At 40.6% G+C, this 243,793-nt stretch overlaps 1 protein-coding gene and 1 long non-coding RNA gene across 8 annotated transcripts; one reads left to right on the top strand and one right to left on the bottom strand.

Annotated features, from left to right (window-relative positions):
• Positions 1-652: 652 nt before the first annotated feature.
• LOC119656731 (ataxin-1) lies at positions 653-218,162 on the bottom strand. Of its 7 annotated transcripts, XM_038063268.1 has the most exons (8): positions 217,192-218,162; positions 166,930-166,958; positions 145,851-145,883; positions 99,433-99,462; positions 15,193-16,148; positions 14,577-15,131; positions 14,202-14,424; positions 653-2,949 (listed from the first exon to the last, which is right to left on the bottom strand). In XM_038063268.1, the coding sequence occupies exons 5-8, from the start codon at positions 16,044-16,046 to the stop codon at positions 2,074-2,076; spliced, it is 2,508 nt and encodes an 835-aa protein (XP_037919196.1). In that variant the 5' UTR covers positions 16,047-16,148; positions 99,433-99,462; positions 145,851-145,883; positions 166,930-166,958; positions 217,192-218,162; the 3' UTR covers positions 653-2,073. The 7 variants fall into 7 exon arrangements, with proteins under 7 accessions (XP_037919196.1, XP_037919197.1, XP_037919198.1 ...); XM_038063269.1 differs by lacking the exons at positions 99,433-99,462; positions 145,851-145,883; positions 166,930-166,958; positions 217,192-218,162 and adding exons at positions 50,151-50,188; positions 87,634-88,495; XM_038063270.1 differs by lacking the exons at positions 99,433-99,462; positions 145,851-145,883; positions 166,930-166,958; positions 217,192-218,162 and adding exons at positions 87,634-87,817; positions 87,937-88,495.
• On the top strand, positions 62,770-78,785 carry LOC119656732. Its single transcript, XR_005250086.1, has 3 exons — positions 62,770-63,496; positions 63,558-63,786; positions 78,583-78,785. It is a non-coding gene; the product is annotated as an uncharacterized LOC119656732 (long non-coding RNA).
• Positions 218,163-243,793: the final 25,631 nt, after the last annotated feature.

Genomic DNA, 243,793 nt, shown 5'->3' with positions numbered 1-243,793 from the left:
ACAAAGGCTGAAGAAAAAGAAGAAAAAAGAGCCTATTTCAGCTTACAAAAACTGTTCCGCTCGAAACGTTTCAAGAAAAGGGCCAAATCTCTCACTGTACAAGACAATAATCTTGCCAGTCCTCATGTATTCCTCGGAAACTTGGGTTCTTAACAAGAAAAATTGCGAACTCTTGGCCGCGTTCGAGAGAAGAATCCTCCGAAGAATTTTTGGCCCCCTACATGAGGATGGACAATTCCGTAGCCTATATAACGACGAAATCTATGAAAGATACCATGATCGTAAAGTTGTGGATAAAATCCGGCTCAATAGGTTACGGTGGGCGGGTCACTTAATCCGTATGGATGAGGATGATCCAGGCGGGAAAGTCTATATCTATGGTAGAAAAAGAAGAAGAGGCAGACCCTGCGATGGAGCAATGGCGTAGGTCAGGACGCCAGACAGCTTTGAGGGATATCGAATTGGTGGACCCCGGCGCAGAACCGGGATGTCTGGAGTTCCTTATTGTTGCGCCGTTGATGATGATGATGTCTTTTGCCTAATTTTCATAAGCTGGGAGTTATCACGTCATGTCAAATTGTTGAGCCATTGATAAATTTGATTTAATTGTAGCAACAGATGGATGCCAATTAATTGAAACACAACGTTTTCTTCCATAATCAATCCCACATATTTGCCTTGTATGTGAAATTCGTAGTTTATTTTATAATTGTTCTTATTCTTTTATACAAATCATATGTTAAATATACCAAAGTATTCTAAGTTTTTCAATTTCATTTTATATACAATTTATGTGTATTCCTAGAGATAAAAATATATTTCTATTTTACGACTACATGAACTTTAAAAATTCTAAATTAAGGCTAATAAAACTATACAATTGAAAATTTCAAAGAAATACAATGATCACAAAAAGAAGTTGAAAGATCCGTGGCCGCTAATCGCGAAAAAGTCAATATCGCAACGCGCAGGATTCGAATCTTCGTGAATTTAAAATAAAATTTAAAAGAAGTCAACGAAGGTAGAGTTCTTAGAATCAATATCGCTTCCTTCCTCCAGCCGATAGATTTGATTTTAATACGAAAAAGAAAGAACTAATAAAGAATTAATACTTTTTCTTTGATCACAATCACTTTCTCCGCTAATTTTACTCTCACAAAGATGGTTTTACTTCTCTTTTTCTTTTCTTTTGCCTTAAGTCCTATCTTGTTGTATGCTAAGTTTCATAGTTTTGTTTTAATACATCTCTAATAATTCGTTATGCTTTCACTTTTTACAATTTTGGTAAACTATTATTTGAATCTATTGTTTTAGGGGTTAGGTATGAACTATTGTTATTTTGGAGTAGAATTAATGGTTATTGGATAAACGAGCTGCTTACGTGTGGGTATAATTTTATTAATCAGAAAAAATGTAAAATGTCTGCTTCTCGGGGGGTAAACGTAGAAGGAACAGCTTCGTTGTTAGAGTAACAAAAGTAAAATAGATGCTCGGTTGAAATCGACCCAAATAAACATTGGAAATTTGTTAAAAATGGTTCAGTCACAGCCCTAGCTTGAAACTAAATTAAGGATACATTTTTTCTGACCTGTTGGATTGTGATAAAAGTTCAATTGCGTGTGTTGAACATTTGCTTGAATCAATTTCCAAGCATTCGATACTAATTCATTAAAACAATTTTTTCTGTACAATTCTGCCACAAATTGGTTCTATATACAATTCTTGTTACGACGGGTCACGGTTCATACTTTTTGAGTTTAATGATGATGAACCCATTAAAACATTTGTCTTTCACTCTATCAACGCTTTTTTTTATATATTTGTCTTCGTAAAAGCGGAAAACATATATCTTCGGTATAAAAAGTAGTTTTGCCTCCAATATAATGCCTGCTCACATTGTATGAATGCTTGCAACGGCTGTAAACGCTAAAGGGAGGACACGTTCAAGTTGAAACCTTATACGAGCCAAAAGCGGAGTTAGAAATAACTACAAAAGCTCCCATGTTTTTCCAATTGCAAAGGTTATGAAAATACCTCCATCAAACTCTCTGGTATAACATCTTCAAAACATAACTAACAATTTGTGTTACAAACGGTTTTGGGTGGGGACGGCCCATGTTCTTCGTCGTTAGAATTTGGCGGAGAATTTGTCCAAGACCATCTGCGTTTTCGAGAGGTCGAAGCATCTATGGCAGCTTGCTGATCACTATGAGTTAGCTGGTTGCATTCCGCATTGCCACTGCTAGAGGTTGGTGGTTCCCTGCCGTTGCACTTGTCTGAAGTGACCGAAGTGCCGAGATAGTAAGGTTGATGATTAGATGGGGGGCGATTAGCCGGAGATGATGTTGGCGATGGCGAAGAATGATGACCACTTGGATTGCGTGCAAGAACCACATGTCCCTCGATCTTCTGTCGTTGAAGTTGGTGCTGTTGGTGATGAGAATGGTGCTGAGGTGGTATGGCAGCAGGCGGAGAAATACGATGTAAATTGTGCGATGGCACTGGTGGACTTGTTCCATACGCATGAAGCATTTCATATGACGTAATACCAGGAATATGTGATGCCGGAGGCATATGGGAAAGCATTGAACCTGAAAGCCTACTAGATACTGTTGTACCTGTCGCGGTTGTTGGAATTGTGGTAGTTTGCAAATTTGAACTGGTTGACGATGATTTCCTGGACAGATTTTGGGGACCAACTTCTTCTTTGTATTGGTTTGGCGATGCATAATTTGTTGGAGATTGAGGAGTTGATGGATATGAATTGGAAGAGGAGGAGGATGATGTCGACGATGAAGATTCACGCGGCTTAAGCGAAATGCAAACATCGCCTACTTGAAGACGTTGGCATTTTAGACCATACGTCTTCAAAGTAAGCTCTGGATTATATGATGCCCATCCTTGACCATATACGAAAAATGGATGCTCTGCGGAAGCGTCGATGTCAACCTGAAAGGGGAAAAATTAAGATTTATTCAGTAAGTCAATACTAGACTGTGAGATGTTTGATATATTATATTAAAATGAAAGTAGTTGGTATACATATCCGTTTGTGATAGGTAGACTCCGAAACCGTTCAATCAACCGCTATTAAAATTGGTACATACATGTATTTTTTAATAGAGAAGGTTTATATCATATATACGTTGCGGTAAATCACCAATAGACGGCGTTGCAAAGGGTCAACTTCATTACCATAAAAATTGGTAAATGTATGTATCCTTTTGATGGAAAATATTTCAGCCTCGTCCCAGATGGTGCTGCGACAGATCAACTTCTACACCGTTCATCCGTCCGCCATAAAAATTGGGGTGAAGGGTACACATCTAACCCCATCCTAGAGGGATAGGAGCGGAACCCCCTTAATCCTGATGAAAGCTCATAGCGGTCATTGCCCCCCCCCCCTGCTCCAAAAAGGTTTTGATTCTTCAAAGTGGGATATTATTATGTCGTTATGGTAATGCTTTAATTTTCAACATTGCTGCGTTAAGGAGAGATGACCGGGGGTTATGCAGGCTGAAGAAGATCTCCCTCTCTAAACCCCTTAAAAAATTGCGATGGCCATCTTCGCTTAAAAAGTTATGACGCCTCAAATTGGGGCTATTTTCATGTCCAAATGGTAGGGTTTAACTTTGAACCCCATTCTCTTCAAAAGTCTGCTGAAAAATTACAACGCTCACTTCGCCTTAAAAAGTAATGGCCATTCAAATATTCCCCATTTGCAGCGCCTTAACCTTTTAAGGGGGAGTGGCCGCAGCGATTTTTCGACCGCCACGAGTTTTCATCGGGTTTGAAGAAGAGAGCCTCTCCCTCCCCCACCGTAAAGTTTTCGCCCCCTCCAAAATGGGGCTGAAATTCTGAGAATTATTGAAAATGTCACACAAAACTCCGAAAATTGAAAGACAAGCCAGATCTGCACGGCAACTGACAACCAGTAGAGTTGCTGAAATAACTGAGGAACAAGACTCGCGACTGGAAACAGAACGAATCAGAGCCTATATTTCAAGAGCTCCTGAAACATGAAAGAAGATGCATGAATTGACAACCTGCGAGTTTGGGCTTTTACTTTAAGAAATGTCGAAAGATCTCAATAACATGGTTGACGAATTAAAAATCGGAGGATATTGAATATTGACTACGGAATCGTGTAGCGGATCGACGAATGTAAGCGATTGAAGGCTTTATTGATCGATGCGAGGGGTAACGAGCGTGATACTAGACATTCCGAAGAAATTGACAATTTCACTTTCAATTAGCTAAATTTTGATGAAATGATGAAACATGTAAAGGCAAAAGATGAAGCGAGCTTTCACAGCCTATGACATGAAGATTCAGATTGTATGTAGTAAAGTCGATATCGGGTTTCTATTAGGTGTTCGCTTATGCACCCATGTAGTCAGCTAAGGTGAGATAAAAAATGTTAAGCTAGCTTCCCTGCAAAGAACTGTGTTGTCGGTGCCATTAGCACTTCTGGCGCAGCTCTAAATGCATTACTCAATTTGCAGTCATTGGATATATATATTCAGAGAGGAACTGATTTGTCTAGGTATATGAGGAAACAGCGGATGTCAGGAGCATAGAGCAATGGACGGGATATTTGAAGAATTGAATTCCGTTGTTTTAATGCCTTTTGATTTTCGGATCCCCATATATCGGTTTAATAGAAGATATAAAGTTAGCCTCGAATGTAGAAAAATCTGGCACAGACCAGAAGAACGCACTGTCAAACAAAACGGCGATCATCTACACTGAGAAAATATACGACCGTCTTTCGGGCTGAGGTATATACGATCGTAAAATCGGCAAGCAGAGTGATTCACGACCGATTGAAGAACAGGCGCAACGCTAATTGCAGCAGTAGCAGAACACCTTTGAGAGTCGGACATGGACGTAGCACTTGTTTGATTTTATATACAACTTCTAGACTCAATACGATAGAGATACTCTAAGTTCCTAATCAATGTAGTAGAGAGAGAAATGAAATCTCAAATGTCGAAATATTGAAGCAGAAGAGAACTAAATTTCTCCCATGCCGGGACTGCAACCAATCATTGAAGTGTCAGTAGCAATGGCAAATGTTACAATTTAACTGATTTCCTATATATGAGGAAAAGTGCTCCAAAAAGTTTCCCTCCTATTATGTGCCCTAGATTATTGTGGGAGATAGTTTCGACATTGTTTCCTCGACATCCGGAAACACTCTTCACAAGGATACCAATGAGCGACGAAGACATACCTCCAGTAACCACAGACGAAGTCTTGGACGCAATGAAAAGGGTCTGAAATACCGCAGTCCCCGGCATTGATGGGATCCCCCCCAAGGCGCTGAAACTAGCAATGAGAATGGCACTAAGCATGTTCGGACGGATATTTACAGACTGCCTAAAAGAAGGGAAAATACAAAAACTTGTATTGATTCCGAAGCCGATAGGTGAACCAACATCTTACAGACTTGTCTGTCTTCTGAATACAATAGGCAAGGTCCACGAGGTGGTAATCTATAACTGGCTATATTCTTCAATTGGCTTCTGGAAGAGTCGGCCAGCGATTATGCTACCAAATTGGTTTTCTAAATAAATATTGCGCACTGGTGACTCATGACGTCAAAAACGCGTTCAATTTTGCCAGATGGAACCATATCATCATAGCGCTCATCGCGGCACAAACACCATAATATATATTAAATATAATCTTCGATTACTTCCGATAGAGGAAGCTACTTTATGATACGGACGAAGGGTCGAAGATATATGTAATAACGGCAGGAGTTCCGCAGGGTTCTGTTCTGGGCCCTCTGCTATGGAATTTAATGTATAATGGCGTTTTACGGCTTCCGGTAGCTAAACAAGCCGTTGTCGTCGGATTCGCTGATGACGTTGGAGTGCAGCTAAAAGCAGCAGAAGCGCAACGGAGACATAGAAGGGAAGCTATTGCAATTAACGCCACGCAAAGCGGTAGCAGCTCATTTAGAATGACCAGCTAAGAACTAAACAGCCTCGCGAAGCGATACCAGAACGGTGGTCCCGTGGGGAGAGTGTGGAGAAAATATGAAAGGTTTTAATCGGTAAGAGTCCGGCATATGTGTCCTAGATTCCAGATACGTATCCATGATGAATTTCCCCCGGGAAAAAACAAAAAACAAGTCGGGAAACCGGAAGCTGGACGCTTCAGGTACGAAAGGTTTTGTGCATTTCTTAGTACGTAGCACGTAATATATGCATATACAATATTATGTGAGAATATCCACTTTCCGATGATATTGACATTTATAGCCTTCAATTTGCAAAGAAGCGGCAACTTTGACGTATTATAACTTTGTTAGCAATAGTGAGATTTCCACCAAACTTGGTAACATCATGCTCTATGTTACACTCTATATTGTTGCGAAATTTCGTGGTCCTAGCATGAACTTAAGGGGGGTTTCGCAGCGAATTACTAAAAATTATAGTAATATATTATTATTAACTTTATTTGTGCAGATATCAGTGTGGAAGGTATTTCGGAGCCCAGGCACCATATAGTGGCAGCCTCTTGATTTTTTTCAGATTTTTCGGTTGAGTAGTTTCTGAGAATGGCCCCCGTAAAGGAATGGTCACTTTCAGCCCCCCGCACTCCCCACCTTTCCAACAAATGTCAAAACTAAGACCGTTTTCGAAAAGTACTAACTGAGACCTTTAATTTGATATCCCACATGACTATATTTGATGAAAAAAAAAATTACACCCCCCTTTTGCATGTATGGGGACCCCCCCTTAAATTCAACGTAAGAGGATGTAACTCACTGTATGCGTGAGCGTTCACAGTTCCCACCTTTTTACCAAATTTGGTGTCAATCGCTGTAACCGTTTCCGAGAAAAATGCGTGTGACGGACAGACAGACAGACAGACAGACAGACGGCCGTCGATATCCCTCGACTGCAGTGCCTCGGTGGTGGATTACTTGGCCACCGTTGCATCAAATACTACAAGTAGCCTGGAGAAAGAGGCATTTAAAAGGAGTACATCACTCCCGAGAACGCCTGTTCAAAACCCAAGAAAATATGGGGCACAAACTGGTCAGTTATTAGCCCATAGCGGGGTAACTACACCTGGTCGAAACATGTCGCAGGACTTAGTGGTTGATCCATTTAAGAGAAGCTCGACGATAGCGCGATCTCCTCCGAAATCAACCTTGATGAAGGAAGGAAATCTGGGAAGCATTCGGAAGGCTAATAAGTACGTAAGCGCCCAATGCGAAAACCAAGCGGAGGAGCTATGTCAGAGTCCGGACGAATCATCGTTTGCCCTACTCGGAGGCAAAATAGTAGAGTTGTCCGAGTTTATTAAGGACAAACACAACGTGCACCAGGCCATCAAAAACATGGTCCGTACCATTCGGGTACTATACAATGGTGCCAAGGAAGAAAAAAACGCCTCGAAGAAATCAAGCGTCACCCAGGCAACACAAGTGACACCCCCTCAACATCCAAAGGGCGGTAAACTTGAAAAAAGGAGTAGAGAGTGCGCGAACGATTCTTTCGGATGCTCACAGGACGCGAAAAGGCAAAAAGGCCTCTCACCGGCAAAAGGCAAGGGAAACAAAGTTACCAACATCGTGGAAACTGCGGCGCCGGCTCCAATTGACCCAAGGGAGGCAAAGCCTCAAAAAGGGACCAAGGAAGCATGGACCAAGGTTGGTGGAAGGAAAAACACGACGCAGAAAAGAAGATTACGGCCCGAATTAATCATCATCTCCAAAAAAGGGGATATGACTTACGCCGATATCCTTAGGAAGGTCAAATCCGATCCTGAGCTGATGGACCTTGGAGAAAACGTCAGCCGAATCAGACGTTCCCAGAAAGGAGACTTGATGCTGGAGCTGAAGAAGTCTCCGGGCAAAACGGTAGAAAATTTCCTCGGCAAGGTGGAGAAGTCCTTAGGAGAAGAAGCTCAAGTACGGGCCAGAAAGCAGAAGCTTGTCATCGAATGCAAGGACATTGACGAAATCACGACCAAGGAGGATATCCGTGACGCCCTAGAAAAGCAGTTCGGACCACTTGGCTTGCAAGATTCCGCAATCAGGGGACTGCGGAAGGCATACGGAGGCACGCAAACGGCAACTATAAGCTTACCAACTGAAGCAGCGTTCAAACTGCTGGCGGCTGGGAAAGTAAAAATAGGTTGGGTCGTTTGCCGACTCAGGGAGCAGGTATCTCTTAAGCGCTGCTTTAGATGCCTGGAATTCGGCCACATAGCGGCAAAATGCACCGGTGACTGTGACAGGTCAAAATGTTGCAGAAAATGTGGGAGAGAAGGCCATATGTTCAGGGAATGCAAGGCTGAGCCTGAATGCATGCTCTGCAAGGAAAAAAAGGGCGTCGACTGTCGGCACGTTGCAGGCAGCAGCAGATGCCCAGTGTTTAGGCGAGCCTTGAATGCAGTAAAAAAATGAGGTTGATACAAATCAACCTCAACCACTGCGAGGCAGCGCAAGAACTTCTCTCGCAGACCATCTATGAGAAGGGAATCGAAGCTGCCATAATCAGCGAGCCCTATCGCAACAATAAGAGCGGTGCCTGGACTGCAGATGAAACTGGCAAGGCGGCAATATGGGCGTGTGGAAATCAGGCCATTCAAGAAGTGATGGAGTTTCCAGAAGTTGGATTCGTCAGGGCAAAAATAGCTGGTATCTATATTTATAGTTGCTATGCTCCACCAAGCGCGACGATAACAGAATTCGAAGGAATGCTAGGTATGCTATTCTCGGATGCAAGAAGTCGAAACCCCAAGATCATAGCTGGTGATTTCAACGCGTGGGCCGTGGATTGGGGCAGTCGCACTACGAACACCAGGGGCCGTATCCTGCTCGAGGCTTTCGCGGAGCTAGATTTGGTGCTTGCCAACACGGGAAACGCTTCCACTTTTCGTGGGACAGGGTCGGGCTCAATAGTCGATCTGACATATGTGAGTATCACATTGGCGAGGAGAATGACATGGTTTGTCAGTGAGCATTATACTCACAGCGACCACCAGGCGATTTTCCTCCAGATCGAATATGGGCCATGCGTCGATGCGTGTTCCCGTGAGGCTGGAAACCGGGGCTGGTCCGTGGAAGGGCTTGAGGAGGATGCATTCATAGAGATGCTATTGGGAGGCCAATGTCCCGGTGGTGCGGCTACGGAAAAGGTAGAGCAAATGATGGGACGCATAACAAGAGCATGCGACGCTGCTATGCCGAGGCGACGAGTTCTCGCAAAAAGGCGCTCAAACTATTGGTGGAATGAAGAGATCGCGGTGCTACGGAATGCATGTTTTCGTGCTAGAAGGATCTGCCAACGATCTAGAGCAAGACCAGACTTCGACGAGAAACGGCTAGCATATGTGAACCTTCGAGGTAGGCTTAAGCAGGCTATACGGACCAGCAAGCGAGAATGCTTCAAGGAGCTTTGCACAGAGGCAGACCAAAGCCCCTGGGGAACAGCGTACAGGATAGTTATGAAGAAGATGAGAGGGCGAACACGACAATTGACCTGTCCGCATCTTCTGCTCGATATCGTGACGGCGCTCTTCCCCCCGGATAAAGGGGAGCGCAAACAACACAAGCGAGCACTCGACGTCTACACCATACCTGCGGTAACTGAGGAGGAACTTATGCAAATTTGCCGGAGAATTGGTGATAACAAAGCACCCGGTCTGGATGCTGTTCCCAATAGAGCCCTTAAACTCGCTGTTAAGACCAGACCCGACTGGTTTATCAGCGTGTTTGAGACATGCATGATAGAAGGAATTTTCCCCGATCGGTGGAAGAGGCAAAAACTAGTTTTGCTCCCGAAGCCGAATAAACATCCAGGACACCCTTCATCATACCGACCGATTTGCCTTATCGACACGGCAGGAAAGATGCTCGAAAGGGTCATCTACAACAGACTGCTCCCTATCATCGAATACAAGGATGGACTATCGGAGCGACAATTTGGATTTCGTCAAGCCCACTCAACGATCGACGCCGTAGACGTTGTTTTGAAGCTGGCTCGAGACGCGATGTCGTCTAAAAAATGCTGTGCCGTAGTGACATTGGACATCAAAAATGCGTTCAATTCCGCAAGCTGGGAGTGGATAAAAAGTTCACTGGCTAACACGGGTGTCCCTAGTTACTTGACTAAGCTCCTCAACAGTTACCTTTCGGAGAGGACACTTTGGTACGACACGGATGAGGGATCCAAGCAGTACACCGTCACCGCAGGAGTACCACAGGGCTCAGCGTTGGGTCCTCTCCTGTGGAACGTCATGTACAATGGGGTCCTTGTCCTTCCCGTGCCAAAGGAGGCCACGATAATCGGTTTCGCAGATGATCTAGCTGTGGTTGTCGTCGCGAAAGAACCTGAAGATGTCGAAATGTACGCTAACGAAACCATTAGCGCCATAAAAGCGTGGCTGGAGATGGTTCAGCTTGACCTTGTGGAACAAAAGACGGAGGCGGTCTTGATTACCAATCGTAGGAAGAGGAATACAATTAATATTCGATTTGGTAGTCACGTCATCACTTCGAAGCCGGTTATCAAATACCTGGGGGTGATGATTGACGCTAAGATCAATTTCAGGGGACATCTGGACTATGCCTGTGAGAAAGCGGCAAATACCAGCGTATCATTAGCGCGGATGATGCCTAACATTGGAGGTCCAAGGTATAGTCGCAGATTACTTGTGGCCGGAGTGGTTCGCTCCACACTATTATACGCGGCACCAGTTTGGGAGGAAGCATTAGCGTGTGAGAGTAATCGTAGGAGAGTAAATATGACTTACCGCTTAGTGGCGCTAAGGGTGTGCAGCGCCTTCAGAACAATATCAGGCGAGGCAGCGTGTGTTATTGCGGGAATGATCCCGATAGACATTCTGGCAAGTGAAACACGCTGCCTGTACGAGACAAGGAAAATGAATCCTCTTGAAAAGGATGCAGAACGCCGAAAGGCGGCAAGGCGAGAGTCGCTGGAAAAGTGGCAGAAACGGTGGGATGACTCGCAGAGGGGTCGCTGGACCCACACTTTGATTCCCCGTATTGAAGAGTGGATCCAGCGACGACACGGTGAGATTAACTACCATCTCACGCAATTCCTGTCGGGACATGGCGGTTACAGGAAGTACCTGCACCAATTCAGGCTGGATGATTCTCCCTTGTGTCCTGAATGTGGTTGCACACCTGAGGACCCGGAGCATGTTATGTTCCACTGTCCACGATTTCTCTCAGAAAGGAGGAGTCTGGAAGACTCCCTGAAAACCACTCTAAGCCCGCAGAACATCGTCGGGGAAATGTTGAAATCGGAGGAAAACTGGTGTGCGGTGAACACCGCCATCAAACGAATACAAGAAGAACTGGCAAGAGCGGAGCGCGCAAGGAGGACGCGAAGAACGGAAGGCGTGGTCGCGTAAAGCACAGTCCACCCCGCGAAGTAATGCTTTGCGGCGGTCCCGCGGGGAAGGAAAAAGGAGAAAGTGGGGGTGGTTTTAGTGGGTGAGAATCCCACACGCTGCTGCAACCTGGCGCGGCAGTGTCTTTCTAAGATTTCCACCTCCATCCATAAAAAAAAAAAGACAGACAGACGGACAGACAGACAGACAGACAGACAGACAGACAGACAGACAGACAGACAGACAGACGGTAAACCGATTTTAATAAGGTTTTGTGTTTACACAAAACCTTAAAAACGGTGGACAGACAGTAAACCGATTTTAATAAGGTTTTGTTTTACACAATCTTAGAAAGGAGATATACTGTTACATCGTACAGCTATTATAGAGGAACCATATTGTTGAGCACTATGTATAAGATATTGTTATACACGCGCCATCTTACTGGACTGGATAGCCCTATATGCCCAGAGCGCTGTTAGCTTACACCAAAGAGACCTCACTTCAGGCAAAGCAGCATCATCCCCCAGTGGCGATTGATGAAAAACTATTCGAATATGACCAATAGTTGCACCATATTTTTATCGACCTCAAGGCCGCCTTTGACAGCATAACTAGGGTAGAACTTCACACAGCCATGAGAGGATTCGCTATACCGACAAAATTAGTAAAACTGATTAGATTAACCTTGACAAATTTGCGAGGTCAGGTAAAAACAGCATTTTCCCACCATAATTTCGGTCTACGACAAGAGGCTGGTAGCTTAGTCGAAAAAAGTGATCCGCGACGCTAAGACTAACATCAGAAGCACTATTCTCTTCAAGTCCACCCAACTGCTGATCTATGTTGACGACATTGACATAATGGGGAGAACGCCCCGAGATGTCCAAACTGTCTTCATTCAGGTGGAGCAAGGGGCAATCGGCGCGAGATCTCGGGCTCCACATTAATAAAGGTAAGACAAAGTACATGATGGCAACATTAGCACCAAATACAAAAACTAAACAACGAAGATACGAAACTACAATTTTGTAATAATTGAAATTTTTTTCTATCTAAGGGTGAAAATCACAACCGATAACAGCTTCGGTGACGAAATTCGCCCACGGTGCTTGGTATTGCCAAGCAACAGAACCTAGGCTGCGTTGGGTGGATCATGTATGAGTGTGGATGACCTAGCTAGGAAAGTTTATAGCGCTAATATCTATGATAGAAAAAGAAGATATGGTAGACTCTGCCTTAGATGGAACGATGGCGTAGACCACGGTGTCAAATGGTTGCTGGAAATATCGAATTGGTGAATCTCGGTGCAAAACCAGGATGTTTGGAATTTCTTATTCAGCTGGGCCTAGACCGGACAGAGTACATACCAAATAGACCGAACAATCATAAAAATCAAAACAGCCGTTTAGAAGACGCTACAAACAACAATCACCGACATTTTCTTAAAGGTCCGTATTTTGAAAGATTGCTTACAATTGTGGCATGTCTTCAGTTATAAGTTTTACCCCTGCGCAGCATGAACATAGCAAAAGTGACATCCAAGATTGTATATTCATATCTAAGAGGTGATACAATTATGAGAATATCTCATGATATCATGATTCACTTTCTTTGTGATTTGAATTTGATTCAAACCCTGAGGCAAGAAATACACACTTAACAGTGCAACACTTCTAAGTGACCAAATACAAAAGAGCAACTGCACTGAATACCTGAATCTAGTTTTTCAGACACGTTCATATAGAGTATGAGGAAATGAAATTCAATTCGAATTCATGGACCGTTCAAGTTCAAGCTGAACATTTTGAAAGGAAAAAATGTCTTCTGGCTTTCCAAGGCCTCCTATCACCAGCTCGAGGGCGAAATTCAAATTTACTTCCTAGCCTACCGCGAGCATACCATTCCGTCTAAAGCACAGAAAAAATCTGATTCTATTTCAGGTAAGAGCTAATTAAACGCACATCGAATAGCGTAACAGTGGAGCACCGCCATGAATTGTTTCAATTATATCTGAGGCTGCCTCCAAGTCATGCGTCTCATCCTTCTCTTTTCTGGTATTGTTTTATGAATAGAGGATTTTAGCGTGTTGTACCTCCTTTGATGGCTCTCTATGTGTAGGTCTGATATCTGCAGCCTGCTTTGTCGCGGCTTTTACTATTATGTATTGTGGATGTTTACAATGAGCACTCCCTCCCAAGAACGCTAAGATTATTTTGTTTATTGCAATTATCATTCAACGACAGCTTTTACCATGCAGTGCAATTGAGGCTCATTCTGTTTTTTCTGTTTTCTCTGGTCTTTTGTTCTTACTCTTTTGCTTTTGAATGCTTTTAGATAATACAAAACGGGCGTGCTCGGAATAAATATCTTTCTCAACGGTAGAGGGGCCTTGAGCAAATACTTAGATAGCACCCGAACCTCGTGTGATATCAATGAAGCGTTCGTTTTCCTTAATTGAATAGTGCAGACATGACTTCTGCCTGTATAAGAATATTGTTACCTTTGGGGGAACAAGGACGCAACTGTTCCCTATCTTATGAATCGCTACTTAGAATGAACTGATAAAATTCCGTCCCATGATAAAAAATGATTAAAACACCAAATGCATATTTCTTCCGTTCCGCACGTTCTTCCTTTCTTTTGAATTCTTTCCTCAAAAAAACTTAGTCTCTCACGACAAGAAAGATGCTCCCGAAAATCCCCCAAAAAAGTTGTGTAACTTAAAACCATACCCACGGGTATAATTTTCCATACAATTAACCCCCATATCGTATGTCGAGCTATTGTACCGCCAAATCAGCATGGACACTTACCTTGGAACGATTTTTGTTATAGCTAAAGGTTATTGTCACGTTATGTGAATTGGGGGTGATTTTGACCACGGTTGAGTCGGCCAGCTCCAAATGTTGGCTCCGTTCGGCCGATTGCACAAAGTCCTCTGTTCTCATGTCTTCGACGCGTCGCAGTTCACCTGTCGACAGCTCAATCAAGGAACCTTTTGTGAAATTTGTTGGTGAGTTGATATTACTTGAGTTTCTGAAATTTGATAGATTTTTGGTTAGAATAGTTGCCGGGATTTTGGGTGAAGGGTATATGATCTATGGGAAGAAATCGGTTGGAATTTAAGATGAACCGAACTAGACTATCCTGGGAAAATCTTAACACATAAGAACTGCTTATGAAGTTACCTAAAAACAGCAGCCGAAATCGGTGATCGATGTCGTCCAACATCCTTCTCACCATATGGCGGGCGTGTCAAAATCCTATGCTTCATCGATCCTTCTTTCCCGGATGGCACTTTGAATCCTGCTTGGTTTTCCAACATTATATTGGTTTTTCCGTTCAATTGACTTATGTTTTTCAAATCCTTCTCCTTCGGATATGATACTGGCTGGCGATCGACGCCCATCGCAGATGGCTGAGGGAGATGTGGAGGGCTGGGTAGATGCAAGGACGGCGGCGCAGCAGGTGCATGCGGATGACGTTCTGGCATTACTGGCAGTTGAGTTGTGCTTAAGCTCGAACCCGTGGGACTATTGTGACTACTACTTAAAAGAGTGGAAGCACTGTGCGGACTAACAAGTTGTGTTGCGGCCACGGCGGGCGCTGGGGGAGGACCCAGTAGAGGTGGTGCACCAGGCGGACTATATGCACTAGGAGAGGGATGTAGGTATGGGTAAATATGGCGATCAGGGTGCAGTTGGGCCCGAACAAGTTGTGAGGTCACGAAGTACGAAGGATCCCTGTAACGAAGGAGTGATTCTTTTAGTTTCAGTGATAATAGGGGATGAGTGTCATACTTACGTATAAAATGATCGGTTTGCAGCCAACGCTCTTGAATATTGATAAACTGCAGCAGATGCAGCTTCAGACGATGGAAAAGGCATTTTTTGTGCAGCAAGGATGCCTGCCATCATTTCTCGCTCACGTTCACTGGGTGAATGTGGCGGAGGATGCTGGTCCGATGGTGAACTCTTCATTGGTGGAGTGGATGAGTTTCCACCGCCGCTACTGCTACAGTTGCTATTATTATTACTAGTAACCAAATTCACAGGTCCCGCCTGATCCAATGAGTATTTCGATCGAGGTGATGCTGCATTACCTAAGTTTAAGCTGCCCCCACCAACTTTGCTACCACGCCCATGTAATGGAATGCCATTGCTACTGCCATTTGTGTTATTACCGGAATTGGGACTACCGCTGGGATTCCCAGTTGAATTGTTTCCACTACCTCCAGCTAAGCCGTTGTGACGCAGCGGCTTCGGATGTGGTCTTAAGAACTCTGCAGAGGACATAGTTACCGCCACTGAACCGGACGGAAGAATGTTATTAAGCGTACTTCTACTACTTAATGAGGAAGATGAGGAGTGGAAGGAAATATTTCTTCTTGTTATTGTTGGTTTCGTACCTTCTGGCAGTGGTGCTGACAATTGTGTAGACGGTAGTAATAAGCCACCACTGTTCAATGCTGAATGTGCTGCCAACATATGATGATGGCTATGCTCCAAGGCTGCTTGCTGCGATGGTATTACAGCTGCAGCAGCCGCGGCTGCTGTGCCAGCGGCTGCAGCAGCTGCAGCAATTGAGAAATTATGATGATGCGCATATGCATGTGTAGCTGCTGCGGCTGGACCAAAATTTTCAACAGCTGATAACATCGGCTGAATTTTCTCCTCAACAATTGGTTGATAAAGTTGAAAATTGGAACTGTTTGTATGGCGAGGACTAGTCAAACCACGTTATCGTACTGATTCGGATATCTGAAATATAGAAAAAAAAATCTTTAATTCTACTTCATTTTATGCTATATTATTAGATGCAAATAACGAATGATGAATTCCACAATTTGCTATAGCTTATATCCTCTTTGCGCAAACTTTTTATTAGAATAGTTAGTTAAATAGTTAATAAAAGGCTAAAATTTATTAACTAAAATTTTTTACGAATAAAAATCAATGAAAAAGTTGTCAATTTCAATCACTACGACTCGGCACAGAACCGACTCTTGCAGACCATTGGCAAGAAAAACATCGATGTGGCCATTATTAACGAACTGGAAGTGCGGATATGACACCTGACTCAGAGATCTCATAGGCCACTCAGCGATATGACTTGCGAGGAGAGACATTTCAAGTGGTAGAACATATGGGGCCAGATTAGCAGAGGCGGAGACGAGAGGTATCCAGATCTACAGCTGTTATGTTTCTCGTAGCGTAACACTTGCAGAATATGAAGAGATGTGATTAGCACCCTAGCCAAACGCAAGACGATACAGCTCAAAAATCCCAGCCGGTAGTTTTATTAGTGGAAATGGACGAGGTGCTTGTGAATGTTAGAAACGAAAACTTTTCGGAGAGAAACCTAGGGCACACAGCGGACCCGATATACGTCGTTACTTCGTTTGGGGTGAATCAAAGAACGACCGATATGTTTTCTGAAGCCATCGCAGTCGATATACAGCTGGATGGCACTGCCTTTTAGCAAATCCTTTAAATTATTCGGTGGACTAAGGAAACCATGCCCAGAGAAGAAACTCCCCCTAGAGATCCATCCGGACACTTCAACCAGCAGCCGTTGCAAATACTGGTGGAATAGTTAAATTGCAGCTCAGTCGGTATCATTCGAGCAATGGGGCTATATCAAGGAAACCCTGCAATGTTGAAAGAGGGAAGGCGTACTGGTATAAGTGTCTGACAATTTGAAATCAAAGGAAATGTTTCAAGCAGCTCTGCTGGAAGGCTGATATAAATCCCTGGAGAATGGCTCACAAAGTCTTAATGACAAAGTGGCGAGGACAAAAATTACCGCAAATATTCTGGCCGCCTTGTCTCAAAAATAGTAGTCACCCTTTTTTCCTACCGTCAAAACTGCGGAAAGTAAATGGCAGCGAAAATAAACGAATGTACGATATCTCCATTTAGCGACGGAGGAGTTGCAGGAAATATTTGGGAGGACAGGTGACAATAAAAAGTCATTTCGATCTAATTTTCAAGAAAGCTGTGAAGATGACAGTGAAGAATAAGCTCGATCTATTCGTGAATGCCTACCGCTGCAAAGGCAAAAATTTATAGTTACGCAAATCGAATAAGTCACTAGGGGATCGAGTAGATACAATGGCGAAGATATTGGAAACAGGGTTCTATTCATCTTCAAAAATGGCACCTAAAATATTTCGAAGCGGCGCCTAAAATATTTCTATCACAAATCTTGTGTAACTTTGCTGGAGATTATTCATAGATGACGTGACGAAATTAATACTACTTTATGCAAAAACAATACAGGCAGAAACGATGGCAAACTCATAGAACCGAAAAAAGTAGGCTCTTTGATTTATGACTGATGGGCGTGTAGCGTCTCTAGGACAATATCAGACTTCATTACTGAAGAAAGGATGGCCTAATAGGTATAAAGCACAGGAGAAAATATTGTCATTAGGATGGAATCGTGTAACCCCTAGTAGCGCGACGTATCCTTCGCTGAAAGGTCGATGGATGCGCAAACTAATCCTTATCATTAGGGAGTGGATCGAGCATCAACAAATTATCACTTTATGCAGTTCCTCACAGGATACGGATGCTGCTACAGAGGGCACCAGCATTGCTTTATATTGGATGATTCTATAAATGCGGTAACACGTCAGAAAACCCAGATTGCGTACTGTTCTATTCCTGAATGAGACACAGAAAGCTAATGTATTCCCTGGGGGTGGTGGGGGGGTGCCCAAGTCAGAGGGTAACTGGCTTGTAGTTAGTAATTTAAAATTAAAACCGGAGTAATGAGTAATTTCGGCAATAACCCTGCTGCCAGGAACATGCTTAACATCGAAAAATGTGGGTTCATTACTTAGGTTCACACATCTACCAATCAGTTGGCAGATTAATAATGACGACGTCAATTTATGACATGCTGTATTATTCCTTCAAGTGGAAGTCTGAATTTTGACCAGCACTTGCGTCAGTATCATTAATGTTGTAAAATTCTCAGCGATGATATCTGATAGACTGCCTTTCCTCAGTCGCTGTCCTGTTGTCAAAGTTACTTTCGCTTTTAAATTCTGATGACTGATAAAAGAAACTGGTCAGCAATAAACGTGTTAAAGAACAAAGGAAGCGATATGGAATTTTGTATTTTATTTTCTCTTATACGTGATGATCCTGAAATCGATATCACGGTTTTCGGAAATTGGCTACAGAATGCATGGATAAAACCAAATCGATTTTGTTGGGCCCATCTGGAATAAGGCTCATTTTACACGGATACAATTCTATTCGGCTGTGACTGAAAACGACCCGAACCGAATGAAACATATTCACATATAAACGGTTATCGTAAGGTTCCTATTCGGTAAATAGCTCATTTTAATCAAAATAAAACCTGGCAACTCAATTCACTCGCTCTGAGTTCAAAACCGAAACTGAACCGTGCAATAAAGCCTTGATTTAACCGTATTAAAACCTGTTGAAACTTATTCGGGTCGTGGGAGTATTCGATACTATAAGGTTTCTATCATTTAAAGAATCGAAACCGATACACCGTTTTACACCTATTGGCCGCGACAAACACAGCAGTATAGACGTACCGGTACTAATAAAAGGATCTAGTCTATTGATCTACAAAAGCCGAGGATCCGGTCATGTAAGTTCACTAGGCTAGTTAGTTTTTTGAGGAAAATTTTCGAAAGTAAAAAAAATTACGCTTGTCTCTTTTGTTTTCATTTCAACGGAAATAGAGAACTGAAATCGGCAGTTAATGTAAGCTATAATAAGGCACTGAAATAACATTTTAGATGGGAACTGGAACACCGGGGAAAGGAGAAAAGTGGTCACCAGACGAAAATCAAACTTTCATAAGTTTTTGGTAGATATCACAGGCAGAAATGAAACAAGATATACCCAGGATCGTAGGAGGAAGCTCCAGGCACGCTGCCCAATACCCCCATCTTTCTTCGAACACAGAGACGTTTAAGCCGACAGGAACGCAAGGATTATTAGTAGACACAGTAATATTTCAAAACTAAACTATTAACCAGTTCCTCAGTTACATACCTTTCAGATACATGTGAGCCTTCAGCTAAAAAGCATATGAGATCGTCAAGGTTCACAATTTAATTTTAGAATTAAATTAATTTTCACTTTATTGATCCACATTCACACGTTAAGCATTACAGTTTTATTGATAACATTTTCTGATCTCAATTCTATTTATCAAGCCATGAGAAATTTCCCTCGGAGAAACACGAAATTAACTAACTTCATTCAGAATTTCCACTAAACTGAATTCTAGACAGACTGTCGACACCTTGAGATCACCTTTCATAAAGGCAAAACCTATTTTCTTCCTGCCAAAATTGAAAAACCAGTTCATATCCATTAAGAGATTATAATAACCTTTGTCTTGTATACCTGCTTGCCTCTGGCTTTTGTGGGGTGTAATAAAATTTAAAACTGAACGCCAGGTTATTAGGTAGATTGTTCCAGATTTCAGGTTTAATATCTTATTAAAAACCATTCATTAAATGGTGGGTGAAAGGCATGGGGGTGTTCTTTCAAAAAATGCTAAACATATGCAGGTATGTTTTATGATCAGCAAAAAATCCCTTCTTATCAAAGTTAGAGAGAATCGCAAATCAGAAATTACCCTTGGTTGACTGGATACCTGGAAATACGGTTAAATGTTTTTGTTGCGATTTATCTAAGTAAGGGGGTATCTTGAACTTTTAGTCCTTTCAATTTTTACATTCCATTCATGTGGTTTTATCTCCCGGCGAGAAAAGCCCTGAAAGGAAATAACCATCTGGAATGAAAAGTTACTCGGTTTTAAAAAAAGCAGCCCAGAATTAGGGAGCTGTTTTCCGTTTGAGCCATGAAAGTTTTTTAAATTAAAAAGTGAACATTTTGAGAGTTGTTTAATTAAGAATGGCATTAAAAAAACAATGGGTTTAAAATTAAAACTTAAGAAGATTTTTCTTGGTGTTTTTATAGAAACTTCCAATCAAAGGTATTACTAACAAATTGTAAACATCTCATTACACTTAGACCTTGCATTAGTTGATTTACTTATGTATATAGTGTATCGAAAAAAACATGATTGGCCCAACTATAACTACCCTATCACTCCTTCTCGACCATCTTGGTAGAGTGGATCCCATAATGTGTACGATTGCCAGGCCTGCACGCTGACCAAGTTCTTTGTTTGCGATAGTACCAGGCCAGCATACTCCGATGATACCACGCAGACAGGTGTTCACGAAGGCCTGGAGCTTTTGAGTAACAGTGGAGTTCACTTTCCATGGGCTACCTCTCGCACAGAACAGACTCAACTCGATCTTGGTGTTGAGATAACTGGATTTCCCGATTTTAGACAGGCCAGCGAAAGCGGATCCAGCGTTGTCAATCCGTCGGGAAACATCGAGTTCGGTGCCACCATCGGCAGAAGCCAAGCTTACTAGATATACAAATTGATCGACGATTTAGATGCTCTGCCCATTAATGCAGATAGGGAAAATACGATGACTCGTCAGACTGAGAACTTTGAATTTGTTGGTGTTAATCTTCAGTTCAACTCTAATTGCCTCTCCTTCCAAATCCAGAGCCAGTTTTTCAAGGTGAGAGAGAAAACAAATGACATCTGCGTAGTCGAAGTATTTGAGGAAAGATGCCATACTCCGTTGAACTCTTCCACATCCTTCAGACAAGGCAGCATAAAGAACATAACGATAACGAGAATAAATAATATCAGTGACAAGATGCGATGGTGGACGTCGCTGTGAACCTTAAAATCCTCTGAAATTTTACCTCGGTGCAATACGTGGCATTTTGCGCCATGAAATGTTGCTCTGATAATAACTATCAGTTTCTCCAGAATGCCCTTTCTCATCATCGCAAACATTTGCAAAATCGATGAAGAGCAGGGGAAGCGAAGAACTCAACTTCGAGTACTGCACTAAGATGATCCGTAGGGTGTAGATGTGGCCAATGCAGGAGGATTCGGAGCGGAAACTAGCCTGCTTTCTGTCCATCAAGTTTTCGAGATGTTCTTTAATGCGTTCCAGGAATATTTTTGCAATGGCAGAGGGCACGCAAATAGCCCCTCCACCATCGTCATACTTAAAACGGTTGCCCTTCTTTGGAATCTTAACGATCATCCCCTTTTTCCACTCTCTGGGTAAGGTGTGGGTGTGGATTTTTTTTATACAATCATCCTCATGTATGAATTCGTGAAAGCTTGCAAAAGAATGAAACGAAGTTTAAGGGAGAAAGACTAGGAATTGGGGAATGGAAATATGATAGAGTTCAAGCTCCGCGAAGGGCACGTTGAAAATGTCTGCGTTGCGTGTATTATAAGACGCAAGATGACAGGTGATGTCATTAGGGGTGGAGCAGTTCATCAGACCCGAGGAAAGTTTAAAAAATGTGCACAAATCTAGACAGGTTCTACGTTGTTATAGGAAGAGGAAGTTCAGAAAGCGGAGGTTCGAGGGGTAGTCTACCTGGAGAAAGTTTTTCCTAAAGAAGAGGGAACGGGTGAATTTACGTTACAAGTTCTCAAGAACAAGACAATCATAGTTACGGGAGGGTGTTCATATCATGGAGCAGTACCCGAGAGTACTTCTCACGAAAGAGCTGATGGGATTAAAGTAAATATCTTCTCTAACTACCTACATTTAGCTAAAGAAGTCATATCCTAAAAATATGTCCTTTGCGGACCGATCTTTTGAACTGATTATTCAGACGTAATCCTTAATGAAACTTTGAAAAGGTGGAACCGGCCTACATGTTTAATAAGACATTTTCATAAACGGCCTTGCCCAATTTGCTACTCTAACGCCAATTAGGCGCATGGAATTTTAAAAAGAATTTAAATAATCAGACCAGCAAATGATCTATTGAGGCATAAGTATGACCCTGGCGTACCTTAAAAAAGCTTATTATTTCCTTTTTCTGAAAGCTAAAATCACCCAAATCATTTATAATTGTTCAAATATGCCAAATATTGAAATACGGAGCTGCGAAATTATTATGTGTTGCATTAATTGATTATTCTATGTGGGAGGCTATCAAAAGCATGAAAAGATACAATCGCGGAGAGACCACAGCTGCGTTATTATTGCTGAAAAGAGGCTGCATTGGCAAAAACATATTCACGCCTCATTACCTGTGAAGTGAACTGTAACCGCAAGGATATTTACACGAACATAAAAGAAATGTGAAAAAAAGCGGCAGGCTGCATTCTTATGGTAGGTGAAATGTTTTTCCAGAACATTGAAAAGCTCCCAATAATATTTTCAATACACTGTTTTCTTTCCACAAAATTTTCAATTATGGCAATCGTTCAGGTGGCTTAACATATATAATCAATGTGCTTCTATGGCTCGATTTTTGTCTCGAAATTTGTATAATTCTAAAAAGATGGGATGCAACCCGAAGGACATACGACGGACTCTCTCAATCTGCACGCGTCATGGTTTCTACTATCAAGCAATAGAAATGCGAACTGAACTTTAAACCAGGTACATACGTAGATATTACGAAGGCATGACATAAGAAAATATTTAAAATATAGACATAGGCTTCCTTATTTTCACGACGCCAAGCCATGTGCACAATCTAATATCTATAATCTATCTATATCTATAATAACTTCTTCATGAGTTCAGCAGGACTTTTGTCTCTTTTGTGCTGCACAAAATTCAATTTTCACTAATTCATCTCATCCATTCGAATAATTCAAAATATACACTTCTGTAATGATCGCATAGATTGGGGCATGACCAAATGATAGGCCTGTCAAGAGGATATACAAAGGAGGAGGATTTCCTCTCGGGCCTAGAGTACGGATTTTATTGAAAGAAGGGATAATTAAAAGGCCCATACAACTTTTGCCTAGTTTTTCCGCATAATTTTGACCCCAGGCCCGTTTTTCGCTTTACGACCCTGATCAATAATTACAACTACTATTGTAACGCTACCGTTCAGGTCTGCCCATATCTAAGTGTAATTCCACCAAAGAGTAGAAAATGAAATTCTCATAACAAAGGACTAAACTAATTAAAGTTCCTTTGCTAGCATGCGCATATGCACCTCAGTAATATGCAAGCCACGAACAGGTTCTAAGATACTACTAGTTTGTAGGTTGCACCGATTAGGGTGTGCTGAAATAAGTATTGAGCGCGTTTCAGAGACTTGGTGCCAAGAGTCAATTTGTGGGATTTAATTTGCAATGGATGCAAAGCCTTCAAATGAATCCAAGATGTTTTATAAAGGGATTCAGAAAATCATGAAGTGGTGGTAGTATTCTTCTCAGGAAATGGAATTCACTAAAATATTGCGGCGAGAATTACTATCGACTACCCAGTAAGCAATTCTCAGTGAGAAGGTGCATGCAACTAGCGGTTGGGAACTTCGGAAATGTGACTGTCGGTATTACGATACGACCTTTCTGAAGCTCGTCGACGTCATCCGGTAGGACTGGATTCGGATAAAGGATTCCCGGATAATCGGAAACTGAATAGTGAATTAATAGTAGCAGTGCTAGAAGTCATGTGCAGTCCGGCCAAGGTGATCATCGGGGTTTATTTCTTCTTTTCTTTTACTCCTTCTTTGCCTGCCAAGATTAAGATTCCAGTCAGATGAAACGACTTCGTATATAGCTACTGATGTTTTAAACCTACTGAAAGAGAAGCTTCCGAATCGGTTGACTTTTAGAAAAACGGAGTGTCTTTAGATCATACGCCACTACAGTCTAAATTATACGTCGCTAGATTTTTTTGTGGGGTGTGAAAAGTAGGGTTCATTTAAATATGCCAAAAGACATCGACGCACTAGAATTTGTAGTCGGGATTGAAATTTAGAAATTTTTTCTGATGACTCTCCAAAACGTAATTGGGAGTTTTAGGAAAAGGATTTCCAAATGAAAAGAACGACGAGGTGGGATTTATGTTCTAGGTGTATTGTCTAAAAAATAAATTACTTACTAAGTGGCATAATTTGGCCTTTCTCTTTGTCTTTGTTTTATTTTTCTATTTCAATTAGCCTTTGAAAATAGGGAGTCTATTTTGGCCCACTCTATATAACAACTATTAAGAGACGTATTCCGTTCCACCCTCGTAGGGAAGGAGTTATAATAATAATAGGTTCGCGTAGGAAGCGGATGAAATGGACTGAAGAAATGAACCTCTCCATCATCCGCTCCTACTACGAAATAACGGCGGGGGCGGGTACAACATCTTACCGCCCCTTGTTGCACCAGAGATTCGTCGAGCGTTTCCCGCAATTTGCGCACGTGACTGTGCAGCGAGTCGCAGACCAGTACCGCTTTATTACTCGCAGCGACACAATCCCGGCCACCATCAGGGAGCGTGTTCGACTTGAAGTCATCGGGGAAACTGGTGACCGAGAGTCTATGGGGGCAGAGGCGGCGGCATCAACAACACCACGCCGCACTGCAGGCAACAGGTTTAGTACTCGCCGAAGCACTCTTCTCCACCGTCCAGCTGAGGTTTCCGCTGAGGTTCGGGACGAATTCCAAAGAGCGTGTATAAAATTCTCGGATATGGATCCTTTGCATAGACCAGGTATTCCCAGGCTCTATGCATCTCCAGCAACTCCGGGAATTCTATCTCAAATCAATGATGAGATTGCATCTCGACTGTGTGCTGATATGTCGCTGCTGCAACTACAATCACTTGTGTATTGTGGTGCAGTTACGGCTATCAGATTGCACGGTCAGAAGATTCGCTTTCGTGTTATTGGTTTGAGTGACAAAAGAGATCCACCATGGAAAATTCGTCTGGAATGTCGGCGGGACTCACTAAGGCAGGACATTGCTAGACTGATTCAGATCAGCACTGGCAGTGCCAGCCGACGGGTGAGAAATAAAGTGCAGAGGGTTTACCGGAACTATGCCATCCCCTGTGAGACACCCGTTGCTGAAATTCTGGACACACTAAAACAGAAACTTTCTGTCATATGCAGTCGGTTACGATGGTATGGCGAAAGTTATTCCAGACGTGTCCAGAATGCAACATACGCGAGGAACCAGCGGAGCTTTTTCAGATCTCTCAACGAATCCCAACAGAGCGCCCAGACAATACAGTTCTCGGTGACGGAAGCGAAAGAGTATTGGGGTGGACTTTGGGGGTTACCTGCCCAGCATGCTGAGCATGTTGAGTGGATCACCGCCGAAGGCACCCGTCATGCCAATACACCTGGCATCAATTTTGCGGATGTAACCGAAGAGGAAGTTCGACGAGCCATAAACAGCTCGAAGAACTGGAGGGGCCCAGGTCTGGATCGGGTGCAGAATTTCTGGTATAAGAAATTTACCAGGGTACACAGTCGGTTGGCACGCAGTATAAATGAGGTCATGAGTCGGCCGGAGGAATTTCCACCTTTCCTCACTGCGGGGATTACCTACCTTATCCCTCAGAAGGACACGGTGCAGGACCCCGCAGACACAAGACCGATCACTTGCTTAGCAACCCTCTACAAATTCATCACGTCCATTATTAGTGGAAGGATCAATGCGCACCTCGAGACCAACAACATTCTGTCCGAGGAGCAGAAGGGCTGCCGAGTTGGGTCAAGGGGTTGCAAAGAGCAACTCATTATCGACTCGGTAGTTGTAGGACAAGCAACTAGAAGCCAAAGAAACCTCTTCAGTTGCTATATCGATTATGCCAAGGCTTTCGACAGCGTTCCGCATACCTGGCTAATCGATATCCTACATCTGTATCACATTGATCCGAAACTAATAAAGTTTTTGGCGACAGTCATGGAAGGGTGGCATACCACCTTATCAGTCCGTTCATCTGAGTGTACTAATACCTCAGAGCCCATCCGTATACGGAGGGGCATCTTCCAGGGGGATTCATTGAATCCCCTTTGGTTTTGTATGGCACTGAACCCCTTTTCATGGCTACTGAGTAATGCTAGAGGGCATGGTTTTGCAATAAAGTATGGCCTACGTGCTAAGTGCGAACTGACACACTTGATGTACTTAGATGACATCAAGCTGTATGCTGGTACTGACAACCATCTTAGAAGTCTCTTGCGAATAATAGACATGTTCAGCAGTGATATTCGGATGGAGTTTGGATTAGACAAATGTCGAATCCAAGCCATCCGCAAAGGTCATCACAAGCCACATGCCGGACATAGCATTGGTGACCTCCACATCGAAGCTATGACCGAGACAGACTTCTACAAGCACCTAGGAATTCTGCAAGGAACCCATGCTCGAGTTGGTGATCTGAAGGAAGCTGTGCTGTCCGAATTCCTGCGACGTGTAAAGCTGGTGCTGAAATCGTATCTCTCGGGGAAGAATAAAATAAGCGCGTTGAATGTATTCGCCATCCCTTCACTGGCTTATGCATTCGGAATATTGCCGTGGACGAAGACCGACCTGGAAAACGTCCAGCGGCGGATACGGAAAACTATGTCCAAATTCCGAATGCATCACCCAAAGTCTGCCGTGGAGCGGATGAACCTGCCTCGTGACATCGGAGGTAGGGGCGTGGTTGACGTGGCGGCACAACATCATCGCCAAGTCGACTCGCTGCGCGCTTATTTTTACAGTAAAGAGCAGGCGAGCCCCTTGCATGCGGCTGTTTGTAAGGCAGACTGTGGACTGACTCCACTTAACTTGAAGGATCGATCTTTCAATCCTCTGATTGGGGTGAAGTCGGACCAGGAGCGGATCGAGGAATGGAAGTCAAAGGCAGTGCACGGTAAACACGTGAATTGTCTTTGCCAGCCATTTGTCGATTTGCATCTGTCGAGCAGATGGTTGTGTGCTGGGGAGCTCTTTGCTGAGACGGAGGGGTTCATGTGTGCCATTCAGGATGGCGTGGTCGCCACCCGAGCTTATAAAAAGCTCATCATGAAAGAACGGGTGGAGAACGACCAGTGCAGAATGTGTGGTTCGGCGTTAGAGACGTTGGACCATCTCATTTCTGGCTGTACTGTTATGGCACCGGTGCAAAACATCACCAGGCATAATGCTGTATGTAAGGTTATCCATCAAAACCTTGCATATAAGCATGGGCTGATCACGGGAACATGTCCGGTTTACTGATATGAGCCGCAAGCAGTACTTGATAGTTCGCTCCGCGTATATTATTGATGTTGCTATCCCCCATAATAGCAACATTGAACGGAAATACGTGGAGAAGAAGGTGAACTATGAGCCATTGGCTCGTGAAATCAAAGAAATTTGGCGTCTCGAGCGGGTGGTCGTAGTTCCCATAATATTGTCAGCTACAGGTATTGTACCTAAATCCCTGACGGCTTCCCTTGATGTCCTGGGACTTTCGCACAGTCTGGTTCAAACCATGCAGAAGTATACAATTCTGCATATGTGCTCGATGTTGCGAGGAGTTCTCGACGAATTCTTCCAGTAACCTCCCACCGGCTTCCACCACTACCCCTTTAGTTTCTAAGTATGTATGATTGTCGGAGCCTAAATGCTTGGCATTTAGTGCTAGTATTAAGTAAAATCCGGCATCTGCCGAGATTGTGACAACTCGGAAAAATAATAATAATCGTTGGCACAACAATCCATATTGGATCAGGACCTTGAAGTGTGTTAGAGCACTTCATTCAAGAACGTAACGGTATACGAGGAGGCAATGTGGTCAGCATTGCGCTCGACCGAGATTATTACCCTGATTTGACTCAGGTACTCATTCACAGCTGAGTCGACTGGTATCCGACGTCAAATCAAGATACAAATCCCACTGCCACCAGCGAGATTTGAACCGCGACCTTCCATACGACAGCCTTGCGCTCTAACCACTCAGCTATCCGGACTAGGAGTTACTTATGTTAATTATTTTCTTTTAGCAAAATGCTTTCACAAGTCTCTCAAAATATACTGGGATAGTAGTATTATTCCGTAAAAAAAATTTTCGCCAATAAGTTTGTGAAGATTTCTAAATGGCCGGCAATGGCTCCGAATCTAAACTTCATTGAGGACCTATGAAATAATGTGGAGAAGTCATTGCCTAGGAAAGAGTGCTGGTGCAAAACCGGAATTCCTGAAATATTTCGGAAACAGCTTCGCGCAGATAATATTGTTTATAAAACTTCCCTTTAAATTTTGAAAAAAAAAATGTTCATTCGGAAAAGAAATGTTGAACACAAAAGCGTTAATTGTTCCCTGTTTGACCGTAGCAGAAAGAGTATTTTGCTAGCTTATTGTTTTCTCCAGTTACTTTTATTTTTTTTTTATTTTCATATTTTGGGTTATGAATTATTAAATTTAAAAAACACTTTCTAACGCCCCCTACTAAACACCAGCGAGACTCTCAGTAAAAGGGACATCATTAATATGGTTTAGATCTAAAAATATCAAGGAAGGGAGCAGACCCGCTGAGGGGCCATTTATGTAAAAGAAATCCTTATTAAATCGGTTTGCTGTCAGTCTATTTGTCACATCCAACGAATAAACCTGCCTTCAAGAAATTTGATGGAGATTAAACTATATTCATGCGATGAATGACATCACTTTATATTGGAGCTCATACATGCGAAGGACGTATCTCGACTAGTGCTTTATGAAACAAGCCTTTGTTTTCATGTTGATTGAATCCATATTGGTTCGGGGCCTTGAAGTGTGTTAGAGAACTTCATTCAAGACCGTAACAGTACATCATAGGAGGCAATGTGGCCAGCATTACGCTACGATGGAGCATAAAGCCTGGGAAATGCCTGCTGAACCAACACCAACAGCTCTGCTACCAAACCCTATCTCCACCTCCACGTGGTGACCGCTGGGAGCTCTTTCATAACGAAAAGCTGCAGACGGAGAAGGATGAAGGCGCCCGCGCCCAAAAACGGGACAAACTGTACCAACTGGTCCTTCAGGTTGGGAGTTGGGTAGGGGTGACAACCCTACACGGAAAACCGATGTTAGCAGCCTCGGACAGGATAGACTTTACAACGACAAACCCGGCAACGACAACGGATTAACGATTTGCGCATTTTCTCATGGAACGTGCGCTCCCTGCACAGAGATAAAGGTGATGAGCAGCTAGCCGATACCCTGTCCCAATGTAGGGTTGATATAACAGCGTTACAAGAGATGCGATGGACAGGGACCGGTTTCCTGGAGAAGAACCGCTACACCATATATTATAGCGGTCATCCAGTAAACCATGTGCTCGGAGTAGGTTTCTTAGTCAGCCAAAAAATGAAACCTGCTGTTATCGCCTTTGAAAACATAAGCGAACGGCTATGCACTCTGCGCTTGCTAGGCAAGTTTGGAAATATACGCCTCATTAACGTTCACGCCCCTACAGAGGAGATTGCAGAGTCGGAGAAGGATACCTTCTACGAGGCAGTAGAACGAACCCTCGAAGCCTGTCCCAAATATGATATTAAAATCGTACTTGGGGATTTTAACAGCCAAGTAGGGAAGGAGCCCGTATTCAGGCGATCCGTTGGCTCCCATAGCTTACACGAAAAAACAAATGATAACGGACTGCGGATTATTAAATTAGCAGGATCACACGAAATGGTTGTTGGAAGTACCTGGTTTATGTACATACGTGGGCCTCTCCAGACGGGACCACTTTCAGCCAAATTGACCACGTGTTGATCGAACGCCGCCACCTCTCAGCCTTGATGAATGTCAGAACATATAGGGGGGCCAATATAGACTCGGATCACTATCTCGTTGGCATGGTGCTCCCAGCTCGAGTAACAATACCACCTAGAATCCCCTCTGACAATCAGGTGAGAGTGAACACTGTAGCCATCCACAACACAACCCTCCGCGACACCTATAAGAGGGAAATGGATGCCGCAATAACTGCAGCCAACAGAGGACCTAGAGATGAAGCATCAACAAATGATCTTCACAATTACCTAAAGAACGTTATCATGGATACAGCCACAAACATACTTGGCCCTAGCCGCAAAAGGAGTCGGAACGGCTGGTTTGATGATGAATGTAAGCTGGCTACGGAACGGAAGAATGCCGCATACCGAATAATGTTGAATTCTCAAAGAACGCGGGCACGCGACTTCACAGACGGAAAAAGGAAGCCTGGGAGAACCAACAAGTCTGTGAACTAGAAAAGTACAGGGAGCAACCGCACCAGGCGCGGAAGTTTTACCAACAAGTCAGCCTTATACACCTCGATGCTCATCCTACCGAGACAAAGAGGGAAATCTGATTTCCGACAGAATGGGCATATTAGAGCGGTAAGTTGAGTACTTTGATGAGCTACTGAAGACGACGGACAAATACTGCCACCACCAAGTTTAGGAGAAACAGTTCGTGCAATTCATCGGCTAAAAAATCATAAGTCGCCAGGAGCCGATGGAATTACAGCCGAAATGGTTAAATATCGAGGCGGCCAGTTACACCAAAGAGCGATAGCGTAGGTCAAGACGCCAGACAGCTTTTAGGGATATCGTATTGGTGGACCTCGGCGCAAAACCAGGATGTCTGGAGTTCCTTATTAAGGCAGGCCTAGACCGGATACCGGTTGTTGCGCCGTTGATGATGATGAAGCTTGTATATGTATCTTCTTTTGGAGTTTAGAGGAAACAGGATTAAAATATCATACATATTTTGATAAATACAAAAGTTACCCCCAACTAACTAGTGTAGTAGCACGTAACTACATTTCGATGTGAAGAGCACTTCTTTAGAGTTGCACTTAAGTGTGGATGAGTCTGACCGGCCATTTTCGCTACATTGTAGATATGTGGGATAGCTCTGCTTATTTAATTGGAAAAGCCACCTCGACATGGTCGTTCGATCTTACTCAAGCACTACAAGTTTCATTACAAAACCAATGATACTATGAAATATGTCCCTTGCAGATACAACTTACAAAAGTATCGTGGACTCGACTGTCAGATATCACGATTAGTATTTTGGATCTGATATATCTAAAAATTAACCACTTTTAGGTGATACCACTACACTCAGGAAGCATTTTTATTCTTAGACCAGATCACACTGTAGTTCCCATTGAAGATTGTTTTCAAAATGGAGACTCGGTTTTCAACCTATTTTAAAGTGATAGTGATTCCAATGACAATCTATTAAAAGAACGAAGTAAAATAACTTCTAGTTGTTTTGGCCAATATCGAAATAAAAAAAAAATTAATGAAGCCGAAAATTAAAAATGGTTGAAATGAAATTTTAACTTACGTGCGGAGAGAAATGCCACCGGAAATTATTATTACTCTTGGAAACAGTGAGAAGAATCGTTTATTTTATGAGTTCAAGAATTCTACAAGGAGATACTCTGAACTCCGATTTTTTGCTTCATCACATTTTGATATTATGGGACCATAATCAGTATTAAGAATTTTCCAGTTGAAATTATGAATTATGACTCATATTTAGATTCTGGGACATTCTTTTCACATTTCAACTTAACTTGCTTATTTACTCCAAGTGTAGACCTACAATTTCATTCCGGCAATCTAAATTAAATAATTAACATTTTTCAAATAGGTTACAGATAAACGATTCCTTGACCTCTCATTAGCTCTTTAATTTATTATTTTGATAATGAATAAGAAAAAGTTGTTACTGTTTCTAGCGCAATATTGAATTAATCACTTCAAGTGAAATTAGAAACTGAAACTTATTGTATTTATGGACAGAATAACAACATAACTGTACCAAGTAAATTGTAGGATTTTAAAACACTTCATAAACGAATAATCGTTGTGCAATTAAATATGTACGAGTTATTGTGTGGATTCGTTCTTGACCTCAACACCGCTATATCCACGACAATTTACAATGTTCTGGCAATAGTATAATCTGTGAGGGTCCTCCATGAATGCAATGGCATGAATCATTACTTAGTAATGGCGAATTCATTTAAAAGTTCCCGCATTACAATTCCAAAGGGGTTTTACATGGGTTGATTTGTTCTAACGGCCGCTGGTGGAACTCTAGTCGGACTTGCGTGCACTTGGAGGTTGCTCATTTATTCAACAAGTGCCTTTATTGTACGTGGCTGGAAATGGTAAATGCATGCTTAACACGCGACAAAATCCGTTTATTTATTACACAATTGAAAGGCGGGAGTGCTTAAAATTTCTATGCAAGGTACAACAGAGGTATATCGTCCCCTGCACAGACTTTAAGCGGTTCTTGGAAACATGAGCACTTGTTTCTATGTTGATGACCAACAACTTATTGCGACTAATGCAACTTAAACTTGGAAAGTCATTTTAAAAGAATCTGGAGAACCAAGTTCGTTACTTCCTAACAAAAGCCCAAGTAGTTTTGAAAATCTGTAATCTTTTCCCTACAAATGCTACTCAGAAATTACAGCCTTAAGAGGGATGATAATGTTCTAAGCCGATAGTCGGTCTTCGTAGGCATTTTGTATTATATAACTGGCTTGTCATCAGCGGATTATGTGCATCGACATCAGTACTAATTATCGACCAGGAGGATTTTCCATAATTGTTTGTTACTCTGAAAGCGTAAGATGCATAACAAATAGATTACATATATAAATACTATCATGATTTCTTTACAGTCCAGGCTACCCGGATTCTCACACCATGCGAGATAGATCCGATTGTAAACCTTAAATTTAACGCTTTTTACAATTCAATTGGGTAATGCTAAATTTGTAATGAACCTTTCTACGGGCTCCATAAATGGAAGCGTTGGTAGAGAATCGAGAACGCTCCAATATTATTCCACGCAATCTGAAGCACGAGCCGTTCACAACTAACTAACTTAGCTACAGAAATGAGATATGTCATAAAATATAAATCTTTCACGAAGTAAAAAAGCTGGGGAGACACTTCACTTCCCCTCAACTTATTATCGGAATTTCACCTGTTTTTTAACTATGCGTTGGACCGCAGCGGAGTTTACAATACAAAATAGGGAATATCGACGCGAAACGCAAGGGAAGATTTATCACGGATCTCATCATCAATCGATGTTTCTCCAACCTCAGTGGAAAGGGAGGAAGGAAAGGGAAGAGGAGAAGGAGGCGAAGGGGGCGAAAAAGGAGGAAGCGAGGGAGAAGGAGGCGAGGGAAAAGGATGAAATGAAAAAAAAAAGAAACAAAGGAATAAAAGTCAAATAAGAACTAAATAAGATAAGGGAGGAAAAATAATAAAAAGTAAAAAAAAAACAAACAAATAAGAACCAGCAGAAAATAATTTAAAGGTTACTTTTCTCCAAATCCTTTTAAAAATTAGCGGACGCAACACACACTCGGCCGTCACTCTTGGAACTCCGGCTTGGGCAACAATGGCAATGTACGTTATTTAAAAATGGTTAAGTCAAGCCATCCCGCGCGCAATATGATTGCAAACTCTAATACGGAAGCACAAAAAGGCGAAAAAATATTTACAATATTTCCCTTGCTAAATCGTTTTTAGGATTAAAATGTGGCATCCGATCAGCTGCTTCACAGTGGTTCGCAAATACATCCATATCTCGTATCCCGGAGGCGTACCGCTATACAAAATTCATTTGGTAGTACACAACATGGGCATACATATACATATCGCCAGGCCGAGAATTGTATAGGAAAAACAATAACAAAATAATAATAATGCCCACTTTTGGATTTTTGGCTGAGTTTTGTAATGAAAATTTCAAAAAGGAATCAAAATTGTCTTTTATAAATTAAGATTTCCAGTATGTTAATGTTTTTGTGCGATGTGAAGTCGGGATAGGATTTAGGAATTCGGAACAATGGTAATGATGTTGCTAAAATCAAGTGGATCGTCTTGTAAATTCTGTGTAACTGGCAGGCATGAGGGGGCGTGTATGGACAGCAAAAAGGAAAGTGGTCGTGTATTTAATATCTGAACTTTTTAACTTCCGGTTTTTGACTTATTTATTATTTAACTTAACTTTTTATACAGGTAGCGTTCTATAAGTAATGCAACTAATTTTCCCGTATTATGACGATACATCGCAACGCATTAGGTAGGTAGGTAAAGACATGTTATTTTCAGAACATGTCGGATCTCAATCGTTTCTGAGTGGCAATGCATTCACTTAAATATCGTTTTGGGGTTGCGTAAAGTGGGATGAAGGATCGTTCGATACAATCATTTTTTTTGTTGAAAAGGTATCCTTTAACTCAGTGGCTCTTCAGGATTAAATGCTTGCCTAAATCTTAAACGATTTCCTTCAGCCAGGAGCGCGGGCCAGGCAATTGTGGGGGCATGCTTTTCTTCCCGGTTTCAGACTTTTCTCCCGCGACTCTGAATGGCAATTATTATTGCATTGTAATATTATTTCACTTTTTTTAATTCAATTAACATCGTTGTCCTTGTTGTTGTTGAGTTGTAGACTTTTTGGTACGGGGTACGAAGCAAAGGGCAGATTTCAGAGTGTCGTACCACAGGACCGTATCGTCTCAGGAAAGAAAGCATGAGCGAGTTTTGAATCGAAATCATCCTCAATGTGTTCGTTTACATTCAAGGTATTGTCCGTCATCAGTTCCTACTTACCTGTGATACGGTTTGTACTTGGAAATTAAAAAAAAAAACTGAAAACGGCTGGGGACTTTATCCCAACAATGTGCTAAACCAACGCGCTTTCGATGTTAATGATTTTTCGGACAGAGGCCTCACAACAGCCGCCCTTTAATCTTAGCCTGGCCCCATAACGCTTTTTTGCTTCTTTCTTTAAAACGGATATGAAAACGAAACATAGGGGCACGGAAAGTGAAACATTAGAAACCCTCTTTCTCGAAGAATATTGACGATGGAGAATACTATTTCGAAGTCACTAAATGTATGAATATAATCAATAAATGATTTTTTATGAATTAGGTCGCATTGGTATGGAATATACTCTGATAACAAAAACTGGTTATATTTCTACAAGCCTCCATCGAATGAACAATTGACGGTCGAATGACTAATTCCCCTTGGCCCTCGATTTTTCTGTGTGGCTTGGGATAGAAATTTCAATTAAATAAGGATATAGTAGCGGCTCGCATGGTCCACATAATTTTTACCCTAAAAATGATCTTGTCGAAGTGGAAGAAGATGATAATCGTTAAAATAAAAAAAATGCCATTTGAATTGAGTGCGACAACTGGAGGGATACTTGCATGCTCCCTACCAACGCAAAAGTATTAGCTGAAATTGTCTTGGAATGCATCAAAGAACACCTTGAAAACTTGATCGACAGAAAGAGTAGTTTCTGTATTGAATTTTCCTACATTGATCACATTAACCCCTGGGGGTTCATTTTTTAGCAGTTCACGAGTGTAGATCTCAGTTTTATCTACTTTCAAAAGCATCAACAGAGAGTGTACCTACGCAGGAGTGGCATTTCCAACAAACTAATAATTATTACTACTTTCCCTGATTTGCCGACAGTCTGAAATGTAGTTGTCTCAGCACCAATATCAATTGAACGAAGACATAATTGATACAATATCGCCTATTAAGGGGATAATGGCAACCATACGGGGCCGTAGAGAGAAAATCCGGGCGCGGGGTAGAAGTTATGGAAAACGGGGCCAAGGGTGAAAATTACCTGCATCGGGGGTGAAAGTTATGTGGAGCCTCCTATTAGCCCCAGTTTTTATTGAAATTTTTGATTCGGACCCCAGCGGAAAGTCTGGACCTGGGGGAATTCCCCTATTTCCACCCCCCTTCGTCAGCCCTGCAAATATATATACGTTGGACGCCTTTGTAGTGTCGTAAACATGTTGATAATTGTCAAACGAGTCTGCGAGTTGTTGTTTATCAATTATGAGCCTGAAATTTAGGGTGGCATATTCTACCGGCTGTCTCGATAGCTGAGTGGTTAGAGCACAAGGCTGTCGTACGGGAGGTCGCGGTTCAAATCTCAATGGTAGCAGTGGGATTTGTATCGTGATTTGACGTCGGATACAAGTTGACTCACCCGTGAATGAGTATCTGAGTGAAATCAGGGTAATAATCTCGGGCGAGCGCAATGCTGACCACATTGCCTCCTACAGTGTACTGTAGTGTACCGTTACTATCTTGAATCAAGTGCTCTAACATACTTCAAGGCCTTGATCCAATATGGATTGTTGCGCCAACGATTATTATTATTATTATATTCTACCGATTGACCAAGCTAGTTTTACAAATGGCGCCCAATGTGGGGTGGCAGCTACTACTATACTATGGATTGTCGGAAACTCGTTCTATTTATGCATAGAGTTCGGCGTTACACTTTCTTCCTCTTGCCAATCTGCTGATTAGTCGTAATGCCACATCTTTGTATTTCTAGAAGCGTTTCTAGAGATTTCTAAGCGGTTCCATTTCAACAGTGATGTGGAGGACCTATGCTACACATATTCGTGTGCTTCTGTGATTGGAGGAAGACAATATCACCGCGATAATGCACTTAATTTAGATACACTTTACCAATAAATATATCACATGGGACGAAAAAAATCGTCATATTGCTGATAAAAATGGAAGTCTGAGCATAAAAGCGGTCTAAATAAGAACCTGCAGTATTTTTCCTTCACGACCAAATTTTTCTTTTCTTTGTGAGTAAACACTAGGGTTGCTTTCTTAGAAAGTTGCAGTACTACAAATAAGAGGAGAACATTTTTTTTTTACCTATGTGAACCGCGCCCTTTGCGATATCTAATGCACCAACACCGTCGGAGTAATCTAATTGCTCTACTCAATGTCATTTCGTCCACGTTTTCCCAACTTGACTTTCTGTGATGCAAATTCAAAATAGCTTAGTACACGCCATTTGATTAAACACGGAAAATTTTGTCATTACGACAGCCTAATCGTAACCACTCGTCCCTATCAATTTTGCTGTCCTCGATACCCTAACGCGAGCATAATAGATTACCCGAGAAATATGTTGAACAATACTACGAACATCTGGCAGCACCACATCTTATCGTAAAACCCTACACTCGTACTCACGGTCGCTCATGGAAAACTGTAGTAAATTCAAAGAAAGTCACCGACACGAACAAAAACTTTATACTATAGTGGGTGGGCCGGGCGGACTACTGAATAATAACTCAGCGTAAATTTCTATTGAGTCGTTGTGGGGGGCAAGCGGAGAAAGAGTCGAGTATGAGTACAAGCACGTGCACATGACTCTTTCCATTGCTCTCGAAAACTAATAGCAAGCAATTTTCCTCCCGAAAACTTAATGGGTGGCGGACACGCGAATCCAAAGCCCACTCACTACACTTAGTGTCATTGCCAAGGCCATTCTACACGAAAAGCTTCCCGTACGATGCCGTCGTCGCTTATTTATACACAATACAGTGCCACAAATACCTGTACCGGAAAACGTGCGATGGGGGTGGTGTGGGGCGGTAGAAACCCAGCGTTGTTGGGAAAAATTGCCGAATGAGGCGGAAAGGCACACACACGAAAAACACTGGCGGAAGCTCAGAATGAAAGCATTTCGTTCATAAAAGATGGCCTGTGGGGTGTTTTTCTACACAGGCACCGCTACGTATATATATGCTCGTACAACCACCCGCTGTGAAGCTCCCTTCATTCTTAGCGACAAGCACAATCGCTACCCCAAACGGCCCCGCACTAGCTCCCCCGCAACTAGCTCTGGGCCTGAGTGCTACGTTGCTAATCCAATTCGTTCTTCTCGTTTATTTTTGTCGACTTTGAGACTGAGAAGTTTTCCTCTTAATTATTATGGGACATACTTGACTTGAGTCAGCGGATAACGTTGATATACGCGTAGTGAAAGAGCTTTCGCCATATGTGGCTTAAGATAAAGCCGGGTAAATTGGTCTGGGGCTGGAAGTGGGTGCAGTGGCAGGGGAGGTTTAACAATTTCGAGTGATGTTTTTCACGGTAATTTGAGCAATTTTTCATAGAAACCTAATGGGAGTAGTTTTATGGTTTGTTTCTATTTTCTTCCATAGTATTAGGTACGGAAGTGGAAGAAGACATTTAGGGACAACATTTTCATAGCTGACTCGGGTAATTGGATAAGGTGAATGTATATATCAATGAGACCATTAGTCTTACGATCTTGAACATGTTCGTTGTCCAAGTTGGAAATGTGTCAAAATTGTATGCGAAGACCATTCCCAGCTTCGGTTATCACAAAAAGTGCCGACAAAAATGACCTCCCACCTTTTAGCTGATACGATTACAGTAGGGAAATGTCGAGAATAGAAGAGATCGTACTTTAAATTGTGGTTGGAGTTGATTATTTTTGTATACAAACTGTTTGTCAGTCGATCATGCAGAGAGGCTTATTGAAATATTAAAAAAGATTATTGGTGCAGTTGGATTCCAAGAGTACTAAATGTTAGATAGGTTGACGAAATGGAGGAAATGGTAGTTTATTTGGTAGCCCTGGTATACATATCTACTCACGCGGTTTTGTGTCTACGTCGTTCATTGACTTTAATGAATCTACGAACGGTAGAAAGGGTGCGGATTCCTAGTAGAAGAAAGTCATAAGTCTGAGGAAGCCCCATAGATGCATATCAAGTGTGAAATTACTTGTTCTTCGTTACATTGGCTACAGAGATACCAAAATTAGTGATCTTAGAATATACCGAATATAAGAGGATCCTAATGTTTGTTATTACCGAATTTTCTATAAAAAAGTTTTATTTCGAATTAATTTCAGCCACTTATCAAAATATAAAAGTACGAATATTAGAATTGATTTGTAAGAAGATTATAACGACCACTTTTAGCACGCGTCCACGACATAGTATGAATGTCCTCGCCATTTGTGCATGCGGCGCTGCAACAACTTTGTAAGCTGTCAAAGAATTTTTTTTTGAAAATTCATATTTTCGCCGTGGGACTTCTTTCGTCGGGTGGGCTGACTAGTGGATTTATAGAAATCCTCGCTTTCTCTTTTGTAATTATATAAAAGGCTACGAGAAAGTAAAAAATTACCAAATTGCCTCCGTAAAATCCGTCACTATTTAAATAGATTTAAGAATGTTTTTTATTAATATATACTTTCGAATTTTACCGGAAAGTCCCTATTAAGTTCACCCAGAATTTTAAAAAAAAATTGCAGATACGTAAACCATAACATGGGGCATCATGGGAATCTAGTATTATAGTAACAAGCTTATACTATCATGTAAAGGGAAAAGTCTGCCATTTGAATTCTTATATGCACATTTTGACCTGCTAGTTACGTACAGAAGCAATTGTCGTATATTTTTTTAATATATGAATTACACATGTCACACACATGTCAAAACTTTAAAATTATTACCTTTAAAAAAACATATAATAAATGGGTAATTTTCCGTTTCGCCAGGGGAGATTTCGAGTTAAACAATGCAGAATCCACAATTAACAGAAATTTCTAATCCAGGAACGTGAGACGTAGGGAATTGTTCAATTTCTATCGCAATCGAGAGAAAGAATGGAGTGTAGATTATTGCAAAAACACATGTCTATTTTGCGAACTTTTTAGACTGCTTACAAAAGGCGGAAAAACGCTTCGAAAGGTTTGTAGAGCGTCAAAAAATAAAAGATAAGTCTTCGGAAATATTGTGTTTTTTTAGAACTTTTTCAATAACTTTCTTACATAGCATTGTTAACATGTTCATCGTCCTTGGTCTGATTCTCCTGCACCCAATATATTACAATTTAGCATCCTATAAAAAATTGGGATTAACGGTTTCGTCACCTCTGCCCTGGGAGCAGCGTGACTGAAAGTGGCAACAGGTGGAAAACGCTGCTTTTTATATATTCGACAAAACAAGACAAGGGTGCGAGTTATATCCAAGTTAAACTGCCAATAGTTTGAGCCTAAGCTAGGCTAAAGCTAGATTATATTAATTTATTTTATTATTTAAAAATTTATTTTAAATGATCATTCATTTCATAATTTTTACCGAAAGATCACTGACCCCTTTTTCTAATAGTTAACATCAAGCCAGCGTGCAATTAAGCGCCTTCCAATAATGGCTTGATGGGAAACATCTATTTATGTATTGTTATGAGTCTACGAATATGCACAGCAATATTTAATGTCAAAACTAAGACCGGCTTCGAAAAGTAACAATGGAGACCTCTCATCTGATACCCAACATAACCATATTCAGTGAAAAAATGTACACCCCTTTTGCATGTATGAGAACTCCCAGATATCGGCATGGAGAGTATTTCGGAGCCTAGGCAGCCATATAGTGACAGCTTCGTGATTTTCAGATTTTTTGGGTTTGGTAGTTTCCAAGAATGGGTTCGTGAAAGAAATGATCACTTTCGACTTTTCGCATTTCCCACCTTTCCAACATATGTCAAAAGACCCACATGACCATATTTTGTGAAAAAATACTGTACATCCTCCATTTGCATGTATGGGGATGCCTTCCTTCGACATAGAATGATGTAACGCACTGCATGCGTGAGCGTTCACAGTTCCCACGTTTCTATCAAATTTGGCGTCAATCGCTCTTACCGTTTCCGAGAAAAATGCGTGTAACAGACAGACAGTAAACCAATTTTAATAAGGTTTTGTTTTACATAAAATTTTAAAAAGAGCTGTTCGAGCGGTTTATATGCGAAACTCGGCTGAGAGGTTATTGATCTCAGGGAGAGCTCCTGTTAGGAGTGTAAAACGTGAGGAATAATCCGTGGAAAAGTGTGCAAAAAAAAAATATTTAATTTGTCAGTTTTTAGCGGTCCGTTTGTTTCGTTATCGACATTTGATCGAACTGAAATTGGAAGAAATTTATTCGAGGGGTCGTGCTTGGATTACCATCGAAATGACGCTTTTTTCCTATTTCGCTTGAGCTAAGAGCAATGACTTTAAGGTTTAATAATCACAATGAATCCTAAAAGATTTGACCTATTTAACCTTTCGTTGTAATCAAGAAGGTTCTTCTAAACTCCTCGCTAACTGATAATAATAATAAATGTTGGTTGATAATTTATGCACATAATGTCTGCAGATATCCCTAACTTCCCCAGGTGGTAGTTTAGCCTGCAGTGCTCCATGAGTGAGGTTTAAATAACCCTGCGAACGCTTTGGACCATATCTCCTTATGAGCACCGTAGACTGTTCTATTCCTGGGAAGTTCGCTCAGAAAAGTACCAATAAAAGTTCTTCTCCCTTCCTTACTGTCTTGAACACCTTCCCGATCTCGCAGCGGCGTTTTCTGGTAAATTGCTAAATGCAATATTGCACTAGAGCCTAGAGCATCCAGACCAAATTGCGCCAATTTAGCGAATTCAGTTTATTAAAGCATTCCCAGTTTAGAGTTCGTCTGGTTGGACCTTGATTCTGAGTTTCGTTCAAAGCAGAGACAACTCATCAGACGCTGCCTAACCTCTGTCATGGGGGCAGCGTGGACCGGGCTGATTGGAAAGAAATTTTCGTTCTGTTTCTGGCCCATGGATCCCCCGTTCTGAGCTAGAATTCAAGTTTTTATAAAAATAGACGACGGTTTCGTCTAGGGCAGGCTTCACTACAGAGGAGCTTGCGGCTCGAAAATAGGGAGAGAAAGTTTCTCCACAATTGGTTCTATCCGAAATCAAGTGGATGGCGACTTTCTTAGTCCCAAAACGTCTTTAAGAGGCTTAGAATTAATGGATTGCTGCTAGTCACTAGGATTTAAATGCCACATTCGGTGCGTATTAACTTGAAAATAGATCTATAGAAATGGTAATGTCGATAACCGTGTCCGGATAGCTGAGTGGTTAGAGCAGCTACCGTACACAAGGTCGCGGTTCAAATCTCACTGGTGGCAGTAGGATTTGTATCGTGATTTGACGTCGGATACCAGTCGACTCAGCTGTGAATGAGTACCTGAGCCAAATAAGAATGAAGTGCTCTTTTACACATTTCAAGGCCCTGATCCTGATTGTTCCGTCAACGATTATTATTATTATTATTAATAGTATTAGACCAGCTACTGAGCTACTGAGATAATGCGACGTAGAGAGATGTTGGCAGAGGCTGCTCCCATATAACAGCACAGAAGGAACATTCGCGGAGAATATGTTCAACTCGATCTCGATATTAAGATAACTGCATTTTCAGATTTTAGATAAGGCAACGAAAGCGGATTTAGAGTTGAGTTCAGTGCCTCCGTCGGCTGAAACCACGATTCCTAGATACACAAATTGATCGATGTATCCCATGCTCTGCCCATTAATACAGATAGGGAGATGATCTGTCCGACTGAGAACCTTGGTTTTGTTAGTGTTTATCTTCAGTCCAACTCTACTGGTTTGTCTTTTCAAATCCGGAGCTATTTGGCCAAGGCCGATAACTCGGAGAGAGACCAAAAAGATGTCATCAATCGATTAAGGTGTTTGAGGGAAGATGTCATTGCCCATGGGACTCCTCCATGTCCTCCAGACAAGATAGACAGCAAGAACGTCACTGATAACAAGAAGAAATAATATCGGCAACCGGATGAAACCCTGGCGAACTCCTCTTTGGACATTAAATTCTTCTAGGATTTTGCCTCGGAACAGCATATGACATTTCGCCCTTTTATATGTCGCTCTGATAATAGCTGTTAGTTTCTCCGGAATGCTCCTCCCGCGTCGAGCAGATGGCCTCCTTGTTCACGCTGGCGAAAGCTTTCTCGAAATCAATGAAGAGCAAGTGAATGATCTGTAGGATGTTGATGTGGTCAATGAAGAAGGATCCAGAACGGAAATTAGTCTGCTTAAGCTTTCGAGATGTTCTTTGATGCGTTCTAGGATTATTTTAGCTATCTCAATATGAGTGCGGCGGTCTGCACGGGGCACTGGCCCATAGGGGACCATGCCGCTAGGCTCAGCATACCCTACAACTCGCATTGCCGAAGCTGCGGAGAAGGAAGGGAAACCCTCATGCACTTTCTTTGCGATTGCCCAGCTCTGGCTAGAGTCAGGCTGCAGACACTGGGTAAACCATCCTTTGGGGACCTCAGAGAGATTTCTAGCTGCAGGGTTGGAGAGCTGCTTTCCTTCGTGAATGCTACAGGTTGGCTCTGAAGATCCGAGCCGGCTGGACTCTGCCTCCCTGCTCCCATAACAACAGTCACGGTCTTAGGAGTTTGTGGCATCAAAACGGCCCACCAAAGCGCTAATTGTGCTCCACGGAGCGGCCACTGATACCTACCTACCCTACCAATATGAGTTCAATAAATTAATGTCATTTGTCGTGGAGCTTCCGTCTTTATCGGGCATCCCAACTATGTGTTTATTTCATTAAAAACCTCGTTTGGTGATTTCGAGAAAACTCCTGAGCATGAGAACCTGAAGGAATTTGAACTCAAGTCGACCATTTGACGGACATTAAGCAGATATTGGAACATGACGTGGGCAGTTGGAATGATGGTCTTTGAGGGCAGATGTCCGGGGTTGAATCGCGGAGTGTATTATTGAGTGAATATTATAGAGTAGATTGAATTGTTTTAGCAATGTTATTGGGGGAGAACTCAAAAATAAAATATATTATTAAAATTAAAACTGTTGTCAGTTTTTCACTCTGTGACAATATAGCCAAAATCAATTTATGATCGACTTTCAGGCTTGTTTTTGGCATAAATGTCAACGGGTGAACGAAATATATCGATTTCAACAAGTCCTTGAGTCTGTTTGTGCAAGTATCAGTGTGAAAATGTATATCAACAGGAGAGGGGGTACGAGCTAATTCTAGAATCCACAAAGAAACGAAGAAGACACTGAAAAGTTCTATATTTTTAATGAATGCACTCCATACACTTATAACCTCATCACTACGACTCGCGTTTGCTTTCTATACGTTTTATTATATTACATTCGATTTTACACATTCTACTACTTTCAGTAGATATCCCAAAAAAAGAATGTAAGAGTTTACCTATAGCTCATTTGTTTGATTGCATTTGAAGTGCAACAAGTGACACCATCGGGCTAAAACGCGATAATGATAAATAATAGCCTATTTGGGATAGCGTATGTCGTAATAATATTCCAAGACAAAAGATACATTTCAAGCATTCGTTTATATTTTAGATAAACTGAGCACGGACACAGACATCCGTATGTACAAAATTAAGAATTATTCATGAACTCAGTCATATTTATTTACACATATATGTACATATTTGCAAAATGTGTATAAAAAATGAAAAAAAAAACAAGTCGGTGCACATTGACGCACAAAATGTATCAGATATCAGCTGTGGGGCTGCCTTCTTATCACTGTGCAATTATTTACGACATTCATTAGAGAGTGGAATAAGTATCCATGGTACATATACCTTCAAATGCCGAACAAAAGGTTAGAGAGCCTCTTCGTCAACCCCTTCTTTCCCTCCTATGATTCTGAGCTCTCCACGGTATTTTCTAATTGCAAAGTTTACTCTTATCTGTTTTGCGTACGCATTTCGCTATTCTTAACTGAAAACTATTTTATCTGTTAATTTATTCAACAACACAATCGAATGATGGCTTTAGATCTTGTCTACTCTGGCAAGAGATAATGAAGACAAATTGACTGATTTATGAGTATCGCAACCTATCGATATATTATACACATTATGTGTATATCCCTCAAATCCCCGTGCTCCCCTTTCTCCTAACTGCTCACCTCATTTTACCCTTCCCACGTCAACACTCTTCAGGCCTTCTGTATGCTCACTTAGTAATCAATCAATAATGATAATTATAAACATGAGAGCGCAAACCGAATGGCAATTGACGTAGATCCTCAAGCATAGCAAGAAGGTGTGACAAGCTATAAACGTAATCACTTATCAGTGAAAGAAAGATAAAGGTAGGTTGCTTGCGAAAAAGCTGTACGGATTCTGGCACGTGATACATCCAATAAATTCAAACCATTCTTTCGAAGCTTCTACTCAGCTGATTTTTTTTAAATTTTTTCTAAGAAAATTCGGAATTTTTGTGTAGTTATAAAACATGATACGAGTATGAAACGAATAAATAAACAGAATATTTGTATGTAGCCATATGTGCATGGTATGATGGCTAAATCACTGTAGATTATAGAAAAAGTATGGAGTGGCAAATAAAAATGGCCAAGAAATGAAAACAACTGATAAATCATCGTTCATTAGCTGATAAAATATTTGTGGACTTTTAGTTCTTTCATTTGGAATCAAGGCGAGTTTTGTTTTGCTGCTTGATTATCATTAGGAAGAGGATTATTCCTATTATACTTGATAAGTCATGCGTATGAATTGTTTTCCATTTATAGATACGTATAGTGTGATGTAGGTTTAAAACAAGCCCAATTCGGAGTTGATTTCGTCTAAAAATAAATATTGTATTCACATACAACGGTAAAGTTCCACATGTGCATAATTGAAGAGTCATTGTGATTTCAGGCAAATGAATTGTAAATTATTTGTACGATAATTTTTTAGTGCTAATCATAAATGGAATTATTTTTTTGATTGATGGTTGTAATTCAAGATCTATAATAAATTTTATGGAATCCATCGTAGATACATATGAATGGAATCAACACTTTTCATTGGAAACTTTCCAGAGGATAAAAAAGAAAAGGTGGTGGCATTGACGTATCTATCATAGTAATTTGATAAAAAAATAACATCGGGATTTCAATACCAAATTATTTTTTACCAAGACGCAGCAGGGAATCTAATAGGAGACATGGATTAGGTCAAAAACCGACGGTTCGGATGCTTCGAGGAAATATTCAACACAATACTATCCCCACCCGTCGAAATAGAAGACTAGAGGGAGAGGAGGAATAGAGGAATCTCTCAGGTAGCACAAATCTAGCAATCGAGTTTCTTGAGCTCCTAAACGCTACATGGATTGAAGAATCCATGTCGGATGAATGATACACAAGTGTGATATGTTCTACTCATAGAAAAAGGTGACCAACCTTACTGTTGCGTACTTTGCTATTAAAAAAAGGATAACGTTGTTTACATATAAACTGCATTTTAGATAACTGGAAGACAGCTCAAATCTTCCTGAAAAACTATTGTCGACAAACAACAGGAATGAATTTCGACTTGAATTATCAACGATAGAGAAGATATTCTCAATGAAATGAAAACTGGAGACATCATGGACTTACTCGTACAACAGACATACAACGTATATAAGTTTTGCAAGTCTAATTCAGAGTCTTCCAAATAAAATTCGGAATTTTCCAAACTAATTTAAGACCTTGCAAAATTAACCTCAGATTTTTTCATTCCAAAATCGGAATTTTTATAAAAACTTTTTACAACTCGATAAAGGATGGATGGAGTTGGGATTTTTTGAAAGAAGGCTCATCAATTTTCTACCACTGTTTGTTTGTAATGGACTATGGTATTCGGTCAGAGAAAAAATGTAATTTCCTCAATCTTCTTTGTTTTTTTTGATAACCTGCAGATATAAAATGCAGTACTTGTGACCGCAATTAATTCAGCCTTTTCTTGTAGAACATTATTAATGTCAACTGACAACCGAGAGGAATATTAAGCAGTTTAAATTGTGGCATTACTAATTACTTTCAGACACTTACTCCGAGCAAGTAAAAAGTTGGGAGCTACCTGAATTGCTTTCATTATTTTATTTTCTGCCAAAGTTGTTTTTTCCTTAAAATTTAAAATCGGCCACAATTTCAGGATTGAACGCGAAAAGCGAATTTTGCAAAAAAATATGAAACAGATAAGAGCGTATTTACCAAACCTAATGCAATGGTTTATTAAAGAAAATAATGATAGAAGATTGATGGGTAGCTGGAATTTTTTCAAAGGATCCCGGCTCCATCCTTATTCAGTGAGAAAAAGCTGGTATAAAGCTTTACAGTAAAGTATTGAAAAAATTCTGAATTTAAAACGGAAAATCCTGATTTAGGAATGGAATAGTTTGAAATTAGTTTCAAAAATTTTGAATTTGATTTGGAAAATTCTTAATTAGACTTCCAAAGCCCATATATACCATCTGAAGAGTTCAATAAGTCACTTCAGCGTACGGTAAAATCAGCTGACATACTGTTTCAGTACAAATTTCGAATTTAAAAAGGTAATGGACTGGTGTTAACATTAGTTACCCTATCGTTAATATTATATTAGAACACCGTCACAGACAGTCCCAAGCCCGGGTGAGAAAGCAACAGGAGTCATTGTAGCCTGAATGGCCGTGTAACACCGCGGCATCAAAGGCAGTAGGTGGCGCCCTATTAGCCGCCACTATTAATTTAATGCATCTTACACCTCACTGAGGTAGTGACTTCCTTTCGATTTGAGGATTAATATTTCATCAGAAGCATTACCTGCTTGCCATAAAAAGTGTCTAAAAGGGATAGAAGTCTGTGGGCTCATAACCTGTGAATTTCGATTGTTTCTTCTTTCATTTGAATTTCATACTGGTGTATCCATGTCTAGTATAAGGGCGGACTTATCAGTTATGACCTGCGGCTAATATTACATGGACAAAAACTAATTTTCGCAATATGGGTACCTCCTTTTACAACTTGAGCGAGAGTTTCACTGTTGCAAGCTGGACATTTTAGTATTAAATGAGGTTAGATGGTAAGACTCTGGAGAACACCCCTCTCCTTCCTGTGGTTTGTACTCTGAAAAACCTGACGAAAGTAAGCCCTTGTCACCTGGGAGCCGATTTCGAAGAAGACTTTGACTGTCAGATTCTAATACAAAATGAAGGACATCTCAACAGGAAAGTGCAATATACCAACAGAGACTTCCTGTACAAAGGAGAACGAAGAGTCCATGAGAAGCTTTCTAAAAGTGCCAGAGAGTTGTGGATTTCTGCAGTTTCCATAACCTCGACATTGGTGGCACATTGTTCGAGCACAGATCGGCGAAGTACGTGCAGTAAGATTGACCACATTGTGATCAAGAGAGGCGCTAACGCCGGGATGGAATCATTAATTGATGGTCGGATACTTTTCATCACATATTGCGTCCGCAACACCTCACAAGGTTGGTAAGCTCCGATCCACCAGGATTCAACACCTTTGGCAAGCACAACTAGATCATGCAGACGCTATATGATCTAGTTGTGTTCGTCGAACGGCAGATGTCTTAAATAGGCTGCTTGAGAATATTGATACTTCCCCTTATGGCTGGTAGCTTCAACAGGGGTGAGCGTGACGCGTTCAAGCTCCGAGGTCATGGGAAACCCTGGGAGGTAGAGCGCAGTTTCTGCCTTGACAAAATGATATTTATTATTGCGTTCGTCAGCGAAGCAGCAGTTGCCGCAAACAGAAATGATTTCAGAACCGTACGAAAGAAGTAGCAAATGGTAGCAAATTTTTCGATGGTTTGATCAAAGGCGCGAACGACCGTCGCCTCGCCCACAATGTTGGGTGGCACAGGAAATGGAAGGGCACATCATCACTGTTCCGAATCATATAACATCCGACGAAGTCCCGCCTTGTGCGTGAACTGCTATATGCTCTTCCAAATAAAAGTGCAGAATATATTTTGAAATCGTTTTGGCGATTATTGCACGCAAGCGGAGAGAGATGCGGGCCCTGGTGGTCTTTCTGCGGAGTTATTTATCGCAACTGCTGCAGTTTCTGCGAAGGTTTTTCTTCCACTTATCTGAAAATCGTGGGAATTTGAATATTTCCCAGAGATTGGACGAGGATGGATAAGATTCTGACAAAAGATATTCGTGTTTAGTGTAACATTTGGAGGAGTATTTACGTATTTTTTTCCTTTACAAAAGTAATTGTTAAAATGATCCTGCAACGTATAAAAAAACACGTCGAAAACTTGATTGATCGATAGCGGTTAATACTCTGCGGATCATTTTGAAACAGTGTGTGGAGTTCTTGTCAATCCAATGGGTATTAGCGTGGTCGATGTTGAAATTTTCATGGTGCGGTTGGCAATCGTTTGCGGCAGCTCCTGCTGGTGAAATAGCGCACCCTATGTCGCCCCTCCCCTATCTCATTACGGCACAGGAATTACAGCGCGTGCACTCCCATTCGAGATAATCAACAAAGCTCTTAGCTTCCTACATTCGCCGATCTGTCTACATGTTTTTGTGATCAGCCAGATCTTAGGATATCCGTTCGGATCGTGGCCAATGTTGGCCAAGATACTTTTAATGAGAGCTCATTGCTCATCAGTATTCTCTCCGTGTTGTTCAAAGTTCTTGCGGTTTTTAGAAACGTTTCGTGCTAATCTTAATGACTGACGTTTTGCGTTTTTGCAGAAAAATAGGCAAGTGAAGGTGATAGCCTCATTCGAAGCCGATGTAAACATTCCTGCATATTTAGAAGACAACTCCCAAATTTACTGCTGATCACGATGCTTTCGATTTGATAAAGCATTCGTTACCGGTCAGTCGAAGACATACAGTTGACTTTAAGGCAGACTGGGACAGTGTGTCCCCAATGACGAGGCGGCAGAAATCAACAGGCTTTTCATCGCCATTGCCCCAGTCATCAAGTCCACGCTCCCACACTCTCATCACAATGCCGCTTTTAGGAAGTCTCTCATAATATGCACCTAGTTGCTTGTAGAAAGCATTCTTTTCTTCTAAGTCGGATATATCAGCTCACCAATTTCAACAATTCATCACCAATTCGCAATTGTAGGGATTGATGTTTGTCTCGCAGGACAGTTGAGAGTATTTATTTCTTTCAAACTCTCTCACTGGAAAATCTGGAAAATTCTGATTGATGGCTTTTCTGATATGAAACTGATTTTCACTTTTCTTCCACGAATTGGGAAGGATGGCTGAATAATTTTGTCAAAGAGATTTTATGTACTATTTTCCGGATCTCGTCTATGTCAGCTCTCATTATAATAAACACAGAGGGTGATATTTGGAGGTTCGCATTACTATACAAACTGTAATCAATAATTTAGTAGACATACTTACTCTTATGCCAAGAAATTAATTTCGACTAGGCGACTTACCTGAAAAGAAATGAAAAAAATTGTTTTATTGTTTCGATACAATAATGTCTTGGATATGAAAATATGTATGAATTTTTTAATTCAAGAAATGCTACACATATCTTTTTGGATTTCGAAAGACTCCGACTACTTGCAAAAGGACTTCTTTCTAATTTTTGTTTAAGAATTGGGTCTGGAGTCCACATCCATTTAATGACAAACCGGACCTATTGGAAAGCGCCTCTCTTCTATTTTTTTAGTCTTTGGTCCTCTCATTTTGATTAAAATTCCCAATTTAAAAAAGCAACGAAGACGACTCATCAGACATTACTTCCGCTCTTACAGAACATTATGCTGTTAAATATTAACGACAACCGAAATTAATTATGTGAAAGTGTTGCTAAATATAATGTCATAAAACTGGTAAAACATAATTCATTAATCTGACAAGCTTTATTAAAAAAATATTACTTATGCCAATTAGTTCATGATTGTCAGTTAAACAGAGCCACGATTGGAAACAAAATAACGTGTAGGGATATAAGGAGAATGATTTAAATGCATTTTAGTAAGTTAAAGGCACTATAACCTTGGTTTTTTCGACCGCATGTCGGATAAGCTAGTCACTTCAAAACAAATAAATCTAGCCCGGCTGGAAGTTTTCTTCTGAAATGTTTTGATATTACAATGAAATGATGATTGATCTTCTTTATATACACTTGGAAACACAATGCTATGTACATGCCTATGCCACCGTGTAAATATAAGCATTTTCCCCTAACTGATCGATATTGATGATCAGCTGACCGATTAAGAGGAGAAAATTTTGGGATCTAAAATGTAACTTTGTGTATGTTCCAAATTGATTATTTTATTGATTCTAAGTGAAAAGAATGAGAAAGGATTTTTGATGCTTTATACGACTGTAGGGTACAGGATACTGCTGAATTTTCAGCAATTAATCACATAACTATTCAATTTTTAATGGGACTATTGGAGTGCTTCTTCATTTCAAAAGCTGTTTCTGTAACTACTGGGGCAAAATATGGAAATTGAATCCATTACCCAAAGATGAACGAGCAGACAACTTATCAGTTGTCGCATTTGCGTTAGGTAAAAACTGGGATAATTATTCTCATGTACTCCCATGGAATCAGGAAAACATATACTAAATTTTGCTTTGAAGGCTATTGATCCGTTTGGATAAGTTGAGCTTGCAACTTTAAAACAGATTTAGTCAATATCACTGAGAAGCACGAGCAACTTGCGACGGATCACACTGACTGTGAGGACGAATGAAATTACCACGAAATCGAAAGCACACTTGCTGCATGAATTATTATATTGTTTACGTACATATTTACATAGAACTATTGAAATACTAGTTTTAAATCAATTTAAAATAACAAAGAAGGATTTAGAAATATTCGGTGCTACACTAGCGAAGATAATGAAAAGTGAAACCTTGAACTATGCGAAAAAGGATTTATAAAAATTTCAGAAAGATAGAAATTATGTAAGCATGGCCGTCTTTTGATATGTATTGGCCTTGATCCTGTGAGCTCTTAGAGAAAACAGGGATATTCCATATATTGATTGCTTGCATTCTTCATTCCGTAGATGTCTTTTCTTTATTTACTTCTTTTTTTGCTTTTTTTAAGGTTTTGTGTAAAACAAAATCATTTACTATCGATATATCTCTCTGTCTGTCTTCCACACGCAATTTTCTCCGAAACGGCTATATTAGTTGAAACGACAAATGAGAACTATAAAAACTCATGCACACTATATAGTGCGTGACATAAATTGATGTGGAGTTTAAAGGAGCGCTCCCCATACAACCAAAGGGGGGATGTAAAAAATGTTTCACCGAATATGGCCATGTGGGATATCAAATGAAACTGATATTAGTTTTGGTGTAAATTGCAAAATTCGTGAATAAGGAGTCGAAATGTGCACACTTAAAGTGAGGCAGGATTAATTTTCGGAAACTATCCAACCCAATCATGGCAATGCGTTTGTATCAAAATATATGCGATTCCGACACATGCTGGAATAAACTTGCTAATAGTCTATTACCAACCTTAAGTTCATATTAGGCGTACTAAATTTCGCAACAGCATAGAGCACCTTATTGCACGTAATACTACTACTACTAAGTTTCGTGGTAATCCCGCTATTAGTTTCAAACCCTTTTGTATTTGTATTTCTGGTGTTTAAAAAATAGAGCGCAATTGAATTTTTAACTATGGTATGTACACGCAGAACTATCATGCCCTTATCGTTCTTCATAATAAGGGAACGGGAACGGTTTCTCGACTTGTTTATATGTTTAAGGTATTTTTGGCATTATTTTATTTTTCTTTCATTTTGGTTATTATTACTCGATTATCCCTTTTTTTTAATTTTATATAAAAATACACTTACTTAGTTATTTTCCCCACCCACCTTTTTTCCTTCCCACCAGCACGATATCTCCTTGTATTATATACAAGGAAATTCCCCAATTACAATAGTCGGTGGATGCTAAAGCAGGAAGGAAGCCCGGAAGGCTATCATCGCCATCCGACGTAGGAGGGACACTGTGTGGGGATGTGATCCGTCGAGGCAGTGAAGTCGAGGCAGTCTTTTCGTGCCGTTTGTCGTGGTCCAAACGCACCCAAGTAATGGCACTTCAAATTTTTTCCAACGCGACTTTGCACGAGAGCTACTTTTGAGAGAAGTCCACTTGACTTACTGAAAAAAATCATCTTTTCAAACTCTCAAACTCTCTTTCCGAATCGATTCACAATGTGTTAGCAAGATTGATGAATATATTGGAACGGAAATTCTCAGTCCGTTCCAACATTTGTTGTTGTAAGATTTCCAGTTTCATTGCATTAAGTGTGATGATAACGCAGCTAAACTTATTGAAAACGTTATATTAAAAAAAAATAACAAGGGAAAGAAAAGACTATGTGGATGCCTTATGATCCACAAAGGAGTGAACGGAAGATGTATGACCGTCATCATCGTCTTGTGAATTTATACTGCAAGAAAAAATTCTAGGGTAATTCTCAAAAACTACCTACGCTAGTAGTATGCCTCAGGTTTGGATTGATCATGACAGAAACGAGGCATTTTGCCCCAAAGTTGAATTATCACAGTGACTAGCGTTTACTTTGGAAAATTTTAGATGCTTATTTTATTTAGATATTCGATTAGATTAATATTGATAGATATAGCGGTCAATACACCAATTACTTAGAAAAACAAAAGTCCAAAGATTGCAAAGCAGTCAACGTCAGTAATTTTGGTGAAATGCACTGTAATATTCAATGTTCAGATGAGTAAGTTCAGCAACATTTTAAATTTTCTGGGTGAAAAAGATTAGTATCCTTTTAATTTTTCAGGATTAAGTTTTAGGGCAATGAAATATTTCCTCAAAGCAAAAGTTTTTGAATTTTTGAGACACGATACAGCTAGAAATATGACTACTACCGATTTGCAATGTGATCCTGCTCAAAGTTACTATTCGCCCACCTTTTATAAAGCGCTCTTATCTTCTCGCTTTTCGATCACGTCCAAAAACTGAATCCCAAAAATTCAAGTCTGATGCTTTTCACTTTATCGATTCCCATAGAAAAACCATCTGACTAAATGACGCAAGTTATTGGGCCTACCTTGAATGTACCCAGCTTATCAGTGAATGATTGACATTTCCTGATAATATCATTATAGTTTATTGTTATTGGTTATCTTTTAGAGCAGCCGTTCATTTCTATATTAATTGTTTTGATATATTTTCTCGCTTTAGGAAGTCGTAAGTATTTGTGATCCCTTAACTTCCGACTAACTTCTAAAGAAGAGGAGCGTTGAGTGAAAGTATACTTTCGACAAACAGGGCGGACCAGCCTCTTCCCGCAGACCTGTCACCTTTATTTTATATTTACAACACAGTAATTCTCTCGATGCGATTTACATTCCATTGTCATTTACTGTCCGTTCACTATCTCGAAAAATGTTGTTTGGTCTCATTGCAACAGTTGCGCCGAGTAGGAATTCCCTGCGTCTATAGGGCAATATAGATTTGAGCGAGGGCACCACAAATTTCTGAAAATTGCACCTCATCTAAAAGATCTGCTCCCAAACATTGAATAAGGGAGATCATCAGGAAGCACCGATTTGGAAAAGAAATTAGGTCGACTAGGTGCGATTACGCTTAAAGCGTGGCTAATCACTCAGAACAAGTTAAATTTTATTGTGAAGCAGATATAGATATGGTCAAAAAATTCTCGAATTGGTTTAAATTTTGAATACTCAGGAAAACATTGAGTCGCCAGATTCGATTGATTGATTGATATATCTTTTATTGAAAAGAAACGCGAAGAATTTGAGAAAAAGTCTTGGTGAAAGTCATTGCTCATGAATCCAAAGAAACTAAATGAAATATTTCAACAGGATGGCTATTCTGGGCATCATATAAAGATTGCAATAATTTAACTTGATATTTATGTTCTTGGTTATTTAACAGAAATCCAAAATCACCCAGATTTCATAGTACTTAAGTTTTCTATTTGGGGATACCAAGAGAAAACTTGAAGACCAAAAAATTCCCAAATTCACTCTCTGCCGTCGAAATTTGCTCCATCGCATCATAGATTCAGTGATTCCTGGTTTGAAAACATGCGTACACGTAAAATGCGGATATTTTAAATGAGGGTGTGTATTTTTCAAATAAACATTAAGTCCAACAGTGACATAACACACAATAACAGTAACACAACAATCAACCAAAAATTGTTTTCTGGATCATTCTTCATTTGGCGCCCAACGTGGGTTTGAGGCAACGCATCTTCGACTATCCAGAATAAAATTGAATAAAATGAAAGAAGTCATCGAAAGTGAGAAGGAAAGTAAAGACCTCACTTTAGATGAAATGCTAACACCGTGCTAAATCCTACTTGATTACTCCTCGTGACAGGTTCCACAACCGCGGGCGGACCAAAAAATGCACTTAATTTCATTAACTGATAAAAATGTCACAAAATAAGCCTTGAACAACTGATAGTGCGTTCAACAGAGGAGGGTGTTTATCTCGTTGATCAATTTGTAAATTTGCGATAGCGTTAATCCAAAATGTTGAGGTGATTTTGTCCGAAGCCTCCCTTCAACAATACTTTTTCAATTACCGACAAAAATATTTGATGTAATCATTCTTGCGGAGATAATTAGAAACGAAGATTTTCAAGGCCATGACTTTTGTTCTTCGGCAAAGCTTTGCAAAAGTTTTGTCTGCTCTTAGAAAATTCGATGTAAAGTTACTATTTGTGGAAAATTATCCAATAACCGTACTTACTGTTGAAAACGGATTCCATACTCTCTGGATAACACGCTATATAATGTGAAGTAAAAACCGAAAACTTGAAAATAATCAACTGAGATTATAAAACGAAGGAACTCGTTAGCACCCTTGAAAGATGATATCGTACGTTTGGAAGATACAAGTATATAACACTCGCTTATTGAACGACACAATAACTTATGGCATGCAATTGAAAGAAGTTCAAATGAATCTTTTGTTCACTTTCCGTAGGTGATTGTTACAAGTTTCATAAACGGAAGCACCAAGGTGAAAGGATCGACTTCGTGTTGGCAAGAAGCGCCCGGGAGAGAAGCTACCATAAAAACGACGATATCCCAGAATTTAACAAAGCATAAATCACCACAAAAACTGTATGTTCACAACTCGATGATCTGACGTTAAGTTTGAATATTATCACCGTATGCTTTTGACTGATAGTAGTGAAAGATACAACTATCCACTAAACCTTATACTAATTTTCTCTTTCATAATGCTTATCATTGCGTGGCTTTCTTGTACGTTAATATATTAACACATGTTTCCCGCATAGTCCCTCAAATCCCCATGTTTCCAGAGTTAGTTCATTATCTCGAAATTGCTAATTGTGTTTTCAAAAGAAAAACTGACATTTTTTTTGCTAGTCATACGTAAATTCGTTTCATATTACTCAGGCGAACTTACTATTAAAATATCTGGAAAAATTGTCATACGAGAATGCTTATCAGAGATAAGTGTATTTATAACAATAAAAATAATAAAATTAGTTGTGACCACAAAAACGGTATCACACTCGTATGCGGGCATCAGAAATAAATTTAGCATTTCTGGTTCTGGTGGATTCAAACGAGTGACGAAAGCTAGCAATCAATGCTTATTCAATCAAGTAGTTGCATATATATGTGTGTATACTGTGTACGCCAGAGTAGACTCTGCAATTGTTGCTCTCGAGCCGGCTAAATTTTTGTCAGTATAAAATTAAGGCTTGCGTATCTAAAAGCAAATATTTAATATATGTACATTCATATGAGCTCGGATCGCATGAGCAAGCCAGAAAGTGTAGTTAATATAAAGAAATAATTTGAAATCCCACCAAATGTTTGTGTATAAATTTGCCATGATAACAAAAATTTTTGCGTTCGTAAACATGATAACCAATCGCTCATTCCGCTTTTTCCCGGTACGGGAACATGCATGCGTGCTTGTAATCACAATCAGACAATTGTTCGCCAACAGCAATTTTTTTTACTACGGAGTCAATTGATTTCGTTCATAATGGAGAAAACAAACAAAAAATAAAAAAAAAATTAAATACTAAATAAAAAAAATTGTTCATTTATCAAAAGTTTGAATGTACAAATATGACGATCTTTGATAAAGACGAGTATCGGTGGTTGAGGGCATCGATATTTCTTAGTCGATGCCAAGGTGAGTATCATCGATATTTTTCCGTCGATAATCACTAATTTGAAAGTGCATAATTGCTAAGGGTTCAATTTTCGGTATTTCAGTGTAAGAAAAAGGCATTGCATATTTATTTTCACCATTAGCATTTGTTTCAATTCTCATTTTGTCATTACATTTAATGACTATCAATCAGGTAGTTAAATAGATCTCAAAAGCCCAGCTGCCTCGAAGTGATTCGCATCTTGTGGTACCGCAGATACTATATCACTTCGTTTTTAAGGTTTTGTGTAAACACAAAACCTTATTAAAATCGGTTTACTGTCTGTCTGTCTGTCCGTCACACGCATTTTTCTCGGAGACGGTTATGGCGATTGACATTTGCGATTGGATGATTTGGTAGAAAGGTGGGAACTGTGAACGCTCACGCATATAGTGAGTTACATCCTTTTACGACGAATTTAAGAGGGGGTCCCCATACATGCAAAAGGGGGATGTAAATTTGTTTTTCATCAAATATAGTCATGTGGGGTATCAAATTAAAGGTCTTGATTAGTACTTTTCGAAGCCGGTCTTAGTTTTGACGTTTGTTGAAAAGGTGGGGAGTGCAGGGGGTTGAAAGTGGTCATTTTTTAAACGAACCCATTCTCAGGAACTACCACACCGAAAAATCTGAAAAAAAGCAGGGGCTGCCACTATATGGTGCCTCGGCTCCGAAATACCCTCCATACCGATACCTGCTCAAATAAAGTTCATAATAGTACATTACTATAATGTTTAGTAATTGACAGGAAAACCCCCCTTAAGTTCACCCTAGAATCACAAAATTTGCAGTAATGTAGCCTACAGTATGGAGCATAATCCTGTCAAATTTGGTAAAAATCGCACTATAACTAACAAAGTTATACTAGGTTAAAACTGTCGCTCCTCTTCCTCCTCCTCCTCCTCCTCCTCCTCTTCAAGACTATGAATGTTAATATCACTTAAAAGTGGCTATTTTCACATAATATATGCATATTTTACGTTCTACATGCTAATGGGACAAATGCACACTCAAATCTCTTTATAAAAGAAATACACAAAACCTTTCATACCTGAAGCGTCTAGCTTCCGGTTTCCCGACTTGTTTGATTTCCTCGTTGACTGAACGCAATATTTTTTGCCAGTATAGAAGTAGCAATTTCCTAAATTCCATCCCAAATCCATATAATATAATTAAATTAACATTTCCAATATGCATTTTCAATGATCGTTTTAATTTCATTTTACAATTTCAACTAAAAACCAATTACTTTAAAATCTGAGAACCCACCCCTTGTAGCCACGAATATGCCATTACATTTTGTTTTCTTTTTATATAAATAGCATTCCAATGCTTTGTATTTTATGATGCTAGCGTGCAATCAAGTGCATTTCTCCTTAACCGATTGATACCGCGAACGGAGAAACATTGCGTAACGTAATATGATGCCACGAAGGCACGCTGCCCTATTTGGATGCGGCAAAGACAGACTGGTGTTTGTGGTTAGACGCGGAGCTTGCAATATTTTTTGTTTTGTATGATCGGTTCATGCCTTGATGGAATGCGTGCGGCCGGTGAAGCGAAATAAAAGGTTGTCGGGTTTCCTGTTGTTTCGGGCGACCTTGCAATTGTCTGACCGCTGGCTGAAAAAAAAAATTGGAACCGGCATGGAATTTGGGTCAGTTTCGACAAGAATTTCTTCGGATCTGGAATAACCTTAATGACAAAAATAATTTTTAGATAGCGGGAAATTAGTAAAATTAAATAGAATTTATCAATTTAAAGTGAATAAGTCACTTGTAATAGAAAAGAAAGAAACAAAGAAAACAATTCAAATTTATGAATTAATGGTGTTACTTTTTTTAGGAAACCAGGTCAAATATATATCTAATAAAAATATATAACACAAACCATAAACAGTAAGCACTGCCCTTCAGGTTTTGTGGAATTTTCAATGAAAGAATATTCGGGTGCTAGGAAAGTCAAGCTACTCATTTTAATGTGATACCATGGTGCAGTAAATTTACACGAAACAGGCAACCGCGACCTACTATAACCTTATTAATAATATCAGAATTTCTACCAAATTCAGCATCATTTTCCAAATGGTGATATAAATATATACAGTGCTAGATCCCCATATCCTCTCACACATAGCAACCCTTTCTGACGTCATACAACCCCACATCATCACATTATCCCCATCGAACTTAAACGGTTCCTTAAGCATGTATTGTCTCAATTTTTCTCCTGCACCGCCCTATGTCCAAACATGTCCGTCCGATCTCAATCTATTTATTTTTATTTCGTCTGAAAACACAGCCCCTTCCAGTCTTCTATAGTAAAGTGTCTGTACTTTTTCACTATGCCTTAGTTTCCGATGGCGCTTGGTCAATATCGGTTTTGTAACCTTTGCGGGGTCCCGTAAACTACTCTTATTCAAAACTGTGCGGACTAATATTAATTTAATTAATATTAAAATAGTCGGTCTGTTGTAGACGGCGGTGAATAGCAATGGTACTTTTATCTTCTCCAGTTCTAATAGCTCGATCAATTTCGTGGGACGTTACGTCAGGTCATTTGGGTAGCGGTCCATTTCGTAGTTACGGTATAGCATCCTGGTCTTTTTTTGCTATGATTGCGCGATATTTACTGACGGTGCTAATTGATATACCTACCTGGACAGAAATTTGAGAATGAGAACATCCATACTCCAATTTTTCTTAATTTCTGCAGTCAAATCGGAATTTATCGTAAATGAGAATATAACAACCACAACAACTCTTCTTAAGTCAGACATTTTTGAGAAAAAAAATTAGTTAAGCTTTGCAAAATATGCACGAAATTTTGACTAATTAATATTACATACTTGAAACTTACATAACTGATCGAATGTATGGTTCTAATTTTGACCAGAATTTTCCACTATTTTTATAGTCGCAACCAATTTCAAGTCTACCACACTTAATGGTAATACCTTGAGCTGGAGACTTGCTTGGAGGTATTTTGTTTTGCAAATTCAATAGCGATCATTCGATCTTGTTAGTCACTGCAACTGCAAAGTTTGATACTTTTAGGATATACTTAAGGCAGTGTTCTCATGTACCACTTTCCAAAAATAAAATTTTCGTTCAGCATTTATTTTAAGTTTAAGTATCGACAAATTGGATGCCGGGTTCGAATTGGAAAACGAGTTCTAAGGCAAATTCTGCGACCTTCCTCACTCAACTTCTCCAAACTGGTTCGCGCGATTTTTATTTTATTTATTTTTTATTTTTTTAAATCGGAAAAAAGATTAAAAAGATATTTTTTGCTAGAGAACACCATGTCAAAAATTGTTGTCATAAAAATTTATAAAGTTGTCGGATAATCACAAAACTATAGATTGAGAAAATCTCTAGTTGTTTTTGAGACCTATTGTATTTGTGCTTTGCAGCCCACCTGTTTTTGGAAGGCCTCTCTCCGAAACTGAGAATATTTATTATTTTTTTGTGTGAGTGTAATTACGCGTGCTAACAAGATTTGACCGACTGCCATACTTATTTTGTGCTCCTAGGACAAACTTAATGTACTATTATTAACGTTATTTGTGCAGATATTGAACGGGATATATTTTGAGACCTAGATTTCATATAGGTGCATCACTGTAAATTTTCAGATTTTTCGGGTGGATGGGTTCTGAGAACGAGACCTGTTTTACTTTATGCTTCAACCAATATCGGGAATTAGATCATTTCTGAAAAGTACTTAACCCAACTACAGCGCCTAAGATCGTGAACTACTCGCCGCGTACCTCGCTATAAAATACTTCCGTTTCTCCCTTGAGGGTTGGCCGTTCACTGTGTTCACAGACCACAAGCTCCTTACATTCGCGCTTAGACAAAAGCTCGACAAAGCGTCCCCTCGCCAACTTAGGCACTTGAGTTATATCAGCCAATTTACTTCTGATATCCAACATGTGTTTGGTAAAGTCAATGTTATTGCAGACGGTTTATCTCGAATTTCGGAGGTCACAGTCCCTGCCGCGCTCGATTATACAGCAACCGCCGAGAAACAAAAAGACCGCGCGGAGCTTCAGAGCTCGAAAGCAAATTCCAAATACAAATCCAAGGTTTTTCCTATTTTCGGCTCAAACTCTTATTTACCCAGGCCATTCATTCCGGCCGATTTTCACAGGGACATATTGCACCCGATTCACGATTTTGGCAGGCATCAGGACGACGAACCAGTTAGTCACTGAAAAATATGTCTGGCCGTCCATGAACAAGGACGTAAACTCTTAGGTCGAACTGCACCGCGTGCGAGAAGTACAAGATCAACAAACACGTTCGAAAGGAAGTGGGTGCATTCCCTCAGTTAAACAAGCGCTTTCACACTATCCATCTCAACACCATCGGCCCTTTGCGAAACTCGCATGGATTCAAGTATTACCTCACAATCATCGACAGGTTTACGCGGTGACCTGAAGCAATACCTGTGTCCGATATTACGGCGCAATCATGTGCCGAAGCCCTCTGTTGAGAGTGGATTCTGCACTTTGATGTTCCAGCCATTATCATCACAGACCAGGGGATGTAATTCGAATCTACTCTTTTCGCGTAGTTAGGAAAGCTCCTTGACTTTAAACGGCATAGGACTAGTCTATACCATCCACAGTCCAATTGTTTGCTGGAACGTTGGCATCGGACGTTGAAATTCGCTCTAATGGGTCGCAACGGTCCGTCGTGGTCGCGGTCCTTGCTTTTCGTTCTTCCTCCTCCTCGGCCTCCGTACAGCCCAGCGAGAGGAGTTTGCGGCTAGCCCAGCGGAGATGGTTTACGGGAAGAGTCTATGCCTCCCCGCCGACCTTGTACTGGCCATCAGAGCAGGTTTAAACGGGAATGCTGTGCCTGCTTAAGGACGCGGTTTCGAAGATGCCGCCGACTCCACCGTAGCAGTGCATGTCAGGTATGACATTTGTCCAAGAAATAAATTGTCAACAAAATGCAAAGACTTTCTGTTCTCGTCCACTGGCCAGAGAAGACTCTAAGTGCTAACTTTGTTAAAAAATTGAATAGAAAATTGTGATATTGAGTAATTACAATATATATTGAATAGAAAATCTTGTAAAATAAAGGTTAACGTTAAAAAAGGCAGTGCACTTTGATTATTGGGGAATATAGCTCCCCAAAACACTATCTTCCACACATAACCTTGAAAATGAGAGAAAGTTTCTCAACAATTAGTCTGCTCCCCCAAGTGGATGCCGGACTCAGGACTCCTTCACTTCCAATTTTTTGCACAAATGCCTTTAATATATATATTTTCAACCAAAACCTACTATGCGTTTAAACTGTGTGCAATGTAGATATATTCCGACATTTCTCTTGTGACAGAAGGAACCTACTCTTTCCATAAAGCTTGCAATTTATGTAGCATAAATAGACTTATTTATATTTTTACTTCAAAGGCAAAGTAAAGCATCAGTTTCTAGTGACGTTCAAAGTGTAGTCCTTCATGGAATCGACTTTGTTATGACTATATTTTCGATATTTTCAGCAATTTTGTTTTGCAGCTCATCCCTCATTTGGTTTTTTTAAAAAGTGATGAAGTGTTAATACAATATTTATGATTTTGGGGCAATGAAACCATTTTCAAATGCTAGAGTTACTTTTCAATAAATTAATTAACAATTCAACTATTGATTGAAGCTCGGCCATATCTAATAAAGATGGGACTTTTATCTAACAAGAAATGAAGAACAATTTATTAATTCAATAATTTGCAATTACAGGATGTATTGAATTCTAAACGGCAAGCAATTTGTTGGAAATGCTGGCAATTTTTTTTTTTCACATTAGACTCAGTGCAATTCTTTTAGGATTAATCATTTTAAGTACGTTCTTCAGTCAACGTAAACTTATCTATATTTTTCACATTACCATCACGTATGGTGATGTTGATGAGTACATTAGCAATTAAGAAACTACTAAGTATATACATCGACTAGCACGTATTTAACGCAGGAAAGAATGAAACGAATGGAGAAATAATGATAAGGCGAAATCACTGTTACTATGATAACAAAAATGGCTGTTGCAATGTCAATACTTCCAAACTTCTATTTTGGGCATTTATGCGGAATGGGGGACACGTGGAAGGCAAAGTTAAAACAAATCCAATTGCAAGAATCGCCTTCGTTTTGGAGAGTTTCACGACTATTGTATTGGGGACAGTGACGGCAGAAGAGCAGCTGCTTTCTTAGTTCCTAAAGAAATAATTATTGTTTTCGAGTAAACTTTGACTAGAGTGGCGTGTTAACGATCGAAATCACAGAATCGTACATATCTACATGAAACAATTTGGAAATATCAATTGAGGTATCATTTGCACTGGAATGATAACATTGAGGAGGGCTGGAGTAGATATCGTGGTTTCTTCATTATTTAATATGTTTATCTGCATGTGTGGAAAACAAATGGAAACTGATAGCTGATAAAGAAAATCTCCGTTCTTGCAGTTGATTAATCAGTGATTTCTCGGCATCTTGAAATGGACTATTTAACGGGAAAAAATGAGTTAAGTAAGCATCTATCTCTTCGTAGGCACCAAATTAGTTATCCAAATATCTTTTCCGTCCACAGCACACAGCTTTCGTACGCCGGATGATAGAATCAATTAACGTACCATATATATATATAAAAATAATAAAGAAAAAGTTAGCATAGCTTTAATTTGGAAATCGGACCGGATGCCTTATATTGTTTGCCAGACTTTTTGGATATACACACCACATCGTACATACCCACATACTCTACTATGGTGGTACCGACATCAGAGTACTCCTAAGTCAATGTTTCTTGGGAGGAAGAGGTAGGTATCACAAAGTTAATTGTAAAAACGTGGAGATTTATTTCAAGGTCAGCCTGGAAGTGCCATGCATTAGGCACGCAAGTATAAATAATAGAAAAACACACAAAGTAAAACGAGACGAGTGGACGCAGGTGAAAATCGGAATACCAGCGAAGTTTCGTTTTTACTTTCCTGCAGTGGCCATTGTTTTTGGCACAACATGAAAAGTACGAAAGCTTTCGTACTCGACAAATTTGAGTGCCTCTCATTCAGTATTTTACTTAAGTGGCTTTTTATCGATTTGTGAATTGAATGCGATTTATTGGCTTGACTTTATAGTAGTAGGTGAGATTAGCCACATGGGTGTAGAACGAAAATTCAGAGGTAATTGGTTCTAAATTTAGATATTATGTACATACATATATTTCTGATTGCATTGCTAATGGATAGATTTTGCGATATCTATTGATCTGATTCTATGAAATGCTCGAGTTTTAGTATAAATTCCAATTCATGGAGTACGTTCTATTATTGCGAATGCGGTTTATTGCGACCTACCAACCTTTGTAATTGGTCTTATTTATTTTTGTCGGTGGATGCTTGGAAAGCAACTACAATGACTCTGCCTTTTAGGGAGAATTATTTTCAGCAGGGTAAATTGAACCACTAGCACCTTGTGGTTTCTATTAGATGAATGAGTGCAGTGAATGCAGTTACGTTCACTGCATTCACTGCACAGTATGACAGTATGATGGTATGCCAAATATAAACTGAGATCACTATTTTAGCTTTTTCTCTAGTTTAAACAAATTTAAATATATATCCACATACATATATACATACATATATATTCACAAACTAACGTACGTCCTAGAAATTTCAATGAAAAAATAGTGTTCCCCGCACAAGTTTCACCACGGGTCTAGTCTCTGTGTATGATTTTCACCCCTGGGCCGAACTTTGATCTACGATGTATAAAATTTATGCATAAAGCGTCGGTGGTTTTGTGAGTCAAATTCGGAGTTTTCCAAACCAATTCAGAATTTTCTAACGTAATTTCAGTAATTTTCAAACTAACTTCAGACTTTTCCAAGTCAGTTTCAACATTTTCCATTTCAAATCCACATTTTTCCATTTCCAATTCAGAATTTTTTCAATATTTTGCTATAAAGTTTTATACCAAATTTTTACCACCGGATAAGCATGGAGCTGGGATTCTTGGAAAAAATCTGAACTGCCCATCAATTTCCAATCATTATTTGCTTTAATGAACCGGTCTGCGAATATAATGGTCCAATGGTGTACTCTAGATTGGATAACTGTCTGAAAGTAATAGCGAGACCACAATTGAAACTTCTTAATACTTGGGAAGTCCTCTCAGTTGTCCGTGCAGGTCAATGAGGTTCTACTGAAACGATCGAATTATTCGCAATCAAAGACACGACTGCATCGTGAAAAAAAATTACCGATTGAGGGGATTCGCTTTACCATACCATCGTTCATTAAAACAAATAATGATAGAAAATAGATGAGCTGATCAGATTTTTTTCAAAGAATCTGCGCTCCATCCTTAGCCAGTGATAGAAGATCCAGTGGTATAAAATTTTATAGTAGAATATTAAGAAAAATGTAAAATGGAAATGGAAAAAATTTGTATTTGAAGTGGAAAATTAGAAAATTCATTGGAAAAATCTAAAGTTGGTTTGGAAATTTCTGAATTAGTTAGTGAAGTGAGTTAGTGAAAAATTCTGAATCAGACTTGCAAAACCTTATTGTATGCAGAATACCAGAATACGACCACCATTTAAATTTTTCGGCATTCAAAAACTTTGGGTCCTTCTAAGAAAATCAGCCCAATTGAGAAGGGTGTTGAAAAAAAACCTATTGTTAAATTGAGAATTTAGTTAAATCTCACATTTGAGCAGATAAAGGCAAAAGGTTTGGAAATACTAGTTCTAGTGGAACTGTAACAGGAACAGAGCACGCAAATGCCAAACAGTTGATAAAGCTGAAGGATTTTTAGTGAGGTCATAGGCCCAACCAAAATTGGAAGAAAAAGCGTTAAGATCCCAAGAACCTTGAATCGTCCTGCTTGCAGGGCCCACCACGGTTATCTATAGCAATTCAAAAAGAGACATGGGATTTCTAAAAAAAAATATTTGGGGAAAGCAATGCAAAGAAAGTTAATTAGAGCCAACGTGGCTGGGTCAAGCACAGGGAATGTTTGGTTGACCGGTGAGGACGACAAGAATATGATGGGTAAAATTCAATTAAAAACTCATGGAAATCATCAGAAATTCCAAATGCAGTACTAGAAACATAGGTTGAAAAAAGTTCTATGATTCCGTGGAAAATCAAAAAAATTAGTCCGTACACAAGATGCCACGCCCACCTTAATTTCAAATTGTTATGTAGTTTTTGAGAAATTTGAGTGGAATGGCTTCCAACGGTACTGTACTGTGTCCGGATTGAAGACGATCATTGATAGCTAATATTCTTGATAAAATCCAAAATCTGAAACAAATTGGGTAAAGTGCAAGAAACGAGAGTGATGATGAGGAGGATAATGATAATAATGACGCTACAATAGATATACCCGACAGGGAAGAAATCAACCAATCTATGGCTAATTTGCAAATAATTTTGTCAATACATAATGTACTGGATGGAGTACAATATTCTTTGCACCGAGAAGAAAATCTGTTTGACAGAAGACAAAAATATTCATACAAAAATAAAGATTTTTAAGGTAATAATAAACGTTTGGTGGAAATCCTATTTTTATAATCAAAGTTATATGATATATTTCGCTTGAAATCTCTGTACCCCAAGAAATTAAATGTCGGTATCACATTGAAATGAATAGTCGGACATACTCAATGCATGTACACTACAAACGAAGTATAAATCGAGCCGCTTGCTTAAAAAAAACTAAAAAACAACACACCTGAAGCGGCAATCTTTCGGTTCTCGACTTGCTTTATTTGCTTTGAACCCCATCTCCCAGGGCGTAAGTAGAGAAGCGGGAGATCTTCTCTCCCAAAGCCAGTGAGAAAAATTGCAGCGGGCACTTCCCTTTAAAAAGTAATGGCACTTCTAATGGGGGGTACTTGGATATCATCATGGTGAAGTTTGATTTGTTAGCGCCATCCGGGAAACGGGGGGGATAAAGAGGATACACAAAAAAACAAAGAGGACACCCTTTTTAACATTGTGGAAGATTGGTAATTATAATCCCCCGTCCAAGGGTTATGTTGCTCCGGGAAGGGGCTGCTTTCGTAATATTCATAATGTTATTGGTGGAGTAATCCTGGTGGTGCCCCGAAAAGGCACTCCGCGTTGATCGTGCGTCAATCGTGAAGTAAATCAATTAAACAACTTTAATGCTGCTATAACTTTTCTGACTGACAACGACGTTTCGACCTGAACTTACTGCTCTTCTTCCAGTTCTTGATGGCGTATTTTGGCTCATGCGTCACAGGTGGTGCGATTCAAAGAATCCTTTTTGAACAAAAACTTATAATGATTCTTTGCTCTACAATGGTATGTACCTGTTGATGGGACGTAGTTTCAGTTGATACTAAAGGAATCTCAGAGGGTTGAGGTGTGGTTTATCAACTCCCGAACGACACAAACCAACTGCCCATCTACCCCTCTTTTATATTTTTTTTTTAAATGAGTGGCGTCTATATTAGACACACTCTATACATTCACGAATCACGGAGCGAATTAAGCAATTAAATACCTCTCCGCAAATGGAAAACGAATAGCACGATGGTTGAATTGGTGCCCGCTGACGATCTCTTCCGATCGTCACAGCTAATCATCTACACAGCACTTAGTGTCATGATAACGAAAGCACAGTCCCATTCAAAACAAAATATGAAAAGAAATGACAATAACAACCACGAGAGTTTATGGATACCTTACTCGAACATGCATTTTTCTCGAAAGACGCGTAACACCTAGTTTATGTACTGTATCTGCAACCCTGGGTTATCAGACCTATAATAGAACAAGTCGGAATACCGGAAGCTCGCGCTTCAGGTATAAAGGTTTTGTGTTCATCTTATGTCAGAAATTTCAACGCACATTTTTCTATCTATTACGCTCACCCTAAACAAACAAACCGCCTATTTCCGAATACTGTACACATATATGCACGTATATAAATTGATCGTACCCATATTTCCGATTTACTTCTTATATCTATTTGAATTAAGCACTATCCGCAAAGTTCATTAGCACGAATATATTATATACCTACATACACACATGTCTGGTTAACAAATAACTAAAAAACTAAAACAAAATAATTCTCTGGGACCCAATTCATAAGAACCCATTTCGTTGTGATATTGACAAATTGATATGTGATGATGACGTCATGCAGGTTGTAGAGTGCACGAGGTTTACAAAAAATTGTAAAGTTTCACTCCCTATAACTTTGTTAATAATAGTTGGATTTTCTTCAAACTTGACCAACTTGTGTATTATATTCTTCATTACACGCATGCTCAATTTTATACTTCTGGGATGAACATAAGGGGGGTGCCGGGTAAATTTATAAAATGTGGAAATATACTATTATTAACTTTATTTGTGCAGATATCGGTAGAGATGCACCACTGTGATTTTTTTCAGATTTTTCGGTTGGATAGGTTCTGAGAACGAGACCTGTTACACTTTTTGGGGGTGATATTTTGAACCGTCACTCCCCTATTTTTCACCCAATATGAAATATTGAACCAATTTTGAAAAGTACTAATTGGGACCTTTCATTTGATACCCCACATGGCTATGAAAAAAAAAATTTGCACCCTCCATTCATATGCATGGAGAGCCCCCCTTAAACGTAACACAATATGGCGCCACTCACTGCATGTGAAGAGAACACCAGATTACATACTCTCGCCAATTTTCATGACAATCGGTCTAGCCGTTTCCGAATAAATCGGGTGTGACAGACAGACAGACACCGTGTCGATTCTAATAAGGTTTTGTTTCACACAAAACCTTAAAAACAGGTGCAAAAGACAAACTCAATATTCTGATAGTGTTCACAGAGAAAACATTTGGCTTCGATATCATAATTATGGACGATCTCTAGAAGTAGAGGATTTTCCAACGGCCGGAAGTTTAAAGTAGGGTTGAGACATCAGGCAACTTAAATTATAGTAACCACATTTACCTGTAGTGTGAAACATTCTAGCAAGCTCCAAGGCATAGCTTTAAATTCGGCGGTTGCATCTCCTATATCTTTATGGGAACAATAATGAGCGTGTTATAATGTCCAGTATTTGTATTTGGAGATGTTATTATTCGATTTTTTTTATTTCTATAAGTCATTAGAAAGTGGAATTTAATAGAGTCAGAGCTATGTCAAAACCTGTAAAAGTGACGAAAGTTGGCCGTGTAGGTCCGCCAGCACTTAAGTCCAATGAACTGTGCATTGTATAGTTGGGAAAAAACGAAATGTAGATAATGAGATGGATTTTGTTGTTTAATAGATGCAAGGCTATAGACTGCATCCGCGGTGAGACCAACGGACACTCCAGGAGTTCGATGTTCTTCTCCGTGTCGAAGGAACTAGTAAGTGTCATTTCACAACAAAGAGCAGACGCTTTTTTGTTTGATATTGAGTGGTTCCCCCATTGGATTGATAGTGGACCGCACTTATTTCGAATAGCAGCTGTTTTCTATCTTCTAATGTATGGATCACTATTTTGGGGGAATTCCTATTTTTTACAAAAATTGCTGATGGTTTCATCTTCAGGGCCGATGCAATTTCTCAGAAGTTGCATCACCTCTGCTCTACGAAGCAGCAGGACCAAAAGCGGCCCCTGGTGTTGCTGCCTCCAAATATATTGATTTGAAAACCCGAAATGGGTATGCGTTATATTGGGCGACATACCATAGGTTCATACGCTAGTTGACCTAAGCGTAGACAAAAATGTGGTTGTTTGAGGTGGGGGTAGTTTGCATTATATTTCTAAATCAATATATACGGCTGACATGCAAATAGTGAAATTTTCTTGCCCTGAACTGCGCTGTTAGAATGTTTTAGAGAAACAAATGCAAATTTTTCACTTATTTTTAATTAAATCAAAATACATACAAGTTCTAGTCAAATCATACACAATTTTAACAGATTTCAGATAATTTCGTTGGTTGCACATAAGGAAAGTTATTTATAATGTTTTTCCTGATGAAGTCATACTCAATGGCAAAACTTTTTTTGTTTCTGTAATCTGTGAGTACAAATCAAACTCTCAAATATGTTTGAATATGAGCTCTAGACCTTAAATTGGATAGCATGTTTCCATCTTTCAAGTAGCTTCATTTTTCCACGTTCAATCAATTTGTTGTCCTTATGGTCGAAACTGTTGCACAAACGATTTGATTTCACCACTCATGTTAAAAGATTTCCCCAATGAAACGTCGGTTAAGAGTCCCATCCAAGCTCCAAAACTGGTTAGCTAGTGGTCAAACTTGCCAAACTGAATCTTCTGGAATAAGCCATGGTAATTTCATCTCACATACAAAGCCTACTTTTCGTATTATTTTTTCCCAACCTCATTTTCATGAAACTGTGCAAGCACAAATATGAAGGCATATCAGGATTCGAACTTGGAGCATGAGAACCAACCAATGTTCAACCACTACGACCTAGTTGCTGCTGTATATAGTTGCTCTTTTAGTAAATGACTTTTTCCGCACTTGTAGGAGACTGACCGATGGAGCCCTGAAACTCTTCAGACTTTTATCAAACAGAATTTTTCACACTTCACGAGGCGGAATCGAAAATTGTCCGTTCGCACGACAAGCTCGCTCTTGTGAGATGCCCGGGGAATTTTCGTTGTAACTTTCGGGTGTCGAGGACAGTAAATAGAAAAGTCGAGATCGGAGCGAAAGCAAAGAAAAGGTTGGACTTGTAATGATTTGACTTGATTTACTTTAACTATTTAACTCTTACTTTTTTTTGATTATAATATTTTTTTAATGATCGCGCTGAAGTGTTCCGTGTCGCGGTTGGGAACAGAAGAGACCGACTTATTTCCATGCGGTCCTTACTGTCCCAACCAACGGCACTTTTTTACCGCTGGCTCTCCACTTCCCCGGTGCGTTCTGAAAACGCGTGAGTGGAGAGTTTCCACGTTCAGCGCCATCTACCCGTCCGCATCCGCAACATCCGAAATAAATTTCGAATGCTGCAGATCCTGCCGCGCCACATCACTCCGCCCCCAGACGAAACCTAGGGGGTTTCGGCGACGGATCCCCGAACTTCGTTCGCCGTTAATCCACAAAGCGGACACGACGTTGCTTCGGGGCGCACACGGGTTTCAGCCTGGCCAAAGAGACCGCCTTTTTGTGACCACCGATCTCGAGCTGGAAGAAATGTTCTCCCCTCTCGAGAACGCGGTACGGGCCCTCATATGGAGGCTGCAGCGGCTTCCGGACGGCATCCGTCCTGATCAGCACGTGCGTGCACGTGTCCAGTTCCTTGGGCGAACAAGCAGGTATGGACGAGTGCGAGTGGGTGGTGGCGCTTTGATGCGTCGGAGATTGTCCCTCAGCAGACGCACCAACCCCGACTCCGTGAGACCCGATCTCTTGTCGAAGACCGGATCGCTTGGGAGTCTTGGGTTCTCCCCGTAAACCAGCTCCGCGGGGCTGGCAGCAAATTCCTCTCGGCGGGTTGTACGAAGGCCGAGAAGGACGAGAGGCAAGACTTGAGTCCAGGACGGGTCGTCGCGTGCCATAATGGCGGCTTTCAGCGTCCGGTGCCAACGTTCTAGCATCCCATTGGACTGCGGGTGGTATGCAGTAGTCCGCTGGCGTTTAAAACCCAGGAGTTTGCCTAACTCGGAGAAAAGGGTGGACTCAAATTGCATTCCCTGGTCAGTGATGATCACTGCAGGGACGCCAAAGCGAGGTATCCACTCTCGGCAGAGGGCTTCGGCACAAGATTGCGCCGTAATGTCCTTCAGAGGTATTGCCTCAGGCCACCGCGTGAACCTGTCGATGATTGTGAGGCAATACTTGTAACCGTGCGAGTCTCGCAAAGGCCCTATTATGTCGAGGTGTATGGTGTGGAAACGCTTGGTAGTGCGGGGGAATGAGCCCACTTCTTTCCTTACATGCCTGGAGACTTTACACTTCTGGCATGCGATGCACTCTCTGGCCCAGGAATTGATATCCTTGTTCATGGAGGGCCAGAAGTATTTTCCGGTGACTAACCGGTTTGTTGTCCTGATGCCGGGGTGCGCCAAGTCGTGAACTGCGTGGAACACTTCCTTGCGAAATGTGGCCGGAATGTATGGCCGAGGTCCCTTTTCCGAGTCTTCGCAGCAGAGCGAGAGGTTTGAGCCGAAGATAGGCAACTCCCGAAATTTGTATTTGGGGTTGGACTTGAGGCTCTGAAGTGCTGCGTCATCCACTTGCGCCTTGGCAATAGCCGAGAAATCGAGTGAGGCGGGGATGTTAACTTCGGAGACACGAGACAAAGCGTCAACAACAATGTTGTCCTTCCCGGACACGTGCTGGATGTCTGACGTGAACTGGCTTATGAAGCTCAGGTGTCGAAGCTGACGAGGGGACGCTTTGTCGGGCTTCTGCTTCAAAGCGAACGTGAGAGGCTTATGGTCCGTGAACACTGTGAACGGCCTGCCTTCTAGGGAGAAACGGAAGTATTTGATGGACAGGTATGCGGCGAGCAGTTCGCGATCGTAGGTGCTGTAGTTCCGTTGAGCGGGATTCAACTGCTTCGAGAAGAAGCTCAACGGCTGCCAAACTTGGTCCACCTTTTGGTGAAGGGCAGCACCTACTGCGATGTCAGAGGCATCAACAAAAACGGCTAGGGGTGCATCTTGATGAGGAAATGCCAAAAGTGTAGCATCAGCCAGTTGCTGTCTGGATTTATTGAACGCGCAGACAGCCTCTTCAGACCACACAATCTCTCGTGTGTCTTTTGTTTTGGGGCCAGACAAGTACGCGTTCAAAACGGACTGGTGATGGGCGGCCTTGGGCAGGAAACGACGGTAAAAGTTTAGCATGCCCAAGAACCTCCTCAACTCCCTCACTGTTTTTGGACGCGGGAAGCTTGTTATTGCTTGCACCTTGTCTGGGTCGGGCTGTATTCCTTCAGAGGAAATGGAGTGGCCGAGGAATCTCACCTGTTTTTGAAGGAATTTGCACTTCTCAACGTTTAAGACTAAACCGGCCTCAAGGAGACGTTGAAAAATGCACTCGAGATGGGCTAAGTGCTCAGACTCAGTAGAAGAAGCGACCAAAACATCATCCAAATAGACGAAACAGAAATCGAGGTTTCGCAGGACTGAGTGAATGAACCTTTGAAAGGTTTGCGCCGCATTGCACAATCCGAAAGTCATTCGGGTGAACTCGAAGAGTCCAAAGGGTGTGCATATTGCCGTCTTTGGAATGTCTTCAGGAGCTACTGGGATTTGGTGGTATGCCTTGGCTAAGTCCAAGGTCGAAAAGATGCGGCAATTCGCGAGGTGATGCGCAAAGTCGTGGATGAGTGGAATTGGATATCGGTCAGGAACAGTCTGTGCGTTTAGCCTTCTGTAATCCCCACAGGGACGCCATTCGCCATTTGGCTTAGGGACCATATGTAAAGGGGAAGACCAACAGCTGTTTGAGGGCCTGCAGATACCCTGTTGAACAAGTTGTTCAAATTCTTTCCGCGCGATAGCCAGTTTCTGGGGTGGTAGAGGACGCACCTTTGAGAAAATCGGGGAACCAGTAGTATTTATGTGGTGCTGCACATTGTGCTTTACTGGTTTCGAGAGACTACACTCGGTAGTTATCTGGCTGAACTTTTGGAGGAGTGTCCGAACACGAGAGTCGGAGATGTCTTCCAAAAGAACGGAAAGGTTATTGTCAGCGTGAGATACCATTTGGCCCGACGAATTTAGTTTAGTTGTGGGGTCTATAAGGGACTTATTTTGCAAGTCCACCAGCAACCCATAGTGACACAAGAAGTCTGCGCCTAATATGGGGAAGCTGACATCCGCCAGGATGAAACGCCACGGAAACGTCCTACGCAAGCCAAGACTCACGTCCACTTGCCTGTACCCGTATGTATTGATGCGGGAGGAATTTGCTGCCGCCAGTTTGAGGGGTTGTGGATATAGTCGATGATGCTGGGGTACGGGAAGAACCGAAACCTCCGCACCCGTGTCGACGAGGTAGTTGCGCCTGCTGAGGGAGTCGAAAATAGTTAGGCGACGTGGCGCTGCGCTCTGGGTGGCCGTCGCCAAGACCCCCCGCGGACCTAGTTTTTTGTGGTAGGCGCGAATTTGCAAGGTAGCGTACATCTTGTCGCTTTATCTCCGAAGTTACGATGATACCAGCAAATACCCTGGTCCGCAGGCTATCTTGACGACCTGCTACCCGAACGCCCTTTTCGTGTGGCAGACCGTGAGCGAGCTCGCGGCCTGGCACTCGAACGCTGAGCGTCCAACGTCGCCCGCATCTCGGCCACGCTGGCAGTTAAGGCCGCGATCTCGCGCCGTAAGTCGCCAACCTCATCCGACGGTGGTTGAACGGCCGCTATGGTTGGGCGAACGTACACCTCCTGTACTTGATCGGCCGTTGCTGCTAGTTCCTCCAAGGAACCGGAGACGCAGGCTAGGATCGCCTGGGTGCCCTCCGGGAGCCGACGCAGCCAGAGCGACTTGATCAGGTCGTCGCCGATCTTGCTCCCACCCAATTGCCTCATTTCACGAAGCAATTGGCTGAGAGTTCGATCACCCAACGTTAAACCCGCCAGCAAGTGGTCTAATTTTGCCGACTCGCTTGCCGACAGGCGCCTGATCAACTCGCTCTTGAGCTGAGCGTACGATGCCGACTTCACTACGTCGGACACCAGAAGTATGGACTCTTCGTCCAGGCCGACCACCGCGTAGTTGAAACGGGTCGCGTCCGATGTGATACCGGACATTTGGAACTGTGCTTCCAAATGCACGAACCACAGCTCGGGGTTCCGACGCCAAAACGGAGGAACGCGTACGGCGAGGGCGGTCACTTGTGGGTCCGATGGGCCTGCCGCGTCTTTATTGTCAAACGACATTTTCGTACCGAGAAGTACGAGATTGTGATGCAGACGCGGTGAGTTTATACTGAAACGCGGTGAAATTTACACCGACACGGCAGGCCGCACCCACAAATGCACGCACGAAACGAGAAAAAAGAAAACGACGACCGAAGCGGACGCTCTCCAGCGCAGACCAAAAACACCGGGAAAACAGAGAACTTGCGATTTGAAACACCTCAACGCCGTCTCTTGCAGCGGCTTTAATTTTATTGATTTTTTTTTTTTTATATTTACAATATTTAAATTAATTTGTTGTAACAATGTATGCACGAAATCACTTAATTTAGCAAATAGTAGTAAATGTAGTATAGTAGTAAATAGTAATTTAGTAAATGACCTAATTGTCCGCTGTGGTAGCGGTGGCTACGGCGTCTGCAGCGGCTACGACGTCTGCGGTGGCAACGATGGTGGCTATGTCTGAAGAGACGAGGACGACGATGATGATGATGATGAAAGTGTTGGCGGTCTAGTTGTTAGAGATGTCGATGCTGATGATGTAGAATTCTGCTGCTCTAGATACTTCGGCGGCTTCCAACAGTGTAGTTCCTGGGGACGTCCGTTTGCTGCACAATGACGACGGCAATGACGCGGCCACTGACGGCGAGGAGACCGGGCGGTTGTTCAACTTATCCTTTCCGAACGCTGCAGCGCCCAATTGCTCTGAACCTGATCGCGGGCTGGGCACGGACTCGGAACAGCTGCGAGCGACACAGCCACAATTCAAAGCGATAAGCAAAAATGTCTGGCGTTTACAGGAATGCAATGTGGAGATCTCGTCGACACTTTCTTTTTGTTGACGAACGTCGTCAGATTTTTACGCCCTTAATCCGCACACACACATTGGGAACACTTCTGAAGCGCGGATAGTATTTCTTGTTCTTTATCGGGGTCACCACTTTAGTAAATGACTTTTTCCGCACTTGTAGGAGACTGACCGATGGAGCCCTGAAACTCTTCAGACTTTTATCAAACAGAATTTTTCACACTTCACGAGGCGGAATCGAAAATTGTCCGTTCGCACGACAAGCTCGCTCTTGTGAGATGCCCGGGGAATTTTCGTTGTAACTTTCGGGTGTCGAGGACAGTAAATAGAAAAGTCGAGATCGGAGCGAAAGCAAAGAAAAGGTTGGACTTGTAATGATTTGACTTGATTTACTTTAACTATTTAACTCTTACTTTTTTTTGATTATAATATTTTTTTAATGATCGCGCTGAAGTGTTCCGTGTCGCGGTTGGGAACAGAAGAGACCGACTTATTTCCATGCGGTCCTTACTGTCCCAACCAACGGCACTTTTTTACCGCTGGCTCTCCACTTCCCCGGTGCGTTCTGAAAACGCGTGAGTGGAGAGTTTCCACGTTCAGCGCCATCTACCCGTCCGCATCCGCAACATCCGAAATAAATTTCGAATGCTGCAGATCCTGCCGCGCCACACTCTTCCTTGGTACTGGTAAAAAAAATGAAATCGAAAATATGTTTGGATGGAAGGGGGTGTTGGAGAACTTTCCAAAATATGTGTAATTTTGGATCAGGAGAGTACGGGTTGCATCTAAGGCAATTTGGTCATCATCATGGACCATTGTAAGTTTGAACGCCAAAATAGTAGTTACGAGAGTAGGAAGGGAAAATCCACGTCGAGTTGAAAATGATGCGGCCTCTCGAAATTATTTAATAAATCCAAATTAAAAGTTAAAATTTCTCCATTGCGGATCCCTAATAAAATATCTCCACTTTTGACAGGCTTATATACTACGCCGAAGAAACGGACACAACCCCAGTTCAAAAGTCCGACATATGGGTATTGCTTGTCAAGTAGGTTCAGTACTTACAGTGGCGTTTATGGCAAATGACCCCGGAAATGTAATTTTTCCATTCGTGAATTCACTACCTTATTTGGAATAGGCCCATAAGATCTGGGCGAAAAATGTATTTCCGGAGTTACTTTATAGTATTGCTTGCGCTAGAAAACCCCCCATGACATATTCATATTGCCGCACTGGTCCTGATATCTTTACCAGAGGATTTGAGAATAAACGTTAACTGACTAACCATGGGCGGGTGAATTCAAGAAAAGTTTTCAAAAAGTGGTCTTATCTATGTTTTCTATAATTGTTTCTCAGAATGATTCCAAAGTTAGAGTTCTATTTGATTCATGACTGATCAAAATTATATAAATGTTTTTTTTATTATTCTTAAATTATTATTTTCAGTCAGCTTATTTTCTTATAAAAATATTGTTAATTTTTATTGTTTTTGTGGGTTTTGTATCAATTTTTATTAGTCATATTGTCACAGACGACGTTGAAGGCTAATTCAAAGTAATGTGAAGGGTAATGAAACATTGAAGACCGATTAATATTAGGTCATATTTTTTCTTAGAATTAAAATAAACAATGAATCAAACATATTACAATATTATATTTTGTATTATTTGCTTGTGTCTCAGTTGACCCTGAACCACCCGTGGTATGATGACAGTTGAAATAAATCAAAAGTTTTCTTCGAAATTTGATACACATCTTGTACAAAATTGGAACTGTCTATAGTAGATAGAAGCAAGCTCTTATATTTCCCCTGTAATGCCATTCGTTGGGTCCTCCACCACATATTTTTTCGGACACATTATTAATGCATTTTGAATGTGACACAGTTAAGTCTTCGTGTATCCTTACTACTATGCGGGAACCCTTCAGGGAGTCTAAGTGTGTGCAGCTATTGCTTGTTGTTTCTGAAGTGCGAGGTGGCTAGGTACCTAGGTCCTCCTTTTGTTTGCTTTTTTTTAAGATTTCTGTCAAAACTTAACCCCCGGCAGACATAAATCTGCTAAATCTGACTGATCTGTCGACCGGTCAGACAAAAGCGAAAGTGAGGTTTTTACGGAAACATTATCATATTTAAAGGACGTGTACTTGGGAAACGAAGAAAAAGAGAAGGTTATACAGTAGGCGAATGGGTCTAGCGCCTTTTACTAAAGAGCAGATATAAGTGGGCAAAACCGCAGCCATCGCGATTTAAAGTTCCCAGGTGTTTGCTGTTCCTCTTTATATGTTCCCAAACATAACATGGGTGTGCATTATATTCAGAGTAACTGAAGAGCTCAGGCCAAAAAAGGAGAGAAAATTTCTCGCGAGCCATACCATTTAAGCTAAAAAATGGAACTAACTGAATAGTAGTCATAAAGTTTCAGAAAAAAAGAGTACTTTTGTGCATACCTAAATTGGAACTCCCCTATCAGCTGGAGGCACATACATTTGGTCAGCAAAGTAAAAAGATACACTTCTTATAAAGAGTTATCATAAGTCCGCAGAAACCTCCCCACTAATGTAAGCATTTACCAAATCGCATCCAATTTCTTGTTGTAGACTTCATGGAGTCAATATTAAGACCACATAATATAATCTGTAATGCATATTCCTAATCATTCATACGCAGTTAAAAGGCTAAATTTATGAAGGTACTCTGCAAGTGGACATAAGAACTTTTCAGTTTTATGATCAGCTGCAGATTTTACATATCTACTTGCGTTGCAGTTCATCCACTGAGATTCAAACTTTGTCAAATCCCATAGATAACCATAAATTTGTGGTTTAGGAGTTTAGGAGCTGTTTAACCAACCTAAAAGCGTTTATTGATATGTGAAATCTGGCTTGTTGCCTTTGAACAATTCGTTTGAATTATAACGGTTAAATATGTTCACAGGCATCAACATTTCAAAACAAAGAAGAAATAGGCAAAATATTCTGATCTACAATATTGAGCTACCGAAAAGCGCAATGTTTGCTGAAATAACCAAAGGTGAACTGTATGTCAACACGCATTACTATAAATTTATCTACCTTCAAAATCTGAGTTCAAGATCTAATCTTATATGTATGTAGCTACTTACTGCGCTTTCGGACATGTACGGGTATGTGCATTAAGGCATAGAAAATATTAATTAATTGATAAGCACTGGTTTTTCTTATCAAATAATCAACAAAAAAAGTTAATAAAAACATATTTTTTTTTAGCTATTTAGGGGGGCGGCGTGCCAAACTTTCAAAGAAGAATAAACATTTTAAGTGTAGATTGTTCGGCAACTTTTAACACGATATTTGTATCTTAAGCTTTATTCGCAGATGAAAAGGGGATTTTGTTGTCCTTTTGAAAAATTTGAGCAACCCCATATTTCTCGGAAATTAAAAAGCAGCCTCTCATAAAGTTTTCTTCTTGACTTAGTCGGCCTTTGTGGAACCAAGAGTGACAACAAAAGATGACCCATAAAATGAGGGAGAGTACGCTAAGATGAGGTGACATTAATGCAAGTCACAAAGAAAAAGAAGAAAATTGGGGCATATTGAGCTTCCGCCGATTTGTGTTACAGTGTGGCGTTGATCTTTATACAACCGTCAACACTAAACCAATTACGTCAAATTGATGTGCGTTTAAAAGGTGATATTTCAGGCTACACTTTTAGTCCAGAGAGTTCCGCAGTTCTCAGAGAACAGAGTTCGTTGCCCATAAAAAAAGTTATATTGATTTAAAAATGAGTAAGATATCTAAAGAAATGCACTATGTGATGCTTTACTATAGGAAAGATGAAAATGATGCAAAAGCATGCCCAGAAATTTCTGAAGTATATGGTGAGAATACTGTGGGTGAACGCCGGAACAGGGATCGATTTCATTCGAAAAATTTAAATGTCAAAAATGCACCTCGCTTTGTTGGCTATTCACTGGAAAAGTCGATAAAATAATACAAATGGTTGAGCAGCATGCAAGCTTCCAGGGCTAGCGGAGGCACTAATCACCAACTACATGGCAATTTGGAATTATCTAAAAATTACAGCCCACTGGATTTCCTTAAAATATAGTAATATTCTATTATTAACTTAATTTGAGTAGATATCGATCTGGAGAGTATTTTGAGGTCTGGACACCATATAGAGGCACCTGATGATGATGATTTTTTTCAGAGTTTTTCAGTTGGGTAGGTTCTGAGAATGGTTCTGTTAAAGAGACCATCACTTTCGCCCCCTGCGCTCCCCGCCTCTCCAACAAATGTCAAAACAAAGACTGGCTTCAAAAAGTATTCATAAGGTTTCTATGAATACTTTTTCATTTGATACCCAAATCATTATGTTCGGTGAAAAAAATTTTACGCGTCCCTTTCGCATGTATGAGGAGTCCCCATTAGACTTAACGTAAAAAGACGTAACTGCATGTGTGGGTGTTCACAGTTCGCACTATCTCACTAAATTTCGTTCACAAACAAAACCTCAAAAAGAGCTAGGAAGAAGTTAATTGTTCAGTACAATACGTGATACTGCCCTCTAGACAGGTGCAAAATTTAGAATTCCTAGGACGACCTTAAGGGGGCTTTTTCAGTCATTTTCTAAAAGTTGGTAACATAGTATTAGTAAGTTTATTTGAGCATATATTGGAGTGGGACCTATTTTGAGACCTAAATTTTAAATAAGAGTATCACCCAGATTTTTTTCAGATTTTTGGGTTAGGTGGTTCCCGAAAATGAATGCTGTCTCATTTCAAGTGTGCACATTTTGATTTTTTACTGGCGCACTTCACAATTCGCGTTAAAACTAATACTTGTTTCGGAAAGTAATAATCGAACTTTCATTTGATACCCTACATGACTTTATTCGGCGAAAAAAATGTGTACACCCCCCTTTTCATCTATGGGGAGCCCCCTTTAAACTCGACGAAAATTTATGTTACTCAGTGCATGCGTGAGATTTCATACTTCCCATCTGTCCACCAAATTGCGTATGGGTCGGTGTACCAGTTTTGGAGAAAAGTGTGAGTGGCAGACAGTGAATAGATTTTAATAAGGATTTGTTCTGCACAGAGCCGTAAAAACAAATAAAAACGGAATATGGAACACAAGGGATCATCGTCAAAGACAGATGACTCTCCAAAAACGACTTTAAAGCTTGGATTACGGCAAACAAGATTATGTCGAGTTTTTAGTGGGATTAGAATTGGAGAGAATTGTCTAATATAAACTGCTATAATGCAACGACACGATCAATTCGGTTTTCTATCGTGCACAACTCGACCGCTAAACAAACCAACCAAGAAAGAGAAATCAGAATTGGCCATTCCTTTTTAACTCGGAACAAATTAGCGATACTTGGTTGACAAGTATTAATACCTCCACCTTACAGACTTGAAATCCATTTGTTTTGGGCACTGCGCAACTCTCTTAATGGTAAAAAAAGTCGCTGAAAATCCCTTGGCGAAGTTCTACACCGATGAAATTATGAAGATATATAAAAAGTGGAGAACGGTCACTATGTACTCGATTAAAGTTAATTAGCAATAAAGAAAGGTTTTCCCGAAAATTTAACCAAAAGTCGGCGGAGACTTTTTATATGGATTCCTAATTATGGAGGGAACCAAAATTCTGCTAACATTTGGGTTTACTAAAAGTGGCGTTATTCGGCATATTCATATGATTTTCGGTATATACATATGAGAGAATATCTACAAATTGCATTTTCCCCTGGGACGCTTTTAATGAGAGGAAAATCGGCATATATAGAGAGAGAGAAGTAGTTGTGTTCTTCATCATCAAACTCAAGAGAAAAAACAACAAAATACCACCACTGAAAGGAAGACACGGCAAATTCGACAGTCGAAACCGCTAGGAATGACAACGGCCCCGAAAATTAAATCCTAATGGCTATGCGCAAAGACTTCGTTTAAGTGACAAACTGTTTCAGAGGTTGACGAGCCTCAATTACGTCTTTGTTTACCCTTTTTTTTGTATAATCACACAGCTAAAGTGTAGACACTAGTGTGACACCAACCGGCAATTGAACTACGATAAACCATCGCACATAAAAAGAACAATTTTAGGCAACTGCTCATGGTCTGTTAAGAAGGAAATTCAAACTCATACCATCTAAATCAGCCTTCGATGTTTGCCAATGAAAAGATTGTTTTACAACGGGGGTCCTCATTTCTGACGTGACCACAGCGTTTTATACCACTAATTCAGCGCAACATTGCTGCAAGGCAACATTTAATGCCTTTGGTGGTCGGCAAGCACTCGGCATTATAAAGTCGCCGAAAAAGCATAATTTGGACAGAGCAGTATGTAAAACGGTGCTCTTTGAATGTGAAGCATTTTGGTGTCTATAATAAGAACGAGAAGTGGCGAAAGTGTGCTTCTCTGATGAACACTGGCGTAGATGCGAAGCAGTTTTAATAAATTTGCCGAATTTCACTCTTCGGTTCCCGATAGAGAAATTAAATCCAGTCCGCGGGTTCCTTGGGCAGTAGGATCTTTTCTTTTTCATATTTTCATATTTTTTGCCAGTACCCCTCAATAACGTTCGAAGACCCACTGAGCCAGTGTGTTGGGTCCCACCTCTTCCTTTTTCAGAGTTCAACCGCAAATTTGTAACGTCCTGCTTCCTTCCTCGATATCATTCGTTTCAATACCTCTTTAACTTTCGCCCCGCTGGCAGGTAGAATTGCTCCAAATACTGGCATTAATTGCGGAAGTGGTGGACGAGCGAATTTTTCCGTTGAAATCCATGCGAAAAAGCCACCATATCTATCCGTCGCGGCTCGACGGTCGATAGTCAATTAACACAAAACACATGCTCTGAGAAAAATTCACTTTTCACTTACTAATAATGAAAATATCGGTTATTATTTTCACCAAAGCTGGCAAAATTCAAACCACAACAATATGTCAGTAAAATAGAAGCAGCTGTTTCTTACGATTGAAAGGTTGTATCTCCGGTCGATTCCATACCTCCTGAAGCCACAATAATTCATCTCCGTTGAGGCCATGCTGTAAAGTGAAAAAACGAAGAGCCGAGTTGCACATTGTACTCAATGCATTTTTAGTGGGGTAAAGTTCGAGCTTGATAGAGATAGGAGGGTAGTTGTGGCTTCCTGAATCTCGCGTTGAGTGTTCCTAAATTTAGTAGCACTTGGTTGGTGTCCAAAAGGGAAGAGCTAGGTGTTTTTGCCATCAGACGGTCTCACAACTCTGTACTTCAATTTGATAAAAATCCCTACGCGAGAGAGTAATATAATGCCCGGCTTCCTTTACACATCAGGCGATGTGTGTGAAAGGGTGGAAATATGTGCAATTAATTTTTCGCCCTTCCTTAATGTTAAACATATCAACTGCCACTTCCGCTTCCTCATCAAAACGTCCACGCGTATCGGGACTATGCTTCGACGAGGATCTTTATTCGACATTGTATCAGGCCAGTGTAACCGAGCCGATACATCAAAATGTGTTTTTTATTCTGGATATATGCATCTAATGAATCGTTTGTGGTGAAAGTCGCCAGGGCTTATCTTAGAATTTATTGTATTGTTCCTGAATATGGTGCTTCCATGTTAGCTTGGAGTTGAACTGTACTCGTAAATTTGTATATGTAACCATTTGTCCTCGCTGAACTTGCGTCCCTGATAAGGTGGGAGGCGCGGAGGTGACCCTCCTAACGTTCCTAGTGAGAATAATTAGTCCAGTTTCCCTAGCGTTCCCCGTGAATCCGTTACGGAAGACTCAACTCTGGATTACACACAGAATTGCATTCAAGCTGTCACGCACTCTGCCCAGAAACTTGCTGATAATTATTAAGGCTTTATAGTCCGCAAATGGTGAGAGTCAGGTGAGAAATCCAGTTCCAATGAAGAGAAAGATATACAGCTTAAGCGCTTCCTTGGCAAGGCTCACATATCTTTTCCCCCAAAAGTTTGAACGGAAAACCATCAGCCACTTACATTCCGGATTCACCTAATTATTATCATCTGTATCTGGATAGCTGAGTGATTAAAGCACAAGGCTGTCGTACGGAAGATCGCGGTTCAAATATCACTGGTAGCAGTGGAATTTGTATCGTTATTTGACGTCGGATACCAGTCGATTCAGCTGTGAATGAGTTCCTGAGTTAAATCAGGGTAATAATCTCGGTCGAGCGCAATGCTGACCACATTGCCGCCTACAGGCTATTCTGTAGTGTTCCGTTACGGTCTTGAATGAGATGCTCTAACACACTTCAAGGCCCTGATCCAATATGGATTTTTGCACCAACGATTGTTATTATCGTCTGTTCCCTACGCTAAGAGAAAATTCGAGTGAGAGTCGGTTTGGATCTGGTAGACGATGAACCTATTTTTACAAACTGCTCACCTGAAAAGCTTGAAAAAGCGTAATGATGGTTGCATGCGCTATTTAAATTATGCAGCATATCGATGTTGGCTCAAATCATTATGATTATCATCATTGACCATTGAGAAAAGCTACAACACCACAAAAATACTATTCAGAGAGGAAATAGAACCCGAGAGCAAGGAGCTCAAAAAAAATCAAACAACACCCAATATACGATTTCCGCAACCTCCTGTATCTTAGAGTAACAGTTGAAGATTCTCGAGAGGTTCCAGTACTTTGCATTACTTTCCAACAATTAAGGCATACACAATCATACAGCCAACATCTGGGGAAGCCCTGTTTATATGGATGTGAAACAGAGAGTGTATCCTCAGCAATGAAGATTCAAATTGTTCACCAAACACCTAATAACGGAAGAACTACACAATTTAGCAGAAATATTTGATACGCGCTTGTACTGAAATCGCAGCAGATTCCAGTAATACAAAAAACTGTAGGAGAAAAGTAGTAGCAAACCCAAAATGTTGAAGTAATGATTAGAACCCTAAGGGGCAGCATAACGCAATTTATGACGGCAATTCAAAGCATGCAATAAGAACTGATTCAGCCGATACAAATGACACAATCTCGGAAATGAACGAGATCAAAATTAGTCATTGGAATGCGGATGGCATAGACCAACATAAATAAAAAATGGAACACTTTTTATTTAATAATAAAAGGATATCACTTCTAAAGTACTACACTCCTTTATGGCAAAGCGCATTGAGCTACCGGAATTCCCATCAAACAGAGCATCAACTATTATGCTTTAGGGAAATATCTATATTAAAAATTACATGGAAGCTACATGAGTCTGTTTATTAATCTCGGTAGAAACGCTCAAAATATCTACGATTTTCAGTGTTAGCTCAGATCAAATTTTGGAATTCTTCAAGATAGGTACATGTGCAATCGGGATCAAGACTATCAACACTAAGGGACAAGCAATTATGGATGGCTCTAACCAAAGACAGCAGTTTAGCCTTTGCATCAACAGGATAGCCAACATATTGGCCTCCAAAAAATCGCAGAATTATCATCATTAACGCCGCAACAGCCGATATCCGATCTAGGTCTGCCTTAAGGAACTCCAGACAATCCGGTTTCGAGACGAGGTCCACCAATTCAATATCACTAAAAGCTATGTGGCCTCCTGGGTTACGTCATCGCTCCACTTGAGGCAGGGTCTGCCACGTCTTCTTTTTCTACCATAGATATTGTCCTTATAACCTTTCTGGGCTGGATGATCCTCCCCATTTAGGATTAAATAAGCCGTACACCGCATTATCCACAACCGTTCTTATGTAGACTACGGAATCGGCCGTCCTCATGTAGGGGGCCGAAAATTCTCGGAGGATTCTTCTTTTGAATTTTGGAGGATTGGAGTTTGTGAATACGGGGAGGCGAGTCCATAGGTCGCGCCTCATTAAGTTTGACGCAAAGAGGGATATTGGATGAGAATGCAATCCTTCGTGGATTTTCTCTCCATCGTTCACGGCAACTATATTACTGTGCATTTGGAACGCAGTTTGATCGTTTATTTTTTCCCTTGCTATGGTTTACTTTCGAGGCGTAAAAAGTGTTATTCAGACATCTGCAGGAATTTTGGTTCTAAAGTCTACGCTATGCGCCAGGTTTAAGGCAGGTGAAGTTTGTAAATGACGTGTGAGAGAGCAAAGTACCAAGATTCGATCGACCTTTCCGAATAGGATAGCAAGCATGTCGATTGGTGTTTCGTAGGATTTGAACTTAGATGCTAGTGGACCTGGGAGGTGAAAATTTTCCACTTTTTGCATGTGTTTAACAGCTCTACCTTTGTGTTTGACAAAAGCCAGTTTTGATGTTCAGTTTGAGCACTTTCTACTTCCATGCTGATAACAAAACACATAAGCGGAAAACACTAATTGAGTCAGCTTCAACAAAAGGCAGTCTACAGCGACAAAAAACTAGTAGACTTTAAAGTATAGACTTTTTAAAATTTCCAAGGTCGAATGTCTGTGATAAAGAAACTTAGTCACCAAAAGAACGTCTGACGTAAGTCTTCTGAATTCTACAGGCGTAGTACCTCTCCTTCATCAGCTTAGCACAAAATAAACAAGCCAGCAGATACCCTGCTTATGATTGATGTGCCTGAAAGTGCCAGCCACCCACAATAGGATGAATTCTCTTGAAATTTTGTTAAGATTTCTAGATGTGGTTGCGAGCAATGTTCATATCCTTGTAGACAATAATAACGACAAATTCAATAGTAAAAATCTATAAACAGATTTTATAGGAAATCGATCACTGAACTTCTGGAAGGGTTGTTCTTGGCTAACCCTTTTTTCTGCAGAACAAAATCAGCTCAGGTTCTATAGTATTTTCATACGATATATCGAAATAATGAATCTGAGATGATAGCACCATTGAAGGTCTATTAGTCAAGTCTATGAGTTGACTAGAAAAAGTCCTAATTGTGTCAGGTGCCATATATATCATAAATTTACTATAGTTTAATGTGATTTGTTGAATGTATTGAGAATCATTCTAATCTTTGGTGGCAAAAAACTTCTTCCTAATCACGATATAACGCTCTATGAGTTTATTTATTTGATTCAAATATATTGTCGCGAATCATCCACAGCTACTCGACATTTCCATCACTTTTTTGGTTTCATATCTTCAAACTGCGTAATACCATTAAAGTAAACGAAGCGAGCAATTTCATACAAAATTTATGTTAGCAAACATAATTAATTGATAATTATAATTGCGGAAATTCCAATGTACACGTATTTATACCCCGAAACCACTAAATTGGCTTTTTGAGCAAGATAATCTCTAAGGGTGGAAAGCAAGTTTTTTCACACTTTCGCAAAAGAAATGTTCAAAATTACGTGGAAAGATTTGTCAACACCTACATAGTAACGTAATCTACAATAGGATTCACAACTTAAGGGTCTAATTTTTTGTTATTCGTTATATGGTCAATTATCCCTTCCTAGCGAACGTAGAATGTACAAAGGTTGCTTTTAGAGTTGTCAAGAGTTACAAGGGAATGGTAAACGATTTTCCTAACAATCTAACACAGCTGATTTTATCCAACATTCTGAACTTCCCCTGCCCTGACCGACGATGTTCCTCTACTTCTGAGCAACACTATCTCCATATTCAAATATAAACATGGGTATCAAACAGCTGTTTCGACTTCCTCCCCACCGCCCATCGTCACACCCCTGCTTATATAAAACAATGAAAAGTGAAATCTCACTTCGTAACGCTAGACTTTAGACATGTGCAAAAGAGCCGCACGAGCAGGAAAATCCTTTACGGCTATTGTGTCGGCAATATCGTTCGCCACACTCAGGTTACAATAGTTTCTAAGCAGTTCCGTCAAAGAGCAGACCAAGACAAGGTCGCTTGTCTTAAGAAAACTAGCAGGCCGAAATGGAGACGTGAAAAAAGTCGCTCAACGCGTGTTAGCACTGATATGGATACCGCAAAATACCCAGAAACATAGAGAAAACCACAAGCCTTAAAGGTCATGTTCAGCAATGAGTAACAATTATAATAATAGGCAAGACTTACACAGAACAACAATAATTGTAATTTGCATAACTGCTTCGCTTTTTTCACGCATGCATTACTCACGAGCCGCGACCAAGAGCCTCTCCTCCGTCGAGTTGTTTTGGCTTCGTCAGCAGGCGATCATTGCTCAAACTACTTCATGTACTTCGCATGCATGGCTGTGGATTTTTTCCACCGCTTCCAACTAATGAATTAAACAGTTGCAATAAATAGACTCCAATTCGCACATAACAACTTCAATGAATGAATAGTGCATTGGACACATTTCAGCCGCTAGTGGCTAATTCAGTGGCACACACTCACTTTTCACTTGGGGAACTCGTTCTGCACACACACAGCTAGACCGGCACAAAACCCAACTAGAAAATAGAAAAACTGTCTGCTTTATCCAAATGACCTTGAAAATGAAAGTTTCACTAGTGCTTTTCACGATAGTGTGTCACTTTCCGGATTCGAATCAGAACCAGATGCCCCGAAGGAACTTATCCTTAATTTGCGATTCCCGGAAGGATGGTTTCAAGTGAAGGGACTAATTGCTCAGAAGGAATGTTAAGCAATAAATCTCACGCTGGCAATCTAAAGCCCCAACTCAGATAAAAGATTCTAATTTGAGAGTGATTATTTTCGAGTTATCGCGGCTTCGGGACGGGCTAACGCGTTAGATTAAGAGAGTGGACCCGAGGGGATGACCAAGAAATGTGAGAGCCCCGAGAGGACTGACTTGGGAACAGAAATAACTCTGCTTCCTTCTACACTAGAACTGGCGACCAGTGAACAACATTTCGATCGGGAACCTAACGAAAAACTGCAATCTACTACGCTACGAACCGTTTACATACGAGCTTTACATAACAGCCCCAAGTCTACGCGCTCCACTATTGAGTAAGCTACGGAATTCCGAGCCGGGCTGTACAATTATGCCAGCCTCATATCATTCTGTAAAAAAAAGCTCCAATTCGAGCCCCGATGGCAATGGAGGCGAAGACGAAGGCAATGACGACGATGACAACAACAACGGTAGCAGCAACAGCAGTGAGCCCCCGTACCACTTTGTGGATCTGACACCGTACACACAGATAATAGGGGAGGTCGGAATAAAGTGCGAGTGTCGTGATGGAATCTTTCGGCGGGGACTAGGTTTGATTTCTCAATCAATCTGATCCGGAAAGTTATGGGTAAGTTGATAGTGGGTGGAGGGTGCTTTCAATCATCTAGATGACCTATGTTCACCGTTTACTATTATTAGAATCGATAAAAGGGAAATTAACATGTTTGAGTGCATATCAATTTCTGTTTATTGTATCTTTTATGTATTCTAGGCTTAGAAGCTAGACCGAACCAGTGCTTATTGAATGGTCACGCCTTGAACCCATGGCGTCCGCCGAAATATCTTTTTTTTCCGGACCGACGTATGTAGAACTCTTCATTGTTTAGAATGAGTCAGCAATGCAAGATGCTCACAAATAGTAAGTAAGATTCTAAGCCATTAAGAAGACTAAAATTCAAGATAAAGTTCTCATTATGTAACAAGCGAAGAGCTTGCGAAAACTGTCTCTAGAAACACTAAAAGGGTTTTTTTTTTGTCTTAGGTTCAGATTCTATGGAACCAATATTGACAGAGGACTTTCCAAGCGGTACTCCTGAACATGGGGTGCTAAGAATGATTACCGTTAAGTTGTTACCGCTGCTATTTTACGACGGTTAGTTGGTTTCGTTTAAGCATGGGAAAGAGTTTCAATGTTGCACAATGTGTAAAAAATAAGGGGCTCGGTGCAACAACTAAGCACTCTTTTTAATTTTACAGTAGGAGGTGAGATTATAATCTGTTTTAATTTGATCCTAAACCAATGAATGATAATTTGATCCCAAACCAATGAATGAATGATAACAGATATCTAGAGTGATCTAGCATGTCACAAATAGCATACAACCACTGAGCATAGCACCATTTGATAATAGTGGAGTCGAAAATCTTTACAGGTCGTCTGACTTCCTTAACGAGTCATCTACAATAGGGGTGCGCGAGCAATCAGTTCCAATTGGTAGTTGACATTATACGAGGATCAGTCAAATATAAAGGGAAAATTTTTCTGGACGAAATAATTTCAAAACATTTTTTTTTATTTTTCTTTCTAGTTTTCTTGGATTTAACCGTCATAAAAAGTTGAAGGCTGAGTCGTTAAATAATTGGGGACGAAGAGTTCAACCTCTTCATCGAGATTGTACCTTTAAACCCCAAAGAGCTTCCTTCAACAGACCAAACAGATGAACAAATCTGGACTTTCTTTCAATTTGCTCCGAGTTGTGCGCACCGTGTGAGTCCGTACATTGTCGTGAAGAAGTATAGCTTCTGATTGGAGAGTTCCGTCTTTTGCTTCAAAATTCAGCTTTAGTTTTGTCCAAAGAGGAATCGTGTTTTCGCCTTAACTGGCGAAGCTTCATTTGTTAGTCGCCACTTTTTGCTCACTTGCTTTGATTAAGGCGTGTAGCGGTGAAACCATGTCTCATCACAACATAACAAGCTAATAACCTCTGTCATGTTTCCAAGCGGGCATTTTTTTATGAAGAGATAGAAGCTGAGGTACCCATTGTGCAGAGATGTTTGGGAATCCAAGTTCCACTTTGGTGATGGAATGGACACTCCCGTGACTACTGAAAAGGCAATTTTTTCCACGGTGAGGCGCCGGCATTCCTCTAAATGCTCCCCAACTGCTGGATGTTTTTGTCTGCGATGGAAGTTCGAGGACACCGATCGTGTCTCTGATTTTCTACCATTTTGGGTCCTTCCAAATTTTTTTTTTTCAATCGTACAGGCGGATTTTAGAGAGAGAATCAGCCCCGAATTGCGCCCGTAAACGTGCTGAAATTCCTGAAGATTTCACTTTTCCTCGCGTGACAAACTTTAGAATACTCCGTTGTGCAACAGAAGTAGGAATCATTTGCTCACTCATTGCTCCAATATAGGCTGAAAAGGAATAATATCGGTGGTAGGTACGAAAGTGGAGTAGGAAGACTCAAAAGGAGTTTATGAAAAAAAGCTCCAACAAAGCTTGATATAAGAATTCACGTTTATATTTGATTGATCCTCGTACCTGCATTCTAGGTAGTAGTCTTAAGAAAAATTTTCGGTGTGGAGTGATCCGTTGCTAGCTGGCACATTTCGGGAAGCAATGGGAGTTCGCGAAGCCGTCGACCAATTGGGGTAAGGACCTTCTATTCAATGGTAAGATACGTTGGTATGAACGAAGGAAGGACAGTCTGCATGCAGTGGCTAAAACACCTAGCAAAATTCCTAGATGCACACGAGCAGGAGTCAGAGAAGTCTCACAAAATGATGCAATTGTCTCTTCGGAGACGGTAGCTGTAGTATTCTGCAATGCTCCTATTTAAAAAAAATCTAAATGGTTTTGCACTTAATCCAAAAGGGAGTCTAACTAAAAAGGAGAGGTTTTTTCAGAAACGTACTGGAGCTCTGTAAAGACTAGACTGTTTTACAGGAAAGACCGGAATGGAAGAGGACATCAAACGTGGTTGTTTATGGGCAACTAATGCTGGACCAGGTATGCCTTCTGTGAATTTTCTACGTCAAACACTCGCTTTTGAGTAAGTTATCGAAGAATACGCGAAAAACTCTTTAACAGTGAAAGATTGGTTTCATAATATGCAGGATACCAATACGGTCAGGTATTACAGGATTATGAGTACACATCTCTAACCTCAGAAAAAAAACAGGTAGATCGCAAAGGAGGCAGGTAGGTCATAAAGCGTGGACTTGCAACGAAAAGAAGAGTTGCTTTCTCTGAAGAGATCGGGGAACGGTTGTGCTAATCAGCACTCATAAGCTCCGATGTTTAGTTTAAATGACTGACAGGAGGGGTGAACTAGAATGACAGTAGAAAATAACTAAAACAACACTTTACAGATCAATAAATTAAGCCAAAGCTCGCAGTTGGCAGGAGCTAGTCAACGATGTGGTTGAGGAACTATGGCGGATGGGTTATAAACTAGTAACTCGAAACATCACATTGATGCCAACGGTAAGAAAGGCGCAGAAGATTAGCCATTTTTCATCATGAAAGTGATAGAAGAGACAATCGTGCCTGTGAAAAATAAGAACGCACCGGAACCCGACGGTATCTGGATAAAGGTGCATAAGCTGTTGCTTCGCCATCAATCGACTAATTGCTTGGTGAATTCAACGCTTGCCTTGTCGCTGGAAGGAGGCAAGACCCGTGCCGTTCAGCAAAGGCAAAGAAGACCCTGAACTTCCAGCCGAAGTAGACTCGCTGAAGTTATACATTCCCTCGGGGACTTATCCCCAAAGCAGTTCAGTTTTAGAGCAGTGACAGTTGCGGTCTAGTAAGCTAAGATGAATAATCGTGGATCTCGACGCGTAGTGCTCCCATAATGCCTTCAGTTTCGTATAATGGACAGATATGTTAGACATGCTTATTCCATATGCCGGGCTATCTCTTACTGATGTTGAGAGATCATCTACAAGACCAATCCCTACTCTATGAAATGTTGAAGGGTTAGACAAAGATGGGAATCACGTCCGGGGTAGCACAGAGGTCGATCTTCGGACCAGATGCTAGGAACGCTTAGCTGGTTACGCAGATAATATTGTGGCAGTTATTGCCGGACGCAGATGAACCACGGTTTCACCTACGGAAATGTAGGTATACAGCTGGGCAGAAGACATGACGAGATTAAATATTTCCTTTTCCAGTCTTGCCTGCACAAGATCGATAAGCCCCGATTTTCTGACTATGTGATCTGAAACTGGATAATGGAAGACGCCAATCACACCTTTTTTTAATGAATCTAGAATGGAATTCGGAAATAACAATATGCAAAAACAGGGGGGCTTTCTCCAAACAACTTTGCCAGAGAGATACTGCGGAGTGCGTGTGGTACTTTGAAATCTGCAAGGGGTGAATTGGCACAAATAAAGTAGGTTCTGATGTTCACCTCTATCCATAAAAACGATTTAAATAAAAAGGCAGTGTTATTGTAAATGGTAACTATGAGTTCGGCTCTTCCACCAGATTCAATAATTCGTGGAAGACCGGATTTACATCTCGTAAAGTCGAGGTATGTAGGATTGTAAATCTTGAATCGTTGGGGCTCGTACAAAAGAAACTCTATGTTAATTGAACTTCCTGCAAAACAATTTTCATCTCCTATAGGAATATGAATTTGTGGGAACTGGGGCATATACGCTGAGAAACACCCAATGGCGACATTTGAAATAAACTCTTGGCAGTACCTTTTAATTCGAAACTAAGGGGGTAGTAAAATATATGATCAAGGGCATTTTAATAGAGGAGCATGAGAGAGCAGCAATCAGTGACGTTGGCTTGGTAAACGGAACTATGTCTTTTTCCCATGAATTTTGTGAATAATCATCGTACAAACTCAAAGAGCTTATCGAGCCTTAGTTCTTTGAAGAAAATGATGTCACTAACGTTTATGGTTACTCACGAGAGGATTACCTCTTATTCGGTCACTAATAAGAGGAAGCTTGTCAAAAGCTGGCAGGTACTATATATGAAAGTATGTCGATTTTGTAAGTTATCCATGATTTTCTATTTACAACCTTAAAAGGCAAAGGTGTCACTCAGCCATCGAGAGAACTAGCTGGTGTAGTGGGGTGTACCGATGGTCACTTCTATAAAATCACACATAGATGTTGGCCAATCTGCACAATCGGAATTTGCTATTTATCAATAGCAACGTTTCGCTCTGCTCTGCTACTGGATAATTGTCAACTCTGAATCATTTTTTGGGCCCCCTCTCAAATATCTAGTCATTACAAACCACCAATTCTAATCTTATAACTAGGAGTAGAATACCTACATAAAATCTGGATTTTGTATAAAGAGAGAGAGCTAAAACAATGTTAGGAGACGGTTTTCACCAAACCAAACTTCAGACTAGAGAATATATTTAAGAAGTTGTCAACCCAATTTAAGAGTAATATCTTAGCATAGTGTGTATATAGAACAGTGAAGTTCTGACGTTAACCGTGAATTCCAATAAACCTTGACAAGAACTTCCGACTTGCAATAAGCTAAAAATGGCATGGAGTGGTAAGAAAGATAAGCAAACTTTAAGTGTTTGCGGAATGAGAAAACATATCTTTTCGTGGACAATGAAGACTGTCCATATAAAAGTTAGTTTTGATAAGAAAAATTGTAAACTGGTTTTAGGTGTGTCCACAGCATTGATATGCGTATAATTTGTATCTTCTGTCCACTGTTAGTCTTATCTAGACTATATTGCCCTCAAGTCTGATTCCCCTTGATGGTATAAACTATCAATTATTGTGGTTTAATTACTTAATGTTTGCGATCAGAATATAATATCAGAAAGTCACTTCCAATCAGATTACCCGCTATCGTCTTTCAGGCAATGAAATTGTTAGAAAGGATCAGTTATTACTATTATTTGCTGAGGGTGGTAGGAAGAGCAAAACTAGTTCCGTAGATTACAAAATTGCGGCTAGTTTTGATTGAGTCATAACTATGGTACTTTCTCAATTTATACCTTCTCAAATCTGCCTTGGTTTCAGCATTTACCAAGATAGATACAAGAATAGGTCACCAAGATATTACACATTTGTCTGATGCTGGTCCAGCCTATAATAAATAAATAAGGGAGTAATATGTATAGTAATATATTTAGGGAGCGGCATACCCCCCTTCTTTAGTACGAAAGCTACTCGTTAGCTGCCATGTCAGCATAGTCCCACGGTCCTATTAAAATGCGGATTGATTTGGAGACCATAATCAGAGCCCCGCTGGGACTAGCACAACGGTACTAATTTATACTGAATACAGATTCAACATTCATACCGGTGGATGCGACGCCTATCTAACATCGCTGCCGCAACTAAGGGGTACATCGTCCGAGTTGTACAGCGCAACTCCACGCTTGAGCCCACCAATCGCAAATAACGGGGCCGAGAGCATGTCCCCCAGGAATTATTCTGGAACACATGCTCTCAGAGTGCCATCCCGGGTCCTATGGTACCAGGTAAATTTCCAGACTCGGGTCTGGTCGCCCTCCTGGAATACGTGGAGACGGCAGCAACGGCTCGGTACAGAGAAGCAGAGTCGGACTGAAAATAAACACCAAGATTCTGAATAAGACTGGCTGTCGCATTCTTTATGCATGGAGTAAATTCGGACGCCAGCCGACCGGAGCAAATTTGAAATTTTGTTAAGCAATTTATCGCCTATTTTTCGAAAATTTGGGTATTAGCCTAGAACTGAGGGGTCTTTGGACTAAAAAGAGTGGAAAAAAGTTTCCCTGCAATTGGTGCGGACAGCCATTAAATGAACCGCGCACTAAAAATTCCATTAGATTGCTAAACAAAAATTTAGATTTGCTTCGGCCGGTTTAGGTCCGAAGTGCTAGGCGGCTTTTGTCACGAATATAATTCATACTCATGTCGTGTTGATGAATTGTATATAAGGGGCAAACCGCACCTGTTATCCATTTCGGTAACGCTGTTCGCAGGGTAGAAGTGAGGCAGGGTTTGATGAATTGTTTCTCTCCTGGATGAAACCACAAGTGGTCTATCTGATATCAATATCAAGTTGAGGTTATTTCGTGCCAATATTCTCTTTGTGCTGTAGTACCTGGAAAGTGACTGTTGCTCGTAATCTCTGCCTTTTTTCACTGCATTATCGGGGTACTCTGTTCCGACGCAATCTCGAAAGAAGAGCTTCGGCGGCGTACGGGTCTTTTATCAGTGGACGTGTTGATTAAAAAATGAAAGTGGCATTGAGTAGGTGGCACATTGAAAATGGGCGACAATTCCATTGCTATGTTCATGGAATCAGGGTGGCTGACGAGTGGATCCCGCTAGGAATACGTGGAGCAGAATAGTTAAGGGGAGTGCAAGTTTCTCGAGAGGACCTGGGTAGCGTAGAAACAGATCTCAATGTGGTTGACGCGTTACGCCCTATTTAAGGGAGTCACGACATACATATAATGCTATGCGTATTTTCCTGCTAATCCACAGTGAGATGCATTTTGCCTAAGTGGACGAGCACAGGCAATATAAAAATATCTATCTAAGACCTTTCGAAATGTCAAAAACTGATTTTCGGGCATTAATTCTTGTGATGGTGGTGTGATAAAAGGAGCACGGATGTGACAAGATGATTAGAAAGGGAGTCGTGTGGAGAATTCCCCGTACTACATTCATGTAGGCTAAACAGGGAATATTCTTGCGTTTTGCTTGTAGAAATGCCAAATTTATCCCCCGTCCATCAGTACGGCATAAACGATATTATAAGAACAAAATCTAGCAAAGAAACGGTAGTTTCCTCTCATGAAGGATATAGTGAAGAACTTTTTTCCAAGTGAGAAAGGGGGACTTGATTAAAGGACACAGTTTTAGGATTCCATGGAGTTGGTGATAGAATGGGTGAATTGGGAGTCCAGGAAAATGTAAACAGGACTCTTTAGAGCCTTGTTTTGGCTGAATAATTGTGTAAAATATTTATCATTTTCTTTTCGTTAAATACACATAATCGCATGCAATAAATAATTTGCTTTAATGTCAGGATGCTATCTTTCTACTTCTGTTAACTCAACGTAATGAGGGATCCCCCTCAACATAATAAGGGATCCCCCCCCCCCCCCCCCCCCATGTAATCGCCGGGTGATGCGAAGTGTTCGGGTACCAGTCGACTAATTTGTGTGTCAAATTAAGTAACAATCAGGGGCGAGCGCAATGCTGACTAAATTGCCTCCTACTGGGTACCATTCCGCTGTAGTGCCCCATTGTGGTCTTGAAAGAGATGCTTTGACATGCGCCAACGATTAATATTATTATGATGCTAAGGTAGTCCGGTAGTCCCATAGACCGCGCCTCATCGACATCTAAGGCAGAGGAAACATCGGATATAGGTCACCAATTTTTCGGCTCCACGCATGTAGTTTTTGTTTACCAAATTTAGGTGCACTCGCTCCTTAAGAGGAATAGTAACCATAGGGTGGTCAAAAAATTCGATTTTTAAAGTTTTGCATTTTCTTAATACTTGGAATCTGGGGGAATGTGGCACAAAGAGTGCATACTGCGGTTGAACACGCGCGCATTAATGAAGCTTTAAATCGCTGATTTGTAGGGGTTACATTTTTTAAATATGTGCTCAAAATAAACCGTTGAATCCTGAATTGCCTCGAGTTTTTGTGTAATTATTATTCGGTCAATAATTGTCTTTGTTATTTGATTACATAGTCTTTGTTTTATGAGGAAAATCACATCGATCTTTTCGTTCAAAATTACCACTTCAAGTTCATGTGTCTAAAATTAAATATAAGGTTTCTTTGGTTTTTTCGGTTCAGATGACTTTTGAACAAATGGCAGAGGGAACCGAATTGTTTGTTTTTTACAGTACTCCAAGGACAATTTCGGTACTCCATTAATTAAAAAAAAAAAAATAATTTAAAAATATAAAATTAGAAAAGTCAAATAATTGTCAAAGAGTTATTTTCATACAATCTCAGCTAGGCGTGGGAAATTTCTTTATTGTTTAAAAAAAAAAATAATGTCTAGAAATTAATTTTCATAGATTTTATTCTAAGCAAATATCCCCGAATGCTTAATTTTCGGTGTCTTCAATTTCCTCTAAAATTTCCAGATGTATTCTCACCCTTTCCTAGCCCGAAAATATTAGACTTCTCAAAGTAACCACCAACATTCACGTTCCAACATCGTTGGCCATGTACATATAACTCGTTAAACTCGGCTGCTTCCTTATACAAACCAGAAGCAGAAAAGTGATTATAGTAGATAACATCCCCTTATCACACCCAGAGCGTGAAAACTCCCCATGGAATATAACTGGGACAACCGACCTCATCTATGCACTAGATTCGAGATGAAACATCTTCCACTGTAAAGTAAAACAAGGCAATGAAAAGCTCCTTGACCCTTTCCACAGATAAAGAATTCGCTTGGATACTAGCTGAAACATGGGAAAACCAAGTCCTTATATACAAACACACGAATAACGTCACCATCAATGAAATCGGGAAAACCGGATAAGAGCGGAGCCGTCCGATCCCCACCAAATTCATGGGAAGGCACTTCCTCCATCGTTTACGATTATTGAAGGAAGCGACTAGTCTGTATTCAGAGGGTACTCGATTTTCACATACAATACATGCTAATTTTTTATGTGCGTACATCTACAGACTAGATATATGTAGACAGCGTGGGGCACTTGAATGAAAGCTTACGACGACGATGGAATACAATACTCGAATTTTCACAACCCCCATTAGGTTGTTGTCGTTTCATTCGCTTTTCTTTCGGATGTCACGACAACCGGGACTCCCTCATTCCAGCCTCAGACAATGGTCAGGGGGTTGTATTTTCGCGTACAACGTAGTTTTTACGATAGAATGAGTAGCATGGATTGGATTTAGTGATGCCAAAGGTATGTTGTTTCTTTTTCAGTTTCTGTAGGGAAAACAGGGGAGGGGGCAAGATACCATCATGTGCGTATATGATGTTGGTTTCAAAATATGTTGAATGAGAAACCTTCGAGCAACAAAACTTATGGAAAGCTTTTTTTGTACAAACGATGAATACTGTTAGTTGACTTGTGGGATGAAGTCGAATTTGTGCGTGCCGAACAAAAAGGATTCGATAACCTCCTGCAGGGCCAAAGATTCTAAAGCATAAAAGTAAATAGTCTATTTGCGGACAAGCATTAAGTCGATGGGAAAACATCGACGCTCCTTCCATTTCCATCAGAATGAACACAAAGTAAATATTAAGTGGTCGATTGACTTCATCCTAGATCCACCTTCCATTCAGTCCGAATTTCATTTCAGCTGTGAAGCTCCAGTCCATTGGAGCAGTTCCAAGGAAAAGACCAGAAAGAATAAATATTGCCGGCAAGCGTTTGTTAGAAAGAAGAGAAACGACACTCGCTTGTGAAAATTCTTACTAAATCCACTGCAAGGATCTGCTACTGAAAGTATTCGTTGGCATGTCTGTTCTCCCCTTAGCCTACCACTTGTGCATTGCCTATTTCCATGAGGTCAAAAAACAAATTCTGAACAAATCATGGAGAAGTCTTTCAAACATCTTCTTTATCGATTTGTCCTCCTCAAAATTGGTTCTCTGGACACTGCCACGCAGATGAGAGATGGGACGAATAGTGTTAATCAGTCCTTCTGTCAACAGCGATTAGGCTTCCTGGTGCGAACAAGTCTGCAGGAAATATTATGTATGTACATAAGAACACTCCATTCTAAACACGACGTACTTTATGAATAAGTGCAGGAAACGGTTCATGCTTACATTAGAACGGAGACGGAATTTGGAGAGCTTAGTAAGTAAGTAAGTAGTAGAGAGTAAATAAAAGGCGTGGAAAGGGAAATGGTTGTATTCTTTAGCCATGTCTTAAAATCTGGAGTTGAACAGGACTTCACTAGCATCTGCCACATTATCCTTTCTAGGTGGAACATCATTCCCCCCTCCCCCACAGATGAGTTTGATTAGACACGTTTATTGTTGAAAAAAAATTAGGTCATGTTTAATGTACGAGTAAACTTGGATAGCGACTCTTTTATTTTGCATACTTTGTATTAAGTAAATGAATCTCAAGAAGACTTGAGTCTAAGACGACGACTATTCTACGTATTTTTTAAACGGTCATAATTCCAACAATTTATTTATCTAAAATTATTTATATAAATTTGGAATAGAAAGTCCGAAACCGTTCGATTATTGTTTTTCTTATTTAGATACTTTACAGTTAACGATACCTTTGCATATGGTAGAAGATTGCCGAGGAGCTGGAATTAAAAGAAGAAAATATATTAAAAACGAATGAATTAAATTTTATCTAATATGAATATGATTTCCTGAAGGATAAATTGCCCTCTATTTTTTTCAATTTTTGATTTTATAAGCGTATTAATGCAGAAATTAATTAGGAGTCCAAAACGCTTATGTGGCTACAGATACAAGAAATGGTTCAGTTTTAGATGCAATAACTGGGAACTAAGCAGCAATTTACTAAGTATTAGGTTAAGCAAGGTTAGGTTATCTCAACACAACTTCTTATATGAAGCCAATATAATATCCCCTGATTCGTCTGCTTAGACTGCGGCTCGTCAGTTTTTACAAATCTAATACGATCGTAGAAGTTCAAAGGAAGATACCATCCGGAATATCCTAACACTGAGGAACCCGGGCAGTTGGGTGTGAAGTGCAGACCCTTCTCGTTCTTTGCCTCACATTGATTTTAAATAGTCAAGCCCACCTCGATTTTCTCTTGGTGATAGTTTACGCAGCAGTGTTGCGTTAGAAGTCAAACTAGGATATTCTCTTTCTTCAGGAATAAGAAAAATACAGCCTTAAAAGCTTCAGATTATTTCACCAAAAATCGTTTCTTTATGACTTATCTTTCAGAGTAAATATCGGAAATACAGCTATATTGTTCGGGCAACCTAGATGAAGTAGCATCAGATGCAGAAGCCGAGTCTATCCATTGGACATTATGTTCATAAGATCGATAGTTTTGTGATGAACCAGTCCTTACAATCCTTTGAGAAAAAATAAATGAAGCTATTGTACACTGGAAGTCGAGCAAAGGTCCCATCACTCATAGCCGATGTAGAAGCATGAATCAACACTTTCCAACTGAAAATACCGTTCACTACATAATCTAAAACTACAACAGCAGACACCATCAAGGAACATAACATTGACAAAATCAGAAACAACAAAAACTCACGAAAGGAGAAGATAATTCAGGAGCTCAGAGCAAATTGATGGTGCAGGTTTTAATGGGCAAAGGGGATCATGAGAATAGGATGAATGGCAAACTCAAGAGTAGACCATGTAGAAAACTTAGGACCGAATCAGCCCCTCTCCCCCCTCCATCAGATGCTAACACTCTCCAAATCTTGCTTCCGTGATGAAAGGGACGGAACATATTCTGGAAGTCACAACACTTAAGGGATGCACTGGCCAGGGACTATCAACATTAGAGGATTCATTAACGATAAGCGCTCACCAAGCTTATTCCTGTTCAACAAGTGTTCACCAACCTTATGTCGGATCTACAAACCTAAAGGAGAAAGAAGACTCTAACCAAATCTCTCTTTTAATGAAGCGAAATCTCTGGAAGATTTGGACATTATTATCAGTACGAGAAAAAACTAGCCTAAAATTCTTTTAGGACCAATCTGGAGTACATAAAAACTTCCTGCATCTATCATAGCAAAGTGTACATCAGACAGACTAGAAAGAAAGCTGAAACATCTTCGACAGGCACTTACAGGTGGCAGAATTAGCAAAAAAAAGGAATCGTTGGACTCTAGACCGAAGATGATGGAGTACATCGCATTGAGGAACTACACCATTTTCGCGGAGGACTTAAAATTAGTGAAACACCTAAAGGATATCAGTAAATTAAACATTGCTAGCAGTGTCGAGATTTATAAAACTCACAGAGGGTACACATCTCAAAAACAACAAAAGGAAAGTCTATTCCTGGTTTCGATGCTAGAGAAGAGGTCTTTTTCGCCACTACAGTCTTTTTACGATTTGGAAGTGCACCCCATCATACATTTCGAGTCAGTCACCGGAAGACACCAGAGCAGGACGGAGACTCCAAAAAGCGCACTTCATTAACATCTGAGGCAGAAGAAATAAATATCAGACGAGGATGTGATTCATCCTGGATCTGCGTGTAGAGCCTTTATCTTCATTTTCTGCAAATTTTAGTTCCATGTGTTAAACAAGTCGGGAAACCGGAAGCTGGACGCTTCAGGTACGAAAGGTTTTGTGTATTTATTAGTACGTAGCACGTAATATATGCATATGTCCACTTTCGGGTGATATTGACATTCATAGTCTTCAATTTTCAAAGAAGCAACAACTTCGACGTATTATAAATTTGTTAGTAATAGTGCGTTTTCCATGAAAGTTGGTATGATCATGCTCTACATTATATCCTATATCACTGCAGAATTTCGTGCCGCTATGATGAATTTAAGGGGGGTTTCCAGCCAACTACAAAAAATTAAAGTAATATACTATTATTAACTTTCTTTGAACAGATATCGGTATGAAAGGTATTTCGGAGCCAAGGCACCATATAGTGGCAGCCTCCTGATTTTTTTCAGATTTTTCGGTTTAGTAGTTTCTGAGAATGGCCCCCGTAAATACATGATCACTTTCAACCCCCCGCACTCCCCACGTTTCCAAAAAATGTCAAAACTAAGATCGGCTTCGAAAAGTACTAATCGAGACCTTTAATTTGATATCCCACATGACTATATTTGATGAAAAAAAATTTTACACCCCCCTTTTGCATGTATGGGGACCCCCCCTTAAATTCAATGTAAAAGGATGTCACTCACTGTATGTGTGAGCGTTCACAGTTCCCATCTTTCTACCAAATTTGGTATCAATCACTATAACCGTCTCCGAGAAAAATGCGTGTGACGGACAGACAGACAGACAGACAGACAGACAGACAGACAGACAGACAGACAGACAGACAGACGGACAGACAGACAGACAGACAGACAGACAGACAGACAGACAGACAGACAGACGGTAAACCGATTTTAATAAGGTTTTGTGTTTACACAAAACCTTAAAAAGTGGTCAAGCAGGGCCTACACAAAGGCATGAATTTTACTTAGGTACTGGCGATCTGCGCAGTCAGTTTCAGTCCTTAGGATAGCTCTGCCCTCGTGATTGGCGACAACCAGTTCGGATAACCCTTCTGTTCATTTTCAACTTCAACGTTTATCATAGGTTTTGTTACATCCAGCGTTAGCTCAGAACCAACGACTTAATATGGCATAACCACTTAGTGATTTGTTGCTGCTAGCGCCAATTGACGGTTGGAACACATTTGAATAGCGCACACCTGTCTCAATTTGTCCTGTTGCTAACATAATAGCGTATAATCTGTCTAGAAATTTTACCGAGAGATTAGATCGGTTCCATTCTTTTGTCTTCCGTATCCCTGAATCTGTTAGTAAGAGTGCGTATAAGAAGAGCGCAGTAGGTTCAGTCAAAAAATGGAAGCTGCTGCTATCGACTTTGTAAATATAAGTTGTGCACTCTGCGACTGCGAGGTAAATTTGGAAATCAAATTCCGTGTCATGTCTTCGTTCCTGAGGAAGATGCGTGTGGCAGGCAGACAAGCGGAACCGTCACGAAGAACAAAATCCAAAAATTCGAGCGGGCATTTTTTTTCCTAAATTGTTGCAGAATAAGCAAACACTCTTTTCCCAGTAGATATGAACTATGCTAGCTTATTGCACTACACGTAAACCCTGGACAAGTTCCTGTAGTGAGATAAGAAACTTTTAGAAGTCCTGAAGAAATCCACTGCAAATAAAACCCTGATGACGGATGGAATCCTGAAAATCGTTCTAAAAGTGAAAGTTAGGAAAGCACCGAAGAAGTCCAACCTCTTGGGGCATGCCTTAAATAAGTAGAATTACCGCAGCAATAGAAGCTGCAGAGGGTGACCCTCATTTTGAAATCAGGTAAACCCCTCCTTATATAGACCGATATGTCTGGTCAACACCATTGGTAAACTATTTGAACGAGGAGGAGGAGAGAGGAGAGAACTGCTTTCACGATAGAAGAAGACAGAAAAGCTTCCACTGCGACTCAAACGATGGAACGAAAGTATTCCCGACAACTTACAGTGTGCTACAAGGTTCTGCCCTAGGTCCTTTACTGTGAATGATTATGTATGATGGAGTATTGACGTTGCACTTCCTTCGCAGCGGGACGATCGTTGGCTTCGTGGAAGATATTGGGATAGCAATAATAGCGAAGCCTCTATATGACATCGAGATTTACGCAAATGAAACGATATGGGAGATAAATTCCTGGCTGAAAAATTCCGTATGTCCCTGCGATAAAATATATGCAATCGGAGAGTCTTCACGCTTCAACAGAAGCAGGCACGGTGGGACTCTATCGAAGAAGGGCAAAAGAGATGGACGTTTCACAAGCTAGTCGTTGGAGATGCAGTAACATTTTGGACATTCAAGTTAGAGAGAAATAAACTCTGATGTGACAGAATTCTTGAAGCCCTTTCGGTCAACCCAGTTTGTGAGTACATTTTCGATTATTTCGGGCGCAGCAATAGCAGCGTAAATCTCAGTTTTTAGGACTTGAATTGCTTCTGGATTGTTGACGCCACATTTACCCTTCCCAAAGATAAAAGTCCAATAGCGTCAAATCGCAGATTCTTCGTAGCGAATTCACATCCCCGTTGTTGTTAGTTATTCGTTTCCGAAGATAAGACGCAAAGGATCTTTTTTGGCGTTTGATGTATGGCGAGAAGCGCCGCCCTGCTGAAACCAAATTTCGTCTAAGTGTTTAACTTCAATTTCTTTGAAGAATCAGTTGCCCAACATTACGCGGTAGCGCTCACCATTGACGGTTACAGGGGCTTCCTCTTTATTTTTGAAGAAAGATGAGCCGATGATGCTGCTAGACCAAAATTCGCACCAAACAGTCACTCGTTGTGGGTGCATTGGCTTCTCTTCAACGACGTCGTTAACATAACCGTCGAGATGGAAATGAGCTTCGTCCGAAAAAAATGATTTTTCGGTGAAATTCGCCACCCCCGGCCAAACGATCTTCCGTCGAATTTGCGAATTTACGCGGGTGGCCAATTGGCTTTGTGTACCAATTGAACTTTATATGGTTCCATATAAATCGGTTTAACCACTAACATTCCATTTTCACGAACTCGCTTCAGGAATTGATCGACAAGTTGGGTTTTTGGAACAGTTTCTTTTTACTAATTTTTTTTTCGGATTCCTCACAGTTTGAGTAGAAGACTCACCACTTTGGAAATAAGTTTTTAATATTTCCCAACTTTCTTTAAGCGAATAGCGTCCCATTTAGTAAATATCAGAGTTTTTACAAAATATTGGACACTTCGCGCACTTTAAAGCCAAATACTTAGCAGTTTAAATTCCAAACACCAGATTGACCACCCGCTAGTATCAGTCCAGCGTACACTGATGATACGACGCGGACAGGTGTTGACGTAGCTGGCAGCCATTGTCTGACAGTGGAGATCACACCGGAAGAATATTAGCACAGAAAAGCCTCAACTTGATCTTGGTGTTGAGATAACTGCATTTCCAGCAGATCTATCGCTGCTGATGCGTCGCAAAATATCCAGTTCGGTGCCGCGGTCGGCAGATACCACACTTCCTAGATATATAATTTGATAAACGCTTTTTATGCTCTGTCTATGCAGGTAGGGAGAGTACGATAACCTGTCAGGGGAGCCTTATTTTTGTTGTAGTTTATCTTCAGTTCAGCTCTAGTTGCCTTCCTTTCCAAGTCCAGAGCAATTTAGTCAAGGTCCATGACCCGGTAAGAAAGCAAACAGATACCATCAGCGTAGTCGATGCGTTTAAGGAAAGATGGTATAGACCATTGAACTCCTCCACGTCCTCCGAGTAAGGCAGCATGGAGAACTTTGGAATCTCAACAATCATCCCCTTTTTGCACTCTCTGGGGGAGGTCTTGGATTCCCATAATTTCTATTAATGTCTCTGTGGGGAGACCATTAAAGCCACCAGATTTACTCCGTTTGAGTGCTTAATGGTCGAGATAATTTTTCTCCCTCTCGGAAGAACAGTTAGGGAAATACAATGCAAGCTTTCAAATAGCATCATCTGGAGCGACGAATATTGTCAAATGTGATAATTTTCACTCATATTCAGAGTTAAAAGACAGGTTTGTCATCAGATTAGTTCACTTCTTGAAGGCAGCTCTCGCAAATATACACAAGCAGAGCTAGTCTAATTATATAAATACTACTGATATTAAATAATATTTTTCCTGAAATACCTAAACAGGGCGCTATCTATCCATGAGTCTCAATTTGATGTAATTTTTGTATTAAATAAAAGCACTATTTAAAATGAAAATAAGAGTATATTCTAATCAGACTGGAAATTTGCCCAAGCTCCACTAAATCCTTACAATTCAATGAGATTCATATAAGAGGTAGCTCCTGGAAAATAGATCCTAATCTGAAGACTTTATAATCAAATTCTGCTTGAACACAAACCTTTCCATCCTATTTGTTCTGGGTGCTGCTAACGATGATAATGAAGCTTATTTCATCCTTTAAGTTTGGATTATATGAGTTATTACCGTAATTATGCGTTACTGTTTCGCAATGATAACTACTTCAAATGAAGTTCTAGTAATAATTTTGACGGCATACACACAATTCCTATTTAGCCCGCTTAATGACAATCTTTCGAATCGCTCCTCTGCATGGGCACAAGATCCTATCATTTTCAGAATCATGTCTTTGTGACTATACAAGTCCTATCTTTATTTCATTCGAGCATATACCCTTAGATAAGGCCGTTTATTATTGTTGCTCCAAGTGTGACAAATCAAATGATCCTGCACATGTAGTCATATTTAGATGCCATTGTTGATACACATAATGTATCTTAGTCCAATATTCAGGGTGAATATACGATTTCGTTACTATGGCACAGAAACCCACTAAAAAGGGAAGTTTAAGTGGAAAGAGTCCTTCTAACAATGAACGTGCCCACAAACATAAATATATGGCTTCAATCATTTCAATAGAGAGAAGAACAAGGCAAGGATGAATCAGGGTGTATTCTTTTCCCAGTATCGCTTCCGTATCTGTGTACTTTCTAATTAACTTCGATAAATGATGTTGGAAGTCAATTATCGTGTCCACGGACGGAAGGGTGATAATCAAGCATTAATTTCAATCAAGGTCCATATCTATAGCATTCATACATCCAATTGTGGCATTGGGTATATGCTCCCCAGTCAAGAATATGTTTTTTGAAAACTCTATAACTGTCCTTCGCAGCAAAGTTGGTATACACCTATATAATTGAGCTGAGATTATGTATCTCCCAACGTCTGTAGTATCATCCTAGAATACATATTATCCTTATACATGGGTGTGCAGCCATAACACCCACAATATTGTTTACTGTCTTCCTTTCCTACATATCAGCTGAACCAACTGTCTCTTTACTCTTCCATACTGTCCACAAGTTGGGAATTTCTTATGGCCTCCGGTCGCCTGCGCATACTCCAACTTCATAGTAGAATTTTCAGTGTTATTCCCGCTGAAAATAGTAGGACGAGAGTAAGGAAACCTCACAGCTAGAACCTGTGCAATTATAGCATATATAGTCGTAGCTGTGGCTGTGTACATGAGACTCGTGTCTGGTACAGTAGAGTATGGCGTAGGGTAGTAGTGTGGAACAGCATGACAACAAGATTCGTATTATCCGGTAGTGGGCAGGCAGGGAATCGAGCTTCCTTCACGAGGATAGACGCACAATGAGTGTATTCATAGTGAGCCTGCTTCTCATTCATTCGGAATTTTAGGTTGTGTTTGAGCTTTTTCCAGTCTCAAGTTCAATTCTGGCGTCAATATGTTTTACATTGGCTGGTTGCTGACTTGTTTATCACATAGCAGGGGAGGGAGGGGGAATAAGGGTCGGTAGTGCCAGAACATATAAAAAAGTTCAGAAGAAATGATGGCGAATTTGCTTGTTACGTTTAACAGGAGCGAGGGAATTTTAGATCAATGACCAACTTAAAATTAAGTGAAGTGTGGTCAAAAAAACAAGAGGGCTTTGTAAGGAATGAAGCGGTTTCATTATTAATTGATGACAAAAAACAGATTTCACTTCCAAAAATGCTGATGGTTTCAACGCAAGCCCCGAGGCAACTCTTTAATTGCTGCTACAACTCTGTCTGTCCAAAGCTAGTAGGCCATGGACGAGAATATAGAAGTTAGTCGCTCATCAAAATTAGTGTTGTCAACCATCAAGTATGAAGATGATGATAAACCAAGAAGAATAAATACAAGAGACTCGTCTCCCGGCGCATTAGTAAAAATTGTACGGAGGAAAAAGATCATTGTGCAACATCAATCATCTTCGATACGTGCGCGAGAAAAATTTCGCGCATAAAGTCTGGTATTAGTACCGTGCATGAGATGCAGTGCATTGGTGTGCGGCCACGTCGATCAGAGCTCATGGCTGCGGGCTGGGATGGAAAACACAAACAAGAAAACCATCTAGGCGCCATCGACACGGCAATACATGAACCACAAGGGCGGTTCACCCCACGAATATGCGATGACATTCCGAACTTTCAAGCATTTGATTTGCTCTTCCTGTATGCAGAGTTGGTCCCAACTCAAATTATCAAAAAAATATTTTGTCTAGCCTTAAGCCAGTTAAGGCTCGAACCAAAGGTTTGTTGCTCATATAATTCACACCCATGTCGTACTCATGAATCAACATAATTCCAGCAAATAACAGCAAGGCAGAAGTCTGAATGTGGAGAGTTGCCTTTGCTCTTTCAACGAAACCATCAGAAATTTGCGAATTAAAAGGTGGGTATCTGCCTATGTGTCCAGATAGCTGAGTGGTTAGAGCAAAAGGTTGTCGTACGGAAGGTTGTGGTTTCAAATCTCACTGATGGCAGCGGAATTTGTATCGTGATTTGACGTCGGATACCAGTCGGCTGTGAATGAGTATCTAAGTCAAACCAGGGTAATAATTTCGGGTGAGCACAATGCTGACCACATTGCCCCCTACAGGGTACTGTAGTGTACCGTTACGGTCTTGAATGAAGTGCTCGAACATACTGCAAGACCCTGATCCAATGTCGATTGTTGGTGGGCATGCATTAAAATGTGAGAGTCAATGACTTCTGTTGGTGTGGCCCGTCGTCAAGTAGATGAGGTTTACCTCACCATCTCAATTCCTCAAGTGGAAATTTTATATTGATCCAATTCTGCATATTTTATATTAAATTAATTATATAATATAGCTTTTTAACCTCGAAGGTCCTATTTCTAGGTTTGAACTACTTAAATTTATCATTGCCGTATGGTTGAGCAGAGGTATTACGTTAAAATGCGAGGTTAAGATGTGGCCGAGAAAGTTGAATTCTGGGTACCAGGCGGAACGCAGTTTCAATTAGCTTTGTCTCGGCAAAAGGGGCTCTGCCGAGATTGTCAGACTTTCTCTGGTAAAACTGAAGGGTTGGAAGCCAATTATGAAAAAATTCAAAACGCAAAACCTAAACCAAAACAAAAACCGAAATTAAATTTCGATGCTAACGACCTACCCCTGAATGAAGGGGCAAATATGAACCCATCGATGGGGAACGTGATTCTAGACTCAGATTTTTATTCAAGTGCGCACCAATCCAATTGGGACCCAGTCCTTAACGGACGAACCGCGTTTCAGTGGGTGCTGAGGCTAAAGTCTTTCTCACGGATAAGCATCTGTCTTCGGGCAGAAAAAAGCCTCTGAGCAAAACAGCGTTTTGTCAAGGTAGAGCTGAGGGGAGTGTTCAAAGAGTCATAAAGAGCAGCTAAAACTGTCGAATTCGATTGATGAGTCTTGCATGACGATATCAATTCTTCTGATTACGATATTGCATCCTCGCGGAGCATTAAACTTTGCTTCGAGTCGGTAGGTGTATACTTTGACGAACGAATGGCTCAGGCAATGCTTCTCCTCCGTCAGCGATGTGTGGAAGGGTGCGTCACTAACCCTGAAGATCGTTTCGAAGTTGCCATCGTTTAAAAAGTGGTTTCTCTGGTTCGCAGAAGGGGAGAGTAATGATGCTGACTTTGTATCCAAGATAATCTCAACGTATACTCCCTGTCGCCTTCAGCTCAAGTCGTCGGACCAATAGCTGCAAGATATTTATATACCTCATACTAGAATTATGGGTTGCTGATGGGGAAATCAGGGGCTTAACCTGCCGGCATGCCGACCTATTGTATGGCAATGGAAACGGTAGACTCCGCTCCTAAATGGTGGTTTCAAAAAATCTTTAGGCTATGTTGGTTAAGGAACTCTGTGGTGGCGATACTATAATGGCCAAACTATTCATAAAAGGTCAACAGGGAAATAAGGAGCCTCTTTGGTGCTTTGCTTATTTCTCCTAAGACTATGCAATATGCCAGGATGTGATATTAACGCCCAACAATATCAACCCGAGGGGATTAAGACTATTAGAGTATTCGGTAGGAACCGAACTATAAATCCTCAATTTGGATAATGAACCCACTTTCTTCAAAGTGGTCAGATCATTGACATCATCAGATCCATCTCCAACTTCTCAATTCAAAATAGAACTGAGCGCCCGAGCTACGATTTCTGGAAGGTGCATCAAATCCATTGCTGGAATCGAGGAAATGATCCAGATTACAAGAACTAACACGAGAGAAGTTTTCGAAGAGAAATGTCTACTCAATACGTAAGGGTAAAGTCATATGGTGTAAGCCGCATTTGGCAAAACAGACTAAAAAGATAAAGGTGCTCGCCAACCGAGCTCGAAAGTCTGATTCAACCGCTAGCTTGAATGGTTACAGAAACTCAGAAATGTCGAAACATAAGAATAAGGCCGGCTAAACGACTATTATTGAGACACTTCGGCGAAGAGACTTATAAGGCAGCCTCAAAGCCGATGGGGATCCATGTGAAAGAACGTAGCGTAGTAACAGAGCGGGAGATTCACAGAAAGCGAAGAAGAAACACCAAACCATTTGTTTGAAGTGCATGTCCCAAGAAGCAACCATCTCTGGGCCGGCAGGTGCATACAAACTCAACGGAGAGAGTGGACAGTGCAGAGAGTAAAATGCGCATTTAACTTGTTTCATAGGTACAAGTTTGCGGTTCCGGATGACATTGTTCCTGCTGTGGTAATAGAGGGAGGGGATTTGGAATACAAATCACCCATGCCTAACAAACACTTATATATCAATCGACTGGCGCGATGTAAAGGTGATATTTATTTCTAAACTAGGGAAATCCACATATAAGGACGCAAAAAGCTTCCGACCAATCAGTCTAACTTCCTTTCTACTCAAAGGACTAGAAACACTGGTAGATCGGAGAGAGATTTCTCTAGATTCTGCTATGATTCCTGGTAACGGACACGCTGCTGACTCCTGGAGAACATAAAAGTCTTCGCACAAGCATTTGTGGGCGATATCACCGTAGTAATTCTGGGTAAGGTTGCGGATACAGTGGAGGTAATCTACATTTGTTACCTACGTAGCGAACTCACGGTGGTTGGTAGGAAGTCCGGACTAGTTACAATCACTAGGAATGCTACCCACCTTACCAGCTAACGTGAACGCATCATATCCAAGAACAATATCCTGCAGATTGTTGTAGCACTGCGATAGGTAAGCCCTGAGGATTCATTGAGTGTATACATCCATAGTACAATAGTGTATACATACATAGTACGTCGAATGACTGTTAGAGACCTTGCCAATACGGTTGGCATTTCGAAAAGATCTGTCAATACCACTTTCAAAGAGATTTTGTGCCTGAAACGTATAAAGTCTCGACTAGTGCCAACGCAATTCAACTGTTTCGAAAAAGATTGTCATATTAAGCTCTGTGAAAAGATGGTTTCTGATTATCAACCGGTCATAAAACGGATTATAACTGGAGATGAGACTTGGATTTATGCTTGTAACCTGGAAACAATCGAGGAATCCAGTGAACGTCGTGCAAGAGATGAAGCTAAACCGTGTTCGATTATCGCGGTGTTGTCCATTCAGAATTCAAAGCCATCAACAAACATAAATAAATAAGAAATCGGAAGCTCGGCACGTCAGGTATGAAAGGCTTTATTGATCATTCATGTGAGAATATTTGGGTACACGATAGTTATATTTATAAATTTATAAATAGCTTTTTACTTTACTTTACTTCGAATAAACTCGATATAATGATAACGGCAACAACACCCACCTCAAGGGGGGCGACAACAAGACTTTTTTAAGAAGTTCGTCAACTCTGAGATCTTTGTCAATGCCAAAGATGAAGCTGAATCAAGGTCAATGAACGCGAAAGGTGAAGGACTATTTAAAAACAGTAAGCCGGTCGGAACTCATAGAGGGGAGAGCCGTTATCCGGAGGAATTATCCATCATACAGCATGGTGCAAAAATACTTGAGCTGCCCGAGTTTATCAAGGACAAGTACAACATGCGCCCTATAACAGATCGCCAGAAGAGCGAAATTTGAAGGACAAACCAAAATCTGCTGCCCCCAAAACTAACACAGGCGACCCAAGTGACTCCTAACTGTATTGTCATCAACCTGCCAACAAAAAGGACAGTGTGGGAAACATATGTGGACCCTCCAGGAAAGCAGCAGGCACCTGACAGGAAAAAGAGCATACTGATAGTTCCAAAAAAACTGAACGTACGAAAGGGAGAAAGTAGGTCTCCAAAGTATGAGCACCGGATGGATGCAGAAACGCGAGGTCTAAATACAGTGCAAGGACCTCCATGAAATGACACCCAGAGGAGAAATTGGCATTGCCTTCCAGGGACAGTTCAAGTTGGAAGAATTTTCCGAGGAGTCTATTGTGAATTTGGGAATATGAAAACATTGCGGCTTCCAGTCATTGGAGGCAGCGCAGAAGCTATCGGCGGCTGGACAAGTTCAAATCGGATGGGTCGTCTACTGTTTAAGAGAGCAAATTTCAATAAAGAGGTGTTTCAAGTGCGTCATGTCTGGTCAGTTTGCAAAGGCATACACCAGTGGCATTGATCGGTCCGATCGATGCAGAAGGTGCATATTGCCCTGTGGGGAAAGGAGGGATGGGATACCTACCCTTTTGTCAAAAATCATCCAGAGATTATTCCCTCAGTAAGAGGAGAGCATTATCAGCTTTCAGTGACCTCTGAATGGGTTCCATAAAGCCAGATAAACCAATGACAAACCAAATTGGTTACTGGCCGAAAATGCAATTCACAGAAACGTTAGTACTAGTAAATATTGCGCGGTTGTGAGTCTGGAGGGGAGAAATGCACTTCATTCGGTAGTGGTTTTAGTGGGTAAACATCCTGCATGCTGGGATGCCCAGACCAGTGCTTTCCCCATCTCAAAAACCAAAAAAAAAACAGACAGACAGTCAACCGATAATAATAGGGTTTTGTTTTCAACAAAACGTTGCCCTAACTTATTGAACACAGTAGTATACTGCAGGCTGCGAACTACGTATTAATAGAACTGTCGACCAAAAATCTCCTACATAAGATATACACAATGTCTTTCATACCTGGAGTACTGAGCTCCGGGTTTGCACTTGTTTTAGTTCCTCCTGTATATCTTTCAGGTGAAGGGTCACCTTATTCCCCAGAGTTTTGGTTGGTGTAGTATTTTATACTACTTTTCCAATGCGAAGTATAGCCTTGCTCTCTGGGTTTCCAGCAAATTCTTCGGGTTTGCCGTGTTCACCATTAGAAATCAATTATTTATACCTTGACAAGTATTTAGCTATACCCAGATTTTCATACTATTTCTGAGTTATCTGGGTAGTTTGCGCACGTAAAAACCACTTTGTGAATCTCCGTTTTTGAGGTTTTGTGTAAACACAAAACCTTATTAAAATCGGTTTACTGTCTGTCTGTCTGTCCATCACACGCATTTTTCTCGGAGACGGTTATAGCGATTGACACCAAATTTGGTAGAAAGGTGGGAACTGTGAACGCTCACGCATACAGTCAATTACATCCTTTTACGTCGAATTTAAGGGGGGGTCCCCATACATGCAAAAGGGGGGTGTAAAATTTTTTTTCATCAAATATAGTCATGTGGGGTATCAAATTAAAGGATTAGTACTTTTCAAAGCCAATCTTAGTTTTGACATTCGTTGGAAGCGTGGGTAGCGCGGGGGGTTGAAAGTGATCACTTCTTTAAGGGGGCCATTCTTAGAAACTACCAAACCGAAAAATCTGAAAAAAAACCGGGGGGCTGCCACTATGCCATGCCGGTATCTGTTTAAATAAAGCTAATAATAATATATTACTACAATTTTTTGTAATTGGTTAGAAACCCCCCTTAAGTTCATCCTAGTACCATGAAATTTTGCAGTGATATAGGCTATAATATAGAGCATCTTACCAAGTTTGGTGGAAATCGCACTATTACTAACAAAGTTATAATACCTCAAATTTGTTGCTTCTTTGAAAATTGAAGACTATGAATGTCAATATCACCCGAAAGGGGATACTCTCACATAATATGTGGATATATTACGTGCTACGTACTAAGAAATACACCTGAAGCGTACCTGAAGCGTCCAGCTTCCGGTTTCCCGACTTGTTTATTCAAGTAAATTTGAAATTGCTTTGACATGGTTCGTAGGACCATGCCATGCTTCCGCAGCTAGAATATAGATTGAAGTATCGAGAAGTTGAAAGTCATGACGCTGTCATTACTGTTGCTAAAAATATAGTTATAATAGAATTAATCATGGTTGGTGAAAACCATCCTCGTTTAAAAGCCGATTTAATGAAAATGTTACTTCATAACAACCGCGCTGGTATAATAATTGATAAAATCGATGCAAATATAATCAAACAAAAATAAATAATGAAGGTCAACCTAAGTACCCTGGCTGGGTAATTGAATAAAAAGTGGAAGAAATAAACCATCTGTTACATTCTATAAAAATTAACTCTTATCCACACGCAATGTGTAGTTTACATTCCCCGGTTTCACGCCGGTATTTACCCATTTCATGTGACTATTAATTTCATTGAGTAGTGAAGGTTTGTAGCAAAGAATTCGTGCAAACGATTTTACTAAATTGTACCTACGCGAGTTGGAATTTCCCAACAGCATGGGAAAGGAGAAGCTAGAAAACAAAGCTATCTAAGTGGAAGTTATGAATAAAGCAAGAACTAGTCTGACTAATTGCAATCATAAATTCCGACATATGCATATGTCTGAACAAAAAGTGTTAATGGACCCAAGAAAATAGGTTTGAACAGGATAAAGAAAGACTGTTAAAATATACGAAAGAAGGAAATATCGTATCGAGATGTTATCTTTGACATGTTTGGACAATAAAAATAGTACTTATTTGGGCGAAAAGTACATACTAATAAGCGCCGGAATATTCGCCACTTATTAACAGAGGGGTCACTATTGTAAAATCAAAAGGATGATGCCATTTTAGCTTCCCTCGAAAGCGAAGGAAGGCTTGCGTTGAGAAAAATACTTCAAACCCATCTGTGGGTTCAAGTCTACCCGGTATGCGTCAAAGCCATTTCTACGTTAGCGATTTCAATTTGATAGTTATAAATGAAAAATAAACCATTTAAATCTAATCAAAGTTAAAATTACGAATAACATTTTAACTTTATTTAACTTTTTGGCCATAGTACGAGTATTTTGAAAATTTAATTCAATTTAAATGTTACTCCTGCTTTGCAAAAAAATGTACCACAACACCCTTGGTCCCAAGAGCCTTGAAAGTACCACACGTGTTCAGTCCTCATGTTGTCTTCTCGATTGACGAAACATAGTCTATACTTTGCCTGCCTAAAATATGTTTTAATGGCTTTAATACCTCCCTTGAAGACATCCGTTGTGTGAAGTATTCCTGGAAAATTCACGATATCCTACAAAAGGAACCAAAAAGAATAACAAAATAAAAACATCAACCTTGCGATTGCTCAGCTGAGCTGAAGCTTACCCCAACATCGATCAGAATAAAGAAAGTAACGTAAAAAGAATATTATGGTCGTGCGCCCCCGCATGTATGCTCCTACCCTAATCGATGTCGTCCTCTCAGATGTGGATGACGACGGTTCAAGTCGTTTCAGGATTCATGAAAATCATTGAGTGGCAGGCAAACAGGCAAGCTAAAAGGCTGATTCAAGTTTGGGAGCTTTAGGTCTATCCACGTGTAACCTTGAATTTATTTATGGCCTCTCAAATAATACTGTATAAACGAATCGTTTCGTTTCTCAAGGGGCGGAGGAAAGCTTCTTATTTATTTTTCAACTATGATAATTGATAATGATGCCAACGATTGGAAGAAATGTATCAAAAGAAAATGTTTTCATGGCTTCAACGACAGGAATGGGGGCTTGCTTGTTTTGATTCTCCGATGGGTATTCATTAAGCCGTCATCCCATCAAAATACTTTAAGCTGCTATCATGGAACTCTACGCGGTTCAATATAGAAGTCATTTATTTCCCATTAAGATAGGATATTGAGCCATAATCTCATTAAGGAATTCTTAAACTATTGGAGGACAATTTGCTATTAAATTGGGAATATTGGGAACTTTATGTTATGCACGCGGATTATGTTTTATAATAAAATAAAGATGAAATGTTCCTACTATGGCTCCAGGCCTAACTTTTGTAGTCATGTTCCTGACAGTTGAGCAGCACCCGATCCTGATGTTGGTAGAACAATTTGTCATATTTTCAAATTTGTGTTTAATTGAGAAGTTAATCCGCATTATTGAACCAAAGTATTTAAAATCTAAACGGAATTTTGATATTGGGAATTCTTACCAATGCAATTCCGGCTCTATTATTAATCTGTAAACATGTATCAATTTTCCTGAATTGACTCCTCAGGGACGCAGAAACGCCAGGACAAATAATCAAATGAACTTTCTACAGGCAACGAGTGGCAATTGAGGGTAGCTCCTGGACTAGCGATGTACTCGAAACTTTTGGCACACAAATTGATTACATGCATGCATTCTGAGTAATATTCTATTCTATTCTATGACACAGTAGGATGCACTAAATCCAATTTTTTGCCCCCAAAAACCTCCAGGTGTTTCAAAGCGAACTTGCTTTTAAATTTATTTAGGTTGATGCTGGAATAGATTGCATATAGAAGCATCTTTGAGCTTTTTGTAGATTTTTCAGCTAGACAACTTCTGAGAATGAAACCTGCTTTAGTTCAGGTTTAGCCATAGTGCCCACATACTAATATCGACGTTCGATTTGATACCCCACATTTTGAGCCAATTTTAGGCTCGTACCACTCATTGCGTGCAAACCTTACAGACCACAGTGGCAGCCCGATAAATAAATAGACGGACAGATAGGGAGATAGATAGGGGAGACGCAAAAAATAGCATTGGTGACAGGGTAAACCCTGAGAAACGCATGATTCAAAACATACCTACTGTTTGACGGGGATGTTTTTCCACCACGAAAATGCTTGGATTACATGATCTGTATCTGCACGAACAGAGGAGGCAGACGGACAGGCAAACAGGCTGACCGGTGGCAGAAATATCGTAAACCCAAGTGTTCGGCTACGTAAATTTCGAAGAATATTCAGATAATTTTAGACAAGATGTTGAAAATAAACTTGCAGGAGTAATATCTGACCTGGCTTCAGTCAATAGCACAAGTAGTAAGAAGTCAAAATTTAATGCTAATTGGTTGCAAAAGCTTTGATAATCATAAGAGTGGATACCTGCGATGTCTTGAAATTACATCTAGGATTACAATTGATGTTCAAGCCAATTATGATAAAGTTATGGATTACACACATAACTGCAGAATGAAAAGATAACCCTTTAAATTAAAATAGCAAGAAAACATATTGTTATGAGCGAAATCCGGATCGGCTAGAAAGAGATTTCAAATATTTGAAATTCTGATACATTGCTGAAAGCCGATTCGGCTCCAAAATATATATAGATACAACTCTTTTTGGTTCCGAATGAAGCAAACCAATCGATCGTTCAAGAGAAAGTTCCTAGTGTGTTCATCCTTCATGACGTGAAGAATGTCGTCGATAATAAAGCCGCAGGCAGAGAAAGCATGCCGAACAAAGCATTACCACTGGCTATCAAACCAGTATCACATTTGTTAGCTTAAGTATTTACGACACGCTAGAAGGAAGAAGGTACATGATAAATATTGGGGGTCGTAGGGAGGAAAATTGGGTAGGGCAAGGTGGTAACGCTGTATGCCATTGTGTTTAGCATTTCTTTAGTTATCTATAACAGCAATTTCAAGATGATTGGTGCACAGATTGGACATATGTGGCAGTTTTCGTTATATGTGTTTAATACTCGACTCCGGGAGTCAAAATGGATGACGGTTGCATTACCGGTAAAGTAATGATGATAGACTTTTTCGATTCCCAGGAATTTGTGCATCAACATGAAGTCCTTCAAGGTTAGACAGTCACGGCAGAATATTACAAACTTATCTTGACCACCATGTTACGTCATTTCAAGGAAAAAACGGCAAAAAACATCAAGGAGATGATAAAAACTGTGTAGGCATAATGTAAGGAGCTTGCTAAAAACGACCCTAAATTTATATTTCAAAAGTGTATAACAACTGAGGTGGGTTACTTAAAAAAACATGTTCATTTAGAAGATTAAATGAATACTTTTTGGAACAGACTTTTATCATTACTTTACGAAGAGCCCTCGCCCAGCCCAGTTGAATAGGCTTTTGGGCAATTTTTCCGTCTATAAACTTATGTGCCTTTCAAACAATATCAGAAAACTATTATAATTCATAATAAACTTCTGACGACGTTGAGAAAAAAGGGCAGTTTCTCGGACGAGCAAATTAAATTTGGAAATCCACAATTCACATACACCCAACGACAAAAAACCCGCAATTGAATATTTTTTTAAAATTCGATTTTTTCTCTATCGGGGATTCTCGAAAGATTGCTGTGACAAATTGACAAATATTTTAAGGTTTCCCCAAGTTGTTTTCTTGCGCTTGACATGTTTTTTAAAGTTCAGTTGACGTGAATGTTTTGTGGAGTAAGTATATTTTACGAAGATTACTAACGTCAACAGAGCCTATTTCAGCTTACAAAAACTGTTCCGCTCGAAACGTCTCACCATAGGGTCAAAGCTCTTACTGTACAAGACAATGATCTTGCCAGTCCTCATGTATTCCTCGGAGACTTGGGCTCTTAGCAAGAAGAATTGCGAACTCTTGGCCGCGTTCGAGAGAAGAATCCTCCGAAGAATTTTTGGCCCCCTACATGAGGATGGACGATACCGTAATCTACACAACGATGAAATCTATGAGCGATACCATGACCATCCGGTTGTGGATAAAAGCCGGCTCAATAAGTTATGGTGGGCGGGTCACTTAATCCGTATGGATGAGAATGATCTCACCCGGAAAGTCTATAAGGGCAATATCTATGGTAGAAAAAGAAGACGAAGCAGATCCTGCCTAAGATGGAGCGATGGCGTAGGCCAGGACGCCAGATAGCTTTTAGAGATATCGAATTGGTGGACCTCGGTGCAAAACCGGGATGTCTGGAGTTCCTTATTAAGGCAGGCCTAGACCGGATACCGGTTGTTGCGCCGTTGATAATGATGATGACTAACGTCAACCCTAAAGGGACGCAGTTGTCAATAGCCAAAAAGGAACTATAATTGCATTGGGTGACTATACTGCTGATGTTCGTCATTCACAGAAAGCTCGGTGCGCCTTCTTTTGAAAAAATATCGTGAAACAGGTCAAGTAGAAACCAAAAAAGGATCAGGGAGAAAAATGTGCAGTATTTCAAAGGAAGATTGAATTATTTTGAGGGAAAGTTTTAAAAATCGTTTCAAAAATGCAGTTCAGATCGCAAAAGAAGTGCAACAATCACACAAAGTGAATATTTCAACATAAACTGCTCAAAGAGGCCTAACAAATTTGGGTATGATCGCGAGAAAGCCAGCAAAAACCACTTATGACAAAGAAAATGAAAATCAAGCGTTTAAATTGGTTAATAACAAGATAGATTGCACTGAATCTGACTGGTCACGTGTTATTTTTTCTAATGAATCTAGGTTTCCCAGAGTTCGACACAAATGACGGGACCGATAGGCAGAAAATTGTTTCCTTTTAACTATTAAGCACTCTAAGTACTTGTACGGTGTGGGGATGCATTACTAAGGATAAAACTGAGTCGATTTTTATGTCAGAGTAATTAAACCAGAAAAGTATAGTGAGTCCTTGAGGGTTTAACGTGAGCGCCTGTCTGGAAGACTAAATCCCACGGTCTTCTTAACACACGGATTGATGTTGTGACCACAATCAGAGCCCCGCTGTGACAAGCAACAACGGTACCAGTCTATACCAAGTGCATGGCTTAGCATCCATGATGGTAGATGCAAGACCTACCGAAATCTAAACCGGGTCTCTTCTCGCTAGAGCATAACTAAAAACCTCCATGAAACTCCCACTAGGGCGCCAACCGCAAATAACCGAGCTGTACTCACATACAACGGGAGTTCACCCGAAGTATGAGAGTCCAGGGGCTATCTCGGTTCGCATGGTACCAATATACCCCTGGTGACGTTTCGTGACCAATTTGCCACTTCAGATGAGTCCCCGTGCAGACTCGGGCCTGATCGCCCTAATTAGGCCTTTGGAGCATTCGCCTACAGAAAAACAAGAAGACTTTATTTTTCACGATGAATCGGCGCCTTGTTATCGGCCCCGTTCTGTAAGTAATAGCAGAATTCCTCATTGTCATATACACTTTTTTAAGTTAAATAAACTATTCTTTAACAATAGATCAAAAAATTGCAGGAAGATATAGGCATTATCTCTCTGGATTTGGCAGACAACATTCCACACTTCAATCCAATCGAAAATATGTGGGACCAAATGACAGGTAAAAAACGAATAAGGAAGCCCATTACCATGGCTGAGCTTAAGGAGGCAATCGAAAAAGTTTGGTATGTGGAAAATGCGGCTGAATATTTGAGTGCTTTATATTCTTCCAAGCCCAAAAGGGTGAAGAATGTCATTAAAGCCAAAGATGACACAACAAATTTCTAGTGTTTCTTTTACAAAAATGAAAATTTTTTAACAAATTTCAAAGAATAGACTATTTTTTTCGAATTAAAACAAATTGAAAAAAAATTGGGTGCAAACATAACGTGGGTGGTAAAATTGTGATGTCTGCACTTGAGAAAAATATTATAAATGCTATTCTTACTTGGAATTATTATTAAATGTTTTGTGCACTTTGCCTTTCTAGGAGGTAGCCCTGATGTTGCAGATAAATACAATTAGCATACATTTGTCTTTTTGAGTATGAGTACCCATTTTTCTGGACATGCAAAATTATTCTGGAGAACGTTGTGGTTGCTGCTTTTCAATGCCTAAAATTTCCTACGTACGTGGTGGGACTGGAGACTACGTCAGAGGCACAGTTTTGACCAGAGGGTATCGAAAAGCACAAGATAAAAACGTAATGAAAGGATTATAATAAGGTTTTTGTTGCATGTGAAATGAAAATTGAAGTGTAATATATTTACTCATATCTTCACCAAAAATTTACAGTATTCTTAGGAAAATCAGACAGTATACCACCCGTGATTGGCAGCGAAGGCTGAATTTGTGATGGGGTTAATTCAAGTCGAGGCCAGAGTTTTTCCTTACCACAAAAAATGGCGACTGTAATAGTGCAAGACTAGCTTCACCGAAGTGTCTGTTGTTCGGAAGGATGAAAAGGTTTTTTGGTACTTTGGCCGTCCACACGACATTCTACGGAAATCACGTGCCTTAAATTCAACTACGATGGAAAAACTCGATGAATAGTATCCTCGTCCATCTCGCCCTCCATGGTGTGTCACTTCTTAGACAAACTGAGGAGTACCTTTTAGAATTCTCATGGAAAAGGAATTCAGGAATTTTCCTTTTTTTAATTCCATGAAAATTTGAAAAGGAACGCCCCAATTTATACAGGGAAGGTCACCAAATCAAAGAGGCAGGCTTCTACTTCTTCGTAAATATACGATCAAATAATGAGCTCATACAGGCTGGATTTATAATTCATGAACCTGTGGCACAAAGATTACTTCAGAGAGAGAAGAAATAGAGCCACAAAACAAGCCAATAATGCAAAGTGTATCAACTTTAATACAAGTGCATCTATTAATACAAATAATTCACATGTTGATAATAACTATAATGATGCAATGAGTTGTATATATATGGTTGCCATTTACCCCTTGATGGGGTATAGCGCGTCAACCACATCTACATCTCACCGTTTGCAATTACCTGAAACGCGCTTCAGCCCCTAGTTCTCTACTGTTCTGCGCCAAGTGCCCTTGGGACGACGCATCCGTCGGCCATCTTGAGACTGTCGGTTCCACTGCGTGGTATAGTAGCAATAACATTGTCACCTCTCCTTATCATATTGTGTGACCAATTGTACTTTTCAATCACAACCAATACGCTTGCTATAGCTGTGCACCGACCAAATTCTTCTTTTATAATAGTATCAGGTCAGCGTATGCCGATGGTACGTCGCAAACAGATGTTGACGAAGCCTTGGAGTTTTTGAGTAACATTGGGATTCACTTTCCATGTGCTTCTCCCGCATAGCAACACTGAAAGAACACTAGCATAGAACAATCTCAACTTGATTTTGGTGTTGAGATAACTGAATTTTCAGAAGAAGAAAGTAAGAGGCAACATTACCAGGAAAAATTCGAACTCGAAGGTCAACATGGCCGTGGAAAGGATAGTTGAAGATGATTCTTTGTTTATGTACGATGGTGTCTCCATGTTTAATAGTGAGCGGTCCTATCGTGAACAAAATTGCAGTTTCTGTAGCTTTCGGGATTTTGAAAGCAAAACATCGGTCTTTTTGCGTGTACCCTTAATTTTTCGCTATTCTCCCAATTTTTAGGTTAATTCCACTCTTGTTAGTAGAGTCTCCAAGAGATCAGCTGATGCTGACAGGTTATTACATATTGGGGTTGTTATTGGTAAAGGATGATGTATTTGCGATAAGAAGGTCTGTGTGTTTTACTAGTGCGGCAAGGGGTTTATAGAGGATTCGAAATTTGTGGCTCTAGCAGCCAGATATACTATGGAAGTGAAAATGTCGAATGATGAGCGGGTGCATTTACCCTGAAAAAGGTGCCAGCTACCGTTTTCACGGTATTACGGGCTTACGCGGCGAATACGCAATAACAATCGCTTCATTACATCAAGATAATACAGCCCATTAATCGTTTGATCTTGTGGTACGAACTCCTTATTATCTCTTTGAAATCGTAGAAACAAATCAATATGTCTTGATTTTTGACTTCTCGCGGATCTGGCTGACTTGGATGCTTCCATTCGCCACTTCGACCGATGCTATAAACACACTTGCACGTATAAAGCAATAATTCGGCTTTTCATTATCGGTTGGTTATGAATTTTTAACAGAAGTTTACTGAAGTATGCACCTTCCCAACCTCTACTCCTCCTCCTCCCGTCAAAGGATGGCGTCACTATAAATAGAGATTTTGGAAATCTCGTTTACTTTGCGACAGATCTTGTACATATATTCGCATATACATATATGCATTTCGCAAATCTCAAACTCGGCGCGCTCCTTCGTGCAGTTAAAAGAACGCTTGGTGATTTGTAAACATGCAAATCTGGCCATTAGGAAATGAACACAATATACACCCCTATGCAGAGATCAAGCAAGGAAAACTATGGATAGAAAATAACTGTGGGAAGGATACCCAAGGTTTTGAAAACTGCCGGCGGTTTTTGGAGTGATAAAGGGGGCTCCTCGCCGTCGATATTCAGTGGAGAGCTTGACTAATATGGTATCTTACGGTGAAGTGGAAAGTAGATACAGACCGGCTCTTTTTAGGGAAAGTTTCAAATTAAAAAGATCCCCGTTCACCGAGGGACCGTTGGCAATAAGGTTCGTCGCGGGACTAGGAAAAGAAATTGAGCAGTCGTAGGATCGATGATACTTTTGATGCAAAGACTAAATGTAAAAGGTAGTAAACCACAACAGCATTTCTTTCACTTGAGGAACTCATTGTTCGTCAAAGGCAGTTGGAATAGCGGTTGACATGTTCGAACTTTTATACCTAATATCCCTTAAGTTGTCATATATCAGGAGCAGGACAGAATGCGCTTAAAACGGTAAAGTCACGATGGAAATGCAGTTGACATCTTCTCAAGTTACGGCAAGCGAGAGAGGAGGAAAACTAAATAGAGAAGGTATCAGTGAGGCATCAGGATCCAAACTAGTTATTAAGAAGGGAAAAGCCAAGCTGTACCGGTAAAAATACCCGCGAAAGCTGGTAATTTCCGGATTGTGGGATTAGCAGCTGCAAAAATGCAAGAATCCAATACTTAAAAACACAAATAATGAATAATACGAAAAAAACCAAAGAATAGACAGAAAGGAAACCCGTTTGGAAGTAATAATATTTTCAAGAAAAGAGATGTAATACGGCATCTTTCGAAAGATGCAACCGGTTCAGAACTGACGGACTCGGGCAATAGTGTGAGAAATATCGTGCGAACCTACAGAACACTGAACAGCCCCAGCGAGACAGCAGATAATTGTCGGGATAAGATGGAAAAGATGTTGAGGAGAGAACATAAAAGCTTAGATGAGGAAAGACATCCTTCTATGTTAAATGAACAATTTGATCATAAAGATATGGAACAAAGTGTCAGAAGAAAGATGAGGAAGTCGTAAAACTAGGTTGGGTCATGGCCAGATTCAAAGCGCAACCTTACAGAGATTCTATAAATGCCTCGATTTCGGCAGGAATACAGCAAGCATACACAAGTAAATATTATAAGTCGAAAAGGAGGAAGCAAAAAGAGCTGAGAAGGGACTAATCTGGAGATCCACGATATATGCTGCATAAGGAGAAATAGATACAACCACGTGGTGTTACATGTAACGAGCGTGTGAGGTAATTATGATTGATGCATATCAATCTCAACCATTGTGAGACTCGGGGCTAACTTGGCCAATTTGATTTGCTCAATTCGAATGTAGACGTAGTGTGGTTTTGTAAGGCGAAAATAAATGAGGCGCCCAACTATAGAGAGAATTAAGTTCAATCGTCGGTTGCTTCCTCTGCGAGGTTGACCACTGTGTTGCTGGCATCCACGGTTGATCGTAGAAGCGGAAAACCATACTGTTGTGGGGACATACCTCGTACTTCTTCTACAATTAGGGGAAAATCTGCTGCATATAATGCGTTCGAATAGCTTTCCCTTACTGTACAGTAAACAAATGGAGTGATATAACGATGTCTCACCAGGCATCTCCTTTTTCCACTGCGTTAGTAGAGAAATGAAATACGTTTGGTATTCGATCCAGGGCAGGTGCTTTTTTTGCCCATAAACCTATACCTATTGACAAGAAATTTGGTGAAAAGTTTAGAACTGTCAATGCCTGCAGTAAGCAACATCGTTCTACAGTGAGTTTAGGGCGAATCGCCATACTTGAAAAACGAGGTGTACATTTTTTTTCCGGATATAGCCATGTAGCCTATCAAATTAAAGCACACGATTAGTACTTTCCAAAGTCGGTATTAGTTTTGACACTTGTCCTAAAGGGAGGAATGCGGACCTGTTCTAAAAAAATTAAAAAAAGGTAATGATAATATCTTACTATCTTAAGAAATTGAGTAGCAGCCTCCTTTAAGTTTTTCCAAGACTCATACAATTTTGCAGTAGAATAGGCTATATTATAGAGCATGACATCACCAACTACCAAGTTGGGTGCAAGTCCTATTATTACTGATAGTTATAGTAGATCAAAGTTGTCTCTTCTGTATAAATTTACTGCAGCCCACAACATAGACTACCAATATAACATTAAAGTGAATAGTCTAACATGCTGAGTGCATATACATGCATTAGTAACTACGTATAAATGGAACTGTATATTTAACTTCCGAACTTCCGGTATTCCGACCTGCTTATTTTCATTATAATTAGGCTTCATTTCATATAACGACTCAATAGGACGCGTTCTAGATCTCTGGGGTTACTGAGGACTAATTGGGGTTGTATGAACGGTTCCTCCGACTAATAAGCTCAATTAATTGAGAGTTATCTTCCGGGGAGGCTTTTGGTCAGGATAGACAATCGGTTCATATCCGTTTTGGTGATTATAAGGTCCTCTCAAAATCAATCACTTGATACATGGGAGTGTTGATTGGTGCCAAGCTGTGCTTCAAGAGGGCTTAAATTTTGCACCAGAAAAAGGAAAGGAACTAGTTCATCTCTAGCGAGGATGACGCCTGATATCGAGGGCCCAAAGTATAAACCCAATTGTGCAATTGCACTGAAAATGTGGAACACATATGAGACAGTAGATTACTACAAAAAATAAGGCTCCTGAATTGGTTGGAATTCCGTAGAAAGCTAAACGAAGCTGCGCGGAATTGGCCCGATTAAATCATCAGTATTTTCTTACGTTGCATAGCGAAAAGCGTTTTTCCTTAGATAAGTTTATTTTTTCTGTACATATTTTATAGAAGGTAAGTTCGAAAAGATGATGCATACATACTACATCAAACCGACCTGGAATTCCAAAGTGCAAACTGGGAGCACACACTATCCAGTTCATACTTAAGGTTAAACACCATTTCAGAATCAAATTTCCTAATTCATTGCAAACATTCCGTGGTACGTTACCAGTGGTTTTCTGATAAGAGATATTCAAATGCCAATAATAATTGTGCAAATAGATAAATATTGAGCCTCGTTAATCAACCAATCAATTAGCAATAGAAGTGTCCACACATCCTTACCAAAGGAAATGTAACATGCTTTTGTAACAAAACTAGGGGATGTTAACTTTGATGATGTTCAAGCTTCTTCTGTACTTCATACTATTTATTTGCTCTAAACTGATGTACACTTTTTCGGGCATATTCGTTCTTCCTTTTTATGAACATATTCGTATACTCTGAATACGAGATAGGCAACGCAAATTTCACTGGGTAAAGTCCTAAGTTCCAACGCTAAGACCAAGTAAAATCTGCTTGTTGATTCACTGCCCTTGAAACTACATATTTGTCCAACGCCTACTTCCCAGCTCAGGGGTAGGAATATATGTATGTATATCAGAAGCCTTCAATCAAGTTAATTGCCATTTGGGAGTGCCACTGAGTTAATTTCGCGAAAGGATTTTCCGACATCCGATATAGTAGTATCTACCCTTATTTCTCCATCTGAAATCGGAAATATTTCCCATAAACGAATCTGATAGTAATGTTGTTGTTAAAAGGGAAAGAGCACCCTTCCCGTCCCGAATAAAACCGCATGACAACATAAAAACTTTACGCTAATTCCCTAAGAAATCCTTTGAACGACATGTATCCATGAATAATTTATATCAGCTCCGTCAATTTATGTTCTATCACATCATCATCGATCTGAATATGAAATCACATTGAATAAATGCATATCATCTGGCCTCGCATTTTAAAGGATTAAATTGTTTGTCTGGAATCGTGATTGAAAATTCGAATAAATTTTCACAAGTTGTCATACGTTAGATAAATTCCGCGAAAAACGTACGCATGTTATAAATGATTTGTGTAAATAGGACATATTTTATTTGTATTTGAATAGAACAAAACAAGAGTTGGAGAAACCTGGAAATATTTGAATTTCCGATTTAAGACGGCTCGTCTCCTCTGAAAGTCGAGAGGAGAAAGGTTCTCGTTAGGAAAGCCGCGGTGTGACGTTGATGCAAACACGAAAAAAGATATAAAATTAGGTGCGGAATGAAACGGACTCGTATTTTACAAGTAAATCGGTTTAGGATAAATTTGAATTTCGTTACGGAGAGGAAGCAACACTATTTTCGGAGCCTACAAGGCTGTTCTTTTATTTCGCATTCATTATGGAACCATGAAAACGACGGAAAACCAAGCGATTTCAGAGATGATTACCATAGGAAACTCTGATAAAAAAACATGTAAACGAATAGGAGTACATATGTTCTATCCCTCAGGGTTCTCTCTTTCTAAGGTGATGTTTTTATTCGAATGACTAGCAGTACTTACAAATTTGCGAGTTCGCCTTACTCTTGAATAATTTCACATAAATACATGGATTATGAGTATGTAAGTTGTTCAATCAAAAGTAGCATTCGAAACTCAGATAAAATGAGAAAACTGATGCAGAAATCGAAACCGGTGGGAAACAAGGAACTATATCCTGTGCTTTTGCGAATTACGCTTCAACAGACCGGGGTCCACACCGCATACAAACTGGTCCTTCAGATGGAGGTACATATTTGCAATACTGATAACCAGGTGATAAAACTCAAGAAAGGAGAAGCTGGGAACTCAGGTAGCGGAATCAAACTCAACATCGGCTTGCTGCAAATGCAACAACCAGCTAGGGTCCATAATCGGAAGGCAACGGTGGCAAAGGTACGCCTGAGATTAGTATATCACATGTCAGAAGGTAAGCAAAGGGGCGAAACTGCTAAATGGAAGCCGAAGAAAGGCCTGAAACTATTGTAGAAAGGTCCTCAAGAAGCAATAGTATAGATCTAAGCCTTCAACTGCGGAACCGAGGAAGGGAATAGTCAAAGGATGTGCAACTGTGCGTCAATTCAAATGTACTAGTCAGTTCATTCAAGTGAGTGGTGTGACTCATTACAGAAAAGGTGGACTGTTACAGAAGGACGAAACCGACCCGCTTCAATTGAAGCGACAAATATCAGTACTCCATATCACATATGACACGAAGAGCTCGCTGCACATCTAATTCAGTGAAAAGAAATGGGCAGGGTTTGATTCGATTCGAGCGTCAGTTATGTACATACATATAGCCAAGTGGTGAAGGGATTTTAGGTGGCTTATTAACGCAATGTACTGCATGCCTAGTGGGTAGGTACCATGCATATTTTAATTTCAAGTCCTCGTCAAACTCCTTAGGAATCAATTTGTGTTGCTGCCAATGCTGGGGAAACAGGATTCAGACTCCAACGCAGTTTAGTATACTTGCAATTCGAAATTTTTAACTTTATATAAAAGGCAATTTTTGGCAGTTTGGCAGAAGCAAAATTTCGTTAATTATTTTCACACACTCTACTCGAAGTTCAACAGAGTTCACCAAATTGCAGTGATACATTGTTGGTCAATCAAATTTGCTTATATTTTACTGTTTTGAATCGGTTTTGAGGTGTTCGGTGCAAAATTCTTGTCATAATCAGGAACGCTTTTACTCGTATAGGTGAAGTGAAAATAATGCTCACTTTATTAAGGCACTCTTTTGTGTCGAAGAAATGCGAATGAGAATAACTCACCGAGAACAGTCATATTTCTCACTACTATAGTAGAATGCTCTCTTGAAAGGAAAAGCAGGAGGTCTTCTCTCTTAAACCTCTTTGAAAGATCGTGGCAGTATCACCTTAAAAAGTTATGGCATTTCAAATGGAGGGTATTTTCATGTCATCATGATAAAGGCAGAGTTCGCCAGTTCTACCCTTGGAGAGGGAAGGGGTATGTAGGAGAAAGAAAATCCCGCCTTCCTACCTCCACTAAAAGCCCGAAGCGACCACAATAACTTGAAAAGGAGTTAATTGCTTGATCGCCGCCGCAATTTTTTATCGAGATTAGAAAGAGGGAACCTTCATTTTTCTTCTACATAGCCTCCTGATTTTCTCACGTGGTAGGATGGAAAATTCAAATTTTACCATATGCCAAAAAAACCATTTTGAGGAGCCATAACTTTTTAGGAGGGGTGACCGCGATGAGTTTTTATCGGGGAACCTCCCCCTTGTCCTCCATAAACTGCTCACCTCCTTCCGAGATGAGGTTGCAAAATTCAACCTTCCCTCTGGGCGTTAGCTATGCTAGCGAGGTGAAGGGCATCCAAGTGACCATTCTAGCTTAATCATTTTCGGAGTGAATACTCACTGGTGAGGAGCAAGAAATCATCGACGACTTTATCGTCGGTCAGATGTGTAAGATGGAATGCCAAGCTGTGTTTATCGGGACACATTTTCGACTAGGTTTAATATTGGTAGACTGTATGGCATGACGGAAGACACGGCAGAATTTCTTAGGACACATAGTCTCTAAATTGCCAGGCTGCAAGCTAGTAGATCTGTCGGCATATGTTGGAGATGATATACGAGGGGCCCACGTGGTGGCCGTCTACCGGTAATGATGGAGACGAAGAAGCATCTGAACCTCATAATTGCCCAAAATGAAGGTCTCCATGGAAGCATTTGGTGAGTGTTCAGAAGCAAAATGAGAAACAAAGGAAAAATCCTCATGATCAGGGTGGATAACTGATCCCAGGAATCAGCGATCAAAAACCACAATGGCCACATTAACTATAGATTCGATAATATCCCAGTGCCTGTCACAAAGCGAAAATGCAAGAAGGATCATCATCAAGACCTGGATCTCCTAGGAGTCAAGACGGGCAGCGAATCACAGCAAAGTGACATGCCAGAGATGGAGGACGATACTTCGATATTGGGAAAGAGCTCTAATCATTGTGGAACTAAGCGCCAGCACAAAAATAGCCCAGATGAGGCACCATAATTCAAAAACTAGACCTTGTTGAATCTTTAACAATATGTTAGAAGTATATAATGTAAAAAATACGCCAACATTCGTGGCTTTACACCAACCAAGATGCTAGACACAACCCCAGGAAATACTCTTATGAACTGGCTAATCAAAAACTGGCGGGCGGCCAAGGGGGTAATCCTGAAATAGGGAGAATTAAGGGAATCCCAAAAGAACAGAGTGGATAATATTACCAACAGCCTCATCATTAAAACGTATTAAGCCAGCTGTACGGTTACGATTGATGTCTCATTATGTAACGTGCCTTTGTGGAATAGGAACCTAGCCAGATTGAAACAGCCAGAGGATTGGCTGAAGTACAAAATTGCACTGACCATGCATAGCAACATAATCAGGGGAACAAAACGAAATAGCTTCAGGAAACTCGGCGGAGGAATTGAAAGCGTTGAAGTATGACAGAAGACAGTAACAATAAGGAAAATTAGAAAATAGCAAAAGAGATATTTTCGGAATCTAGAGTAAGATGGACAGTGGGAACCTTCAAATGATAGAAATCACCCGCAGTAGATAGCATTTCCCGCCACTATTCCAGCGCGACTTAGAAAATAGAGAGCGTGTGTTAAAGGTGGTAAGGGGTAGGATAAGATAAGGGGCAGTCTAGTCTCCAGACACCTACCAAGGGGTTAGAGGCAAGAATAATTTTTATTCCCCACGCGTATAAAAAGGATCAACCCATAGTTGCTCACAGATTCAAGTACTATCGCCGTCTCTGACAGAACCCAGGCTTGAAAATACTAGCAACTGGTGCAGAAGGGCGTTACTCAGCATTAATGCAGGCAGTACCATGATACCATCATTCACTAAGAAGTACAAATTTGATCAGTCAAGAGCCACTAAACTGCATGGCATAGAAGTTAAACAGGAAGTATAGGTATGTATTTATACTAGACCAGAAGTTACTCTGGAAGACGCACGTCAGGAACATTGTTACCAACTTCGATGATTTTTAGGTCAACATTACGGAAGAAATGGGGGTGCACCCGAAAATGCTATGCTGGATTTATACTGCTATAATAAGGATAGGAGAAAACAACTTTGAAACCGTTGACAATTTCTCCTATCTAGGGTCGAAAATCACATCCGATAACAGCTACGATGATGAAATCCACGCACAGTTGTTGTCAGCCAACAGAGCCTATTTCAGCTTACAAAAACTGTTCCGCTGGAAACGTCTCACCATAGGGTCAAAGCTCTTACTGTACAACACTATGATCTTACCAGTCCTAATGTATTCCTCGGGAACTTGGGTTCTTAGCAAGAAAAATTGCGAACTCTTGGCCGCGGTCGAGAGAAGAATCCTCCGAAGAATTTTCGGTCCCCTACATGAGGATGGACGATTCCGTGGCCTACACAATGACGAAATCTATGAGCGATACCATGACCGTCAGGTTGTGGATGAAATCCGGCTCAATAGGTTACGGTGGGCGGGTCACTTAATCCGTATGGATGAGAATGATCCCACCCGGAAAGTCTATAAGGGCAGTATCTATGGTAGAAAAAGAAGAAGAGGCAGACCCTGCCTAAGATGAAGCGATGGCGTAGGTCAGGACGTCAGACAGCTTTTGGGGATATTGAATTGGTGGACCTCGGTGCAAAGTCGGGGTGTCTGCAGTTCCTTATTAAGGCAGGCCTAGACTGGATACCGGTTGTTGCGCCGTTGATGATGAAAATAAGACCAATGATTACCGATTATGCGGTAATCTGTGCAGACAGAACAAATTTGGGACAACTGACGGAGAGTTACGCCAACTTTAAAGACTGACTCTTGTATATATCCCCGCGGCAATGGTATGATTAGTGGCACTTTCGGACATCCTTCCAGGATTCACTCTTTTTCGTCTCAACATAAAGATATAGACAAGGAAGGCAATGTCTGAAGATATCAGCAAGGAGGAGAGCTGCTTAAATTGAAATAAAATCGACATTGTAACTAGACAATCGAAGTATTGTATTACTAATACGGAGGTACAGCAAGACAATCGAATTTCATTTCAAGAGGAAATTTATGGCACGATGGAAAATGTACTACTTAAACCAGCAACCTACATTGCCGAATCCTTCAAAGCAGGGAGAGCGCCGAGGTCCAAGAGAAAACGCTATTTGAACCAATGGCATAACCAAACAACATAGACTACAAGCGGAGTATTCGGGGTAGAACATTGTGGTTCTTATTGACAGGCAAGCGGCTATCTAGGCACTTAGCATCAACCAAGTGAATTCTAAGTTGATATGAGGATGTCTTAATAAATTAAATTTGCTTGGCTCGCACAAGAGGGTTTGAATACTCTCGATTCCGGATCATATGGGAGTAGAACGCAATGAGGTAGCGGTCGAGCGGATCAGGCACGTCGCTTTAGGGACCATAACCCTTCTACGTTATCGGGCAAAGGTTCACGGCCATAACAATGTTGAAGGAGGAACGGTTGAGAGAACTGTATTGTGCGAACTCACTAGGAATAGAAGTTTCCGCTAGTGGTTCTCATAAGGAAATATGAACCAAGCTTTATTTTAGAGGGCAGTTAAACTGTCCTCGATACCGTTATTAAAATCCTACCTGTAACTCCCACGTATGCAATTAACCACATATTTTATCATTGAATTTCGGGAGGTGTGAAGGGGGCTTGGCTTCCCATCTATGCAAAAGAAGGTTGCAAAATTTTTTTCCACTAAATATAGCCGTGAGGGATATCTAAAGAAAAATACTGATTGATACTTTCTGTAACGTGTGTCAGGTTTGACATCAATGTTAAAGGGGGAAGTGCGGGGCTAAAACATGAAATGTCAGTGAAGTGAATATATGAACATATTTAATGCATATACACTACGAGTTATATATGAAAAACCATGGCAAACCCAAGTATTTTTACACAAATGAACCTCAAAACTTTTCATACCTGAAGAGTCAAGCTTACGGTTTCCGAGTTTTTCTTAGGAAGAAGACTGACCTAAACTGACATTGGACAAGTGCCCGCTAGCTAATATCAAACACAATAAGGGGATGTTCTGACAGTCCTTAATTTATACCAAAATAAGGCTTCAACTCATATTTTACAGACCTTATTTTTCTAGGGGCAAGGTTGATGAGGATGGCTACTAATTTTGGTGTGCTGACACCAGTAGAGACAGTATTTGACAACGAAAAATGATATTTATCAATCGCAAATATAATATTTATGGGGTAAGAAATACCTACACTTCAAAAATCAGTTATGTGTCTGCCAATTTCTTCGCACTTAGTCCCAGAAATCACTTAATGAAGAAAATGTGTTGTATCAAAAATAGAAAGCGCAGACCTAAGAAATGTGCACATCAATGGTAAAAAAGAAGAAATCACAAGAGTTCATCCGTCTTTCGCGTAAATGTAGAATTGATATGGGTCTGTCGAGAACTTTTTAAAAATAAAACATTCATAAAATTTCTTGTGAAAAGCGAAAACTTAGGCGGACTTCACACTCACAAATATTTCATAAACAAATACTGCATGAGGTGGGCACTAGTGAACAGCAAGAAAACATTTGCCAAAAGAACATTTATTTTTTTTCCCTTTGGTCGTCTATTTTTTTCGCTTTTTGACATGCAAATACGCAAGAATTCAGTAGTAAAATTTTCAAGGCATCTCCGCTTGTGAGGGATTCTATTTTGGGCATTTTTATCGTTTTCACACCACGTAAACGCGCCAGCTGTAATGTTTTTTGAGAATATTATGGGGATTCTGCGCACTTTTTTCGAACTTAAGTTTGTACGTAGGAACCTGCTTACGTAGGTGGGAGTTTGGTGTATTAATCAGATGTGTCAGCAGGTTTCCAAGTAAGGGAAGACAGTGATAAGTTATCTGCTTATTAGATAATTGAAGCAGTCATTGGTGTTCTAGTTTCCATGAATTGTAAGTTCTTGCTTGCAAAAGATTAGGTTGCTAGAATAGTCGCTATTTACTTCTGCAGGGACCATTGGGCTACATTGAGTTTGTGAAGTTTTATGTCCGGTAACTAGCGAGAAGTCTTAGGACCGCTGATCTACGGGATTGTGCGATTTTTTGGGAAGCGGTGCCTATTTGGACAGGACCATGGCAAATATAGGTCCAGGGTCAGTAGAAAGATCCCCTAGAAGGGGTCAGTTTACGGTAAACCGTATTTATAGCCGTTTTATCCAATTTGCGACTACCATTCAACCTAACAAGAGCTTTCCTGCTTACGTATGGGCACAATGCTAGCGCATCTACATTCAAATATTGCATAAATTAGCCATCTTGGGACCTAAAAAATACAAGCAACTGTAGTGTCAGATGGTTTCATGGCTTGCCAGGGACTGGCATGAGAAATTCCTTTAAGGGCTATGAACATACTTTTGTATTTTTGTTGGGGGTATTTCAAGGAAACGAAAGTTCAGTTTTTCGTGCTAATTCCCGTTGATTAGAAAAGTTTTGATCAAGCCATTGCAGTGCATTTTATCACTGAGCGGGAGAACATGTAGCGAGGTCATATGCGCAAGTCTTTTGAGATTCCTGGAAAAAATCCTGAAAAAAATACTCGTTACTATAGTTGGGGATTAGCAGTGAATTTACGCGGTAGAAAATGCGAACATACAAAATTATTCTTGCTCAGAATCCGCCGCGAGACATTGTATATCAGCGATAATTTCGGCGTTATGATTGGAGTCTCCTAAAGAGCAAAGGGGTTCATCGAATGCCCCATCCGGACATTGTCATGGCAGTACCGTAGACGAGGAAAATTAACCGATTTTGTAGGGTACATCCGCGGGTAAATTAGTAAGCCAGACAGCAGACCAAGGGGCATTGCAGTGCAACCCCATCCAAAGCATCAATAGCAGGGGCTCCAGTCACGATCCAAAACACTGACCTTAGCGGTATACTAGGAGGCAATATGGCCAGCATCGTGCTTGTCCGTGATTATTACTATGATTCGATTCAGATACTCACAACTAAGTCGAATGGTGTCCGACTTCCAGTCACGATACAAACTTCTCTGCTACCAGTAAGATTTGATCCGTTACCTTCCATTGTGACAGCTTAGTAGCCTCACCTTTAAGCCTTCCGTATACTTGCTAAAATGAAATGTTGCAATCGGATACCCAATGGACTAAGAAAGCCAAAGTAGCTATATTGCTAAGTACTTGGTGCAATAGGTAAGACTTTGAAAAAACGGGATTCAAATTGAAATTTCAAAGGTGGAAAGGCTTTTAGTGTTTGAAGCTTCCTCGTTGGTAATCCCATATGTTCAATTAAAAGACGAGGTAACACTTCAAATCAAAGTCCTGAACGTAAAAAGAGAAACCAAGGGAACTCTTACATAACGTCCGCATTTGTTTGTTACTAGCAGGTAAAAAAGTAGGGGATCCAGTTACGGAATGAGTACCTCCTGTCACAGTCTAACTTGGGTCAAATATTTTACCCAGGTAGTTTCTAAAGGTAGCTGAAGTTCTGGACAGTCTTCTCCGCAAAACTACTAGAATCGAACCTCGAGATGCTATTGGTCAGAATTATACCTTAGAAATTTCTTAGAAGAGCAGATGATAAATATCAAGGCATTTTGGGATATGACTCCGACTAATGACGATATCATTGCTTTGGACGAACAGACCTGTGCAAAAGCAGCATTGCTGCTATTAGTCAGGATCACAAGGGAGCATTCGAGGAAATTTTCTCCAACCTGAAATGTGAATGTCATAAGCGGGTCATCCCGTGTGTCGGATCCGCGGAATCGAAACCTAAGGTTTATGGACTAGGTATAACAGATTAATGATCAGTTAAGGTTTTATGGCTAAAAATCGCATTCTATTTTTTAAATCCGTTTTTCTCGAAATTGCATGTTGAAAATCGGCTGCCACCATAGCCTAAAATCTTATTTAGAACATATTTCTACGATCCGCAAACTAGGATAATTGCGATTCATTTAGTAGTTGAAGAAGCCCCGAAAAAAGACAAAAATTCACAAAGAAAAGTTTAAGACGGCTCTAAAAATTTAGCTTTTTGCCGTTTACTTTTTTCTTTAAGATGATCGCAGCGCCCTCTAGCGTGACAACAGAAAAACACCTTTTTTTGGAGATGGGTGTATAAATTGTTCTGCATTTCAATAACGAACTATGCGATCGGACTGGCAAAATTACTATGCATGCTCAAGATATTAATACATCTATGGTGAAAAATACGTATTTGTATCTTCATCCAGTTCATCACAAACAATTTCTAAAAAAAGCCAAAAAAACCGCCTTCACACAGGATGAGCCCCTTAAAATCTGCGGTTCGATTGGTTTTAATAACAGCACAAACAAACTGGAAATCATATCATGTGGATGTAAATATGCCGGTGTCGGTGAAGATTGAGTCAGGCTAGAATATCCAGCTGATAGCATCTTAGATAAGTAATTGTTTCAAAACTTGGCTGAATCATAAGTGTTTAAAGTCCGCAAGCTGAAGAACCCTTGTCAAAACTTTACCACGGTGCCTTCACCCACTCCATACTAGCAATATGCTGAATCCGAGGCCACCGAGAAACCGCGAATAGATAGATTAAGAGAAAGGGATAAACTATTTGAAAAATCGTTCAAGGAGCATGCATCACGGAAAGTTGAAATTAAACACTTCTGAATGTCTCTCGATAGGAATATCCCTGGGCTATCAATCAAGGAAAAATGATTCGAATCTGTTGCAACTGACGCACTTCTACGTTGCGGAATCTGCCAAATGATTTTTAAATTTTCCCTGCTTTTGCATCGTTGCACGCTGGTTGAATTGGAAAACTAAAAAATCAGGCCAACTTTCAACTGTGAAGAGCAGAACGGTGATTCATAGTAGTGTTTCTAGAAAATGGAACTAGCTTTGGCCGGAAGAATTTTCGACCCGGATCATTTGCCATTTGTTCAAAAGTGTGCAATCATCCAAGCCAAGCCTATACGCTAGTAGCAATAGAGCTTCATTCGAGAAAAGTATTTTATCCCTGCATTGCGAGTGCAGAAATGGCTAAAAAGTTGCTTTCGAATAACAGAGTTCTCCGAAGCCTCCAAAATGGCCTATTTTCCAGCGAGTCGGAATCATTTAACAATATCGACACAGATTGATGTGGCCTGTTTAGGATAATACCGTGTAAATTAAGGAATGCAGAACCCGTAAGGAAATGAACTGGGTCATTCAAAGGTTTTCTAGTAGTCCATGATAGCCATGACTTCCAGATATCGACTCCTTTCACATCTCACCGACAAAACGCGCATATTATCACCTCCCATAATTCAAAAGAAGAAAAAAGTGGTTGTAGATACAAAAATTGCAGAATTTCAGAAGAGAGTTGTAATCGATTATTTAGAGTCTTTGATAAAGAAGGTACAATTGGAAGACTTCAGATCGACAGCTAGCCCTAGGAGCTTGGGTTATTCTCAAAGACTTGAGCAGTTACACGTTAGGTTGGAAAACTGCATGGGTACTTGGAGCCTCTCTCTCTCTCTCTAACAAGTAATGCTTACGGCAAATGGGAGGGAAAACTTACACCACTGAAGGACGAAAAGTAGCGGGTACCTTGAAACCTTGTCCCGAACATATCTTCCCCTCATCTAAATTAGCTTCTTCCCCGCTTCCTCCTCGTTCGGTCACCAGGGCAGAGCCAAGTGAAAGCGAGGGACTATGGTACTTATGCATATTGCCGACAAATTTTGCATCGTGGCCAACCGATGCGGTCTTTGCGACCAACGGCATTCGACCTGAAATACATCACCAATGAATTCACCTGAGGATTTAAATTATATTCAGAACCACACGGAAAAGTTTTCGTTTGTGAGAGGCAAATCAAGGACGAAATTCAATTGGATCCTGAGAACCTGAAAATTGCCCAAAAGTTAAAGATTTTAGCAGGTGATTTGGTTGGTGACTACTACGTCAGCTGGACTAAATGTGCGGTAGGGTTCATTCTGATCGCCATCTAATGTGCCTTAAAACTCAGCGTGAGATACCTATCCGCACAATTTTTACGAGTGACACGTTTAGTAGAAGCAATTTGTCCTAAGTACAAGCATCTCCACGATTTATATCCCACCACGGAAATATGAGACTATGTCAGTGCAGTAAGTAAGGAAGTTCAAAGCACTGTCCTCCCTGGAGGTTATAAAATCGCTACTTTTTAGACTCCTTAATAGTTTTTACCCCATGACTAAGTATAGTCAATTAGGATGATTATTTCCGCTTCCCTAATACAGAATTTTGACAAAAACATTGATGGAATCCTTCTTGCCAGGAATCTGAAATGAATTGCTGTAGAGTTAGGTTCATGTTGGGGAGCCATTGTTGATGATGATGATTTTCTCCTGGGAAATTCTAAATGATCGATAATGCAAGCTTCACATTGTGGAAGCCCTAAAAACAATTTCACACACTAGTTAATGTAGGCCAGTGCCTTTTCAAGGTCCCCACCTTTGGTGAACCAAAATTTGCACTTGTAGCCTTGCAGTCTGAAGGAATATATTTCAAATCCTATTAACCTTAACCTCTTGAGGACATCATTTTCATTATTCAGGCGTGTTTTTTTAAGATAGGCTGAAAAAAACATAAATGCCTAATTGTAAATGACCGATGACAACAAAGTGAATAATTAAATAAAAATATCCAAAATATTCAAAACATTCCCCACAGGATTTAACCTTGCCAATACCAGCATTTATCTTATCTATCTCTTAAATTACCGCACATAATTTGGATACTGTTTTCTACCCAAAGTGCGCAAATCAGCGGAGAAAAAGTGAACCCAACATTTTCGTTATACGAGTATTTCCCAGCAAGCAAGCTAATGCCGATCAAACACAGCATGTTCCATGCGTGTTGTAACTAAAATAACTCCAAGAGCCTCAATTTCCATCGAATCAAAGTAGTCGTAATCAGATATGGATATCTCGAAACGCAATGTGTATCTACTATCTGTCGGCTGTCTGCACCAGGTGAATTACAACAGATTTCTTGCTGTGCGTGTGTGGGCGGCCAGGCATGCTCTTCTAGGAAGAGCTGATTTCGGGAAAACTGTTCACAGACGCACTTTCTCATATCATCGACAACATCATCATCATCATCATCATCGTTTCGATACCCAGGAATTTTCCTCACTCGACTGGTTTTCTTGCACGAGCGCTTTGCATAAGAGTTCATTTTTATTTTAAACAACGGAATCGATTAGAACTTCTCGGTTTCGATAAAAATAGCAACTGATACTCTATGAGCTGCTCCGGATGGAATATCTGCATTTGATTTGATATTATTTGTGAAGAACGCAATTTGGCCGTAAACATCTGGAACAGTAGCAAAACTCTATGTTAAGGAAAATTTAGAGTGAAACACATTCTAAGAATGTGCGTTTGTTTTCACACTCGGGACTGAACGAGTAAACAATGTTTGATTTGTATTTCAAAGATATTTCACCTGAGTGGAATGCAATACGGAACATCAAAGATGATTAGGTGCGAAATATGAGTACCATATTTACCGACAATTCGGACGAAAATGGCTACAAAAACGTCTTTTTTAAAAAAAAAAAGAGGATTTCGACGTAGAAGTGCAAATTCATTCTGTGTGAGATAAAGGAACAAAGTCTCATCCATGATAGCGCCAACCCGAACATATTTTCAAATGCGAAGAGTTTTGATGAGCCGCTGTCGATACCAAGGCAAAGTAAACCTCACCGGCAGTCTAAAGCCGTAATCCTGAAAGAGTACTTTGAAGTGCAGGACAAGGGACACCCTACACAGCATCTTTGAAAGTACTTCAAGGAGCAACTGATCAAAAAGTGCGCCCACTCAAATTCCACTAGATTCTCAAAAAATGGAGAAGACGAATCCACCTAGTGCTGGCTAAAGGTAAAAGGAAGCATCCATGATATGAGGACAGCATAGTATTCATAGTTAACTATGAACTCCCATGCAAGTAGTGAATGACGTCATTACATGTTGAGTTTAGCGGGGTGACGTCCCATACATGCAAAAGGGGGGTGCAACATTTTTCTCACCGAATATCGCCATGTGGAATGTCAAATGAAAGGCCTCGATTAGTACTTTTTAATCAGTTTAGGTACCATTTTTTATCAGTTTAGGTTAGGCATCAATTGTAGATGGGGGAGTGCGGGGAATAGAAATTAGTCATTTCTTCGAAAGCTCATCCTCAGTAACTATCCAACCGAAAAATTTGGGAAAACTGTTATAGTTATTGACAACTGTATTTTTAGTCACAAAGTTCTTAGGTCAGCCATGCCATTTTTGAGTGAAATTACTGCTGCTAAGATATAAAACGTCAGTATCATATTGAAGGGAATGGTCCGGCAAACTTAATATATGTTCACATACAATACGAGCTGTATACAAACGGAATTATCGAGCGTCCAAAAATCTTGCATTAGAAATCCCCAAACCCTCTCACACCTGAAGCGTCGAGGTACCAGTTCCCCATTTGCTTATGAATAGTTATAATCGATGGTGCTGCTAGCCATTTACCTTGAAATATGTTAGAGTTCGTAAAAGCATACTAATAGGCAAAGTGGTAAGCATTGAACTCGTCCGGGACTATTACCTCCATTTACGGAGTCTACTGATATCGGACATCAAACCTAAGATAGAAAACCCCTATAACAAGCAAGGCGAGCCCATTCCTTGTAGAAAAGCAGGACTGGCAACAAACAAACGATTCTAACACCTACAGGAACGTTCGAGTTTTGAAGATGACGGCGGTGCTAGAAAAGTATCCGGAAGAAAGCAAAGTAAGATGGTGCAAAGGGCTACTCTATCCGACCCGCCTTAGTGTACCATTGGAGACTAAAAATAACTACAAATCACGACATCGCTTGTTATCCCGTAGGATGACGCCATTATGCTGGCTGATAAGGCCAGAGAGCTGGTCACAAACAAGGTAGATCTAAAGAAACTGCTAGCTAAATGGACGACGCACAAAGTGGTCCTCAAAAGTGAGGTACAGTTGCATGGAAGCAATGCAGATGGGGATACTTTTAAAGGCAGCTGAAATTGGGTCGGAGAAGGTTGCCATAGCTGACCTCAGTCAAGCTTGGAAAACATAAGCAAGCAGCCGAAAAATGCTGAAGGTAAACGAGGCAAACCTTCAATATAAACACCAACGCTGAGGATGTTGTGATCCAAGAATCTTGACTAATGAGTTGGAGGATAGCAGGACTCAGGAAGATAAGATATACTTCAATATATGGCATGTGCTTTGGAAGGCTCAAAGCGGATCAAATGGACGAAACCTTCAAACGAACCCTTTGAAGCCCTTCTAGGAACCAACTTTCGAAATTCTGAAATAATCCACCATTCAGCTTTAAACAAAATTCGAATTCGACCGTCACCTTTGTACCGTATACATCGGTACAGTCAAGAGAGAATCTATCCCATGTTCTTTCAACGAGGAATTCTTTCGATAGAAAGGATCAATTTAACATCAGTAAAGTTGTTTTACATTAGGTTATAAAGCAGTGGCTTGGTGGCCTTTTGACAGACACATGAGAAAGAGGCTAATATTCTTTTCTGTATCGCAACCAACATGGTTACCAATAAATTTTGTGATAAGGCACTTCATCAGCTGGTGTTGAAAAATAAGAATGTAATAAACAACAAAGGGAGGCTATCGTAGTCCAGATGGATATGTCGGCTTCATCGTTAATAATTCCTTTGAATCAATAATATAAGCCTTCAGGAAGCACAGTATGCAAGGCATTATATGTAGGGTGTCACAATCGTTACTGGAAGATAGACTGCCTTAAGCACATTTGCGTGATGAGACTGTGAACGGTGCCATACGCAGGGTCCCTTGTATTGGACGAACTACTGCTACGGAGGGAGTATCATGCCGAAGCGAATACTGATGACATAAGCTGCAAAGGATCTCGCCTGCAAAGGATCTCGAATCCAGTAACAAACAAAGGGAAGTGAACATTCTTCGCCACCAAAACGGCATGAAGACATGCGAATTGAAACTAGGCATAGTATACTGCACATACTTAGTCGTGGTGAAGCCGTGAAAGAATAGCCATCGAAAACTCGTCTGCCCCAGAATTACGACTGTCATGAAGGACACATCCATCCACCCTTTAAAGACATTAATGTCAGTGCCATCCTAAGACCTCGCAGTAAACGTGGAATGTGAGTCTCACTTGTATAGGCTCCAACTAAACGGAATGTGGATACCTGTGTCATACAGGAATAACAAAAACACCAACCCAACCAAAATGGGTCTTGATTTTAGTCATTGCGACCTCAATAGTTAGGGACAACTAGAATCATTGGAGTGATAACCATCCAAAGAAGCAGGGACTGTGGTACACAGATGGATCAAAAACAGAAGACCGGACTAGAACTGCCATACATCAATAAATTCGGGATATAAAATGTTACAACTCCTAGATGAACACACTACTGTTTTTCAGGTGGAAGTGTATACTCCTGGACAGTCAGGTGAAAATAAATTTGATCGCATCACTCCACTCCATTATGGAGCGCCTGGGACGAGATTAGCTTCAAATAGATAACGGGGCGTAAAGGTATTGCTAGAAGGGGATTCCATAGACCATTTGAGAGACCAAAGCACACGATTGAAATCAGCAACTCTGGAAGCACAAGAAACTAGCCAATCCATGGGTGAAATCAGTGGGTTAATCCAGTCGATCAACGAAAAGATCTACACGCAATGGGCAGAAGAGCTTGATCAGGAGGATTGCTTTTCCAGCAACTATAACGGGACTTTTCAAATAAATAAACTTTAGTAAAATATATATACAAAAAGTCAAATCACTTACAATCATTCATTGTTAGGAACATTTAGCGTGGGCGGAGCACAAATTGACCAACAGAGCAGATTGCAGATCAAACGAATAACTGACCTGGTGACAAATACAGTAAGCTTAAGTGTCTTGTGAGGTAAAGTGAAATTTTTATTGCCAAAAAAAAACGACATTGAAGGAATGCATTTTTGGTGGTTTCGGCGCTTTTGTTTTGTCCAGGAGGTCGGTTTTCAGTTATTGACATAAACTTCTATGTGAGGCATGGCGCATGAACCACACCTACGTGTCATTGCTGTCGGTTCGCGGCAATGTGCTTCCTGCGCCATTTTCCAAAAACCTCCGTTCCTGACTTTCGAAAAACCGATTCACATTCTCGAACAAAACGTGTAATTGTCTAAGCTCGGGTCAGCTAAAGCCAGAACCTGTTGGCAGAGTTGCTCACTATAATTCGTAGATATATCCAACTAAAAAATCATACTTATAACGACTTTCGATCAAGCTGCTCTCTGGGCGTAGGTGAGGCAGGCGGAATCATCTGCTACCTTACGCTCTTTTAAAAAGAGTCTTGTCCATAAACGTGTAAGAACTGATATTCAAATAGGGTTTAACAGCTTCACCACTCCGTGGACCTTTTGGAGAGTAAGTTGTTCTCCATCTGATTCGGTCCAACATCAAGTAGATGCGGACTTGGAATCTCTCATATCCCAAACAAAAGGTTTAGTTTAGGTTAGGCTTGAAGTACTGGCGGTTTTAAGTTGAATATAATTTGTGCCCTGTTCGTGTTTGCGATTATATAGAAAGGAGCGATTTCCATCTCGGGGGCTGGAGTTTCAGACTTGAAAATTGGTCAACTTTGACTTTACAAGTCCACCAGTATTTAAATGCATGTTAAATTTGAAACAAAATAGAAAACTGACGGCTCGACGACGTACGGTCCTAGGAGCAAACAAGTGATGATCCACAACGGATTACAACTTTCTTGAAATCGTCCGTCAATCACACAGCAATCAAAATAAAAGCAGAAAAAGAAACGAGAGGAGAAAAGATAAATTTCGCACTGCGATATATTCGGTCAAATACGTAATAATCCAATCAGCACAGTTGAAATAAATATAGACGGACAAATGCAAGTCTAGTGCAATTATAATTAAGGTAGTTTTCTTAGCTGTTTGATATAGAATGGTAAGTTTCATATAAAAATTGATATCATTAGTTTTGCGATAATGCCGTGACTACATAATTTTGAGAACTCTTTCCAACAGCTCCATGCCGGTCCACTCCATATCTAGCGAGGAACCCGGAATGTAGGTGTTTTAATAAGATGTCAACCCTTAAATTCGAATTAAATATGGGAGATGCAAGAACGCAACGAGGAAGAAATGATAATAATGACAAACCAACAAACGAAAAGAAAGCAAACTTACATCTTCCACTTCTGCAACCAAATTATGCAAACCATTGAGGACCTAAAAGGCACAAGACTAGGCAACTGCCTCAGTGTTCAATCAATCCTTTATCCGCATCGATCTTTTCAAACCGACAAAGAAGAAAGATTGTAATGTCGGTCAACTTCTTGACGTGGAAGGTTCAACAACAGGTAGGCAACGACATTCTTCAGGAGGCTTGAAAGCGTCAACACACAAATGGAAAGGAAAGGAGGGATTGGAATGAGGCAAAGGAACGCTGACATCTATGAAATAGGTGTGTAGCCAATTATTTGGAGCGAAACCAGATGCAAGTCAAGCTTAGCTAGAAAACACCGAAGATTGGTGCCAGAATTGTCTATAATATACAGATTCATTAATGGTCAATCCATCCGATGTTTGAACCCACGTTGGGCGCCATTTTCGTAATCAATTATACGCTTGAAAATAAACACAGGAAGACTATACAATGAAATGAACTCAAGTAAAAGAATTCTGCTGTATATAATTCGAAAGTGGCTTAGGGTTACACTCGTTTAACCATCAACTATTGGGAAGGAAGAAAATTCTCTCCAACTGGATAGATGAAAATACCCCATTCTTCAAAAAACTGTTTGACACGTCATCCTTAGGGTGGATTGCGTCTTTTTACTGTACCTTCCAATTTCCACTTAAAACATCGCTGGTCATACAGACTTTCAGAAACCTAGGTTTTCGCAAATAACTCGACAACCATGTATTTCATGTAGAAATGATATTAATCAGAAACAAAGTATATTAAATAACAAAAAGAACGATGTGTTGGTTTTGTTTATAGGTGCCACATGGACTGAGTTATAGCTCATCAAACGTAAATAACACAAAATCAGCAACTTTTAGTCGAAAATGATAAAAAAGCTAATTTAAAGTGCTTGAAAAGGCCTTTAAAATTAATGATAGAAGTCAGTGAGATAAATGATAACGGAGCTATCATTAAAATAATGTAATTACCTGAAAACAAAACCTGGTTTTCTCATATAAATTAAAAATTAGACCGAATCCCTTGAGAATCTTCTGCATTTAAGCCCTCGCAGTAAAAAAAATGTTTAGGGTAAATCCACCAAATTTTCAGAATTTATTGCAAGAGCTTAAATACTGTAAATTCTCAAGGGGTTCGACTTACTTTCAATTTATATTAGAAGATCACGTTTTGTTTTTATTGATCTTTATATCAATAATTCAGGTAATCATTGATATTATCTTGATCATGGCCCGTTATTATTTATCCCACTGATTTCTATCATGCTTAATTTTAAAGACCTTTTGCAAGAACTTTAAATTAGCTTTAGATAATTTTCCATTAAAAGTTGCTAATTTTGTATTATTTAACCTTGAAAGTATTAATTTTTTTAGACATTGCCAATTTACGTTTGACTAGTCCATATTGAACCTACAAACAAAAGGAACAAATCATTCTCTTTGTTATTTGATATGCTTTGCGGCGCTATATAACTTTTGTTTCTTATGCAACCCTCTAAACCCGCCCAAGTTTCATGTCAATCGGTCTTGATTGAAAGAATTCGGAGATCGCACACGATTTTCAGCTTTAATGACTGGACTATATTGTAATTATATCCTCATGTCATCTCTTCCGGGAGTAAAGCGATAAACATTATTTTATTCTCGCCATGAATGAATCCAACTGTACTCCAAAAAATTGAAAGAGTTGGTATACGTGACAGACGGACAGACAGAAAATCTAAAAATAAGATGTTTGCTTACCCAAACTTGTGGAATTTTCCTCTGTTCACAACCCTGCAAAAATCAAAAGAAATAAAATCAATTCAAAAATGTCAAACTGGTACTAATCCGAAAATAGAAAAAAATACAGTAGGCAGCCACGTGCTTCAATGGTTAATTAGAAAAGTTCTGGATCAGCCATCTGACAATGAATTTTCCGAGATGCAAAAAACAAAAGTAAAATTTATTGACGCAATCGCTCAACGTTTGTCATCTGCCATAAAAATTTATAAACAACTCACTTAAGTTTGCGTATTTTTTGCAAAAATAAAGAAAAAACCGTCTTCTTCTTGTCTGCAAAACTGATAATTTTCCGATACAGTTTGACTAGCTCCCAATCGCTAATGTGGTGATCTTCATCACGTTCTACGACGGCGCGAAAAATCTACATAAATAAGTAATTTTTTCTAAAAAAATTTATGGTTCGGCAATTTGAAAAGAAATTAATTTCGTCTGAAATTGCTTTCACAACAGAAAAATGTGAAATTGGGAAAAAAACTAATAACAAAGCGCGTTTATAAGAATGTTGTTTACAGTCATCCTATCAACTGCTAGCATGTGTCTTTCAATTTTTAATTTTTTTTTCTTTGCATTCACATGAAAAAGGTAACTCAACACATGCGAATCTTCAGATCTTTAATATATTTTTCTTTAGCTGCTGAGATAAAAACAAACAGAAATGAGTATTAGGAAAAATAACAAGAAGGTGAGGAAAACGATGTGGCAAAATTCCCCAGAACAACCACACATTGTACGACTCTACCCAGACGTAATTCTAGAAAAAAGAGAATCAAATCATTGAACCAAAAATAGTTCTTTGTATATATTTCGAAAAATTTGTAAAGCATTTGAGCAGATCTAGAAAATGATAAATAAAATCCCCAAGTTTATTCAAAAGTGTTATTTTCGTTTCGAGGAAATACTCGGCAAAGATAAATATATCACTTTGCGGTTCTATTCTAGCCTGTGCTCTCAGTCTAGGTATCAGACGAAAGCGACCACGTCTAAGGCGTTTTAAACTACTTTCATAAAATTATATATTTTTATACTTGCGTTCTATATATAATTCTCACTCATTCATATTTCAGACAAAATATTCTATTTAATTTATATTTAAATTTTTCGGTCTATTTTCAGTTTGTGAGAGTCGCTTTGAAGAAATTCAAATCCTAATAAATTCAAAAAGTGTTCTATTGAATAAACAGAACGTTCTCTAGTTCAGCTCCGAAATGCTCATTTTGTTGACAATGGTTTGCATGATAATACATACATATGTAAATTACAGCCCCGTCGCAGGAAGCAATCAAACTTGAAAATTGTTTTTATATCTGAAATCTTAGTGAATTTTTAATTTGAATTGAAATATGCTAAGAAGGTTGGAGCGTACACAGTAAAATTTAATTAGGATTTTTTATCTTTGATTTGAATTTGAAACGTATTTACAATTTCAAGAAATTGTTCTGAGTCGAGTTTTTCCAATGGAAAACATGTGATAATTTGGGAAGTTCCGTTCAACTCTATTCTAAATTGTCTGTCCAGAAGTTTGTAATCAATCAAACAAATGCCAAAATTCGAACCCACAGGGCCAAGGCGTCTCATGCGCGCATCATTTGTTATAATGGAACCTTCTCTCCAAAAATTGTAAGACGCAGGAAGCTAAGATGACCTACATAACACTTGATTTAACCGTCTTGTTCCATGAGAATGACTTTAGTGAAGTTTACTTTATTAGATACTGGCAAGGGAGTCTGATGCGCCCTGTGAGTGAAAAAAAATGTTTTTTAAGGAAACAGCAGAAGAGCACAAATAACAAGTTAAAGGAGGCCTTTAATAAGAGCAAATCTCAAAGCGATTGTATTTACTGTCTGTAAGTGAAAATCAACCAACGTCGGGTGGAATCACTTCCATGTCGGCCAAGTGCTCAATATCAATGTTGCAGAAGAGAGATCCAAATTACAACAACAACCATATGAAGGGAAGCAGATGAATTGTAATTAAACTACTTGAAAATCTCTATTTCCAGTTCCGGTACCAAGTACTTTGTAATTAAATAATCAGGAAGATGAAATTATTAAATATTGGTCTAGAACAAAGAGGACGACACAACGATGAAGAGCGTTCAGGTGAAGTTTTTCAATTATACTCTCCTTACGGAGAAAATTCCTCATCATTTGTGGTGTAGACATTAATTTTTCCACTTTTTGCTCTCCTTCTCTCTCCTTCCCCCGCCTCCTTCACTCTTCTTCCCCCGCCATCCCAATTCTTCGGTGATGCTACATAGCGACAGCAGAAGCTCTCCTATCCATAACCTCCCTAAACAATTTACTCCGGCTCTTTGTCAATTCGCCAAGCAATCCCGGCAATTTATGATGAGCCATCGTTATAAGGTTATTGGGTTGAACACCAACTCTATATTTAGTAAGATCGTAGATGCGAGCTCAAACAGTTTTTCAGTGAAGACGCTCCTCAAATAGTAATTCAGTATAAAACTAGATTCCACTAACGTATAGGTCCTCATTTCCAAATTTTTGCCTTTCGCATACCGATATCATACGCTAATGCCCTCGAATCTCTCAAGGTGACAGCTCTTCGGCCTGATGACCTCTCTGCCATTACATTCTTTTGTGCGCAATAGTCCCGCCTAACGATGGTATCTTCCTAAAAATTTCGTCTGTATATTGAAGCAATTCAGTATTTCAGCTATGATCTTGATTCAACCTGCGCTTCCAATTACCAAAACCTGAACTTAGTTCCGGATGACATCCGCTACGAAAAAAATACAATGGAGATTATATTTCCATTTCGATATTTCAATTATTTTCAATTTCGATACTTCAACCTATGATAGGATTCTCATTCTGCATACCACATAACTATCATATAGAAAACACTTAGAAGTCTTTCTGCCAGCTGCAATGATAACTTGCTCCAAAATATTTGCTCTCTGAAAAAGCAAACGTTCTTGCGGACCATTTCCTCAAAGTCGACAAGACCATCAGCCAGCTCCTTTAATTTCTTCCTTCCAAATCCTGGGAGTTCATCGACAAAAAAGTCTGGAGGAAGTATATTCCTTATGAAAATTTGGCATAAGTGGCATCGACTTCTCCTGACAGGGCGCTGGCATTAGAGAAAGACCTACGATAGATAGGTAGGAATCAGTGGCCGCTCCGAGGAGCCCAATTAGTGCAATTTGGTTGCCACAAAGTCCTAAAACCATAACTACAGTTATGAGAGCAAGAGGGCAAAGTGCAGCCTGCTGAGATCTTCAGAGCCTGCCCGTATTCCCGGAGGAAAGCCGGGGACCCCATTTCTTTGCAGAAGTTCTCTTGCCAGCACCTTCTTAACCCTCCGTTCTATGTTCAACGTTCGGATTCAGGATTACACCCAGATACTTTACATTGGAGAAAAGAACCAATCTTTGATCATTCAGCCACAGTAGGTGGAATTCGATTACCCTTGTCTTAGTGGTGAATAGCCTCAGTTCCGTTTTGCTTAGGTTTGAGAAAATGCCCACAGGCACACCTCTCCCAACGCCCCTTCCGTAATGTCACTCATAATGGAGGGAAAATTGTCTGACACAAGTAAAACTAAGTCGTCGACATACACCACCACCCCGCTCCTGGCCAATATCCGTGAAATTTCGTCCATCGCCAGCATGCCTGTGGTCTGGTCTCCCAGATGCAACTGGATTATCCTGGTAATTAGCATGGATGTTATCCAATGCGTAAGATACCCTCCAATCCAATGCTGGTCAAGATTTCCTTGATGGCGTTGGCACTAGCATTGTTGATTTCCCCCTTGTATATCCACGAAGGCAGCTAGGGCATACTGATTGTACTGTAGTGACCACTCAACCGTGTCAATTACCTCGTGGGGTTGGTTGATCAAAAGTCCTTGACGGACTCAGGGCTGCGCCTGCCCGCTTTTGCTATGAAAGTCACTCGTGCGCGTCTCCAAGACTGTGTTACGTATCCCAGAGAAATATAGCTCAGGTAAATCTCGACAAGTTATGGCACAACCCTCTCTTGCTGCTTCTGTAGCATTACTGGCATTATGCAACCGGAGCCCAGAGATTTATATGCCAAGAAGTTGTTTACAGCCCAGCCGATCTTATCTTCGGTAATTACCAATTTAGTAGTTTGACGGGGCTGCATACAATCCAAGCAAGACTCTGACTCACAGTCCTCCTCGCTGGAAGTGCGTCTGAACCAACAGCTCCAAATTTTCACTAGAAGATTCCGTCCAGGAGCCTTCTGACTCTTTAAGAAAGGATGGGCTCATATGTTTCTTGGACAGAATCTAACTGAGCCTTGAAAATCTACGGGTGCTTTCAATGTTCCGACAATAGTCTAACTAGGACCGTCTCTTGGCAGTAGCCGATTTGTACCTCTTGAGGCAGTTCTTATACGGCTGCCAATATTTGTGCCTGTAGCAGATATTTAAGATCTTCCTGGTCAGCATCATGAGTATAGAGAGATCTTCATTCTATTACGGTGGCAGTGTCTTCTGGCTATATTTGGCAGGGCACGAGACTTAAAAAGTAGGATTGAATGACAGAGGCCCGACATTTGACTACAGTTCGTCTGCCGTGCCAATCTGACCAATTTGCGCATTGGAGAGTTTGTTTTTGATAACTTGACCAAACTTCCTCCAGTCGATCCTCCTGGAGTCTCTTAAAGGTTCGGAAACCTCCAGCTCCACTTAATTAAAAAATACAATTGAACGAAGCTTAATAGGATTCAAAGAAAAGGGCGTGCAGGTGCTACCAGAGCTCTGCAGTCCTACCTAGCAGGTGTTGTAATCCTGCACCTCTTCCCCTTAAACCTCCACATTAAATATGTTATAGCGTGCAGTGCCGTCAGACTACATGAGTCCGGATGCCAGACAGCCAAGTCCTACGGCCATAGTAACATCCTAGACGAAGTACCTTGGAAATTCTGGGCATTCCCCACGGACTACACCACACGCAAGCTGAACTTGACGAAAAACTTTGCTGTGGACTTTCCAATTAGGGCAGAGTAGAAGACCGGCGGCGTGTTGCAAGGCTATGACACAGAATTCTTTACCGACGGATCACACATGGTCTGTGGTGTCGATGCGGGAATTTTCTCGAATATCCACAATGTATTTGAGTCGTACGGTCTCGCAGATTTCGCCACCGTATTCCAACCGGAAGCACATTGTGAACATTGTGTGCCTACAGTACACCATTTGGCGAAGCACGATAGATGATAGCAGACAGGGACACCATTGGCATCTGATCGAACGAGGGTCCCCGCCTCTATGGCGCAACATATATAATCGGCGAGTCCCATATCTATTGCAGGCTATTAGCATGCATTCAATATATTCTAGAATGGCGAAAGGACGATCCTCCAAAAGAACACTGAATCTACTGAATTATCCTAGATGTCCCAAAGTGGATTGGCGACATGAAGAAGTAAGCTGGATTCCAAGTTCTGATCCACTATAAAAGACTATGAACGGTGGCTTGACGGAAGCAGAAACTGACGCTGTTGTCAGCCGAAAATATCGCGGAGCACATCCTAACTTTAGAAATAATTTGGAAAACCGTGAAGAAGTTCATTAAAATGATGCACAATGTGCTGAGTGAGAAGAAAGTTCCAAGGAAGATAATAACTAACTACACGAGTAGCAGCCAGTAACTGATCCTGCACCGCGATGAATATAATACATCTTACTCGCGAGGTAAGGGAGCGAGAAAGAGGTGGTTTTAATGAGCAAGGGTCGCAGCGTATGGTAGGACTAGCGGTAGGATTTGCACATTGCTACCTTCCAGCAATTGCAGAAAAATTGAAACAGACGGACGGACAGCGACCTAACTTTGATAAGGTTTCCTTTTCAACTAATACCCTTGAAATGTAGGAGAAACAATACTATATAATTACTAGCCAAAGTTTGCGTAAATATTCTTTATCCTAAGACAACACAATCTTGGCTTCACAATAAAATGAGTAATATGACACTACGAGCCAGGTATAAGAGGAACCGTCCTGCACCCAAAGAAATCCAGGTTTGCCATTATTGCTTCATATTGGACTGGGTAACCATTCCCCAAATAAGTTTCCACCTTGAATTTGGAAAATTTGCATATGCATAAAAATTAATCTAGCGTATCTAAATGCACATGAATATATGATTATTGATAAAAGATACGCACAAGCAGATAACATCTCTAACAACTAAAGTAAGTAAGTGATCGCAATGATAGTCATCACTCTGGCATTAGTAACAATTTTCCATAGTGATAACGAGCCTCTTATCAGCAAATGATGCGACTATGAAATATTTATTAATTCAATATTATAATTTACAGTACACAATATCGATAGATACAATTACGGCGTGCACACAGGCGTGTACGTGGACATTTGTTTGCACATGTGTAGTCCAATTACAGTCCCATACCAATTGTAGTGCATTGCGAGGAGCATCGTATGTAGTAATAACGATTAAAGTTCCACAGCGACGCGAGGTCAAAGACTTGAAAAAGCATTGATACGAACTTGAATTTTCAACGACTGCGGCTGTATGTGTGGGTATGGTCGTTGATCACTAATTGTATACATTAGATCCATGTTTATTTATTATGATCAGCTGAGCAAAGCGTTTTTTAATAAATACATATCACCCAGGTTCGATCCTCAAGCAGTTGCCATACGCACCACCACACAGGTTCCATAAAACGCTGTTTAAATCGTTATTGCCTTATTTATAGCCTGACTAGGCATCAGCTTTCTTATGAATTTCTCATTAGCATTTCGTGATAGTAAAAATGATTATGTCAGAAACTTGAATGGTAGAAATGGAAATGAGAATAATAGTAGTAGAAAAGTTTGGAATTTTGATGGGACTATCGCTTACAGAGGTCCCAATGAGAACTCATATTTATGGTGAATGTTTCTCAGATTGTTTTGATACATTTAGATCCGTATGGCTAGACAGAGGGAATTTCAAAAAGATAACGCTTTTGGTGGTGATACTTTCCTCTCCAGGGCTGCTTAGAGGTGGCAGAACACCACTTGCCGGTTCCAAAACTGTCACTGATAGAACATTCTCTCCTGTTTGAAAGCACAACTTGCATGAAAAGGTTCGCCAGCACTGCTTCTAGCCATTATACACTACTTTTATATGCATTCAGATTAAAACATGGTTGGTTGTCATAAAGGTTGACCAAACGGCCTTGTCGAACCAATCCAAAAATAATACACAAGTAAGACCGTGGCTACCAGATAACTTATTTTAATAATGTCGCTATAAAAGCCAGTAAGTCGACTTAAACAAACATGTGTATGTACACCGGACTCCGTATAAGTATATAATCTCAGTTACTTTAGCACTAACAAACGAGAAAAAAATACTTAAGAATTTTAAGTCGTTCTTACATAACACGAAAGATTTTTGTTGGGGAGAAAACTGGAATTAACTTGGATTGAAAACATTTCTTTTCTATGAGAGACACCTCTGAACATGTAGTGGCTTCAAACGAGAATTCGGAAATTTATAGATATGAGATACCTGTCAAGATAATTTGTATTTCTGTGTATCGCGTGGATATCTGTATTCAAAGATAGTCATTTGTATTTACATTCCGTTCCGACAAAATGGTAATAAATGATTGATTTCGCTTGATGACTCGTGCAAGGTTGTTCAGTTTAGCGCTTGCATTCCTTACCTGTCTAAGGCATTTAACGGGTTTTTAGAAATAGTAAATTAGTTGCAGACCCATTGATATATAATTAAGTGATAGCAACTAGATAGTCTGATAGAAAATCTACCAGTTTTGCAAGTATTTATGGCGGCTAAAAACTTCTGGATAGACGAAAATGACCGTAATAGTCACAAGTCAAGGAAGGGTGTGGTTGTCATTTCCTTTTTTTTCCGCTAAGGCAAAACAGTGGTAAACCGTACCTGTTTGGCGAATGATAGTTGATGGGTTCAATCTTTCTAGATCGTACTTATGAAGCTTCAAGTCTTGCCCATTTTAAATTTATTTTCTTCCACTATTACTTACTTTTCATCTTGCTAATTCAATCATCGGTTTGTAGTCTATTCGTTAATGCAAGTTGTTATTTAAACCTGACAGAAATCAGCGGAAATCAGTGACTTTTAAATAATAGTGGGAACCATTTTTCATGTATTGACCACAAATAAAGTTGACGCCAGAAACTATTCAACTTGATACACTGCATCAGCACATCATGCCCTACTACCCTATCCCCTACATATATTTGGTAGAAGATATGAAGTTACCCTGAAGCGTAGAGAGAACTGGTAAGTCCCAGAGAAAAGCGTGGTGGAATATACGGAAGTCTTCTACACCAATGGCTCAAAAACAGAACATGGTTCTGGAGCTAAAGTTCATGCGATCTTAAGGGCGGTAAACTGGGTCATTGACGATCGGTTAAAGGGCAGGCGCATCGCAATCTACAGTAATAGCCAAGTTGCATTGAGGGCGTTGAGTAGTTCTTTGATCAGCTCGAAAATCGTTCAAGAATCCAGAAACCGTTTGAACTCTATCTCTAGATTCAATACGGTGGTCACTCTGGCGTAGAGGGAAATGCAATCTCGGATGCTTTAGCGAAAGAGGGGTCAATCTCCCCTGTACCGGGACCGGGACCAGCAATTGGAGTATCAGTACCATGGGCTAAGGCTGCCTTCATGGGGACAAGTTTCCCACAATGAAAGGGCCTAAATGTTGATAAACACGCCAAACTTTTACTGCCAGAAGCGACCATGCGTACTGCAAAATTTATCCTGTCGAAAAGCAGGAGGACTTGCAGGAGTATTGTAGGGAATCTGACAGGCTATAAGTCACTAGCTGGACATATGTTCAGAATAGAAATTATTCAAGATGATACGTGTTCCTCCTGTAATGAAGAAGCGGAATCCATGGAGCAGTTCCTATGTGAACGCCGCGCCTATGGACACATCAGATATCAGATCTTTGGTGCCGATGTTCTTCAGTTGCGACAGGTAGCATCGTATCCTCTAATGGAAATCCTGCGCTACGGTAACGAATCCGGGATATTCCATTAGATGGGGGTGTCAAGTACAATGGGGCAATACGGTCTGAGTGCTCAGAACATATAGCTTCTCCCCCACCATATACACACACACCTTGAATTGACTTCGTATTCAGTTTTGGAACCTAAGATTCTTTAGCCAAACTTAATAATTTAAGCGATAATATGAATGCAGAATTTTCAAAAAATTGAGTCGATTATTGTAGTTTAAAAAAATGTTCTAAAATAAGGGAAAAAAGTTTGGTATCTATAAAAAAATCCTTTGTTTGACGATCTTTCCCAAGTGCAATAAAATGCTCAGGAAGGACTACCTACGGAAGGTATGCTGATATATGGTACGGTTTCTAAAGTTCCTTTGTTTTATTTTAATAATTAGATTTATATTTTAGTATTTGCGCACAGTTCCAGTCAACTGAAGACTAGAAAAGACGGCATATTGATGAAAGGGCCAGTTAGTTCCAGAAATACAACATTTATGAGTTAATATAAAAAAAAATAGCCACTAATGGAAAATTCGGTTCGAACAATCATTTTTTCGTTTAAAATAAAGATTTTTTGTGTAAGACTCTTTTTATCAATTGTTTGAACTGTTATATGGCCCCTGTACACTCGTTTGTGGAATAGAGGGCATTCAAACGGCCTCTGTTGTTGTTGTTATTCTTCTCCCTATTTTATTTGAAATGAGACTCTGGTTCAATTTCAGTAGTATAGCATTTTTATCGAATGTAGCCATTTCGGGTATCAGATAAAATGTCTTCCAAGCATGTCTTAATTTTTACAGTCATTATACATGGGGACTTCAGGAAACTATTTGAAATAGTACCAATACAGCGGCTGTTTCGAGACCCAAGATATGTCACAAAATAACCCCTTGTGTATAGTATGTATTAAAATTTAAAATAATTTTACAGCCACAATGTTCCGACTATATAAAAGGAAAAATAGGAGTGATACAAAAGGAAGTTAGCACAAACTAAACGAATTTCGCTTCGTGATGCTGCAGAAAAATGTGGTCTTCATTCATACAAGAAAAATTTGGACAGCAAAAGATAGAAACAGCAGGAAAATGTATTTCCAAATCATGATTCTCCTTTGTCGACTTTTAGCTTCCCAGTATAGATGCGTGAAACATTACTTTAGCGGGTGACGCGATACCACATCACTTTTGTGAATAGTGATATCACCATGTTTAATAGCAATAGAGCGTATAAGTAGAGGTATATGTGATGCAGAAAAATTTAGAGCAATCATCTCTTTCATTACACTTACCCGGGGAAGTACTTGAGAAGTAAAGCGCTGAAGATGCTTGTGTTGCTGAATTAGAAGGAATGTAAATTGTGACATTTTTTCCGTATTTTGAATTTTGGATAATTCGAAGTTTCTCGTTGGTATCTTCGATTTCAAATTAATCAAAATAAAAAAGGGATCATTTGCCACTGATATTTCAAGCTAATATCAATAAACATCACCTTTCATTACAAAATATTACCTACCGCAATTTAACCTGAATTTATCACATTAGTGGCGTAAATGTACGGCATATACGGCACGTATACGTACATATACGGCTCATAAAAGAGGAAAACGTAAGGATCCTGTATATTATAGTAAGTAGTCCTGTATATTATAGTAATCCTGTATATTGTCATTTGGAAAAAAAAGAGAATCATAATACTTGCGAGCCAGTATAATACTAATAGATTCGCCACCGCCACTTGTTTAAGGAAGAACGGTCTGATGTATAGAACGAAAAATTACATATCACTCAGTGATATATTGTGATTTCTTATAATGCGATCTCACATTGGCGTGGACATTACAAAACATTACCTATCGCAAGATTAATATCATCATCACTTCTCTTCTGGGTGGTGATCTTGTGTTGTTAAGTGATGTCGTGATGTTTGGTAATATTTGGAGCGCGTTCGGTGATGATAATTTGATATTATTTTTCAGTAACCACTTTTGATCTTCGTAAATTCGTATTCGAACCGGGGGCAACTCAAAAATAGTAAACCCTTTAACTATAATATACTGGGAGCAGATGGTGTATAACCATATTGAATATGACATTCACAATTTTGTCAGAGGATTACATTTCCCATGTAGTAATTTGGAAGTGGAGTTATAAGGCACTTCAGCATGTAACATATGGGACTATGATGAAACTAGTACGACAAAGAACGAGTATTCCGAACTTACTTCTTTCATGGTGTGAGCCGAAGATCAATTAGCTCTACTTTATATTAATCACAAATGTCTAAAATTATAAAATGCGTATATTGGACATGAGCTTCCGCACGTCCGGTATGATAGCATGGTTTCAGGATTTATCAGTCTGTTACTACCAATATTAAAGCCACAAGAAAAGCACGTGGCCAACAATTGAGGATCTGCCTATCTTAACGTATGTATATCCTTTTAGCTGTTATCCTATTTCCTACTAATCAATATACATATCTACGGGATATAGACCCTCCACCTCTGCCTACATATTTTTATTTGATCATTTTTTTACTTTAGTATTTGCTTTTTTTCTGTGTTCCCTTGAGTTTTGAATCGAATTATGACAATATCTGGCATTATGATTGATGATGATAACAATATCTGGCATTATGATTTTAACTTGAAGATCCCTTTTTCCTCATCCTCTTAATTCCTACTAAAGTTTTGTTATGAGTAATGCTATTTCCATATACCAAAGGACCACGTCGTGATTACATCAAAGACGAAAAGAAGGTATCAGATAGGAAAATAGTTACTAACCTATTAGAAAGGGTTCAAATGTAAGCGCGGTCAGATCATTCGGATCCGACAACATTGGGGTTATAGGTCTTGAATTGAGTATCGCCTCTAGCTCCACTGTGAATGTTTCCAATTCCTCATATATTACTTTAAAAAAAGCAGTGCACTTAGAAGTATTTAACAACCAAACGACCAATGTATTTAACACCGCACTAAAATGCTTGGTATTCCGAGAACAATGCGAACTTTAAAGTACTTCAACCAGCGATATATTCGAAAGAAATCGAAAATTTTGTATATTACAGGGAACTAGATTTCATTTCATTCCATCAAGGTCTACGGCCTTAAGCAGACCATGGGAGGCAACGGAGAAATTGACCACTATAAAATCAGAGCTCGGGAAACAAACTAGAATAGCTGATCAACTTCAAGGAAGACCTAGTTTCTCGAAAGACAAGAGATTAAGATTGGCAGAAGTGTACAGGTCCAAATTTGGCCCACACTAGGAATAGATAAGTCCACTTTAAGCAACTCCGGGCAATTGAGAGGTCCTTGGCATGGTCATGAACTTGAGTTCCGGTTTCTTATGGATTTTCGGGTCTCAAGTAACATCTTGTCAAACGACTTGAACAAAATTCCCCAAACACTGCGCGTACAACCGATCGATCAAGGGACTCGAAAACCTCGATTCAGAGTAAACTTCTCAATATAAGCCAGCTTCTGCTCTATCATAGATTACAATATATAAACCATCAGAATTCGTTGATATCGCATCATGGCCTATTCCACAGAATGTTCCCTTGCGGAATTCTAGATTCAAGCTGATATTCTCATTGGAGGTGAAAATTATCTGCCTTTCTATTGTATTTGGGTGGATAGTCTCCGGTCGAGAAGCGAACTGTGAAACCCCAAATTATGTTGTAGTTATGGTTATGGAGAACTTCAAAAGGTACAATAGTTTGAGAAATTCGATGAAGTGGAGCCAAAGTCGAACCATTCACAGCGAGAAGAAATCTGTAAAGAACGCCGACGGCAAGAATACAACATAAACATCTAAACCGGAAGTTTAGAATCCAGCATGAACTAGGAAGAACCACTGAAACAACAGTATACTGACTGATAAAGTACTGTTAGCTGGAAGGGGTCGATATCCAACAGATTCCTATGCCAAACTTGCCTATAAAATGCCTGAGAAAGATAGGAACACAACATTTTGGGCCAAATCTCGCGTGATTCTAAAAACTTTAAACACGCTTCCTCTTGGTGACATAAACTTAAAATTTTGGAAAGAAATATTCCTTAGTAAGGATTGAAAACCTAAAATCTATCATCAGCATTGAGCATTGCGAAATTTGCCGAAACAACATCCGAATGTGATCAGGAGCCAAATCCACCGACCTTCCAGATCAGTTTTACAGTCTATAACTGGGAAAAGGGCTATTGCGGGTATTGAGAAAGGCATAGTTCGTTCATTGTCCAATGGACAGCTTCGAAAACTAGACAAGCATTACCAACAATTTTCAAAATTGTGGACAGTTCACCACTGATTATAGTTCATCATTCTGACAATTGCATTATGATTTTCTCCGGATTATAATCCTTTATTGGTAGCAACAGGAGCCAACGTAGCTGTTGAGAGCGAGGTCAATTTCTCCTCTGAATTCGAGTCAGTGATTTTGCTCCTGCTAAAGTTCCTTTCTACTTGATTTCGAATAATGTTGGTTACTTATTATAATTACCATGCGAAATGGACAAGATAGGTTGTGCTTATTGTTGACAAATATAAAAGTCGGCAACTAATGATGAGAAAAGATACCTCGAGTGCAAATCGCATTGCTGCGCGAAGACCAAAAAGATAGAGCTGTCGTGCACTTTTTCTGAATGTTTATTAAAGAAGTTAAGCAATCGCCTGCCAAAAGCAAAAGCGGGCATTAACGCTAGCTTCCTCCGACAACAGCCTGAAATTTTTAGCGGACTCACAACAGCAATTCTTGCCTATAGCTAGCGTTCAGATGCGGCAATATATAAATACATAAATATTTCGCGATTGCTTTAACCGAACCGCTAGGTGCATTTGCTGGCCCATCAGCATGGGCATATATAATGGCGGAAACATATAATCTATCGGACAAACAAATAAACGAAAAGGGTAATGTTCAGTTTAATGTATGAATATTCATGCAATTAAATAATGTTTAAACTGGTTTTACTATTTTGGAGAATTGAGAGCGAGAGGATATTGTGATAGAAATTTCACAAAATAATTTTAATTTAAAATGCGTCAATGTTTTTATGTACTGTGAAGTGGAAATAGGATTTAGAAATTTGAAAGAATGACAATGAAGGTACTAGGTGCAGATAGGAAGAAAACGAAAAATGCCGCCTAGAAACAAACATTAGCTCGGTGCAGGACAAAGGCGAAACGAAATAGCTTGTATGGCGTGAAAGCAGGAATACTATAGCTTGCGGATATTCCCAAGCAGATAACAGCAGGAATGGCGAACATGTGAATCCTGAAATAACTTCGGCATCGCAAGCTTCGATCATGTCAAGGTCGCCAAATATTTTGTACGGACACAGGCATTTCTTTGTAGTGTTAGTTTATTAGCATTTGCGAATGCAAATACTACAAAATTCGACGTAGTTCAGTACTTGGGTGTAACTTTTTGCGATATTACTAACTCGTAAGGAAGTCCAATGCTTCCAGTCCCACTAGGGGAAAAAAATGAAAAAATGATCACTGAAAAGTGACTAATTTATTTTATGTTAAATTAATCTGCATATGCAAATCGTACCCAATCCAAATCGCCTACAACAACAAATAATCAACTTCAATTCCTGACGACTTTTCGTCCTCTATAGTTCTAAGTGTTCGCCAATTATTCAAGAAAATGAACATCGCCCGCTGAATGTTGCATTGGATGGCGTTGTTGCATTGGCGGAAGGATGTCGTCGATCGATATGGGGTTGCATCCATTGTAGATAAATTGCGAAAGGCGTTTTTAGTTGTGTGGTGTCATGTAATACGTAATCATCTGCTAAAATTGGCCTGAGCATCGAAGTTGATGCGAAACGACTAGAAACCGACCGAAACAACGATCGTTTGATGCACCAGATTGTGGTTTGAGAGCCAGAGAGCCAACTCTACCCGGACCAAACTTGTGAGCGAGAAAGTTACGCATTTGAGCCAGATGGGCCGATCTCGGAGATGCTGATGGTGGTTTCCAAATTAGCGGTCCTATGTCCTTAGATGTGGTCAACCTCAACTGGCTATTGATCATATAAATATCATAATTTTACATTATAATAATAATAAAAATTTATGAAAACTTGAAAGCTCAACGCAGTAAATAATTGACCTCACAGTGTATTTCAAAAAGCTGAATAAAAGTTGGCCATCGATTTGACCTTCCACTTCAGTGGTACCTGATTCGAGAAGAGAAGAAGCTATGAAAAGTTTTGTCAAACTTTTGAAAGCAATTAAAGTAATATTGTTGTAATAAAAGCTACTACAGGTAAGCTATAACGTTGAACAGATTTTCAAAGATAAATCCTACACTGATTCCAGTTGTTTCATTCACCCATTTAACTTCCGCGTTCCATTTGCTATACAATAAGATTATTCTTACTTGCGGTTGATGATATGCATCAGCCTTTTAATAATATTCGAAAAGTCACTCAACTAATCAAAATTTCCTCAAAATGAAGTGCATGATGTAATATCAAAAATGAATAAATATACTCAGTTCCCGGTTAATTTTAGACATTGTATCACGTACATCAACAATCAACATCGCTATTGTCATCATTGTTGTTTTATTTTGTCTCATTGTTTTTCTTTTGTGAGTCCGCAAAAGTCACATACAATTCTGAAAGTTTTATATTTTGGAAGAAACAAACCATTTTCAATAAGACTAAAGCATCGTCATAATATTTGAGATTCAAGTAGTCCCACTGCTTTTGATCTGCTGTAGTCGTAAAACAACCAACGATTAATGAAGTTAACTGAAAATTAGTAACTACGTCAACTTTAATATAAATATCTTTTTTCACTGTATAGAAACATAATTCTAAATCTCCTACACTTTCTTCACGTCCGCAAGGAAGATTCAATTTCGTGACGCGAATAAATTACAAAAGTGTTTAGGAATTATTGCAGCAAAGTAAATGTAAATGTCGACTAGGAACCATTAAAAGAAAGACAGAGTTTATTGGCGTTAATGGGAAATTAAGGGGACGACAATAATTATGGTGTTGAAGGTGGCTGAATTTCGCTCAGTCCGCTCAATCCGTAAGGTAGTCTCATATGTGACAGGGAATGAATAGTCATCGATTAGTTAAAACATCAAACAGAACTGAAATCTGGATTTTGAAGTAGAGATTATGTTGTTAATCCTATGATATATTTGACAAGATCGTCTGGCAAAACCACTCGAAAGATCTTTTAATATTTATTAATTCGCAGATTGTAATTTATAAACAGAGGACAACGAATTATATGCGACCACCCTAGGAAAGTGTTCCGAAATTCTACAGAATTCTGTAGGATGGAAAACTAGTTTAGTCATGTTTCCCTGAAGTCAGAGATCTTCCTTAATGCCCTCTCAAAAACTACAAGCTCCGGTAAATAGCAGTTCCTTAAAATATCTCAGTCATGAGTTCAACACTCTAGACAGAATTTCAGGGTTTTCCATTTAATTCTTCAATAAAAAAACTATTTGCATTCAGGGATTCAGAAAATCTATCTAATGTCCAATATGTCTTTTACGTCAAACTATGTTACCAATGACGTGATCCTAATATCGCACGTCAGCATCCAACCCCATTTTTCCCTGCCATTTCAACTTCATTTTTCAATCTCGAAGCGACGAATTGTCACATCAAAAACAAACTTTTGTGTATCATATCAAAAAATAGCAAATTAATTACAACTTGCTATTTCTCACCGCCCCAGACAAGGAAGAGAACACCCGAAATCATAAAATCTAACATTTAATCCGATGACTTGGCAACGATACTGCCATGTTTCATTTTGCACCGTCGATATTATTCGGGAGGATCAGGTGGAATTCGCTGCCAAAATGCCTCTTCATCCAATAAATTTTCCTGTCCGTCAGAGAAAATGTGAAAGCCGCGGAAAACGAACAAGCCGCCATACAAATTGTACAAAAATATTGAACCAATGAACGGACGAACCAACGTACGTATTTCGCGTACGATACAGACTCGCCCAAAATTCTGCTTAATGGCGTGAGCAGTCAGTCTGTTTTTGAAAATGAATTGAATTTTCCTCGTTCGAGCTATTTTTACGCGGGCAGATATTAATTTTAGAAAATTTTCTTTGTTTTTCAGCTTGAAAGTTTATTTTTGATGAGCCGCCGGCGAATTCTTTTGTTTACGGCATGTTGTTGTCGCTTTTGAACAGGTTTTCCCTGAATTATCAGTTTCCCATTTGCATTTAGTAACTTTGTGAAAGGCGCAGTCATTGCGTGACGATTATCACAAAAAATGTTTTTGAATCTTTTGTTTTTCCTCACCTTGACATTTCAACAATTAAAAGTTACATCTACACGCAGCGACCACGCAATTGGAAGCTCACCGTGGCAGCTCGAAAATTAGAAAAGAAAAATTTTGGACAATGGTGTTTTATTCTTTATTTTCAATGTCTCGCCATTCACTTAAATAAAGTATTGCTGGTCGTATCCACTGCGTCGACCCTTGTTTGCACTCTGGATCATATTAACAAATGACGAAGTTTCATCAACGATCACAATGCGGTGGCAAATTTCATTCAAATTACTCTGACACAACTCTCCAATCGTCGTTGCTTGTCGAGCGATGTGAGCATTCGCAGTACCCAAAATGTACTAATTTTTCTCGTTCTTTGCTAATCTGCAGTTTTTTTCACTATCCATATTGTTGCCTTTCGCCCCTTGGTCGGGTATAGCGCGTCAACCACACCAACGCGCCATCGCTCACGGTTACCTGAAAAGCGCTCCAGCTTCCTCATGACTTCACAAGACGCTCACATTCGTCCCCTAATAATTTGCGCCAAGTGCCCATGGGGCGACGCACTCGTCGGCCATCTTTGGAGAGTGGGTTCCACTTCGTGGCGTAGCCCGCAATGCAATTGTTGCCCCTCCTTAATGTGTGACCTATCCACTGCCACTTTCCCTTTCCTATAACATCGCATACGAGTGTTCGTTTGAGATGTCCATATAGCACCACAGAAAGGATACTAACATAGAACAGTCTCGAGTTGATTTTAGTCTTGAGACGATTGCATTTCCAGATTTCAAAGAGGGGCGCCAAAGCAATATATATACAAATTTATCGACGCTTTCGATGATGCTCTGGCCATTAATGCAGATAGGGAGAGTGACCTTGGTTTTTTGGTGTTTATTTTCAGTCCAACTCTATTTGCCTCTGTTCCCAAATCCAGCGCCATTTGACCAAGGCCCATGACCCGGTTAGAGAACAAACTGATGTCATCAGCGTAGTCGTAGTGTTTGAGGAAAGATGTCATGGTCCACTGAATTCCTCCACGTCGTCAGGACAGGGCAACATAAAGAACGACACCGATATCAAGAAAAAATAATATCGGTGACAGGATGTATCCCTGGCGGACACCGCTTTCAAGCTTAAAATCCAAATATCCCTCCAATTGTCGCACTCAAAACGGGTGCCGCTTTTTCCAATGTTAACTATCATCCCCTTCTTCCAATCTGCCAAGATTTTGCGTACGAATGGAAGCAGCAATTGCAGGTGCAGCGATAAATAACTTTGCGGGGTGACCGTTAAGCCCAGCGGCTTTATTTCGCTTCTGTGCATTGATGGCCGAAATTATTTCTCTTCTGCTTGGAGGCACAGTCCATATCCGCATATTACGGTGACTAGTCATTTCATCCACAAGAGGAGAAACCTCACCGAATATGATACGGTTAAGAATCATGGAGAAGTGTTTTTTCCACCTCTTCAGCTGTTTGCGATTGTGTATGAGAAGTCGGCCGTTGACGTCCTGCACAGGACATTCGAAAGATTTGTGACCACATGCGGTATGCAGTTCTGAAATCATTGCGATCTGCGCTTCCCTGACCAGGGCAATAACAAATTCTTTCTTGTCATGGCGTACACTACACTGTACTTCTCGGGATTTTGATCGATTTCGGAGTTTGAGTGCATCAAGCCCATCACTTGAAGCGGTCAGTAGAGCCTTCAAACCCTTCCACTCTATGATCCGCTACCACGATTTCGCAGTCAGCTAGATCTTATAAGGCCATTTCGGGATGTGGCTGACAACCTGTGTAGCAGTCGCATTTTTGATGGCCGTCAAATGGTCATTGATATTTTTAGGCAGGTTACTCAGTATATCTGTCCGATCAGCAAAATAGCTCTCTCACTCTCGAGCGATAGCTAGGTCATACAAGCGGTTGATGTTGAACTTAGGGGATTGTAACTCCCCAACCCTGTGAGAAGTGGCGTGACCGACCACTATATAGTGATTTCTTTCGAGGCCGATGTCTGTTTCTCTCTTGTTACGAACATCCAGAAGACAACTCCTAAATCTACTACTGATCCCGAGGTGGTCGACGGTATGTTGGAACGCAACTGGCTTTATGGCAGCTTCTGCGCTGGACAATGTGCCACCAATGAAGAGGCGGTGGAAGTTGCAGAAATCCACGATTCTCCCACCAGTACCGTTGTCGTCACCAAGGCCATGTTTTTCCATCACATGTCTAAGCATGTGTAGGTGTTGTCAAATTCCATCTTGGCATTCAGATCGCCCGTCTGCATTTAATTGCTCGTAGAAAGCATCATTCTCCACCATATCGGAAGTCTCAGTTAGTGCTTAGCATTTTACAATTGTGATGCTCCTTAACCTGGACCGACATCTTGCAATCAAAAGTCTGTCAGAGATCGGTTTCCAGGTCAAGAGAACGCGCGTTGCGGTAGAAATCAGAAGCAATCTGACACCGGATTCGCGTCTGCTACCACTTCCAAAGTACAAAAGTACATTGCCTCAAGAGGGAAATGAATACTCTCGAGAATCACACCATGTTACTTCGCTTAGGCCTAGAATGGCCAGGTTTTATCGGTCGAATTGCCGCTCAAGCTGGAGCATTCTGAGGAAATTCGCTACCGTTGTCGAGGAGCATGCGCACATTCCAGAAGCCAATCATTGACCGTTTCTAGAATAGCGTTTGCAGATTGTAACTTAAACTTCAATGCCAGCGTAACACGTGAAAATTACGGGAGTTGAAATTTTAAAGATCGGATCCATACTAAGATGCTCCGAAGGAAATATTTTGTGATGGACCTTTCGGTCCGAATCAGTGCTGTCATCAATGGACGGACGGCGAATTCTGGAAGATTTCCTGGCGAGCTTCCATCAATAGGTTCATTCGTTCGAAATGGTTGTCGCTATCATTCAACATCTAATTGCCCATGAAATGTCGCAAAGGTGAACATCGCGAGATTCGTCGAAGTCCTTGGATCAGACGGACCCTTGGGAGCGTGGTGGCTCTGCAGCTGGTACTGTTGTCAATTCAACTATGTTCTTGGTAACAACAGCCTGCAGGGCTTCTATGCCCCGGCGGCACTCGACCGTAGTAAGCCTTCTACGTATTGTTGGGCGACGGAAATTGCCGACCTGCTACAAAGTTTGAACGACCAGGAGGAGACATGCACTACAATTGAAGGGTAGAGATCAGTTAAAAGGACACTACGTAGTGAGAATAGAAAAGGCATAGCTTGATGTTGGCAGGAGTTAGTCGACGAGGTGGATGGGCATCCATGGGGACTCAGTTATAAGTGTTCCCTTATTGCAGAACAAATGGGCCGAATCGTGCGGACAGTATTGCCTACGGATACCATTCGGGCTGATTACCAAATCGTGGAAGGCACCGCAAATTTCCCATTTTTTTACCATGAAAGAATTGGAAAAGTCCCTTCTATGAAAAATAAGGAACTGCCGTTTGCATACTGGCCACCCTGTATGCTTGACACTCCTTGAAGCGATACGTGCTCTCGGAAAATGCTATATATGGTATATATGTATGATAGTTAAAGTCTATCGGAGCTCCCTCGAGGAGTGATTTGCTCCAGTTATTGTTGTATTTCGGTTTTAGAAATGAAACGATTAGGGCCCGAAGAACGGGACTGGAGATATTACAGATTTCACCTAATATTATTTGCAGATATGTAGACACGTACAGCTGAGTAGACAGTAGGACAAACTTTGTTAGCAAAAATACGTTCTTAATACTTACACAAAATATGTATCTTCATAAGGAGTTATCTGGAAAAGAAAAAACAAAATTAGTGGCTTATAACATATATGTACGTATTGCGTATTAAAGACTACCGTGGAACTACTGAAGATCATAGTTTCATATAGATATAACTAGAAGTAGCTCGCAGCATAAATATGGCGATCTCATCCCCTTGTTTCCCACGCCAGGAGAAAATCTGCACCTCACCAGATGGGACGGCGTTCAGCCAGATTGTTGTGAGAAACGAGCTACATCTATCATTCGTTACGTTCGTTCATATCGCGGATTAATTGCGACAGTGACCACAATTTCGTTAAATTCCGATACCGATTCGGGATGGCAAATATTGGGAGTGGGCGGGCTCCGCCCAGCAATCAGGTTTATATTGAAAAGCTGCAGAACGAAGAAGTGGTATCGAAATATGTCCGTACGTTAGAAGAATGACTGCAAGTGGAGTCAGTTACCAAGACGGTTGCAGATAAAACCATCAGAGAAGAACTTCGACGCAAAAGAAGTAAATTGTTTGACCAAACAGAACCCATAAAACAAGTCGGGAAACCGGAAACCAAACACTTCAGGTATAAGAGGTTTTGTATATTGTCTATATAAGCATATTTTAATGGGTATTGTCCCATAGCTCGTAATGCATATGCATTTAGTTTATAAGATCATTCACTTTAGTATGATACCCATTCCAAACCTTAGAATGTAAGGAATTTTAACAAAAATGACAACTTTGGCCTATTATAACTCTGTTAGTAATAGTGCGATTTCCACCAAACTCGGCAATATCATACTTTATAGTATAGCATATATTATTGCGCATCTATTGATGATTCTAGGATAAACTTAAGAAGAGTTGCCAGTCAATTTCTAAAAAAATACTTAGAAGATAATTATTATTATTAATTTTATTTAAACCGGTATTGGTATGGAGTGTATTTTTAGGCCTAGATACCATGCGCATGGGGCACCACTCTTTTTTAAGATATTTGGGTTGGGCACTTTCTGAGAACGTGTCCTTGAAGTAACTGACCTATTTCGGACTCCCGCACTCTTTCTCTTTGTAATGAATGTCAAAATTAGGTTTTGGAAAGTACTAAACGAGACCTTTCATTTCACATCCCACCTGACTATAATAATAATAATAATCGTTGGCGCAATAGTCCAATTGGATCAGGGCCTTGAAGTGTGTTAGAGCACTTCATTCAAGACCTTAACGATACACTACAATACACTGTAGGAGGCAATACCCTGATTTGACTCAAGTACTCATTCACAACTGAGTCGACTGGTATCCGACGTCAAATCATGATTCAAATTCCACTGCCACCAGTGAGATTTGAAACGCGACCTTCTGTGCGATAGCCTTGTGCTCTAACCACTCGGCTATCCGGACTTGCTTCTTTGCCTGTATGGGAGCCCAAACCCTACTGTCAATGCGATCGGTATCATGACGAAAATTGGGGAGGAAGGCCAATAAATCTTGCGCGTTAGTCACTGTCGATGTGAAGATTACCTTCAATACAGCAAAATGGAGCAAAATAATTACGACTCTAGCCAAATTAGACTCTGCCAAATACTTGTTGCGCGCAGTCATAGAATTTCTTTGGGAGAGGCTATTCTGTTGCGATTCGGACGATAGACGCATGGAACAACCTGCGGGGTTCCACAAATATCGGTCCTCAGTCCTCTCCTGTAGATAATAATGTATGACGAAATTGTGAAGTTGTAACTATCCAAAGGAGTGGCAATTAGCTTCGCAGACGACATCGGAGTGACTGGCACAAGCTGAGCATAAAACATAGTGTTTTGATTACAAGCGAAAGAAGCAAACGTCGATAAAGATCAGATAGGAATTGGCGAACATATCATAAGTTCGCAACCAACGCTTAAATATGGTACGCAGGGGTCATGATTGACCAAAGGTTGAAATTTAAGCCGCATTTTGAGAATTTAGCAGTAAAAGCTTCCAGGGTTGCATGTTATCGAATGTAACCAAAGTCGTCGGTTCCTTACCTTAGAGGGTTATCAGCCCCATCTTACTTTATGCAGTTCCACTCTGGGCACCGGCATTCAAGCTAGAAGCAAATAGAAAAAAATCGCAATCCCATGCCGACTGAGTGCATTGCGAACCTCGTGCGCTTACCGTACAACATCGAAAAAAGCAGTATGTTTCATAACAGGTATGGTCCCCATTGGTATCTTGGCGAGCAAAGGTTGACGCTTATATGTGTCTTCTAATTATCCTTAGCAATTAGTATGAAAGGATGCTACTTTAGAGTGACAAAAAGATGGGATGATTCACCTAAAAGACGCTGCACTCACAGGATTATTCCAGATGTCTCAAAATTGTTCAAACGAAGGCACGATGAGGTTAGCTACCACCAACTCAATTCCTAAGCGAACACGGAGGATATGGTGCATACCTTTATCGTTTCGGGCGTGACGACTCCCCATATTGCACGACATTCGAGATAATTCCGGAGGATGAGGAGCATGTTCTTGTTGAGCCGGAAATTGACGCCGCGGCGCGGTTGTTACCCGAGCTTGGAGGGCAGTGGAAACGTTGATGAAGGCGATCCACACTCCGCTGAAGAAGGAGGAACATCGCAGGAAAATAGCAAATAACCACACAAGCCGCAGTTCGTAACTGAACAGCGGTATGTTTTGAACCTTTTCACCTTACAATGACAAAACAAGTCGGGAAACCGGAAGCTGGACGCTTCAGGTACGAAAGGTTTTGTGTATTTCTTAGTACGTAGCACGTAATATATCCATATATTATGTGAGAGTATCCACTTTCGGGTAATATTGACATGCATAGTCTTCAATTTTCAAAGAAGCAACGAATTGGAGGTATTATAACTTTGTTAGTAATAGTGCGATTTCTACCAAACTTGGTAAGATCATGCTCTATATTATAGCCTATATCACTACAACGTTTCATGGTACTAGGATGAACTTAAGGGGGGTTTCTAACCAATTACAAAAAAATGTAGTAATATACTATTATTAACTTTATTTAAATAGATATCGGCATGGAAGGTATTTCGGAGCCCAGATTTTTGGGGTGGGTAGTTTCTGAGAATGGCCCCCTTAAAGAAGTGATCACTTTCAACCCCCCGCACTCCCCACCCTTTCAACGAATGTCAAAACTAAGATCGGCTTTGAAAAGTACTAATTGAGACCTTTAATTTGATACCCTACATGACTATATTTGGTGAAAAAAAATTCTACACCTCCCTTTTGCATGTATGGGGACCTCCCCTTAAATTCGACGTAAAAGGATGTAATTCACTGTATGCGTGAGCGTTCACAGTTCCCACCTTTCTACTAAATTTGGTGTCAATCGCCATAACCGTCTCCGAGAAAAATGCGTGTGACGGACAGACAGACAGACAGACAGACAGTAAACCGATTTTAATAAGGTTTTGTGTTTACACAAAACCTTAAAAAGACAAACAAACCTTAAACTGATTTTAATAAACTTTTGTTTTACACAATACCTTAATAAAAAACGTACCGTTAACCAAATAAAGAAGAAACGCAAGCACCTAAATAATGAGATCTCCAGATTGAATGATAGCTTTAAGAGCCAACATTTATAATGCGGTTGCAACCCCATGAAAAGGATGAGAACAGGATTCAAATTCAAAAGAGCAGAGAACGTACAGGCAGCAATTCCACCACCTACCACAGAAGTCAATAATGGACTAAATACGTTGAAGAAACGATACGAAACAAACAAGAAAAATGCCAATGGATCGAAAGGGCATGTTACTGCACAAATCATCCTAAATAGTGACCTAAGATCATAAAGAAGACTGGTCAAGTTTGACGAATAATCGAAGGAAGTTGGCCTAAAAATAAACGAAGAGAAAACCAAAACCACTAACCAACCCTAAAGAAAGACCCTAACCAGACAAAACGCGACGCCAAGGGTATTTTGGCACAACTTTCACAAAGGACAACAGTGAAATGGACGAAGTCAACGGGCAGATCAACAATGAACCAGGCTAGAGAGCAAAAATCAACGCTTTCGAACACTAAGTTCTTGGAAGAATCTTAGGCAAGGGTAGATAGCGGAAGACGAATGAGAAGCTGTAATCCAAGTCATACGCTAGCTTGGACTGTAGCATCATAAAAGAAGGAGAAGAAGAGCTTCACTTCGTGGGCCACCAGGGAGTTCACCATGTATTTTATTTCTACATATGCTCGTTTAGTTGCGAAAGGCCATTATTCTATATTTCGGAGCCAAGTCAATTGCAGTTGCTTTTGTCCGGTTTGAGATTTTCTTTGGAATTTCTTTTTTGTTAACAGGTTCTACTAGAGCTTACAGTATAAATGCGTCACCTACGTAGGGGTGAGAGAGAGTTTGCTAATAATGCTTTTGCGATCAGTTTGGATAAAGGTTGAATTTTGAACCCCATCCCCGGAGGAGGCGGAAAGCTTGCTGGGGGAGTTTTCATCCAGTTTAAAGAGGTGGGACCTCCCTCTCCGGAGAAGGGATTGAGAATTCAACCTTTACATCTGTTTGTATAACGCAGGATTGGTTACAGATACAGATTTGGTAAACCACTTTGAGGTGTGCACTATGAAAAAAAATTTGCCTCAATAAGAAAATAGTTCGACCACTCCGACAATTTGGCAGATGCGAGCCGGTTTGCTATCCCGCCACTCCCTTTACCATAACCCGCATGCAATCACGAATTGGCATCAAAAGAGAATATCACAACCACTGCAAATATGACCAACAAATTTGGCCATAATAGGTCAAAAATAATATTTTTCTATTTGCTGTCATTGTCAAACTATGCAGCTCCCAACTAAGTTTTGATATGTATGGCCGACAAACAAGAGAAACTACAACTTCTCAATCTTTATTTACATTTTACCCAATCTTTTACGTATTCATGAATATACATTTATATGTGTACGATGGCCTGCTAAATGTTCCATCATATGTATCAACGTAAAGTTTGTTGTATATTCACTTAACGCTTTTCCTCATAATTAACGCCAACGAATTCATTAAGTATTGATGGCGCCAGAAATTTCATCTTCTCATGTCTCACGGATCTTGCGCCTTCGAGTTCCGGTCGCGGTCAGATTACGTTGATTCGATTCAATTTCGAGCCAATCAATCAAAATTATATTACCCAAATCCTTTATATTTTCACAGTGAAATGTTTACGATGATCACGATTACTGCTTACGAGGTATTGGGCCAAAACTGAAGAAGGAAGACATCATCTTTTCATTGGTATGTAAAGCAACCCCCGGAATGCGAGTTTTTGCCATGGTCACAACAGCGATGAAGATACTCAACTCATAGACGTATATCGAAATGTTTTGAATGATTTCTCATATTAGCGAATACTATGGAACAGTCGGACATTAAAAATTTAATAAGGGAGAAGAAGAAAAGAGGCGAAAGCAGAAAAAATCGAAAATAAAGCGGGAAACTATCAAGAGTTTTATCGATGCAGAAACAAATAATACACAAAATGTGAGAAAGGCTTGCGAGCAAAAAATTAGCCACCTTCACCACAGATAAAGATACACAATACAATGGCCAAGAAAAATAGAAAAACATCTTATAAATCAAGATGAAAAAAAAGATAGAAGAAATCAAAAAATTAAATTGATGATGTGCAGTTTAATTTGATTGTATTTTTTCCCCAATTCATGCGCTTCAAATGTGACGCCAGCATGTGGTTGGACTTTCTGATATGGCGGCCAGCATGTCTTTCTGGTCGAAAATAACTTTGCAATTTATTTTTGAACCATATTTTATTGATAACAAGGCCTAATTATGCATCATTTTGCTTCTTTTCTGGCATTTCCTTGATTAATTTTATTTTTATTTTCACGAGTTAGGAGCGCAGCGCGTTTTTTCTACAAGTTCGGAAGCTCACGATTCTCAGTCGTTCCACTTGATATTTGGTAAGTCGATGAATAAACGGGTGGATTTTTTTGATAACAATTGTTTTAACCACAAATAAATGGTTTATTGTTTTAAAGAACTAAAACAGATTCATGCATATATTACTATACCCAATCATTATCAGCATTTCAAATCAAATCTATTAACCAATATAGATCTAATTCCAAAGTGTGAAATCCCACTAATCGAAAGATTACGCGCTAGTAATAAATTTCAGAATACCACCGCAGTGGGACGTAACTACATAGTTGAGAGTAGATAAGATACAGAGCATCCTTCGATAGTTGCTACCTACATATATGTTTAAACCCCTTCCAATATATAAAATATTTTATAAATACGTCCTCTTTTAATGTTGGCAGAGTTCTCAAAAAGGGAAGCTCAAAGCAAACTATACTAAATTTCATATAATAAGACCACAACAATAAGGAGAATTCCGAAGCAAGTCCTTAAAAACCAACTACCTACCTACCTTCTATTATAAATTCATATAAACCGTTAGACCTTATCAACTAACCGGCCAAATAACTATTATGTAGACTAAATCTAAATTCTTTTATGTCGACCTCTTTTATAGAATTGTGATTACAGTTGTAGACTTCTTACTACGACCTATTTCCTCCCGGCACCCCCGACCCTTTTCCGATCACGGGGGGGCCTGATGATTCGAGCAGTATTGATCAACGCCCTTCTGTCAGTCTCAAACCCGCACATGTTTTGGGTTCACTGGGGTGGTACATTTAAAACAATTCTAAGAAGATGCTAATCCAAAACAATCCAAACACTATCTGCAACGACTTTTATGCTATGTCATAAAATATGGTAGTTTGTTTTCCCTTAACTTCGCTCGATGCATTTCCGAATATTCCGTCAATTCCTTAGATTAAGTCCATTTCCTGATACAGTAGAATCCCGATAATTCGCATCGTCAAGGGACTGACGATTTGGTACAAAATATTGGAATTACCAATTATCGGGAGTGCCAAATAAAGAATATTAACTAAGATTATCGGGATTCCACTGTATTACCTTTAGACCCTCAGGAATTCACCCACGATGCATACGTTTACTCCCCATTCATTGCCGATGAATTGGGCTGCTTCCAATAATGTCCAATTACGCTGCCACATTTGATTTTGCCCTTAAAACGCTGTAAACTTTGAGAGTAATCGGTGGTAAATCATTCTTAATTTCTTTTGCGAAACTTAAAGTTTATCAGCGTATCTGCTCATGCAATTATGCAGCAATCTAAATTTCACCGCACCAAAGATATAGTAAGTGTTCCTGATATACATGAAGCTGCTGACTTTCATCTTTACCCCTGATAAGGCCCAACAGGCCTCCTCGAGGCTTTCACTCTTCTTGCTCCTCCGTTGCGGAGTTCGCAAAATGATCTGCAAAGCCGACAATTGTGGCCTCATCTAAATTGGAAAGTACTAGAAGTCATCACATTCTTCAGCAAGGATTCCAATACCGAGTCCAATGGTACTATCCAAAGTTTTTACATAAGAAAACCGCAAAACCCTTCAACCTGGTATCACAGATTTAATCCAAGCAAGTTCAACTGAACCACAAAAATAATATCGCTCAACCGCGATTGCTCAATAGGCCTAGTATACTTCACATTCAAGTGCTATCTCGACCAAAGCCGAAGGATGACGACAAGACTAATCGAACGATATATAAAAATGTACTGAATCTCTAAATTAACATCCCTGGAAGGCGCGATAGATAGGTCTTTGAACTGAGAAAGCAAGCTGATGAGCACTAGCTTGATCAGAACTACTACCTCATTGCGCAAAGAAGTATTTGCCAAGCAAAGAATGAGGAGCTGAGAACTCCTCAACCATATTCTCAAGATCGTGTATGGAATTGGGACATAAGATTGTTAAACGATCTTCCTGGCTATGCTTCCCTGAGGAGGCGCATTCGCTAGAGGTAATATCTAATATAAAACAGATTCTTCTCAAGGACGTAGCCAGCAACTTACCAAACTAGCCTTCAAGAATGCCATCTATGTACGCTGAGAATATTGAGAAAATGACAAACCACCGATTCTCAAGCAATATATAGGACTAAATTTCTGGATTTGTTTCCAGAGATGGATCCCGACCTAGGCTTGCAAAATTGTACCACACATGCAACAGATACAAATGTTCCTGGTCTAGATGAAATCCAACTTTTCCGCCCTAGTAATAAAGAGAATGAATAACCTGGCCCGGCCCCCTTTAGGTTTATTGTTAAATTTGAGAAGGCAATATCTGAGAAAGAAATTACCGTTACTTAATTCATAAGTGACGTTTATTTGAGATTGACATATTTGACGTAGTATTTGTCTCCAAGTTATTCATGCAAATCGAAGGAACAGTAAGAAGGAAGGGAGATTTTCTTGTCTGTGCTCGCCTCTACAGCTCCTGGACTACAAACGAAGAATTTGCAGGTGATTTGTTGCTACATATCGCATATCCCCTGATACGATAGTCACATGGACGAGTCGGTCATGGAGAAAGGACCGGATACAGGGCACTGAAACTGTTGGAGGAATAACCATGTTCCAAATAGGGATATTGACAACTAAAGAATTACTACGGCAAAACAGACTCGCTCGCAATATTCAGCGTTAGCAGTATTAAACAATAGCAATGTATTAAGCCAGTTCATATAAAATTGTTTACCTGATTAACCTTTATGAATGAATGACTTTGAAATAAGGACTACGGCATAATTCACAGTTGAAATCCTCCCTCCGTAACCCGAAGCTGCAGCTGGATTGACCCTCAAGAAGGGGAGCTAAATCTTAATAAGAATACTACTCGAGCACTGCTCCACCAAGTATCACTTTGAAAAAATTCGGATGGTGGGCCTCGCTATCTCTGAGCACTGAGCAGAGACGAAAGAAATGGTCCAGCATTTCATATGTAGTTGCCTGATTTTATCAGATTTAAGGCGAAAATGGCATGCTATAACAGGGTTTTTCACAACCTTTGTGCCGTAAGGAAACTTCACCAAATCTCAACCGAAGTTTAATGCAAACCATGCAGATGGATGAAAAGCAAGCGGAATAAATAAATGCGAAGAATACACATCTCCACTATAAGCAGTCTTCCATGCCAACAGCAGGGGTCACTAGGCAATCCACTATTGTGGAATCACATGTGGATACTACAACAAACAAGGCGAACGACAAAATTTGATGCTAACAAGCGATACAATTAGACGGGCATGCAGGCAGAGCCGAGTAAAATTTAATACGCCGACGATAATGAAACGTCAATTAACTCTCACGCTCAATGTTAACTTGCTAAGCATTGCAGTGGATATTAAGAATAGGAAACAAATCTTCATGCAAACCTGGCTTTCTGCATTCCAAAGGTAAAAAGCGAAGCCGATGGAGCAACCAGCCCTACGCCCAAACTTTAGGATGGATGGAATGCAACTCCGAACCCAACAAAAAGACACATCCAGGGTGGTAGTTATAATTCCTTCCTAAAACCCTACTCAAAGATGTCCCGAGAAAAAATCTAACGAATTGGAATATTCGTTCAGCAGAAAAAAGGATTTGTACTTAATGGGTAAATAATTCCGAAACAGGACAAGGCAGCCCAGCGAGCTACTCCGTTTTAGGTGAACCTGGGAAAATGAATTCGAACCATAACCTACCCGAATCAGCATGGTCCCGGACCATGATACCGCCTCTAGTCCATGGGATGATGCCATTTAGTAGCTCAGCGAAGCCCGGAAGGTGGTCAAGAAAATGACATTAGTTTGGAGACTGGATGTTGACATTTTGGAAATAGACGTTCAAAGAAGCTGCTGGTCAGGTTCAAAACCTAAGCCATTTGGCTTATAAACTGGTTATAAACTGCTCCTTGGAGATTTTTGTAATTTGCCCTCTCCGTCCATGCGTTTTGCTTTAAATGTAGTCGATATGCCTCGCTTTTTGCCAAGTTCTTTCTGGCATTCATTATCAAACGAGAATACAATGTTGGTTCCAAGCTCAGGTAACGAAGGAGGGAGTGAGGCAACGTACGTAGTACTATCCTCAGTAAAACCCGCAATTGAAGAAAGTGAAAAAAAAACATAGAGGTGGACGCCCAGCTTAGATGGGATAACTCCACCATACTGCATTCTACCTGATTACAGCCCTTCATCAAGGAGGTTTAAACCAATTGACCTGCTTCCAGATTGGGGATCCAAAGCGACGAGTACACAGCCCATTATTCACCAAAAACCCAAACAACATCTACATACTCGTAGACAGGATGGGCAGACTCGAACAGGATCGATACCATGAAAATTACCGCGCAAACGATTGAATGATTACGCCCTTGAATGCTGGAATATTAGCTCCTTAAACAAATCTGGTGCTGTCAAAGACCTACTCCAGGAAGTCGCTTTTATAGTGGATGGGGACTTTAAAGCAAATGTTTTTAAGTTCAAGACTGTACACGAAAGATTGTGCACACTTCGCATAAAAGCAAAGTTTTTTAATACATGGCTTGTTAATATACATGTCCCAGTTTAGGAAAAAGATGGCGAAGTCAAAGAGCAATCTTACGATAATCTGGAACGAATATATGAATCATTAACTTCGAATAATGTTAGTGTTTTGAGTGTCAAGGTTGATAACGAGGAGTCACATCGAGAAACGGCCTGGGGACACAGTCTCAATGATATATTAGATAAAAACGGCCAACGCCTCATTAGCTTTGCAAATAGCAGAAATTCAGTTATAAAGTCAACATGCTTCTCACACAAGCGCATTCACCAAAGCACATGGACGTCCTTATTGGCATTACCTTCCAACAGATAGACCACTATCACATACATGGTCATCCACGACGTGAGATGATATCGAGGATCAAATTTCGACTCCAACCGCTAACTGGTAGAAAACGTTTCCAGCTGCCGAATCACAAAAACCCATGGAATAAAGATCGACTTATTTCCAAAAGCGGAAGCGTACAAAGCAACTATGGAAGAATGATTAGGACCCATTCTCCAGGATATCACGAGGAAACGCGTAGATGGTACTTGGTATGGTCTAAAACGCATTATCAAAACAGCAGCGGAAAAAGTGGTTGGATATACTACCTGGGCTAACGAAAAGCAACAAATCCTTGCAACTTGCTCCTTACTAAGAAAAAGAACAGCTTAATAACCTCCCAACCCACAACAACCCGGCTACATGAATGAATATTCTGATCTCTGCCTAACCGGCAGTGGGGGCTGGTAAGGTATGGTCGAAAAAGAGTAAGGTCCCCCTTCTCTGGCGGTTGAAGAATAGCAGCGACCGCCTCTCAAAAAGGTATGGTGCCTTAAAATGAGACTAACTTTGATGTCAAAACGATAATATTTAACTTTGAACCTCAGGATGTGGAGGGAAAAACACAAGGTGAAGAGTCATACGTTACGTCTTTCCCTTCACACCCTGAGATTCAAAATTGAATCGCTTCTTTAAAAAGTTATGACGCCACTAGCACTTCTTCCTTGAATCTTATTCATATATTTTCAAGAGTCAACTGAAATTATGCTTTTGACTCGTGAACATGGCTACGACCAGCCATTGAACTGGGTCATTAATAAATTACCCGGAACACCTCCGCAACAACGAATATGCAAATTCCAGACGTCTCCTAAAATCCATAAAATTGCCTATCGAATTGGGTGATAAATTTTTGCATAAATCGATCATAAGTGGGTTGTCTGCATCGCAAAATCCAAATGACTTTTATATGCAATTTTGATGCAACATTGAATTTCCAATTAACAACAGCTTTACGATCCGTTGCGTACGAGCAGGGCAAGTAAACATAAGCAACGGATTCGTCATACATTATAAACATAAACTGTAAAATTAGAAACTGCCACGCTTCACTACTAATGTGTGAGCGAAATATTGTTTTATTCAGCGAAACCTGGCGTGAGCCGGTGAATCATATGCGCGTAGTGGACTCTATTTGAGGAATTCGCATCCATCGTCCCCGCGATAGTGAACTTTTTGTGGTTGTACAGCTGCAACCTTCCCTTTCCGCCTGCAGTCGTTCTATTTTCGAGCGCAACCCGGGTGTTTGCACTACAATTAGTGTTAAAAATAAATTTTCCCCGCGACCGCGGCGAATATTATTATCTAAATACTTGGATTCTTATTTGGTGTTTTTCCATTCATGTGGCCTTATCGTCGGTTTTTTTAACAATTTTTTCTGGCTTATTACTGAATCGTACACACACGTGCCACATGCACCGAAAGCTGCTTCTTTATTCCTCCCGAGACTAATTCCAGCTTGCTGTTATGAAATCAGCTCGCTGTCGATTTATTTAATGAAACAGAACAAAAAAGAGAAACAACGAACAACGAACAGATACAACACAACATTTTCATGGAAGCCAACGCATATTCGAGCCGGGAGGGTAGTGCGAGCAGAAGCGAATATGACTTGCACCACGCCAGATTTCGAAATTTTGTAAATGCAACTTTCCTGCAGCTACGGCCGCCATAAATTACATATGAGTTACGGAATAAATTTCCATAAAGTTATAGAATCGTGGAAATCAAACTGGAATCCAGTTGGTAGTCGCAGCCAGGCCATATACTGTTTATCACCTACGCACTTTTAGTTGCCGTCAGGGCTAAGCCTGGTATCTGGATCCGTATATCTAATGCGAGTTTCAAAATGAGCGCAAGCTTGTTTGCCGCTGGAGCCGCTGGATCCCATGGCGGGCGCGCAAGCTTACACGGCACACGTTACAACAATATTTATTCCCATGATTTATTTATTTGGTGTGTATTCTATTTTATCTTTTTCGAGTAAACAAGGCAGACAAAAATCGACTGCTCCATGAATAATTCATGACAATCAAAACACAATACCAAGAATACCATTATTTCTCACTTTCCGATGGCGACATGACGAGAACCCCGACTACTGTTTTACACAACAACGAAAGTATCCGCAGCAGCTTTCCCGCTGTCGCAGCTCTGGTTCCACTCCGAGCGCAGCGCAATCTTCAACCAGCATCGAATCAGATCGTGGGTGTTTAAGGTTAGGAGCTTGAATCCGAAATGTATTTTGTGGAAGGAACGAGTTTTCTTTGATTCGGAGCTGATAATTGCACTCAATCCGAGGCCTGCGCTTATGCTAACTTGCGTTTAACCCTATATGGAAGTGTTAAGTGCAAGCTGACAGTGATGCTTAGTAGTGAACCTAGGTTAGCTATTACGGGTCTAGTTAACTGAGCTGCCATTATGAAACGTAAAACTAGTAAAGCAGTTTGATATTACTGGAAACGGTTTCTTCTGAAAAGGTTGCAAAAATTTGAGGTTGAAAATGACTGTCCACTATCACTATGAATGACAACTGAAGTAAAGACAATTTGACACCCAGTTTCGGCCATGACTTTATGAGACGGGTATTTAGGAGGTTCTACTCATAACAAGGAATAAGCTATTTAATGAACTGATAAAGTAGCAAAAACTTCATCAAATGAATACGTCATTATCTGTACGAAATTTTGTAGAAGTATCTGCCTGCTTCCTTGCGATTTGCCACTAGTAAAGCCCTGGAACATGCACGTCTTCAGTCGATTGTATGCATTGCATCAAATGGAAAATCGCTGCAATTTAAATTAATAAAAGTAACAAATCAGCATGCGCCTTTCTTATGGGCTAAACTGCCCCTGAAATCAGCAGAGAAATCCTAAGCTCGAAGCTGAACGCTTCAGGTATGATAGGTGCGATTTCCACCAAACTTAGTAGGTGGTGAAATGATAGTATAGGTCCCAGGGCGAAATGTGCTGCTGAGCCAACACCAACAGCTCTACTACCAAACACTATCTCCACCTCCGCATGGTGACCGCTGGGAGCTCTTTCTTAACGAAAAGCTGCAGACGGAGAAGGATGAAGGCGAGTCTCCCGCGACTAAAACCGGGATTGTGCCAACTGGTCCTACAGGTTGGGGTTGGGTAGGGCTGACAACCCTACATAGAAAACAACTTCTTACGAAGCCTCGGACTGGACGGATAATACAACGAAGAAGCCGGCAACGACAAAGGAATAACCACTTGCGCATTTTCATATGGAACGGGCGATCCCTGTACAAAGATGACGCTGCTGAGCAGCTAGCCGATACCCTGTCCCAATATAGGGCTGATGTAATAGCGTTACAGGAGATGCGTTGGACAGAGACCGGATTCCTGCAGAAGAGTCGCTACACCATATATTATAGTGGCCATCCTCCATGTGCCTCTACTCAAGCCTTGATGAATGTCACAATGTAAAGGGGGCTAATATAGATTCGGGTCACTATCTCGTTGGCATGGTGATCCGAGCTCGAATAACAACACCACCCAGAATCCCCCCGACAATCAGGTGAGAGTGAACACTGAAGCCATCCACAACACAGCACTCCGCGACACCTATAAGAGGGAAAGGGATGCCGCAATAACGACATCTAAAAGATGTTCTGGAGATGAAGCACCAACAAATGATCTTCACAATCACCTGGAGAACATAATCATAAATACGGCCACAAACACATAATACTTGCCCCCAGCCGCAAAAAAAGTCGGAACAGCACGTTTGACGATGAATGTAAGCTAGCAACGGAACGGAAGAACGCTGCATACCGAGTGATGATGCATTCTCAAAGAACACGAGTACGCGGGGAGACTTATCATCAACTCCGGCGAGTAGAGAAACTACTTCACAGATACAACAACAGAACAAGGAAGCCTGGGAGAACCAACAAGTCTGTGAACTCGAAAAGTACAGGGAGCAACCGCACCAGGCGCGGAAGTTTTACCTACAAGTCAGCAGGATGAAGCTTTATACACCACGATGCTCATCCTGCCGAGACAAAGAGGGAAATCTGATTTCCCACAGAATGGCATATTGGAGCGATGGGTTGAATACTTTAATGAACTACTGAACAACCAGAACATCGGCGAGTTGGAGGTCTAGCCAACTGAAGATGACGGACAATACCTGCCACCACCAAGTATTGAATAAAGAGTCCGTGCAATTCATCGGCTTAAAAATCATAAGTCGCCACGATCCGAAGGGAATTACGGCCGAATTGGTTAAATATGGAGGCGACCAATTACACCAAGTGCTTCATTAACTTGTGCTCAAGATGTGGGACAGCGAATCAATGCCTGACGACCGGGAAAAATGCATTATCTGTCTCATACAGAAAAAGGGAGATATCACACAGTGCAGCAATTATAGAGGTATCACGTTGCTGAGTACCATCTATAAGATATTCTCCGCTATTTTGCTAGGTCGGATAGCCCCATAAGCACAGAACATAATTGGTCCATACCAAAGAGGCTTCACTCCAGGCAAATCAGCAACAGATCCGATTTTCTCTCTGTGGCAAGTGATGGGAAAACTGTTGGAATATGGACATCAGTTGCACCATCTGTTCATCGACTTTAAAGCCGCCTATAACAGCATAGCCAGGGTAAAACTGTACATGGCCATGAGAGAATTCGATATCCCGACGAAATTCATAAGACTGACTAGGCTGACCCTGACGAATGTGCGAGGCCAGATAAAAGCGGCAGGATCATTCTGGAGACCATTCGACATCAACAACGGTTTACGACAAGGGGATGCCCTATCATGCGTCCTCTTTAACCTGGTCCTCGAGAAAATGATCCGTGATGCTGAGGTAAATGCAAGAGGTACGATCCTCTTGAAGTCCATCCAACTACTGGCCTATGCTGGCGATATCGACATCATAGGAAGAACGACCCGAGACATATAAACTGCCTTCATCCAGATCGAGCAGACGGCGCGATATCTTAGACTGCACATCAATGAAGGCAAGACGAAGAAGTATATGGTGGCAAAGTCAGCAGCAAAAATCAACCAACCAACAACATCAAACCTGTTCTTGATAAGGAGAAAGATGCAAGGATTTGTTTCTGCTTGTTAGCCCAAGTTGCACATCCAACCAATTTTTTTTCTCTGTTGTTTTGATAGCGCGTTTTATGCCATACCAAGTGCCATCTACGCGCTTTGTGATTCTGCAGCTGGAACGGCACGATCTAATCGCAGCTTCGGCGAGGTATAGTCGCAGGTTCTGTGAATGGGTCCGTGAAAGAAAAGATTACTTTCGAGTCCCCGTCATCACCCCTTTCCACCAAATGTCAGAACTGAAGCCGGCATTGAAAAGTACTAATCAATTATTTAATATCCCCCATGACTATATTCGGTGAGAAAAAGTGTATACCCTCCTTTTGCATATATGGGCGTTTTACACAAAACCTTAAAAATGGAATCCTTTAACATCCTATAGAAGTAGAAAGTCGACAACTAAGATTATGCTTTCTAAACTCTGAGACTTAAGGGGTCATCCCCTGTGAAGGTCGTTTTTTTTTGCTTCTTTTAGTAATTTTTGTGACGAACTGGATATAGGTACAAATACGAATTTTTCCCCATATATTAATTAATGTCTTGAGCATGCGTAGGAATTTTTCTAGCACGATAACATCGTTCGTTATTGGAATACAGAGCAACTTATACACCCATCTCCAAAAAAAGTTGTTTTTCTGCTGCCACGCTAGAGGGCGCTGTGATCACCTTAAAGAAAAGATGTAAACGGCATCTTAACGTGTAGACTTAACCACTGTCCGCAAACTAGGATTATTAAAAATATTCAAAGCTAAATTTTTGGTGCCTTGTTAAACTTTTCTTTGTGAATTTTGGTACCTTTTCAAGGGTTCTTTAATGAATATAAAAAAAACTACTGAATGAATCGCAATTATCCTAGTTTGCGGACCGTAGAGATACTCGTATGTTCTGAATAAGTCCTGAAAATTTAAAAAAATATCGTTGGATAGATTTTGGGCTATGGTGGCAGCAGATCTTCAACATGCAGTTTCGAGAAAAACGCATTTAAAAAATAAAATGAGATTTTCAACCATAAAATCGTAACTGACCGTTAATCTGCTGTACTTAGTCCATAAACCCTAGGTTTCTTCAAGAAACACATGTAAAGAATGGGTCCCAATTCTTATGATTTTAGCGAAGTCATTCGAACGTTATTTGGACCGACAAATACGGGCTTTATTATCACGATCGACATAAACCTCGCATGTGACATTTTAATTGTTTAACACTGTAATTTCCGAACGACTTCGAATATCAAAAAATCACTTTTTACCCTTATATTTTACACTATATCTAGATAGAATTGATGCTAAAAAAATTGTTTCCTCGGATCCGACAGCTTACAGGGTTCAGGAAAAAGTCAGCAGTCTTGCAGATTACTCACTGAGGAAACCATCACCACACCTCGTAAAAATACAAAACCCAAAATAAGGAGAAGAAGGAACTTAAAGTCCGGTACGGATATCCGGCGAAAGTCGTCTGACTTGATGATTGGGTCGGGCTCTCGTTATGGGCGGCACGGCATCGAAACTGCTAATTGTGAGGCAGTTCAACGTCTAGGCGCCGAGATGACCAGGAGTATGGCTCCGTCTGCTGCAGCAGTTCCATTACAATCAGTAGCGACCTCTTCAACGAGTTTGCCTAGGCAGTGTTCGACTTGAGGTCATCGCGGAAACTGCTAACCAAGAGTCGATGGGGCCAGAGGCAGTGGCATCAGCAACACCACGCCGCACTGCGGGCAATAGTTTCAGTACTCGCGAAGCACTCTTCTACACCGTCCAGCTAGGGTTCAGGACGAACTCCAAAGAGCGTGTATAGAATTCTCGGATATGAATCCTTTGCATAGACCAGGTATTCGCAGGCTCTATGCACCTCCAGCAACTCCGGGAATTCTATCTCAAATCAATGATGAGATTGCATCACGACTGTGTGCTGATCACTGGTGTATTGCAGTGCAGTTGGTATTTGTAGACTATCTGATAGTTCATAATCTAGTCCACTTCATCTAGTCTCCAAAAAAAAAAACAAAAAAATAACGACCATGCGGTGCGGAACAATACACCAGTACTGTTTTCAATCAAATTGATCACCCGGAGTGAGTCGCAAAAACAGCTATCTGTTCACCATATAGGTCTTTCGAAATATATCTAATGGTTTTAAGCTGACCCTGCTTGTGAACGAGACAAAGGCTGAAGAAAAAGAGGATTTTCAGTCTCCATAAAGCAGTGCAGACCTTTAAATGTTTTTTCGAAATAATATTACAGGGCTTATCTTCTTGTCGCATTTATTTCGAGGTGGGGTAAGCGTATCAATGTTGCATCCCCAATCCAAGAGAAATATCTCGATCATGTACGGCAAATATTCTACGGATTTTTTGCGAATAGTATGAAAATCAACCTATCAAAGTGAATTTGATGATATCTGGGGTATTTACATAATTGATAACAGATACCAACAAGAGTTGAAATGATTAGAAATTTTATTCCGTAGATTTTTGTTTGGGATAACCGAATAACAACACGAACATATTGGATTTACTAAAGATTGCTAAAAACTAGAAACAAATCGGGAAACCAGAAGCTCGACGCTTCAGGTATAAAAGGTTTTGTGTTTCCCTATGTGAGAAGCATAACGCAGTTCTCCATTGGCTGACAGCATTGACTCGAGATATTTAAATTGCTCGGTGCTGTCAGCTTCAATAACCTGCCCAGAACGGAGCGAATTAAATATCTCGGGTCAATGTTATCAGCCAATGGAGAACTGCATTTTGAAATTGCTTCACACATTAATGCGAGCTGGATGAAGTGGCATTCCACAACTGGTGTTCTTTGTGATGGACGTATCAGCGAAAGCCTCCATCTGCCGCTCTCTATATTTCTGAGTGTTGGCCGACTAGAAAAGACAATAAAAGGCGTCTTGCACGTTTTGATCACGCCCAAAATAAGGATATCTGCGATCGATATGAGGTTGTACCGATTGTGAAAAAACTGCCCGTGAGGCGTTTTCGATGGTATGGTCACGTAATTCGCGCTAATGAGAATTCACTTGCCAATATTGGTCTCAATATCGAAGTCAACTGTAAGCGACCAAAAGGCCGATCGAAACAACGGTGGCCTGGTACGCTGGATGGGGATTTAAAAGCCTCGTGATAACATCCAGATCAGGCATTTGAAAAAATAAAATGGCGAAACCGATAACGACGAACCGACCCCGCTTTTGAACGGAACAAAGGCTGAAGAAGACGAGAGGAGCGATGAGTACATGACAGTTCCGTGTCACATAGTTAAAAGCTCCATTGCCCTCTATTTTTTAGAAAGCGATTTAAATAAATTATTTGATGGAAAGCCCTGTATTGATAACAGCCGACCTTATACGCTTCACACTCTGAGTTTAATATTATTAGCAAATGCCAAGAATTTAACCAACATCAAATATAAACGAGTCGGGAAACCGGAAGCTGGACGCTTCAGGTATGAAAGGTTTTGTGTATTTCTTAGTACGTAGCAGTATCAGCAGTAATATATCTATATATTATGTGAGAGTATCCACTTTCGGGTGATATTGACATTCATAGTCTTCAATTTTCAAAGAAGCAACAAGTTTGAGGTATTATAACTTTGTTAGTAATAGTGCGATTTCCACTAAACTTTTCAAGATCATGCTCTATATTATAGCCTATATTGCTGCAAAATTTCATGGTACTACAATGAACTTAAGGGGGGTTTCCAACCAATTACAAAAAATTGTAGTAATATACTATTATTAACTTTATTTAAACAGATATCGGCAAGGAAGGTATTTCGGAGCCCAGGCACCATATAGTGGCAGCCTCCTGATTTTTTTCAGATTTTTCGGATTGGTAGTTTCTGAGAATGGCCCCCTTAAAAAAGTGATCACTTTCAACCCCCCGCGTTCCCCACCCATCCAACGAATGTCAAAACTAAGATCGGCTTTGAAAAGTACCAGCCGAGACCTTTAATTTGATACCCCACATGACTATATTTGATGAAAAAAAATTTTACACCCCCCTTTTGCATGTATGGGGACCCCCCCCCCTTAAATTCGACGTAATAGGATGTAATTCACTATATGCATGAGCGTTCACAGTTCCCACCTTTCTACCAAATTTGGTGTCAATCGCTATAACCGTCTCCGAGAAAAATGCGTGTGACGGACAGACAGACAGTAAACCGATTTTAATAAGGTTTTGTGTTTACACAGAACCTTAAAAAGGGCTGAGGAGAATTAGATTCTTCTTGAATGGGATTTTAATATTTCACTCGAATGTCAATTATTCTCGTTAATTATGACGTCAGCATCTTATTTGTAGGGCTTAGGATGCTGTTAATTAGCACGAAATTGATAAGTTTGAAATTCTATAACTTTGACATTAATAGTTGGATTTTCATGGAACTTGGCATGTGTATGCACGAGACTGTCTATGTCGGTGCAAAATTCAGTACACCTAGGATGAACTTAAGGGGAGTTTTTTAGTCAATTTCTAATAGTTGATTTGCATGGCTTTGGAAGCCGTAAATTCGCGCGAAATTGCTAAGTTTGAACTGCTATAACTTTGGCGTTAATTGCCAGATTTCTACGAAATTTTGCGTGTGTATACGAAATATTGTCCTCTATGCTTTTATAAAATTCGGAAGTCCTAGGATGAATTTGAGGGGGGTTTTTCAGTAAATTTCTAAAAGTTAGTAATATTTTATTAGTAAGTTTATTTGAGCAGATATCGGAATGGAACATATTTTAAGTCCTAGATTTCATCTAAGTGCGCCACCCTGATTTTTTTCGGATTTTTAGGTTAGGTAGTTTCCGAAAATGAGTCCTGTCTCACTTTAAGTGCGTACATTTCGATTCCTTACTCACGCACTTTGCAATTTACGCCAAAACTAATGTCAGTTTCGGAAAGTACAAATCGAGACCTTTCATTTGATACACGACTATATCCGGTGAAAAAAAATTTTGAATCCACCCAAGCATGTATGGGGAGCCCCCCTTTAAACTCCACCGAAATTTATGCCACTCGCTGTATGTATGGGATTTCATAGTTCCCATCTTTCTGCCCAATTTCGTTCGGATCACTTTAGCCGTTTTGGAGAAAAGTGCGTGTGACAGACAGATAGACAGTGAATCGATTTTAGTAAGGTTTTGTTTTACACAAAACCTTAAAAAGATCCAACGAGTGGACAGAGAAAGGGCGACATGCTTTCGAGTCGAGTAAAAATCTGGCCGCAAACGCATCCTAAATTCGAAGCAACCCCCACATCGACCCAGAACTATAATAAATTTTGTTCTGAGGGAAATTTTTCACGTTTACATCCAAGAAATATCGAATGTGGTATTTCGTTAGGCGAATCCAGGCAGTATATTCCTCCGAATTCCGACGTAAAGTTTTCGGTCAAGTGTATTGAGTTTCTCTTCTCAGTGAATGCGTTAAGCCCGTCAAACAGGTTCAGTTCGCCCTGTACGTTACGCCGGAAGAGCCCGCAATGCACCCGCCCGCCAGTTGAACCGGATGGACCATCCACGTACCGGCAAGCCCCAACATCATTAGTTCACCCCTGAACGTGGAAGCGCTTGAAACGAGAATTTGAATATTTTTGTGTGTCGGCGATAAAGATGCCCATAAAATTCTCGCTCATAGCGAACAAACATGAAATCCTCACTAACACCCAAAGCAAACTAGCTGGTTGGCCGAATCATTTTTCATTCGATCACTGGCCGGGTGAACAGTCAAAACTGGCAGACTAGTTGCATCGCAACCATATTACGGCCACCGGTCAAATGCGGACTCTTCAGGCGTAACTGACAGGTCGAACTGAACGAAAGCTAGCGGGAAAAATAAAGTGATCAGTCAGAAATATGTTTGGCCTAAGTACACGTAACATGTGGCGAGATGGGCGAAAACGTGCACACCATGTCAACTATCGAAGGTCAGCCGATGTTTAAGATAATAATCAGGTTAGATACGGTCGGACTGCTTCCAACATCAATCTTTGTATTCACATGAAGAGTGAATACGATGGTGGTTTGTTCTCTAAGTTTCTCTATAATTTTGTAAGAATCCGTTGAGAAAAATCGCCTGGTTTACGCAAACTCGTACCGCAGACCAGTTGCCCACCTGCTGAACAATCAAATCTTCTTTGAAAACCAACAAGTACAGCAGAGTTGCTCTGACTAATGTTTGTTGTACATTCATTGGTATGAGAGGATGAAAATGGAAATCGCTCATAAAGAAGCAATGATTTCCACGGCGGTTCTCAAGACAGCACGTTTTCCTAACTTTGAGCTACCTGGATTGTCAGACACAGATCAAGAGATGAAATTTAATCAAAAATTTACCTTGTGGAATCATCAAAAAGTAAAGTCAAAGTAATTAAGGCAAATTTTTAAGGTTTTGTGTAAAACAATGTAGACAATGTAGCATAGAGCATGATCCAACCAAGTTCGGTGGAAATCGCACTATTATTAAGTTATAAACTGTTATAAACTGCCTTTATCCAGATCGAGCAGGCAGCGCGAGATCTTCGGCTGCACATCAATGAAGGCAAGACAAAATATATGGTGGCAACATCAGCACCAAAAACCAACCAACCAACAACATCAAACCGCACTGGTCAAACGGGAAGAATAAAGATAGGAGAATACAACTTTGAGACCGTTGATAATTTCTCCTATCTAGGGTCGAAAATCACAACCGATAACAGCTACGATGATGAAATCCGCGCACAGTTGTTGTCAGCCAACAGAGCCTATTTCAGCTTACAAAAACTGTTCCGCTCGAAACGTCTCACCATAGGGTCAAAGCTCTTGTTGTACAAGACAATAATGCCAGTCCTCATGTATTCCTCGGAGACTTGGATTCTTAGCTAGAAAAATTGCGAACTCTTGGCCGGGTTCAAGAGAAGAATCCTCCGAAGAGTTTTTGGCCCCCTACATGAGGATGGACGATTCCGTAGGCTACACAATGACGAAATCTATGAGCGATACCATGATCGACCGGTTGTGGATAAAATCCGGCTCAATAGGTTACGGGGGCGGGTCACTTAATCCGTATGGATGAGGATGATCCCACCCGGAAAGTCTATAAGGGCAATATCTATGGTAGAAAAAGAAGACGAGGCAGACCCTGCCTAAGATGGAGCGATGGCGTAGGCCAGAAAGCTAGACAGCTTTTGAGGATAACGAATTGGGATGTCTGGAGTTCCTTATTAAGGCAGGTCTAGATCGGATACCAGTGGTTGCGCCGTTGATGATGATGATTAAGTTGTAATAGGTTTCATTGAGTAATGCGATATTACTCCGTTTGTGTTAAGTTTGACGCCGTTCTTTCAATTCCTTAAAGAATAGCAGCAATGTAACCCTACAAACCCCAGAGTAGCATCTCTTCAGACCTAAAGTTTGAATGGGCTTCTGGCGATACTATTCGAAGCCGTTTTTCTGTTTCAAATATCGTGGACAGAGGGGCAGGAGTGTCAACTGGCTGGGGACTGGCTAGTAACCAGCAACTAAGCACATGCCAACGGTACACTTCTCGCAAGCCAGGTTTAGGAGAGAGCGCGCCTGCACGGTCATCGTTGCCTACTTTCTTATATCGAATTTAACCTGGGATGGTTAGTTTTGGCAACCTTTGGTTCATTACAAATGATATGGATTTTATGGTCATAATCTGGTCTTAACTGGCCCCAATGAGTGAAGAACGCGTATTGAGTGTAATGCTTTAGAAAAGAAGATAAATGAAAATAGTTCAAAATAGAAGCATCTGAGATACTCTTACTAACTTCTATCATAAAGCCTTGTCGGAATACCGAAAATTACCAACTATGACGACATCAAGAACATAGGAACTGAAGATAGAATAAACGAGCAAAACAGAGTTGATAACTTTAGAGGTTCTGCCGATTAGGACCAATAGTCCAATCAGGATGACTCAGATTGGCTCATACATCTTTCGTGTGCCATGAACAATATGAATGTTGGAATCACTTATTTTTTAAACATGACTAATTCCGAAAACTTGTATGTTCATGTTACAAAGTACATACTATGTACATTTTTGATATACTACAATATATTATTAGTCATGGCTCAATTCTGAAATATTTTGGAAATTTTTATCCGTTCAGTCACTCCGTGGCGCACATATGCTTCCTAGACTTATAACAGCTCATCTTGCTGCCCATACTTTGTTATTATTATGGCGACATGAAGATCATTAGAAAACTGTATATGATCATGTACTTCTGTACGACCTCTTGTGTACATATCAAGTTTTACTCCACCCAGCGTGCGTAGAGTTTGTTTTTTAAGTTCCTTTTCTTATTCTAGCCACTCGCTAGCTTACATACTACACTGGGTGCACTCTACTACCCGAAGCATTCACAAAATGTGGGCTGGTTAGTTTTTCTCGTCTGGCTCGTTTCGCTCGATCGGTTTTTGTACCCTCAGAGCAATAATACAATACATATCTATTTGCCGCTGTTGCTGACCGCTTTCCATACGAGAAAGATGTAAATATACAAAAGATACGGTTAGAGGATATATTTACGAGAGCTGCGCCTATACATGTGGCTGCAGCAATAATAGATGGTAGGCATGGTAGAGCTGTAACAACCATAACGTGGAACATGAATATACACACTGCCCAGGAACCGAGTTATTGTTTACGATAAAGCCAAAAATAGCTACAATAATTATAACTTTTGTGTTTTTTTCGGATTTTGCCGCGGATCAAGTGAGTGCTGATAAGAACTTCATTATTATGTATATTTTAAACTTGAGCTGGAATAATTGCATCCGTCACTGAATGTTATCAATTTGAAATAATAGACGAGCTTATGGACTTCACCAGAAATAGATAATGTTTCAATTAAGTGGAAAGTAACATTCTCAGTAGCCGATTGCCCTATAGAAAGACGCTTTACTATATATCTGTATTCAGAGTTAATGACCTTCAACAGTCACTAAATCACGACTTGACCAAGCTGAGTCATAGCCGTCGTCTTTGGCAAATAGATTGGGGAACCGGCCAGTAGAAGAGTCTTCTGGTTAAAAAAGTAGATCCTAACTACAAACATGACATGTCTGAAAGTCGCAACCCATGCCACTACTTCAGAAGCCTGCTCGACGAGTGTTAGCTGACTGACATCCCCGTGTCAATCAAAATGATAGTGGACAGGGTACTACAGAAAAGGCAAATAGAGAAAAATAATCAGCAAATATCGACAAATAACCAGAAAACTCAGTAAGAAGAAGCAGCAATTAACGTCATAAAAAAGTTTCTCATTGACCGCTTCCCACGTAGGAGCTTAACATGAGTTGATTAATTTTTAGCTGGTTTCTTCGACAGGTTTTGTCAGCTCATTTTAAATTTATCAACTAAATTTGCTGTTTCAGGGGGGCTGTTACAGAAAAAGGGGTGTATATACTACCCTCTTTGAGTTTCAGTTGCATTTTCTCCCCTTTCATGTATTTTTACATGACAATCATCAATCAAAATATATCCAGAGATACTATCTTTGAAAGGGTCAGATACTGAGAATTAAACAACATTTAATCTTCAGTGATATCTTCTTAGACATCCCTCAAAACTCAGCTAGTTACAAACGGCGCCCAATGTGGGACGTACATTCCTTAGGGTTCACAAAAGTAAACTCGTGGAAAATCGCCTGTTGCGGCTTCAAGCTTTGTTTTTGGTTTACCGGCTAGAGATGACATTCATTTCTTTCCCAGCTAAGCCCCTCTTGAACCGAGTGTTCTTTTGCCTCATCCCTATCCAAACATGTAGGGTACGCATCATGCGTAGTATACAACATAGATCTTGGCATTTTCACGTTAATTCTGGAACTTAGATTCCGCAAATGATTGTCTTCCATAAGACTCTGGAAATAAGGGTCTTAACGACTAAACGCTGTAAGGTATTTTTCGGTATCTAGTCTTACTATTTCATGAATATCTCTTTTGTGATTTGAAATTTCCGCATTGCTTCCTTTTTGTCAAGAAGACGAGTGGATTACGGAAACGACGGAGGTAGACAGAAATCACTGTAGTTTTTCCGTCCCCATCAGTTCATTCCCGTTTTGTTCTCTGATTTCAGACAAAGGAAACTTAATTCTCAAGATTCTTTTTTTATTAATCTATTTTATTTTACAGTTCATGATGAGGTGAAACTCGCCTCATCCTTGATTCATTTTGATAGGCAGTGAATGCGACTCGTGTTGCATTACGCGCTAACATTTTTGGGGTTTGGGTAGTCGCTTCTCTTTAGTGGCACCACTCAAAACTTCCTGGAGTAGATGAAATTTGAAAATTATGGAAAGGAGAATCATCAAATGGAATTATCCTCAGTTTTTTTTTCATATTACCTTCGGATTTCAAATAAGGCTAACATCGAGTTTATTTCCTTATCATTTGATATGAAAAATATTTTGGCAAGGAATTTTGGAATTATCCTGAAACTATTATCGTTTCCTATATCTTCATTTTGGTTTGCTTTTTTTCAGTTTTAAGTATTATTGGACGAGTTAATTCGATGAGCCGACCCCGTTTTTGAACGGGAAAAAGGCTGAAGAAAAAGGAAAAGAAGAAGGACGAGTTAATTCGATAGGTTGAATTATATTCTAGGTCTTATTGGGAGCAGTTTACCAAATTGTGTTGTTTTTAGCTTATAGAGCGACAGGGAATATCGTTGATCTCGTTTTCTTACTGCTCGATGTTACAAAAATTGCGTAATTTTTCTTTGTAAATCTTATCATCATCATCAACGGCGCAACAACCCGTATCCGGTCTAGGCCTGCCGTAATAAGGAACTCCACACATACCGGTTTTATGCCGAGGTCCACCAATTCGATATCCCTAAAAGCGGTCTGGCAGTCTTAGGCAGGGTCAGCCTCGTCTTCTTTTCTACCATAGATATTGCCCTGATAGACTTTCCGGGTGGGATCATCCTCATCCATACGGATTAAGTGACCCACCCACCGTAATCTATTGAGCCGGATTTTATCCACTTGGCGGTCATGGTATCGCTCATAGATTTCGTCGTTATGTAGGCTACGCAATCGTCCATCCTCATGTAGGGGGCCAAAAATTCTTCGGAGGATTCCTCTCGAACGCAGCCAAGCGTTCGCAATTTTTCTTGCTTGCCCAGGTTTCCGAGGAATACATGAGGACGGGAAAGATCATAGTCTTGTACAGTAAGAGTTTTGACTCTATGGTGAGACCTTTCGAGCAGAACAGTCTTTGTAAGCTGAAATAGGCTCTGTTGGCTGACAACAACCGTGCACGGATTTCATCATCGTAGCTGTTATCGGTTGTGATTTTTGGGGATAGTACAAATTGTCAACGGTCTCAAAGTTGTATTCTCCTATCCTTATTCGTCCCTTTTGACCAGTGCGGTTTGATGTTGTTGGTTCATTGATTTTTGGTGGTGACGTTGCCACCATATATTTTGTCTTGCCTTCATTGATGTACAGCCCACGATCTCGCGCCGCCTGCTCGATCTGGATGAAGGCAGTTTTTACGTCTCGGGTCATTCTTCCCATGATGTCGATATCGTCAGCATAGGCCAGTAGTTCGGTGGACTTAAATAGGATCGTACCTCTTGCATTTACCTCAACATCACGGATCACTTTCTCGAGGGCCAGGTTAAAGTGGACGCATGATAGGTCATCCCCTTGTCGTAGACCGTTGTTGATATCGAATGGTCTTTAGAGTGATCCTACTGCTTTTATCTGACGTGACACATTGGGCAGGGCCAGCCTAATCAGTCTTATTAATTTCATCGGGATATCAAATTCTCTCATGGCCGTGTACAGTTTTACCCTGGCTATACTATCATAAGCAGCTTTAAAGTCGATGAAGAGATGGTGCAACTGATGTTCATATTCCAACAGTTTTTCCATCGCTTGCCACAAAGAGAAAATCCAATCTGTTACTGATTTGTCTGAAGTAAAACCTCTTAGGATGGCCTTAATCGTAAGCTACCAATTCTTTGAAAATAGTTTCGTTAGGAAACTCTGGAATTCGGTAAACGTCAGAAGGAGGAATTCGGTCGGAAATACGATTGCGACAATGGCTTCAGGCTTGGAGAAGGGAAGACGTGACCCATCACAGGACCATCATTGGTGCATTTTAGTGCTGATGGCATCGCTTTTTGAGCGGTAGCTTCAAGTACTACTTCCACAGCTTGAAACAAGCTTTGTAAAGTAGTTTAGTCCCTACTCTTTCAAGCTATTGGAGCTTTGCAGAGGGATTTCATTTGAGGTGTGAGGGCCAAAAAGTATAAATTTAGAGTAAGAGAGTGCTCACTCTTATACCCAACCAAAAAATTATGAAGATACCTCTATGTAAAACCTAGGCCTTCAAATAAATAACATACCGGTCCCTTTTCAAAGATTGACACAAGACAAATTAAATTCATTTACACTAAGGCTGTTAATTGAGTACAAATTACATTGCCATTCACAAGACCTGTTACACCAGAAACACGGAGCTTCTGGTTCCCAACTTGTTTAATTGTAAATCTGTAACTGATATGCAAAAAAAATCATACGATCTAATTGGCATGTGTAATGTAAAGAGACAAAAATTTGATTTAGGTTCAGTACCAACATTAATTAATTTTGAAGGGAGAATATATTGCATTCAACCATTTACGCTAATTTTTGCTTCAGCTCCTTGGCTGAGTCCTCTAACACGTTTTGCAGTGGAAATAATTCGAATAAATGCAACAGAACTGAACCAATATCTTTGCATTTGTTATATATGTGATGCATTTGTGAAATATGTGATATAAAAGTTGTCTACGGGGATATGCCGACCTCAGTTGCTGAAATGAACAGTACATCCGTATTAGTGAATATTAGAGGTTCCCTTTTTAACATGTGAATCGACATATTACTGTATAGTTTCAACACAAAAATTACTCGGGTAGGGTATGGCAGTTTTTAGTAATTACATTTACACTAGGACGAAAAAGTAACACATTTGGTCCTTAAGGGGGTCATCCCGTGTGTCGGGTTGGAGAAATCGATTTTTTTTTGCATGAATTGTATCTATATATAGTGGAGAATATGTGGGCAAAGGGATTTTCCGATATTCCGAGTCGTTCAGAAATTACAGTGTTAAACAGGCAAGGAGTTTGCAGCCGCGGCTAGAGTACTCGATGAGAAAGAGCATCGAATCTTTTTTTACCTGTTAGTTTTTTACCTAAGCCTTATAAATTGGAACACTGGTATAAATATAAAAAGATGGAAAACCAATCAATTATCTAAACTTATTTGCTGTTTGGAATAAAAAGGATAATCCAGTCTAGAGTGAGCACTGAAGGCATCCAAGCTATACTCAGTTATATTGTGTGTGATTTTTTTAAATGGATCGTACGAAGGGAGGGGCTTTAACGTTCAACGTCATGCTCGCACTAAAAAACGAGTATTTCATGGCTATCGATACTTATCAGAGAGGAAAAAGGACTTCGCATCAACATCAGCAAAGTAACTTTTAGCAAGCATGAACATGGATGTTCCAATTGCGACAAAAGTTTCTCCGGTAATTCTGCAAATTTCTGCAAATAATAAAATATACGTAGTAGTAATAAAGAAATGCGTAGGACTTGTCGAGAAAAGAATGGGAACGCGGCTTAGAAATGCAAAGAAGAATCACAAAGGCATTGGTGGAAAGGGGCTGGAAAACTTACTGATAAAGTTATTAACGACCTCACTACATTTTTTGGGCTAGCTATTCGTCGACACGCAAATTCGATAGAAGGAATGAAGCAAGAAATTTGGGCAACTTTCTTCCATAAATGTTCCACAGGCGAAAATCCTCAGCATCAAAATTGCCCAGCAGGCGAGGACAGTTGGTGCAAATGGCGCAAAGCTAAAGGAGAACCGGATAGTTTCCATCACGAGAAGGCACCTTTGACTGAAGAAGTTCAAACAGTCATCAAACCAATGTACGGAGGTTTCTCACGAGATGATCTCTTGAACAGATGTTTAGGAGCAGAGACCTAGAATAACAATGAGTCGATAAATGCATTGATCTGGACTTTCGCTCCTAAACACCCTCATTCTGGGGCCAAGGATGTAGAAATAGCCACTTTTCTGGCTGTAATTATTTTCAATGAAGGACTCAATGGCATTCTCAAAATCCTAGTGACAATGGGATGTCAAGTTGGTCACATATATCAGGTTTATGCCGACTGCCTAAATGAAGCGCCAATTTGGCGGTCCGAACGACGATCGACTGACCTCTCTAAAAGAGCCAGAATTGAAACCAGAGAGCAACAATCGGCCTTACAAGACTTTTTTGAAGAAACGGAGGGTACTCTCTATGGACCAGGTATAGCAGATTAATGCTGAGTTAAAATTTTACTGTTGATAATGACATTTAAATTTTCAAATGCGTTTTTCTCGAAACTGCATCTTGAAAATAAGCTGCCACCGTAGCTCAAAATCTATCCAACCAAATTCTTTGAAATTTTCACGACTTCTTTAATACATATTTCTACGGTCCGCAAACTAGGATAATTGCAATCGGACAGGTCGTTTTTTTTATTCATAAAAAAAGCCGTAAAAAAACAACAAAAACCAAAAAATTAAGTTTAAAAGCCCACCAAAAATTTACCTTTTAATATTTTCTAATTATCCTAGTTTGCGAACCGTAGAATATTATCCACATTAAAATGCCGTTTAGTTTTTTTTCTTCAGATGAACACAGCGCCCTCCAGCGTGGCAGCAGAAAAACACCTTTTTTTGGAGATGGGTGCATAAATTGACACGTATTGCAAAAACTAGCTACGATATCAAGCTGAAAAATTTATCACGTATACTAGAGATATCAGTAAACACATGGTGAAAAAATCACGTTTCTATCTTTATCCAGTCCTCCAAAATAATTTTTAAAAAAAAGGCAAAAAAACGGCCTTCACACGGGATGACCCCCTTAAATTGATTATTCGACCCACTGTGCATGGTGATCATGAAAAGCAGAATAAAAGTTGCTCACTGCCCTGGGGGTTGGGTAAGGCTGACAACCTTAGGCAGAAAACTGTTTCCAAGTGATTAGATTTTTGTCTGCTGTTTTTACATAAGCTACCCCCTGTCTATCAATTTTAGCAAAACTATTGTTACGAAGCCATAAAAGGAGTCTGGGAGTGGATTGACTTTACAATGACGGATCCGGCAACGAAAAGGGACAAACGATTTGCATATTTTCTTATGGAGCGTGCACTCCCTGCATAGCTAGCCCTAATGTCCTAATGTGAGGATGATATCATAGCGTTACATGAAATGAAATACAACGGACTGCGGATTACAAAGTAGCAGCAGTACGTGGTCATTGTCGTTGGAAGTACCTGGTTTTGCACGAAAAGTGATCCACAAGCAAACTTGGGTCCTTCCAGACGGGACCACTTTCAATTCAATTGAGCACGTGTTAATCGAACGTCAATACCTCTGAGCTTCTATACTCGGATCACTCTTTCGTTGACATGATACTCCTGGCTCGAATAACGACAACACCTCCAATTATCTCTGACAAGCAGGTGACGGCCAGTGATGCCATCCATAACAAAGTTATGCGAAGAATCTTCGGAATTCTAGAGAAAGATGGATGATTCCGTAGCCTATACAACGATGGAATTCATAGACGATACCACAATCATTTAGCAGTAGGTAAAATGCAACTAAACAGGCTGCGATGAATGGTCACCTAATCCATATGGGGGAGGACGATCCACACCCTGTCTTGGATAGGCGATGGCATAACTGCCTTTATCCAGATCGAGCGGACGGCGTGAGATCTTCGGCTACACATCAATGAAGGCAACGTCAGCATCGAAAACCAATCAAACAACAACATCAAACCGCACTGGTCAAACGTGAAGAATAAAAATAGGAGACTACAACTTTGAGACCGCTGATTACTTCTCCTATCTAGGGTCGAAAATCACAACCGATAAAAGCTACGATGATGAAATCCGCGCACGGCTGTTGTCAGCCAACAGAGCCTATTTCAGCTTACAATAACTAATCCGCTCGAAACGTCTCACCATAGGGTCAAAGCTCTTATTGTACAAGACAATGATCTTGCCAGTCCTCATGTATTCTTCGGAAACTTGGGTTCTTAGCTAGAAAAATGTCGAACCCTTGGCCGCATTCGAGAGAAGAATCCTCCGAAGAATTTTTGGCCCCCTACATGAGGATGGACGATTCCGTAGCTTACATAACGATGAAATCTATGAGCGATACCATGACCGCCAAGTGGATAAAATCCGGCTCAATAGGTTACGGTGGGTGGGTCACTTAATCCGTATGGATGAGGATGATCCAGCCCGGAAAATCTTATATATATAGGGCAATATCTACGATAGAAAAAGAAGAAGAGGCAGACCCTGCCTGAGATGGAGCGGTGTAGGTCAGGACGCCAGACACCTTTTAGGGATATCGAATACGTGGACCTCGGCGCAAAACCGGGAACAGTATGGATCTGAGTACATAAGGCGGATTTCACTTGTATTATACATAAAGGATCGATTACCACTTGTAGCCACTTTCGGTCACGCTGCTCCCAGGGCAGAGGTGAGGCAGTGTGTGATGACTTGTCTCTGCTTGGGCGAAACCCTCAGTCCCTTTTTTGGATTTAATAAACAATGCCTAGACCGGACATTTGTTGTTGTCACAAAGGGAAATTGAGCCAGACATCTTGCCTAGCGATTGTGTTTGTCATCGTTAGGATGGATTAAGAGAAAACATTATTGGAATGAAGTAGCAGCATTTCAGTTGCCATTAAAACAACGTTTTTCAAAAATAAAGTTGCACTTCGCCATATTGCGCAAGCATTAAGAAAACATTTAATTTAAGCGAGCAATGTTTAGTGAACCATCTCTGAATATTTAACAATTTTTATACAGAACTGTCTGATAGTGACTAGAGTATGCTCATCGAGAAGTTTTATTTCAGGCATGGTTAAATCTACGCCATCGTGGTTGTCTTATTTTTTCTAGTAATGGAAATATACCCCATAGCAGCATCATCTGGCCCTAGAGCAATATGCCATTTCCCTCTAAATTATCTACAACTAATTACACACTACGTTGACTACATTCCCCATAAATGTCTAGCCAAATGCATCATACTATAATTGGGCAAATTATGAATTCTAAGAAAGCTTTCTTACTACTTAACTGGTCGTTCTGCCTCTGGACCATTTCAATTTTTCAATTTTTTGTTTCTGAAAACCCCGAAATTCCTGACTATCCACGGCAGACGATAATCATTAAATCAAATCAAAACACGTAACAACCGAAATAAAGTCGGATATGTAATTATCCTCCATAGTGGTTAAGACTTCATACAATGGCTCTATTGAGCGTGTGTACACGGAGTGATTTTCTGAACTCCTCCTCGGACCATTGTCGATCGGTTGCCGGCCGACGGGTCGTTTTTTCAGGCATCCTCTTCTCCTTTCTCGTGCAAGTTATTATGGCCAGAAATAACTGAGCCACACAGCACAGCATTAAAAAGAAATGGTAGACCTCTTTGGGTTGCTGTCGTCTTCAAGCAAGAGCAAAACGAAGAAATGCCTCATTTCAAAAGATGGGAATTGTGTATGAATCAAATGCGACTCCAACTTTGTTTAGTAAAGAAGAATTGAGTCCAGAAACGCATATCGCCTCGTAAAACGCTTCAGAATGCTCAGAACCCAACGTATTGGAGAAAAAAGCCAAGACATATCCACATTGACTGGAAAACCTATCCAACGTGAGCTGAACTCAGGCGAAACAGGTTTACTTCATCGTCAATATAATAATGTGTAGCATGGACCCGATAATGGGCACTAAAGAACAACAAATAAAAACTCTGCTGGAAACTTGCATTCAAAGATTTATCATCATACACGACCGACTGCGACGACGTTCGATATGAGCGTGTAGATTGGCGATAGGTTCATGAGGAACGGACGAAGGGTATGGAATCTCCAAGGAGTGAAGGTTGCCTCGCTGACTGCCTATAGTACCAGAAGAAGGAAATACAGAAAGCCATGCTACAATTGATAAACCACCATCGACAGAGATTCCGAAACGGGATGATGGACGGGTTGCTTCTTGGCTCGATACGAGCGTGTACATGTATCTGGAAGCAAGCACGAATATCTTTTTTTCAGGTAACTGCTAAACTAAGACAAGACAATCACCTGAGTGTTGCTTATAGCGCACCTTTCTTCGAAGAGAGATTATCACGTATGTGGAGTATGGAATGTCGTGCGATCATGAGTGGATATTTTATAGGGGTGTGTACTTTGTGTGGAGACTAGCCTGATAAGGTCGATTCCAATTCCTTCAAAGGACAAAGGTCTGCGCCTGCAGGTGAGCGTTTTAGGGATAAATGATAGATACAATAATTGAAAACTATTATATGGCTCTAAGATCAATAGTGTTGGTAAAGAAAAATAATGCAAATTGTAGGTATATGGATTTTGCCCGCGATTGGCCACCGCATTCCACATAGTTTCTTCAGAGATTTGAAGGGTTTGCCTTGTCCATCCATAACTTTGCATCACTACTGGACTCAATAATTGGATATAATTTTACAATTGTTCAATAAAACTCGTTAATAAGTTGAAATTATCGTGTTAATAAGGAATGTCCGTCTTAATTATAAAATGGCGCCCAACGTGGGGTCCTTCCATAAGTCTCAAAATACAGGCGTTTGCGGCTATATGAAGAAAGGTATTTCCTGTCCGAGCTTCTTGGAAGTGTTTTCTATACCTCAATCTAAAATGCCAATTCTTTTTTTGTTTTGGCAAACACAGTAAGATATTTCGTCTTCCTTCTCAGGTAGAAGAACGACACACCAAGGACTGTAGCTTTCCGTTCACAATGGGTTACCGTCATTTAAACTTTTCGCGATTTCCCTTTAATTCGGCTTTATTTGATCTGAAACATCTTAACGAGGGGCAATCAATTCTCAACAATTCTAAAAAAAACATTTGACATTCTTTTTTTAGTAGAATAAGCCGTAAAGTGTCAAGGCAAGAAGGGAACAGCATGGTTAGGTACGTACAGCAGGCCGCTCCGAGGAACCCAATTATCACTATGTATAGAGGGTCATTTTGTTATAAACTCCTAAGATCGTGGTTACTGTGGGAGGGGCAAGGAAAGCAGAATCCTACTGGCCCAAATTTTCAAGGCTAGCCCATCGCGTTTACGAAGAATAGCAGCTTTCTCACTCCACAACTAAAGATCTCTTCGAGGTCCCAACGGAATTGTTTATCTAGTGTCTGAAGCCTGGCTTAAGCTAAAAGTAGGCAATTGTCAAGGAAGTGCCTAAGAATTTTTTCCTCCCCACTACAACTTGACAATTTTAAATTAGGGGTATACTGAGCCTGTCGGCGTGCACCGCGTTTTTCACGTTTGGCTCAAAAGCTTTCGTGATCGAGTTTTTTTTGTAGGAGAATCAGATCTTTCATGTGATAAACCTTCGCTATCAGAAGTCAGCGCTAGGGAGGGACTTAGAGGGATTCCCAAGAGCAGATCCCACCTATGATGTGGCACCCAAACGAAGTTGACATTGAGCATGTCGTACAGGCTGTTCAGTGCGTCTCTACACGAACTTACCAGCTGAGAGGATATTGCCACTGAGTACAAGGCTTTGTTCGCGATGTGGTTATCTGTCGGAATGACAATGGGGGGCTCGGAACTTGTTTCAGACATCGATAGGTCTTTAATATAATCAAACATTTCATTTGAAATGGACTGACGTACCTTTCCTCCCAAAAATTCTTACATAGTACCTTGAGAATGCCCAAAGTTCTCGTAGTGCTTCGGCTAGAATGTTACTATAGCTCTAAGACTTCCCTATACACCGTATTTAATATGAAGGCTCAGGGGCTCCTCCATAGGATCTCTAGAACCACATTACCGAGCATGCGGTTTTTTGGATCCTCTTAAACTACTCCCATTGTACTTTCTACTCAGCACCACATTATGGAATCAAATCACGGAGCACGGTTAAGTAAGTTCAGACAACCATCCTCGTCCGGAGACCCAGTTTCCGCACGAAGGTTCTTTCACAGGTCTACAAGACTATTCTTAATCCAGGTTTACGTTTGGTCTCCACTCAATCTAAGGACTCGTAGACTTAATATTGGAGAGAAGTGACAGTCTTAATATCAGCATCACCGAGTCATCATCGTATGCCAATAATTTTACCGCCTTTTTGCCTACTATCCGTAGAATTTTAGCTATCACCATCATTCATAACGTCGGCGAGATAATGCCACCTTGGGACATCCTTCTACTTACTATTTTGGTCAAGTAGCTACCTCCCAGATTACCCTGATTCTCAGCGTATATTCCATTCATTTCGCAAAACATCCGTTCTATTCTGATCAGAGCATCCTTGATGCCTTCGGTACACATTACTGAATGCTATATTCAAGGCAAACTTCTCTCTGAACACAGCCCTTTGAGCTTGGCGTGGTGATATTTAGAGATGGACTCTTAATGTAGATGAACCCCAATTGTGGTCACTAATTCAATCTGTATTCGAAAATTTCCTTGCACCTTAGACATAACGCTAAAATCATCTGGGTATACACTTAGCAAAAGACGGCAGGAAAGACGAAGAAATTCGAAGGCAAATAAGTCCAGCAAATGAAGCTTTACTCAGTCTTCCCGATTCTGCAATCGAAAAAGTTAACTGGAAGAGCAAATTGCACACAGGACGAGAACTACTATCGACCCTGTGTTTTAAATAATAATAATCGTCGGCGCAACAATTCATATAGGATCAGGGCCTTGAAGTGTATTAGAGCACTTCATTCAAGACCGTAGCGGTATACTACAGTAACACTGTAGGAGGTAATATGGTCAGTACTGCACTCGCCCGAGATTATTACCCTGATTTGACGCAAGTACTCATTTCCCGCTGAGTCAACTGGTATCCGAAGTCAAATCACGATACAAATTGCGCTGCCACCAGTGAGATTTGAGCCGCGACCTTTCGTATGACAGCCTTGTGCTCTAACCAACCAGCTATCCCGTTTGGCTATAAAACATAGACTGTGATAAAAGCATCTAAAAATGCCGTTAACGCTTTTGAATACCGAATCCTGCGTCGCATACTTGGTCCAATATGGGAAGGATTGTAACAAATCTTTGATGATTCGGGCTGTGTCTATGGATGCTAGTGAAACTTGGCAAGTTTGAGTGATCAACCTGTCGTTGACGTACCTCTAAATGATTTTCAAACAAGAAGGAAGGAAATTGACCTTTGACTTTCGGGAAGACTATCACCGTCACTTTTGTGAAAAAGGATACTTATAGTCTTTCCCCACACACACTATGAAAAGTCCAACTTTCGAAGCTTTCGCTAAAAATTATGCAGGGAAGAAGGGATTATCCTTTTTTTAGCAACGGACAATATCGAGACAGGACCAACATTGGTACCAACCAGGCAGTCGATTAAGGAAGAAGTAATGGGAGGTGCAGATTGCAGAAGATGGGGCACCCAATCTTCCAAAGAAAAAAGAAGAGGATGGAAGCTATTGAGTGGAGGAGAGTAATTACAGAGTAGGTCCATGGTAATTGACGCGAGTCAGTAGTGAAGCCGCCAAACGTGGTGAGTTTGGAGGAGCTTTGGCGAGGGTGTGGGTCACCTGCAACCACAAAAGTTAGATGTTTTCGAATGCCAATGCACATATTTTACTTTATTTCTAGTTTCGGATGGAGCCTTTTATGGATAACAGTAGTAAATCAGAATGGGTAAAAAGAAAGGGGAACAATAAAGGGCATAACAAGAAAGAGAGAGTTTTAATAACATGCTATAGAAGGAGGGGGTTGGTCGCAACCAGTTTTTTTTCATTGCGATAGACAAGTCGGCTTCGAGGAGCTCAGTATAAAATAGCTAACTGCAAATGACATGGTGCTAGAAAATGAGGGTAGGTCGGGAGTGCTATCCTTCTTCAACTTCACACAAAAGAGGGGCACCGCTCCTGATATAGTCGAGAATGCCATCGGAAGGGGTAGAACAAACGACTTTGATAGTGATACAACTGGCATTCGCGGACCAGTGAATTGACTAGAAGAGGTGCTCGAAACGATGGCACGGTATCTTGCGGTGCTGCATAGCCATCGTCAATGTGACGTTGCAGGGAAAGCACATTGGAACCGGTTCAACGTCAACAGAATGGTCTTTATTCCATTAATAAAGCGCAGATGTTGAAATAAGCTTGGTTTGCAGAGACAGTTAGATTGACATCAGCTTTTGGGATTGTTGTAATACATTTAACATGAGAAAAACTGCTTTACAATAATGAGGGGACGAACATAACCAAAAATCTTCATTAATGTCTTTATTAACTCTGGTCGATTAAAATAGTATTTGCCAATATGCTTTTCAAAAAATGAAAGGTATTTTTCTCTGATTGCAAAGTGGGCATTGCGTTTCTTTGGTGTTGAAAATATTGAGCGACCACCAGCTGGGATCTACTTCCTTAAAAACGAAATCTCCATCTACACAAGTAGTCTAAACCCACATTGGGCGCTCTTTTCCAAATGATGATATATAGCCCTACTTTACTGTATGACCAGTCAACGTTATCACCGCCAATATTTTAAAATAAGAGTTGAGGTATTTAAAAGATACCATACATCGATTCCGGTATCGATCCATTGGACAAAATCCACTCCTACCTTTCCCACATTGAAGTTATGTATCCTTTCCAACACAATTTGCAGTTCGTACACAACATCAACAGTTGCCTGACTTGCGTTCTTCTAGTTCTATGACAGAAAAAACAAGTTTGGCTCACTTGTACTTGTTTTGTTGTGGACTCTTGTTACCTTGCCTTATCGAGAAGACGAAATACATTCAGGAACGATATAAAAAAGACGCGAGGCAAAAAATAAATGAAACGAAACGAAAAAATCCCAAGTATGAATGCTGTCCGAGAGAAAATATGCAGTCAAGTCATCGCCGTAACCAGCGCTCATAAGAAATAGTTAAAAGATCCAACCATCAACATGTCTTCATTCTCATAGTCAACCGCGACTTCACGGCTACAGAATACGAGTCAGACTCTATGAATTCGGCCTGGAAGCAGGCGCGAATCAACAGGAGTCGAGACGTGGGAATGGGAGAAACGGATTAGCACAGCTCATAATGATTTGACGAGTATTAGCGAAAAGGGGGTGTTGCTGTTGAGTTGCCCAGAAAAAATCGAGAGCTATGGCCCCGCAATTATCAATTTTCCACCGCAACGCTTGTAATTATGTAATAATACGTTTTATCTGAGATATGAGACTTGTTGTAATTGAAGCTGTGGGAGTGGTTTTAAAAAATTTTCAACAGAAAAAATATCAGGGAAACTTCATCCCCTCAAGTTTCGAGCCTTTTCAGAAAAATTCAAGTCAAGAAAACACTTTTTCCTCCACCTTGAAATCTAGAATCTAGAATTGCCCCAAGAAACCAAAGTGACTTCATTTTCCAGTACTCCATTCTACACACATCACATGTTTTACGATGGTGCGCTGTGCGGTATCACTTTGTATGGGCAACGTTCTTTTATGGAAGTTCTTGGAAGCTACGCTGATACCGCCCCGCTGTTGATGGTGCCGCAGCAATCCCACAAATCCACTTACTACGATCAGGCCCCGCGCTCGTTATATGTTGCTCACTGTCAAGGTCATTGGAGGTTCATTTCTTGGCATTTACCACCATATCCGTGGCCAGCCTGTCATCCACATGCACGACTAGGTATCGCCGAGATGTGTACTAGTGTAACTGGAACCTCTTTTCTTGCCTCCAGCAACTCTTGTCGCTGTGTATCTTGGATCTTGTTATATCTCGGTATCTTTGCCTCACTATCCGCACGACTACGTGGGGCTGACTAGCGATCGGAGGAATAAGCACTGCCACTGCGATCTTTTTTTTTATGGTTGGACACAACTCCACATATTTTTGGATCGTCTTTGATCACCGTCTTTTGAGCCAGTCTACGTTTACGACGATCACACATTCGGCCTATACAAGCTGAAGGCGCTCGTATATTTATTTGTATTTCTCATTTTTTTGCTTGGTATTTTCTTTCAACTTCTTGGGCTTTTTCGTATCTTAGCTTTGGCTTTCCTGATATTCTTTTTATTTCTTGATTGTCCGCGCAGAAGAGAAATATCCATCCAAAGTCTGCTGATCCGGGTTTTTAATGATATTTAACTGTTCACAAAATTGAAAGTTTTTTTCTGAAAAAGGTGATATTTGATTGTGGCCATAGTGGCCTCTACAGTCACAACAATGTGCACATAAGAGAGGAGAAACAAAACGACATACGGTAGCAATTTGGTCGGCTTTTACATCCTGGTCAGGATTTACGTTATCTTCGCCGTCCCAGTGGTTGTTTTGTTGGTTAATTCATTGAATAAATATGTACAAGATCAGGTTTAATATGCTCTTCGTCTTTTTGGGACCTCCACGTCTTCTTTCTTTTCTACTCTTCTGCAGAAGTTGCTGATTGAAATTCTTTGGTGATGATGGAATTTAATAGAGAAAAAATAGAAATAGCGCATCGACATGAGACTTTTATTATGTAAATTATATTTTTTCGCAAGTAGTACATTCACATGGTCGCGAACGATATTTCCAGAGCCCCATCAATTTGTTTCGGCTTTCGTTTATTTTTGTTGATTTACTACGAGCTCAGTGATGTCTTCTTTTGTGCAAAGATTGGGCCATAAATTACTAGGATGGTTAGAAATAAACTTAGGATGAGTCATGGACACAGTAGATCCCAGATGGTAATTTAAAGAAGCAAGAAGGTCCTTGCGATTGGCACGTGCGATTGGCAGCAATGAATATGATGATCGATTATGCTTTTAAGAATGCTCCGAAAGAACCACCATCAACAGCTGCAAAATGTGGGTTCTGTCCTGCATTTCTAAGCAAATAGTTTCCTATCCGGTGATTAGACTACTGGAGCCTGCTCTAAACATAGCACAAGGTCCCAAATTTGTAACTGAGTCAAGTCATTATCTCTTAAGGGAGTTGAATTCCAAAACAAAAAGACAACGAGCAGAAAAGAATAACAACTTAGACAAATTTACCTCTTTCCAAGCGCCTTGAATCAACAACTGAGTGGCATTCAGCTTGTACTCGGCAGCTTCAATGGAGAAGGATGAAAAATTCAAATCATCCTTCCTCACGCGGTACCATGGCAACATAACAAATCAAAATTGCCTCTTTCGAGCTACCCTAATCCCAAGAAGAGAAAATACAGGAGGAGCAAATCAGGTGGCTAGGGGGACCGAATGTTATTGCCTACCCGTGGGGTAGCGACTAACTAGCTAACTATCCCGTGACCCATGTGGTTATTGTATTGGTGTGTCAGTGTGTCGTTGGGCTTTAGATGGTTTTCTTGTGTGTGTTTTCCGATTGCATGTGGCAAGCCATAAACAGCTGTGCAATGCTACATGGTCATAACCACACGAACGCACTCTTTCACATGCACAGTTCTAAAACCAGACCTAATGCGCAAAATTTTTCTCACAATTACCGTCGATGGTAAAACATGCGCAATGATTTTTTCCATCATACATCATCTCGTATGATGTATGCCCGTATGCCGACATGACGCAGACAAGAATTGATGAGATACATGTACATGTATGTCACTTATCTATTTACAATTATGCCAGAAAGCAAGGAAACTTAGACATAAAATTTAAGGACCTACACTAAAATTAAAAGCCGTTGGCCCACTTTATTGTTCATCTGTTAAGGATTATGGAGACGAGGAGGACAGGGTAAGAGGCTATACGTACACTCTTCCAGTGTCAAAGATTGTAACATTCCAATACATAGAACAGACACCAGAAGTAAAATCCGATGGAAAGCTGTAAAACATTTTCGTAATATTCGCACTTCAAGATGCGACATTTTGTTCGATTAGGCAAAAAAGCAAGCTGAAAACTAGGCCCTTCAAGTAATAAAAGTTCTTCTTTAAAGGATTAGGGGAGTCGTGAGCCCGACTTAACTTGATGATGGACCAGACTAATAGGAAGGCACTTTTTCCATTTTTGGTCTGCAGACCTCTTCTTTCAAGCTAATCAACTCCATTTTTTAATAAAGGACACCTGACGTTTTCGGCCCCGTTTGAGATATCTCATCGGACGTTGTCTCGCTTCTGCTCTGGAAGCAGCCCACACGATGAAGAATTCATAAATCTAATATTGAATAAACAAGCAATTTGTAAAAAAATGCTGCTGCTATTGAGATGCGACCTATGAAGTCTATAGGAAAGAGAATTAGGGGTGACATTCATTGTTAGATAAGTCTTTATTAAAGACATCAAACCCATCAACGAAAGACTGCATGCGATTTGAATACGGATGAAGATTTTTCAAATTATGACTAATCAACTTCAACCCTTTTGAAGGAAAGGGTCAGGTAACTGGAGATGACTTCTATAATCTAGGCATCTTCAGATAGTCGAACTTACAAGCAACATCAGATCAAAAAAGATGTGTACATATCCTGAAGCAATCTTCAACTTAAATGTTGTCCACCTATCGGCGTTAGATATTTACAATTTACGAATACAATACCGGCCCAAATGAGTCTCTTATAATATATAGACTCCAGCGTGGACCAATTAATGCCCACACCCAATGACCTGGAAAATAAACTCTCCAATGGCATATAGATAAGGATAAGTGACAATATGAAAACCATCATGGAGACATCATTACAAGCGGCCCTCGGACAAGAAGAAGTAGGCAGGGGGTAGGCAGAGCTATGCAACGTCCCACGAGAATTAAGACAAATGGATATGCCGACCACCGAAGAATGCCTATAGGATACCGACGAAAAAAGGCAAACAAACACACTATTTTGCAACTGATAAAACAATAAAAGTTTGTAATGCAATGAAAAGGACAACGATTGGGATCTAACAGAAAATATATATGTGCGGCATCAGCGAAAACGAAAAAGGGCACGGAAAATAAGCGGCGTCCTTAGTCGATTTCTTCAACCGCTATGATACAATACCAACAGGTAAGTTGGCGATCCCTCAAAACGGTAGCCACTAATACTGGAGTCGATCCATGCGCCCTACAGAAGATCGATGCAGCGATAAAAGGCCGGAAGCCAAAGCGCCAGAACCGATGATATATCTGTGCTATTGAAAGGCAACAACAAGAGCTTAAAAAAGTCCATTTACATATTTATCGAGATACGGAAGAAAGAAGAAATTCTGATGATCTCGAGCAACTTGTCCAAACATGGAATGATCGCCTCATGCAACACGGTCTCAGATCGAATCTGAATAAAACTGAATTTTTGACGACCGACCCCCATGAAACAGGCACAATCACTGTCACCGGCAGTGACCTGCCCAGAACTCAGCGATTTAAATACCTCGGGTCAACACTATCAGCCAATGGAGAACTGTGTTATGAAATTGGTTCATGCATTAACACAACCTGGATTAAGTGGCGTTCCACAACTGGTGTTTTTTGTGATCGACGTATCAACGAACGTCTCAAATCTAAAATTTACCGCAATGAAGTCCGTCCTATCGCTCTCTATGGTTCTGAGTTTTGGTCGACTATAAAAGACAATGAACGGCGTCTTGCAGTAATGGAGATGAAGATGTTGCGTTGGACTAGTGGCGTGACACGTTTTGATCACATTCGAAATAAGGATATCCACGATCGATATGAGGTTACACCGACCGTGAAAAAATTGCGAGAGAGGCGTCTTCGGTGGTATGGTCACGTAATTCGCGCTAACGACGCCAAGATTGGTCTGAACATCGAAGTCGCTGGTAAACGACCAAAAGGGCGACCGGTGGCTTGATACGCTGGATGGGGATTTAAAAGCTGCGAGATTGATCTGGAATCAGGCATTTGATAGAACCAAATGGCGAAACCGATCTCGACGAGCCGACCCTGCTTGTGATCGGAACAAAGGCTGAAGAAAAAGAAGGAAAAAAGAAGAAGTCTCGTTAGAATGGCGTAAAATCCTTACGGAGTGAGTTATGGGGAATTATCAGACGGCTTTAGAGATGAACGATCAACAATAAACTAGCTCTTCACAGTGAAATAAGTGCTAAAAGTTTAAAGTAGATGATTACCAAATTCGTCCACATCAAACTAGCAATAAAATCATGGGGCAAAATATCATATTTGGTGAATATTAGTGAAGAACACAGCTTGCAAATAAATCAGATTATTTGGTCCTGCCTGTCATAAAGTCAAAGACGCATCTATAATATAAAACAATTGTCAGGCCTTTTATGTTATGTCCCGGGTGCGAAACTTGGACTTTGACTCAGGATACAGAAAAGTTTCTTAACGCCTTCGAAAAGTGTTAAATCCGTAGAGCTGTTCGAAAGGATGACCGAAGGGGAATCAGCTGAGAGCTGTACGGTATATAAATTGTGAAAGCTCAATATGAGCTAGCTACCGTCAACGAATGGGCTAATCGATAATACCCAAATGAATATTCAAATAAAAAGTTCATAGCTGCAGACCTGTTCGGAACTCAAGAAAAAACTCAATCGGTGACAAATTCCCGCACAATTCAGGAAAAAAAATTCCCACATAATTTACACTAATCGGTATATTATCATTGATCTGATGACACAGCCTGAGTTTTCAAAAGTCTAGATGTTGCCGGCCAGTTGCTGTTGCGCATCTACTTAAAAATAGTTGAAATGCTGAAACTGGATATCCAGTTGTTTCAATTATAGCAACAGCATGACAATAATGACAGCGAATAAAGACTGTTACTTCTTCTTTCATGATACTACTGATGAACACCAACGATGAGTTGCGAGAATAAGACACAGTATTCCTTACCGAGGGATCAAAGGCGGTCCGCGAAGTAGGAGCAGGAGTATGCTCCTAGGGTATACCAAGCGGAAATACTGGCGATAGTGATGTCTGTCTATGTCTGACGGATAATACGCGTAAGAAAGTCATTCCGACCGCCAGGCCGCCATCGATGTCCTGAACTCAGTAACGACATCCTCCAAGCTGATGAAACAGTGAGAAACGCGCTGACCAATCTGGGCGACAAGCTCACCGTCCTATAAATTCCCGGCCATACGAATAGGAAAGAGCAAACCAACGGGCAGGCCAGACCGGACCCCGCACTTAATACAACTTCGGTAGCCGTAGACTGTGTTGCACTAATGACTGCGAGGAATAGAATCTACTCTCATCGTTTGCGCTAAGCCAACAAAAATCCTACCCTTTTACAATGTACCTGAATCATGAGAGCTTTTGTGCCCGACTCGTGCAAGCGTGTCAGAATTACGGCGGTTCCCACGGGTCTATACTGGGCAGTGCCGCCAGACTGGGAATACCCTGCAGATCACATTATACAAGTTGAAGAAGAGGATAGAAGATTCTGCTCAATGAGATAAAGACGATATGAGTCAAAACTGGGGCGGAATTATTCAAAGTGGCTAACCCAGTGTAAGATGTATAATAACATCGTGATTAAAAATCAAGAATTGTTCATTCATAATACTGACCATTGTTGCCCAATTTTACCTAAATATTGCATGATACTCTAATAATATTTTTTTTTTGTTTACAAATTGGTTGGGTCGAAGGGCTTTGACTTTTAGACGACTTCGATGGGCTCTTTCCGAGTTTGCTTTACTTCTGGCACGATATTCGATTTAGTGGCGACTATTTCCAGGTTATATGCAACGATTTTTCTACAGCTTCTCTTAATTATGCGCTTTATAACACCCAATAGTCAAAAATCATGTTTCTGTAGATGTTAATGAGACAGTCTCTTGAAAGCAACCGAGATTTTTTGAATTAGTTGTGATCTGATAGTTCTAATGCGTAAAATGTCGCCCACGCGTGTATTCACCGATTCTTTTTTTTGTAATACTAACAATATTGAGAATTTTCCAAGCAACCCATGATTTTTGAGCTTGCTAGACGTGCTCCTCATTAGTTAACAAATGACTCCTCAATTTTCACTCCGGAAAAATTTCAAGCAGATTATGAATAGTGGACGAATAAACAAGTATGATCTCAGCAAACTGAGATTTTGTTAATAATCATGATAACCAAGCAACCATCAGAGCCAAATAAATTCATCACATTGAGGAAAGCAATCGCATCGATCAGTAAGGACATCGTTTTTCTTAGCAGATACAAATCTTCCACGATCACTCCCAGGAGACTTCCAATCGCATCAAGTTCACAACGTCGTTCAGTTACATTAAAATAAGTAAACTACTTCGTTCGCTAGTTATCCTGCAGCATCACAGGCCTTACATCAAAACTGGACAGGGAAACGCTGCAGGCATATCACCTACATCTAAAATTGGGCCGTTTATACCCCGATGTAATTCCGTTGTTTGTCACCAAAGTGAAAATAGCAGAAATATGTGAAAATGAAAGGAAGGCGAGAGCGCCGGGACACCACCAATCCTCACAGGTCTTCACAAAGCCACAGTTGAAACTTCTAAACAATGGAGAGGATTTTGCCGTCCAAAGTAGAGCACATATTTCACAGAATATACTGTACAGAAGACTCAGGGCTAATCTTCTATCACAACTCGCAAAACAGGTGGACAGAATTGTTAGGGAATGCCAACCACTTTTGGGAATCAACAGATTGAATGTCTCAACAGACTGAATGTCTCAAACCCAGTACTTCTGAGGACCAAAGGACTCCCCAACATCCATAAACCAGTCAAGAAGATAACCGAAATCGTTTCAGTGGAAATGTCTGCCACGCATCAGATTACCAAATGGTTAGAGAAGCAATTCCAGAATGTGAAAAAAACTGTTTAAAACCAGATTGGTCTAGAATTCAAGTGAGTTCACCAAGGCTTTTCAATTGATTGAGGAAATCAAAGAAGACGACGTCTTAGTGCCTTTCGACATCAAAGTTCTTTTTCCGAGTATCGCGGTCAAAAAAGCGACCACTCTAGTAGAAAATTGGCTCCATGAACAAGAAGAAGACCCACAATGAAAAGGTAAAGTAAAAAATATATGAAGCTAGTCAAAATGTGTATGGATGAAAACTACTTTACCTTTAGGAGTGAGTATTATAAACAGTTAAAAGGTACCCTGATGGTGAACCCTCTCTTCCTCCTTCATCAGCGAAAACTTCATGGCCAATTTAAAAATGAAGTTAGCTTCAGCCGATCTGATGCCGTGGTAATGGAAAAGGTATGTAGACGATATCTATGCTACCATCAAGAAAAACGATGTCGACAAAACACTCGACTTCCTTCCTCAAAAGACTAAATCCCAGTATTGGGTTCATCCTAGAGATGGAAAATAAAGGTCAATTATCTTTTTTTGGACCTGCTGTTGAGGAGGTAGCAAATGAAATTAGACCAGAAAATCTACAGGAAACCGACGGACTCCAAACGAGTTATCCCCAGCACTTCGAACCACGCTCATTAGCACAAAGTTTCCACTTTCAATCACATGATCCACCGGATGTGTGGTGAAAGAGATGAAGTACGTTTTTGAGGTCGTCAGACTGAATTAATACAATGACTAGACCATCAACATCTTGATCCGCAAACGAAAAAGTACATTTCAACAGCAAGTAGTCACCAAGCCGATTGCGGATCAACAACCCAGATGGCGAATAGCATTGGAATTCAACGAAATTTCCCTTTCGTTGAAACAAAAACTGGAGAAACATGGTTTTTCAGCAGCAGGAACAACCATTTTGAAATGCATTTTTTATTCGGTAGTAACATTTATTAAGCTTGCAAATTCCGATATTTCGGGAACCACTTATTCGCTTCATCAGTGCTAACAAATCTGCTCTGCAAGCTTAATAAATAATATTAGCGAATAGAAAGGTAAGTGTTAATTATTTCAAATAATTTAAGCGCTAGAAACACCCCGAGATTACACTTAGAGGAACCACTTCAAAGCAAGGATCGACCAAGAAGGCAATAGATCAAACCAAGTCCTGAATATACAAAATTTACTAAGCAGATTACAACAAGTATACATCGGAGAAACCGAAAGGAACGTGGGAACACGTCTTGGAGAGCACCTAAAGGAAGCAGCTTTGACAGAAGAGAAAAAGATGTAAGCATATCGTCCTAAATAACTATATAGTTTCCAAGAAGAAAATAAGGTTGGAGAAGCACCTAAGAAATTCAGGGAAGTTAGACGTGGCCGAAAGTTTGGAATTTATAGAACGCCGAAAGATAAACTTCTCTGGGATAAAGCAAGGGTTACTCCTGGCTCAGCGGACTCAGCGACACAATTATAACATCCGCTGTGGCCGAAATATGCATATTTGAAAGGAATAAAAATATTTAGTAAAGGAAATGGTTTAGATTTTGTTTTCGTAACTCATTTTGCCAAATATAAACTTATCCGGATCCTTATCTACAATCTGATCCTGTACAAACCAGGTAACTTTCCAGACCCTGTGAGTTTCTAATATGCATCCGACAACACTGGTGTGTCTCTAAGCATACCATGATGAGTAAGCAACTTTCATACATTTAGCTGTTCCTTAAGGGAGTCATCCCGTGTGAAGGTCGTTTTTTTTCGCTTTTTTAGAATTTTTTTATGAAGAACTGGATGAGATACAAATATGAATTTTTCACCGTAGATTTATTAATATCTTGAGCGTGCATAGTAATTTTTCCAGCCCCATCACATAGTTCGTTATTGAAATACAGACCAATTTATAAAACCAATCTCCAAATAAAAGGTGTTTTTTTGCAGTCACGCTAGAGGGCGCAATGATAAGCTTAAAGAAAAAAAGGAAATGGCATCTTAACGTCAAGACGTAACTACAGTCCACAAACTAGGATTATTAAAAAATATTAAAAGCTAAATTTTTACTACATTTGTTAAACTTTTTTTCTGAATTTTGGTGTTTTTTTAAGGCTTCTTTAATGAATAAAAAAAATACTGAAAGAATCGCAATTATCCTAGTTTGCGGGCCGTAGAAATATGTTCTGAATAAGCCGTGAAAATTTCAAAGAATTTCGTTTGATAGATTTTGGGCTATAGTGGCAGCCGATTTTCAACATGCGGTTTTGAGAAAAACGCATTTAAAAAGTAAAATGCGATTTTCAGCCATAAAACCTCAACTGATCATTAATCTACTATACCTAATCCATAAACCTTAGGTTTCTTCAAGAAACACATGTGCAGCCTTGGCTTTAGTTCTGTCCTTTTAGCGAAGTCATTCGAACGTCATTCCGACTGATAAATACGAGCTTTATCACGGCGATTGACATAAATCAGGCATGTGACTTATTACGTCTTTAACACTATAGTTTCCGAATAACTTCGAGTATTAAAAAATCACTTTACCCATATATTCGACACTATATCTAGATATAACTGATGCCAAAAAGAAAATTCGATTCCGCAGACCCCACGGGATGACCTCCTTAAAGTTTTCCTTTCTTAATTGGAATTTTCTGTTTTATCCAACTAACTTTCTTGAAACACTCATTATTCCTTCTCGTTTCTAATACGTCATATTCAGTTCCGACTCCTTTTGATATTCCGGCTCAATTTTACATTTTTTCTAAGGTTTCGAACAACTGCGGTAATCTAAAGTTATTCATAGGTTTCAAGGTTTTTGAATAAAATCATGTCGCTATTAAAGCGGAATCGATCAACAGTTGATGAATTTTTTGTAGTTTAGGCGAATTTTATAATATTAAATATTCCACAACAACCGTTTGCTGCTAACAACAAATTTCTTTAACGGTTAACCAACGAACAGACGAACTAGGATTAGTCCTCAATATCTGCACTCCATCCACAAGTAGGAAAAATGCTTCTTAACCAGGCTGGGTATGGCTCAAACAAGATACTCTAATTGAACCAATATTTGCCGTGTTAAGGGAGCTATTTGCTTTTTTCTCCAATGCAGGATCTTCTATTCCAAATGGTTCCTGAAATACGGTATGTCTGGAAATTAAAGAGTACCTGGAAATTCAGATGTCCACAGCAAATCCACCCTACATTAACTATAAGAAAGTAATTATTTAAGAATGCATTGATTGTGGTGACATTGAAGATTGTTGTTTCTTAGACGATAGAACAATTTAAACCTTAGTCCGCAGTTGAAAGAAAATTGTCTACGATATCAAAGCTCTTGTACGTATGAATAGGGGGAGGGAAACTAATTTGATCTATTTGAAGGAAAGTAAGGCACTAATATATAGATACAGGCCCCCGATAGATGTAAAGATGGGACGAGCTCCTTAGATTTCCTATTATCAATGAGGGTGCTTCTCATACTAGACCTTAATCCACATTCCTAAATTTTCACTATTATTCCTCGAGATACTAAAGAATCACATTAGCTGCCATCGAGAGCTGAAAACAGATCTTCAAAGTTTACAATTGGAGTGCATGTTTACTTACCATATACTGTCCGCTGGTGCAAATTAAATGAATCCACAAAGTTTCCCAATATAAATCCAAGATCTTTTCGCACTGTTACCGTTTGACGTCACAGAAACTTGTTTGGATTGAATAAACTCTTCTAATGTAACGAAAATTGGTGTTTCCAATAAATTGATTCACTAAAGGTTTCACTGAACAAGACTCCAATTAATCACTAAAAAGCTCCAATATCGCTCTGGACTCCATGAATACTGTCTCCAACTTCCTGAGCCTGTTTGAATTCATGAGGGCACTATCCTTTTGCTAGCGATCAGCCACAATCTAGTCACAGATGTTTATGGCCTCCAAGTGACGCAATCAGCACTAATCACCGATTAAAGACCGCCGCACGACAAAGAACTATCCACACTATCAGCGCGAGAGCGCAATGAACAAAGTCGATCGCGATCACGTAATGCTGCCCGGCGGCAGTCCACGGATTCACAAGATCGCGCCAACCACTAGGCCTAGGCCTACTCCTCCCCGTGGCAAGGAGTCCGCGAAACCATATTGAGAACTTTCCCTAAGAGACTCCCCCGCCGCCAACTGACTCAACTCCGATCGCCTGCAATCTAACTTTCCACGATCTTGCACTCTTACTATTCTTGCATTTTCCTTTTCATCCGCGGCACGGATTTCCCTTGGCGTGATCACGAGTTTTCCCTGCGTATGACGACTGCGGTTGCGTTGGCTGCTAGTACGCACAGGGGCTAGTGATCGCGGCAGGATCTGCACTCTACCACGGCGGACGAGTGAAAAGGTCAAAGTCAAGGTCTTGCGAAAACGTACTGGCCGCGATCGCGAGTTCAACACGGCAACGATAGCACTCAAGGAAAGCCACAAGAGTACGAGGCAAAGAAATCGGCGCTGGTGCGCAAGAAGATAAACGGCGAGCACACGTGTGCAGGGAAACACGACAGAAATCGTAAAACCTCCTCCACTCAGTGATCGCTAACTGATCACTGACTTACCGGTCGAGCTTTTGAGAAAATCGTCATCGTTTGCCTGAGTGTTGCCGTTTGAGCACGAGATCTATTGGATTTATTAATATTGAAAAATTGGCTATTTTTATACAATTCTCAGATAAAAATAAAAGATATTGTGTTGCGTGGGATGGCAGACAGGCAGAAATCGAGGAGTAAACATATTGAACACATTTAGCAAATCGTTCGGGTTGTATACACAAAGGTTGTATATACAAAGGGATAAGTCCGTGCCCCTTCTGCAAAAGTTGAACACAGAATCACCAAATCTACGATTGCATTCCCTGTAACACAAATTCACCCGTCCAAAATGCCAAGAGCATTAAACAAGTCGGGAAATCGGAAGCTTGACGCTTCAGGTATAAAAGGTTTTGTGTTTCCCTATGTGAGGAGCATAACGCAGTTCTTCATTGGCTGATAGCATTGACCCGAGATATTGAAATCGCAGTTCTGGGCAGGTTACTGCCATTACCAGAACTCAGCGATTTAAATATCTCGAATCGATGCTATCAGCCAATGAAGAACTGCGTAATAAAATTGTTTCACGCATTAATGCAACCTGGATGAAGTGGCATTCCCCAACTGGTGTTCTTTGTGATCGACGTATCAGCGCACGTCCCGAATCTAAAATTTACTGCAATGTCGTCCGTTTGCCGCTCTCTATAGTTCTGAGTGTTGACCGACTACAAAAGACAATGAACGGCGTTTTGCGGTAATCGGGACGAAGATGTTGCACTGCACTGGTGGCGTGACACGTTTCGATCACGTCTGAAATGAGCATATCCGCGGTCGACATGGGTTAGCACCGATCGTGTAAAAACTGCGAGAGAGGTGTTTTCGATGGTATGGTCACGTAATTCACGCTAACGAGAATTCAGTATCCAGTATTGGTCAGAATATCAAAGTCAATGGTAAGCAACCAAAAAGCCAGCCAAAACAATGGTGGCTTGATACACTGGATGGGGATTTAAATGTCCCGCGATTACACCCTGATCAGGCATTTGATAAAATAAAGTGACGAAACCGATCACGACGAGCCGACCCCGCTTGTGAACTGAAGGCTGAAGAAAAAGAAAAAGATGTGAGGAGCGACGAGTGCACGACAGCTCCGAGTCACATAGCCAAAAATGCCATTGCCCCCATTCTTCTTGAATGGAATTTTAATATTTCACTCGAATGTCAATTATTCTCGTTAATTATGACGTCAGCATCTTAGGATGCTGTTAATTAGCACGAAATTGGTAAGTTTGAACTTCTATAACTTTGACACAAATAGTTTCATGGATTTTCCTGGAACTTGGCTTGTGTATGCACGAAACTGTCCTCTATGTCGGTACAAAATTTAGTACACCTAGAATGAACTTATGGGAAGTTTTTAGTCAATTTCTAATAGTTGATAATATACTATTAGTAAATTTATTTGAGCAGATACCGGAATAGAACATCTCTCAAAGATTAGATCTCACCTAAGTGTTTTACATAAAACCTTAAAGAGGGCTTCAGATAAGTAGATTTTTCATAAATGCTACTTTAATATTTCAGGCGACTGTTAATTATTCCGGTTAATTATGACGTCAGTATCTTATTTGCATGGCTTTAGAAGCAGTAAATTTCCGCGAAATTGGGTACCAAATTCGGAAGTCCTAGGATGAATTTAAGGGGGGTTAATTTAAATAGTAAATTTCTAAAAAGTAGCAATATACTATCAGTAAGTTTATTTGAGCAGATGTCGGAATGGGACATATTTTGAGGCCGAGATTTCATCTAAGCGCACCACCGTGATTTTTTCAGATTTTTAGGTTGGGTAGTTTCCGAAAATGAGTCTTGTCTCACTTTAAGTGCGTACATTTTGACTCCTTACTCACGTACTTTGCAATTCACACCAAAACTAATGTCAGTTTCAAATCGAGACCTTTCATTTGATACCCGACACGACTATATGCGGTGAAGCAAATTTTGGAATCCATTGCATGTATGGGGAGCCCCTTTAAACTCCACCTAAATTTATGCTACTCGCTGTATGTGTGAGATTTCATAGTTCCCATCCGTTTTGTTTTACAGAAAACCTTAAAAAGATATTTCCGGCAATGAATAAAATTTTCCTTCCAGAGGAAACTACAAGTGGAAAAGCGGAAACTTGGCACTTCAGGTATGAGGTTTTGTCATTTTCTTATCTACAAAAATTCGGATGCAGGACTGTTTCACCTAAAAGCTATAAATTCAATTGCGTACAATTTTTCATGAGCACGACGAGTATTCTCCCGCAAGTAGCTTGTAAAGTCCACTTCCACTAAACTTTTTTCCGGGATGCTAACGATGGTTCAGAGGTTCAGGGGTTCAGAGTTAAAATAGCAAAAAAATAAAAGTAGCTGGTCTATATATTATTCTAATCGGTGCACCTTTATCTACCCCCGAACACTTCAGTGTGATATTCACTACCTGGAGTTGCAGTAAATTTACACAACGAGGCAACTTTAACCTACTGCAATATAATTTTGGCGGCCTGGTCTGATTATGTTTCAGGTTAAGGCTGCATAATTAGGCAACTCCTCATGCGACTTCCTCGCAGTGGCCGCTAGAAACCGTTTTGAGACGGGATAATTGTGTATAGGGCCGAACTAGGAGTAGGCTTATCCAGTTGACGCCTATGGTTGTGTGCCCAATGGGGAGCTTGGTCTTTAGTATGTGAACTCTGAGTACCTTGGGCACCTTCGGTTTCACATAAGATCCTTACCCTGGTGGCCGGGCTAGCCAGGGTAGACATTCTCCCCGGACTACCCGTGGGACTAAGACACGGGCTCAATTATAAAAAAAAAAACCAAAACCGACGATAGAAGAAATGATGGTGATGCCAGACGCATCATCGCAGGGACCTCCAGGACAGAGGCGCTAGACGGATTAGTAGTTTCAAGCTTGGAATGCCTGCCGTCGAGCTGAGTCTATCGAATTGCAATGAACAAAGGAGATTAGGATGATCACACAACCGTGAGGGGAGAGCAATCCCAAAACCGAAAAGAAATTGGCTGATTTATCGTGAAGGTCTGCTCGCAATTACTGAAGTTCTATCAAAATGCTCGGTTACACGTTCTTTTCTTCGTTCTTCTATACGTCTTGATGCTCATCCTGCCGAGACAAAGAGGGAAATCTGATTTCCGACAGAATGGGCATATTGGAGCGATGGGTTGATTTTTTTGATGAACTGATTCACAGCCAAAATATCAGCGAGTTGGAGGTCCTGCCAACTGAAGACGATGAACAAATGCTGCCACTACCAAACATAGAAGAAATAGTCCGTGCAATCCATCGACTTAAAAACCATAAGTCGCCAGGAGCCGATGGAAATACAGCCGAATTGGTTAAATATGGAGGCAACCAATTACACCAAGTGGTTCATCAACTGACGTTCAAAGTATGGGACAGCGAATCAATGCCTGACGCCTGGCAACGGGGCATTATTTGTCCCATACATTAAAAGAGATATCACGCAGTGCAGCAATTATAGAGGCATTACGTTTCTCAGCACCGTCTATAAGATATCCTTCGCTGTCTTGCTAGGTCGGATGAGAACATCATTGGCCCATACCCAAGAAGCTCCACTCTAGGCAAATCAGCAACAGATCAGATTTTCTCTGTACGGCAAGCGATGAAAAAACTGTTGGAATATCAGTTGCACCATCTTTAAGGCCGTTTATGAGAGCATAGCCAGGATAAAACTGTACACGGCCATGAGAGGATTCGGTATCCCGATGAAATTAATAAGACTGACTGAGCTGACTCTGACCAATGTGCGAGGCCAGATAAAAGCAGCAGGAATGGTCCATTCAACATCAACAACGGTCTATGACAAGGAGATGCCCTATCATGCGTCCTCTTTAACCTGGCCGAGAAAGTGATTCGCGAGGTAGATTTAAATGCGAGAGGCAAGTCCACCCAACTACTGGCCTACGCTGGCAATATTGACATAATGGGAAAAACAACCCGAGATGTACAGACTGCCTTCATCCAAATCGAGCAGGCGGCGCTAGATCTTGGGCTGCATACTAATGAAGGCAAGACGAAGTACATGGTGACCAAAAGCCAAAGAACTAACAACATCGAATCGACTACAACTTTGAGGCCGTTGAAAATTTCTCCTATCTAGGGCCGAAAATCACAACCAGTAACAGCTTTCACGATGAAATCCGCGCACGGTTGTTAGCTGCCAATAGAGCCTATTTCAGCTTACAAAAATTGTCTCGCTCGAAACGTCTCACCATAGGATCACAGCTCTTACTGAATAAGACTATGATCTTGCCAGTCCTCATGTATTCTTCGGAGGCTTGGGTTCTTAGCAAAAAAAACTGCAAACTCTTGGCGCCGTCGAGAGAAGAATCCTCCGAAAAATGTTTGGCCCCCTACATAAGGATGAACGATTCCCAATCCTACATAACGACGAAATCTATGAGCGATACCATGACCGTCCGGTTGTGGATAAAATCCGGCCCAACAGGCTGCGATGGGCGGGTTAATTAATGCGCATGGATGAGGATGATCCAGCCCGGAAAGTCTATAAGGGCAATATCTATAGTATAAAAAGAAAATGGGGCAGATCCTGTCTGAGATGTAGCGATGGCGTAGGCCAGGACGCCAAACGGCCTTTAGGGATATCGAATTGGTGGATCTCGGCGCAAAACCGGGATGTCTGGAGTTCCTTATTGTGGCAGGCCTAGACCGGATACCAATTGTTGCGCTGTTGATGATGATGACACGTTCTCGCACGACTTTGTGCTAGCCAGGCTCAGGAATGGGGGGAGGAGGGTCCTTTGAGCGCTTCAATCCCTCAAGTGATATTTTTACATAATCAACGTGACTATACCGATGCGTGGGTCCGCACCGGACCTCCTAATATCCACACAAACAAGAGGATTCGCGACGCCCAAATGAGATAAACCAGCACGCGAGCTAAAACCTGAAAATGAAAGTAAAAAGTAGCGGGTTGATTGCGCGCGTGGAGCCGTAGATCTCTGGACCCGAGTGGTGTGATCGAGAAGGGGAGATACACGACGGATCACAGTCTTGATCCCTGTTCCTCTTCTCAGATGGTTATTGAGGTGCGGCCTCTAAGGTTCCCTCCATTCCTCGACATCCTTACGCCATTATTGAGAGGATGTTCCTTTTGTCTTAGAGTTTTGCGGGGTTATGGAGAAGGAGAAAAGAAGGAAGTCTCCAAATTAACTGAAGAGTTAATTCATTATAATATATATGAGAAAATATGAGAAGTACAATCATGGAGAAAATAATATAAAGTAGAAATATTTAAATAGCCAACATCCAAAGAAACGGAATAAAAAGAAAGTTGAAAGAATCAAAGAAAGAAAGAAAATAAGTATCATAATAAAGAAGAATATCAAAATAAAACCGTCACCTAGAGCTCTGGTGATCACGTAATTTTGTTTTAATAAATATTCCCCAAAGATTTCAAAAATTTCAAAACGCTGCTTATTTCCTTTTTACAAATCAAAAACAAAGATAACAAAAGAAACAAAAAATTATATAGTGCTTAGAAAATTTTAACAATAATTAATTTTTTCTCCATAATTTTTGTGCTTCATGATTTATGTCTTTGTCTGTATCCAGCTCAGGAATTCCGACACTTTATCTATGTTTCTGATTACTGCCGTAGCTCATCGGAAGATTTATTCTTGACTATGATTTGGAATTATTTTTAAAATTTTCTTTTTTAAAACAAACTGCACTTGAGCCACGGTTTAGCCCAATGTGGCGTTAAATTGACTAACTAGAATCAAATTGCACGCTCACCTGCGCACCTCCGGGCCGCCTGAACGAAACACCGAACAATCACAATAGAATTAAAAAAATTTGAAAAAAAAATCGTAGCAAAAGTAACAAACAAACGCATGAATCGGAAATTAAGGAGACAAAGAATCTACTTTAAAAGTAAGCGATTTGACGAATTCCACGATAAACGGCTCTGGTAAAAACGACGAAATTTTAAAATGTCGGCATTCATCCTTTTCTATCCAAAGTTCATTCAAGTTGTTAAAATACTGATTTAATTGAAATATTGATATAATATGATATTTTAGGGCACGATTTCCATTTATTTGAAATATGTGCTTACATCTCTACAAATTCATTGTTATCGTTGTACTTTCGAGCTATTAGTTCTCGGAAGACTCTCGCTATCCACCGCCTTGTTCTCGTAGTTCGCACTTCACCGGCCGTGAATCGGCCGTCCCCTCCAAAGAACACATCCTGATGCCGCTGTGATCTCCTTGAACTTCGAAAGTTCATGGTGCCAGCAGTATACGGATGCGGGAAATCATTCCCCTCTGTCACGATCAATATACTAATTTAATATAATTGCAAACTATAGAATGCATTATTTGAGCAAATTAATCCAGAAAAAGGCGAATGAAATTCCGTCCCCGTCGCGAAACGGTGGCCACTACAGAATACTAGACACAGTACTCCCAAAACCGTCGCTGCCAATTCCGCCAGTGATAAACTAGGAGTTGTGGATCAGCGTTGAAGCCAGGTTGTCGGAGATGGTCATCAAGCATCTCCTGGACGCCAAAGCAAACACACGGGGTCCATCTCCTACTTCGATTTATCTTAGATGGTTGTTATAGCTTACGATAACCAATTCTCCAGGCACCTTCTCGTCCGTGTGTCGCTTAGATCAACGGCGCCTGGGAGGAGATTCCCAGGAGATTGGCCGTTCGCGTACGGTTGCCGAAGATCCACATGGATAAGGACAATCTCTGCGCCTTCAGAACCGCAGGATTCCCATAGAGGAGGCACCCCAGGCGAACATTTCCTGCTCCGTATAAACGGAGAAGCACTGGAAAAGGCAAATCACAAGGCGGCCGACTCTGCAACTCCACAACTCCGCTGTTGAAGAAGATGAGGATCGACGGTCCGACAGGGACCGATGAACGCCCTACTTGCGTCATGATGAGGATAGTGCAGATAAAATGGGCAGCATTCGAAGTGCGCCTCGACACCACACTAGTACAGAAGCCCTGGATCAGAGGTGACCGAACTACCAAAGGGCTCCAAAGCAAATATTATAATTTATTTAACAGCACTAGAGTCGCTAATCGGGACAGACCTAGAACATGTATTCTTGCGAGAAAGAGTCTGCGCACTTTTCTATGTCCAGACCTGAGTTCCAGCGGCCGAGTCGTAGTCAAGCTGTATATTTCCTCGTCTTACATGGTTCACGACCGATCAGCTACGCCAGAAAATCTGCAACATTTATCTACCATCATAGCGACAAAGAAAGCCAACCAATTGATAGGCACAATCATTCTTTTATTTTATAATTATTACAAATCTATCGGTATGTATTAGAGGCAGTACACCAACTTTCCATTTTCCTAGCTCGGAGAACTATGACGGTTAGGAGGAGGTCCTTGATATCACCCGACTAAACGACAATGAAATTCTTAGGGTGGAGAACTGGAGAGTGTCTGACCAGAGATCCTTCTCAGATGGATGCTTTTCAGTCTAGATCCTACCGCAGAGGTATCCAAGCCTGTTAGAATCCCCAGAAGGATCGACTGGAGGAAGTTTGGTGAAGTTATCAATATTTCTCTAAATCCCAGCACGCCTACCTCAAAGGCAAATTTAGAGAAATTGCTCTGCACAATTGGCATGGTTGAGCGGTCATTGGAGTACAAAATATATTCCCTAGCTGCCTTCTTGGATATAGAGCATTCAACAACGTTAGTACCAACGCCATCAAGGAAGCCTTTACCAGCCATGCGAAGAACCAGGATAATCCACGTCTAGTTCCAGAAGCCACATGATCCAAAAACTACTTTCTTCAGGAGAGACTATAATCTGATTCCCAAGAATCCTGTGTACGACGTTAACTCGAAACAGGTTCAACCTACAGTTTCGATGTTCCGAAAACGTTGCAGGTGAAAACTGTTGTTTGTTTTCGACCCCCCAGGGTAGGATCATGACAGTTTTGAGAACGAGGCTGCTGTTTTCTTCCAAAAATCGGTCACATTTTGATCGTGTTTGGAAGCTTAATTGCTGCAACACGTAGGCCAGTTTCAACCTGAAAGAGAGCCGTACTGAAAAACGTTTTTACACTATTCGATGCGGTTTAAAACGGACTATCCAATACCAAACTTAACTAACTTTCGAAAATTTTTTAACATGCAACCTTAGGAGCTAGACCCCTCAAATGCCTTCAAAATGTTTACCGCCCGAAAAATATCTTCAACTGTAAGCTGATTCGCTGTCGGTTGTTCCGGTTCGGTTTCTAAAAAAAATATGTAAACATATATTTGCTTTGTTTTATGCAAAACCTTAAAAAGAGCTATCTAAAAAATTTATTTTCTCTTTTTGTCTAATTATCTATGCCCTGCCCTGTGAGTTAAGGTCGGTTGGGTTTTAACTGACTGACACTGTACGAGCTATCAGATTGACCACTTCGCGATCAGCAGTAGATTTAGGAGCTGCCTTCTGGATGTACGTAATAAGATAGTTCAGCGTGGTATATGCAGTGAGCAGAGAGAATTTGCTTTTATACAGGTCAGGGAAGCGGAATATGCCACAGATAGCAATGATTTCATAACTGTATACATCACGAAAGAGCTTGCATGTGGTCACAAATCGATGGTCCTGTGAAGGACGTCAAGGGTCGACTTCGCATCCACGATGATGAACAACTGAAGGGATGGAAAGAACACTTCACCATGGTTCTTAACCGTATTACATCTGGTGAGGTTCCTCCTCTTGTTGATGAAATGGTTAGTCACCGTAACATGCGGATACGGATTGTTTCTCTAAGCAGAAAAGAAATTATTTTGACCATCACTGCAATCAAACGGAGTTAAGCCGCTGGGGTTGACGGTCTCTCGGCTGAGTTATTTATCGGTGCACCTCCAGTTACTGCAGATCAGGTATTTCCACTCGTACGGGAAACTTGAGAAACGAGACCTTTCCCAGAGAATGGAAAAGGGATGATCGTTAAGATTCAAAAAATAGGCACCAGTTTTGAATGTAACAATTGTAGGGGAATCTGCTTGTTCCCTGCCGTCGGAAAGATAATAGCTAAAATAATCCTGGAATGCATCAAAGAACATCTCGAAATCTTTATCGACAGAGAGCAGGCTAGTTTCCACTCCGAATCCTGGATTGACCACATCGACATCCTACGGATCATTTTGGAACAGTGCGCGGAATCTAGAGCTTTGCTGCACCTGCTCTTCATCGATTTCGAGAAAACTTTCGATAGCGTGAACCGAGAGTGTATTTTGATTACTCTAGGTAGGAGGGACATCCCAGAGAAACTAATAGCCATTATCAGAGCGGCATATGATAGCGTAAAATGTCGCGTGTTGCACCGAGGTAAAATCTCGGAGGATTTTGAGGTCGCATCCTATCACCAATATTATTTCTTCAAACACCTCGCCTCGCCCTAAGGGCACTTGGCGCAGAATAGTAGAGGACGAGTGAGAGAGTCTCGGGAAGTCATGGGAGGAGCTGAAGCGCATTTCAGGTAACCACGAGTGATGGCGCGTAGATGTGGTTGACGCTGTATACCCCACGAAGGAGTAAAGGGCAACCATATGTCAATAATCGTTCAAAAGTTCTTAATTAAAATATGTAGGAGTTAGTGCAAAATAAAATGGGTTAGAAAATGGATGAAAGAGAGTAATTCTTTATTTGTTGTTCGCTGCACCTTTATTTATCCCTAAATAATTACACCTATTTAACATTTAACGAAAATAAGATAAAACGAAATGTCAAGTGGTTTTCCATCTAAATAATAACCACCTTTAGCAATACTTAACCCTAGTCATCGTACAAAGAACGGGTTTCACTTTCAGCCATCGTTTTCAGTTATTATTATTATAACTTTTAAAATATGGGCACAAAATATCAGTAAATGCAAAAAAGCATCTAATTCTAGACAAATCTGAGTTGAGCAACAGGCCCAAATAATTAAATATCCAGTCTGTCCAAGATGACAGAATCCAAGGCATTAAACGCAAATCGGTTTGGCAGACATGTTGTCCTAACAAAAAAGGAAACGAAGCCCACAATCGACAAGAAAAATTAGAACTATCAAAAATTACAAAGTCAGATGTAGAAGTCAGAGAACAATATTGTACCTATCAATTGAAAGACACTAAGGGCTTTGTGATAATCTGAACAAGTATAGAGGAAAAAGTTGATATGAAGGAAATCAAAGAAGTTCTCGCAGGATTTAAAGGAAAATCGGTACACAAGGACTGTGTATGTATGAGATGGGAAAGAGGCATAGCCAATGGGCACTCGGATCCCAATGTACTCGACTGTTAGTTCCTGCGCCAACGGAGGACACAGACAATCGTAGGGAAGGTACACAAACCCTTTTTCTCTTACCATTAACTTTTTATTGTAGCACGACTCCACCTAGATCCTGGCTATAGAATTGTCTCAGCATGGTTGCTTCTAAAGCATTTGATATCAGGACACGGGCTCTTGGTCTTGAGAATCTTTCACTGTAGAAGATCCTTGCCTTCTTTACTGATCCAATATGAAAGATTTTGTTAAACCGAACTCATCTAACCAGAAATATAGGTAGGAAGATGCTTTGGCCTGCTGCAAGTTAATTTGACCATTTTTATCTCTATATTTGTAGACATTTTTTTTAGGGTAGGTGAATGCATTTACGCACACAGTGTTGGACTCCCGATTCGGTACGTCGTCGGACTACCAACTAAACACCTCCTCATCGTCAGAGAGCTAGCCTGGAACCGTTTGTCACATTGCTTCGGGCTAGTTCCCGAACTCTCCCGCCTTACGGAGCCTTCAAATCAGGGAATTCTTTTCACCAACGGGAGGGGAGAGGAGGAAGGGAACTGTCAGTTCAAGGAACTCCCTGCCATCTGGCTCCTCCACCGGTCGAGTTCTATCTTCTTAGCAACGAGAAGGGCCCGAACGTAATGGGCAACACGGTTCCACCTGTCAGCAGTCCTCAGCATCTCTTCGACAATGTTGTCTGGAGAGAGATCCCCTGTGTTTAAATAGAGCTGCTGACGAACCCCATCCCACCTTCCACAAGAAAAAAAAGTGTGGTGGGCGTCGTCGTCGACATAAATGTAGTCTAATATGCACTGATAAACCGCCGCTAATTGAAGAAACTGTTGTGTCCAGTATGAGTCTCATTAGGACCACCAGCTTGTTCCCAGTTCCCCCAAAATTTCTGCTTCCTTTCGTCCGATTCAACTAAATATTATCAGTTTGGTAGTCCAGCAACGCCCATGTCCTTATTCCCAAAGACCTTTACCTTCTTCCGAGTATCTTCCGCTGCTGTCGGTTGAGAAAGTTTCCAAGTCTATGGTGTCCGGAATACATGGATCCGCGTTAAGCTTCCATTTCTTTATCGGGTTTCCGGTTCCTCCTATTATGACTGGTCGCGTCGTAGACACGAAGCTTCCCACTGAAGTGGAGAGGATGCCTGCCATAGATTTCTAAGTGAGGTAACATTAATCTGGTGAGGGCTCCAAAAATCGGTGCTTGGGTCGCGACTTGATTATGCTAAGTCTCGGATGGATTCGAAATCTGTGATCCTTACAACTTAGAGAGTCCCATCTGCGCTGCCAGAGTTCGTACGACTTTGACTTTCTGTATTCTGCCTTCTGTATAGCTCCCGATGTAGGTTGCATGATACAGCGCACTCAATTCTTTCGCTAGAATATTGACTGGGGTTATGTCCGCTATCATCAGTACTGCTTCATCTAATTTGAGTCATTAGGCGGTAAACCAAATTAACCTGTTTCCTTTTTTGAGAGTTTGCCATACAGGTAACGCAGAGTGGATTGACATTCCGGGTAGAAGCAACCTCCGACCGAATTTCGCCCGCAAAATCGGCCACATTTTTTAAAATGCCGCGATGGCACTAGCTGCCTTGTGGCATGCACACTCTGTGTTTTCGAAATGATCGTATGTCTATCGACTATTGTTCTTTCTACAGTTTGTTATTTAAAGTGAGAGTGTAATTGAGTGCAGCTTCAGCACAATTTAAGAAATTAGCTGCGTGCAAAGCCGAATGAAAAAGAATCGGAATTGTTTCAAGGGGTGCAATTAAAAGAATCATAAACGGGGATACAGTCTCCTCCACCATCGAAAAACATCTCTACTAAATGTATGAACAAGGTATTGTCGCTAAGATTTGCCGAATTATTGCGACTGCAGTTGGTCTTGGTCAACTTAATTAAAAAGTTACAGAGCCTGAGAATTGGGTTATTTTTATATCACTAATAAGCAATTGGGTGCCTGATGATGGACCGTCTCGAGTGTATTGGAATAGGGAGGTCTCCCAATTTTTCTTCCCATGAAAATTTTCAACGGATTGGAGACCCACTCTCCAATCCGCCTATCCCCAGATGATGCAAATCTTTATCTTTTTATATTGTTTTAGGGAATGAAATTTGAACTATTTATATAGTTCAAGCTTCTTCTTTTTATGTTTCTAATTAAGTTTATCATAGCATATGAATAGGTATTCCTTTTATGTACTGCCTGCGGAAAAGCCATTTTATATTCAGATATACTCGACAACCCTCCAATCAAGAAACTGGCTCTCATGAATTCATGAGTCAATTTCCTTAGTCGAGTTTCAAACGAACCAGCATAAGACAATTTTCAAGACATATCGTCCAAGAAACCTGTACACAAAACACAAGATGCAGACCAAACGAGATTCAGAGATACCAAAACACCTCGCACGACTCGACTTTTCCGAGTAAACACTGAGTCGCTGAGGAAAACCGGAATCCGCGATCGTGGCGACGGCACGTACGAGATACAACACGATCAGGTGTAGATCGATTTCGTTGTTTACTGTGATCGTGAGTACAATTGGGAAATTAGTATCACCCACACAGTCAGTTGCTGGAAAGTTGTACGAATACTTGGACGAGGCGAGTTCACCGGGGTTCATGAGGGGGAGGCAAATTTTCATGCCGACTATGCAGTGAGGAAAAGTGCGTGATCAGTTGGGAAGTTCAGAAGCTTTTTCCATTTTTAAACCGGTCTGAGAGATAGAAATGTTAGGCAAACACTACGCAAGTTTCTGGTCTCTTTATTAATAAAAATCATATGACCATGTTCTGTTCTGCAAAGGCTTTGCTGCCATTGGAGTCATAGACCCTGCTGGAAGTGACCTGGCCCATGAACATAGTTGAAGAGTTCGTAAAAAAACGGAGACTAATGCACATGAAAAACGCTTTAACGGCGACAATAATTCCTTAGAACTATCTGTAGCCCACCAAAAACCCAAAGAGAATTCCTATTAGGACTGATTTGAACCTTCGGTTCTTGGTTCATTGCAACGTTGCGAGAAGGGCCCTTCTCCATTGTTGCTTTTCTCACATTTAACCAAAGCCTCCTCGCCGAGACTCCAACTCGATCGAATTGCATTGGGACTTCCATTTCGTGACTAATCCCTTGAGGGCCATCGCAGTCATAATAAATTAGTTTCAGGGTTCCATAATTGTTAAATTGGTTTGTTGTTAAAAAATTCCTTAACTGACCAGACAGTCAGCATTCTAAGAATTCAGTTTTGGTTGCACGACTTCGGACTGACTTGCTTGCATTTGTATTTAGGATGAGGGTGTTGGTTCGGAAAGTAAATTCTGTACTAAACGATAATTCTGAAGAGAAAGTGTAGGATGCATTTAAGTACACAGTGAAAGAACCTTGCTTGCGAGAGGTGGAGAAATGTTTCCCGTTTGATATTGTAAATCACAATTCGAATTTATAGCTAAATGACAATTAATGAGACTCAAATGATCGTACCTAATATGAAGGGGCATTCAATAGTATGACCGATTGACTCCTCCTTGGACGCCACCTTGTTTGGATACAGACACGAAGGCGGGAAGGAAGAGGACTTATGCGCAAGTTGCACCCTCATTTCTGACTGCTGCCTTGGCGATTTCCTTCAAGGAGGGCAGAATGTCAGGGGGACAATTTACCATCCTACGGGAATGCTTGTGGAATAAATGCTGGAGCCTGGAATGAAGCTAACATTTAACAATCAAGGTTTTGGCAATGGGCTCTTCCATTTGGGGTGCACTGGTGAGGCTGCCTGGAAGTGGCTCCAACAAACTATCTTGGCTGTGAGTTCTGACGGTCGGCCCAAGTTCACCATTCTGAACATTTCGGATGTTAGGCACCTGGTCCTCAAAGAAAGGCAGGAGACGGTATCCATATGTTGGGTGAACAGAACCCGGGCATCGATTTCGGACACGAGAGGTTAAAGTTCATAAAAGCCAGGAAGGACCAACCAACAAACGTGGACCGTTTCAACTTAGTATTCGAACAAGATCAGAAGAGTCTAAAGGTGCTCAGGGACAGTCACCATATAGTTCTCTACTTTTTCCTCGATTGAAATTCAATATATCACCTAATTGTAGGGCACTATCTCCATTTTGAGAGCAAAGAAAAATTATAGTCATCGGCTCACACAAGATAGAGCAAATTGCAGCATCTTCGGTGCGCTTTATCACGATGGAGCTGCGCGCGGAGGATAGTGCACACAGTGGCGGAACTTCCGTATGGAGGCCTGCAAAGGGATTACAGAGTAAACCCTCCGCTGTTGGTAACACCTCCTACACCATTTACGGAACAGGAGGAAGAACGGGGAGGCAGAGACGTGAGCCGAATTGACTTTATGAGAGTTTGTGTGATCGGATCTATGGAAACCAGAGACCGCAGACCAGTGAGGAAGTTAAGTGGAAAACAAATAAATATGCTCTGCATGATGAAATGAGACCTTTCATGGATGGGACATGTGCACTGCTATCCGTCCAATAGCGGCTACTCCCAGAGAAATCAAGCGCGAGGGGATCGAGTCTCTGGAGGAACCCAAAGCGTGGCTATAAGAGGCTCGTTAAGTGTTAGAAACGAGACTCATTTAGAGCGTAACGTGAGGAACTGGAAGGCGAAAGAGAGGATTCAAGTCCTGCAGAGTCCATAAAAGGGATAAGTCGGCAAAGTTGGACTCTCTTAGAAAAACCGATGGTATTTTCATGAACTCCAGACTAGAGAACTGGTGGTTGGCGGCTCATGCAGCCCCTTCTGATTCTCGGGACCCATTCATCTGGTTGGTAGAAGACATAATGTTACCCTGAAAGGTAGAGAGAAATGCGTGCCGGAATACACGGAGATCTTCTAAACCGAGAGCTCAACGGAACAGGGTTATGTAGCCGAAGTCTACCTCCCGAATAAAAAGGAGAAGTAAACTTTTCCTTTGAGACAAAATGCAATGGTTTTTCAAACTGGGGTATGTGCGATCGCAAGGGCGACAAACTGGGTGATTGACGAGTGGTTGAAAAGCATAGCCAAGCTACACAGAGGGTGATGAATAGTCGAAACACAGGAAGACTTGCAGAAGTATTGTAGTCATTTTCTATGTGAATGCCCCGCCTATGGACTTTTCGCGGATCAGTTTTCCAGGTCCAGGTTAAAGAGGAACCAAGATTGGGCATCTCCTTGGCATTGACCGTTGTTGATGTCGAATGGTCTCGAGAGTGATTCTGCTGCTCAGGATCAGGGTCGGTCTTATTAATCTCGTTGGGATACATGGCCATGTACAATTTTACCCTGGCTATGTTGTCATAGGCGGCCTTAAGGACGATGAAAAGACACGCACAGAGAAAATCTGATCTGTTGCTGATTTGCCTAGAGTGAAGCCTCTTTGGAATGGACCAATGATGTTCTGAGCGTATGGGGCTATCCGGCTTAGCAAGATAGCGGAGAATATCTTATAGATGGTACTCAGCAACGTGATACCTCTATAATTGCTGCACTGTGTGATATCCCCCTTTTTTTGTATGAGACAGATAATTCCTTGTTGCCAGTCGTCAGGCTGATGAACCGCTTGGTGTAATTGACCGCATCCATATTTAACCAATTTGGCTGTAATTCCATCGGCTTCTGGCGACTTATGATTTTTCAGCCGATGAATTACAAGGGCTGTTTCTTCCATACTTGGAGGTGGCAATATTTATCTGTCGTCTTCAGTTGGCGGGATCTCCAACCGACCGATGTCCAAGTTGTTTAGTAGCTCATCTAAGTACTCAATCCATCACTCCAATATGGTCATTTTGTCGGAAATCAGATTTCCCTCTTTGTCTCGGCAGGATGAGCATCGAGGTGTATCCAGCCGTTCCGACTCTTTTTGCCGCTGTATGTTTGTGACCGTATCAATTATAACGTTCTTCAGGCGGTTGTGAAGATCGTTTGTTGATGCTCCATCTTCAGGATCTCTGTTGTCTCTGCAACATCCATTTTCCCCTTATAGGTGTTGCGGGGGGTTGTGTTGTGGATGGCTTCGGCGTTGACCTGATTGTCAGAGGGGATTCTGAGTGGTGCTGTTATTCGAGCTATGCCAACGAGATAGTAATCCGAGTCTATGTTCGCCCCCTATATGTTTTGATATTAATCAAGGCTGAGAGTTGGCAGTGTTTGATCAATACGTGGTCAATTTGGTTGAAAGTGGTCCCGTCTGGATAGGCTCACCTTTTTTTTGGGGACCGCTTTCCGCGCAAACCAGGTACTTCCAACAACCATTTTCTGTGACTAATTGAATAATCAGCAGTCCGTTATCATTTGTATTTTGATGTAAGCTATGGGAGCCAACATATCCCCTGAATACGGGCTCTGTCCCTACTTGGCTGTTAAAATCCCCAAGTATGATTTATCTGGGATGATTTATGATTTATCTGAGGGTTCGTTCTACTGCCTCGTAGAAGGCATCCTTCTCCGACTCTGCAGTCTCCTTTGTAGGGGCGTGAACGTTAATGAGGCTTATATTTCTAAATTTGCCTCGGAAGCGCACAGTGCATAGCCGTTCGCTTATGTTTTCAAAACCGATAACAGCAAGTTTCATTTTTTGGCTGACTAAGAAACCTACTCCGAGCACATAGTTTACTGGATGGTCACTATAATATATGGTGTAGTGGCTTTTCTCCAGGAAACCGGTTCCTGCAACGCTGTTACACCAGCCCTATATTGGGACAGGGCTGGCTGCTTGGCAGCTCCATCTCTATACAGGGAGCGTACGTTCCATGGGAAGATGCTACTACCCGTTGGGATCATTTGTTACTTTATCAATTAAGTAATGGATTTGTTGTGTATTCCAGGAATTACAACTCGAACGTTCATTACAAGTTTGTGTATCGCCCTACCAACCTGACGTACTTTGAAATGATTTCAGCTCATGGCAATCAATGTTTTTATAACTGGCACCTTCGGTCGAGGGCCATTGTTTTAGGGGATGTCACCTCTCTTCTGATACCATTGACGGAAGAGGGTTCACAGTTGAAGTTAGAAGTTTGTCTGCTAGCCTTATTGGTTAAAGTAGTGCCCCTAAAAACACATATTTAAATTTGGTGAGCGTTAACATCGCAGATTACTTTTCATCCTCTGAATGTTTCACTAGGAACTTCCTTCTCATTATAAGAGAAATACAACGAACATCAAAGGAATCTCACTTGTCTTCCTGTTGGCATCTAAAAGTTAATTTGACCACAATAGTGCCGTGATCATAAATGTAATGTATTAGAATAGACCGGAGGGGCGCGGGGACGAGATATGCAATCAAATATCGGACATTGAATACCTCGCCAACGGGCGATTGGCTGTTTGCAAAATGTTGTACATCAACTAAGATGCGACGTGTAGTGAACTAACTAATACGAACTATCTACTATCTTAAGGGAGTCATCCCTTGTGTCGGATCCGAGAAATCAAATTTTTCATTTGGTATCAATTGTATCTAGATATATATGGGCAAAGTGATTTTTTGATATTCGGAGTCGTTCGGAAATTATAGTGTTAAACACGTAATATGTCACATGCCAGATTTATGTCGAACGCCATAATAAAGCGCGTATTTATTGGACCGAATGACTTTGCTAAGAGGACAAAAATTGACGCCAAGGCTGTACATGGACTAGGTATAGCAGATTAATGGTCAATTAAGATTTCGTGGCTAAAAATCACATTCTACTTTTCAAATGCGTTTTTCTCAAAACTGCATACTGAGAATTTGTTACCACCGTAGCCCAAAAATTATTCAACCAAATTCTTTGAAATTTTCAGTACTTATTTAGTACTACGGTTTCCAAACTTAGATAATTTCGATTCATTCAGTAGTTTTTTTTATTCATTAAAGAGGCCTTTAAAAACACCAAAATTCACAAAAAAAGTTTAACAAGACACTAGAAATTTCGGTTTCATTTTTTTTTTTGATAATCCTAGTTTGTGGACTGTAGTTGAGTCGGCACGTTAAAATGCCGTTTATGTTTTTCCTTTAAGATGATCACAGCGTCCTCTAGCGTGGCAGCAGAAAAACACCTTTATTTGGAGATGGGTATATAAATTGCTTTATATTTCAATAATGAACTATGCTATCGCGCTGAAAAATACTACTACGCATGCTCAAGATATTAATAAATATATAGTGAAAAGTTCGGATTTGTATCTTTATCCAATTCTTCACAAAAAATTTCTAAAACAAGCGAAAAAAAACGACCTTCCCACGGGATGACCCCCTTAATATAATACATAGAAGGTAATACCAATTGTCTAGCTCCACAAAAATATGATTCATAATATTGAAATTTTTATTCATTGAACTTGTTTAATGTAATGGAATATTTCACCTAGATAACATCAGGATGATGACAAATGTATCATGAATTAGTCATCATGATATGATTGATTTTCACACGGTAAATATAGTTCTGGAAGCCTTCAGAATGAATATCATTGATTATGTGACTAAGTTTAGATAAAGTGAAACATTTAATGAGTGAATGAACACTGTTAAGCATCAAAATAAAGGTTGCCTACCCTAGTACTAGCCCTGTGAGTTGGGGCTTAAGAATACACTCCAAGTCAACTCTACTCGCTGTAAATGGCAACTAAAAGCGATAAACATTAGCATAGAAATCTCCAAATTTCGAAATTTATTTCTACTGAAATGTCAACAATGTCTTGGTCCATGTTACAGAGTTGTACAGTGCTATGAACTAATGGAGATTTCCGATACCGTGAGAAAGATGCTTTCGAGCAATTATACGCAGTTCAGGAGAGGCTTCGTAAAGGTGACATTGTCATCGTAGTTGGTGATCTGAATAGATACGTAATGAAGAAGCATGGTCTTGACGAGCGTAACGATAATAGTGGGAGGTTCATGGGTTTCCGCATCTTCTATCGCGTCGTCATACGTGGTTGGGTTTCAAATGACTGACACCGTACGGGCAATCGTCATCAGCAGTAGATTAAGGAGTTGTTTTCTGGATGTGCGTAATAAGAAAGGTCGATGCTCTCTCTCCTTTGCTTACGTGTTGCGTCCACCAATTCTCGCAGGTTTCGAGAGTTGCGACCCCCCAAATTCAAAATCGACCGTGTGTATGATCCATCTGTTGCTCGACAGTGGGAGAGCTTTCTTCCTGATCGAACGGTAGATAAACTGAGTAACCTGCCTGTGAATACCGGTAAGCACTGGGCTGCCATTAAAAATACTCTTTTCTATGGTGTCACCCAGATGGTCGGCCTCGTCCCGAAGACTGTTGTGACGCGTTCAAAATCCGATACTGTGCAAAAGCCCAGGAAGTTCAACGTAGTGTGCATCGTGACAAAAGCAATGTGAGAGACGCCGTAGAACGCAATGATTTCAGAAGTATATACCGCATCACAAAAAAACTTACAAGTGGTCGAAATATTTCGATAGAATTGTGAAGAACTTCAATGGTCGACTCCTCGTCCACCATGACGGGTAAGTGAAAAGATGGAAAGAATATTTTACTACACTTTTTAGCCTCCGTCACATGTGGATATCGACTGTTCCTACAAGTGAAAGGGAAATCATTTGGATCATCAATGCGCTCAAACGGAGTAAAGCCACTGAACTTGGCGGTCTCCCCACAACGCTGTACCTGCATCCCTTGCAAATGAAGCTTGTCAAATTAAAATACTAAAGATAAGAGACTAGGACTTTGAGACCGTTAATAACTTCTCCTCTCTAGGGTCGAAAACCACAATCGATATCATCTACTACGATGAAATCCGCGTACAGTTGCTGCCAACCAACAGAGCCTATTTCAGCTTACAAAAATTCTTTCACTCGAAATGTTTCACCATAGTCTCAAAGGCGAACTCTTACTCCACAATATAAAGATCTTGCCAATCTTCATATATTCCACCTCAAAATCCATAGTAGAAAAACAAGTCGGGAAACCGGAAGCTTGACGCTTCAGGTATAAAAGGTTTTGTGTTTCCCTACGTGAGGAGCATAACGTAGTTCTCCATTGGCTTATAGCAAGTTGCTGCCATTACCAGAACTGAGCGATTTAAATATCTCGAAGGGCAGGTTGCCGACATTGCCAAAACTCAGCGATTTAAATATCTCGAGTCAATGCTATCAGCCAAAGGAGAAACGCGTAATGAAGTTATTTCACACATTAACGCAACCTGGATGAAGTGGCATTCCGCAACTGGTGTTCTTTGTGATCGACGTATCAGCGCACGTCCCAAATCTAAAATTTACTGTAATGTCGTCCGTCTGCCGCTCTCTGTAGTTCTGAGTATTGGCCGACTATAAAGGTCAATGAACGACGTCTTGCGGTAATGGGGACGAAGATGTTGCATTGCACTGGTGGCGTGACACGTTTTGATCACGTCTGAAATGAAAATATCCGCGATCAATATGGGTTTGCATTGAAGGTCTCGCGATTACATCCTAATCTGGCATTTGATAAAATAAAATGACAAAACCGATCACGACGAGGCGACCCCGCTTGTGAAATGAAGGCTGAAGAAAAAGAGGAAGATGTGAGGAGCGATGAGCCTGACAGTTCCGTGTCACATAGTTAAAAATTTGATTGGCCTCTATTTTTTAGAAAGTAATTTAAATAAATCATTTGATGGAAAGCACTCTATTGAAATAGTCAACCTCATACGCTTCACACTTTGAGTTTAATATTATTAGCAAATGCCAACAATTTAACCAACATCAAATATAAAAAACCGCTAGGGAGAAAGAATTAGATTCTTCTTGAATGGAATTTTAATATTTCACTCCAATTTCAATTATTCTCGTTAATTATGACGTCAGCATCTTATTTGTGTGGCTTAGAATGCTGTTAATTAGCACGAAATTGATAAGTTTGAACTGCTATAACTTTCCCATTAATAGTTGGATTTTCATGAAACTCGGCATGTGTATGCACGAGGCTGTCCTCTATGTCGGTGCAGTACACTTAGGATGAACTTAAGGGGAGTTTTTTGGTCAATTTCTAAAAGTTGATAATATACTATTAGTGAATTTTTTGAGCAGATACCGGAATGGGACATCTTTACACGAAATCTTAAAAAGGGCTGCAGATAAGTAGATTCTTCATAAATGCGATTTTAATATTTCACGCGAATGTCAATTATTCCGGGTAAATATGACGTCAGCATCTGATTTGCATGGCTTTGGAAGCCGGAAATTCGCGCGAAATTGCTAAGTTTGAACTGCTATAACTTTGGCGTTAATTGCCAGATTTCTACGAAATTTTGTATGTGTATACGAAATATTGTCCTCTATGCCGAAGTCCTAGGATGAATTTGAGGGGGGTTTTTCAGTAAATTTCTAAAAAGTAGTAATATACTATTATTTGAGCAGATATCGGAATGGGCCATATTTTGAGGCCTAGATTTCATCTAGGCGCACCACTATGATTTTTTCCGGATTATTAGGTTGGGTAGTTTCCGCAAATGAGTCCTGTCTTACTTCAAGTGTGTACATTTTGTCTCATTACTCACGCACTTTGCAATTTAACTAATATCAGTTTCGGAAAGTACAAATCGAGACCTTTCATTTCATACCCTACACAACTATATCCGGTGAAAAAATGTTTGAATCCCCCTTTTGCATGTATGGGGAGCCCCCCTTTAAAATCCACCTAAATTTATGCCACTCGCTGTATGCGTGGGATTTCATAGTTCCCATCTGTCCACCAAATTTCGTTCGGATCGGTTTAGCCGTTTTGGAGAAAAATGCGTGTTACAGACAGACAGACATTGAATCGATTTTAATAAGGTTTTGTTTTACACAAAACCTTAAAAAGACGTGGTAGACCCTGCCTCAAATGAAGCGATCGCATAGGCTAGGACTCCAGTCACATTTTAGGGATATCTAATTGGTGGGCGTCGGTGTAAAAACGGGATATCTGAAGTTCATTACAAAGGCAGTTTTAGACGACGGCATAGCGATTGCTGCGTTCATTATGATGATGTAGTTACTGCAGATCTGGTACTTCCACAAATATGAAAATCCTGGAAATGGCTTGAACGTGATAACTGGAGGGGTATTTGCGTGCTTCCGCCATCGCAAACATAATAGCGGAAATAATCATGGAAGGCATTAAGAAAAATCTCGAAAGGTTAGACAGAGAGCATTTCCGTTCCGGATCCTCCTGCATTCACCACATCAACAGTTTAGATCTCTGTTTCATCTGGTTTTCATCGATTTCAAGAAAGCTTTGGACAACGTGAATAGGGGGTGTATCATGCGTGGTCTACGTAGGAGGGGCATTCCAGAAAATTTGAAAAAAGCTATTATTAGAAAAAAAAGTCAAGCGACGATGGCTTTACGGTTTCTTACCAGGGCAGAGGCAAATCGTCAGACGCTGCCTCACCTCTGCCCTGGGAGCAGCGTGACCGTAGCGGCTCGCAGATGTTGAATGCTCCTTTATATAATTCGTAGAACACGACATGCCTACGAAGTGTATTGAGCGCAAATCCGCCTTATTGACCAGAGCTTGGCCAGAGCTGAAATTCTCAAAACGAATATTATTAGAGGGATACATGGTGCGGCAAAATGTTACGTGCTACACCGAGGTAAAATCTGGGAGGAACTTGAGATCCAAAGAAGAGGTTGCCAAGATTGCATCTGCCCCTATATTTTTTCTTCTTCCCATTGGTGACGTTCTTCATGCTGCCTTATCCGGAAGAAACACTTCCCAGACACCGATTATGTTTGTTTGCTCTCTCGCCGGGTCATGGACCTGGATTTAGAAAGATAGCCAAGTAGATTTAAATTGAAGGCAAACACCAACAAAACCAAGGTTCTCAGCCTGGCGAGTCTTCTTGTCTGTGTGTCGTTTTTGCCGACAGGGTGGCACCGAACTGGATGTTGCTCGACGTATTAACAGCGCTAGATCTGCTTTCGCTGCCTTGTCTGGCTGTTTCAAGAACGACAAATTCTTTCAGTCAATACTCTAATTTCTGTTTACCAGCAAGGATGTCTGCAAGCGAAACGAAATTTAAAGTCACGATTGCAGCTGAAAAGTACGAGCAATAGTGGAGTGTTTGGATAGCTCAGTGGGTGGCGGTTCAAATCTCACTGGTGGCAGAAGTCATGTAAGGTTCTCCTTACAAGGACAAGGGGTAGCATATTTTGGCATATATACTAAGGGGATAGAGGAATGCAAAAGTGGTTTTCATTCCGAAAGCGGGTAAAATGAAGGAAAGCCTAAATCCCCTAACCAACATCGTTGGCACTCTAAACAATGGAGAAGGTATTAGACAAATGTTTTAGAATTAACGTTCTAATGTGTACCCTCCTACGTCAGAGTCAACACACTTACTGGACAGGACGATCAACCGAAACTGCCCTGTATCAGCTGACGGATGTATTACGAGATGCCATAGAAACAAAAGAAATAGCACTATATGCGTGGAAATCGGCAGAGCGTTTCATAGCACATCGCACACGGTGATAGACACCCTGACCCGCAAGGGAGTGGGAAACACCCTGGTTTCCTGGATAGCCAGAATACAAATAGAAGTACCGATAGATACAAACTCTATTTTCATAAACACTACTGAAGGTTGTCCATAGGGTGAGGTACTATGTGGATGAATTCTTAAGACAGGTAACAACTACTGGAATTCAGGTCCAGGATTACGATGACTATATTGTTTTAATCTCTAGGGGCAAATATGAGGATAACCTATGTTATAGAATTCAAACTGGAAGGCGGGGCTGTGTATCAATCCAGCCATTACAGGATGGGCACATATCATCTTAGAGAATTCCTATTCTGAACATATGCCCAGCTATGACCAGTCACAATGCCCACAATATTTCTGCAAGTTTTCCTGCTTTTCGACAGGATAAACTTTGTCGTATGTTCGTTTGTTTCTGACGGAGAAGTTGTGATAGCACACCTCCTTGGGGGCAATCTTTCGTCGCTTCCATTGTTAGGCAGTAATCAGCACACAACAATTTCTTCGTTAGCGTAGCAATGGAATCACAGAGCTTTTGGAAGGGAGCATAGTCAAACGCCCCTTCAATGTCCACGAATATCCACAACGTGGACTCACCTTTCATAGTTGCGCCCTCTATCTTTGAAATCAAAGCGTGAAGGCAGACTCACGGGAAGCACATTGGTTTTCATTTAATATGTGCGAAAATGACGTTAAGCTGATTTGCCAGAAGTTCCTTGGATTTGTAGAACTATCTGCTAAGAGGAAAGTACGTAGCCCACAGCAAGACATCCTCAAAAAATATTTCTTAGGAGGTGTTCTAACTGCCTATACCTTCCTGCCAGGTGTTTTGAAGTGTTCAAAGAATAGTATAGCAACTCTCTCCTTTTCATTGGTAACAACAGCTCTCGCAGTGTCCCAATTTCCCTAGCAAAAGCTTCGTGTTGAAAGGTTTGTAGAAACCGCCAATTCTCTCCTTTCCACAGACTCAGTCTGGAAGTTTCTTTTTCACCTTCCAGTTCCTCACAATATGCTCTAAAGGAGTCTCGTTGCGAACGTTTGATCGGGTGCCACCACAGTATCATTCACTAGGAAGAGTTAGCTTGATCAAATGAGAATCATTAGGTTACATGAAATGAAGATAAAACGAGAAACAGAGGTAAAATATTTGGGAATAAGAAAACGCACATTGGAAACACTTGTTGGTAAACTACAAAGACTCTGATGACTTACAGGTCCATGGCAGGGAAATGGGATTGCACCTCGAAGATACTGCTTTGGAAATACACTGCAGTAGTAAGGTCAATGATTACCTATGGGTCGGTAATCTGGGCACACACACAATTACACAAATTTGGAAAACTGGCTTGCGTGAGTATCAGCGGGACATGTCCAAAGGCATTCCTGCAAGTTATTCGGGATAAACTCTCTCTCTGTCTGCATATACAGACACAGACATAAAAGCGATCTACAGGATGGCTAGCAGTGTCAGTGAGGCGTAGAGCTGCCTAAATCGAAAGAACATCGATATTCTCTGTAGACGGTGCCGTAAATTACTTATACCAAAGGATAACATGACAACCAGGTTTCATTACGATAAAAGGTCTGAAACACTTTGGAGTAAAAGGGCCGACTGGGAGGTTGGGTGTCTGTGATATACAACTTAGACCGGCAACTAATTACCTGTTACACTGACGAATCCCTCACGGTGGAAGGAGCGGACGCTGGGGTCATCGGTCTAAGGAAAACTTCCTTTGAGCCGATGGTTAAGAAAACTAATATATTCCAGGCAGAAATATACGTTATAGATAGATGTGCAC

This window comes from Hermetia illucens, chromosome 5 (assembly GCF_905115235.1).
Source record: "Hermetia illucens chromosome 5, iHerIll2.2.curated.20191125, whole genome shotgun sequence".
In the NCBI taxonomy this organism is placed as follows: Eukaryota; Metazoa; Arthropoda; class Insecta; order Diptera; family Stratiomyidae; genus Hermetia; species Hermetia illucens.
The sequence above is the reverse complement of the archived record's forward strand: the minus strand, read 5'-3'. Positions and strand labels throughout refer to the sequence as shown.

Bases quoted from the DNA above. Each gene is read 5' to 3' on its own strand.
- LOC119656731 (XM_038063268.1), bottom strand. From the start codon at position 16,046: ATGTTATCAGCTGTTGAAAATTTTGGTCCAGCCGCAGCAGCTACACAT. The intron at 15,132-15,192 runs GTAAGTATGACA...CCTTCGTTACAG, and splicing joins GCAAACCGATCATTTTATAC to GGATCCTTCGTACTTCGTGA. The intron at 2,950-14,201 runs GTAAGTGTCCAT...TTCCCCTTTCAG, and splicing joins ATAACAAAAATCGTTCCAAG to GTTGACATCGACGCTTCCGC.